This window comes from Thunnus thynnus, chromosome 17 (genome assembly GCF_963924715.1).
Source record: "Thunnus thynnus chromosome 17, fThuThy2.1, whole genome shotgun sequence".
Lineage (NCBI taxonomy): Eukaryota > Metazoa > Chordata > Actinopteri > Scombriformes > Scombridae > Thunnus > Thunnus thynnus.
The window spans coordinates 5,575,628-5,818,513 of NC_089533.1; the positions used below are offsets into that span (position 1 = coordinate 5,575,628).

At 40.5% G+C, this 242,886-nt stretch overlaps 10 protein-coding genes and 2 long non-coding RNA genes across 20 annotated transcripts; 4 read left to right on the forward strand and 8 right to left on the reverse strand.

Annotated features, from left to right (window-relative positions):
• Positions 1-2,058: 2,058 nt before the first annotated feature.
• Positions 2,059-29,888, reverse strand: LOC137167858 (excitatory amino acid transporter 2-like). 3 transcript variants are annotated; one of them, XM_067570169.1, is made up of 11 exons: positions 29,720-29,888; positions 19,199-19,357; positions 18,349-18,501; positions 16,658-16,911; positions 13,109-13,214; positions 12,840-12,966; positions 9,532-9,765; positions 8,579-8,773; positions 5,069-5,203; positions 4,459-4,897; positions 2,059-3,477 (listed from the first exon to the last, which is right to left on the reverse strand). In XM_067570169.1, exons 2-11 carry the CDS (start codon positions 19,350-19,352, stop codon positions 3,295-3,297), a joined length of 1,980 nt encoding a protein of 659 aa, XP_067426270.1. In that variant the 5' UTR covers positions 19,353-19,357; positions 29,720-29,888; the 3' UTR covers positions 2,059-3,294. The 3 variants fall into 3 exon arrangements, with proteins under 3 accessions (XP_067426270.1, XP_067426269.1, XP_067426271.1); XM_067570168.1 differs by lacking the exon at positions 29,720-29,888 and adding an exon at positions 25,160-26,460; XM_067570170.1 differs by lacking the exons at positions 4,459-4,897; positions 29,720-29,888 and adding an exon at positions 25,160-26,460.
• Positions 29,889-40,040: 10,152 nt separating this feature from the next.
• LOC137168166 (uncharacterized) lies at positions 40,041-49,388 on the forward strand. The gene is made up of 2 exons (XM_067570670.1): positions 40,041-41,048; positions 47,681-49,388. The coding sequence occupies exon 2, from the start codon at positions 47,700-47,702 to the stop codon at positions 49,167-49,169; it is 1,470 nt and encodes a 489-aa protein (XP_067426771.1). The 5' UTR covers positions 40,041-41,048; positions 47,681-47,699; the 3' UTR covers positions 49,170-49,388.
• Positions 49,389-50,633: 1,245 nt separating this feature from the next.
• Positions 50,634-80,777, reverse strand: ppfia3 (PTPRF interacting protein alpha 3). 2 transcript variants are annotated; one of them, XM_067616526.1, is made up of 30 exons: positions 80,104-80,777; positions 75,015-75,116; positions 74,576-74,815; positions 74,438-74,497; positions 72,964-73,092; positions 72,734-72,826; positions 72,011-72,063; positions 71,808-71,901; positions 71,519-71,653; positions 70,298-70,381; positions 69,857-69,988; positions 68,049-68,111; positions 67,857-67,936; positions 67,159-67,327; positions 65,942-66,135; positions 64,434-64,650; positions 62,968-63,101; positions 62,723-62,877; positions 62,461-62,560; positions 62,272-62,353; positions 61,469-61,669; positions 60,289-60,354; positions 59,752-59,778; positions 59,387-59,562; positions 58,919-59,016; positions 55,819-55,994; positions 55,406-55,474; positions 54,183-54,345; positions 53,521-53,584; positions 50,634-53,254 (listed from the first exon to the last, which is right to left on the reverse strand). In XM_067616526.1, exons 1-29 carry the CDS (start codon positions 80,485-80,487, stop codon positions 53,532-53,534), a joined length of 3,729 nt encoding a protein of 1,242 aa, XP_067472627.1. In that variant the 5' UTR covers positions 80,488-80,777; the 3' UTR covers positions 50,634-53,254; positions 53,521-53,531. The 2 variants fall into 2 exon arrangements, with proteins under 2 accessions (XP_067472627.1, XP_067472628.1); XM_067616527.1 differs by lacking the exons at positions 50,634-53,254; positions 53,521-53,584; positions 54,183-54,345; ... (1 more) ...; positions 55,819-55,994; positions 58,919-59,016 and having other exon boundaries at positions 59,440-59,562; positions 59,752-60,077.
• Positions 80,778-80,795: 18 nt separating this feature from the next.
• LOC137201456 (uncharacterized) lies at positions 80,796-84,322 on the reverse strand. The gene is made up of 3 exons (XR_010932180.1): positions 84,104-84,322; positions 82,083-82,282; positions 80,796-80,902 (listed from the first exon to the last, which is right to left on the reverse strand). It is a non-coding gene; the product is annotated as an uncharacterized lncRNA (long non-coding RNA).
• A 5,024-nt stretch (positions 84,323-89,346) lies between these two features.
• Positions 89,347-95,169, reverse strand: nucb1 (nucleobindin 1). Of its 2 annotated transcripts, XM_067570130.1 has the most exons (13): positions 95,056-95,169; positions 93,618-93,744; positions 93,425-93,532; positions 93,205-93,337; positions 91,906-92,009; positions 91,487-91,672; positions 91,291-91,381; positions 91,147-91,205; positions 90,885-90,977; positions 90,699-90,788; positions 90,083-90,253; positions 89,853-89,970; positions 89,347-89,764 (listed from the first exon to the last, which is right to left on the reverse strand). In XM_067570130.1, the coding sequence occupies exons 2-13, from the start codon at positions 93,738-93,740 to the stop codon at positions 89,679-89,681; spliced, it is 1,362 nt and encodes a 453-aa protein (XP_067426231.1). In that variant the 5' UTR covers positions 93,741-93,744; positions 95,056-95,169; the 3' UTR covers positions 89,347-89,678. The 2 variants fall into 2 exon arrangements, with proteins under 2 accessions (XP_067426231.1, XP_067426230.1); XM_067570129.1 differs by having other exon boundaries at positions 93,205-93,532.
• A 1,012-nt stretch (positions 95,170-96,181) lies between these two features.
• ccndx (cyclin Dx) lies at positions 96,182-98,644 on the reverse strand. Its single transcript, XM_067570900.1, has 4 exons — positions 97,753-98,644; positions 97,448-97,663; positions 96,478-96,801; positions 96,182-96,345 (listed from the first exon to the last, which is right to left on the reverse strand). Exons 1-4 carry the CDS (start codon positions 98,005-98,007, stop codon positions 96,196-96,198), a joined length of 945 nt encoding a protein of 314 aa, XP_067427001.1. The 5' UTR covers positions 98,008-98,644; the 3' UTR covers positions 96,182-96,195.
• A 7,206-nt stretch (positions 98,645-105,850) lies between these two features.
• tbc1d17 (TBC1 domain family, member 17) lies at positions 105,851-116,494 on the reverse strand. Its single transcript, XM_067616281.1, has 17 exons — positions 116,380-116,494; positions 114,632-114,727; positions 114,475-114,552; positions 114,274-114,385; positions 114,004-114,187; positions 113,707-113,818; positions 113,252-113,422; positions 113,020-113,145; positions 112,827-112,930; positions 112,021-112,115; positions 111,793-111,909; positions 110,406-110,506; positions 110,009-110,108; positions 109,494-109,591; positions 108,348-108,464; positions 108,172-108,258; positions 105,851-106,697 (listed from the first exon to the last, which is right to left on the reverse strand). Exons 1-17 carry the CDS (start codon positions 116,404-116,406, stop codon positions 106,518-106,520), a joined length of 1,905 nt encoding a protein of 634 aa, XP_067472382.1. The 5' UTR covers positions 116,407-116,494; the 3' UTR covers positions 105,851-106,517.
• Positions 116,495-118,904: 2,410 nt separating this feature from the next.
• akt1s1 (AKT1 substrate 1 (proline-rich)) lies at positions 118,905-126,605 on the forward strand. The gene is made up of 6 exons (XM_067571446.1): positions 118,905-119,051; positions 119,546-120,321; positions 120,410-120,674; positions 120,753-120,836; positions 120,920-121,098; positions 123,988-126,605. The coding sequence occupies exons 2-6, from the start codon at positions 119,929-119,931 to the stop codon at positions 124,123-124,125; spliced, it is 1,059 nt and encodes a 352-aa protein (XP_067427547.1). The 5' UTR covers positions 118,905-119,051; positions 119,546-119,928; the 3' UTR covers positions 124,126-126,605.
• On the reverse strand, positions 126,532-136,430 carry zgc:195001 (uncharacterized protein LOC567531 homolog). Its single transcript, XM_067571447.1, has 5 exons — positions 136,336-136,430; positions 130,312-130,338; positions 129,688-129,750; positions 128,791-128,930; positions 126,532-127,659 (listed from the first exon to the last, which is right to left on the reverse strand). Exons 1-5 carry the CDS (start codon positions 136,355-136,357, stop codon positions 127,255-127,257), a joined length of 657 nt encoding a protein of 218 aa, XP_067427548.1. The 5' UTR covers positions 136,358-136,430; the 3' UTR covers positions 126,532-127,254.
• Positions 136,431-143,924: 7,494 nt separating this feature from the next.
• emc10 (ER membrane protein complex subunit 10) lies at positions 143,925-151,433 on the reverse strand. 2 transcript variants are annotated; one of them, XM_067570320.1, is made up of 8 exons: positions 151,285-151,433; positions 151,086-151,152; positions 149,895-150,007; positions 149,574-149,687; positions 146,445-146,629; positions 146,022-146,115; positions 144,772-144,869; positions 143,925-144,239 (listed from the first exon to the last, which is right to left on the reverse strand). In XM_067570320.1, exons 1-7 carry the CDS (start codon positions 151,375-151,377, stop codon positions 144,783-144,785), a joined length of 753 nt encoding a protein of 250 aa, XP_067426421.1. In that variant the 5' UTR covers positions 151,378-151,433; the 3' UTR covers positions 143,925-144,239; positions 144,772-144,782. The 2 variants fall into 2 exon arrangements, with proteins under 2 accessions (XP_067426421.1, XP_067426420.1); XM_067570319.1 differs by lacking the exon at positions 144,772-144,869.
• An 11,888-nt stretch (positions 151,434-163,321) lies between these two features.
• Positions 163,322-220,358, forward strand: mybpc2a (myosin binding protein Ca). 4 transcript variants are annotated; one of them, XM_067616328.1, is made up of 32 exons: positions 163,322-163,432; positions 178,726-178,761; positions 178,960-179,148; positions 183,654-183,671; positions 184,044-184,064; positions 185,621-185,635; positions 186,311-186,394; positions 186,537-186,685; positions 189,836-189,953; positions 190,196-190,247; positions 193,523-193,579; positions 193,682-193,854; positions 194,097-194,229; positions 197,536-197,660; positions 201,038-201,143; positions 203,052-203,221; positions 205,256-205,421; positions 205,925-206,031; positions 206,468-206,497; positions 207,892-208,031; positions 208,292-208,451; positions 209,356-209,460; positions 209,618-209,806; positions 209,946-210,080; positions 210,430-210,597; positions 210,989-211,077; positions 212,406-212,601; positions 215,016-215,155; positions 216,502-216,661; positions 218,386-218,522; positions 219,443-219,629; positions 219,954-220,358. In XM_067616328.1, the coding sequence occupies exons 3-32, from the start codon at positions 179,106-179,108 to the stop codon at positions 219,986-219,988; spliced, it is 3,408 nt and encodes a 1,135-aa protein (XP_067472429.1). In that variant the 5' UTR covers positions 163,322-163,432; positions 178,726-178,761; positions 178,960-179,105; the 3' UTR covers positions 219,989-220,358. The 4 variants fall into 4 exon arrangements, with proteins under 4 accessions (XP_067472429.1, XP_067472430.1, XP_067472431.1 ...); XM_067616329.1 differs by lacking the exon at positions 163,322-163,432 and adding an exon at positions 170,478-170,917; XM_067616330.1 differs by lacking the exons at positions 163,322-163,432; positions 178,726-178,761; positions 178,960-179,148 and adding an exon at positions 182,439-183,378.
• A 12,300-nt stretch (positions 220,359-232,658) lies between these two features.
• LOC137168280 (uncharacterized) lies at positions 232,659-233,496 on the forward strand. Its single transcript, XR_010924259.1, has 2 exons — positions 232,659-232,746; positions 232,886-233,496. It is a non-coding gene; the product is annotated as an uncharacterized lncRNA (long non-coding RNA).
• The last annotated feature ends 9,390 nt before the right edge of the window (positions 233,497-242,886 follow it).

A 242,886-nucleotide genomic window follows, 5' to 3' on the forward strand; every position in this document is an offset into this window, starting at 1 on the left:
ACCAAATCTTAACTTATTATAGATCTATTATACCGAGGTGATACAATAAGTAATAAGTAACTTGTATTGTGATTATGTTGGATATTTGAGGTCAAGTCAGTGTCTAAAAAAACATTAAAATCACAGTGTTGTTTCTGACTACATATATATACAGTAAATACAATGTTATCTGTGGCTCTTGTTGCAGTTATCTTCATCATATTCTCTCACAATCAATCAAAGTTTCGCTCATCCTTTAAAGCTTATCATCAAGTGATGTATCAATAATACTTTTAACTACACTATAGTGACTGTGGAGCGGCTTGAAATTGATGTTAATCCTGTTTTTTATTGATTTGCAAGAACTGTTTTCATTTATACAACAAAAAAACTAAAAATAATTCTGATGAATTTATTTCGGATGCACACAGTGTGTCTAAACATTGATATTCATCTGTTAAAGAAATTCATCGGACTTATGAGTGTGCAAATGTCTGTCTGCAGGCCAGCACTTTACTAGAATAGGTGTGTTTTTACTCCATATTTATAACTTATAGAACGAAAAACATATATCATAAGTTACACAAACAAAAATACTGAAAAAAATATGATAAAAATATCTGTTTGAGTTGTTGAATGTTGTTTCCCAAATGTCCAGTTTAAGCAGATTACATTAACTTTGTTCAGGGATTGTAAAGTCAAACAACTGAATTAATTAAAAACTGTTTTAGTGTCAAACCTTCATTATTTGGCGTCGATTAATAACAAATTAATACATGAGAAGATGTTCAAAATTGAGCTAAAGTAAAGAAAACGGACAGGGAGCAGATGATGCTCTTCATATCCTCCCACCCCTCACACACACACACACACACACACACACAGACACACACTCCTCTAAACGATGATGGCTGCAGTGATTAAATTCCTGACCCCCCCGTCGCCTCAGATGGTGTGATATCCCCATGTCATGTGTCGGTTGGAGGGACAGCTCTCTCTCTCATGCTACAGGGCAGATTAGTGCTTCATTCCACAGACACCATCAGCCTCGACGTTAAGTCAATCATCACAAATTCGAATTTCACGCACTTTCAGTCGTACCTCAACACATTGTCAGATTTTCAGATTTCTGCTGAGCGGTGACCTCCCGCCTTTCACCTTTTTCGTGCTACTTCGCTCGGGTCTCTCCTCTCTGACGTGCAGGGAACCGAAGTTAACGTCAGTCCCGCTTGCAATTACCCACAGTGCCCTTATGCTGTCTGGGAAGAATGAAAAGGATTGACGTCTTTCTGGCCATCTGCCGCCCTACGATTCCTCTCCCCATCCCTCGCTCTCTCTCTCTCTCTCTCCTGCCTCGTCCGTCCGTCTCTAACTCTTCTTTGAGAGGATTAAGTGTGTTGATATCTCTGTGTGTCTTTGTCTCATCAATGTATAAGCGCAGCCTTGTGTGTAAAAGCGTGCATTTTGTTTGTGTGTCTGTTGCAACTTTTCCCGTCAAGTAATATCTTTGTCTACGGGATTTTTTTCCCCCCCGTGTCTTTAGTAACCAAACACTGACGCGTGTCCCCTTTCGACTGCAAATCCTTCCACAGATTGTACAAGTTACTTAAGCAGCAGAGAAAACACTGACAAATTATTTTAAATAAATCTCTAAGATTTTTTATTACATACAATATACACCTGGACCTGTAAATCTGAGTTAAGACTTAAGGATGTGGGATGAACTTAAATTTGAAATGAAAGGCAATTGAGTGGGACAGAGGAAACTGATGATGTTATTTTACAGCAATTAAGAACTTAAAAGTGGTAAATGAGAGTAAAATAACTAATAATAAATTTAAACATACGACAAAATTAAAACAGCATCTTGTGCATTTGAGCAAAGACGCCTATTACTCATCATTTCAGACACCAGACCACAACAAGAAAATACAAACCATAGATACATTTCAGTAATAACAATATTAACATCAATAGCGACTGCTGTCGGGGAAAAAAAAGAGGTGATGTGCAAGTTGAGCAGATGAGAACGTGAAGAGATGCAAAAAGGTCGAGAATTTTATAAAAAATAATGTCTGCTAGTTGTATATTTCTTTGATTTACACAAACCTGTTGGTCTTCTTGAGGTCATTTTTTTTTTTTTTTTTAATTTTCAGGGAAAAAGAGGAAATAAAGTAGCAACATATAACTCACAATTGTGCGTTAAAAGGCCGGTAAGAACACCAACATAATTTTCTCGTGAAGAGCAGACTCACAATTCTCTGGTATCAGGCAAATTTAAGGAGATTCAGGCGTAAGGGAGACTTTTTAAGTTTGGTTATAAAATGATAAATGAGTGGAGTGGAGTGGAGGATTATGGGGAAAAACAACTCATTTAGAGTAAAGTTCTGTTAGCTTTTGCATCAAAGCACAGAGCAAAAGTCAGACCTGGTTTTAAAGGCCTTTCTAAATGTTACAGTATGTTGCCATCGCAACATTTTAATATCTACGTACAGTAAGCTAAACGCAAGCTTATCAATCACTTATTGAACAGTCATATCATGTCATAATATATCTAAGAATTATCAATTCAAATTTTCTATATTTTTCTTATTGTGAAGAAATCTCATGTGCAGATTTACTAAATTTCACAAGTTCCTCCACCACAAAGATTACAGTCACGGTAGTTTGTTTAGAAACGGCTCCAAAGACTAAAAACAGCAATCGGCATTTTCAGTCACAGGGGAGTAGTTCCTTGTAAGGCAGAAACCACTGAGCATGTGCAGGAACGCGGTTCTGTCTACAGAGCTTTGCTAGCTTGTTGTGCTACATACCACAACCTGTTGACTTTGTACCACATTGCACATCGTAAAGAACAGGTACACATGTGCAGTGTCATCTGCATTACACAGAACTACTCTCCAGAGACTGAAAACGTGATCACTGTTATCAGTCTTTGGAGCCATTTTTAAACAAACTAACGTGACAGTAATCTTTGTGGTGGAGGAACATGTCACCCAGTGCATTGGTGTGGCTCACTGACGTGTTTTTAATAGTTTTTGGGGAATAATAGAGGTCTACGACACAGAGGAATAAGATATATCAGGCTTTGGATAAACATAAATCTTGTATTCATTGTTGGTTTGGCTCTGTATATGAGATTTGTTGACAATAAGAAAAATATAGAAAATCGCCAGCCTTATCCTTTAAGCCAGAAATCCACTGTGGACCTCCACTGGAATCTTTCTAAACAGTGGAGTGATGGTCTAAAGTGGAGAAAGCTGTCGTAAAACTGAAACAAATTGACGGTGAAAGCTTTTTCGTGGTAAAATCCAATCATGGCAGGTCGCTCGGTGGGATGGTGTGCCTCCGATCGTAAGCAGTGTCATCGCTCTCCTCTCCATCGCTTACTTCACCCAGAACCCTCTCTCTTTCCTCCTCCTCTTCCGTTTCACTCTCTCGCCTCAGCCGCTCCCGTTCCCGGTCTCTCTCTCTGTAGCAGCGAGGCAGTGTGGAAATCTGAGAACGCAAAGAGACCCAAATTAGATCAGGTGGGGCCATGTAGCCTGTCAAACAATAGGAATACATGCTAAATCTCTGGACATAAAGAGCTAAATCATCCATGTTCCCCTGGTAGCTAGCATGCTAACACCATGCTAGCATAATATGCTGAGGGAGAGTCTCCAAACATGAGTTGACTGTACTATTAATATTATTTAAAGCAGACTGATGTCTTGTTAAAGGGTTATATCGCCCTTTATGTGATTTCCTGTCATTTTTATACTGTTGTGATGTTGGATGTCTATGTTAAACATGGTCAAAGGTCCAAAACTGGAGGTCCTCTCATTCAAATGAATGGGAGGACTGTGTTTTTTCAGGTTTGTTGTTTCTTGTGTGTGCTTGTGTCCATTATATATTTTGCCATTTTATCCCAGATTTGCAGATTTAGTCACACATTTGAGATTAGCTTTAAGAGCTGCTACAAGGTCTTTGTGTGTCTATTTAAAGCTTTATTTTTTCAATGGCCGTATCAATGTCAGTATGTTGAGTCAGAGGCTGCTTCTTTCAAAGGATGTTTGCAAAGGTGTGTCCTCCAGAGGAGTGACACTGGCAGGTGAACAACCAGATTTAGAGGATCCTTTGGAAGTGGGACAGCCTTGGTGACCTGTCATGATGTATTTGGTGTTGAAATGTGGACTTAGAAAGAGGTAGCACTTGAAATGGGCCACAGATCGTATGCCAAAGAGTTAGCATGATGTCTACTATTACTCAACAAATCTTATATTAGCACAAGGAATACCAGAATGACTTGAGGATACATGGATGTTTTAGATATCTCATTACTTACAGATACAGATACCTACAGATAAGTTGACCATCAAGCAAATCTCCAAAAACATGGTGTATTACTTCAAAGCATATTTAAAATAGTGTTATATCAGAGATGACTTATGGTACAAACTTTATGGTGCAACAGGAAGAAACAGTGGTGATTGATACCTGGTTATCATGGCTGGGCAGGGCGCAGTAGCCCGGCTCCGTCCTGCGGAGGAGGCGTGGTGAATGAGTACGGAAAGGTCGGGGGGAGTGGGAACAAACGGAGCGCGGAGAGGGAGAACGGATGGAACGTGGTGATGGAGATCGGACAGAGCGGGCCGGTGAGTAAGTGGTGGAGTGGGACTGGGATAGAACGTGGCTGTGGTGGTTTTGTTTGGGTGGGCGAGGGGAACGAGGCGGCAGCTCGGGCGGTTTGAGAGGGTCGATCAGGTCCATCTCTGTGAGGATCGGGGGCGGAGGGATGAAATCGAGCTCCTCCTCCGTTGGGAGAATTTGCATTTCTGCCGCGTCGATTTCGGCGAGCTCTGCCTTCGACAAGTGGTCCACGATCCCGGCGCCGAATGAGTCTCCAACCACATTGATGGAGGTACGCATTCTGTCACTGAGTGGACAAACAGTTTGAGTGAAATAAAGCCACCAAGAGCTGAATAACACCAATATGTTCACAACCCCCGTCAACTCTCACAAACGTTACTGTTTAAACTCTTTCAATAGCAGAGCATTGATTCCTTATTTCTCGCTATTCACCCCGCTCATCAGACACCTGACTCACAGCAGCCAGTCGACAGCGATGAGCAGACTGATGTCCTGGGTGGGCAGGCCGACAGCCGTCAGGATCAGCAGCATGGTCACCAGTCCAGCGCTGGGAATACTGGCAGCTCCCACGCTGGCAAGAGTGGCGGTCATACTGCGAGGAAAACAACACACACGTATTCACATTGAAGCAATGACCTTGGAAAAACTGAGGCTCTGACACACAAAGTGGAGCTTTAGACGACTAATACAGACAAAGACATGTTGAGATCTTTACACTGTCTAACATCTTTCATTAAATGTTGCACTCGAACACACCATAAATACAGCAGAAAGTAGAGCTGCAATGATAATAATAATCGTTTTAGTCATTTTTTTAAGGAAAAATGCCAAACATTTGCTGGTTGCAGCTTCTAAAATGTGAAGATTTTAAACTTTTATGTGTCATACATCATAGAAAACTGAATGTTTTTGGGCTCTGGACTGTTGATCAGACAAAACAAGGCTAATCTTGGGTTTTAAGACATTATAACAAGCGTTTTTCAATGTTTTTGGACATTCATAGATTGAATGATTGATCAATTAATGGAGAAAATACTCAGGAAAGTAGTTGGTACTGAAAATAATCTTTAGTTTCAGCCCTGGCAGAAAGCAGACATTGCTGCTTGCTTGAGAAGATACTAATGGCCAGTAATGTTAATTTGTAATCCAAATAAGAAAACAAAGAAACAAGCTAGTAAAACATTTTCATCCCATTTTAAATGTGTTTAAAACGTCTCATTATAGATTATAAATTGAGAAAATGGCTGATAAAAACGTGTAAACTGGCCCTATAAAGGTTGACTTTTTCTCTGCACTGCTGCTGTTGTCAGCTTGTGGCTTTTGCATGTGGAGGAAAAGAAAAGAAAAGGCAAGAGGTGAAAAATGAAGCGAAACCACACCTAATGGTGGAAATCAGTGATTCACAGCGACCAGCTGCTTTCGCTGCTGATTCAACATGCTTAGTCAGACGAATGGTTCCCAATTAACCCAATTACTTTTGTTTAAGAGGCCTAAAAGGCATCAGATACCACTTGGCTTCAGCATTAGAAGGGTGAGAACAACATGTTAGGATAACTACGGGGTTTCACTTACAGATTTATCGTTCTAGGAGATATTCCACCCGTCTCCAATTCTGCCTCTAATTCACACACACACACACACACACACACACACACACTGATGGGCAGGGAGCTCTCATGCAAAGCTCTGGCCTGAGCATTGGGAGAACTTAAGGGTCCAACTTCTTGCTCAAGCACATTTCCAGCTGGAGAGTGAACCACCAACCTTGTGATACAGCATGAGCAGCTCTACCTGCTGAGCCACAGCTGCCATCAATAAATAAAATACTCCCACATGAGCGATGGTGACCCAATAAAAAACAGAAAATCCTACTCTGTGCCAACTTTCATTACACTGGTAACCCTGTTTAACAAACAGATTTATACAAGGTTAGAAATAGAGTCTTTCTTCTTGTAGCTACTTAAGCTATTTTTCCTTTGTTTTCCTTTTTTAATGTGCATTTTTTTATTCATTGTTAATTATATAATTATTGTAAGAATGCTGAAAGTATGAATGCTGAATGCAGAAGCAGGTTTATAGTCCAACGTCTGGTATTTATGTGTTAATTTGGCCACACATGCAACTTAAAATGTCGTACGAGGGAAGGGAAAAATGTTCTTTCGTCCACAACAAAACAGAATCTCTGATTTTCTGGTCTTTTATGTTTTCTTTCTTACAACTTTAATGCTCAAAAGAATGTTGCTCGTCATGACATGTTTGCAATTAGAGGAATTATCAGTTCACGTTGGTCCCAGATGTGACTGCAGGCCAGTCGGGACGTTCTAAACCTTGATATTTACCGCGTGATGCTGTTCATCTGATCTCAGATCTCCTCCTGCGTTACATCTCAATCATTTCTGACAAGCTGCGGCCTTAATTATCACCCCGCTGTGACTGGGAGCTGAAGTGGGGGAATTTAAGAGATTTTACACAACACATGTGGATCTTATTTTAGAACAATATCGCCACAGATGGTACGTACAGCACATACAGTACTTTGACAATTCAATTTTTGGGAATTTGGTGGTAAGTCTTTGATGAGAAGACAAAGAATAAACAACTTCAAAGTGCTGAGCATCATTTATAACCCTGCAGCGACTACAAAAAGATTCCTGATCAAAGTAAACTGGTTCCAGTCGGACTTAAATGTTTTGCTGAAACCTCAAAAATGGGGAACGAATATGTCATTACTTCTTTATTCCATTTAAGCAAAGTTTTAGGCTGCTATTCGTCTCCATACGTTACAATAAACATTACAATAAACTGCCTCAGATAAGTCACAAAAATGTATTTTGAATTCATGTTTGCACTGTTGGTTAAAGATCCCCTCTAGTGATGGATTAAGACATAAAATACTCTGCTTTGAGTACTAATTTGTGCCTGATGTGGTTAAAAAGTTTCTCTCCTCATAGAAAAACCCAGAATCTATGAATATGCAAATATTGTTTATTTCACAAGTTTAACTGCTGGACACAAGATGTTTCTTTCTTCAATGAAAAGTCCTCGTAGGATCCAAGTTTCCACATCACACTTATGTAAGTTGCATACCGGTCTGTGATTGGCTCCAAACTAGCTGCGATGTCATAAATCCTGCTCGTCGCTACACTTGTTGAACTCAGATTTAAGATGAGCTCAGAGAAACTCATCCTGCACGGTGACGCTCAGACATCACAGTGAAGTAACATTAAGACAAAAACACATTTTTGAGTGAAAGGCGTCGTTAAAATTATGTATAAATACTGATATATTCCACATGATCAAAAAAAAATTCTTGCATAGCAAAAGCTAACTGAGCAGTTGACATGAATGGCAGCAAATTACATGTCTTGTTGCCCAAAATAATAATAATAATAATAGAAAAAATTTGCACTGCACTTGTGTTGACAATGTTGTAGAATGGCTGATAAAGGGTCGGACTAGTGGTGCATTTTATGCCCAAAATAAATGTCAAACACTTGGATGTTATAACACATTTTCAGCCTTTTCTCTATCTCACCTCCTCTGCAGAAGCTCAGTTTTTCACTGACGCTGATTTAGCTGTAACAGTAAGAGGAACGCTGAACGCGCAGATCAGAGTAGATAGGTGGGTGATGACATCACGCTCTGACAACATACTTCAGTTCAAAATCTGTATCTTGTTGTTGCTTGACATGAGGTAAGATAGACTGACAGACCACACAAAAAGCCTATAATTGCCTTAAAGTTAGATGTTCATGATCCAGATTTTTTTCCTAGAATTTCACTTTCATGAAAACATGTGGTATAAAGTGTTGCAGCGTGTACTTTTCATTTTATTTGTTTCATGATCCTCGTTCTCTCGCCACTGCAACCAATTAAAGTCACTGCTCTCAGGACAATAAATTCCAGATTAATAGCACCAGTTAAATATAAAACAATGTGTGTGTGTTTGTGTGTGTGTGTGCTTTACCTGACAGTGACAATCTGTCCGCCGTCCAGGCTGATGCCGTTCATCTGGGCGATAAAGATGGCCGCCACGGCTTCGTACAGGGCCGTGCCGTCCATGTTAATGGTGGCACCTATAGGCAGCACGAAGCGAGTCACGCGCTTATCAAGCTTCAGATTCTCCTCCAAACAGCGGAAGGTGACCGGCAACGTCCCTGCGCTGAGAAAGTAAAAAAAAAACGTTTTTAAGAAGATGCACAAAGAACAGGAGTAACAGGTTTGTTGAATGACATAAAAGAGGTAGACAGGTGGTGAAAGACAACAGAGCAGAGGTGAGGAGGGAAGTGAGGGTGGGGGGGGTAAAGTTGAGTTAAAGTTAAAAAAAAAAAAAAAGAAATTTGAGTCGACTGACAGCCTCCTCCTAACAGCTGGTGTAGGCCACTGTTGCAATCCTCCAACACGTGAATTAGAGGAATTTGATTCCCCGGCCCTGCTAAGCTCGGGTCATAATATAATTAGAGAAAACGTTGATAGGATTATCCATATTCACTAAAATCGCAGTAATGTGCCAAAATAACAGTTGGTTTCGGCGGCAAAGCGAAGCAGAGCCAGGCAGGATACAGCCAGGCCAGTTTGGCTGGTGACGACTAATCCGAAGGCTTAGACATTTACAACACAGGATCTGTCTGACAGGGACTTGTCTATGATAGCCTGCGCTCACACACACACATATGGCTCTGCTGTCCTGATTTGTCAGTTCAGTTGCGTAAATACTGAATTTTACTTTTAGCCCTTTCAGATTTAACCCAAATAGCTGAAAGCGAGTGGCATGCTACGCCAATCATTCAGAGTAACTACAAGCAGCTGCTCGAGGAAAAAGATGTTGTAAAAGAAGCATGTGACACACATGTGTTAACACATGTGCACTAACACAGACACACACACACACACACACACACTTCCTGCAGGCTGCCCTACCTGCTAGCAGTACCCAGAGCTGTGATCCAAGCCTGGAAGATACCGGAGTAGAAAGCGAAGGGGCTTTTTCTGGTGATACCGAAGAATATAGCGGGTAGGATCAAGCCGCCGTGGATCACCAGGCCCACTATGACGGTCACCATGTACATGCCCAGCTGCCTGGCAACCACCTCCAGGTCTCCGATGGCGGCGATCTTCCCCGCAATCAGAGAGGCAATGCCAACGGGAGAGTACCTGGGCACAGAGTTAGAGAGACACATCAGAGCTAAAATGAACAGAATTACATTTATTTTGGTTTACCCTTCATTAATCTCCATTACCTTTATCATTCGTTATGTCTCTTACAGGCTGATTTATATATGTATACATTTATTTATTATATATATCAGGATTTTCAATTTTAAAATAATTTCTTGTACGTACACTTTGAAATTGCTGATGTGATGTATTTATTGTGGTCTATAAATAAACTTGTGTTGCCTTAAATTATTTTTTAAGAAAAACACATTATGTATTTCAACACTAATCTCTTTTCAAACTCACAAAGAAAATCTCAGAGGGAATCTTGGATAGCAAGATCTAAAAATAAACAACTAAATTCTCTCTCTTCTAAACGATATTTGTTCTTGAAATCTGAAAAGTTAAGGACGGCTGTTGGCTTTCCCTTCCATGTTGTTATTTCCTCTTCCAAGGATGACATGTTTTCACTGCTGCTGCTTAACTTGTTGCAGAATTCTCATGTTTTTTTAATCTTAGATGTCAAAAAGCAGCATCCTCACTATTTGTATAAAAGTTGGATTGAGAGATGAAGACACCAAAGCTGCAACTAACGATTATTTTCATTATGAATTCATCAGTTGATTAGTTTCTCGATAAATCGGTTAAGTGTTTGGTCCATAAAATGTCAGAAAATGGTGAAACATGTAAATCACTGTTTCCCAAAGCCCAAGATGACGTCCTCAAATGTCTCGTTTTACCGGCAACCCAAAGATATTCAGTTTACTGTCATAGAAGACTAAAGAAAACAGAAAATATTCACATTTGAGAAGCTGGAACCAGAGAATTTGGGCCTTTTTTTCATAAAAAATTACTCAAAATGTCTAAAATTCAGGCTGGCAAAGACGACCTATAGTTACGTTTATGTCATCTAGCGGCTGTGGAAATGGACTCTGGTTTTTCCAAAGGATTTTCAAAACCATTACGAATCACTGTTGAAAAATAATGATGTTTTATGGTGTGACAACGCTGTGAATAAGGTCTGGTTGGGTTTAAGCACAAAAACGACTTAGGGTTAGGGTTTGGGAAAGATCATGGTTTGGGTTAAAATGATCATTTGAAACATAGTTTGTACTATACTAAAGTTACGCAACCTTCGTCATCATGACAACAGTAAACACCATGACGTCATGGTTTTTAAATATCGACGACATCTGAACTGCGTCACTTCTCCGAGTCATAATTACTACGGCCGGTGTCACCAACTATTTCCAGTGGGAAGTAGCTAAAGCCTGCAGGAAAAGTTGCTAGATGACATCACGTGCTAATTTGCATATCTATGACATCATGATGTAATTACATACATACAAGTTAAAGAAAATTGAGTTAAATTAAACTAAACTGACTGTAACAAGCTAAGCAGCTCCTCAATGTGCATCTAAATCTACTTCTAGTATAAAAAAACTGTTTTATGGCTGTTGCATCAACTCTAACTTTAGTATCATGAATAGAGAGATGATCATGCACTGGAATAAATTCACTATTGTTAACTCTGTCTATTTTAACAAATCAAAATCAAACAATGAGGATCAATGATTGGTCCAAACATTCACAGCTCATTCACAACTCTGTCTGGCTGATGATTGGTCCATTGAACACGCTGCTGCTCTGTCCCACATCAGCTCTCATTCACTGAGAAATACCGGCGACTCCCTTCAAAGAGAGGAGTTAAGGTCCGTCAAAAAAGTCACAAGATATGTCGTTAGCCATCGCTAAAGGGGTCTGAAAAGTCGCTAAGTTGGCAACACTGACTACGGCCACTAGATGGCGTAAACCGTAGGTTGTTTTTACCGGCCTGAATTTTAAACCTATACTGTTTTTTTTCATGTGAGGACGTGCTGACTAATCCATTAATCGACTAATAATTGCAGCTCATTAGTGCATTTATCAGTTAAAGTCTATAACTATTAGTTTAAAAAATTATTTCATTCGTGTTGGTGTCGAATGTCAAGCCGGCACGTTCTCAGATCTCTGGTTTCCGCCTTTGGAGTGCAGTTGTTCCATTTCATGAATTCAAACCACTGTGAGACACACACACAGTATGAATTAAAGCGGTGTTCTGCCTTTAGGCCCTTCCTGGTCCGAGTCAAAGCAGGTCCCGTCACGACAGCGGCCAGGTCAGCTGTGTGCTGCACCCCGAGGCTCGCAATTCATCGGCAGTTGTTTGGTGTAGTAGTGTATAAGATTTGACGGATGTGTTCCCTGTATGATACGTGTTTTTGTATACACTGGACTTTGTGTTTGGCTGGCTCCGTAGGCCCACGAGTAATCTGTTTATACAGTGTGAGTGATACGAACAAGGACACAATTCCTTTGGTGTCCAGCTGCACATGTAAATGGCCTAGGAGAGCTGCAAGACAAGCATCCTGCTGTTTGTCTTCCAACCGCCTACCATGCCCCCCCCCCCCTTCCCTTCTGAGTGCCACTACTCTCTCTTTCACGGCGGGTCCTGTGAAGCCTCAAGGCGTGCACTGCTCTCTGAAGGCATGCTCTCACACGCATCTTTCCACGTCCTGCTGTCCCTCCCTCCCGCCCTCCTTGCATCTGCTTTCTGCTCTGCTGCCAAGTGGCTCCTCTACCGTCAGTGGATCCATTACATTTTGGAGATCTTCCACCCCGGCTCCCATGGGAGACCACAACATTGTTCCGGGCCCCGGCTCCTGCTACTCCCCAGCATACCACAGACTCCAGCATGTCCCAGGGAAACCCTCTCTCTCTCTCTCTCTCTCTCTCTCTTTCCATCTGTCCATGTCCTTCACTAACACACTTTCTCCCTCTTCCTCTTCCTCTCTCTCCCTTTCAGTCTATCGCCGCTTGTTCCCACAATATGTCTCATGTATACAATCTTCGCCTTATCCATCACTGTCAGTAACCTCTGTGTGTGGTATCTCCAGAATGTCAAAGCAATGCAGCCGTTGGCCCACATGAGCAAAAACAGAGACACATGTTGTCAGTGCTCGTACACTCCCGGATAGATACGCGCACACAAATACGCACACAGGGGGGGGGGGGGGGGGGAACAAGACACTCACCACATGATCATAGAGACCATCGTCATGATAATCTCGTTAAGGATGTTGAAGAAGTCGCACATGACTTTTCCCCGTTCGCCCATCCTGCCCATGCAGATTCCAAAGGTGATGAAGAAGCCAATCAAGCCTTGAGGAAGACACAAACAGCGAATTAGCGAGTCGTTGAGTTTCTCAAAGTTCTCAAAACATCAGGAAAATTAGAATTTAATGCAAGAAAACTCTCTGACCCCCGGCACACACGAAACATATCATCTCTGTCGTCAACTCACCAAGAACGTTCATGCCCCATTTGTATTCCAGTTTCTTTCTGTTCACTAGGATGGGCTCGGTTTGGTTCGGTGCTGCGACCGGCACCTTTTTCAGCACCGTTTGAACCTGAAGGGACAGAACGACATTCAGTTGATCAGGAGATTGTGGTGGAGACAGATGTCCCCCAACGATCAGTTATGCTAGTAACTACAACATGTTAGCAACCATACAAAGATAATATTTACGTCAGTAAGAGACGCTTCCCAGAGGAATTTGGAAGGGGGATGATCAGTAATGTCACATTTTGATTTTCTGTGTGCAATGATTGAAGGCCGCTAGACCGTGTGTATTGTGAGAAATGGTACAATTGATACATGTTAGAGAAGTTTGAGACATCTTTTTTTTTTTTAGATGAATCGTGTTTGGATCGTCACCAAAGTGTCAAGGTCAAGCAAGGTGGAGTTTAGGAAATAAGCTCCACATTAGGAGGGGTAATGAGAGGTATATAATTAAATGTTTTATGATTTTGCATTAGGCTCTTTATGCAGAGTAAACCTATTCACATTGAACTCTACCAGCTTCAAGTTAACGCTAAATTGTGGATGATCTGAAGATTTCACCACAACAAGATCAGACTGTGCTGCCTCACTGAACCCTGATTTAGCAGCCCGTATTGCCTCACGCAAGAACCACTCGTAGGAACAGATTTGTTTTTAAGAGGCAAGTGATTTAAGAAAATTTGTGGCATTCATCAATTTTCTTGTACTTAGAATTTTTTCTCTTTCGGTTCAGACGTGTCATACGAGTCATGAACAGATGGTCTCTGCCTTTCTTCACAAGGGGAGAAACACTTGTCTGACTAATTATAATGTTTAATCTGAATGAATTTGGAGTTTAAATATGATACCAGAATCAACTAAAATAGAATATATATCTAAAACAAACTTAATGCAAAATGTTTGTTATATCATCATCATCATGGCTGCCAATTTAACTGAGAGTTTTTTTTTTTGTTTTTATTACCATATTTTGGAGCAGGAGTATCATCTTCTGTGGCAGCTGATAGTGTAACATCACCTACTGTAGGCTATAATATTCTCTCATCTAATACCTCTGTCACATGACTGTCTCTCATATTAGTGATGAAACGCTTCGCTTTAGTATTCCCTCACATGATGTTGGCAGCTGGATTAATATTTTCTGATTGTTTCGGGTCCTCTGGTACTGGCATGTTTTTGTCTACTGATTTCTGAAAGCAGAATGAAAATCTTGTTTTTATTCTTTGGGAACATTTTTATGAATGAAACTCGCCCACAAACGGAGTGGAACATGCAGTCTTATATGAGAATTTGCGATCAAATTACATGAATGCGCACCGACTTATGACCAGGTGACATTCATCAGGCTGAAACTTTATGGCAATTTCATGCAGTTAAGAGAGTTTATTGAATTTGACTTGGAACATTTGTACATGCAAACCTAACAGAAATAAAGTCAGAGAGTTTTAGGATAAAAATACAAAAATGTTCTTGCTTGAGGCCCATTGTGTGTGTGTGTGTGCAAACAAAAGCTTGGCAGCAAGATGATAAACTCAGATCTGTGTTTAAACAAAAGTTAAAAAAAAACAGACGGCAAGAGATTATCCAATAAAGACAAACAAGGGAAAGAAAAAGGGGAGACAAAAAGGTTGAAAGGGGAAGGACGATTCCTCCCTGCAAAAGCAATTATGCCTTTTATGACTTCAATGAATCCCTGATGAGTACAAACAAAAGAAGCAGTAAAACAGAGATGCAGAGAGAAAAGAGAAACATGTGAAGAAAGGTATAAAGAGAGAGAGAGAGAGAGAGAGAGAAAAAACTGAGAGTACGGCAGCAGGAAGAAGTGAGAGTCTATAAGCTCATGGTCAGCAGTGCACCCAGAAGCCTCGCTGTGGTAAATGAGGATGTAGCATTACAGATGTAAAGAGATTAGCAGTAGCAGAAGGGCTGACCCTCACCCTGTCCAACACACACAACTACTTCTAATCATTCAGACACACACGCATGACAGAAAAAAGAGGAGGGAGGAAAAAAAAAAAAAAAAACAGGATTTGGACAGAAGAAGGCAACTGTCGCATCATGATTGAGACTTGGATTATCGTTTTAAAATGATCAGCTTGGATAAACAGTAGTTGTCCCGTTCTTTCTGTCCGCCACTAGTCAACTGAACATTACTGTAACTGCGATTTCAGACTGAAAACTACAATCAAATTTTATGGTAATAATTCAAAGACAAGACATGTAGATTATTTCTAAAATCTCACTTTGCAGCATTATTATTATTCCTTATGTAATTATCAGTTTAAAAGGGTTTCAAACAATTATTATTTTTGTTATTTACCCAATTAATATGGTTCAATTAATTAACTGTTAATGACACATTCTCATCTCAATTTACCTGAGCCAAATTATGTCTTAAAATTGTTCCTTTTGTCAAGACAAGAACAGAATGAAGTAAAGAATCAAGAAAAAAACAAGCAAATGTTTGTTAAATTTACTTGATAAATGAGAATTAGTCAGCTGACTGATCATTTCATTGCTTCAGCAGTACAGTTAATATATAAAAGTGTCTCCAGGTTTGCTGCTTGTATTTGTATTACGATTAAAACCTCATCTTTAACTGAGTAAATATACTTTGAAGGTTACACTTCCAGGACTGTCTATGCACAGGAGGCAGCCGTGACCTTTTGGTCCTTTTGTAGCCAAAACCCTTTGAGTCAAATCATGTCTTTCACTTATTGCTGTTGACACATGTAGAAAACATTATGTGTGAAGTTCAGAGGACGACTAGATCCTCTGGAGAATCATCTGTCACTAAAAACTCTCTAAAGTTCCTCCTGTTCCTCAGTAATACCTTGTACAGACGTGCTAATGACCTCAACTTTGGCCTTTTCAGGAGAGCGTAAAGGAGGTTTTCACATTTTATGCAACCTTAAAAATCTTTTAATCTCTAAATTTTATAATAATTGCCTCATCAGCACATGGAGGTTACTCAGCTGTCTTGGAACTGTAGATGCTCAGATTTCCATTTCCTGGCCATTTTAAAGACCTCTTGTTCACGTCTGCTTAAAAGCCAAGCTTCAAAGTTCATTCTTGACCTTGGAAACACGATCTTGTGATATGATCAAAAGCTCCAGAACAGCTACTAAACCGACCTTGTGCTGAGGTTGTTTTGTCAACTACTGAATAAACCTTCAAGATTAACTGGATAATAAACCTTCTGAAACAGCATTTAGCCTCATTCAACACCAAAACTCACCATTGAAAGCCTTTCTAATGAACTGTTTTTTCAATTTAGATTGGTTAGTATCACCTTAAGGTTGAATGATGCAGGTTTCATTTTAAGAAATTCAATCTTGCAAGAACCTAGAGCATGCTGGAGGTGGAAAGCAATAACTAATGTATCCTTTTTGACCCTTATTCCACATCTGTTACATTTGTATTTGGATGTATACGACCCTGTAGCGTGCACAAATGAAGAGTGAAAGTAATATAGCAGCTCCACAGATGTGGTGCAGATTCTGAGGGTACCTGTTGGAAGCAGGCCTGCACCAGGTTCTCAGGGAAGAGGTTTCTGATCAAGTCGAGGAAGGCGTCCAGACTGCTGACCTCCTGATTCTTCTGGACTGTTGTCGCCCCGCCTCCTCTCAGTTTGGGGTTCCCCGGGTGAATCCCCAACACGAGGATGACCCCGAGGATGGCAGCGATTACAGTGGTGGACATGTAGTACACCATGGCTCTGCTACCCATCCTGCCACTGGAGCGGGCATCTAAACCAGCCAGCCCTGAAAGAGACGGACAGCTATTAGTGTTTGCACTCAAATAAAAAATACCTGTATATGTCCAAACAGCAATTAAAGGTGGCAGTATTTTGGGCTTTATCTCAACATGCATCCAAAAAAGTGAAGTAAAGTGTCAGCTTCAGTTACACATGTTCCCAGGTTCAGAGATATGCATGGTGGACTAGCCCATTTGTACATATGTTCTTTGGTGGAAAGTTTCAGTGGCTGTTCATCATAGACTGGAATTAAATTATGGGTAGAACATTAAAGGATATGGCTGCTGATTTTCTGTTTTTCCAATTGTAAACAAATCCCATGTGCAGAGCCAAGCCCACAATGAATTGATCTACTTAAAAGTATTGTGTGCGTATCCAAAGTCTGATTCAGTGAGCCACACTGCTGCACTGGGTGACATATACCTTCATTATGAAGAAGATTGATCATGTTAGGTTGATTAAATGGCTCCAAAGACTAATAACAGCAAGAGTAGTTCCATATGAGTCAGACGCTACTGCGCTTGTGTGGGAATGTGGTTTTATTTACAGAGCTTTGCAGCTTTGCAGCGGCGTCTGCCTCACAAGGGACTACTCACCAGAGACCAAAAATTTGATTGCTGTTATTGTTCTTTGGAGCCGTTTCTAAATAAACTAATGTGACCGTAATCTTGGGGGCAAAGGAACATGTCAGCAGCGGTGTGGCTCATTTTTAATAGTTTTTGGACGACAACGGAGGTCTACAGCAGAGAGGAAAAAGATATATCAAGCTTTGGATACACACACAAAATACTTGTAAGTAGATTAATTCATTGTTGGTTTGACAATTGCTAGCCTTATCCTTTAAATGCTTGTAAGTTTTTGTTTTCCCAATAAACTGGTATATGTTCGTTAGCCAGGCAATGTACTGTGAATACAATATCTTGGGCTAAAATATACTTGTTAACTTATGTACAACTTGGATATTAAAATGCTGATAATTAGCATGTAACATCTACCATTTCAGTTAGATGCCATATTGAGTTACAGTTAAAAGATGTTCAGCCTGTTTAATATAGCCTACTTATTGTGTGTCATCATTAAGGATGAAATATTAGCATTACTCTCAAAATACAGCTGAGGTTGACAGAAAAGCGGTCATTAGTTTTAGATGTATCTTGTCATTAATCACAGAGTTGGAAAAGTGGATAATTTGATCTGTTAAGGTGATAAATAAAAAGTTTGAGGATCCCCAATGTCATTAGGGTACATTCTCTGGGGGACTATGAATGTCTTTCCCAAGTTACAATCCAATACATACAATATTTGTGGAGATATTTTACTCTAAAAAACCCTAACCCTAAACCCTAACCCTAACCCTAACCCAATACAGTATCTGTACACCCACACTGGTCTGTGCTCACATTGCTCGTGCGTGTGCATACTGTGTATGTGTGAAAAGCCACACCTGTGATAAGGCTGGAAATGATTAGAGGTAGGATGAGCATCTTCAGCATCCTCATGAGGATTTCTCCAGGGAAGGAAACCATAGTGAGGGCGCTGCCGTCTGTCACCCTCATGTACCGCAGCACCATCCCAAACACCGCTCCCATAACAACGCCTGAAAGGAGAGGAGGGGAAAGGACTTTTTTTATTCTCTGTATTTTTGGGAGACAGAAACCGTTGATTGCAGAGTCTTGAAGTCTACAAACAAGGATTAACACTATGTACTTGTAAAAACAATACCAAAATACCAGCATGAAATACCAGAAATATCTAAAACCATATCTTGACAGACCACAAATTTATAGTTTATTGCTGAACTCACTGGCCGACTTCTCTTCTTCGCCAAAATAGTGTTGATTTACATCTGACGTGTAAGAGACCTCTGACTAATGAGAACCCTCTACTGTAATGTAAACAGGTTTAAATCAAGGTTTAAATCTCGGTGACAAATGACCAACAAAAATAACTCACTTCTTGACTTCGTTAGGCTTTTTTGGACAAAGAACACAGCTATGCAGAAACATACCAAAGTGTTTACAGAGGCAGACTTAAACACAACAACAAGATTAAGATGTATCTTGGGAAAATGATCAGAGTCTGTACATTTATGGTCGTGTGTGTTTGTATTTGCTGCAGCACAAATTGCTGTTTCTTTGAACAATAAAATTGACCTCAAATTGAAAAATTCTACTCATTCAGTAAAAATATAGGGATTTGGGATGTTAAATTATGTTAATCAAAGGCAGCTTATTTTGTCAAATGTTTCTTGAAGTCAACCAGGACATAGCCTGAGCTTCCCAGTCCATGCATACCCATGACAGTGAGTCCCAGCAGCAGGCTGTGGGTGTTGCGGCTGCAGTGACCCGCATCTTTATACGCTTCGTCTGTGTTGTCATCTCGCTGGTTTTCTTCTTTCTCCTTCTCCTTGTTTGTGTTGGACTGGTTGGCTGTTGGCTGGTTTGTCATCCTGCCTGTGGAGACAATGGGATGTACAGTACTCAGTGTTGTTTAATGATACACACTTGACTCTTTAACTGATTTCTCAAACATGAAGAGTCTGCATTGTTTATCTTAACACAGCATTCTTCTCTCGTGGCCTCTGATGATTCACATTGTTGCCATTCAGGCTGACTGACTCTGTTCTTAAATGGGGATTATAGATAACCAGGGGCACCTACCACTCACACAACAAGAATGTCCTTTGAACATTTGGTTTAGGTTCCTAAAGGAAGTAAAGAAGCATGACTGCAGGGAACCCAAACACAGCAGGCGATGGCTAAACAGGACATGAAGAAACAACTCAAGAGATGCAATCTTTGCACATCCTCTAAATGGAAAAGACAGAAACTGCCAGAATCTAAATACAACACAATATGGAGTTGCTGATAAAGGAAGTGATATAGAGTCAACCAGGAGCCATGTGGCCCCAGGCTGCCTGACCATCTGTGACTGAGGTCTAATGATTATGAGCCTGGAGAGCTTTAAGGGAAGTTGCTTTTTGGCTCCATAATGGAAAAGTACAGGAAAAAACATTAGTAAGAGTCTACAGCCATGTTTAGGAACAGCATGTTTTCAGCTTAATGCTAAAAATGAAAATGCTAACATGCTGATGCTATGTAAGCATAATGTTTTACCATGTTCACCATCTTAATTTTGCGTGTTAGCATGCTAACATTTGCTAATCAGCCCTAAACAAAGTACAGATGAGGCTGATGGGAATGTCATTTGTTTTGCATTTGTTATTTGGTCATAGACCCATATACTGGACCAGTTAAAATTTTGACCTGATGATGGGTGCGAGATGAAAAGTTAAGGAATCATCAAGTTATTTACAATTCATCCTGAAGAGGATATGAGTTTGTGTACCAAAATTCATGGCAATCTATCCAATGGTTGTTAGGATATTTCACTCCAACCCACAAATATCTGTACAAAGTGTCAATCCAACTTGTAGTTGTTGAGATATTTCACTGGATAAGTGAGAAGTTTGACCTGCTGGTGGTGCTAGAGGAAAAGTCAGTGGATAAACAAAGATTTATCCTTTGAGCACTGTGGATAACTGTACACAATTTCATGGCAATCCATCAAATAGTTGTTGAGATATTTCAGTCTTGACCAAAGTGGCGGAACGACCAGTTGACATTGCCATCCAAACAGCCATGGGCGAGACTAAAAAGGATTATCTGGTAATGCTGAATCTATGATGTTTGTCAAAATGCAATTCAGCAGCATGAAAAATCAGAAAGAATGCAAGTAAATGTGGAAATATAATATAAGGGTGTATATAACATTAAGAGTTAAAAACTCATTGCAGTCCACACCCATCAAAGTGGAGGGTAGAGCATATCAGCTCTACTAGTGGGCAAACAAAATTCCAAGAAAAACACCTGTCAGCTCTAAATAATTATTAACTCAAAGTCTATTTTAGCTCATGTACAGCACATACAACACAGCATTGTTCTGGAAGCAATCCAATTCCCCTCCAAGGGCAACTCATCACCTTGAACATGGAGAAAGAGTAACGAATAAGAATGTGTCTGCTGTCCAATAACATTACACGTTTCTACTCAACAGAGAAACCTACCACCACTATCTCTAAACATTAATCGTATATAAACACATCTGGAGAGCAGCGCAGCAGTGCCAAATCCTTGTCAGAGGTATAAATGCCACATTTACAAACAGTCTGACTCAGTGAGACAATTGCAATCAGAGATGATTATAATCCATCAGCGGAGTGGATGGCATATTCTCCAGAGGTAGAGATACAGGCGCATATATTCACCAACGGACAAGGAGGAGCGCAAAAAGTGTTACCTATAGTTTGTCCGACCTCACGCTTTCACCTCGACTCTCTCATCTTCTGCACCGTGTCTCTGCTAGTCTCAAACATCCCTGCAATGGTCGCCACTGCTGGCACAAAGTCGGATTGCCAGTGTGATCTGAAATGGTATATTTTGGGGGGTGGAGAATGTCCTGCCAAGTTTCAATTGCAGAGATGTAATCCTCAGTGAACTGTGTACTGAGGAGAGGAGGGGGAGGGGGTTCCACTGTTATAGTCTTCACAAATCCTCTTTCCAATCCTTTTGCCATTCTTAGCATGGACAATGTTTGTCAGTAGAGCACAAAATTTCAGTTATATACCAATGTAATTGGGTGGTGGAAAGGGGGAAATCATCCTCCCAGCCATATTCTTGAACAGTGAACTCATGGACATGGTACGTTTCGGGGATTGTCATTTTTAAAATCACTAGAAGGATTAGACTATTTCTCGGTATGTTGTTAAGGTCCTGTATCCTTGTTGGCTTGATGAAATCCTGTCAAACCCTGGGGGATAAATTCAAAAATGAGAGGCGATCAAGCAAGGATCAAGTCTGTTTTGCTTAATTTGTAATATAATTGATATACTGGAGATGCTGGTTATTCCATTGTGACATGTTCTTTAGAGTAGACGAGGAAAGGTCATGAACTTTACAAAATACATAAAGCAATTTAAACTCCTGCTACATGCATTAGTGAATAATGCAGTGGGAATAAAGATGCTTGTCTTCCTCTCTGACAGTGAGAGCTGGATATTAAACCTTTGTTTCCAGAGCAGATCAGATGGAGGCCCTGAAATAATGAAGCAACAGCATGTGTCCTGTGTGGAAGGCGGCGCTGAGGAGTATAAGCTGCAAGGACATACTCAAGGACCTGAGGCTGTGCTGCAAATCTGTCTTCCTTCCCCAACAGACAGATTATTTTCCTGCTCCAGGAAATGTCAGAGCTGCCTCAAGACGAAACGTAGCTGGCCTCTAGGAACCAGCTCTCACTGGGAGGAAACAGATTTGCAATATTGTCAGGTTGAATTTGATTCCTAGGTTTCTAATACCATATTTCTTGCCTGAAAAGTACTCAATTTATAGGGGCACAAGAAACAGATGCTGCTCAGAGAGGAATGACTGGCAGTAGACACGCCCGTTACATCATATTACGGCTTAGCATCCCTAATAAAACACAGCCATTCAAGTCAGCGAGTTCAGAATGATAAGGCAGCTTACAGTAAATCCTGGATTTCGTAGCAACATGACACAGGTATTACTACTCTGCCAGGTAAGCTGCGGTCCAGGAGGTTTTCCCTTTGAAAGGAAGCCTAGTCTTTGAGAGAGCTTTGGCAACACATGTTAGTGATGAGAGCTGAAGCACAAATGTGAAGGTAGACCAAGGTAGTAGTCTACTTCAAAGTAGAGCAAAAAAAACAAAGGCGTAACCCCTGCTGTTAGGACTGCGGTCACGCCAGCCGCCACTTCAGAAATCACAGTCAAGCCAGCCGCCACGATATTTCCTCCTGTGCGTACACGTGCGTTATTACAGTAATGAGGTTTCTCTAATTGGAAGAACTGAAAAATGTGTCGACAAAACGTGGTTTGCCGTCGCTTTAAAAAAAACCAACACTATCATTCTTAACATCATATGAATTTCACAGTCTCTGAATTTCCAGAACAATTCACGGTGGAATTTCAGAATGAAAGCCTTTAAAATATTTTACAAACTAAAACAAGATGTTCTACTCAGTAAATCAGGAAAACTGTCTGTTTCCAATCTCTAATTCCACTTCTGACACATTCTAGAGGACATCAGGTAGCTGCACAAAAACTTCCAGAGCGATTCACTGTGGAATTTCAGAATGATAGATGGGCTGCATTTATGTAGCACCTTTGTAGTCTCATCGACCACCAACATTCACCCATTCACACACACATTCATACATTGATGGCAGAGGCCGCCATGCAAGGTGCCAAGCTGCTCATTGGGAGCGATACAGTGCTTCCTGTCCAAAATGCCCCACAATGTTTCTATGTTCACCCATTCATACACACACTCACACACCAATGGCGCAGCCAATGGGAACAATTTGGGGTTCAGTATTTTGCCCAAGGACACTTCAACATGCGGACTGGAGGAGCCGGGGATCTAACCACCGAGCTTCTGATTGGTGAACATCCCGCTTTACCTCCTGAGCTACAACCGCACAAAAATTCCCAGAATAACTCCTTGTGGACTTTCAGAATAAAGGCACTTGTTGTACTCATGTTGTACTCTACTCATCCTAGAGGACCTCAGGTGCAGCTTCCTGCTCTCTCTACAATGTGTCAGAATTGGAATTAGTGATTGGAAATAGACGATTTCCTTTTAATAATGTTCTGAGTAGAACACCTTGTTTTAGTGTATAATATATTTGGGCTGTGAAATTCCACAGTCAAACATTCTGCAGGTTTTTAAGCAGCTACCTGGGGCCGGTCCTTGACAAGGGGTCCTTGACAGGGTTCCAGGGGGTCCCAAGCAAAAAGGGGAACAATTTATTTTCATCCAATTCCATCCATAAGTAACACAATGACAGAATGTATGGTCCCCTTTACACCTTGAATTAAAATACATTTTGGGTGATCGGATTTCAATCGGGTGCTTGACCACATGAAAGTACAGGTGTAAATGCACCCAAGATGCATTGAGGATGGATTGTGATCTGATCAGCCAAGAGGTGGTCAGGAACACATTGTGACCACATTGAACACAACTGTAAATGCTATTGCGTTGTCAATACACATACAACAACTACGTGGGTGGAAATACGTAATTGCGTGCGACTGTTCCGAACCAGCAAGGTCGCAGCCATTAACCAGTTAGCAAGGTAAGCTTCTAGCAAAAAAGCAACAAGAAAACTATGGATATTCAAGACATTTGAGACAAAGTGTTGGCTTCTTAACCTGCTGTGAAAAGCAAACAAAAGTCCATACAATAACGCAGCTTCATGGTTGGCTACCATCCTTTTTTTTGTCGTTTTTTGGACCCACGCAAATGAGAGGATGATGTGACAGGCTGTTAGGTTGTTTGAGCTGGACAGAACAATTGGATCTCAATGTAGACACTGGAGACTTATTAATACCAGGTATAAATGTAATCAGCTTAAATCGTATCTAGATGAAATCTGGATACAATACACATTTTAATGCAAGGTATACAAGGACTATATAGCTATTTTGGTCAAGGGTTTCATACACTTTCTGTAATAAAACATCTAAAAGCAAAAATCTTATCAAATGGGGGTCGATGGTCTAATTTGTGTCAGTTTAGGGATCCTTGACATGAAAAAGTTTGAGAACCACTGCTCTAAAATGTGTCAGAAGTGTAATTAGTGATTGGAAACAGACAATTTACTTTTAATAGTATTCTGAGTAGAACACCTTGTGTTTTAGTGCATAAGATTTATGAAGTTTATGAAGTTCCACAGTGAAAGGTTCTGGAAGTTTTTGAGCAGCTATCTGGTGTCCTCTAGAATCTTTCTGAAGTGGAATCAGTGATTGGAAACAGACATTTTTTTTCATTTCACTTTCTGAATCAAACTCCAATATTATGAGTCAACTGTAAAGTAAATGAAAGCAACAGCAAACCGCATTTTGTTCACGGATTATTCAGTTCTTCCAAGTGGAAAACTACATTACCGGAATAACGCAAGTGGAAATAATGTGGCCGCTGGCAGAAGGAAGTAACGTGGCGGCTGGCTTGACCACAGTCTTTTACGGTAGTGATGATGCTGGTGTTAACATGCCCTCATGGGCCAAATACAGCTGCAAGATGGAAAGTCTCCCACAGTCACTTTCAAGTAATGGCAACTGGATAAACAGCAGCGTCCTCAATGTAAATACTCCTGGAATCCATCAGATGTGTAATGATGACCTATGTATCGCATGACAACCACCACAATCAGTCTCAACATGCAGTCATGTACTTACGACACATCTTCTTAATCGTCATGGTTTCCAGGACGACAGGCCGCGATGACCGAATGAGTTAATCTCCCAGAAGAAGAGCAGGCTTGATTACTATAAATGAGCCCAAGCTGTTATAGAGAAAGGTGCACGGAGCAGGACAACAACAAACCACCTCTGTGCTTAGTCCAACTGTCACAGACTCAGCGTAAACCCCCTTCCTCATATATACACTCACAATCTTCCACATTAACGATCCAACCAGGTCTCCAACCAATCGCTGATGTTGATTCAAGAGATCAAACAGATGCACGTTGGCTGTACATACAGATATAACTGCCCCCTCCCTTCCAATCTGTCTGCCTGCCTCTGATCTTAACTAAGACATTACAGTAGCTTTCAACAGCTGATGGAAATCGACACAGGAATCTGAATGCGGTTTGACTGTAGTTATGTATTTATTTAGCCTTTATAGCCACTAGAATTAGATAGAGATGAATATACATTTAGCTTGAATAAATTTTAATGTATGTGTCAAGAATATTTTACACATTTAAGACAGTTAAACCATTGTTAAAGAACAAACAATCAGTGGAACTTTTACATCCAAATGGGTTTCGTATCATGATGGTAGGTGCTGCAACTAACGACTGATCTGTCAATTACTTTCTCGATTAGTCGATTAATTGTTTAGACAATAATTTTTTTTAAAAATAGTGAAAAAATGCTATTCACAGTTTCTCTGAGGCCACAGTGATGTTTTCAGATTTCTTGTTTTGTCTGACTAACAGTCTAAAATGTTAAGATATTAAATTCACTGACATATATGAAAACAAAAACAGCAAATCTTCACATGTGAGAAGCTGAAACCATCAAATATTTGGCATTTTTTCTTGAAAAATGACTGAAACGATTGATCGATTATCAAAATAGTTGCCAATTAATTTTCTGACGATCGACTAATCTCTTGATCGACTATTCTTTGTAGCTCTACATGATGGCAAACAATTATGAACCAATAAAATCATGTTTTGTTGTTACTATCTTATCAACACAGAGTGGTTTCCCATTAAATGCTGTCAGTGGAACATCAGGATGACCAGAAAAAGTGTCTTTGCTACTTTACTGTTATCTTTAGATTAATACTAAACTGCTCTTTGACATGATGAAATACATTCTGTCTAAATCTACACATACGAGGATTTTATACATTTTTAATATACTGTTTAAGAGGCATTCGTATATGTGTGTGTTTATAGCTGTGTGCGGGTGTCTGTGTGTCTCAGAGGATTATTTCCAATGGTTGATTGTTTGGTGTGAGCTTTGCAAAGGGATCGAGATATAATCCCACCCCCCTGCCCCCACCCCCCCCACCCCTCCATCCTCCCCTCGTTCAGCTGAGGGAGATGATGATGATGGTCACAACACACTCCTTACATATAATCAAAGCTGGTATCTAACGCACATGAATGAATGAATCAATATGAACTTTTAATTGTATGATTATCTTGGCCAGAACTGTATCAGCTGCCTTAATAAGAAACACAAGCACTGACAGACGCTGACTTTACTATTGAATTTTAATTAGAGAAATGTGCAAATAGAATTCTTTATTTTGTTTTCAAGCTGTCACTAAACTCACCACATCATTCAATTATTTTTTCCAGCTGGGAGTATCGTTTTTAAACTATTTAATTTTGTCATTTGCCAGGTTTAATGTGCTTACATCTTCAAAACATGGTTAAAATTAGTGTACAAATCTGAGAACACAATTACTCTCTCTACCTTCTGACATGATAAATGTACATTTATATAAATGCTGCTGCGTCCGGTCCAGTGTGTGGTGTTCAAGATCCATTGTTCCAATTTGGTAAAAAAATTAAGCTGAGTTCCAAATTCATATTTTATTGTATTTCCTCTCACTGTATTTTTTTTATTAGTGCAGTAATGCAGAAAAAGTTTAGTTCTCAAGTTATTTAAAACTTTTGTCAGACAAAATTGTTGAAAGCTACAACTAAACACATAATGTAGGAAGGTCTCTGCTTCTTTTTGGCGACGTTATGGTGATAATACAGAAGTAGCAACAACAAGATAAACTGCTTTCTTCATGATTAAGATATACACGATATATGAGGAACGGTCCCGTCCATTTATATATCGCCCAACACCCTAATAAGCTTCTCTCTTTGCAGGCATGTTTTTTAGATATCCATTAATGCATAGAAACAGCATGGAGCAGAACACACACACACACACATACATGCTTCTCAAGCAGAGTGGTACCTAATTCCTACAACATATGCACAACTGCCATCAAACACGTGTCTGGTGCATAGCTTTACCAGATCGTTACAGCAGGAGGGTTAAACGGTCTGTATTAACCCTCTCAGTGGAGGTCAGTGTCAATCTGGACTGCACTCCAGTACATCAGTGTTTGGTGTATGACCACACACGGGTCAGTACACGTCCTCAATTGGCATGTTTTAACACCTTGCTGTGTGTGTATTTGCTGCTCGACTTTTAACTACAACCAGGAAAAGAGATCGTACTGTATGACGCTGCTTTGAGCTTCACGATACTTGTTGTGAAACGCTTTGTTTTAGGATTCATTTTACAGTTTTTATGATTAAGTTTTAAGAGCATCAAGGCCAAACTCCAGATTACATTTAGTTTCATTAACCAGTTAAATTACTGGTGGTGGAACGTAACAAATAACATTTATTTATTTAAGTATTGCACTTAATTTCACAGCTTTACTCATCAGATCAAGACTCAAGATTCAAGATTCAATTTCTTTGCCCGGGGCCAATGGTGCTACATTTAACCTACTGTATAAGTAGTGCAAACAGCTTTCAGGAGTAAGATGATGTATTTATCACTACTTTTATTTACAGGTACCATCCATCTATCTATCTATCTATCTATGATGCTTTAGGTACAATTTGCAACTAATATGTCTGCACTTTTACTTAAGGAACATTTTGCATGTCGGACTTTTACTTGTAAAGGAGTTTTATTAACTGTGGCATTGCTACTTTTACTTAAGTAAACTATTTTAACACTTTTTCACTACAAACTTAATGGACGTAATGGGTGTAAGGTTGGTTAATCTGTTCAATTAATCTGTTCAGTCTTTTTTTTTAATGAATCTTTAGGTCTATAAAATGAAGAAAACAATGCAAAATACCCATCAAAACTTCACAGAGATTAATGTGACATCTTCAGTCCAACCAACACTCCAGAAAACAAAATATATTTAATTTACAGTCATATAAATCAGATAATAGATAGATGACTTCAACAACAAATCATTTATCAGTTTAGGATTCGTTTTATGTTGATCAACTGACCAATTAATCAACTAAACGTTCAGCATTGAATAGACGCCTGGACACAGATGGAGAACAAGACAAAGTCAGAAACCTTCAGGGAAAGAGAATGTGTGTGTGTGTGTGGTGTGTGTGTGTGTGTGTGTGTGTGTGTGTGTGTGTGTGTGTGAGAGAGAGAGAGAGAGAGAGCCATTGTCAGTATTTGAGATTGGGTGGACATGAAGTGTGAGTGAGAGAAAACACTCGGGCCTTTGTGTGTGTGATAAATAGGTTTTGCATGTGTCTGTGTGATTTAGACTGCATCTGTGTTTGTGTGTGTGTGTGTGTGTGTGTGTGTGTGTGTGTGTGGTCTAGGTATTCCTCATGTTGTGGGGACTCACCTCCCTTATGGGGACAAAAAGCAAGTCTCCTTCATGTAAATCATTAATTTTAGGGTGAAGACTTACGTTAAGGTAAGTTTAGGATTATGTTAAGGTTCAGATAAGTCTCCAGGAAATGAATGTAAGTCAATGAAATGTCCTCTGAAGTGATGGTTTCACAACTGTGTGTGCGTGTGTATGTGTGTGTGTGTGTGTCTCTCGGACGATAATCTGAGTGTATTAATCTGTTGTTTGAACTCCTTAAGCACAGACTGTCTATCACATCTGCTCTCTTCACCCTTGCAAAGCTCTGCTATTTATAAAACTCCCTCTTTCTCCTCTCACTTCCCTCCTTTCTCCCCTTTTTTCCTTTTTGATCTGCCGCCTCAGTTTCTCTATGGCTCCTCGCTCCAGCGGGGCTGAATTTCTCACAGCTCATTCCCTCCGTACAGTAAATCCATCTTCTCATTTGGCTGACAGACGTCTTGGAAACTCTTTACTCCAGACTCAAATCTCCCTGATCCTCTTCTCGCTGACAGCAGACAGTATGCAGAAAAAACAATGCTGATAACTGAGCAGATATTAGAGGTCCCACATGGTCAAACACCAGATTTAAAAAGTTAAACTCACCGCTGTGGCTAACTTTGCATTAACGAAACGCCAAAGAGAAAATGACACACAAGCAAAACATCACTGGAGCACTTATAATTCATCTTTGACCTAAAGAGAAATAAACACACATACATCATTAACGGAGCCATCCTGAGATGCCAAAGAAATTCAAATAACCCTGTCAGAGGTGACAAACGGTCCGAACCCGCTGCCATGTGTCAACAGTGGATGAATGGGAGCATGCTGAGGGGGAAAAATGACAACAAGGAGGGGACCGGGCTTACCTGCTGTGTGTCGCTGTCTCCCATCCGACAAGAGCGAGGCATCGGGAGAGAGACGCGGTGAGAGAGAGAGAGGAGGGATGTGGAGATGAAGAGAGGAGAGGGGACGGGAGGCAAAGTCACAGTCTTTGCGTCATCTGAGAAAATTTGCAGATTAATACAACAGCTTGGTGCTCCGCATGCACAACCCCACCCGCCCCGCCTCACCCCCCTATCTCTCCCTTCTTCTCTTCTCTCCCCTCCCTCCCTTTCTTTCACTCACTTCGTCTCCATCGCAAAGGGCCTCCTTTTATTGCCTGGTTTCAAAAACTGTTATCAGGGGAGGAGGAAGGACTGTTGTCATAACCGCCGCGAGCGAGACGAGAGAAAGATAAGAAAGACGGTTTTCACGTTGTTTAAGAAATTTAGGCTGTAATGCAGAGGTGGTTTGGACGTCCAGCCTGACAGCAGACATGGGGTGGGGGGGTCAAGATGACTGGCCTCACATGGGAGTTTTACCCTCCCTCCCACAGGAGGGCGCTATGACTCTGCACTGAGTGGAGAAATCAGTACAGTAGCTTCCCTCTGAAGGGGATCCTTTGACAGATATCAGTGTCAGTCCGTGAGGCCTGAAAGTGCACGGAGGCCCATGGGTGGAGCTGCTACATAGTATACATACAAGAGTCTTGCTTTTTCCATGAACCACGACATTTTATAAACTCACAGAATTATAAATAAACCGATGGAGGAAGCTGAGGAGTTTCAAGTTTGTCATACCAGAGAGTCTGCACTGTTCGGTGAAGAATGCAGACCTATGATTGGCTTTACTAGCATTGCCAGGATTGATTTATGTGCAAAGCGTCTCAACTATCAAATAGGTTGTTGTATAACGACGTGACTTTGCGGACATTAATATGCCAACGCTGCTTCTGATGGTGTGAAATCGCCACAGCTTCTTCCTCTCTGAGACGGCAGTCAGATAGACGCAAACCAAGGCTGGACGACATAAAGTCGTCATAAAACCATAAACTGTCATTTTGATAAATATTTTAATGCATTTATCTTTTCTATGAAGATAAAAAATAATGAACTGAAATGATTTGTTGAACTTCTGGTTCGACATAATTGGTTGCTGTGTCAATTCTCTTCACTATTGATTAATCTGCAGATTATTTCTTCGATTAATCAATTAACCGTTTAGTCTATGAAATGTTAAAAAATGTCTTCAAATGTCTTGTTTTGTTTGACTAACAGTCTAAAATGTTAAGATATTAAATCCACTGTCATATGTGAATCCGAAAACAGCAAATATTCGCATGTGAGAAGCTGAAACCATCAAATATTTGGCATTTTTGCTTGAAAAGTGACTGAAATTTGCCAAATATTTAGATCAGTAAGACTAATAATGTCATTTCATAATTTACTTAATGGTTAATTGTCCAGCAGTATCAAACACAAATGCACTTATGCAAGCATCACAGATACATCTGCACATGTTGATATATTGATCTGCAGAGATTTTGATAACTGATTAATAATCGTTTCAGTCATTTTTCAAGCAAAATTTCCCAACGTTTTCTGGTTCCAGCTGCTCAAATGTGAAGATTTGCTGTTTTTCTTAGTCATATACACCATTTTTTCACTGTTTTTTAACATTTCATAGATTAAACGATTAATTGATGAATCAAAAAATAAATATTAGTTGCAGCTCTAATGCGGAGCCCCACACACTGACACACATGCAAACACAGTCCCACAGGAGTGACAGATGGAGAGGGGGCAGCACGGGAACAGGGGCTTGTACAACTGGGCCGGTGCCTCCTTTGTGCAGTAGGTGCGCTGTAAGTCTATCCTCTACTAATTGCCCGAGCAGTTCAAACACCAAGTCTGCCTCTGAAATGCGATCCAGCGGGGTGTTGTACAGTGAGAAAAGTTTACAATGTGAAACATTTTTCCCCTGGCAAAGAAAGGGACAAAACGTGGCTTATGGAAGAGGAGGTGAGGGGATGTGAAGGAGCGGAGAGGGAGAGAGAGAGAGAGGGGACGGAGGGGTGGATAAGTGCAAAAAAACATAGAAGAAGGTGTGGATTGTGTTAGCGAGAAGGAAGACGTAACTGTAAATAGATCATGTCTAATCCAGGGGCATCAAGACTGCAACGAATCTGTGTCAAGTGAATGAAAGTGTAGCCGCTGTAGGTGGATTGAGTCCAGTAACGTGACACTGAGGAGGGACAGATAAGGAGGCGAGGAGGAGTGATTGAGAGGTGATCCGGGGAGAGAGTGAGAGAGAGAGAGCGAGGTGCTGTAAGAGGAGAGGGATCAGCGATGCAGACGATGTAAACAAGACGGACACAGTGTGAGCATACGGTGACTGTTGTATGGCGGCGTCTGAAGCCGTTTCATAAACTGACAATGACCCAGCTTCTGCGCCGAAGCATGAAGCACAAACACCAAATCGAAACAGACAGACTTGAAAAAAGGACAGGCTGCCTGACTGGTAATGCAGCGCAGCGCCAGTCTGCACCCATTCAAACCTGTTTCTCATTAAGCATTAAACAGAATTACCAAACTAAGTCCTCAATTCCCCTAATAAGGGCTTTGCAGCTTTGATGCTCTCATATTCCCGCTCCCTGTCGGACCATTTTCCCAACGGTGAACATTCCATCCGCTAATTTCAGTTTCACGCAGGAAAGACTTGTAGCCGCATGTGTTGTTTGTTTGTCAGAGAAGCAGTGTGTCGGTACAGGCATGTGTGTGTGTGTGTGTGTGTGTGTGTGTGTGTGCGCGCATACTTTCATGCATACTGTGTTGCTGTTTGTGTGTTTATGTGTGGTCTGGCTCCAGACCCTGTCACTCATTCTCTTTGACCTTTAGTAAGCTGTGAAATTTAATTTCAGGCCCGGGTTGCTTTTTCTGCAGAATCCTGCACCTGTGCCAAATATGTCTGTGGGGAAGTTAGACAGCAGCTAAAGAGCCGCAGTCAGGGATGTCTAAGGCCGGAGATATATTTGCTTTAAACTAGGCGTGCACATGCACATCGTATCCTCCGTCCGTTTGGAGCGTCGGTCGTGCACGTCCTCAGAAATTAACGCTACGTGTTTGCAAGATGCTATACGCACATGAACGGTAGGGGCGCTATCGGGATGTGACAGGCTCAGGGGTCAGCGGGCTTAAAAGCAGTAACAACAATGGCGAAAGGAAGACAAGTTAATAGACCAAGTCCCCAATTACCCGCAGCTGCACAGTGACAAATATGCTTGTCAGAATAGCTGGCGTGAGATCAGTACCGTTGTAGAAGTCGACATGGAAACCTGCAAAAATAAACGGAAACAAGTGTGAGACTGTTGCATCGTGCATGGAAGTTCTATTTATATCCTTAAATGTCTGGTGCGCCCTCTAGTGGAATCCTCCAGTAACACGCAAAGCACAAAGGCGCAGCTGGTTGTCTGTGCGAACGCGTGGTTAAAAGGCAAATATATCTCCAGCTTAAGACAGACTGTGAGCCAGACAGACAGGCGGTGACGCATTCATCAGAGAGTCTGACCCTCCCCTCCACGCCCCCCCCCCCCCCCCATGAATGACCTCACCTTTGACCCTTTACCTCTTTGCCACCACCATGGCTAGCGACTGGCGCGTTTCTAGGAGGCTCCGGCTTAATTGGGTCAGATTGCGGAGAGAGGAGCATTACGCCTGAAATTGGAAACATATGCAGTTATACCTCAGCGTGTGTGTGTGTGTGTGTGTGTGTGTGTGTGTGTGTGTGTGTGGTAACGGTGGCAATGGTAGTGCGGCTCTCACTAAAGAGAGGTTTGAATTAAGAGAGCAGGAGGAGGGAGTTAAGTTTAGTAGGTGAGGTGAATGATGAAAGGAACAATGAAAATGTCCAACAATTCAGGTGGCGAGAGAAGGAAGGGAGAAGACAGAGAGAAGTGAAGTGCGTAAAGATGGAAGAGGAGACAATGAAGGACTGACGACGGGTACCTCGGGGAGGTCGAACATCCGTAATTGAGGTCTGACGTCTGACTTCGTGGCTCTGTTTGCGGACGAGACAGACTGTTAGCCTCGCCCTGACAGCTCAGCTCAGCTATTTGCAATAATTGCCATAATAGCTACCTTCCAATTACGCTCAGATCCAAGTTTCAAATGAAGGAGGATGTCCAAGGCGAGAGAAATAAACTGATGTCTGACGGCGCTGCGTGTGGGAAAGATTTCATCAGACGAAGTCGAAGGTAGTAAAAGTGACATCTGGAAAAACGCTTCGTGTGTGATTTTTTTTTTTTTTTTTTTTTTATAGAATGAAATGAGAATTGGTTGAAGATGTCCAAAAGGTAGATCAAAAGCGATTCCAAAACGTCCAAAATGATTCTAGTGAAATGGATATGAGACACAGTGCGTGATGCTTCTGAAGGCTTTACAAGTTTCTCATGTACGAGGCGGGACTGTACCATAAAACGGATCGGTTTGGTTTTTACAGGGGCTTTAACAATAGTCTGGAAATCTGTTTCGGTCATGAAAATGTTGTTTGTCGGAAACACAAAATCCCCAAAGGAGAAACAGATAAACTGCTGCGGTACATTTGCCTGCCATTTATTGTGACTTAACTTTAAAAAGGCTTTTGGTGACTCTGGGATTTAAAGAAATCTTTTAATTCGTTGTTTGCTGTGACAGTATGAAGGAGAACTTGTTCTGTGAATGAATGTCTTAAATAAACCACAATAGCTCCTCGGTTGTAAAATGGTTGCGGTTTGCTTTGCATATCTGCATGTGTGTGTGTGTGTGTGTGTGTATAAGAGAGAGAGAGAGCAAGAGGGCAAGTGCTTAAGAAAACGACATTTTGCGCGTCCCTGCCCTCTCAATCGTCATCTTTGTTTGACCGTCGGTTCTGTCCGCACTTAGCTAACAACTTTCTCTCTCTTTAACTCTTAGTCACTCTGACTCTCACTGATGCACCCTGAGGCGGAAATATCTAAGTGCATGCAGGGCAAGTTCAGACAAAGAAGGAGATAGAGAGAATGGTGGGAGGGTTTGCGAGGATTTCGAGTGACTGACACTAAATGCCAAGAGGGAGGAATGCCGCGAGGGAGACAACAGGGAATGTGTGTGTATATGTGTGTGTGTGTGCAGACGCAGGGTGGTGGACACAAGATCTAGAAAAAGATTCTTCTTTTTTTTTTTCTCCAGCAGCATCTACTGTACATTGTGTGTGTGTGTGTATGGTTTGAGAAAGACAGTGTGTGTGTGTGTGCGCAATCAGTCAATGAGTGCAAGTATATCAACGCTCGCTTCCATCCGAGGGTATTGACAGTGTTAAATATCTAAGTCCCTGAGTGAAGACTGCACTTTAGTCTGCCTCTCTATACAGAAGTGACCCGTTTTAGCGGCTTGGAGTTTGAAAAACCTCTTTTCATGATCCCCTTCTCTTTCTGTGTCTCTTCTCTGGTCCCTATCTCTCTCATCCCCAAACTCTTTCATGAGCAGTCTCTCAGGGGCAGGGTTGTAACACAACCCTCCCCTCTTTTGTCTCCATTCTTTTTCCTTATCCTTTCATCTTTTTAAACATTCAGGGGGAAAAGGGGTTTGGTGAGATGGAAACCACTACTTGGTAAAGGAAAGAAAGAGATAGCATGTGAGAGAGTGAGAGAGAGAGGAGGAGGCCGGAGGAGGGGGGGGAGGCAGAGTGTCCCCCCCTCTCTGCTCATCCGCCAATTTATGGCTCTCCTTTTCAACAAGGCCATTCAAGGTGGGGAGGCTCAGTGGATGGGCTGTTCTCGCGGGTCAATAGCGGCGAACCCCTCGTCTGGTCTGTATAGGGACGACTTATCTGCTCCGAGGACCCGTTGAACTGTCTGTCGGCCTGTGTGTCCTCCATAGACCTCCATTGTGTCTCATCTGGGCCTTCGCCGAGTTTCCCCCCCCCAAAGACCTGTGAGTGGACAGAGCAGCCAGTCACCGGCTCTTGTTTCCATCCTTTCAACTTTATAAGACTCCCGAACCGCCTGCACTCGCCCAACAAACATACACAGAAATATAATGTAACCGTGTACGTGTGTATCGACTTTTAAAGGGGACGTATCACGCACATTTCCAGGTCTATATTTATATTCTGGGGCTCTACTGGAATATCTTTGCATGATTTATAGTGACAAACTTATAATGGCCCTTTATACAGCCCCTCAGTTCAGCCTCTGTCTCAAACAGGCTGTTTTAGCTCCTGTCTCTGTTCTGATTGGTTAGCTTCTGGAAGCTTCCTTCTTTTTGTCGTTGTTTACGCAAAACTGACACTTATGTACATACTCGAGCCCAAGTCCGACCTGTAATATGCGAGTGGACAATGTGAACAACCTTAGCAACAAAGATTACAGGACGGATGACCACTTGTTGGCACGTTCGAACAATCGGATGACATCACAGGCAGGTTGAAGCCCTGGATTTTGACTTTCAGGGAGCAATTTTACATCTGATCTGATCTGCTACATGTGACAAAAAAAATGCCAGATTCATAACGAAAACTTGTTGAAAATGCTCTGTGTTGCAATATCAAGAGATACCTCACATGTGAGGATATGGATTTGTACCATAAAACAAATAACTTTGCCTGTGGCATCAGTTTTCTTAGTGGTTAATACCAAAAATACCACAGCTGACTTCTGGGATGAGATGGGACATAAACCTACAACACTGATGTCAACGATAAATGCTTTACAAGACATACGAGCTTTATTCTTATTGTTATTGTTGTTGTTGCTGTGCCTCTCTGTGTCTCTCTCTCTCTCCCCCTCCCTTTGTCTTTCTCTCTCAACCCAACCGGTCGAGGCAGATGGCCGCCCACCTAGAGTCCACTTCTGCTCGAGGTTTCTTCCTGTTAAAGGGGATTTTTTCCTCGCCGCTGCCGCCAAGTGTTTGCTCATGAGGGAATGTTGGGTCTCTGTAAATTACGGTCTAGACTTGCTCTATGTGAAAAGTGCCCTGAGATGACTTCTGTTGTGATTTAGCGCTATATAAATAAAACTGACTTGTCTTGACTATTCACCCATTTAAAACATTTGCATTCTGTATAGCGTTGATGGAAAATGATTCATAGCAGATTTACAAGGGTTGTCAAGCTTGTAGTTTTAGATGAGAGGTCAAACGGAAAACAGGGTGGGGATTCAATGGGGGCCCCATTCTTACCACTGCCTAGGCCCCCCCAAAATCAGTGAGTCCTCCTCCAGCTGAGGCATATGTGGTGATTCAAGCACAAGTTTACCTTGCTTTTCAGATTATTCCGAGTATTTTTTAGGACTAATTACATTTTAAAACATGTATCTGTGGTGCTTGTGTGTGATTAAGGGTGAGCAAGTGGCAGCAGCAGAGCAATATAAGTATTGGGGCACCGGCCTAGAAGAGATGCTACATGTAGCATGTTGTTCTTTTTAAGGAAGTTGAAAAGTTTTAATGTGGACATGACATCTTTTCTTAAGTCTCTCCTTTCTTTTTCTATGATTTGATGGTTTGTCTATTGTAGTCTTAAGATTGCTGGCACTACCCTTAATGACCTTCAGAGCACAGACTTTTGTTTTCAACCCTCAACATCCGTTACGTGTTGATTTCCAGCTGCTTCCATCAGCGGCGGAGGTTTAGTCTCCCCAAAGGTAGCACTAATAGATGCAGATTGTCCGTACTTCCATCTGCTATTGTTTTTTTTTAAACTATAACCTTGGATGTCATTGTGTCTTTCTTTCATTTTTTCATGATTCATGGTGGCGATGTAGGAGTGTAGCAGATATGGATCTTGTGCTGTGTTGTGTATGATGTATTATATGTATTTATGTTGGACTACTGTCTGTAAAGCAAATTGCCCCTCTGGGACATTAAAAGTTTTTGAATCTGAGTATCTGTGTAGTTTTTACTGTTGGAAACCATAACTGCCTGTGTCATGTCAACATTAATTGGACACAGACACAGTTGCTTTATTTTATGAGACATCTTAATTTCTAGATTTTGTCCGGCATGTGTGTTGTTTTTTTTGGGGAGATTGCTTGACCTAGAGTCGAACTTTTTATTTGTATTAATTGCAGTAGTTTAAATACATCTCTTCTCCCTGTGTGAGATGAATATTTTCTTTTTTGCAAATACTGTCTTGTATCCATACAGTGTGAAAGTAGATACTAACAGTGGTGGAAAGTAAGTACATTTACTCAAGTAGGCTACTGAACTTAAGTACAATTTTGAGGAACTTGTACTTTAATTGGGAATTTCCATTTGATGCTACTTTATACTTGCACTCCACTAAATTTCAGAGGGAAATATTAAGTTTTCTGCATTACATTTATTTGACAGCTTTAGTTACTTTTCAGATTAAGATTTTACACAAAGACAACTAATCTAAGCAAGGTTTCAGCCACAAGAAAGCAAAGTCTAGTAGGGACACCTCGTTAAATGTCAGATGTTTATGAGTTGTTGACAGCTCCACCAAATAGTAATGTTCACTCTAGATGTTTCACATGGTTTCATTCAAATAACTCTTCAATTCCGAAATTGGTAAAATTATCCAATTTGGAACAAAAAAATTCCAAAAACAGAAACAGATTTGTGTATCAGAACTTTGTTTTTTCTTCTTTCCTCTCCCATTAATCATCTCACGACCCCTCAGATTTATCTGCTGACCCTTTGGAGGGGCCCGACCCCTAGGTTGGGAACCACTGGACTAAACTAGCTAACTGTATATAAAGTAGTGTAAACTAGCTCCACCTCCAGCAGCTACAACAGTAACATGCTGCTCTAACACTGATGCTTCAGTATTAATAATGATCTCATATAATAATATATCATTTATTCTACAATGAGTACTTTTACTTAAATACTTTAGTATATTTTGCTGCTAATACTTACCTACTTTTACTGAAGTAGGATTTTTCATGCAGGGCTTTTACTTGAAATGCAGTATTTTCACAGTGCTTTATTGGCACTTTTATTTAAGCAAGGGATCTGAATACTTCCTCCACCACTGGATACTAATTACAACCGATGAAGTCAATAAGATTCTAATTATGCTGTCAGTTTGCCTTTGAGCAAGAGTGCCAAATAGCAAGATTGTGAGCAGATTTTAAAATATCTGGCACAAGTGAACAGGAAGCAATCTGAGTGTGAAAGCAGACTCGGATTTGGCATCAAAACATAAGGTTACATCCTCAGGTTTGGTTGTGCCAAATGGGATTATATTGCACCCTGCACTTGCAGAAGAGGATCTTGATGAATTACGCCATCAAGCTTCACTACAGCTTGTTTGTAATAATTTTCCCTAAGTCACATCATCTGAGTCCAGTGGTGGAAGAAGTATTCAGAACCTTTACTTGAGTAAGAGTACCAGTACAGCAATGTAAAAATACGCCATTACAGGTAAAAGTCCTGCATGACAAATCCTACTTCAGTAAAAGTACATAAGTATTATGAGCTTGATGTAATTAAAGTATTGCAGTAAAAGTAGTGGTTTGGTCCCTCTGACTGATATATTATTATATATGACATCATTAGATTATTAATAGTGAAGCATCAGTGTTAGAGCAGCATGTTACTGTTGTAGCTGCTGGAGGTGGAGCTAGTTTCAACTACTTTATATACAGTTAGCTAGTTTAGTCCACTGGTTCCCAACCTAGGGGTCGGGCCCCTTTCAAAGGGTCAGCAGATAAGTCTGAGGGGTCGTGAGATGATTAATGGGAGAGGAAAGAAGAAAAAACAAAGTTCTGATTCACAAATCTGTTTTCAGTTTTTGGGACTTTTTCTCTAATCTTTGATTTCTGGTGAAATATTGGATCATTTGAACATTTATTGAAATGAAAGCATGTGAGAAGTTTAGAGGGAAAAATCACTATTTGGTGGAGCTGTTAACAACTCATAGACATGTGAAATGTGACCCCAACTACACACTGCTTTTTATAAGACGTCAAAAGCCAAAAAGGTTGGAAACCACTGGTTTCATCTTTAACAATGTGTTTTTAAATTTTAAAAGCTTGTTATATTATCCATTGTGTCAAATCTTCATCTGAAAAGTAACTAAAGCTGTCAGATAAATGTAGTGGAGTAGAAAGTACAATATTTCCCTCTGAAATGTAGTGAAGTGGAAATATAAAGTAGCAGCAAATGGAAATACTCAAGTAAGGTACAAATACCTCAATAATTATACTTAAGTACAGTACTTGAGTAAATATAATAGTTAGTCTCGTACCGCCTGGATCCACGCCAACACCACATTGTTGGTAATTCATCAAATTGTTTTCCTCGGAAGTGTGGGCGGGGATGAGAACAGGGGGGCAGGTAAAGGTAAAAAAAAATATATCTGTCACGCACATCTGCAGTCTGTCGCTCTTTGAATATAGCAAAACTAGCAGGGAAGGAAATGTGCATTTTTGGGCTTATTTTGCTCCCTACATCCTGATTCACTGTTTTATATTATATGCATCTGTTTAGGAAACGAGCTCTGGACACATCTGCTCTCACACATGTAACTCGTTGAAAGCTGTACGTCTCTTATTCAATACACTAACCTCTTGGAGGGGGGAAAAAACGTCGTCTTGTCTTTGCGCTTCCCAAGAGAAACCAGCCGTTGGCTTTGTTAAGCTAGCAAGAGTTAGCACCGGAAGTGGCTGTTTTTGTGTTGTGAAATTAAAGCAAACTTTTCTATCGTGACAAAGATTTTTCAAAAGAAAGCAGACGGCTGTTTAGTTTAGTTTTGGGGAACGAATATAGAGCAGCTGGACATTTACGAGGAGTAAAAATGTAATTCAGCGTCAACGAGTTGCCGTAAAATCCCGAAGATGTCGTAAAGGTGGTTTTTAATCTTGAAAGTCGCGACCAGAAGTTGTGCGCGTAGCTCTCGCGAGCTTGACGCGTGTCCGACTTTTACGCGTTTCAGGCGGAGTTCAGATCTTAAAACATTTGGCCAACTTCTTCACCTCTCCACTTCACATATTTGGACTGTGATACCTTTCCCCCGGGCTGCCCTGGAGGAGTAACAACTCATGGAGTATCTACATTTTGCGGCAGGTTTACATGTGTGGTAGTTTTCTGGGTTTATTAACACACACTGGCTCTTGTCCCGCAGTGAAGCGCTCCCAGGACAGCACAGTTTTCTGGTTTGTAACTTTGTCTTTTTTTTTTTTTTTTCTCCCCCTCGTCGGATTTTTTGGGGCTCACATGCGATGTCACGGACTATTAAAAGAAGAAAGAAACGTGTGTGTGTTTAGTTGTGCGGCTACTCTGCGAAAGTGTTTTTTGACTTTATTTTTTTTAAAACCAGTTGAGCAACTGGCGACAGGACTCTATAATCAATGTGGTGTCAGCTGGAAGGACGCGGGGTCCGGATCTCACCTAAACGGTATGGCTTTAAATCACACATGCAGGCAGTACAGGGGCGGATTTAGGGATTTTGGGGGCCACAGGAAAACACTGGCACGCTTTATTTTCATCCTTTCTCTAACTGGAAATGTTGGGGAATTGTTGGTGGTAGAAAAAGTACCCGAAACTTTTTTTTTAATGAAGTAAAACTATGAACTATTAATGCCAAGTCCTGCATTCAAATTTGAGTGTAAGAGAGGAAATATTAGCACAGTGTATTTAAATTTACTTAACTATGTTCAAGGTGGAGCTTCTAATTCTAACTGTTTTTATATAATGCTTGAATGCAGCGGTTCTCAAACTGGGGTCCGGGGACCTTGAGGGGGTCCCCAGCAAAAAGGCGACTAATTTATTTCATGTAATTCCGTCATAAAGCAACACAATGACATGTATGACTAGTTTGGTCATGAGTTTCATATACTTTCTGTAATAAAACATATAAAAGCAAAAAATCTTATCAGATGGGGGTCGGTGGTCTAATTTGTGTCAGTTTAGGGGTGAAAAAAGTTTGAGAACCACTGGTTTAATGAATAATAATGCATCATATTTTAAATAATCATATTTAATAATTATAGTGATGCAATATTTTCCTCTGAAGTAGAAGAAGTTGCATATTTTTTAACTTTTGTAAGTTATTTCATGGTACAATGAGTTAGAATAACAACATAATTTAATGTTTTTCATATGCAATCATCACAATAACTCTATAAGCTGTTTGGGGCCCTTTTATTTGGGGCCCCAGGCAGTTGCCTACCTTGTGTAATGGTGAAGTCCGCCCCTACATGCAGGCCTTGAACTGTGTGTATTTATGTACATTTATATCCTCTATGTTGTTTATTTACTCAGGCAGATCGTTTACATAACGCCAGTAACAAACTATTTATTTAATTAGTTTATTTGATCAAACGTATGTAATAATTTGGCTAAATGAAAGTAATATATGGAAGTTCATTCACGTTGTTATTTGTTATTCATTTGTTTATTTATTTGTTGCTCAGCTCGCTCATTTACTCACATTTCTACATGTAGATACTGTTTATTTATTTATATGGCTGCAAATAGCGATTGTTTTCATTATCGATTAGCTGTTCGGTCCATAAAATGTCAGAAAATTGTCACGTTAGTTCAGTTTATTGTCATAAAAGACTAAAGAAACCAGAAAATATTCACATTTGACATTTTATTCTTAAAAAAAAAAGACTCAAAACAATTGATTGATCATCAAAATACTCTGGGATTAATTTAATAGTCTGCAATTACTCGATATCGTAAGTTTTTTTACTCCTTTCATATGCGGCCACTCTTTTCTTTTGTTCCCTGCACAAGATCATTACATTTTTAAACCACTCCACTTACGTCTTGTATTATTTTCTTTGGCAGCCTCGCGGTTGTAGCCTGTTTTCACATGTTGTTTTCTTTGGCAGTCAAACCAGGTGAGGTGAGAGCTATTGAATCACAAACCCATCCCGCAGGTAGATCACACACAGGCTGCGTATAAAACACATCATACCCGCAGCTGATGTCTTCATTCCATAGTGTGGAAAGATCAGAGGCTTGATTGGGCTCGGTGGGAGGTTGTTTTTTTTTTCTCGGGTGGCAAGTGCAAGTGAAAAAGTATCACAAAGAGGAAAGTTTAATCCGGTAATTCAGCTTCTGTTTCCTCTGCGATGATGTGAGATATAATATCAGGCGAGCTTTTAAAAAATGCTTCTTTTTTTTATTTATCGCGATACTGCGCGTAGCGAACTGTAGCGCTGCGACGATTAGTCGATTAGAAAATTAATTCCCAACTATTTTGATAACTGTTTCATGATTGTGATTCTTTTTTTTTTATATATAAAATAATAATAATAATAATAATTCTCTTGTCCGTGCTTCTTTAAATGTGAATATTTTCTGCTTTCTTTTGTCCTTTCATGATAATAAACTCAATATCTTCGGGTTGTAGACTGTTGGATGGACAAAACAAGACATTTTAGGTTTGCATCTTTGGCTAAAATCTACATTTTTCACTATTTTAAAGAGCAAACGACTAATCCGTTTATCGAGAAAATAATGAAAACAATCATTAGTTGCAGCCTTAACAAACTGCAGCCTCTGGTGTGTGTGTGAAAGAGACACAGACATCTACAAGTGGCAGATTAGAGGTTAGAGAGGAGGAGGAGGAGGAGGAGGTTGGATCCTGCAGGCTGAGCGTGGTATGAAACAATCACAGACCTGGAATTAATGGGCTGTTTGCACAGCGGGACAGCGAGGCACTGTAAATGAGCACATGTGAGAGAGAGAGAGAGAGAAGACAAACATCTAACCTGCGTGTGTTTTCCATGTCACACGGTGTCACATTTGGGACATCTTCGTCAGACCGAAGCTCTCATAAGTAAGGTGTGAGCTTGCTTTTTAGGGGAAACTTCCTCCAGACATCTTCCACCCCCCCCCCACCCCTCCTGTCGTTCTTTAGGTTACATGACATCAAAGAAGCAGGATTAGGTCCCAGCACTAACACAGAATGCATTATCTGTCTGTCAGACGGACGTGTCTGACATTAGCCACACATGAGGAGGTGGTGGTGGTGGTGGTGTTGGTGAGGATTAGTTTGTTAACAGGCTAATAGCACAGTAGCGACTGCCAGGTGTAGAGCTGCTTTATGGCATCTGTTTCCTGCGGAGGGTCTCGCAGCCAGAGGCCCTCTGTTCCATAATTCCTCCCCCTGATTCCTCTTTCACTCACGCTGTGTCGTGTGGATTAAACCCCCGCCGTTCACACCGGCAGCACTCAAAACAGAAGTCGGCCTCATTCGCCAGGTGCCAGATTTAAGTCGAGAAACACTTTTACTTTATTGTTTTTCTGCGTGTTTGGTGTTTTAGAGGCAGGTCCCTTTAGTAGCTGCAAGTCAACACGGTGGTTTCAAAGTGGTTTTTATCATGTTATGGCTTAATAATACTTCTAATAATGATAATAATAAGAAAAAGTAGGGCTGCAACTAACTTGATGATCATTCTCAGCTAATTGATTAGGCGTTTGGTCCAGAAAATGTCAGAAAATGGTGAAAAACTGTTGATTTTAGTCCAAAATGCAACCAAAAATATCTTGTTTTATCCTGTTCAACTCAAAGTTATTGAGGTTATTATCATACGGGATAAAAGAAACTGGAAAATATTCATATTTAAGAAGCTGGAACCAGAGAATTCTTTAAAAAAAATGACTGAAAATGAATCAGTTATCAACATAGTTGGCAATTCATTTTCCCTTAATTGACTAATGGTTGCAGCTCTAATAAGAAAAATATTTTTTTGCACATTTTTATACTTAGTGTGGCTCCAAGGAGAAATAAACAAACGAAAACGGTCTATTAGGACAATAACAATCATTCATTTTAATAAGATAATAAAACGATGAATGATATTAATAACAGCAATAAAATAAAACAGCAAGTTGCCAAACAGAGGCAGGAAAACACTGTGTCAGATTTACTGTATGTTAGGATAAACCCCTTCAGTTCCCACTGCGTGTTAAAAGACTCGCTGAAAGCAAAGCGAAACAGATCTGTCACTTAAAAATGTTCACTGATGTCATCCCTCTGATATCTTCGGGGAATGTTACTGTATTTCATAGTTTTGTAGCAAAGTTCTTCATTTTCTAAGTTTCCGATCATCTACCAAACCCTAAAGTGATGGATCGAAGTGTTTAGAAATGACTAAACAGTCACAAAAGACTGCACGTGTAGTCCACACACACACACACACACACACACACACACACACACACACACACACACACACAGGCCGTACAGATAATGTCATAGTTTACTCTGTTTTAGTCTGTTTATTCATGGATTTTTGCTGGGTGAGGTGGTTTCTTTCTGTCTGTTTTGTTCTGTGGTTTCAGGGTATTTTCTTCCCGTGCTTCCCTCAACTAATTTGGAAGAATTTCAAGCTACGGAGATTAGGATTAACATAAATGCGTAGTGTTGAGTGGGGTTTTATTTGCTAAGTGAGCTTTTCGATTTAGAGAGACTGGGATTTTTGTGTCTGTGTGTGTGTGTGTGTGTGTGCTCATCTGGGAGGGGATTCAGAGAGCTTGGGTCAGGTCCAGAGGGCGGAAGAACGTCGCGGTCCTCGTCTAGCCTCGCGGGGAGCGTAAATGATGCGTGTCATTGTAGCAAATGGAGCATGGTGATGAAGTGCTGCTGCTGCTGCTGTTTTACAAAGAAACCACTTAGGGAGTCTGCTTTGCCGGCCTTCTGTGTGGTGCCTGAACGCTCCGAGGAAGCCCTGCAGATATAACTCTCCCACCACAGACTTATAGATTGATCAATTCTACTTTTCACCCTCTTCTCCTCCAGATTTTGTTTATTGAAGGCTAGTCAGCAGCCTGGTTTACTGGGTTTACCCTTGTATATTTGGCTGCGTCAACCAGTAGCCTGACCAAACAGGAAGCGCTTTGATGTGATTTATTGAACAGGTACTTTAAGCGCCCGAGCTGGCTGCGTGAGCGATGCGTCAACCAAACCCTGTTGTTCCTCGGCGAGCGCATTGTGTCCAGGGTGTGGCCACACCGAGTACAAGTCCTGTCAACGAAAGTATTTTGTTTTGTCACTTATTCACACACACATACACACACACACACGCTCACTGATGATGATGGTCACTGACGAAACATCTGTTCACACTCCAGCACAGACAAACACAAGCAAACAAACACACAAACCGTCATCACATCCTGTCTTTGGCACTTTTGTTTTTTTGGTTTTTTTTGTTTGTTTGAGGAAACCATGAAGGAGCCTCTCCAGTAAAGCTGCATCACTCACATTCTGATCATTCCACCTATTTTAACTCTTTCCAACTGACCTTCTCCCCGGTTTCAAACAAATATCTATACTCACCTCCGGCGAGAAAAAAAAAGCTCCTCAGTGCCGGTTGAATGACGTTTCCCGCCGTACACGCCACATGGACGGGACGTGACTGGAATATTTCTCCGGTTAGTCACAGGTGAACCTCAGATGAATCATCTCTGCTCGACTCGGGATTTCTGTTTCATCCGTGTGATGTCAAACACGCCAAAACTAAACATTAACATTTGGCTTCCACGAGGAGGATTTGAGTCTTGTACAGTTTTTGTTGTGCAATAGTTTTTTTTTATAACGACGATTCGATGGATCGTAATTTAACGTAGCATCAGGCTAATTAAGAGAAAAGAATCTTTAAGTAGGCTAATAAATAATAAAAAAGGAAAAGTTTGAAGGAAAAATGTGATCGTTACTCACTTTGACGCCTATTTTATCACCATGAGACAGTCAAGATAATGTCCCCCTCCATTTAAAAATGTGTTTTTCTTCTTGTTCTGGTAGTTGTGTACCTACGAGCAACTAGTTTGGAGCAAATCCTGGTCCTATATTCAACTTAAACAAGTGTGATGTAGAAACTTTTAAGCCTCCGGTGCACAAACACTGAAAACTGACTTTAAAGTGAAGTAGGAAACGTCTTGTGTCCAGCAGTTCAACTTCTAAAGAGGGAGAAGGAGTTGATGTTAATTGAAGGATTTTAATGAGATAATTGAATGGAAAAACCATATTAGACACAAATTATTATTAAAAGTAGAGAATGTTATAGAACTTCAAGACATGTCTGGAGGGCATCTTAAAGTTTCTTTTAGCTAAAGACTTGATTTAATGTGCAATGTTTCAATTCTATTGATTGTAATTAATTAAATACACTTTTAATAACATTTTAGTAACTGACTGGACAGTTTTCATAGCATACTGTTGTGTTTCATAGCAACATGTTGCTCCATCACTCCGACCTTGAGATGAATCATCAGGAAGGTTCTGTAGTAGTACTTTTATATTTGTACTACACAAAATCTACTACTAAAGTGCACTGAACATGCAGGTTATGACAGGCAGGACGTGTATAATACTGATGATTGAACATCATTATAGTAAGTAAACCACCTCCAATCAAAGACAACTGATGGTTTATATCATGTTTAGGCATAAACAAGAAGACTGGCTGGCAGCCCGGGGTCGATCAGGTAGAATTCCTGAGGTTTACCTCAGTAATATCAGGATTCTTTACTGTGTTTTTTGGCAAGTAGACCATGTTTGTTGCCACAGATTTACCACAGAATCTTCTTCCCACACTCTTGGATCTTGCAAAAAGCTTCAACAATAGAACAAAAAATAAAATAAAACAAGTGATGCCTTTAAAAGCTTAAAGGAAAGGCTTGTTTTCTCGGGTTGCAGATGTCTTTTTAATTCATTTCCTTTGGCTGTTAAGTTTCTGGCTTGCGTACAGACCAGGTTGTGTGTGTCTCCGTCTGAAGGTCGACCCTTCAGACGGCAGAATCTACAGTGTTTGTAGCTGAGCTCCATCTTCCCGTATGAAGAAGCAGAGGGTGACCTTGCTGTATTATTTTTCCACAAGTTCTGCCAAGATTTTAAAGCCATACCTCAGCAGTTAAAGCACCACGGTTATAAAGCTGTGGGCCACCAGTAAAACCTCTCATTTTACATTTTAATTGAGGTGTTTAGTTTTACTGTATAAACCACAATTTGCTTCGTTTAAAATAACATTGTCTCTCTGTTCTTCTGTGTCTCTCTCGTTTATCCAACAGCTGATACGTCTTGGGAGTGATGCACTGGCTTCCCCTGGTTGCCATGGTGATTGCCTCGGCCCTGCCCTTTCCTCACAACCCTGTGTCCAGGATTGCTGCCGCGACGACAGAGCTCGGCTTCGACAAGCGCAGAGAGCACCGTCATGAGCCGGCCGCTCGCCCCGCAGCTCCCGCGGAGCCCCTTACGGACTACAACTTCCATGGAAACGCCTCACAAATGGACTACAACATGACCGCTGCTCTTAGCCAACAAACCAACACACAAAACCTCCAGAACCGTAAGGATTATGCAAAATCCTCCGCAGATGAAGAGACCTCCACGTTCAAAGTGGAGAATCAAGGAACCTACCAGTCAAATAGCAACTCAGGCAGCGACGACGAAAGCAGTGACAGTTTGGATGTTTCCACAGAAGGAGGAACACTCAGGACCGAGGATATTTCTGAGGATAATTCTCTACCAAAGGACTACAAAGCTGACAGCAGCAGCCGACAAGATTACTTGAGTTTTGCGGACTTTTCCAGGAAGGACAATCAGGACTCTACGGATCGACCGTTAGAGGTTTCTGCAGTGGAAACACATAGTGCTGTCAGTCCTGCTGCTAAACTAAAGGCTCAGAGAGGACCAGAACCCACCGTTCCCTCGGTGCAGCGGAGAGATGCATCGACAGTTGGGACACCGGTGGCTGGAAGAAGCCTGACTGAGGAGGGCCTGACCCTGGAGGCAGGGCTGGGTCTAGGAACCGGGTTGGACAATATCCTCGAAGGAGACGAGATGTTTCTTGACTTGCATCCTCGAGTCCTGTTCTCGCCCTCTCCGTCGCCCCCGGAACACCCCCCTCTCCTCCTCATGTTGGAGACCGGCCTGCTGGAGGAGGACGGGAACAGAGAGGAGCAGGAGGACACGGACGGACACATCGAGGGACACGGGGACCGGGCGATCGACCGGAGCACGACTCTGAGTTGGGCAGACTCTTCTAGAGTTACTAGCGAAGCCACCCGTCCTCTTAAAAGGGATAAACGCTCGCACTTGATTGACAGGAGGAGAGGGGAAAAGTCAGTATGCGAGTCTGAAAGCGTCTGGGTCACCGACAAGAAGAGCGCCATCGACTCCCATGGTCAACAGGTCACCATCTTGCAGGAAATCCAGACCCAGACGGGACCGCTCAAACAGTACTTCTACGAGACTCGCTGCCGCCAGGCCGAGCAGCCCAGCAATGCCGGCAGGTCGCAGGGGTCGAGGGGTGCCGCGGCGTCAGCGAAATCCACGGGGATGGGCGTAGCGGGGGCCGGCTGCTTGGGCGTGGATAAAAAACAGTGGGTGAGCGAGTGCAAAGCCAAGCAGTCGTACGTCCGAGCGCTCACCAAAGACGCGAACAACAGAACCGGATGGAGGTGGATCCGCATCGACTCGTCCTGCGTCTGCGTGCTGCTGTCCAGAGCGAATCAGACAATGGGGAGGGAGGTCTTGACGAGGCAAGGGAGAGGCTGAGAGAGAGAGAGAGAAAGAGAGGAGGAGAGGGGAGGGGAGGAGATAGAGAGAGATGACAAGAAGTAGAGAGTGACACAGAGCAGAGCAGCTGTGACATCCTTCTGTGTGCACTTTCACTTGCTGGTGACATTTCCTTTAAAAAAAAAAAAATGATGGCAGCCTTAATCCACCATTTTTTTTCTCTCTCTCTCTCTTCCTCCCTCCCTCCCTCCGTCACAACTTCAAAAAGACTTTTGAAAAACACACGAAGACCTCAATACTAGATCTTAGGGAAAATTGTCATATATAGAGATTTTAAAAAAGTACTGTTTTTGTATGATTTTATCTTTCATAATCTAAGTTATTTTTGATTAGTACGTAAGCATGTGTATGTCTTTGATATTAATATATTCCTCTTTATATATATATGTGTACAATATGACAGCAGTATACCTTTATGTATGAAGCTATGTATATCTGTGTGTATTTATAGAAGAAGTCTTCATGGAGCAGTAGGTAGGTCTCTCCAGTGTCTGATGATAATTCCAGCCTCCGCTCCGCTCGGGTTTGTGAGAGGAAGGAGCGCCACCTACTGAGGCTCCGTTTTACTGCTCCACACTGTTCCCATATGGATTAACAAGGATGTTGTAACAGTGCTTTTTAGCAACTGAGTCTGATGGGGGGGGGTGGGGAGGGGAGGGGAGGGGAGGAGGGGGGGGGGGATGTATCGGATACACAAACTACAGCATGGGCAGCATATTTAGGCATGATTTCACTCGCGCTGATTATTTTTGTGTCTGTGGTTCATGAGTAAAATGTGGTTCATGAATGTAAAACCATGTAGTTTTGTGAATTATACGACACCGAAAAACGAGATAATTTTACCATCTGCTGGTATGTTTGGTTTGCCTGCCGAATGTGGTAATAAAGGATCTTTGTACTCAGCAAGTTATTTTCACACTGATGTGCATACACGTGCAGATTTAAGTCTCAAACCAATTAAAGGTATCATATATGGTAAATTTCAGGTATTTTACTGCTGTTATTTACTGGTAACAGCTTCTTAAAACACACAGTTGACTAGAACTGCAACAATTAGTCGACCGTCAGAAAATTAATCAACTATTTTGATGATCAATGAAGTGTTTTAGTCATTTTTTTTAAGCAAAAATGCCAAATTTCTCTGGTTTCAACCTCTTAAATGTTAATAATTTCTGGTTTCTTTAGTCCTCTAAACAGTAAACTGAATATATTTGTGTAGTTGACTATTAGACGGGACAAATGAAGACAAATGAAGACATTTCAGGTTGCATCTTGGAGTTTGTGAACATTTTTCACTGTTTTCTGATATTCTATAGTGCAATCAACTCATTGATTATTCAAGGAAACGACCAGTAGATTAGTCGATAGTGAAAATAATCCTTAGCTGCAGCCGTACAGTTGAATATCTGCAGAAAGTGCAAAAAACAATCAGGAGAAGGAAAGTGGAGAAAGTTTGCGATGATCAGCAGATCCACCCGGATCGCTTTATTTTATTTTTTTTCTCTTTTACATCACCATTATCATCATCATCATCATCATCAGTATTGTTTATTTTCCATATGATATTTTCAATTTGTATTACTATCACTTTTTATCATGGAAATCTGTTAAATCATTGCACAATTTGTTCTCAAAATGTACACATACAGTAGCGTATTTGAATGACTATTTTCAATGTTTCATATTTACTTTTAAAACTAGTTCAAATGAAGATCAAGAAGGAACGGAACATGTACATACATTTATCCAATACATACCTAAAGAAAATAAATAGTTATCGTAAAAAATAAAAAATACAACTGAAAAAAATACACACATTTTACAAATTGATCCCCCAGGCTCCCCCCCTCCCCTCCCCCCCCCCTCCGTAGGTTTATCATACAGATATATTTTTTTCTTTTTTTTGTAACGACACCTCATATCTTCACCACCAAAAAAAAATGTTTTAGGTCATTTGTCGTTTGTTTGACATGCATCGTAAACACAGAGGCTAAAGGTTTTGTTTCCTGGGCTTCCTCGGGCTTCCCCCTCTCCTCTTCTTCTTCTTCTGCCTCCCTCTGATCTCACCCCCGCCTCCCCTCCCTCCCCTCCCCCTCCCCTCCCCCAGACAGCTCTTGGTTTCTGTTATGGCTTGTGTGTGCAGTAAAATGACCATCCTTTTTTTTTTGTTTGTTGTTGTTGTTTGTTTGTTTTCTTTCCTCCCTCCCTCCCTTTGAGTCGCTGTTTTGTCTCCCTGTCGCCTCTCCCATCATCAGGATTACCCAAGACCCTGAGCTGATGATTACAAGTCATAAACCGCACGGCGACGTTGTGGAGGGCTCGTGAGGAATTTGAGTCCGGCTTCGATGGCGTGGCCTTCTTCTTTAATGTATTTACAACTTTGGTACCGCTTAATAATAAGGCATACTTTATAAAAAGGTTTATATTTTGTAACTGATGGCTTGATTAATGTTAAAACATTTATTAAAGCTTTAGCTACAGTATTTTTCCAAGAAAACTTTTGGGTTGCGAGGTTGTGAAAAAAACCTTTGGCTGGTGTAGAAACTCCCCCACAATCACTTCCTGTCTATTGAGTGAAATAATTTGCACCAAAATCCAACAACAACAACAACTTGTTAACATTTTAAACTCTGTATACCTGTATGATGATTTACTGTAGTGGAGGAACTCTTTAATATTTATTTACATTTTATTTTTTTATTAATTTTAGATTTTATTCAACTATATTTGACTGCACATCTACCGGCTTGTAGTAAAGTCAGCAACTTGTGACTTTTCAAATGACATATTCTCTACTAAACCACCAAGTCTGCAGTTATTAATGTTAATAAGATGTTAATTATTTGTTAATAATCTCTCTTTTTCCAGAATATATAGTAAGCGTCCATCATTGGGATTCTCCCCAATGAATTAAAAAGCTAGATAGAAAGACAAATTTTACACCATAAAAATTTTTCACAACTCTGTGACCCAAAACTTGTCCTTATTAAAAGCTTATTACCGATCTACAAAGCTTTAATAAATTGTTAACATTAGTAAACCTTTCTAAAGTCAGCCTTTTTTTAGAAAGTGGCACCAACACTAACTTTATGGATTTCCTGCCAGCGACATCATGAAATCACTGAACACAATGCCTCTGTGGCCTCGCTCCGCCCTGCTCCATCCACCTCCGTACCTTTGATCTCTATAATGGGGTCCCTTCAAAAGAGGTTACTCAGCCTATCGGCTTTCAAGGTGCCAATAGACAAAGCACGAGGAGGGTCTCCTTCTGATGTGGTCGGAGCTAAATGTTGGTCTGAATCCGGACATGTTTTACTACACCACTCCGACCAATTGGGGACACTTAGACGCCCCTGACAGGACCATAGAAACCAACAATAGAGCCACAATGGCTGACACTGGACACCGACTCGTGAGCAGAAAGGAGAACACCGGTGTCGTTTAGAGTTATAACCCATTTACGCCCATCTAGACAAGGTTCCCCCCAACTCATTTTACAGTTTCTCTTGTTTTTTAAAAACCCAAACTTTCCGGTGAGGTTAACATCTGCCCCGGCTAACAAAGACCTGTTATTGAGCAGAAGTTGTAAGGCGACATGTTTAGTTGTTTTCATACTGTTAAAGAGAACAAACGGCAGCAAGTGGCTTCTTCTAAAAGGAAGGAAAACGAGCCCTGATACTGCCAACTGTACTGACTGTGTGCAGACACCGACAGGAATGAAGAGATTGGAAACCTGCACGACCGGCACAAGCCTAACCAACACCGGCGTTGTCCTTTATTAACCCCACAGCACAGTCACGCTGAGAGAGAAAGAGCAAAGACAGAATGACAGGAAGAGAGAGACAAGAGAGAGAAAACAGCTGATCCCGTCCTACCTTCCTAGTCTAGTCGGAAAATACATTCATACATTCTTCATGTCATTTTCCCCCTTTTATTCCTTTGCTTCTGTTATTGCAGAATGGTCAGACCGATAGATTTATTTTGAAGTTAAATGGTTATATTCATTGCTTCTTTCTCCGTGGATGAGCGAGAGGGTCCTCTAGTCCCCAAATCCAGTCAGCGCCCTGAGGAGAGAAACAGCATTACTCCCACGTCACTGCTTCTGTGGCCTTAATTCAACTCTTACCTAAATCCCCACCAACCAAACCCACCACTTAATGACCTTAGGGGAACTACTGAAAATCCCAGGCTCAAACCAATCCACTACGACAAACATGCATGAAACAACCAGACTCAATGAATGTGCCTGGCACTGTCTGTTTTTTTTTGTCTCCACACACGGATGAAACACTGCTGGATAAGTTTAATTAATGCGGCGGACGGCTCTCACCTCAGCCCCCTTCAACAGGAGTACGTCCTCACTGAGGCAGATTCACCCCGGGCACCAGAGTTGGCTGTGTTGGAGACCGGGAGACAGACACAGATGGGGTTATTATCGTAACCGCAATGTCTTAAACACCGCTGACCTTCCACAAGCATTCCTATTAAGAAGTGGAATGAGGGATAATAGTCTTCCTCTGTACTTTGAAGCGTCTGTTCCTTGTTATTGCCAGTCGCTCCGCTAAAGGAAACTGAAAATTCCACTGCCAAACTAATGGCAGAGTAGCATGAAAAACAACCAACTGCTTTGCGCCTGTGACTCTGGCTTTTGCATTTAATGTGTCTTATATAACGTGTACGCTGGCTGGAAGACAAATGTTTCTGTTCAAGGCTCATTTCCAAGAAAATCAAGATGTAAACACACGGCTCATTTATAATCAGGTCTGCGGAATAGTTGCACCTGATCGGGGGTTTGCCCTCCTGTCCTCCTGTAACCGAGCTACAACAGACCTTTTGCCCCGATTCCTGTCATGCCCTTCATGTGAGTAATGCCATATAGAGTAGCAGGCTCTCACACCGTCGTCTAAATTGAGACGCGCCTCCAGGGCTCGGAGGAGCTGAACAAATGTGAATATGAGAGCCAAGGTGTCAGAGGTCACGGGTCGTACTCACCGTCACTCTGAACTTTTCTCAGGGTAACCGAGGGCGTGGAGATGGCTGAGGCACGGAAGTTAGCAGGCAGGGTCTCGGCGGAGTCAGAGGTCACGCCCCGTAGGTCTTTCTCCCTAAACATCTTCCTCCAGGAGGGCGAGCGGGTGAATGTCTTAGTTCCATCCTGGCAGATAGAGAGGGTTTGTGTGTGTGAATGAGAAGATGCCTGCTCAAGCAAACCATCACTTAGACAAATCTATGGGTGCTTCTCATTACCTTTCATGTCTCCTCGAGGCTGCCTGAGCGAGGATACAAGAGACCATCCTTCACAGTCTTTTATCAAACTGATGCACCGCTTTATTGGAAATCTGTAGTGTTTGGACGCTGCAGCTGAGCGGACTGATCTGATACTACATCACCGCGGTTTTATACAAATAACAGAACCGATTCAGGTGTAATATCGCTCCCAAGTTGAGATTTTGTTTGCTTTCTGATTCCTAATTTAGTTAAAATTGTTTTATTTGTGTTCACTGTAGGTCTGATTAATAAAGGACGCATAAAACAACTTTCATCATTCATCAGAAAGGTTTTTCTTTTCATTCTCCCATTTGAAATAACAATCAGACATTTGAATGAAATATCGTTTTTTATGAGGCTAAAAAATCGGGTGCAAAGTATATTTCGAGTATATACTTGAGCTACTAGCCAAATTATTCCTACAAATTACAAGACATACTCATCATAACATGGACTATTAAATAATGAACTTAGAAACAGAATATCAATAAATACAGACTCAGATAATTAATACATTTAAAACAAGTAAATGGCTGCATTGAGCATCTGACCAGTAACTTTACAAACTGTTTTGACGGATCGGTTTGTCAAACAGTTTATTTTAAGAGAAACATGCAGAGATATTTCACCTTCTCTTTCGTCATGTTGGACAGCGCACTCTCATTATTATTATTATTTGGACGGATCATCACATAATTTCTGCTAATAGAAACTCCATCAAGGCATCAAAAGATGCTAAAGAGCTGTTAACACCTGTAGACTGACAGCTGCTGTCTTTAGAAGAAGAAAAGAACGTCTCATGTGACTAAAACCGTGTTTCCTGGATTCCTTTTTCCTCACATCTTTTCCTTGCATAAGACACGAGGGAGGGAAACGAGGAGACATTTAAGACTAATGAGAAGCATCCTATGTATTTTTATCTTTTTCCAGCTGATTAGCATGCTGACCTCATCAGGTCGTCTCTCGGTTCCCATGGAGATGAGGGAGTTGTACTCTTGCTCCAGGAGCTGTCTGGCCTGGAGGAAAAGAGGTGATGTAGAGCTTTGAGATTAGTTTGAACTATTTGCAGATGACACATTTTCAGTGCAGGTCTGCTCTGCTGGCGTTCATTAGTTCATGTTTAAACAGCATAAATGCATCAAACCAAGACTGTTTTAACCCCAATGGATCAAATGAGGCCAGTTAACTTAAAGGCTTTTGGTTTCTTACCGTACCTGCTCCTGTTTGAGGCTCAGACGATGGTAGTAAATTTAACTGATGTATTGGTTTACAAAAAAAAAAACAGGATATTGACCACTAGTAGTGCCCTTCATAAGTAAAAATATGTGGAAAATGTGCACTTTGATGAGCTGTCAGTTACCTGTGTGTTCTGATTGGGGATCTGCAGCAGCAGGGCCAGGTCAGTGTAGTCAAAGGTGTCGTCTAAAGCCAGCAAAGCCCCGTGGACGCCGCTCTCACGGAGGTTGTCGGCATATTCCTTCAGACCGATAGTCTGCACCCAGCACATCACACGCTCATTGGACCACACCATCACATCTGGGAGGAAAGAAAGAGAAGGTGAAGGGAGGGGAAGCATCCATCTGCAAACAGCGAGATGTCTTCTGGCTGTTTTTATAACCCAGATCAGGTTTCTTTCACTTCCTGAAGTTCGAGCTGAATGGATCATGCGAGTCCGTTTGGTCTTATTAATGGTCTTCTGAAACGGTTATATTACCGGTTAAGTATCAATGAGTGATGGAGAGAAATTGCGAAACGTTTCTAATTTACTAATTTATCGTCTAACATTAACTGCACAGGTCAAGCTTATCATCAAACAAGTCCAAAACTCACAGATTTTCCTCACTTGGGAAATTCTTTTGTTTGGGGAATTCAGCCAAGATGAACTGATTGCAAATGTACAACATGTGTATCTCAAGGCACAGCGGTGGGAGAGCATGAGCTTCGGGTTTGTTTAATGACTGAGCGTGTTGACATTTATGTAATCCTCATCCGGCCGAATTGCATTAGAAAGCTGTGGCTTATAATCTTTTCTAAGTAAGGAGGAGAGGAGGGGGGCTTTAACCAAGGGGTGGTCCAAAACGTCTTCCAGAGACATCAGAACTCAAAAGAAATGAAGGAAATGTCTTAACCATTATCAAGTTTGTGGGTTTTCTTGGGGGGTCTGAGTTTATTTTATGTTTTATGCTAAAGCAAATACATGTGTCATACTTCTATGGATGTTGGTCAGTCCATTACTTTGGTCTATTCATGGTCCACAGAAGATGAATCCTACTGGTTTTACTGACTTTTCCTCAAGGGCCAGAAGCTGATCAAAGTTTTCCATCATCCTATTAAATATCTACTAGACGGATTCACACAATTTTTTTTTTTACAGACATTCTGAATCCAGATGACTCATCCTCCTCTATCACCGCCATGAGGTTCACATTTGTGGCTTTGAGAGAAAGGTCAAAATTTTAATTTCTTCAATACTGAAATTCCCATCAGCCTCAAGTACTTTGAGTTTAGTGCTAATTAGAAAATGTTAGCATGCTGACACACTAAACTAAGATGGTGAACATGGTAAAAATTATATCTGGTAAACATCATGATGTTAGCTTTGTCATTGTGAGCATGTTAGCATGCTAATGCTGGCACGTAGCACCCATTCAGAAGCAGTCAATAAATACTGTTTCAATTATCTGACTACATGACCAATAAAAAATAAAACAATTCTTGTTTCTTGCTTCTTGTTTACCATAAAATGATACTGATAGGTTTTTTGAGTGGCGGTGCATTTCACAAATGCCAGACAGCGAGCAGCCTGTCCTCTTTCACTGCTGCACAGAGGAACAGAGACCTACTGTCCGCTAGCTAGCTGCTTTTAATGTAGGTTAAGGTAAAAATCATGGGGAAACAAAGCAGTTTGCTTAAGTTTATGACAAAAAGACGTTGTGAGGAGCAGGAGGAAGCTCAAGTTCAGCCATCATTCTCAACCCAGACACCTACTCCTGCGATTGTTTCTCCTCAACAAGTTCCCAATAGCAATAAGCTGTACTGTTGAAAGACTCTTTTCAACTGCCAATAAAAACTGGCATCTGGCATCCTTTGATAGAGTGTCGTTTATGTGCCACGTCATGTTCAGGTGTCATTTTTAACGTTACTGAACATGTTGGTGCTGGTGTACTTTTAACCATACGCTTGAGTAATGATGCTTTTGCGTCTATCGGCTGGGTGTGTGCGTGTGTGTGTGCGTGTGTGTGTGCATGTGTGTGTTTATGTGGCTGCCGGGCCAGGCTATGTTCAGGTGTCATTTTGAACGTCACTGAGCGTGTTGGTGCTGGTGTACCTCTATCTGTTGCGTCCGTCGGTTGTGTGTGTATATGGCTATACGATGCTGTTAATGTTCGTCTTGGTGCCTTTAACATTACCTCTGATGATGTATTCAGACCAGTATAGTTTAATGGCCTATATTGGTTAACATATGCGGTTCAGAACCTATTAAGTATGATAGGTCTTGGATGGACTATGCCCACCTGATTTTCTCTGTGCCCCCTGTTTACGCTACTGTGCTGTTAGCATTTAGCTAACTGCATACTGTGCAGCTCCACAGAACTGCTAGCATGACTGTTAGCTCTTTGTCTTGTTAAGGTGTAGCTACTCATGTGAAACAAAGGGCAGAAGTTTAAGAAGTAAAAGAAAGCAAAACATACTTTTGAATGTCTTGTTAAAAGTTTAAAGTAGTACAGCAAATGCTACTGCTACTGCCTCTACTGATACTAATACTAATACTAATAACAAAGACATCAATTAATAAAGTACCACAGCAAGATAAAGTGCACAAATCACTGGGTCAAAATGTTGCCCAATTTGGGTCAGAAAAGCACCAATACAACATTGGCTTACCTTTACCCAGTTGTTATCTATTATTTTGACCTAAAAACTGTCAGAAATGTATTGTTTCTTGTATAAAATGTTGTACATATGATATTCAAAAGATACAGAAGTTATTAACAATCAATAACAAACCTTGACATGTAAGTTTAAAAAGAGTAGAGCAGATTATAACAAACTTTAGTTTGGGTCAATAACCCAACAGTAATAAAAAACTAAAACTGGGTTAAAACATCCCCTTGTCTTGAGTGGCTTTCTGGGTAACATTAACCCAGTATTGTGTTGGTGCTATATGGACCCAAAATAGGTAAAACTTTGACCCAGAGATTTTTAGTATGTAATAATGTGCAATAGGTAGAAGTAAACGTATGCTTTAATAATAGATCAACAATAGTTATAATCATTTTAATGATTAACCTGGATATAGATGCATGGGTTTACATAGTAATCACTAAGGTATGCTTTGAACGAGACAATAGCACTGCATGAATAGACAAATTAGTTGGGCGGACAGGGTCATCAGTGGAACAAAACCATCCCACATCTGAGGCGTTATGGTGAGAAAATGGTAGATAAAAAGAGCTCACCTTTGTTCTGGTGGACACTCTCCTCTCTCCTCCTTTCCAGCTCCTTGCGGTCGTAATTCAGGCGCTTCAGGCACATGATGCCATAATGCAAACTAACCCTGGGAGAGGTCAAAGAGCCAGAGGGTGAGCAGTTGAAGCAAGTTAACAGAGGGCGTGTTTCCACTCTCACCTGTACTCAGAGAGCATTAACACAATCCAACACCTTTGACCCATCAACTCTTTTAAAATAGAACTTAAATAAGGCCTGGAGACATACACCTGAGCGTCGAGACTGTCACAACAACAGAAGCGCTGCCAACATTTCTTTTAACACCTTCATATTTCCCATACCGCACTCACGCACAACAACAGAGTGTGAACAGACACACAGAGTGAAACTGAGAACAGGATAAGTGACACAAGAACATAAGTTAAATGAGTTATGGCTGTGAACGAGGCAAGAGCAGGCACGCAGGAGCCGAGCCCTACCTGTGGAAGCTGTCCACCATTTTGAGCTGTCCTCTCAGCTCCTTCTTGGTCAGGTGGTCCAACATACGGGCATCCACCAGGGACTCCATGAAATAGCTGCGATACTGTGGCAGGCCCAGGCTGGGCAGCCAGTCGTTGCCCACCCACTCATGATTCATATCACCATAGGCCAGTATCTGAAGGGGACAACCGCAGATGATCAACACTGAATCACGCTTGGCTTGATATGTGATGGTGGTGCAAGTCAACGACTCATGACTCACTGCGTCTAGTCTCGCTGGAGATATAATATTACTGACAGATACTCAGCATGATGTGTTAATTCTGACTTTTTCGATAAAAAAAAAGGTGCGGTTGATCCTTACCTGATCCCAGCTGAACTCTTTCAGCTCCTGAGACGCCGAGAGGAAGAGAAGAGGCAGACAGAGAGAGACAGAGCCAGAGAGAGTGATATGGAGGTGGCGAGGGAAAGGGGAGCGGGGGTCGAGAACAGGGTGGACGGATGGAAGAGATGATGGAGGAGAAGCAGAGGAGAGGGGAGCAGTAGCAGCGGCAGCAACAGCAGCAGCAGCAGCAGCAGGAAAAGAGGACAAAGGGAGGAACAGTGTGTTAGTGAACGGGTAATTAGTTGGAAGCAGTTCACATTGAAACAGCAACCAGAGGGAGAGAAGAAGATGCTCAACACTATGGCCTGGGCCCACAAAGAGAGATATATAAAGAGAAATACAAAAAGAGAAAATACAGAGAGAGACAGTGAGAGGAGGAGGAGGAGGAGGAGGAGGAGGAAGGGGAGAGACTCGTCAACATGATTCAGACCAGACTAGACGCCAAACATGATTAAAAACTGAGTAATCATAAAAGAGGGTTTCACAGACAAAAGACAAAACAGATGAGGCACTGACCGGAGGCTTGGTGGCAGCGTTTAAAGACTCCATCTCCGCGTGGGTCATCCACACGTTACTGGTTGACTGCGGTCATGTGAACGAGAGAAAAATAAAGCTGTTAGATATGAAAAGCAAAGCGCCACATAGTGCTTTGCCTGTTTCAAGTGCTGAATCAGTGCTTGTACAGTTTTTTCTGGTGCCAAAGAAAAAAAAAACAAACACATCACAAGATGTTAACCGACCACAACAGCAGACGGCTTTCTCATCGCCAAGGTGATTTTGATGAGCAAGAGGTTTGACAGGTTTATGTGAAATGATAGGATAAATCTGTTAAATCTGTTGAGCAGAATTACGCGGCCGCTCACTTTCAACATTACATCACATTAATGTGATTCCTGCTGTAAATAAATATGAAGCCAAGGAAGGAGGAATTGGAAAAGTAAAGCCAAACCAAAAATTGAGACACAAATGTCCTGCGTGCCACGGTTTTACTACATTTTTCAACATCTGGTTTATCTTTGTGGCTGTGTGAGAACGTGAGAAAAATGGGCAAATTAAGCCAAGTTTTATCTGCAAGCAAAATAGATGGAACTTTATCAGTGCCTATGCAGTTTACTACCATTCTCTTATGGAAAATACATTGATATTTTTTTATTATTTTTGACATTTATCACATGCAGGATATGTTTCATGTTCTTTGGTGTTTTATATTTTCCTGTATGTCTTCTTTCTTGCTCTCAAACAGTCACAGATTTCTCATATTTTTTCTTTCCTACATTACACAATCTGTATTTCATTTCATATCATGCTTACTTGGCATCATACATTCTCATTTGCATACTATTTTATTTGTTGCATCCTGTTATTAGCTTCTGCTACAACGCCCACATTTCCCAAAAGGATCATTGACTTTTGAACTCATCTCAAAACTACAAACATCTGTTTCGACATGTACCTCATACCACTCATGCTCAGCACGGAGAACATGCCTTGATAAGTTATTAAAAAGGTGTCAACACTTTGATGAACGCATTCTCCAATCTTTACCTTTAATCCTATGGGAAGGCCGTCTAGACTGGGATTATTTTATGGCATGAGAATATATTTGTGGATATAATTCCTCTTTTCTACTTTATAGTGAGTGCGTATGTTAAATGTATGTGCGGTCACAGTGTGTTGCTGATTCAGGGAGTCTCACAGAGCGAGTGCTGGCCGGGGCAGAGGGGCTGGTGAGGGACACCATCTCCTGGATGGCCAGCCGCAGTTTGAGGCGGTGCAGCGGGTTGCTGATGCCGATCTCCCTCTGGATCTCTGTGTCCGACAGGTTGGCCATGATTGCGCCGCTCTTCACGTTTGCACGACAGGCTGCAACGTACCAGGCTGGCATTCCCACCCACAGCTGGAAGGAGGAAAACAACAGATGAAATAAAGAAGAAGATAATGCGGAAAAAGTATTATCTGAATGCAAGTTTTGCGGCTAACTCCCTTAGATTCTTTTCTTCACTTAAAGGGGACGTATCATGCACATTCACAGGTCTATATTTAACAGGCTGTTTCAGCTCCTGATGAAGCCACTCTATTCTGATTGGTCAGCTTCAGGAAGCTTCCTCTTTCTCCGGAGGCTATGTAAACACTTCTTTTTCTTGTTCTTTACTAAAAAAAGTCAATTTCTCAAATACGTCGGTACATGTTCAAGCCAGATCAGATCTGAAATATGTGAGTGGATGATGGGAAAAAAACCTGGAACAACCTTAGCAACAAAGACTACAGAACGGACGACTGTTTGTGGGCATGCACAGACGATCTGATGACATCACAAGGAGGAAGTAGAGGTAACTTTGCAAACAGAATATTCACAGCAGGCTGAAGCCCTGGCTTTTGACAGGCAGGCAGCATTTTTACATACGTTCAGCTCAAGTTTTGGAGTTCTTAACGTACACATCCGACATCATAACAGCACATAAATGCTGAAAATCACAAAAATCTGCAACCAAACAGTACCTCCAACCAAGATACAACAGTGGGTCCATCCCAAGATGCGAAGGGAAGTCCTTGGCGACATGCTTCTTCCAGTAGCTCATGCCTGGTAAGAAGAAGAGTTATAGATGTTTGTTGTTGTGAGAGAACAAAAACTAAATCAGGGAACCAAATGGAAAAAAAAAAAAGGGAACACAATTTCCTGGCGCTCACTTCTTCTTGCTGCGGCGGTCTTTATCTGCTGGACCCAAAGTCCCAGTCTTGTTCATCCCCATAGGGTCTCCAGAGGCCAGGTCTTCAGAAGGTGTAGATGCTGGAAGACACAGAGAGGTCAAACATCACAAGAACTACAGGAACCACACATAAGAATAACTCAGAGCGAGAGCAGCTCAAACATGTTTAAATGAAAATACTGACAGTGTGGATTATTGATATACAGTCAATGTTATCCCTCCCTTATCCTCCATCTGTTTACCAAGAGACGCAGATCCATCTCGCCCAGGTTGGCCCATCCTCCCTTTCTCCTTCTTTCCAAAAAGCCGACCGATGGAAGACTTGATGCTTTTCTTCTTGCTGGACTTGTGAAGAGAATCTTGGCTGCTGTTGGAACTGCTGCCATCTGCTGAGAGGCTGGAAGGGAGAAGGGAAAACGCTGGGGTAAAAACCCCTAACACGTCAAAAACATTACGTCTGATAGATCTTATGTGCAGGCTTTCTTACCTGCGGAACTCCCGGGGGTCGTCCAGCATGGCGCCCGGATGGGTGAGGGTCATCCTGTCCAATCGCAGAGCACGAGGAGTTGGAGGAGGCGTAGAGTCAAGAAGAGCGAGAGACCGATCGTCGTCTTTGTTGTTCTGAAACATGGATCATAAACCTTTTAATGAAGAAAAATTCAACAAATATTTCTGCACATTGGATGGTACATCTAACTAGCTTAACTAGGAGACATTTTTCTTCGTGAACAGCTGAAATGATACTTGATATCTGCAGAGTAGATCGACTCGATAAGCCAAATTAGGGCTATAATTCCCTTAATTCGTTGTCATGTTCCTGCCTGGATCTTAAGATAATAGCACATAATTTATTTTTAGTCTGACAAAAAGTTAAAAACCCATTTGTGAGGGTGTAATCGCAACTGTTTAACCTTCTCATATAATGAATAAATGTGTGTTTTTTTTAAACAGATGTAACTGAATGATCAAAAAACTAGATCTCACCTCATTCAGATTCTTTTTGTTCTCAGCTAGCTTGGATAAGTGCTGCACAGGAACAGTTCATATTTTCCTTGGAAAATTCCAACTAAATTGTTCTTATTGAATGAAAGAGCGAAGAGGAAACATGAGCTAAGTACTAATGAGCTGCCGACTGAAATCCTAATTTTTCTGTTGATTGGATAGTTGATTAATCATATCAGTGTTTGTGTCATGTCAACAATGTTTGGGTACACTGAAGCATTCAGATGATGCTCATTTGGTACTAATTTGGGTCCAGCAAACCAAGAAAATAATACCAACTTTATTACTCCTGATAAGTCATCTACATACATTTCTCTTTATGCTTTTTACTCCTCATTTTTACCGTATGAATAGAAAGTGGGATTGGATGTTACCTTTTACCATTTCTCCATTGTCTTATTTTGGTAACCGTACCCCATTTCTACCCTCACCTTTTTGTTCTTGATAGGAGTGGAAGCCGTTATAGTTTCCTGCAACTCATGTCAACTGATATAGAATATTTGTGGAGCTCCATTACTGTCTTAAGTTGTTTTATGTGACATCCATCTATATCTCCCCCTTTGTAGCTTGAACAGTTCTTGCAGTTTTATCCTGATCTTGCACATCCACATATTCAGTTTTGCAATCACTGCTGACTGCATGTTTTTTTGCTTATTGCACCATCTTTTATAGTCTATTCACATGTCTCTGGATTGCTGGGCCAGTGTGTCTGGCACCAGTCATACCACGCTGAAAGTTACTTGAAGTAGTCTTGGCCGATCTAACATGCTGTTGAAGAGAAACCGAACTTGTCTGACCCTGTCTGCATGATTTACTTATGCTTTATTTACATGACTCATTGTCTGGAGGAGTTTTTTTTTTGCATAAACAGGGAGGTGGATATCAGAGCAAGATAAAAAAAAAAGGTTAAAAGTACAGGAATAAGCATTCTTCTCTACATTCCAGCGGTACCTGTCTATCGGTCTCATGGGCCGGGGAGTGGGGCAGACGAGGGGTGGAGTGTCCAGAGCTGGGGGGAGAGGGGGAGGCCAGGGTGGAGGATGTGATGGAGGAGGGGATGAAGCCCCGTCCTGTGCTGTCTCTCCCCAGGGAGGACGGAGGGATGCTGACCTGGCTCTCGATCTCCTCGGCCCGCAACTCTGTGTTCTCCTTCTCCTCCTGGATCAGTCTGGTTTTAAACGTGGGGGGTGAAAAACAGAGGAGGGAGAGGACTGAAACATTTGGATGATAAGATTAAAATACTGATATGTAGTTCATCCTGACATCTGAACAGACTTAAAGGAATAGTTCAACATTTTTTGGGAAATATGCTAATTCGTTTTCTTAGGATACTTCTGGCATATATGTACGATAAACATGTAGCTATAGCCAACAGCTTAGCTTAGCAGAAGGACTGTAAACAGCTAGCCTGGCTCTGTCCAAAGGTAAAAAAAAGCTCACTAATTAACACCTTATGTCTTGTTTCTTTAATCTATGCCAAAAACGGCGTTGCATGTTTTACAAGGGCTAGGCAACCACCAGAAACTCCAGGAAGGTTACTGGTCCCGGCTTGTCTGACACATAACCCTCCGTAAAGCGGCAAATCGATGTTTTTACACTTCAGTTTTTGTACGGATTAAACAAACAAGATACAACATGTTAATTAGTGAGCTTTAGAGGTGCAGGTACGCACTATTTTTTACTTTGGACGGAGCCAGACTAGCTGTTTCCCTGTTTCCAGTCTTTGCGCTAAGCTATGCTAACCAGCTGCTGCCTGCAGCTACAGACAGTATTTACAGACATGAGAGAGATATAAATCTTCTCATCTAACACTTGGCACAAAAACGAACATTTCCCAAATGTCTAACTATTCTATCAATCTCTTGTAGCTGCAGGTGAACTAAAAATTGTCTAATTGTCAGAAACAATAACAAAATCTCCATCATTTGTTACAAGAGCCCATCATGTCATCAAACTTCATATTTTTGTGTCACCAACATTTAAAAAAACTCCAAAGGTTTTCATTTTACATTGATATAAAACAGAGAAAAAACACTAATTTGGAAATGTTTAGTAGTTTTACTTGATAAATGACTATTATTAAGTTTGATTATTTAATTACTTCTCATTTCAGAACTAGTTCTTTTAATGTTGTGCCAAGCGGTGACAGCGAATAGAGAGATTAAAAAAGGCTGCTCCTGTTTCCGAGAGCACAGACGGAAGACAATTAGAGTTTCTGGACTCTGAGTATCATTTTATTAGGTACACTTGAACTATCTAAAGCAATCCAACTAAACAGCCCTGCAACTGATCCAACCACTGTGAAATTTATAATGTTCAGTTTTGTGTAAACAGTGTCAGAGAGTATTGATGTGTTTATTTCTGAGGCTGTAGTATGTGATGGTGTTGTATCAGACTGCTGACTCCCTCCCTCCCTCTTTGTGTCCATCCAGCTGTTGAGTGCTGCCGCCCTTCCTTACTTGATCTCCTTATTGATGGCCTCCAGCTGTTCCTGCAGCATGATGGCCAGAGTCTGCACATCCGTTTGTCCGCTCGGGGACAGCAGCTCGGAGCCGAACCGATGCTCCCCGTCGTCCTCGTCGTCGGAGCAACCCACATCGACGCCAGGCTCGTACCCGGTCCCCAGCAGAGCCCCGCTCTCCCAGTCTGGATACTGCACACAGAGTAATACATCCCGCTCTAAAATACTTATCATTCACACGTGTTTCTACACTAAATCTATTTTTAGAAACGCTGGCGATCAGTGTTGAAAGTAGCAGTAATTGATTATATGATAGTCACAGAAGATCAGGATAAATGTAATATCATCAACCTGCAAGTGACAGATATGGGAAAATAATCCAAAAACTAGATCCCAACCTCATTTTGATTTTTTCTCATTCATCTACATCTTAGTGTTGATTCGTCAGCTCACACTTGAAGAGCAGGTTCGCAATTTTACAAGTCTGTCCTAAAACAACAGTCTGGAACCCAAATGAACATTGAAACATGTTTTTCTTGCTGTAATCATTCCTCCTCTTCATACTGACCGTTAGAAGATCCCTTCATAATGACCTTACAATGTAAGTGATGGGGGACAAAATCCACAGTCCTCATTTTGTACAAAGTTTATCTCTTATTATGAGTCAAATTGAGTGGATATCTTTCAAACTTACTGTCTTTTTAGTGCCAAATTCCTTCTTTTTGTTATGATCCTTCCACTGCAGCAGAACAGGAAAACACTGACAGAGAGGGAATTATTTTTACTAAAAGATTGTACCTCTGGAAGATATCCACTTTATTTGACTAACTCAGATGGCTGAAGCCTCATATTATCTTCAGATAAACTTTTAGATACATTTTTGCTTGATTACAGCGAGAAAAGCCTGTTTTAATGTAAATGTGGGCACCTGACTATTGTTTTAAGAAAAACCTGAAAAACTGTGAACCTATCCTTTAACTAACTTGCATAAGAGATGCAAAAAAAGCTTACTTTTTTCCAGTGGAAACCCTAAAACTGATTTTACTGAGTGATGAGAAAATTGCTGTTTGGAGGAAACATATTTTCCTACTTTGTAATGTTAAATAAATTTGTCAATTGTTCCTGTGTAATAATAACATACTGATTCATAAAAAAGTCCAACATTGCAGATGCATGAAAATGAATCTGGGCTTGTGGTGGGCGTTAGATTCTCACCTTCGTAGAATCCTCCCGGGCGGAGCTCCAACGGGCCCGGTGACTTCGCCTGACCACGCCCCCGGCGGAGGCGTTACCAAACGGATCCAGATGTGTGGTGGAGCCTGTCGGGAGGGACCCACCTCCGTGGGAATACCTCAACTCCAGAGCGCTACCTGGGAGAGAGCGACTGGAGAGAAAGGAGGAAAGAGAGAGACGATACGAGATAAGATAAAACATTAATTATCCCCGCGGGGTAGATAAGAATGTGGTAAGATATGAAAAATATGTGTGAAAAAAGGCTAAATAAATAGAAAATATGACTCTAAATCATCCTGAAATTAAAGAATTAAATGGTACATCCAATATAAAACTATAAAAGGAGTATGATATATGAAGAAAACTGGTGATTTGACTTCAAATAGCGCATCATATTCCCATTAACAGGTCTGCAAAGGGCTTTAAGAGAAAGAGTCAAGACGTACAGATGAGAAAGTGAGAATTAGAGTCGGGTCATGCACGTGTGGTTGAGCTTGTATACATATCAACACTGTTATAGCCCTGCGAGTGCTGACAGCGTTAAACACCTCCGACGTCGAGTGATTTATCTACAATGACTCACAAGATGACAGATAAAACGTCTCCCGTCTTTACAGTCAGTCGAGAAAACTTTCAAAAATGGATGGACTTTCTTTTCTACGTGGCTAAACGGCACAAACCTGGAGTAAGAGCCCCCGGGCCTCGCTCTCAACTGATCCAACTCCAGCTGAATCCTCTCCAGCTCCGCTATGAGCTGGTCCTGGGAGTGAAAAGAGAGAAAGAGAGAGTTGGTGAAAAAAAAAAAAAAAAAAAAAAAAGGGAGCATATGTCTTCTAGCTTCAACAAAGAATGAAGCCTGGAGATACAGTCACCTTGTTTGCCAAGAGATCATCCTGGAGTTTCTTCATGTTGGAAAGTTCCTCAGATAGGGCATTCTGGGTGAGGAAGAATTAGAAGTTTTATTACTGTAAAATAACAACAGTTTATTCTTGATAAGATGTGTTCAAACTGGGAGGCAATGTCACCGAGCTACACAGGAAAACATCGCTCCACATGTTGCTACACAAAGGAAATCAGCCAGTAAACGACACAAAGCAAAGTTTTCAGCAACATTTCATATCTCTGCGCTTTCGAAAGTTACTGTTTACAGTACACATAATCCCTTTTAGCAGTTGATGACTCCTTCCAGTAATAAAAACTAGAGAAATATAAATTGAAGGTGCAAATAAGCTGTTAATTACAGTATCAGTCAAAAGTTTGGACACACTCTTCCATTCAAGGGGACGGGTGCTGTATTTACCAAAACGATGGAAACAGACAGAACTGTGAGGTGTTAGTTCTCTAAACTGTTTAATTTCTTTAAATTTTTGAAATCTATTTTTTCACCCAAATATTTGTATCATATGTAGACAAACTGGTCACAAAGTTAACTTCACGAGGACTTATATCCCCGAGACAGTAGGCCGGAAACCTCGGCTCATGGGAGGTTTATCACCTCAAAAATATCACTGAAGTGCAGCCGTTTCTCTTCCTGAACGACCTGTTTTCCACATCCAGCTGTTACGCAGCAACATTATCATTCATTTTGAGTCGTGTTTCTGTCCACCTGCTGAATGTAAGTCCAATATTCACTCTCTTTAAGCTCTGTTTCTGCTCTCTATCAACTCCTGAGGGAAATATCTGACTCTCTAGCTGCTAAATGCTCCACTATGTTCAACAGCTAGTCTACAGCTAACTGTGTCTGTTTGCCGTTTGGTGCTGAGCAGGTAGCGTACAGTGGCTTTTTACAGCTTTTTCTCTGAAAACGACGCTATGAGAGCGCTGAGAGTGAACCGAAACAGTAAAGTTGCAGCCGGACGGATAAACATCGAGCTGAAACTCACTATAAAGCTCCATAGAGCCGAGAGGAGCTGCAGAGTCACTGATGATTGTCTGTAGGTTCATCACTACGAGCCACGACCAACACATTACAATCTGTTATTTCATACATTGTTATTATGAAAAATATCGATTATAGCCGCTTTAAAAACCTCTTTAGCCTGGCTTTTGATTACAATATTTTACAGCCATTATTTACTCAGTTTAATCATTAAATTTATTGTATTAATGTTTTAAAATATTTTATACCCTCTTATCTATTTCCAAAATGTATCTTTCTATTTATCTATCTGTTTTTGTGTGTGTGTTGTCTCTCCTCAATTCTTTTAATATTGTTTTACTGCTGTAAAGTGTGTTGAGACGTCCTGGTGTGATTCTACACTTCAAATAAATAAACTTTATTCATCATTGTTGTTTATCCGTTTTATCTCGTTCTGTTTTATTTTATTACATTTTCCAATAAACAGCTTTTCAGTCATCGGTAAAGCATTTTGAACTGTGCTAATCAGTACGAAAGATGCGATACAAATAAAGCTTGATTGACTGTTTGATTACTGTTCGTTTACCCCAAAACAGATAAATAGTGATCCCTGGGGATAACAAGAGACAGAAAAAGATCTGTTGTGAATCCAGCTGTGTGTGGACGAAGCGCTCGCTGCTGTTTGGAATTCACTCAAGTTTTAACTGGTCACTTCCTGGAGGGCACGCATACCCGACACCAGGGAGTTCGTCTGGATAAAAGGGACGAATCCTCGGTTTTACCAGGTTTAGATAAAAACGAGGAGATGTCTGAGCGGGTCACCTTCTCCTCCAGGGCGGCCATTCTCTCCTTCAGGTGGAGCTGCAGCCTCTCGTTGGACTCAGACAGCAGCTTGTCCACCGTGTCGGAGAGACGCTTGTTGTGTTCATCGTTCATCCTCTCCCTCTGCCTCGCCTGAGGGGGAGAGAGAGAGAGAGAGAGAGAGAGCGAGAGACGGGTGAGAGCGGAAGAAAGGAGGAGGAAAAAAAAGATGAGTGTGAGGAGGGAGAGAAGAGGAGGGTGGAGGGGGGGAATTAATAACAACCATTCTGTTCGACAGAGAGCGAAGATTTCTATCTGAACGTGCACGGTCAAATAGAGGGTTTAGAAAATTAGTGCGCCTTTGTGCTGCGTAAAGCCCGACAAAGGAACGGCACGAAAAGAGGGGGAGGATGAAAAAAAAACAGAAAAAGAGAGAAAGAGAGATAAGCGGGCATGACTCACTCTCTGTAGCTCCTGGTTCTTCTCCTCCAGTTGCGCCTCCATCTGCCGCAGACGCTCCTCGAAGTTGCCGTGACGCTCCTCCGCCTGAATGATCGGAGAGAGGAAGGAAGCGAGGAAGCTAGAGCGTGAACCGTGTTCCCGCACTGATACAGATTAACACAATAGGAAGGCAGCTTGTTGACAGAGTCTACCAATTAGTGACATGCCTGTACAGATCAAAGCGTAATAGGGAAGTTTGTTTGTCTGCGTCTCTCTGGGTATTAATCCTATATTTCCGTGGGAAGCCATCTTGCCTGAACATGTAAAAGAGGTAAGTGTAGCTGCTGACATGAGAGTAGGATCAGACTGATGCTGGGTTTTTGGGGCCGATGCCAATACTGATATTAGGGAGCAAATCAATACATCATCTTATATATACAGATTATACACATAAACACACCATTTTTTGCAATGATTCCACAGATATGTAACGCAGGCTGGATATTTTACAGTTAATAATTAACTTAATTGCATAAAATGACTTGTAAATGAATTGTAAATTACTACAAATTAAAAAAAAACATACTACAAAAATAACATGTATGTATACATTAAGCTTGAATTAAGAAAAAGGGTCAAATATATATAAAATGTTGCCTATATATGACATATATGCTGATACCCGTATATCTGTGATAGGCCAATATTGGGGCTCTACAGGAGAGTGAATGTAATGTTTTTTTTTTGTTTTTTTTGATTGGCATGAGTGACAACAGCGCTGTCAATAATGCTAAAGGTTAAAGCATGAGCAATTTAATCCGTCATAATGTGTTTGTGCGGCGTACAGTTCCTGACGTGTCGAGCGCCCAAGGATCAAACCTGCTGCCCTGCGCTGGCTTTCATCTCAGATTGTTTGCTAACTGGCACCTCTTGGTGAAAATATTTGATATTCATCTGTCATTTGACATCTCATGTTCTGTTTCATTCATGCATGAATGCACACAAACACCTACACACACGCGCACGTGCACACACATAATCATGCCTGCACCAGCCTACACGCCCGCACATGCCCACACACACACATTCATGCAAATGTATCTGTGCACATATTGCTGTACTGCTATTTTAATTTCATTACATAAAAACACATTGGGGGGGGGGGGGGTTTATGACACTTTTTCAAATCTATAACTGTGTCGGTATGACTGCAGGTACGCACACACACTTGCACACACTCACCTTGTTGAGTGCTGCCACTCTCTGGGCGAGCTGGGCTTCGATCTCAGGCAGCGTCTCAGCCCTCTGCAGGGTTTGCTGCAACTTCTGTTTGGCATCATCCAGACGCTCCTGAAGCTGCCGGTTCTTCTCCTCGCTCTGCAAGAAGACAGGATGAGAGGGAGCGGAGGTGAGACTAGGAGTCTTTGTGCCAACGTACAACGAGGCCAAGTTGCCAATCAAGAGCAGAGACATGGACACTAACACACACACACACACACACACACACGGGTATGAAAGAGACTTTTCCCACCTGTCTGTAGAGAGACTCTTTGCTGGCCAGCTCGTTCTCCAGTTTATCTTTTATGTCATGGAGAGACGTCGCCTCCCTCTGGGCACTGAGGTACCTGCAAACCGGATTAAAACAGCAAACAGACGGAGCAGAGCAGTGAGCGGAGAACAATTAGAAGAAGGCAACGTCTGAGAGTTCAAGACCACGGGAGGAAAAACACAAACCTGCGTTCTAATGTGGTGATTCTCTCTTCCATGTCTTCCCTTTGACAGAGTGCCTATGAGATTTAAAAAAAAAAAAAAAAAAAAAAAAGGTGTGTGTAATTCTGATTCTGACGCAGAAATAGAAAAGAAAGGAGACCAGACAGAGAAAGCAGAGAGAAGGCAAAGGTCAAGCTTGTAAGTAGGAGTTGATCAAAGGGAATTCACTGGGTTTGAACAGCTATTGGCTGAAGAATGATGATGACTAGTTAATAATTCTTGTTGACATATTTCAGAAGCACCCACTTATTGCACAAGTCCATGAGACGGGGAGGGAGAGAGCAAGACGGGAGGTTAAAAGAGGATAAACCGAAGAAAAGCAGTTCGGCTGGAAGGAAACACAAAGGGAGGAAGGTTTGCTGAGTAAACTGTCTCGTCTACCTCACGTTCCAAAACACTCCCCACCTTTCAATCAGCTACCAGCACGCTGACTGATTAACGAGGCGTCAGCCATGCGAGGAAAAAAAAAACGCCTGCAGCTCTACCACTGGCACTGTCACCATGGCTACAGGGTAGAGGCTGCTCCTGTGCGTACAGTAGCAGCCGCTGCTGCCAAGTAGTCAAATGGTTTTGTTACCATAGCAAACTGTTACATATCTCTGTGTATGAGCAAAATAGACTCTTTGTGCCACTGCGACAGACACATAGTGGCGGTTTATTGTCTGTCAACAGCTCGGCGAGTCGCACCTCTTTCACATCTCTCTGTAGTTTCTGGTTGGCCTCCTCCGATCTGGCCAGCTCCCTCCTGGCGGACGTCAGCTGCTCCTCGATCTCCCCGACCTGACGGGAAGCGAGAGTGTGGGACACAAGGTCGAGTGAGCACACATCATTGTCTGTCTGTTAGCATCTCCGGCTTGTGATATTTTGTTTGTTTTGGTGAAGGCATCAGACCATAAGAGTGTCCCTGTATCAAGTACCTGTCTGCACATGAGGGCCAGTCTCTCTTTCAGCTGGCCCAACTCTGACCTCTGTCGCTCTATCTCGCCCTCCCTCTGCCTGTCGATCTCTCCGTCATCCAAGATGGAGGAAGGTCCGTTGGGCAGCCGCTGAATGAAGAGTGCAAATTTACTTTAATTGATGGTGCAGCAAATACAGTTTAATTGCAAACAATGATCATAATATCTTTGTTATTTTTCTACTCTTATAATGTTGGATGTCTATGTTAAACATGGTCAAACTTCCAAAAATTGAGGTGAACGTGCACAAAATTGCTCCCTTTAAGTCAAAAGCCGGAGCTTCAATCTGCTCTGAAGGGTCGGTTTGCAAAGTTCCCTCTACTTCCATCCAACTGACATCAGATTGTTCGCACATGCCCACAAACAGCCGTCTGATCTGTAATCCTTTGTTTCTAAGCTTGTTCCTCGGTTCATGTTGTTCACACGCATACGTTGGATCAGATTTGGGCTTGAACATGTACAGACGTATTTAAGAAGTTCGTTTTGAGTAAAGAATTGGTAACATAAAGGAAATCCAGCTGCTATTGTTTGTTGACGTAGCCTGCGGGGCCGGCAGAATAAAAGTATAGACCTCGAAATGTGCGTGATACGTCCCAATTAAAGTTGTGATCAGTAGAAATGACTAAACCCTACGTTACAGGTTGCGCTTCTGGCGCTGTTTTTGTTGGCTTTTAAAACACATTTTTGGCGTGTACTTTGGTGGAAAAGGACTCTGGCCATAAAGAATCCTGTCATATGTCATAAAGTATCATATTACATACAGTATCACGGTCCATAGAAGCCCTTCATGGTGAGAATGTAGAAATACCTCACTGGAGGGAGCGTGAACTTCTTAGCGACCGCTCAAGATAAATAAACTTCATGTCTGTGCACGATGGGTGCAAAGTAAACTTCTGAAGGGTTTGCATTAAAGTCCATACAGCTCATGTAAAATCCAAGATGGTGCATTAACCACTTACACGCTGACTGACTGTAGTGCTGCACGGTAGCAGTGCGCTCAGTGCTGCCGCTGCTGGCTACCAGCTACACTCCAGTCAGTGAGCGAGGAAGAAATTATGCAACATTTTGGATTTTAAACAAGTCATATCGACTTGAATTGAATTTAGCCGCTCTCGATGGAAGTAATTTGAGTTTTGTTACTTTACATCTGCCTGACATTGACTTTTTTTTCCCCATTGCTGCAGTGAATTTGTATTTTAAGCATTCTTCTGTTACAAAAAAGTATGAGCACTGGATGCAGGATTTTGCATGGCGATAATTAGCTAGCTTACTTATCTCTGTTGGAGAAAAGTGATTTGTTTGTGGCGGCTACAGGCCACCAGCAGCTGTACAGACCTTGATGTTGCAGGTCTTTTATGTGGCATCTACTTTTTTTTTTCAAGATTTCCTAAACACAGCTTAAGCATTTGTGGAAATTACATCCGCATCAAATTACCTCTTTGCCGTTGTCTAGTCCTTGCTGCCGCCGTTTGATTTGCTCCCTTAAAGACACCACCTAAAACAACACAGAGGAGAACCGTCAGGAGAGACTCCATCAGTGCGTAACAGAAAACAAACCAGCACAGAAACTCACTTCTTGAGAGGAAGACTGCAGCTCTTCCTCCAGGACCCCAACGCGCTCCAAAGCCACCCGTAGCCTTTCTCGAACCTTCTCATCCAGCGCTTTGTGGTGCTCGAACAGCGACTTGAGGGCTTTCAGGACCTCCACCTCGCTGGAGACCCCGGCCGGGGACTGGGCCTGCCTCTTCACCACAGTCATCCTCAGGCTGCGCTCGTGACGGGACACCAGGCACTCCAGATGTTCTAGCAGCAGCTGGAAACACATGCGGTTCACGTACGTTAAAACCCTCTGCACGGTGCACCTCCTATCTGTTATGAATACTGTTCATATTACATTGTGAAATCTTTCGAGACGTTTACGCACGAAGGCCAAAAATATCAGAGCGGGACTTTAATTAACGGCCAAATAAACACAAGAACATAATGTTAAACAGACACAGAAGTGCACTGACTCGTGTGTTGTTTCGCTCTGCCTTCAGCTCGGCGATCTCCTCCTCTCTCTCCAGCAGCTGTTCCCGGCAGAGGTTCAGCTCTTTGGTCAGCACTGCAAACTCCTGCAGGGTCACAAGAGGGTGCTGTTATTGACTCAATGCTTCTGCATGAGGTCATGAGTGCAGTTTATTCACACTGACCACACACACACACACATTCATACAAACATCAAACTGAAAGGGTCAATGCATCCACAAATTATTTTGTAATGAAGTACTTTCCCACATTCCCTTTAACCTGCCTCTTTTGGTGATTTCCTTCATTTCCCAGAATGCCTTCAGAGAGCCATAAACCTGGTTTACCTGGTTGGTTTTGCAGGTGGAGGGATTAGTAACAGGCTAGCAGGGGAGTGAAGGTTGCACTGAATCTGCTCTGCTGGTTTTATTTGCTCTGCTGCTCCTGTAACGGATTTCTCTCTCGTGAGACGATAAATGTTGAGTCAGAGGGACTAAAACCAAACAAATGATGTCCTAATCATCGAAAACTTTGTTACAAAACACCACGGTAATTGGGCTGGAAATATCTCAGCATGAAGTAACCTCTACTTGCTTGGCCGGTGATCCCAAAAAGAATAAGAAACATGCACGGCCAAACGTAAGAAATAAAACTCTGGACTGTGAAGTTTACTGCCAATATTTTCCCACACAACACAATTACCTACAGTGAACAGTTTGAAATCAAATCTTGATTTCATTAGCAAACTCAACAAATTCAACCTCGCAGGGTTTCATTGCATTACCTCCATGCACACATGCACAGAAACGCAGCCACATCACGGCCGAAGAAAGAAAACCAGTCACTAAAAAACCAGCATGACAGCAAGTACAGTATAATCTCTGCCATGTCTACCACAGCGCTCCTCATTCATGAGTCTTAAACCGGTCCTTGATATAAAAATCTAACCACCGGGTTTATTGCACATGTTGCACCTGAAATTGGTTTAATTGCACAATAACCACGACTGGCTGTACATTTGGCCGTCATTAAAACAGAATGCCTGGAGGTTAAACAAGCATGAGCGTAGCAGGAATTAGAGCCAGCACGGTGTATTGTATATTTCCATTTGACAGCAGTCCAGTTGAATTGTTGAGATTTGGTGTAATTTATTCCAATTATGTGTAATTGTGTGGTTAGCTACATGATAGATATGATTAAAATCTGTTGCCTTTAGTGTAACTAAGTGGTATCTATGGCGACAAATCAACAAAGAGAGGATGATTGACGTTAGGCGCAAGTCACATAGATTGAGTTGCTGAGATGATGTTTCAACGCGAAGTAAAACACACGACTGTGAACGCATAATGTACTGTATCCTGCACTAGATGCACCGACTGTTTCGACTCGGCTCATGTGCCATCGTGGCGTGACACACACATGACGGAGCACACGACCGTCCTCAAACATGTGCGCCTCGTCGTGTGTGCGTTCTCAAAAAAAATGCTTCATGCAAACGAGCCATTAAAGGGCAGTGATGTGTGCACGCCGCTGCTGTTATCTTCACTCCGTGTTAACAGCCATCAGTTTTTACCCTCACGGAAGCAAACAGGCCCTCACACCCCTCTTCCAGCCCCCAAAAAAAACATTTTAAAAAGCATTTACAGTAAGTACAGCATGTACAGTATGTAACTGTATAGCTGATGTGCTCGCCGGGCTGAAATAGTGGTAGGATGCTTCTTCTTTGAAAAGACGGCAGAGGAAGGATCAGGGAGAAAATTGCTGTGTGCAGATGGCATGTTCCGGACCCCAAAGGACGCCATAATTCTGGGATTAGTTCAAGTAAAAAGACGGTGTGAGATGGACCGCTGATACCAGACACTTTCTAGACTCCTCTCTGTCTCTTTCCATCGCCGTCAGATACACCATGCAAATCGCTCTGCTCCCCCCGACCGCGCCGGCCGTTCACCTCCTTACACTTTTCATTTCTTGCACTCTCTTCCCGTCTGAATCCTGCTATTCTATTCTCCCTCCTTCATTCATTTCAATCCCCCCCTCCGCCCCCCCCCGTCATGATACATGACATCCAAAACACACTCTAGAAACCACCTTATTAGTATGCAGCAATATGCAAATGGGCTTGATTTGTTAGTCTCTGTGTGTTTCATATCACCATTTTTTTCTTCTTCTTCTTCTTCTCTCTGTACCGTGCTGTCGCTCTCTCCATCCCTCTCTCTCCCCTATTTTTCTCTCTTGGCAACGTCTACACACACAGACGAACTCGGTGAACTCATCTACTGTAGAACGTATCACACAGCGCTCCATGTGTTCCTCTATCTCGCGCACGTGTGTGTGTTCCCGCAGATGTGTACATCATATCGATCGCCTTTCTCCGTGAGGTAACGCGGCCCCCCTTTAATGTCCGGTCACTCTCTGTTAGAAAAGCGCAGCGGCCGCTACATCTGTTGTTTCATTTTTGATATTTCAGGCGTGTAGCGACAGAGAAAAATAGGTCCTAACAATGAGGGAGGCATCATCGCCGCCTGGGGCATCCAACAATGACTCCTGCCTGAAAATAGAGATGGAGCCCTTGTATGTTGAGTGGAATTACAAAATGATTAGCTCTCGGGCACCAGGATGTGGGATAATATTGGCCTCTGCGCTGCGGGCGAAATGCAACGTTTTGCTGTCATCTTCAGGTTTTAGGGCAGCTTTTGTTAATATGCACTGCTGGCAACTTACAGTAAAAAAAACACTTTACTTAAGTATTTCTATTTTAGTACATTTTAGTCACTAATTACTTTGCAGTAAATGTTTACATTCAATATAACATGAACCAATAGAAAATCTGTATCTCAGTCATGTTTATATTGACGGTGTACATGATTGCATAATCTCTCATTTTAATATTTTTAAATTTAATTATTTTGCAGCAATTATCGACTAATCTACAACTTATTTTCTTAATTAATTTATTTGTTTGTATTGTAAAATGTTAGAAAATAGCTGAAAACGCCTCTAAATATGTTTACAGGCGTAGAAAACTAAAAAATATTCAGATTTGAGAAGCTGGTACATGTGAATTTTTTCATTTTTTACAATTAAATGATTATCACAATTTGTTGTTTAAATTGTTATGAGCTTTTAACATGATCTATAGTTTTCTGAAGCTGTGGAGGAGCATAATAATAATAATATTAATCGTTCAACTGATTTGAAAGCATCAAAATCTACAAAAACTGACAGCTTTTCATCCGTGTTGCTGTACTTTCGACTCCCCGGCAGCAGAAAGTAATAAAGTAGTCCGACTCAGCGCCTCCTGAACCGGCTACAGCATTAAAATCCTGCTTACAGGTTAACACATCAATAATTCAACACTGTTATAGGAACAGTTTTCACTATGAGTACTTCTGATCCGAGGGTACACTCTGCTGATAGTACTTGTTTACTTTCACTGAGGTCAGATTTTGAACGGTCCAGTTTTCCGTCGTACATACAGTAAGTGAAGGATTTGAGTCACGCTGCCCACCAGGCTGAACCGTTCAACACTTTCTTCTATGTTTGTATCCAGAATGTTATTTTGACTTCTGTGTATTTATTGGCTGATTGATAATTACAGAACCAGCTGTCTTCACTGATATTCTGTCTAAGTGCTGGAAAGTGTTGATACTGTGTGAATTTACATGATTTTTTGTAGTTCTGTGTTTTTACTGAGTTGGCACCTGATAGGTTTAAGGCTGATCAACAGAAAATTAATCAGAAACTAATTTGATAATCAATTATTTGTTTTGAGTCATTTTTTACAGAGAAAAATGCTAAAATTGTCCGATTTCAGCTTCTTAATTGTGATTTTTCTGGTTTCTTTAGTCTTTTAGTCGACATTTTTCACCTTTTATTGACATTTTACAGTCCATAAAACTAATTGATTAATCAAGAAAATGATTGAGATTAACTGATAATGAAAATAATTGCTATTTGTAGCCCTAGTTTTGAGTTTATCATGCCTATTCTCCCTCTTTTAAAACAGACTTCAACACATAAACATGTTTTAATCCAGTACCTGAAATTAAAGGAACAGTTCACCTCAACAACAAACTGAAAAGCTAAATCTTAGTAGCTAATTCCTGCTCTGATAAATGCACAAAATACCAGAAATGTTCTTATATCAGTTTGTTATCAATGCAAATGTTTTGTAAATAGACAACTGCAATATGAGCCCAATAAATACAGTAAATCAAGTGATGTCCTGCTGTATATTTTCCTCATACTTTAGTCATGTATCAAGAGCTGCAACCATTAGTTGATTAATTGATTAGTCAATCTAATAATCGTTTTAGTCATTTTGTTGAGCAAAAATGGCAAACATACGCTGGTTGCAGCCTCTCAGATGTAATGATTTAATGCTTTTCTGCATAAAACATGATTATAAACAGAATTTCCTTTGACTTTGGACTGTTGAGAGGACAAAACGAGACATTTGAAAACGTCACCAAGGGATCTTGAGAAATTGCAACAAGCATTTATCACTATTTTCTGACATTTTAAAGACCGAACGACTGATTGATTAATCAAGAAAATAGTTGACAGATTAATTGCTAATGAAAATAATCATTAGTTGCAGCCTTACATGCAACCCTGTGTGCTACTGTAGGATGTGTCCACATATATTGTAACAAACAGAAGAGATAATGATGTAAATACTGGAAAACTCACACTAGAAATATCGAATTGACAAGTTTTCATCTTATGACTGAATCTCCGTTTTGAGGTGAACTGTTCCTTTAATCTGACATGTAGCGTGATATTTAAGATGCACTATCGTCTGTGCCTTTAATCGTGCAAAAACCTTCATCACACAGGATGACTGAGCTTGTCATTTCATGCCTAATACACATAACTTTTCTTTGTTACATAATGTTCCCTCATTCACACCTTCAATCTGACCTTGACAAACATGAATACGACCTATAAGTATAAAACGCTGTTAGAATCCGGGATAGAAAGGAGTTCCTGTGTGTGTGAAGACCATCATGTGATATTAAAACTAGTCAAAATCCACTTAGCAGCTGTTAAGTCACCTCCTGATCGTTACTCCGACCCCCTCGGTCACCGTACCTGCGGCAGGGCGATGGACAGCTGCCTCTGGAGGGATTCCTTCTCGTGGCCCAGCTCCCGCAGACGTAGGTGGGCCGTCCCCAGACTTTCCTGTGTCTCCCTCAGGCTCTCCAGCAGCCTCTCCCTCTCCGTCAGCATGTTCACCATCAGCGACTCCAGGTTGCCCGTACTGCCTCCTTCATCACTGCCGCCTCCTCCTCCGCCGCCTCCTCCTCCGCCTCCACCACCACCACCACCACCACCACGAGGATCCCTGCTCCCGTAGCCCCCTATGCCTCCCATCCCTCCGCCCATTCCTCCTCCGCCCCCCGCTGGGGAAGACGAGCCGCCTCCTCCCCCGCCTCGCCCGTCCTCCGAGATGGTTGGCATCACCTCGCACATCATCTTGAGGCCTGGGTGTGAGAGGTGTTATCTGAGAAGCTGTCTAGGACGCTCAGGCGCAGTGTCTGATTGGCTCTCGTCATGAAATGGTCAACGGCTACTCGGTTCGTTAGGAGGGGGGTCTTTCCTCTCAAGCTGGCATGCGAGAAATGAGTGCTTGGGGGGGTGGGGGGGATGATGGACAGGGCAGTTTTGTGAATGTGTGTGTGAGAGAGGTGGGAGGGGGCGAGAAGATATACTGTAAGATAAAAGTTCCAGTGGCTGGAGGGCAACAGGGTGACAACAGGGGGGGCGCTGAGGGTTTGGTGGTGGGGGGGTGGGTGGGCGGGGTGGGGTGCAGGGGTAAGAGGGAGAAGTGCAGGTTCGGTGGACGACCTCTGACCCCCCGGCCCAGGCTTCACTGAGACGAGAGACGAACCTGGAAAGAAGAAAAAGAAAAAGAAGAAGAAGAAGAAGAAGAAGAAGAAGAAGAAGAAGAAAGGGAGAGGTCACTTTAGGCAATATATATATATATATATATGTATATATATGTGTGAGCGGATGTGATGATGAGCGCAGCTGGAGGAGGACGGAGGATGTGATGGAGTAAAAATGAAGCCATTCCACAACAGAGAGCATAAATGTGTTTCCCACCAGGTTGTAATCCATCCTAAAACACACACATACACACACACACACACACATACACACACACACAGGCAGGCAGGCAGGATGTGCACCTTTCTCCAACCTCACAGGGTGACCATTGCTATTGCAGCAGTGCTGTCTTGATACTCAACGTCTGGAGTAATTCATCCATCAGTGCGCGTCTCGGCTTTATGTATCCGAGCGTCCACAGTCGTAATGGTAATAATGAATGCGCATGATGTACGGAAATGAGTCGTGAATAGCTAGCTTTACCTCAGCAGCCTTAACAAAACGTCCGTCACGCAAATACAGAACAATTAGCAGGGCCTGTAGGTGGGATAAAGATGCGGCGCTGCTTCATACATTCATGTGGAGAGAAAAAAAAAAAAGGGTGTCATCATGAATTGTAATTACGGGCTGTATCCAGGAGGAAATAGGCTTCTTTTCTACGGCTCCGGAGCCCATCTGTAAAAATATTGTGTGTGAATCAGGAGGCTTATTATCCTCAGGGTGTTAGGACGGGAACTGAATTGCTGTCTTAACGAAATAAATGGCCTAAATGGGGAAAAAACATTATTTTTTATGCATTTAGGGCTGTGCAGGATAGCCTGACACCGCTATCACACCATGGTGGGAGGTGCCAATCATCCTGTAAATGATGTAGGCCTAATTAACAGATTAAATAATAAGATATTACGCAATTGGATTATTTATTATGATATGGCTTCAACTAAATGTTGGAAAAACGGCGCGCCGCTTTATTCCGACTGGAAGGCGTCTATTTCCTATCAACACCCCACTGCCCCCCCAACCACACACACACACACACACATACACACGCACACACACACCACCCTGCCCTCCTCCCCCCACCCATAAAAACAGCTGGACGGTCTAACGGCTAGATCTGTGAGTTGAACCCGTACATCACCGTGGATTTCAGCCGCCACCGGACGATTTTTGCGTCTTACCCTTTCCATGATCGACAGAGAGAGGAAATGAAGGCGCATCGCTCCCCGGTTCACTCCATCAGAGGCTGCAGGTTATCCCCGTTACAGCCCGGTTACCAGCCTGCCCCATCCCCTCCCTCTCTCTGCTGTGGGAGCGACGGTGCCGCGCCGCCGATGCGTCAAACTGCGCGCAGCGAGCACAGGCTGCATCCGGACAGGACCTTCATCAATGGACGGATAAATTGAGTTTGAGTCATATGAGTTTTGTCATATGTTGAAGAACATATGAGAAACCCCTTTTGTTGATGTCATAATCTGTAATAAATGTCATATTTTTATAGATCTACAGATTTTATAGATTAGCTACACATGTTTTCTATGTTTTTAATGCTTTTTCATATGTTTAATGTGTTTTTAAATCTTTTATATATCTTTATAATCCCCTAAGTCCCCCCCTTCTAATGCTCTTCTTATATTATCTAACACTGCACAGTCTATGGAGCCACCAGAATGTCATTTCACTGTAAATCTGTACATCACAAATAAAACCTTTGAACCTTGAACCTAAAGGGATTCTTGGGAGATTAGTCTTGAACTAAACGAGATCCAAATGAACAAATATTGTAATCTCTTGAAAAAGCCTGCCTTCACATTCAGCCAGTTTAAAGATGTGCTCCAGGGGTACTGATTTTTATTCAGTAAAGTACAAAATATCACTTTAAATTGAGGCTCCTAATCCAAATCTGGCTAATCTGAGGGTTTGTGAGATGATTAACGAGACAGGATTTAAGACGAAAACATAAACTATTTCTGCTACACAAGTTTTTTCCTTTTATTTTTGAGATGCGTCTCTAATTTTAATGGAGAGTTTTACCTCCTCAGGCAACAATCTGAGAAAGGAAACATCACTTTTTGGTTGAACTACTCGCAATTAGACATACTTTGAAGTCAAGCCAGTTTTATTTGTATATCCCAATACCAGCAATACAACATCCTCTACCCTAAGATCCTTGATTTGAATAAGGAAAAACTTTCAAAAAACCTTTTAATGGGGAAAAATTGGAAGAAATCTCAGGAGGAGCAGCAGAGGAGGATCCCTCTCACAGGACGGACAGACGTGCAGTAGATGTTGTGTGTACAGAATAGACAAATTATAGAGATCCAATATGAAAAATAGGATGAGCCAGTTTAAAGATGTGTCAGGACTAGTTTTATTCTAGTCTGGTTAGTCATGGTTCACAACTCAATGAGTCACAAGATAAACCTGAGGGGTTGTAATATGTTAAACCAGATAGAAAAACAGTATTTCTGCTACACAATTTATTTTTCAAACTCTTCTCTAATTTTCTATTTTTAAATTGAGATATACCGGAGAGTTTTTACCTCTTCAGGCCTCTAAAAACTATTTGAATGAAACAATCTGAGAATTCTTTGGTTGAACTTTTCACAACTACACATATTAAACCTGTCACAAGGGTTTCTTGAGTAGACATAGCTTTGATTTAAAGAGTTGCAAGCTAAAATAAAATGCTAGAAAATACTGATTTACTGGACAGATAACATAGTCAGCAGGTGCAATTAATAGCTTTAAGAACACATTATTATAACAGGCCTATACTGACTGCTTGAACAATATAGTATCATTTCTGTAATGACTGATAGAGCTTCATTATTAATCTGTCGATATTTTCTTGATTAATTGATTAGTTGTTTGGTCAATAAAATGTTGATCCCTGTTTCCCAAAACCCAACATGCAACCTCACATGTAAATACATTCAGTTTACAGTCAAATAAGACTCAATAAACCAGATAATAATTTAAAAACATTTTAAAAATTGGAACTAGAGAATTTTAGTATTTTTTTCTTGACGATGAATCATTTATCAAAATAGTTAGCAATTGATTTTCTGTCAATCAACTAATCGATTGATTGACTAATGACTTATTAATAATAAATAGCTACTATAAATAGCCTCAGATATTAGTGACACGTGTTGAAACTTTATTCTGAAGACTAATAATACTGCTTCCGCCTCCTCACCTGATGTTTCTGTCCAACTTGACGACTTCCCACCGTTTATCTTCCCTCATCTCCTCCGCTGGAAGATGCTGGGTCTTAAAGAAACAAGCTCCCAGCATGAAGCCGCTCACATCCTCACACTCACCTCACACTGCATTCTGTTGCTTTTCTCCACCTTTAAAAACAAAAGCAGTGAACTTCATTAGAGCAGATAAGAGAGAGAATCACCTCCTGAATTTACTCTTGCTATGTGACACATGAAACTTGCCAAAATAATTAACAATTGCACCCTCTGGCGTCTGAATGGGAGAAATGCACTTATAGTGCACAAGGTTTTAGGCCATATGTCTAGATTTTAGGCAACCATCACTGATACACGTTTTTTTTGTGAAATTGTAGGCAATGAGCAACTTTTAAAAGGTCATGGTGAGGAATAAACAACTTAAAATTACCAGAAATTTTGTTAAAAGTTTATATTAAGGTCAAACATTTTTACTGTATTTCATCAAAATGAAATTAAACTTAAAAATTTTTTTAAAATTATGATTAAACCACTCACTACTCATGACAGAAGACTGACAGACGTGCCAGTCGAAATGAACCAGTCACCATCAACTGTCATGAAAGGCTGGGGGTCCCTCAGCCAATCAGAGCTCAGGGAAGGCGGGTCTTATGGTAGTGAAGGAGGATGGGGAGGTGGTGATGTAATGTCCTCTTCCAGATCTGATGATGTACATCCAGCAGTGAAACTCAAAGTGTACACAGATTAAATCTGCAAAAAAAAAATATTCTAGAGAGACAAAAGAAAGAAAGAAAACAAGAAACTGAGGCTGAGATAATCGCAAACAGAAGATAACAACCTCACTGAGAGGGCTGATGTGAAGGACGAGTTTTAGTGCTTAAAGTGTAAAACATTTAGTTTATTGTAAATGTAGTTTGATTAAGTTTTTATGATTGTCTCATGCAAACAACTTATATCCTCAGCCCAAATATCCAATGATACGGAAACAAAAACAACCTATTTCAGTCATTTCCAAAGTTGGATTTTCAGACCTTAATTTCCTCAACACAATTAATCAATCACTGACAAAATATGTATCCTATTATACTGGATAAAGAAGAAAAATACTAATTAAATAGACCCTCTTGCCTCCTTTTCCAGGCTGTGTCAATAACAGAATCAGGCTGTCCAGAACTGTATCATCAATATCACCTGTATGTGCTGCTAAATAGCTAAAAAACTTGTTTATTTTACTGCATCTACTCTGTTTTGTTACTTTATTGCACCTCTATAGTGACATTTGGCTATCTCTGTGGACAGTAGTTGGGTCATGCAGGGAACTAGCACACACCCACACTGTGTTTTAGCAAAATCCCTCCATCTGAGTAAAGTCTATCACTGGTCAGACTGATCGCAGCAGCTTGAGAGGTGAGTCAGTGAATAGGAAGATCTCCAGTTTCAGTGTTATCTGCAAACACACGTGGAGAAGTCAACCTCAAAAAAAAAACTTCTTTTGACTTCATTTGAGATTTTTAAAAACATGTACAGAACAACCATGTACAGAACAACAGTGTCTCATTGAGGGACTCGACAAGTCAGAGTGGCCGCAGCTGGTGGGAGAAGAACTCAAATCCTTTACTTAACTGAAAATATAAAGACCCCCATCATGGAATAATACTCCATTAAAAGTGACAGTCATGCTAAAATGTGGTCTTTTCACTATTGTTTTATAGTGCGAGGTCTGTTACTGCAACCTGAGGATAAACAGGGAAAACCATAATAATAATAAAACTGCTCTTACTGTGGTTCAAATTGTATATGTTGCACATAAAAACCCTTTCTAACTGTAACTGTAGATGTCTGATAGTAAAGTGGTGGAAGAATAAAAGCAAGCTATTCTACATTGTGAAAATACTTAAGTACAAGTCCTGCATTTAAAATCTTACTGACTGTGAGTACATAAGTATTATCATTATGCAGCAGAATTACCCCTGTCAGAGTTATTTTATTATATATTATAGTTTTGGATCATAATTATTGATGATAAATGATGTTTTAAAGTTGTAGCTGGTGGAGGGAGAAATACTTTTAACTACTTTGTACTGTTGTTTAATTTATAATACTTTATATTTTAAGAACTTACAGTAAAAAGTGTAATATTTGCCTCTGAAATTTAGTAAAGTGTAAAGTAGTAGAAAATGGAGAAAAAAGTTATGTAAAGTACAAGTACTGCAAAATTGTACTTAAGTACGGTACTTGAATTACTGGTAGAGAAAAAGTATAATACTGGTAATTCCTTTGAAATGTAGTGGATATAGAGGAGTAAAAAGTGCAAGATTTGCGTCTGAAACATAGTACAGTAAAAGTCTAAAGTAGTAAAAAATAGAAAAACTTGAGTAAAGTACAAGTACTACAATACAGTAGTAAGTAGTTTCTTTCACCCAGTAGTAAAGAAAAAGTATAATACTGGTAATTCCTTTGAAATGTAGTGGATATAGAGGAGTAAAAAGTGCAAGATTTGCACCTGAAACATAGTACAGTAAAAGTGTAAAGTAGTAAAAAACAGAAACACTTGAGTAAAGTACAAGTGCTACAATACAGTAAATGTACTTAAGTAGTTTCTTTCAACCAGTCGTAAAGAAAAAGTATAATACTGGTAATACCTCTGAAATGTAGGGGATATAGAGGAGTACAAAGAGCAAGATTTGCATCTGAAACATAGTACAGTAAAAGTGTAAAGTAGCAAAAATACATTGAAAAACTCAAGTAAAGTACAAGTACTGCAAAATTGTTTTTAAGTATGGTACTTGAATAAATGTACTTGCTTTTGTACACATTTAAATTCCTTTAAAACAAAGTGCAGTAAATACATAAAATATATAAATACTGTACATGGTATACAAGTACTAAAGTAAAGTAACAGTATTTGTTAATACCTGAGTAAAGGTCTGAACATGGTGTACACACCGCACATCACACTGTGTCCTGCGCCGCCACAGACACACTGACAGTGTGTCGACAGCTTCGGTGGCACCTCTGGTCAACAACAGCTGGATTAAATGTCAGAGCTCCTGCTGCGGATGAAACCTGCTGCAGACACAACACAACACAGACCTGATACTGGTCCCACTGGGAGCTGAACCCAACATGTTTCACAGATAATCACATCATCAGTGGACATTTGGCATTTATAAACACTGAGCTAATAAAGACAGAGACGCCGCTGTGGAAAATCAAACCACATCCAAGCAGGAAGATAAAAAACAGGTTAATAGTTAAAATGTCTTTTATTTAAGTATCAGTTTAAATGTTTACTTCAACTCCAGCTGAGTGTTTTATTGTGTCTTTTAGTCCCAGTTTATGACTTTTTAATGAAAGTATTGTGTGATACAAACAAGAATTAGTATTATTAGAGGTTATTAGTCGTAATATATGTATTTAAAACAATACTTAAAAGACTGGAGCCTTAGTTCAGCAGTCAAAATCTCATTTGTAGTTAAATTTCCAGCTTACAAAAATGGTTTTAACTACTTGTTTTCATCTCAGTTTCAGTCTTTTCAGTATCTAAATAGATCTACTGTTATACTCTAATTTGCCTTGGCACCAATAATATATCAGCAAACTGTTAGTATCCTCCAGTATCAGCTTTAAAAACCATTATTTAGTCTAACAGTGAAATTAGCAACATAATGTGCATATGTAAATTATAGAGGAAAAACCATATACTGCCTCTATACTGATAAAAACATGACGTTTCCTAAATAAGTTTGCTCTTCTCTGCTGTGAAAGTTGCAGATTGCATCATAATAAACAACTCCTGCATGATCCAGGCAGCTGCTTAGAGACAGCTTTATTTGGCTGAATATGACAGCGGTGACTGACAGCAGGCAGCTGCGTGGACACCAGGAGAGGAGGGGCCACGCGGGGGTCATGAGAGGTCAGTGGGTTAGAGGAATGCTGATAGGAATGCCCGGAGCGGCGGCCAGGGGGAGCATCTCGGTCAGCGGGACAACAACAAGGATCAGCGGCTCCCCGGGGAGCCATGACAGTGGACAACAGGCCTGCAGAGACACATGGTGACCCAGAGGATGAAGATGTTATATAATATGCACTGCTAGGATGTTGGGTTTTTTAAATTGCATGATTTGTTGTGCCAGAAAATTGCATTTACACATATTTTACCACACTAAGGATAAGAGAATTACTCTTTTTGTATTGAAGATTAAAATTAGGAATCCAAAGGAAAACATTTAATTTAATCAAATTTTCATTTCTTTTATTGCTCCAATCTGATGCTGTATATTAGTTGTTGTTTTAACCCTTATACACTGTTCATATTCTGACCCTTCACATGATCTTCTACTAATTAGTCTCCATATAAACCAAACTTCTGGACCACAAATCTAGTTTTCATTCATAAACACCTCATCGGTCATTGATAAATAGGTGGTTAATCCTTAATGAAGCTTTCATAGAGCAGATAATGTATTCTTTAGGTTTTACTCTATATGTTTATCACATTATATTACGGTCTTATGTCACATAAAACAGCTGTAATGACTTCAATTAATTTTATTGAACGTGAAGAATGAAGCGACACAAACATTTTTGTGGAGGTGATGGTCAAATTTAACCTGAAACATCCTCTACAGTCTGTCCAAATAAAAATGAAGAAAAATAAAGGATTAACAAACAAAACTAAAAAAAAAGAAAGGAGAAAAAGGGAAGGGGAAATAAATGAAAATAAATAAATACATGCAAAATTCTGCTCTGACCCGCCCCAGATACACTCTGGAGCCCAACCAGAAGCCCTCACAGAGCAATTTAGCTATATCATTGTTTTCTTTCTTTCCTCCTTTGGTTGATACTGTCCCCCCGACCCTCCACCCCTCCTTGCTCTCTCTCTCCTCCATCTTTTTGCTTCCCCCCCCCCTTTTGTTTCGGTTTGTCTGAGTCTAGTTCTCCCTCTTGTCTTGTCTTGTGTCTTCATGTTGGTCACTTTTATTGCACTATAAACAAATAAAAGAGAAAGAAAAAGAATAAAAAAATGTATATTCTGGGTCACTTTGGACTAAAGGAAAGTAGTTTATTATGTTTTTACTGATCTCAAATGTAAAAATGGGTCAAATCTCTTAAACAATTACAATATGATTTAAGAATTTCTTTTTTAAATGGATTTTCTGATATCATATGTTGTGTATTTGTTTTGTTTTTTTTACAAACATGACCTTAGTGTTGAAAAAAAAAAATCACACTTAACAAGTTTAGAGGCTTTAAATTAAGAATTTATTTCTTATGTTGTGGTGATTTTATAGTAGAGACCCTGCATGACTGAAAACTTCACATAAACACTGATATCGGGTGTTTTTGAGACCTTTAATCTAATGTAGACCACAGAAATGAACACGCAGCACAATATGTCATGATGATAAAACGCCAGTCTGTCTGAATTTATACATACAGTTCACATAATTCAGTTTGCAGAACCCATCTGGATATCTGTGTCAGTGCAAATCACGTGTGTGTGTGTGTGTGTGTGTGTGTGTGTGTTTGTATGGGAGTGGTGTGTGTTGAGGCTGTCGGAGCGCGCTGCGTTTAAGTGTGTATCGGCAGATTCTGTGGAGGCTCCGCAGGCAGATTATTTTGAACTGGAGCTCCGTGATCAGCTGGAGCTTTTGCCGCTGTGAAAGAGAAGAAGAGGAAGATGAAGATTCACTTACTGGAAACTATTACAACACAGATTCATACAGATGATACCGGACTGTTTACCTTTATCTTCTACTTTCTGTGCCTCTGGTTGAAACTGTAGTTCTCCGTTAGGACCGGCGGGAGGCTGCCCGTCTGCTGCCTGCGGCTCCTTCTGTCTCTGCGACATCTCTAACACCGCCTGAAACGTGAAGACAAGTGAAGCTCCGATAATTATAATCACATTGTCCGACTTTTTTTAGCTCAGTCACAGATCATAAGAAGCGTTAAGCGAGGCGGCGGTACACGGTTACCTGCTGGTACTCTCTCCTCTGGGCCTCCAGAGCTTTGCCTCTCTCCTTCAGCAGCTCCTGCTCCTGACGAAGAGTCTCGGCCTTCCTCTTCAGCTCCTCCTCTTTGTCCCTGAGTTCGGCCTCGAACCGCTGGAGCTCCTCCTCCGAGTACACCGGTACGGTGTCCAGAGTCTGGAGAAACGACAGGGAACGTACATAAACACACTGGATTTACACTACTGTTCACATTTTACACGCTTATAAAGGTGAAACACTGAAATTGATAGTTGTTTTATTTTCATTTCTGGCTTCTGACAGGTGCCATCTTTAACATTATCATGACAATAAAACATGAAGCGTCATCTTTCCCTTATTACAAAGCATCAGACAGCTTTGACGACATATTACCACAAACTCATGTAGAAGCCGGTCTTGGTGTGCACGAAACACAACGTTACACTACGCTTCAACACTGTAGCAGCTCCACACGTGTGTGTGGTTCGATGAGGGAAAGAACAGAATCACCCGTTCAAATTCACCACCCACATTTTCCCAGCTTCCCTTGGGATTTGAACCTCAGACCCTCCGATCACCCGCCCACTCCCCCCAACCTTCAGGCCACCTCTTGGCTCTTTACCTCCCACTCTTTGGGATTATTGAACTCCCTCTTCTCGGTGGATTTGAGGAACTCCTCCAGGCTGACGAGACGGTCTTTATTTGTATCCACCTTTTAACACAGAAACATAAGCAGTTAGAAGACCGGCAGACGGCATCGGATGAAAAACAAGAGCAGGAACATAAAAGTAAAATGATTAAAACTCACGTTCTTCATGACGTGTTCCCTCATCCTCAGCCTCTCTTCCTCCATCTCCATCATATCGTCTTCCTCGTTCTTTGGGTTGTAGACTTTCTCCAGCTGGAGGAGGGAAATGAACAGATGTTAGCTGAAAGTGTGCTAGAACTCGGAAACAAAAGGCCAAACAGCTGGATTTTCAAAAGGATTATCATCCAGTTTTTGATCTTCTGTCATGAGTCTGGAATAAAACCTTCAGTTTTAGCAAATGATGTCGTGTAGGTTCCTTTACCTCTTTAGTGAACAGAGCTTCCAATTCCTGCTCATCTAAAACACCATCTTCATTAGTATCTAAACAGGGCAGAGAAGAATAGAGACCGTTTTTATATCAAACTCAATCAGTGGGATATGAAGTAAGGGAAGAAGTGTCACTCACCATGTAGTTTAAAGAAGGTTTTAGGGTTGAACTCTTGTGGATCCAGTCCGTCTGTCTCCTCCCACACTTCCCGCAGCTGAGCGACGCTACCCTGAGTGAGAGAACATGCAGCAGAAAGAGGAAAAAGATGTAAACAGAGCTCGATTCACTTCCACACACACAAAAAAAAAATCAACATGGCTGCATCTGTGAGTACCGGAGCGTTGACTTTGGGGTGCTGGCGGTGTTTCTCCTTCAGCTCCTGCATCCTTTTCTCCTCTTTCTCCCTCTTCTCCTGGTCCAGGCCCTTCAGGTACTCCCGTCTCTCGTGCTCCTTCAGCATCTCGTAGCGCTTGAACTCCTCGTGTCTCTCGGCGTCGTAGTTCTCCAGGTCCTTGGTGGCCTACACAAAGAGAGACAGAGGTCAGATATAAGACAAAGTATCTGGGACAATCAGTGACAGACTTAACCATCTTGTTTGGACCTGTAATTGTAGCACCCCTGAGTCAAAATCAGTGTAATTATAATCCCGCTGGAATGTTTTGAGTTTGATTAAAATCTGATCTGAACTATCTGAGCGGCCGGACAGGAAGTCTTTTCACAGCTCTTCATGTATCGCCGCCTGCAGGATCTCACCGTTGAGATTAGCAGCTCCAGATCTTTGGCCTCAAAGGTGTTTTGATTGTGCGGATCCAGATGTTCGAACTGTTTCAGCAGGGAGGCGTGGTCCATCTGCAGGCCTGTGCAGCAGATACACATTATTATTACATCCTGTACATACATCACTGAACACATCCTCACATCTCTGCATGGAAGCTACGTCAGTCTTTTAATACCCCAACCTGCTGATTTGCATTCATGTGTGTATTTTACAACACTTTAAAAGTCAAAAATGTGTTTATTTTTCCGGACATATGGTTCCATCTGCTCTGTTTGTTCAAACTATGATTTGCATCCATGCGTATGAATTAAATATGAAATATGACAACACTGCACATTTGTATGTTTTTACTCACTGAGTATATTAGAGGATAACAATGAAAGACACATGATGCCTCCGTTGTTCTATCTGTTGATGAAAGAGCTTTTAAACAGCTAACGATGAATATTTGCATGTATCGGGACTATTCGTTTTTCTAAAATAAGCATTTGTGCAGCTGTAAATAAATGACAATGAAGATGAATTTTTAAAATCTATTTTTTCTTATTTGTTGATTAATATTTAATGCAAACACAGCTGAAAACTTTGTCAATAGTTGTCAAACTGTTGATTCGTTGATCGACCAAAAATGAGCCAAATCTAATCTTTTAAATAAATTATTCATCATTAGAATTTGTTATCAAGTAAATAAAACATTTGCTGGTTGCTTTCCTCAGTTTCATATCATATAATTTAAGTACAGTTAAGTCACTTGGATAAAATGTGGTATTAATTATTATTACTAAGATCTAGAGCTGCAACGATTAATCAATTAGTCGACAGATCAAATTAATTGGCAACTATTTTGATAATCAGTTAATGATTCCAGTCATTTTTCAAGCAGCTTCTCAAATGTGACAATTTGTTGTTTTTCTTAAATCATAAATTTAAACATTTTTTTCTCTGTTTTTTAACATTTCATGAACCAAACGATTAAAGGATTAATAAAAAAAATAAATGGCAGATTATTCGATAATGAAAACAATCGTTAGTTGCAGCTCATCAGTTTCTCTTCATCATGAATTGTAAATTTGGAAGCAGCTGCACATATGAAAATAGTTTGGGGAATATAGTATATGTATAATATAGTAAATGAATAAACTATTAATGACAATTTACAACTAGTTTGAAAGAATCTGTTTGTGTTCTTCTCTCTACTACAACAACAAGACATTATTTTCTCCATATTTTTCTAAATATACAGTAAATATACATAATCTCTCTCGTCGACTCACTCTGTGTGTTGGTGCTGTCCAGTTTGGCTTTGAGCAGCATCCTGAGGCGAGAAACTTCCTGCCGCTTCAGCTCATCCAGACGGGTCCTGACGTTGTGACTGACCAGGTCCAACTCTTTACTGAGACGACCATTCTGACAGAGGACACGTGAGAAGAACACGTCAATATCACTTGTGAAAAGGTCAGCTGTGAGAACGAGAACGAAGTAACAGATTCTGACCTTGATGTCCTCCGTGTTTGCCGTCTGTAGTTTCTCTCTGAAGTGAGGGTCGGTCTCCAAAACCTCGATCACCTCTCGGAGGTATCTGTCGTAGTAAAGGCCAGTGTCCTGAAACAGTTTGTTGTAAAGGACGAGTTATTCACAATAAAACTGAATCCTGATCAAATCTAATATAGATTACTGAGAGTATTACCACGCTCTCCTCTGGGACTTCCTCTTTAGCTTCTTGGTTGCCTCCATTGCGATCAATAGGCACTGACCAGACGCCGGCACAGACGGATAGAAGCAGCAGCAGCCGGCCTGGTTTCAAGTTCATCCTCCTTAAACATGAACAACAATCAGATGTTCACATGCAAACTATAAAACAACACCAGTGGTCAGTCTTAAAGGATTTTTTCAACTGTCAGGTGTCCATATGAACAGTGAAAAAGGTTTTCTTCGCTATAATCATTCCTCCTGTTCATACTGGCTGTTAAAAGATCCTTCAAATGTGCTTTCAATGTAAGTGATGGAGGTCAAAATCCACAGTGTGTCCACACAGTCATTTAAAAGATGATGTGAAGCTTATATGAGGCTTTAAGACCCGTCCTTCAATCTGTTTTTGTTTACATTTAAGATATGATATTTTTATTGTAAACATAGTGTAACCTGGTTATTTATAATCCTTGTCTACACCATTATTCCATCACTACTGAGGTGTCTTGTCAGCTTTGGTTCATGTCTGTCTAAACACTGCTGCATTTTAACTATATGTGCTGGATTTGATTTCTACATGTTTTAACCAGTAATGGAAGAAGAGAGTTCAACTCATCCTCCATATAACCAGCAGCAGACTTTCATTTACATGTAGACTATATTATAATATTTTTCTATTTTGACACCAACTTTGCGATTCAAATCCAGGTTGTAAACAAGCTGGATGAGGACACGGACTTGATTATTACTTCAAATGGGACAATGAGTAACATTAGCTGACAACCGACTAAACTTCTCACATGGTTTCATTTCAATAAAATAATAAATGTTCAAATGATCCAATATTTCACCAAAAGTCAAAGAAATGAAAAAGACCAAAAACTGAAAACAGATTCAGAGCTTTGTTTCTTCTTCTTTGCTCTCCCATTAATCAGTTACTTAACTATGGTTTTTCATGCAGGACATTTACTTGTAACGGAGTATTTTTACATATTTTTCACATACGTCACATTCATAATAGAGTTATATCAGGTTTAAAAGGGATTATTCGTAGTTATATGAGGTATTAGTCATGTCTGTAGCTATCAACTAGCTTAAGGAAGAACAACACGGATGCTGATACAGGATGCAGAGGAATCAATAAAAAAACTGATATTTCCGTGACTGTAATGACATGATAAATTGGGTCTAGGGTATTTATAAACTAACGTTTGATTTTATGACAACATTTTAGACATTATTCACCTTCAAACGTTATTTTACAGGTCACTCTCCGTTAACGCAGCCGTAAGCTATAGAAACGTCTAGCACAATTCCTCCTCTCATTATCTACCTGAAGATGTGTTTTTAACGCAGCATTTAACCGCCGCCGATGTCAAAACCACTATTACAACTAGTTAAAACCCACATATATCTTTAAATGTCTCGTTTCTTACCGCAGGTGTGTTTTTAATATCTAATCCGATGCCCCAAACAAGATCCACACCAGCGTCGGATAAAATTGACGTCATGAGAATGCAGCAGCGATTTAACGTGCTGCTTTCAAGGACCGTTGGAAATAATGGAAATAACAAGAATAATAAGCGGTGGGATGATGAACGAATTGTTGAGTTGTGACAGTGAAAGTAATGTCAACTCATGATGGAATATTTGGTATATTAATAATTAGTTAAACTGTCTAACATTTTTGGCAGATTCAAGTGTTCTATTTTTCGTATAAGGTCAGAAAATAAACACACAAAACAAACAAACAAAAAACAAAAAGACAAACACCAAAATATTTGCTTTTTCTGGTGTCCATTTAGGAGGTTATTATCATTATTATTAGTTTTAATCTCTAACATGGACATTGATTGTCCCAGAGTTAGCAAGACAGCTAAATTTCATCTGCATTCCCTGAGCAGGCATATTTACAAAATAATTACGGTATCAAATGTTAGAGTTCATACAGGGGTATAATAAATAAACATTATACTAAACTAAAATAACATTTAAAGCATTACATCATACAAAAATTAAAATAAAATACTCATACTTGTCCCACCAAATAAGATGAATTGTAAAAGTTCCGAATTACAAGCCTATGAATAGCACGTAAAGGCAGCATCATCCCTTTAAATAATACATGGACACAAATTATGTACAAATGTTTTTAATTGCTTTGAAAAATAGATTTGTTGTATATTTAATTCATCACACAAACACAAAAGTATGGCAGATTGAAATAAATTAACATCAAAAGAGACAATAATTGCACATGATAATAATAATAATAATGATAATAAATAAAAGGTATAAATATTAAGCATCAAAATGTCAAAATAACACCTAGGCCTACTAATAAAATTAATTGGAATAGATAATAAAATATGGCACATGGTAAAAAAAACACATAGTTGCAAAAATTGTTCACAAATAAATAAAGTCAAAAATAAATTAACAATCACTCGATAAAGTAATTTCAAAATATAAAAATATTTTTTGAGGTCATAATCAATTTATATCAGTTTGACTGATGAACTTGGAGGAAATTTGATTGATTCACACTTGCAAATACAAAACAGCTGATTCAGTGTTTAGAAATCAATCTCTCTCATGTCGGTGGGCGTCCCGGCCCTTTCGTTTTCCACCTCTTCACCTTTCTCCAGGGGCCCCTGCTGGAGCCCGCTCCTCAGCCGCTGTTGGAGGGCGTATTCGATCATCTCGCTGTAGCACTGCAGCACCGCCTGGGATTCAGAAAATAAATTATTGTTGAAAACATACAACTGTAAAGCCTTAAAACACTAGTATTCTTAGTCTGCTTGCTTAAAATTCCCATTCAATTCAACTGCGGCCTCACGATTCACAGATATACTCACCAGGTCAGTTTGGCACAGCTCTGCCAGCGCTTCACTCATAAGAGACAGCTGAGTGGGGCCCTTGTTGCCCAGACCTCTCAGGGCACAGTTCAGTGAAGCTGCAGCGACAAGTGACGGCGGCGCTCCCAGAAAACGGGAGTCACAGACACACATGGCGGCCAGAGTGTCGCTGTGCCTCCGCAGGGTGCAGAGCAGCTCCTCGGAGTCGCCGCCGTCTACGTCTCCCCACTCCTCCACGGAGGCGAGAAAGTGTGGGAAGAAGTCCTGTGGAGTCACCGCTGCTGTGTCCCACCGCAGGGTGGCGAGGATGACACGCTCCATTTCCTGATGGAGAGAAGAGGGCAGAAAAAAGTCAGAGGTGTCCCTTTAATATTAATAGCATCATACAATAGTATATATATATTGTGAGGGATTTAGTTATTTTCCATATTTTAGCTTAAATGTTGTCCTTTTCTGGTCTTAAAGGCTGCAGGTTATTCTAATTATTCTAATAATTATTGAGCCAAAAACGTCTGATATTTTATGTAGTCAGTGTCATCCACATGCATCATTGTGTCCTCTGTGCATCTGTATTTATTTATTTCCTCCAATTTATAGACTTTTAATCAGAAAATAAATGTGATAGAGTAATCGGTCATCTGAAAATGTTAGTTTTAGACCTATTTGATTGTAAATTGAAGTTTTAAAGAGGCTGATGTCCAGTTGTTGGCTTTGCTAAGACACAACAAACATCAACAGAGAAGAGAATCAAAGTTTGCCTCCCTTTAAGACCTCATCCTTGTATGTATGTAAGTTTTCCACCACATATTATGACATAAAAAAAGGTGTGAAACAAGGTATTCCACGTGTAAAATCAAGGATTAGTTGGTGTTAGAGGTCCACAGCTGGAGACGACCCCTTCCTCCACTCCACTACAGCCCTGACTGTATGTTAACTTCTCACCCACGTGTCTGTGGATGCTGTGACTCACCCGCAGGTCAGAAGGCAGGAAGCTGTATTCAGCCGCAGCGCAGAGAGTGTCGGCCGTGACGTTGTCGCTCTCAGTGAGTTTCGAGGCGATGAGGATGCAGCCGGCAGCCAGGCAGTAAGGTGAGACGGGCAGGGACAGAGAGGCGGACAGGAACCTATCCATCAGAGAGACAGACAGGGGGAACACTGCCTCATCACAGCCGCACTCACAGCACACCTGCAGAGGAAGAAACAAGAAGATGGAAGACATCCAGCACTGCAAGGGGAATCTGGGGAGAAACTGGTGCATGAGAGAGAGTTTCATACCTCCAGGGCCCATTTGGTGATCTCCTCCCTGCGCTCCGGATCCCGCTGGATGAGGGTGATGTAGAGCATGGAGGGCATGTACCTCTCCTCCACGTGAAGCAGCCTCTGGATCACACGATGCCCCGACACGGTGGGGTCCCAGGCGGCTCGCAGCTGAGACGAGCCCCTGATGTGGCCCTGGGCCGGCGCCTCGGTCTGACTCTGGTCGTCCTCCGCTTCCTCACACCACAGAGACACAGACATGCCTCTTTCCATCTCCTGCTGGGTAAAATATGAACTTATTCACGTCCAGGTGGGAAAAGAAACGCTGTAGCCGCCAATGTCCCTCTTGCACCTGCTGGGAAATCCTGTTTTTTTGTCTTGTTGGACTACTTTTGACCTCCTGTGGTGCTCTGCTGAATATCACACCTCAACTGTTTATCTCTGGGTTTTATACCAAGCAGGGAGAGAGAGAGAGAGAGAGAGAGAGAGGGGAGTGGCACAGAGTGGAAAAAAGGACCGCAGAAAGAGGCGGAGACCCGTCGTGAGTGACATAAAATAATAAGAAGACAACAATACGGTCTGTGCAACAATTGCTTCAACAGGTGGGGAGATAGAGGGAGAAAGAAGGAGAGCAGGGCAGAGATGGTGGCAGGGGAGGAGTAAAAGAGGAGCAGACAAGAGAGGGAGTGGCCCGCAGGGACAGAGCAACAGCTTGCCTTCGACAGTGAAAGAGAGAAGGGAGGAAAAGAAAAGGCTGCGAGGGGTGAGAGGCAGAGACAGAGAGGAGAGAGGAAAGGTCATCTCCAGACTCTGACAATGGGAATGGATGACAATAGGATGAGGGGTGTTTGTTTACAATGTGAGCACGGGAGGAAATACGTCAAACGCAAGATAGATGTTAAATCCTGCAACTCGGTGGTGGACAGAGTGAAATTCTGTGAAATATAACAATTTCCCCCTTTATTCAGTGAATTCATTTATAATTTTGGTTTACAGACAATCTCTCAAATACTTCAATTAATATGATTTCAGCAGGCAGTTTGCAACCTCTGTCACAGTTAAAATCCTAAAAAGGTTTCAGTTGAGTCGCAAGATAAATTTTATGGGTTATGAGAAAAAAAATCAGATTTCTGCAAACTGCTTTTTGCTTGTGAAACACTGTTTTTACCTTCTTTTTTTTTTTTACATTAAACTCTTTAGTAGAGCTGAAATGATTAGTTGATTAATTGATTGTAGATTTACAGACAATCTGCAACACTTTTGATAACCAATTTAAACAATTTTAAATCATTTTTCAAGCATAAATGTCCAAAATATGCTGGTTCCAGCTTTTCAGATGTGACATTTTTACAGTTTTTCTTTGTCTTAAATGATAGTAAATTAAATATCTTTTGGTTCTGGACTGTTTTTTTTGGACAAAATAAGCTAATATAAGGACTTACGATGAGAATTTTTCACAGTTTTCTTTTCAATTAATCGATTAAACAAGCAAATAAATGGTGGAATATTTAATAATGAAAATATTCATGAGTTGTAGTCTCACTCATTAGTTTGCAAACAGTGATGCAGATTTTGTTTTGTGTCGAGGAATTATAATAAATTTCAACCCTTTTTCAGAGGTTTTTTGCACCTGAGTGTCAAACCATTAAGTGACCAAACAATCAATCTTATATTTCTTATCATATATACTTTATATGTCAGAGAGGGGAGAAAATATAGTAACAGAGAGGTTTTTCTCTGTAAATGTATTCATCAAAGTTTTGGCTCAGAGCTTCATCTCTCTCTCTCTCTCTCTCTCTTTTCTTGGAGGATCCTCATTGTCAAAGCAACCTGTGTCCCATCGGCCTCCCCTCCCTGCGCCTGTGGCAATCTGCTCCTCGTGTTTAAAGAGCAGCGAAGCCACCGGGGAGGGCTGGGCGAGGTATGTGCAACAGACAGTGGAGCCGGGCAGGTCAATGAGCCGTATTGTCTCCCTTTACAAATCAGTGTCAGACAACAGCCCCTGGCCTTCTGCCTGCTGCTGGCCTCCTCACACATTCATCGCTGGTAGACACACTTTTCACACGCTCCCCGGGGGACTCCTCTGATGGTCACAATGGGGTCGCACTCACCAGTGGAGAATACAGATTGTATTTGACACACTCATTACAGGTGGCTTTTCACACATTAAGGTTTCAGTGGCAGCTCAAGCTTCAAATAGGAGTTAAATGGACGGAGGGACGCGCTGACAGCATGCTCTGATCACCATGACTTGATTTGAGCTGAGCATCAATAATTCATGCTCTATTCAACTCAGAGGTGGAAACTGGTTTTACTAACTATGACTCAAGGTAGATTCAGTTTCATATGTAAAACTTTTTTGAAGAAAGATATAACAATTCTTCTTTGCAGGACATGATATTTGAGCAAGCCATGGTTAAGAACTATAGTATATTTAATAAGAAGATAATCATGAATCATTTTATGGGATTGAACTTTTTTTTATCAGTGGTGGAAGAAGAACTGAGATCTTTTACTTGAGTAGATAGGTGGTAGCAATACAACAATCTAAAAATACTCCATTAGTAGTAAAAGTCTTACTAAAAGTATGGAAGTATTATTACAGTAGCTAATTGTACTTAAAGTATCAAAAGTAAAAATGCTCTTAATACAGAGAAATGTCCCTCGTTGGTGTTACTCACTATACTATTATATATATTATATTACTGTATTATTATTACTGATGCGTTGATGTTTAAGCAGTATTTTACTGTTATAGTTGGTGGAGGAGGAGCAATCGAAGGGCTTCTATCACAAGCGTGTAGATGTCTTCAGACTGGGGTTGTTTTCAGACATTGCAAGAAGAAGTTAAACATCACTTACTTTGTCCAGTATTTTGCCTGCTGCTGGGGCTGCTTCACTGAAATTTCTTAGGGGGCGCTATGGAGCCAGTTTGCACTAAAGTTATAGCAATTTCCTCTGTAATGGCGAAACATCAAAACTCAACGCCACGCCACGGCCACACGCTTCAACGTTAACTAAATCTTTTGATAACTTTTGATCATAAACTAGTCTAGATGACACACACAGATTTTGAAGTCGTTATGATGAATTCTGTGGGAGGAGTTCGTTAAAATAAAAGGCCTGAAAATGGCAAAAAAAACCAAAAAAAAAAAAACACGAAAATTGACCAGTTTTTCCAAGATGGCCGACTTCCTGTTGGATTTACAGTATGGCTCCAAGAGGCTTTTTTGTGCGTCTGGACATGATACATATGCTCTGTGAATTATATTTTTCTACATTAATCTGGAAGGCAGTGCTTCTGTATAATATTTTCCTCTGAGATATAGAGCAGTGGGAGTAGACGTTCCTAAAATGTTTACAGTACTTGAGTAACAGCAAGTTGTCAGTGGTGCTGGTGTGGTAAATATAAAGAAGGACGTATAACGTAAACATCCAGTAACATAAAAAACATCACATCTCATGTAGAAAGATCCACCTTACAGCCATCTTAATTTTTACAGTATTGTACCGATCAGTTGTCATTTGTGAATTAAAAACTCATTAAACTCTACAGCAGTTTGTTTACTGGTACAGTTACATACTTTATGATTCACAGCTAGAACACATTTGCGTGTTTTATGATCTTCTACATCCTTCCTTCATTCTTTTAATATGAGAGTATTTAAAGTCTCCCACCGCTGGGAGTCTCAGGTTTTATCAGCCACGACTTACACTTTTGCTTTCATCATCGTATTTAATCTTTTATCTGTGTCTGCAGATCAGATCCCACCACCGCCATACAGAACTAAATATGCCCCCCCCCCCCACTACAAAAATGTGTCTCAGTCTGACGCCTTTATGTCACTTTTAGCTAGCTATCCTGCTCAAGTGGAAGTCTGTTACAACCCCTTCACATAAACGATGGGTTGGAGAGATGACGGCTCATTTGAAACTCGAAAAACTTAAATATTTAATTCGGGAATCTGTCCAGAAATGTTTTTAAAGTCTGGCAACCATTCTTAGATTATTTTGATTCTGTACACAATGATGAAGAGTAAAATGATCTGCCTATATTTTCTGTTTTTTGTAATGGGGTTATGATGTGAACCTTAGGAAGTAGCTATCATTAGCTATTGTAATTTCTTATTGTTCATTCAGCTGGATGTTTGGGATTCACTGTGCAGAATGATGTATGTGCAGAGTTCGTTCTCACATTCACACCTTAAATCTGAGTTCAAGATGTGGACGTAGGAGCAGGATCTGTGATGTCACAACTAGTTTGTAACTTACAGAAGCGTGCTGCGGAGACTCGAAGCCTCCTCGAAGTGCACAAACACTGAGAATAGACTTTTCATTGAAGTAGGAGGCATCTTGTGTCCAGCAATAAAACATTTGAAATGAACAATATTTATATTTTCACGGATTCTGGATCTTTCAAAGAATTTTAAACAAAAGAATTGAGCTTTTATGTGTAAAAACAACATATCAGTCAGTACTTTTAAAACATGTCTGGACGGGGTCTTTAAGTTAAATTAATGCAAAAATAAAAACAAGCATGAAACATGAGCGAAAACCTCATGAAACCTATAAAATAATCCCACCAATACACACATAGAGAAACGTAAAGAGCCATAATCCTGGTTCTTAAAACTCAAGGCTCAGATCTCAAGCACAGAGGTCAGATCAACAATCACATCATCTACAACAGATAACAGCTTTTCTAAGACACCCGGCATAATGACAACATGAAGAGACCGTAATCCTCCGACACTCAGTCGATTGTAGCATTAGTGAGAGAATATGGGGTTTTAAGCTGTCGACAAGGCCCTCGCCTATAAAACAGGCTTTGAGAGGAACTGAAAGCAGATTGAGTTTGAATGAAGGACTCAGTAAGTTTGGCTCTGCCAGTCAAGTGAGGTCAGGGCCGGGGTGGACGGAGTGGAGAGGAAGAGGAGGGGAGGGGGGTGGGGAGGAGGGAGGAGGAGCAAGAGAAACAGAGTGACAGATCGTCGGCCTGTTTAAGCAGCCTGCTAAATTCATACGTCGCAGCTGTATTCAAACAACATGGATCGAGAGGGGAAAGAGACAGCGACAAGCCAAAAGAGGAGTGCAGCGGGTCCTGAGAAGGAGGTGTGGTTTCTCCGCCCCTCATTTTCCAGCTCATTTCCCGGGACAGTGGAGAACAGAGGTCCTATTTTCCTCCCTCAGCCATTCACCTCACACAGACACCTGCTGGCCGGTGGGGGGAGGAGAGGAGAGAGGCCAAAGTTTAACCAGTTCACAAGTTAAGACACTGCATTAACAAATAGTCCTTACTGTTACACTGGAAAAAAAAGCATCATTCCTTAAATGTCAGATTTTTTTTCCCTTCTCTTTTTTTAATCACTATTTACACTTTTTCATGATATATATTTTTTTGTCTGTTTCTTAAAAAGATCAGACTCCAGCGCTGCCATATTGTTAATAAAACTAAATATGTTAAAGTCCCCCTTCACTCAAAAACGTATTTTTTTCAACTTGTTCCTGCAGTTGGATGTTTGAGCTTCACTGTGCAAAATGATGTGCAGAGTTTGTTTTTCATCTCCTGGAAATGTAAATGTGAGTTAAAGGTGAGCACCTACAAGCACGATTTGTGACATCACAACTAGCTCGGGGCCAATTATGGTTCTTTATGCAACAAGTGTCAACAAGTGTGATGTAGAATTTATTTAAAGAGGGAGAAGTAATTTAAAATTTTATAGCAAATTTTTTTGTGGAAAAACGATTAAACATCTTTTTTTTTTTTTTTAAGGGATTTCATAACATTTGCTCATATTAAAAGTTTATCTGAAGATAATATGTAGATCTGGCAGTCTGAGTCAGTCATATCAAGTGGATATCTGACACATTTACAGTCTCATTAGCATCAAATTCCCTCTTTGTGTTTCCCTGTTGAGCTGCAGTGGAAGTATAGTAACATAAAGAGGGACTTTGACACTAAAAAGACTGTAATGTTGAAAGATATCTACTTGATTTGACTCATTTGGACGCTGAAGCTTCATATTAGCTTCAGATAAACATTTAAATACATGTTTGCACAGAAGGAGGACTTATAGGTGCATTATGAAGAGATCTTCTAATGGTCAGTATGAACAGGAGGAATGATTACAGCAAGAAAAACACGTGTCAGTGTTCATTTGGGCTCCTGACATGAAGACTTGAAAAAAATGTGAACCTATCCTTTAAACTAATCTGTAAGTCCAGTGACACAGTGGAACACCTCAGGGTGTCTGGATCAATAACTTGGGGTGCGTCTTTTGTAAATCCTCCTTTAAACAGACATCTCTCTGTTCAGAGGATCAATATATGGAACTCAGAAAGGATTAGGATCATTTTAAACTCAAGTTGAAACAGCTTTTAAAGAGTACTGATCTGGTGCTTATCATTTATGGTAACTTTATTGTATCATTGTTTATGTTTTGTGCTGTTTTGCACGTGTTTTTGTACAGTTTTGTGGTCTTTTCTCAATCAATGCACCATATATACAGTAACCTCTAATCTCATGCACAGTAGAGTGCACAGGCTAAATCAGTCCACTGCATTGTAAAAATGCTAAATTGTCAAGTGTAATAATGTAATTAATTACATCCTGTAACACCAGAGGATCAAAGTCTGCACAGTGGAACTCAAACATCTAAGTGAAGGAGCATTTAAAGTGGATGGAGACTTAATTATAACTTAATGGTGTCTCAGAACTACATAGTCAAGTGCACAAAAGTGTATTTCAGTATATTTGTAATTGCACTAATTATATATAATCAATAACTTAAGTACATTGTTAGTATGTTCAGCACGATTTAAACTTTTTGGGGGTGGGGCGTATTGGTAAATACATATATATATATATCACTTACAGTAACTATCCTTTGTGAAATTGATGTAATCATTGGTCACAGCGACTATAGAACTAGAAATTTCTAAGGAAGCAAACTAGTGATCATCAACTTGGTATTGATTTTCTTTATTTCTTCATCTTCCATTTTCACATTTATGGTTTTATTTTCATGTGCTAATAGATGCTTAAGTTCTTCATGTGTTGATTCAGGTTCATAAGTTTTGCATGTTTAAGTGTGCTATTTTGATTTTATTTTAATTCACTAAGAGGTGCTTCAGTTCTTCATATATTGATTCAGGTACATAAGTTTTGCATGTTCAAGCGTGATATTTTGATTTCTTCCAGGTTTTGAAGCTTTTTTTTTATTTGTTCATTTTCCATTTACACATTTATGGTTTTATTTTTTCCCCTCATAGGTGCTGAAGTTTTTCATGTGTTGACTTGATTAATTTTTGTATTATTCTGTGTTAATTGTCTGTTATGGATTTTTTTTGTTTTCGTTGTACTTCACTTTTAACATTTCAGCTTTTTTTTTTTTTTAATTCACTGAGATATGTTAAAGTTTTTCATGTTTTGATTTAGTCATATAATTTTTGCATGTGTACCTGGAGTCTTTTTGTTCTTTATGTTAACTTTTGACATTGTAGTATCATGTTTCATTATTGAGAGTTACTTCACTTTTTCATGTGTTTTTGATTTTTTACTTTTTGCATTTTAAAGTTTAAAAAAAAATCTTTTTTTTTTTTTTTTTTGATTTTTAAGTTGTTTTTTTGACATTTTAGTACATTTTAGTGCTATGTTTCCTACTGGGTGTTGTAAAATTTACAGAAAGGTGTTTTTTTAAAGTGCTGATTTAGTTTTATAATTTTTTACAAATTAAAATGTCCTATTTAGATTATTTTTGTATATTTTGAATTTGGCCTTTAAAATGTTAGTATTAAATTTCTTTATTGGCAGTTCCTTAAACTTTTCATGTATGATTTTGATTCCTTCCCTTTGCACTTTAGTGTCAGTTGCACAATATAGAAATTCACTGTTGTCATTTTAGTATTATGTTCCCTCACTGAGAGTTGCTTAACTTTTTCATGTGTTTTTGACTTTTTTCGCTTTTGCATTTCTCTACAGATTTTTTAGTCTCTTTCTGTTGATGAATTTTTTGTATTTTTGTATGTGAATTGCATTTAAACATCTTAATCTGCTTAAACTTCTCTAATCATCTCTTGTCTCTTCTCCCTCTGTGATTTGAATTAATATTCCGTCTTTAAGATTCACTGTTTATTTGGTAATAATCAGCAGATGAAAATGTTATGACATTTTACAGATAATTACAAAGCTTAAAATATTACCATGCTGCAGGTGAAATCTATAAGGCATGCAAAAACTTTGCATAGGGCTGGAATGGCATCATACAGTATTAACAAGGTCCTTCATCTTCTTCCTTTTACAGGAGCAGCAGCGAGAGGACAGAGGTGTCAAAAACAAACGGAAACTAACAAAATGCACCGAAAGTACATTTAAAACACGCGTGATAAGCGGAGAAAATAAAATACAATTATTAAACAACAGGTGAAAATGTGAAACAGCAGCATCGAACATAAAGAGGATGGAGAGATGAATGGATGGCAAGACACGGGACATGTAAAAAACACGCTGTCGTATCACGAAAAAAAAAGACACAAAGAAAAAGAGCACTGCAAGCACAGCTATAGTGTTGTCTTGTATAATAACATTCATGGCTATACATTAAAAGAAAAAAAGCCTCAACAACGCCCCCTGCCTCTGACAAAAACTAACAACAGTCTTCACCAATCAAGTTTTTCCCCACCTCTCTCACCGGGTCATATACAGTAAATATATATTTCTTCATGTATAAATATCTTCCACGCTTTCCGTACTTCATTGTTTCTTGAGTGACTGTCAGTCAGATTTAAGGATAGGTGGGGGGAGGACCGCCCGCCGCGCTACACGAAGCAGCAGCTCCAGCTCCTGCCTGGGATTGGCTGAGGAGGCGCTGCGTCTCGGTGGCCTGCGAGTCCGGACTCTCTTCCTCCTCGGAGCTGGACGGGACGTAGAGACCCAGAACCTCCTGCACCTTCAGGGGGAGCTCCTGGTGGGGGAGGAAGGAGGGCAGAAGAAGGACGAGGAGGTGTCAACAAGACGCTATGCATGTCTAAAATATGTATTCAACCTTGTTTGTGTTGCTTTTCTAAAATGAGCTTCTGTGACAGCTGGTTTTAGTTGCAGAAATATTGTACATTCTTCTGTATTTCTATTAAGTAATTCAACTGTAATAATCCCTAAATTTCTCTGACCGCACACGTCTAACCAAAAGCTAATGGATTTCATAAAGAAACAAAGTGTTTTTTGGATTTTTTAAATGAGAAAAAGCTGTAATAAGCTGTGTGGGATCACCGCAGTAGCAAAATGAATAGATTTAATACCAATAGACCCTTTTCATGGCACATATTATGACTTGCCAAAGTAGTAAAAGCACATGTGGAATTAATAACGTTAACGATGGCTGCATTCAGTTTAGTTGAGTCAGTTTTAGGGTTCTGGTATTGCTAATGTTGACTCACTGACGTGGCTTATTGGGGCAAATAATGGAACGGAGCCGTCGTTAATGTTATTAATTACAGCTGTGCGTTTCCTGCTCTGAAAGGCCAAAATGTTTGCTGTTAGGGTTTATAAAGAAAATCATTTTTCAACTGTTTTAAACACGTGACTGCTTGTTATTGTTATAAGTGGAGCATGAAGTGAGAAATTAGGACAAAACATGAGGTGAAAATACAGACCAGATTTTCCAAAAATATATACGTATAAGGCATAATAAATATGGAAACAAGAACTAGAATAATGTTTGTGTTAAATGTTAAACTTCAGCTTCAACTGTGCAGAGTTTGACACTAGAAGGCTGGAAAGTTTCTCTGTGCTCACTGAAAATCTGAGTTAAAGTGCACAATTTGTGAAATCACAAATATTTTGGAAGCTGATCCTGGTCCAGAATTCAAATTACACAACCGCCGTGTGGAAACTTGAAGAGAGAGGAGTTCACAGTGAAGAAGGAGCAGCAGTTTTAAATGAAAAGTACTTACATATGGAGTAGATGTAATTTAAGAATTAAACTTTTTTTTTGTGGGAAAAACACATCAGACACAAATTATTATTCAAAGCAGAGTATTTTTATGTCTTTAAACATGTCTGGAGGATCTTCAAGACTTGCCTTATACTGGTGAAGACTAAAAGTTCAGTTTTGTCCCAAACATTGGAGGGACATATAAAGTCTAGAGCAATGATTCCCATCATTTCTGGCCTGTGACCCCTCACTAAAGGTTACAGCCTCATACTGTTCAAGCAAAGAGTGATTTCCCCTTTTCAGTTTCATTATAAGGAGGCCTGAAGATGAGGAAGTATCCAGTATTTCACATGAAAAGCAAATATTAGAAAAACGGCAGAATATAATAGTAAGATAATTTTACAGCAACATTTTACTGATTTACTGGGTCCCAACATACTATAGAATTCTGTCTAATCATTGTCACTCATTATAATAAAAACCGTAAAAGCACATCTGGACCTACCTTACACTGAACCAGCTGCAGGTAGATGGCCTCCGCTTCACGCAGGACAGTCTGCAGGTCCAACTTCATGGTCAGTTCGTTAATGTGCTGCAGATCATAAAGATCATGATGAAGAAACGCACCCACAGATGAAAACATGTACGGTTATAGACAAAGTAACTTAATCCCTGTCTCACTTTGAGTATAGTGTTGAAGTCGTGGTCTGAGCCGATCAGCTCTCCTCTCTGGGACTCGAGGATTGAACAGGCGATCAGCAGGTGGAAGTTGTCACATGGAAGACGAGTCCAGAGAACCTGAAGAAGAAAACAGGATGTTATAAAACGTCTAGTAGAGAATACTAACAGGATACACTGGGTTTATAGGTTTATCTTAGATCTAAGGAGTCATATCTGTATTATCTCTCAATACAACCAGTCAACCCATCTAGAGCCGGGTTCTGCTTGAGGTTTCTTCCCGTTAAAGGGGAGTTTTTCCTCGCCGCTGTTGCCAAGCGCTGCTCATGTGGGGATTTTGGTTCTTTCTAAATTAAAGAGTAAAGTCTATGTGAAAAGTGCCCTGAGATAACTTTTGTTATGATGTGGCGCAATATAAATAAAACTGAAAGGAACAAGAGTCAGAAGTAAACAGCTTGAAGCGGCTTTAAGCTACGATGAAACCAACTTCCTGTTGACCTTAAAACAAAAACCACCTTCAAATCCAAATAAACAACTCTGCTGTTCTCTTGTGCCTTTGACTGACTGACTGGTTTTTATCTGCTGCACTTTTGTTTCCCATGTTGCATTTAGGGAGACTTAAACAACTTATTAATTCACTGTAATTGTATTTCTAGTCCATTACTTATCCTGTATTTATGCCTGTGATTAGCTTTAACTATTTAACTATTTCCTTTAAAGTTTTATATTTTTTCAATTTGCTCTTTAATGTTTTTCTGCATTTTTTTTCTTTTTAAATGTTTTTAATGTTTTAAATTACCCATGTCTAACATGTGCTATACAAATAAACTTACTTGCCTTTAAGAAGAAAATACCTTGTTTTCAAGAGTATGTTATCCAAAAACAAAGTTGTTTTTCCTCAGGTATGTTGCAATTAAGATGAAAGTTTTGCAAAGACATTTACCGTTCAATAACTTTTTAACATCAAGTGATTTTCTTCAGTTATATACCTGAAGATGTTAAATACCTAAAGAAGTTGAACATGTGGGGACGTAGCCTGATTGGTTTATCTCACTGTCTTAATTCAGCTGTTTCAGCAAACCACCATCATGAAAACATCCATGTATTCAGTATAACATGCTGAAATAAACGCAGCTGTTGTGCAATCACCTCCCACAACGTGAGGATGTCCTCGAAGGAAAACTCTCTCTTAAACCAGATGAGCAGCCAGCGGAAACAGAAGCACAGAGAGCCGCTGTCCTGAGAGTCTGACGGACAAAAGGAGAACAAAAAAAAAGAAGCAGAATGAGCTCCAACGAAATGAGTAATATGGAGAGTTACTTGTGACAGCCAGTCTATATGAAGCACGTTTTACTACCCTGTAGAAATCCTGGAAATCTTCATTTTCCAGTAAATCTATCTATGCATGTATCTACATGCTTCACACCAGCTGCAGATGCTGTAAATATATATACTTTATTCATCATAATTAATAGATTCTAAAGTATAATCTAGTGGTTGCATTATGTATAACATCCCCTCGTTTGCTTTATTTTCTTTCTGTCCTACTTTTCCGTTGCTTTATCCTAATAACATTTGCTACAAGAACCGATCTGTCCCTCGGGGCTCCTTAAGGTTTATTTTAATCTAATCCATTCAGACTGGATGAATATTAGCTGACTAACCCAGGAAGTCACATAGCTCGGGGTCCAGAGCCTTCAGGAGGATACTGAGCTGAAGGAGCTGCTGCTTCATGGCCTCCTGAGACTCTTCAAAGTTCTGGTGCTGCAGAGAGAGAGAGAGAGAGAAAAAGAGGAAACACAGTCATGGAAACGGGCTCGTTACTAACTTACAGACCTTAAAGATCCGACTGACAGATGTTCAAACCACAATTAAGCTGCTGCAGATAGTTTAACCTAGCACACAAAGCAGGAACAATAAAGCTAGCATGTAAACTCTGAATGTTGCTGCTGTCATCCAGTGCTGTACAGCCTCTGATGAACCATTAGAGGAACAACCGAAGCTAAAACGTTCAAAGGCTACGGGTGACTGATCTTGAGGATGAGGGATGTTTCTACTAACCAACAGCTCCATAAAGCCCGTCAGACACCAGAAGGACTCCACTTCGTTCTGGGTGACGAACAGGAGAGGGGACAGGAGGTCGCTCATCCCCTGCACGTAACCTGGATGGAAAAGGAAAACTGTCAGAGGGACTCGGATCGACTAAAACATCCCTTTAACGATCAATTCGATCGTCATTAACAAACATTGTTGTGTAAGGGAGTCTTTGCTTTGAAATGCTAACATCCTGAACCTCCTACACTGTTCTTTATCTTACAAACCTGCTTGGAATAATAATCTGTGTCTAATCTGAGTCTGTGTGCATGTTTCTATACAGTAGCCTTCGCTTATCATAATCTGTCATTGATAAGCACAAAAATCAACTTGATTTGTAAGAAACCAGTCTTAAGCCCTGTTTGTCCTGGATTAACATCACACAGAAGGGGGGGGGGCGGTGAATGAAAATATTCACTGTGCTCCTCTGTAATTGAACTCATGGTTCCAGATGATTTTAACCATATCCAAATGACAGGGTATTATGGTCTGTAAGAGGCGTGGACATTCAGCTGGAGAATCTGAGTCCAAAATTGTCATAACACAGTCAAATCTAATCAGACATATCGTATGTCGCTTACGCTGTCCGAGGATATAATTACTTCAAATATCCGTCGCTAATAAACCTCCATAAATCCACTGAGAAATACTAGAACGTCCCAAAGAATCATCACATTTTTAAGTTTTCTTCAGTATCAATGTAATCCAGTGATAGTTGTCTGTATGTCCATGGGTACACTGCAAACAGGAACTGCTAATACCTAATTGGGATACTTTTAAAAGGTGTCAATTGTCAGAATGTAAACAAATATAAGCTAAAAACATGGAGACAACAAAGAGAATAGCAGTACCCACCTGTAGCTGCGGCCCATTGGATGAGGTTTTATGGGGTTTTTATTTTTTTCTGCCTTCATATTGGTTTCCAAATAGACCTATATGTTGGTGTTAGCATGTTTTCTGACTATCAGATTGGCTCAATTTTCACACAAAAGTCAAATTTCTGAGCTGATTTCTTTTTAAAAGTAGCAGTTCTTCCTGCGGGAAAAACTCAGAGATCCACTTTTTTTTTTTTAAATACAAGGACATTGCTCTGGACTGGATTTAAATTACAGGAGGAGCTGCCAGTAGGTCATTGCGACTGGAGAAAGGGTGAAAAATGACCCAGATATGCACTTCAGACTGGATTAAAACCACTGACCATGTAAAGAATCATCCCACCTCCCCTAGAGAGATAAATCCAGTCTGAGGCAGAAATGGCAGAAATGATCAATTATAAAAACTTGCACTTTTTCATTTGTACTGGTGCTGAAAAGTTTAGTACTGGTGCAGCCAACAATCCATAAAAAAAACATACCAAGATCAAAGTTGTACATGCAGTATGTCATCAGCACATCGTGGAGCAGAGTCAGTCCTGGGTTGTCGTTCCCGGAGAAGAACGTGTTGTGTCTGTCCGTCCTGCTGACGTCCCTCTCTGTCACGACAGAACAAAGACAGTTTTACTTCCAACATCTACTCCCCATCGCGAGCAGCTGACTGTCATAATCAACAGATCTTCTGTTATCGGACGGATTGAGGGGCTGACCTATCAGGCTGCGGTACCCTCTGAGGAGAGAGTTCCTCATCTCCTGCTCTTCGCTGACCGACTTCCACTGCACCTTCATCCTGAAGTACTCATCCCTGCGGACACACGGAGGCGTTAAAGAAGCCTCTATTTCTTTCATGTCTGTCTTAAAACACTAGTCAGGTGTCCAGGTTTTGTTTACTGCAATCATTCCTCATGTTCATACCGGCCGTTAACAGATTCCTTCCTAATTTGCCTCTAGTGTAACTGATCCACATGCAAAAATACATTCCAGAGTTTATCTGAAGCTAATATGAGACTTCAGCCGTCTGAGTTAGTCGTATCAAGTGTATATCTTCTAAAGTTGCAACTTTTTAATATGAAATTCCCTCTTTGTGTTATTAACCCTCCGTTCCAGCTCAGCATGGAAACACTATCGGAGGGGAAACACAAGGAGGGAATTTCATACAGTTAGTTAGTAGGTTGGTTATCTTTAGTTTCACCATAACTGACAATACAGGACAATGGTGAGGACAAGTAACAGGGACACCAAATCCAGAAACAACATGTAAGATGGGAGGAGGGTTATGTTTTTGTGAAATTCGCACATAAACCTAGCTATGCATCCTAATTGCACTTGGAATTAACATCTGAAGATATCCCCTTGATTTGATGAAACTCAGACTTCTGAAGCCTCATATTAGTGAACTTCAACTATATCTTCCATTGGAGGCACATTAAGAAAAGATCTCTTAAGAACATGAGAAATGATTACAGCAAGCAAGAAGAGCGGTAGAGAGGGGATGCACAGTAGTAGAAACACTAACGTTTTGACCCGCAGAATTTCCTCCCTTTCTTTGGTAGTGCTGTTCCACGGATAGAAGCCCAGGAGGAACTTCCAGGCCTCTTTCCTTAGCGATGGTGTGATACCCTGCGATGATCAAAAAGTGCACATTGTGTTGAAAAAGGTAAACAAGAGGGGTCTTCCACATAGGAGTAACACTGTATTTACTGTCTTACCCCTCTGAACACGAGCTCTTTGATTCTGTCAGGGTTCTTCACCCGACCCTCAGGGTCGAAGAACACCTCCCATTTGTCCAGAGGTGGCCCCCTGGTTACATCTGGTCTGGGGCCAAGCTCCACCCCCTTGATGGAAAGACATACGCAAACTTTACCAAAACAAATGTCTCTTTAAGCATGTGTCATCTCTTTATATCACACACCGCTACTACTTTTTGTTTCGTTCTCTTACACAGGTGATGAGTTCAAAGCCGGGCTCTTCATCAGCCTGGGGGGGCATAGTAGGATCCTGAGCAGAACGCGGGTGAAGCGGGGAATCCGGAGGCCGAATGGCAGCCCTGAAGAAATTTGTGACTTTGGAGAATCCGCCGAACGTAGTCGCATAGGGGTCTTGGATAAATCTCTGTTCAGGTAGACAGAGAAGAGAATTACAAACAAAAGCAGATGTAGAGGACTGGTCAGTATTTCATGACTTCATCGGTCTGTTGTAGAGGTTAGAGGGTGACTTTGATCAGTGAGTCATCAGCATTGATCAACAAGCTACAGACAAACATTTTAAGATCAATATGTACCCTGGTGCAGTTTATTATTAGGCATGACATTATTATTAAAAGCATCAATCATTACTTAATCCCCTACCTTCTTCTTTCTTTTAATTTTATTGTTAAAAAATAAATAATAAAGTACCGAGACGAGATCAGAGCCTCCGTCATCGAGGAGCTGCAGCTTGTCGAAGGACTGAGACAGAGCGCCGGAGTCATGAGGGTAAGCGAGGAAGAGCCGTCCGTCAACTGGTGACCTGACGATGATAACAACAGGAGCCATGTGACGTTTTTTTTTTCCCCACTAATCATGTGATGTGTCGACAAAGATATAAGCAGCTCTGTCTGAAACTGTACATCAGCTGTTTTAACAGCTGTCATGAGGTGAACACTTTTACAGCGACGACGTGACAGCTGCTAGAATTAGGATGATGACACTTACTGGTCCAGGATGATGTAACGTTGCAGGGCCCTCAGCAGTTCTCTGGTTCCTCCTCTGTGGAAGTGCAGAGGAGGCAGAGGGTGGCCCCCTCTACTAGTCAACACCAGGAAGTTTCGACCCAAGGAGAAGCGAGCCCTCCGGAGAGAGTAGAGCTCTGAGAGAGGCAGAGAGAACGACCACTGACCTGTAAGAGAGAGAGAGAACGTTTGGTTTCACACATCCTTTCTTAACGTAACTGTTTGCCCAAAGTGACAGAAACCTCAGCAGCACCTGAGTCTTTGACTGGGACGTGTTCTCGATCCTTCTTCACGGTGCTGATAACAGCCCAGTCTGGTTCATACCCGGGGTCAAAGTTTGTATCCTCCTCCCCTCCTTCTCCATCCTAAGTAACAAGAAGTTTGGATTATATTTGAGTAAAAAAAACCAAATATTTTTGTCTTCTTCATGCACATCAAACACACGATTACTGACCTTTTTGGTGTAGAGTACAGCAGGGGCAGTGCGACCTTCATCCTCCAGTGGGCTCCACTCTAAAGCTGGAAGTCCAGCCTAAAACAAAAGCACAGTTAATTCATCTGATTTCCCCTTTTTCTATCTTAACAACTTCCACTCACACGGATCTGCTTACCCGCTCTACGATGCGGATGAACCCTGGGATGGTGGTGTCCTGGTTGCTCCTCTTGGCATTTGTGTGCAGGTACACCCCCTCCTTCTCAAATATTAGCTGAGGAGAAAGAATATGCACATAAATATGAAACAGTCAAAATAATTATAAATGACTATATTATATAATAAGTTATTATAGAGCTGCAATGATTAATAACCAGTTCTTAAATTCATCACCAACTATTTTGATAATCAATTAATTGCAGCTTCTCAAATGTGAATATTTTCTGGCTCTTTTATTAAATCTACAAATCGTCACATTTAAGAAGCTAAATTTGAAGTATTACTTAAACAATTAGTCCGTTATCAAAAAAAAAGCAGATTCATTTTGGGACTGACTCTTGCCAGATTGGCTCTGGGTTGTGTCATAATGATGTTATATGGCTTAACAAAGATCTAATTCGTTAAATAAAATCAGCTCATCTTCATGTTACTACATAAACTGTTAGAATGAAACAAAGTATGTCAGTGAGGTAGGTGCTGGATCCAAAAAAAACAATTAAACTAATTAATAAATTGAGCAAACTGAGATGCAGCGGGAAATTTATTGGATCCACTCTCTCAACACCTTGTCCCCTCATGGATTTAATCTTTGATATGAAACCCTTGTTGTAGGTTATCTATATCATTAGGGCCTATACTGTACAGCTGTTCTAGTTACTCTAACATATACAGTCCTAATCTAGGTATATATACTGTATAAACATCTTTCTCCTGTCTTATTTCTTCTAGGATCTATATGCATACATGACATGTGATATTCCTCTTAGTCTATGTCTATTTATTCTATTTTGGACACACTATTTATATCTTTTTTAATAATAATTTCCCCCTGGTGTCTTGTCAACCTATGGCACCCACCCTATTAATACTATTTATATGAAATGATAAAATTTTTGTGACTTGTTGACTGAAAATGCATCCAGACCTTCTATCATATTCGTATGACCTGACGTTAATGTTTTTATTCTTATGATGATGATGGTGTCTTGACACATGTGGATGTGGTTAGATGACTGCAGTGTGTCACCGGTCATTTGACTATATACATATGTCCTCATTTTCCTTCTTGAGGATATTCGTCTGACCTTTAGTTGGTCGTAAAGAGAGCTCTGATTCAATGTGCGGGTAATCCTTCTATCTACTCGCTTACATAAACTGTGACATAACTTATCAGATAAAATTGAATAATAATCATCATAAAGTGCTCCTTCATAGCTAACCCGTAGTCGTGGCAGGTATGTGGGAACACATAACAAAGAGCTGGTAAATGACAGAAGCATATCACATGATTACAGCGTGGCTGGTCTGTCAGGTCAATCGGTGAGGGCGAGTCAACCAAATACCTCAGAAAACCTTTGATAATGACCACTCGGGTTGACTTTACTGTGTGGTCGTATAGTCAGAAATAGCCTGCAAGCTATCATATTTGTGCGGTTATGGGTATATAGCTATCAGCTAGCTATACACCAGAATCCGACATCTTTTTATGCAGTTACATGACCGCAAATCGCTGGATATGTAACTTTAAACGCACTGCTTTGTTTTAGCGAAGGTTACTGTAAACGATGACTAGCCAAATATGTTAACATTGGCTAACGCTGACAATAAACTCGTGTGTAGTTTCCCCCTAAAACAACAATACAAGTGAGAATAAAGTTCACAAATGTAAATATTGTGAGTATAATATTGTTAAAAACTTGGCAATACCTTACAATCTTCAGGGTTTTGCTCCATTCTTCCGTCGCTGTTTCCTAAATTCGTTTTTCCAAAACAAATCTGACGTCACACTTCCTGTTTACAGAAGACCCGCCCCCAAAAGAAGTCACGTGACGAAGGCGAGCCAATCAGTTTATTTTTAATAAATAAAAAGATCCTAATTTTATAAATTACAGTCCAGCAAGCTTTGTGACAGTTAGTATTATAGTTTTTCTGATAGTTTCTGTACAATTTTGAGGTACTTGTACTTTACGTGAGTATTTATATTTTATGCTACTTTATACTTCCACTCCACTACATTTCAGAAGGAAGTATTCTACTTTCTACTCCACTACATTTATTTGACAGCTTTAGTTACTTTTCAGATGAAGATTTGACACAATGGATAATATAACAAGCTTTTAAAATACAACACATTGTTAAAGATGAAACCAGTGGTTTCCAACCTTTTTGGCTATTGACGTCTTGCAAAAAGCAGTGTGTAGTCGGGGTCACATTTCAGATGTCTATGAGTTGTTAACAGCTCCAACAAATAGTGGTTTTTCCCTCTAAACTTCTCACATGGTTTCATTTCAATAAATGTTCAAATCATCCAATATTTCACCAGAAATCAAAGATTAGAGAAAAAGTCCAGAAACTGAGAACAGATTTGTGTATCTGAACTTTGTTTTTTCCTCTCTCGTTAATCATCTCACGACCCCTCAGATTTAGCTGGTGACCCTTTGGAGGGGCCCGACCCCTAGGTTGGGAACCACTGGACTAAACTAGCTAACTGTATATAAAGTAGTTGAAACTAGCTCCACCTCCAGAAGCTACAACAGTAACATGCTGCTCTAACACTGATGCTTCACTATTAATAATCTAATGATGTCATATATATTAATATATCAGTCAGAGGTACCAAACCACTACTTTTACTGCAATACTTTAACTACATCAAGCTCATAATACTTATGTACTTTTACCTACGTAGGATTTTTTGCAGGACTTTTACTTGTAAAGGAGTTTACATTATTGCACTGGTACTTTTACTTCAGTAAAGGATCTGAATACTTCTTCCACCACTGAAGACTAAAGTAATCGTGTAACTTGTGAGCAGCTGTTAGGTGGGTTGCACACGTGCACGAGAAGAAATACGAGTACGAGCCCGCCCACAGAGCTCAGTCACGTGTGCAACGTGCGTTCGATTGGAAGTCAGTAAACAGGTGACGTCAGAGCTGGATGAAGCTTGAGCTACCACAAACAAAACCGGATGAGAGGTGATTTTATCTTTCAAATTAAGAGCAGGTTGTCGCTTAAACTCAGTTCAAGGATTTCATGAAAAGCAACGAAATTAACATTACTCGGGTCCCGGTGCAAAAACACATTAAATCACATAAAGTATGAGAATGAAATACTGAAAAAACAGATAATAATAAAAAAATACTATAAATAATTAAAAAGTATAAATCTTAAAAAGTACTAAAGTATGTAAGTACCAGGTAAAGTGTATTTTAAGTGCATTTTATGATGAACTGCAGCTAAAAGCTCGATTGATATTGAGAAAATAGAGGTCAAGCATGACATTGGACAAAAAATAAAATAGTATACACAGTTTATTGTCAGAGGAAATCCTCCATAATATTGAGGATGGATTTTCTGATACATATCCAACTCATAATAATAAGGTGAGCATATAATGTGGCTGCTGATAACAACAGAAGATTATTTTCAACTGAATGTCACAAAGCTTTATTTATATTAAATCATTGCACCTTTCAAATTTTAGGTAATATAATACCTTTACTTATAAAGATTGAGAAGGTCCTTTATGACTGCTGCAGCTTTTCAATGACATACTAGAGTATTAAAAGGCCCTTATGATTATTTATTACTGATGTAATAAATCAGTATTACACAGTGATGTGAAATTAACCTGAACTGACCAAAACATGCTCAGCTGCTACAGTTACCTAATTCGAGGTAAAGTTTAAACAGTGTTTTATCCACTTCCAATAAAAGAATAAGGTTATACAAATATGTATTTAGACTAATGGGAGTTTAATTAAAGGACCAGTGTGTACAACTTAGGTGGATTTATTGGCAGAAATGGAATATAATATTCATAAGTATGTTGTCATTAGTGTAACATAAGAATTGTTGTGTTTTCGTTATCTTAGAATGAGCCCTTTAATTAATTACATTGTCCATACTGAGTAGAGGAAAGAGTCAATTTTATGCCATGACTAGTACAACTATCAAACTACAACACTACATTGTTTTACAGCTCAAAATTGTGAATAATTTAATCTTAAATGTGAATCTAACTAAATTTTACACACTGGTCCTTTAAATCGGAATCATAATATCAAGAATTAGGCTAGACCTATATAACCCTGGGTTAGGGTTAGTGTTATTGTGCCTCCCCCCCCCTGTTAAAAATGAACTAGTCACTTGCTGAGCTTAATTATCCGACACAAAAATTGCCTGTTCATCATCACTGCTTTTATTGTGAAATCCTTAACCGGAAAAAAGCTGCTATCAATCACTGCTAGCTTGCCGCTGGTGAAGAGCTCTAGCTAGGGGAGAGAAACCGTGGGAGAAGGCAGAATACGTTTGATTAAAAATAAGTAAAGTTTGAGATCGATTAATACCTGGCAACGTGGAACAAAGAAACTGAACAGGTGGGTGAACGTCTCCCCTCGTTTCTGTAATTTATACTTCTCGGCTGGGCTCCTGCTAAAGCCTGAAAAATGGAGGTGAAATGTGGTTCCATCATGAGCAGGCTGCACACAACACTGAATAAACAACAAGATCAACAACAACAGCTGCAGCAACGGCAGCGACCGTGCAGAAAAGTCCTCGATATGCAGTTTCAAACTACGCAAAATCATATCTAGAAAGGATGGCATGTCTGTAAAGTGGATTCAACCGAGTGCATGGTCATAAGAAAGCTACAGTAGCTACAGTAGTTAGCATTGGTTTGGTGTCAAGCAGCTCATAGAGGTGGTGGGGGCTGCGACAATCTGAGGACAGATTTAGTTGATCCAGGTTGTGCTTATGTGTTTATCTGCATATATTTAAACGTGTGCAATCAGTCCTAATGGATAAACCTTACATAGAGAAGCAATTAGTGACAGTTAACCTTGATTTGTTTTTTTTAATGTTTTAATTCCAGGTATCACCAGCAACTTGGCACCATCTCTTCTCTCCCCTGGCTCTCCAGTGTGTAAGGACATCACCCACTATATCATATCTTGAAGTCACCTTGTGCCTCTTTACCTGATTGATCAAAAATTCCCCCCCCCTCTGCATCTTCACCAGTGCAAAAAAAATACACCAGCAAACCAGAAGATACAGATTTCAGCGATTTTGGGTAAAAGGAAAGCTACGCCGCCACAACGCAAAGAGCCACCAAAGTTCATACTCAAGTTTGGTGCCCCAACCATTATCCAAGCTTCTGATTAGTCTGAAACCTCTTCATCATTCATCAGCATCACTCAGTTCTTTCATCAGGTCAGTCCATTTAAAGAAAAGCTGTAAACACTTCTTAGCACCGTTATGGCCTCCATCAACCAGTCATCCGAACCCGAGATCCCAGACAACCACAAAGAAAGCTGGCTGGCACTACTTTCTGCTGCGGAAACGTATTGCCAAAAGTCTGGCTGCGACCTGGCCATCCTTACAGCGTGTAAGAAGTTCCGGTCGTCGGCCGGAGACGGAGACGGGGTGAGGAAACGGGAGAGCAGCAGTGCCTTTCCGAGGGAGGGGGATTTCTCCTATAATGTATGGGGTCAAGGGTTTCTTGCTGAGTCTGCACGCCGCTACATAGATGACATCGGCGTGCTGCACTCTACGACCATGCTAACAGCCCAAAGGCACACACGCCAGGCGGGGGGAGAGGGAGGAACCAAGCTGGTGGTTGACCTGACCTCTGACCCCGGACACAGGGGGGTGAGTGACCTGCCTGTGCTGCAAACTTTGTTGTGGTATTCATTCAAAAAAAAAGCTCACATTCATAACGTGATTCTTTTGTTTTCAGAGCTTTACAGGGGACGGCGGTGTGGGTGGAGTCAGCCCCAATGGAAGATATTCCCAAAGCTACCCGTCAATCTACAGCTCAGGTGCTCCCGGGCAAGGCGGCGGGCAAAACGGTAACGGAGAGCGGGAGCGGGAGAAGAGCGCGCTGGAGGCCACCGAGCAGGGGAGACAGAGATCTGGGATCGTGGATTTGGAAGAAGAATGTGAGGACGAGGAAGAGGAGGAGGACATGGATGAGAGGAGACCTTACGGGAACGAAAGCGCAGGTGAGGATTGATGTCGTTCATGTGTCGCTTTGACATGTGTTGACTCTGAGGGTTTACATCGTCGTGGTTCTGTTTTAGGCGTCTTCTCCATGGATGAGGACTCTCTGTCTCGCGACTGTGAGCCGTTTTTCGAGTCTGACGGCGAGGAGGAGAGCACTGATGGTAAGAATGTGATGTGCAGACGTGTGTGTGTGTGCACGGATCCATGGATTTCACATTTATTTATTTCTCCACCTGTGTCCCAGGCTCGCTGAGTGAGGACGCTCCTCCGCCCTCGCGCAGCATGGCCATGGGTCAGGCCGCATACTCGTCCCGGCACGCCCACCCCATGGCTCTGGCCCGCTCTCTGCCCGTATCTGTGCCCGTGTGGGGATGCAGAGGAGGAAACAGAGCGGCTCCGGGAGACAGCAACAGCGGAGAACGGGTGAGCATGTATCATTTTTTTACACACAAGTACAAAGCTGGTGTACATGCGGAGATTACAAAGCCAGATTAGCGGGTAAACCAGCTGTCTTTGAGCTTAACTCAGATCTTCTAACCTTTGCCGCACGACTCGACTGCTTCAGCGCAGGTTCGTTTCAGAGGATCAGGTCAAAATGTGTGAACAAGCAGCAAGGGTTGCAACTAATGATTATTTTCAACTGTTGATTATTTCCTCGAGTAATCTTTTTGTCTATAAAATGTCAGAAAACAGTGAAAGAACCCATAGTGATGTCTGATCAACAGTTTAAAGTCTGAGGAAATTTACTTTACTGTGATGCATGATGCAGAAAAGCTTCAAATCCTCATATTTGAGAAGCTGCAACCAGGAAATGTTTGGCATTTTTGCTGAAACAACAAAATGACTCATGAGTCATCATTGCAACAGGATCCTGACACGGACAAAAGTACTGAGTTAACAACAAAGTGACAGTTCATAAAGAGCAAGAGGGACGTTTTTTATAGTTCAGCAGACACTTTGATTATCATGATAAATAATCAGTGATAGAAAGGGTTTAAAACAGAGTTTCTAACAAACAGAGACATAACTTACCACATTAACAATGTCATGTTTCTGGTAACAAACAGGTTTTACTTGCATCTCTGTAACTCAGGATCTTTTTAGAATCAATGAGATGATAATTGGATGTGTGAAGTTCACTCACTGTCACCTTTTATTGGGAAAAAAACTCTATACATGTGTAAGTAAGTAAATTATAAATGCATAACATTAAGTCTGATCAACCTTAGTTGATTAATGACTCTTCTTCAGGGTTTTTTTATATCGTATCTGTAGTTTTCTGCTCCAGCAGTGAACAGTTTGTTATGTGCATCACTTCAAAAGAGCACACACTTTAGATAATAAATGGATCATCCATTCGGGTTATCTATTAATTTTCTCATAGTAGACTAAACATGTTGAAAATGCTGACCGTATTTAAAAAGGCTTATGTAATAATTCACACACTTATTTGCAACTTAACTTTACTTTTAATATTTGGTAATATTAGAGTTGAAATGATTAGGCCTAGTTGATTAATCGATTAGTTGATCAAAAGAACAATAATAGGCAACAATTTTAATAATTGATTAATCTATTCAGTCATTTTTCAAGCAAAAAACACAAACAAATCATCTGGTTCCAGCTTTTCAGATGTGAAGATTTTCTACTTTTCTGTGTTTTATATCAATATAAAGTTAATATCTTTGGGTTGGTTGAACAAAACAAGATATTCTTGGATTCTGAGAAATTGATGGACAGATTTTCCATCATTATATTTCTGACATTTTTATAAACTAAAGGATTAATTAATTAATTGAAAAAATAATTGGTAGATTAAACAATAATGAAAACAATCGTTAGCTGCAGCTCTAATATGCATTTGAACTCACTTAATATCAGAGGTATCAGAGTTTCATCTGTTGTCATATTAACTTCCTGTTCTGTTGATGTTTCATGTATATAAGAACATGAACACGCTCACAGCTGGAACGGTAATCTCAGAGTTAATCCAGGATTGTAACCAGAGGAGAACCAGACTAAAGGCGCCTTTAGACTGCATGACAACAACGATGGTGTAGGTTTATGTCTCATTGTGTGAGACGCCTATAATAAAATCTTACTCACAATCTGTGTCAGACTTTATGATATCAGCGCTAGTAAATAGAAAGTAAAGTAAATAGAAAAACGCTGTCATCCATCTATATCGCTGACATGTTGGAAATGGAGCAAATTCACACAAACTTCTATTTCATTTCACCTTCATCATTTTGGTTTTTGTGCACCTCGGACATATTAAGAATGAGTTTTCTTCCTAAACTTCATTCAAAAAACTGGTCTGACTTTGGTCTTAAATTTCTGACTGTCAGATATTTCCCTCAGACTGTCTTCAGAGGCCAAAGCTCCAAACTGGTCGTCAGTGGACGTGTCTGACAGTGAGATTAAGGACACTGTTTTGAATTAATGACAAAAGATTTAACCATGTTCCTGTCACAGTTGACAGCACAGTGAAAAGGGCTTTAAGTTCAACTTGCTCTGTGGTACAGACCGCTGGTGCATCAATATGAAAACTCTAGTACTGACCTGTTATTACATAATTATTATATTATAATAAGTGCTGCCGTTTATTATCGTCTTGAAATCCTGTGCATACCATATAACTAGTAACTAACAATCCTAAATCCAATCAAACAGTAACTAAATAAGACATGACACGGCTTTAATATCTTCTCTGATTCAGAATATCTGCACATATCAGCTGCAGATATTATTCTTGAATACATCTGAAAGCAAAATGGGTCAGCGGAAGCTTTCTGATGTGTCCTCCCATGACACGAGTGTCTGAATGTTTTTCCATCAAATAGACTTGTTAATTTAAGAATTAATTAAAAAAGAAATCTCACATATAATTGGTTTACACCATCTTAATTGAAATGCAGAAAACAGACATCCTGATTGTGAATTGGTAATTAAGCGGGCTGTTGTGTTTTGTTTTTATGTTGTTGTTTTTTTTTTTGGTGTCAGTTGATCCTGACATATTTTATGCTGTCTAAAGACGAAGACAAAGAAACTATTCAGCTCTCAGTATTCTGATGCACCAACTAATGGCCACGACGGCTCCATCAGTTCATGTGACCGTTAAAGTGTGTGTGACATTTGTGTGAGGTCGCGCTGGGCAAATATTTTACAAGTAACATTTCAGAACGTCCAACACCATAAAAAATAACAGAAATGAGCAGAAAAACGAAGGAAGTTTTATTGAATTTTCTGTCTGTTGTGTATTTCCTCCTGTGCCGTGTTAACATACAGTCCCTGTGTTTGTTTGTCCTTCAGGTGGGCTGTGCCGACCTGGAGCATATTGCTGCCAGTATGAAGGCCCTACTGGCCCCTGGAGCCACCGATGGGACAGAAATGTTTGGGGCCTTGCCTCGGCCCCGTCTCAACACAGGAGACTTCTCCCTCAAGCACTGAGAGAGAGAGCAAGAGAGAGAGCGAGAGAGAGAGAGAGAGAGAAAGAGAAAGGAATAAGAGCGAGAGAATAAGAGAGCAAAGGAAACGTGGAGAGAAGTTGTCGTGACAGGAGGCGACCTGGGTTGGCTGGCAGATGTGACGTTCAGTATGTGAAACGGTGTAAAAGCTAGTACCTCCATTTTATTTCTCATTAACCAAAATTAACGGCACATGCTTCGAGGAGTAATTGACAAAAAGAAATGTTGTTATGAACACTAATAACGTTCTCAACACTATACCTACCCACCTCATCACTACACATTTCACAGTACTAGCTACTACACGTCCCCCCCAACACTACATTAGGATTGGACCTCAAGATGTGCGCATTGTGACCCACAAGGACACTAAAACAGGGAGTTTAATAGTGTAACTGGCACGGGCGAATGTTACGAACCTTGAGTTTTTGGGAAGTTTGCCGTTTGGTCAAATTACCTGTGAAGTGATGAGAACTTTTAGGCGCCAGCTACCTGTACCCGGGTTGATTGATGTGTCCGGTTGCTCCATGCTAACTTTATAGCAGATGCTTTGTTGATTGATATTATTAGCGCTAAAGCTACTAATTCATTTATCAGCTTAGTTTATCATAAATGAAACCGTATGTGGCAAAATGTGGCATTTTGGTGTTGGAAACTTAAAGGTGCAGTGTGTGGGGATTTAGTGGCATCTAGTGGTGAGTTTGCAGATTGCAAAAAACTGGTTACCCCTCTCCTCACCCTCCCCTTCCAAGCATCTAGGAGAACCTACGGTGGCCACAAAACTCATGAAAAACACGAAAGGCCCTCTCTAGAGCCACTATTTGGTTTGTCTGTTCTAGGCTACTCTAGAAACATGGCGGGCTTCCTGTAGATATAAAGGCCTCAATGAAAACAACGATTCTCATTTTCTGGTGATTATACACTAATTAAAACATACTTATGAATATCATATTCCATTTAGGTCTGTTCTGGTAGATTCCACTAGATTCTACACACTGCACCTTTTAAAGGTTTTTGGAAACATGGTACAAAATTAGCTTAAAGGCTTAAACATGTGGGGGGAAAGCACTTATTTGTTTTCTTTCCAAGAATTAGATTAGAAGATGGATACCACTCTCATGTTTGTGCATTGAGTTTGGAGCTAGAGCTCGTAGATGATTAGCTTAGCTTAGCCTAGCTTAGCTTAGCTCATCTTAAAGACAGGAAGCAGGAGGAAACAGGTAGCCTAGCCCTACCCAAAGTTCAAAAATATCCCTACCAGCACCTCTAGATTTCACTATTAACACATTGTTTAAATGTACACAAACTTTAGTATAAAGATGTCAAGTTATGGTTTTATGGGACGTTACATGCAGTAAGTATTTCTTGATGAACAACAGTTAGCGTTAATCCATCTACCTAGCACTGCTTTGCAGCTGGCTACACCGCTGGTTGTCTTGTAACTTAATTGTGATGACAGCAAGACTTTTGTAGCTCACTGCACCTGGTTGCTGTTCCCCAAAAAATAGTTAAAGTACTCAACTTCCCCTTAGTAGCACACACTGTCGTTTTTACATTTCTGTTTGTGTACAGCTTAAACAAACAAGATATGTGTTAATTACTGATCTTTTGATTGTTGTAGGTGTATTTTTGAACTTTGGACACATCCAGGTTAGCCGTTTTCCCCTTGCTTCCAGTCTTTATGCTAAGCTAAACTAAGCTAACCGTCTTCCAGCTCTAGCTCAATACTCAACACACAAACACGAGAGTAGTATCGCTCTTCTCTTCTAACTCTCGGAAAGACGGCAAAAAGGAGAATTTCCCCAAATGTTGAACCATTTCTTGAATATTTGGAACTAGCAGGAGTGACATTACTGTATCTTTATTCATAGGAAGTCAAAACAGTGGATGACGGGATGCTTTTATTTCCATAAAGAAGAATCTGTATGTTATTTTTCACAAAACAATATTCCAAAAATTACATTATCTACATTTGTAAGGAGTTAATGGCATAAAAATCTGTAACTCATCACTACTGTATATGTCCCTGCCATCATTTAGCACAGTATATACTGAAGTGTTAGCATGGAGGACTGGAGCCAGAGATCTCCCAGGACCACATGTGAGATTTCTGTCTGCATTGCTCCCATCGTTTAATGAGTAAGTTGATCAACAGGCCAGTTGTCACCCCCCCCCCCACCCCAAAAAAAAAAAAAAATCAATCTAGTCCTAAAAAGGGGTAAAAACTAGAGAAACGTCTGGCTTTACACGAAGCTTGGGGCTCTTCAAAATGTGAGTGGAGGACACCAGCACCTCCTTATAACATGCCTATTTGTACATTTACTTTTTGCCAACGAATGACTGACTGATAGAATGATTGTAAATCAATACTGAGTTATAGGGGATGGTATTGTTTTTCTGTTTTTTCTTTTTTTTTTTTTTTTTTTTTTTGCTCCAGATATCTTGTTGAAATGATTGAATGAATGAGAAAGTGTGTGTATGAGAGAGAGAGAGAGAGAGAGAGAGATGGGTTGATTTTGAAAGGAAAAAAAAATGTCAATCTCTGACATTTCAAAAACAAATAAATGTTCCGTTAAGTACTTTTATGTTTCAAATAAAGGAGCAAACACCAACAGAAAGACTTCTTGTATGATTATGGGAACGTTTAAGGATGCAGTATTATTAGAGGCCACTAGATGGCCTCAGTGCTCTACTGTATATGAGAAGATACTCAGTAACACAGATACAATGGACGGCGTCAGTGTTTTTACACAATGGTTGAATTTATTGACTACATTTAGCACATAGAAAAAGATACAAGCACTCTAGCACATACAAAGTCCTGTGTGTAAGGCTTTGCATGCTTTTCTAAGATAAATAAACTAAAATACACGACTAGATACACAATAGTAAATAAAATAGTTTGGTATTATCGGATATATATATATATATGTGAAGCGAATAAGCTTCCCTCATGCGCCTGAGAAAGCAAACACAATCTATAAAGATGTCATCATGACACGCTTCAGTTCAGCTTTGCAGCTCCCCACACTTGTTCCCCAAACCTCCCGACACCCTCTTAAATTTACACTACTAGCCGCTCGTCTCCATGCATGCTAAACCTGCTGCTGTGTCACTGATCCTTTTTCCGAATAAGACAGTGTGAATTTGTGCCAACCCAAAACCCGGGGAAAATCTTCTCCTGGATGTTGACTTTGAACTTGTGAATGAGCCGCACCTCTTTCTCGCCTTCTCCCTCCACCAAGAGGAACTTGATGATGCCGGCGGGTTGGTCGACGTAGACGCCCATGCAGGAGGTCATGGGGAGCTGCACGTCAACGTTCTCACCGTTGTGCCAGACTTGGTAGCAGGAACCTGACCAGCCGACGCCCCAGGAGCCGCTGTTCTCCCCGAGGCCGCAGGGCCCTTCGTTGCCCTTCCTGGGTGAGCTCTCGCCGACCACCCCAATCACCACCCAGCCGTCGTAGTCCACCTCCCAGTACCCTCGAGAGCCCAGCAGGTTCTCTTTACACAGGACCTAAAGGAGACAGGAAATAGGATGAGTTACTGTCCAGTTTAAGTCAAGTAAAAGATTTAGATAATATACTAAAGAACTGCACTGTGAGCACTGACAATGTGTTGTGAAATAACTGCAGGAGATAAACCAGAACCCCCAAATATGTGTATGAGGAGACCAGTGGTGAAAAGTAACTGGTGCATTTACTCAAGTACTGCACTTCAGTACACTACTGAAGTACTTTTACTCCACTTTATACGTCTACTCCCCTTCGTTTTAATAGGGAAATATTTTACTTTTTACTCAACTGCACTTACTTAACAGTTGTAGTTACTAGTTCCTCTCCAGATTGAGATTTTATATCAAGAACATATCATAATCTTATAAAATATAATGCATTATAAAAGATTAGGATTTATCACTGGTTCCCAACCTTTTTGGCTTGTGACCCCGTACAAAGAAAGGGTGTCTACTTGGGGAGTTTTTAGAAGGTCAACCAAATAAGTATTTCTCATCTAAACTTCTTGGATAGTTTTCATTTAAATTAACCAGAAAAAGTCCCAAAAAACAACAAATTCAAATATGTGTAGCAGAACTTTGTCTCTTGCTACTCCATTAATCATCCTACGACCCCCCTCAGATTTATTTTATGACTTTTGGAGTGGCCTGCACCTTAAGTTGGGAACTACTGGGCTACATTACCTAACTGTATATGGTGTAGTTGTAGTTAATCGTAGCTCAAGTTACTCAGGTCGGATTTAGAATGAGGGACTTTTACTTGTAATGGAGTATTTTATGGTTTTACTGGCACTTTTACTTAATTAAAGGATGTGAGTACTTCTCCTACTACTGAAGGAGGTTTCTCATGCTTATAGAGTCTAACATGACTAAATTAACTGAGGACATAAGATGATGTTTTAAAATCACAGCAGTAAGGGCGGACTAATAAACTGTGTTTGCATAAATTAAAACCTACTGTTAAATTAAAGGTATCAAACCTCTCCAAGCAACATGTGGGTCTGTGTGACTGATCTAAAAGTCTTGGTTTGGCTGTGTGACACTGTTACTATAATTGAGACCAATTAAAAGAAGACTGTAGGTGTGATTAAACCCTGAATTCAGGTTGTTTCCTGTGAGCACGGCCAGGCCTACCTGTGGTGAGTGTTCGTATCTTTCAGGCCTGGTGGGATATGGGCAGACCGCATCTGAGGTACGAGCCACCTTGGCACCGCCCTCTGAAATCCACAACAGTTTCTGTGCAGTTTTATCATCCATGGAGAGTGGGAACCAATCTGTATGAACATAGAGAGAAAAATACAAGCAGGAAGCGGGAACTTAATGAGATTTTAACAAGACAATTTAAATCAAGCATGGAAAAGCTGTAGATTAGGGTTAGGGGTAGGATTAGGGTTAACTTCCTGTTTAAGAATTTAAAATTGCGTATCTGGTTCTGAATCGAAATTCGAGATGTATGTTAAATTCATGTTTCAAATTGATTACCATTATAAGCAGTGATTGGATTATATTTTGTACCTAAGTCAGGCATTTGCCAAAATACTGCATTAACAATCTGTATTTATTACAAAAGTACTTGTTGCTCCTTTAAATATAAAATTCTACACTTTCTGTTTAATAGGTTATCTTTTCTCTAAAATACATTTCCCTGCAGTAGCATGTTGCCTAATTAACATAGATTGTTTACTAGTTTGTGTTAATTGGTTAATTAATACATATATTTAACATTTTATACGGTACATTTACATTTAAATAGGCAGATTAAATACATAATTAAATGATCCAAGTACTGAAAATGGTATTGAATCTAGTTAAAATGTTAAAAGGTTAAATGTTCATTAAATATGTAAATACATTTTTAAAATCTGTCTTTAAGTGATGAATTCTTCATCCTTTATTTGTAATTGATTGATTTATTAACCTGTTAACTATCACTCTAATCTAAATGTAAATTTTCAATATTTAAATTGTAATTAATTGACAATAGATTGTGGGTTATATATATATATATATATGTATATAAGAGAGGCTTACATTTCATGAAGTCTGCCCTGGTGGTTGGTTCGGGGATATTTGGCTCATACGGAGGCCGCTTTTCTGAGGTGACGGACAGGAACGATAACAAGAGAATGAAATGAATTAAACTTTATCATGAATGGTTTATCAAATTTACATGACAACATCTATTTAATTTAAAGGATTAGGCTGGCAACTGATCTACTTATAAGTATTGTGTGTGTATCCAAAGTCTGGTATATCTTATTCCTCTGAGCTGTAGACCTCCAAGAGGTTGTGATACGTAGCACAACAAGCTAGTGAAGCTCTGTAAGCCTTACACAGAACTACTCTCCGGAGACTGAAAATGTGATCGCTTTTTTTAGTCTTTGGAGCCGTTTCTAAACAAACTAATGTGGCTGTAATCTTCATAATGAAGGAACGTGTCACCCAGGGCATCCATGTGGCTCACAGATGCCTTTTTAATAGTTTTTGGACAACAATAGAGGTCTACGGCACAGATGAATAAGATATATCAGGCTCACAATACTTGTAAGTAGATCAGTCCGTTTTCAAAATATTGAAAATCGCCAACATTATCCTTTAATGAATGGATCTTATTATCATTTGGTGATTTACAAGGCACCCCATGTCGCTCTTTACCTTCTGCAGCACCGTTGTTTTTTCTTCCTGTAAAAGAAAAAAAGATGATGTGTCATTTAACTGAAATCTGTCCCAGTGTGTGTATATGACAGAGAGATACTTTAAATAGGACGTGATTTATAAAGCCCTTTCTTGGCAGATTCTTCTCATATTGGCACGTATGACAAAGAATTTAAATTCACAACACCGTTCGGGGGGGGGTGGCATCGACAAGTAAACTCCAGCCAGCTACTTAAAACCATCTCATCTTTCTCTCCCTCCATCAATACCTCTGTCAGGCCACCATTCATCTACGGTAAATCTCCTGCTGCTCTCAACATACAGTAGATCACAGAGAAGTATGTGTGCGATGTCAGCTTAGCACTGATTCATGAAGTTTTTCCCCGGGCCCGCCAAGGTTTAGATTTCAACATAAGGAATGCAGAGGCCCAAAGCATTCAACAGTGAAGGACACACACACCATGGCCACTGACAGCGAGGAGTCTCTCGTCCTAAGAATATACTTTCTGTATGATGCTGTTACTTCACACCGCCGAGGGCATGTTTGTCATGTCGTGGGCTGGTGTGTAATCTCTGTTCGTTTGTTCCACCTCCAGTCGGTGAGTCACACCGAGTCCTCTGACATTCATAGAAAACTGTGATCCAATTCTGGCCCCGGTCTGGTCATCCGTCACCGCTCTGCGTGGGTCATCTGCGCTCAAGTTACCGTTTCTCAGATTTCACACACAGACAACTAACTCCTCATCATTCTTACTCACCTATCAGAGCGTTACGTAGATTTGTGTGTGTGTGTCCTTTGCTATTGCCAAATTTAGACAGAACAACCTCAATTTTCCTCTGATTCCATATATGGCTGCTTCTTGTAGCTCATGGTTGTGTAGTAAATGCATTTGTAGGCATGAGAAGAGGCCTTCTCTGCTTAAAATGAGACATATTTGCTTTTACTTAACCTTAACCACCGGTTTTGCACAAACATTTCCAATTTAATGTCAGAAAATATATCATATATCATCATAGAATATCTTTGGGTCTTTGGTCGGGATATAAAAAAAAGACATTTCAGGTTGTATCTTGGGCTTTGGGAAACAGTGATCAACATTTTTCAGCATTTCCTGACATTTTAAATATCAAACGACAAATGGCTCAATCAAGAGAATAGAAAGAAAGAAAGAATCAACAAGTTAATCGATAATGAAAATAATAATTAATTGCAGCTCTACAAGACACAAGACACAAGTTTTTATGCATTTCTTGTTTTTTGTCTTATTTTTGGGAACTTAAGCATCCACATTACAATTTAAAATAAAAATCTGTGGGTTATAACAAAGATTAGCCATTTGCTAGAGAATTTATAGACGACTAACTGCTTCAATTTGTATTTTTAATGTACTGGTTTTCTTTGTCAGTGACTTGGTATCTTTGGTATATGCAGAGTGGAAGTAGATAAAATTAGGATAAAGTATCGTCTGATACAGCTTTTTACCCTTGACGCTGAGTTTTGTGACAGTGTTGGAAGAAGTACTCAGATATTTTACTTAATAGATAATATCACATTGTAGAAATACTCTGTTATTAAGTATTTGCATCAAATTATACTTAAAAGTACCAAATGTAAGAATAATCATTATACAGAATGGCCCATTTCAGGATAATGTACATTATATATACTGGATTTTAATTATTCACACATTAATGTGTACATTTCTAATGTCGCAGCTGAGTAGGTTGGGGCTAATTTTAACTCCTTGATATTCTGCTGGGTATCTTAATTTATAAAAATACATCAGAACTCATTAGTTTATTATATTTTAAGTAAGTAATATGTATCTGCTAAGTAACTAAATCTGTCAAATAAATGGAGAGAAGTAAAATTCTTTATTTCTTTGGTTAAACTAACAACTAAAAGACATCTGAATGTGGCTCCAAGTAGACACTCCTTTGATGTAAAGGGTCATAGACCACCACTGGTATAGCCTAATCTGTTATGATGCAGTCTATTTTATAAGATTATGATATATTTTATGATATAAAATCTTAAGTGTGGTAGGGTAAAAAGTACAATATTTGCCTCCAAATGTAGTGGAGTAGAAGTATAAAGTTGCGTAAAAGTGCAAAAAGTGCAAAAGTAATCCTACAAGCACTTAAAAATTGTACAGAGGTAAAGTACTTGAGTAAATGCACTAACATACATCCCACCACTGTTTTGTAAATAGACTTTTGCACATGAGAGGACGTCAATCACCACATTACATTTCCATTATTGTAAAAGCCCTATTATAGCACAGTAATAGTTCAATCAAAGAAGTTATTTTTTGCAGTAATATGACACTAATCTGACTTTCCAGTAACCTGAGTTTAACACAATCTGTCTGATAATCGGGTTAACATCTGGTTTTAGCTGAATTTAATGGAAGGAAGATCTGTTTGCTTACTTATGAAAACCAAAAGAAATTCACGCTGTTAACACCGAACGCATGACTGGAACTTTAAAGATTTACAAGGAAACCAGGAACCCTTTTCACCAAACACGCAAGATCCAATTTACAACAAGAGATAAATTCCTCTTGTATTGATTTTGACATGTTTAACTAATCAAATAGAACCCCTGTGCATGGAGATGTGAGAGGAAAGTAGGACTCTACTATTACTGACATGAAACTTTTTGTGATTTTATCATCACGTCATGCTTCAATTTTATGCATAACACTGTGTTTGTGTTATATACTATGTATAGTTTATGTCATTTTGTATTTCTGCATGTCCATGCTCCATTGTGTCTTATGTTTTGTGAATATGTGGACAAGTGTGTTATGTGTAGGTTGTTTTATGACAGAATAAAATAGATCTTGGCCTTTATATGGTTGTAATCGCATAAAGTAAATGTAGTGAATGCCTTTTTTTCTTTTACTCTAACTGTGCTGACACCCACGTGCAAGAAGAGCAGAGTCAGCTCTTTGAGCCGGGACGGCCGATCCCGAACACATGGCTGAGCCTGAGGAAACATAACCTCCGCAGCATGAATGACCCTCAGTCAGGGAAGACGCCAGCAGCATGTCAACCAGACGGACTTATGGGAGCCTGGTATAACATCTGCAAACATCGGATGCGAGTGAGAGGGATGGCGTCGCTTTCCCTGAAGTGTGCTGGCCTGTGATACTTTCAAATGTGGCTGAAGAGCAGAAATCAATCACTCTTCCTTGAATGACTAAAATACTGTGTATCGTTAGAGGCTGTAATTAAAATCCTAAATATATACAGAGTTACTGTTATGCAGGAGACTATTATGTTGAATACAATTACTTGACTAAAGCCACTAACACCAGAAAATTTGATAATTGAATGGGCATGCAGAAATATGAATTGGACTCTACTGAGGCTTAGGATCCAATTACAGACCAGATATCAGTTTGGATATTCTCCACGTGTCAGCAGCAAGCCTGTATGACTTCAGAGGAAAGTGTACATACATTATTAGCGGGTGTACATAACGCTGATGAACAGCAGATGAACAGAGAGGTTTGGCAAGACGGAGAGGGATAGAGTGAAGGTCATGTAGCCTTCGTTGGAAATTGGTAGAGCAGAAAGACGCCGGTGACAGATCACTTCATCTGTCTTTCTCCTCCTCCTTCCCCCGATCTCTCCCGTAAAGTAACACAGCAGGTGAGACACGGACATGATGGAAGAACAGCCTCGTGGAATAATGCCAGGCTCATCATGGCATTAAGAGGAATTACTGAGGAAAGATTAGAGGACAGATGTCTGGGGGAAGAGGAGGAGGGGGAATGCTACACTGTAAATAAATTCATCTTCAAATCTATAAGATGATTCTATCTGATGGAAATGAAACGAGCACCTCGAGTAACCTTGGAGTGAGATATCAAGGCTGGCAGTATTTGGGTGGGGGGTGATGGGAGATATGCCAGCTCTCCGGCTCCGATGTGGAGGTTAAACACCCCCCCCCCCCTCCGCAGAGGCCGGTCCACGCTCAACGGGATCAACAGGAAAACCCCAGAGAGATAAACAGATACTCAAAAAGATTGATGACTTGACATCACAGCAATAGAGACATGCACAAGATGGAGTGGGATGCTAGAGAGAGGTGTGAGGCATAAAATATTTAAGGGCACAGGGACCATAAAAAAAGACACCTCATCAATCAGGTCGGGATGAATATCACGGTGAAGTTGCTATTTCTCAAGAGGAGTTTGAGCAAAACGTGTCAGGTAACTGAGTTGGATATATAAGTGTGTTTAACTTCAAAAGGATCTTCAGTGAGGTAAATCCGTGTTGGATTTTGGTACGGATCCACATCAATGACGCCATACAAAACACCAGATTCGTCCTTTCTGAGCGCATGTTTAAAAGAGTGGACGGCTCAGCAGGGGGGGAGGGGGGCCCTGCCCAAAAGGTCAACACCGGATCTCCTGATGCTCCATGAAGACTGTTTGCTTTGGACGTTGGCGAGGTAGACTTTTTCCCCCTCTCCAGATTCCCCGCTCAGTGGGACAGAGCTACATTATCTGCGCGATCAGATTCGAAACATCCCACTGAGACGGCGAGATCAGAAGAGGCGCCGATAGTGAGAAGAGGAGGGGGTGGGAGAGAGAGAGAGAGATAGAGAGATGAGCGGAGGTGGCGTGGGCCCAGACTCATCCCTCTGGTTTCCTGTCAAGCGTCAAGACTCCTTGGCCGGAGGCCCTGCGGATGATGATGAGCGCACATTTGAGATGCAGAGCCAGATGGATGTAAGTTTTTGGAAGAAGGATTCTGCTTAAAAGGAAGAATTCAGGAGGTTTTTTTAAAGGGCTAATAGAAGAAGAAATGGGACTGATTTGTAAAAGCTGAATGTTATTCAATCACGTCGAACTTATTTGTATGCATCAAACATTAGATAATCACATCGGCTCTTTAGACTTGCCATATTTCACACTAATTCAATCTTTCAGTGGTGGTGACTAAACCTTTGATGGTACTAAATCCTTAAGGAGAAGTCAGAGTGCACAGGCCAGGGACGCCACATGTTACATAATGACAGAATCAAACAGCCATAAATAAAAACCGAGATTGGGACTTGAATTACAGCACTGTACAGCATTTCACACTTCATTACTGTAGCTGCCAGAGGAGGGATTAGTAACATTTGGGCCGAGTTGGGGAGGGGGGGGCCTCCCGATGGGGGTTGTCTGAGCTGTGGAAGCTGTTATGGAATGGGAAACACTGAGTATTAGAAATATCCCAAAGCGGCAAAAGGGGCCGACGAAAGATTTTAATAAGAGGCGAACTACCTGTTGTAGCGAGAAAGGGAGAGTAAGCAAGCATGCTGAGACAGGTGCATAGGGAGGAGGACAGACAGAAATACGAGCTCTGAAATTGCAGAAGAGCCAGCGACATAGAAGGGAACTCAGCAAGCGACGGCACAAGTGTAGACGAAACCGTAATCGCCCCGAGGGAGAGACTCTTCATGCGCTATGATGACATGATTAATGAGCCAGAGAGAAAACTGGCAGAATCCAAGGTGAGGAAGGATGTTTGGCAGCGACCTGATTTACAGGGATGGTCAGAATGAGGTAACTTAACCACATCCAATAAACAACATATGAAAGACATAATCAAGTGGTAATGAAACCCTGGTGACAAGCTATAAATCAAGTTCTATCTGCTCAAGCTGTGGCACACTTGGAGTGGAATAAAAATATAATATGTGCATGGTTCACCTGTGTCTGTAGATGACATGATTATTTGTGTTATCTGAATGTGAAGCTTTTAAAAATTGCGATACACAGATAAATAAAAAAGGAAATGTGAGTTAAGAGAGGCCACAAGTGTGGAAAACATCAGACCTGCCAAAATCTGACTTACAGAATTACAAAAAAAAAGACTTTTAAATGCAACTTACCTGCATTTTATTTGATGTAGTAACAAAAGTTGCTTGTAAAATGACAAACAGTTGGTGCTTTCACTCTCACGCCACATGGTTTAATGTCCCTCACAGAGGCTCAGGTGAGGCGAGGATGGTTTTCTTACCTGCTTTCTTGGGGACGGGCATGATTCCCTTTGGCGTTCGCTCGGCGTTGATTGGAATCAAACTGGCGGGGTCTTGTGATAGTGCCTGTGCATCTCTGGAGGATCGCTTTTATTAACTTCCAAATGAGCGGGGAGGAGGAGGGGGCAGAAAATGAGCAAGGAGGAGGGAATATGCATATGTTTTGGTTGTATGTGACAGTTACCCCAAAGGGACGGTCCTGTCACATGAAACTCTCCCGATCCCTTTCTGGGGATCAGTTGGAGACAAGCGAATACCAAGTATGTCCCAAGTATGCATGCTCATTTACATACACATGGACCGAGCATGTGTGTGTGTGTGAGGTACAGTACATACCCCCGGATCTAACAAACACATTCATGTGAAAGGACATAAACACATTTTTTTGGTTCTTCAAAGCTGTTACGATGAATGGAAAGATGATGATGTGACCACTTGGAGTCAAAGATGGCGCCTACATCTATATTTCTAGACATTTTGGTGCCTGAATTCATAAACAAAATTGTGCTTTATTTGTCACCTTACATGACAAACCTTGACCCAAGAAAAAAAACCCCCAAAAAACTAGCAAGCATCTTAAATGGACCCTGACACAAGGTATAGGTGTTTGTTTCTGTATAAAGAGTGTGGGCAGTCAGTATCTAAGATGGCAGCCAGCTACTCGTTGGGGAGCTGTCGTCAATCCCAGATCCCATCAATCAGCGGCTGCTGTAAGTGCTCTGCGCTGCCAGAGAACTTGAGGCAAAGTGTGTACTGAACCGCCGGTGTGGTCAGAGCTTGAAAATAACAGCTTTTAACGGTCGGCTGTGTGAGCAGATGTTGCTGACGTTGCTTTACAGTCGTCTCAAATGACCGCTTTTAATTGGACGTGGATTAATTAGTTAGGGGAACTTTAAAGTCTGTCATTTGTACAATATTTTGGCTTTTATCTCCTATATTTTATACCTGAACAGATCTTAAGTCTGAATTTTTTTTTAGTAATTAAACATTCATTTATTTTTTTTGGATCAATTTCCATCTCTTACTTCTTGTAGTTAATGTTGTAGGGCAGTAAAGCTGCAATAAAATAGTAAATGTACTAATGTAATAAAGTCATTTAAAGTAATTTTTTCACTTATCTCCTCATGTCTGTGTCTGTCTCTGCTTTCCCATAAATGAATATGAAGCTGTTAATTAGAGTTGAAATCATCAGTCAATTAATTCATTAGTTGACTGACAGAAAATTGATGGTTGCTAAACTTGTTGCTTTTCTTTGTGTTAAATAATAGTAAACTGAATATTTTTAAGTTCTGGGGAGTCAGGAGCCCAAATGAGCATTGAAACATGTTTTTCTTGCTGTAATCATTCCTCCTGTTCATACTGACCATTAGAAATCCCCTTCCAAATGTGTTCACAATGTAAGTGATGGCGGACAAAATCTACAGTCCTCATTTTGAGCAAAAACGTGTCCGCCATCTGAGTTAGTCAAATAAAGTGGATATCTCCCACAGTTACAGTACAGTTAGTATAAAAGAATCCTCCTTGTGTTTCAACGGACATGTTTTCTTGTTCAGCTGCAATGGAAGGATCAAACAAAAAGGAGCGTTCGGCACTAAAAAGATAGAAACTTTGAAAGATATTGACTTTTTGCAGAGAAGGAGGACTTTTGTCCTCCATCACTTACATTGTAAGTATTAATTATGAAGGGATCTTCTAATGGTCAGTATGAACAGGAGGAATGATTACAGCAAGAAAAACATGCTTCATTTGGGCTGCTGACTTGAAAAACTGGGAACCTATCCTTTAAGAAATTGTGATGAACACTTTTCACCATTTACTGACATTTTACAGATAGAAATAACAGCCAGTTATCAGCCCCACATTTATAAGTTTACATAGTAGTATTGCAATAATCTCAGACTTTGATCCTTTAAAGTGGACGAATGTGACAATGCAGAGTGATTATCAGGAAGCAACAATGTGATTTCAGGCAATAGGACGTAATCAACTAAGGTGTTCATACTAAAAACTCTTGTTGTCAGCAACCAAAGACATTAATAAACATTTACATAATGTTTAAAAGCTGATATTTAGTGGTATTCCACCTATAGACAGTAATCTATTCCACGTGCGAGTCCTCACACTCTCTCCGGATCTTGCCTGGAGGGGTTTTCCTTAATTGGCGCGCCTTAATTGATCCAACTTAATAGGAAATAACTCTGTCAGGAGAAAGTGTCTCCCTGAACCTCTCGCTTGGTTTGGGGACACACTCTATTAGAAGAAGAATTTTAATGAAGTGTAATTGCCTGCTTAGCGCCGGCTCCTATAATATCAGATATGATCAGTGTGAGGCATGAAAACAAATTTCAGCACCTGCTGCTTACTGCTGTCAGTGAGTGGGCTTAAATAGTATTGTAGCGCGACCTCTGGGTGTGTTTAGGGGCGCTATGCACAGCATTATACAGTCAACCGTCACTAAGTAATATTCCAGTGTACATTACAGCCCAGCGTGGGCATTAAACGTCCTATCATGTTACTTCATTACATGTTAACACGATAGCGAGATGGTGAAATGTATAGCACGATTGGGTGCGGGGGGGATACAATAAGTGTGAGGCTGTAATCTCTGAAGGCCTGCTGGGATGCTTTTCAGGGACCGTCAAAACTTCCCCGCAGTTTTCTTGGCTCTCCTCTGATTGACATGGCAGGTGCTTCCTCCTTCTCACTTCTCTCTCTCTCGGTGTTTTTGTCCACATGTATTTGGCTCTCAGTATGTTTATCCCAAAGTGACTGAAGCAAATGTTGTGTATTGTTGATCATTTCTCTCCTTATGAAACCAAAACAGCTCTGAGAAGTAATATTTGTCATTTGTAGTGTCTTGCAGTGCCTATAGAAGAGATAAAACACAGATTTTAGTTATAGATCAAGGCTGAGCATCTTTACTAAAACATATATGGTTAAAGTGTCCAGATTTACAGTGTGAAAACGACAGGCCAAAATCAACTGGCCCCTTGCGGTTTTAGTGCAGTATAAACCTCGTAACTGCTCCTAAATCATGAGATGTCATGGTGCGGGGGGGGGGGGGGGGGTGGGGGGGTGGGGAGGAGGGGTTGGGTGGGTGTCCTGCCTAACACATGGTGTCATGCTGACATTGGTGGTCTCTAAGCGACAGAGAGCCCTGAGATTTATGAGTAACTGCTGCTATGCAAGCAGCAGCCCTTTTTCATGTACGTGATCTCCCCTCTTCTCTGCCCACATGGACGCTCTCGCATCACGTTTTCTTCTGCTATCTGTCTCCTTCGTATATGATTTACCTGATATCATCTTTCCATGCTATGTGGACATTTGGATATCTTGTCAATTACAATAAATTAAATGTCTGCAGTCAGGCCTTATTACATCCATAAGACACTTCAAATGATTTACAGCCTCGATGGTGTTAGTTTGTGTATTATTAGGTTGGACTTTGTGGGGAAATTGCTGCTTTTCTTTATGAGATGAAACAGAAAGAGCACTAATGTTTTTGGTGTAGCTACCAATAAAAATGTCTATATTCATTCTCCTTGGTGAACTAAAGATGCAGTGACAGGAAGTTAAATCCACTTTGCACCACTGATCTTGAGAAATACTGCTTCTAATAATGCTGACTGTATGAATAAAGTCACACAGTCTATTTTAAAGTCCTCCTCCACCCAAAAATGTGTGTTTTTTTTAAAATGTGACGATTGAGCTTCACTGTGCAGAGTTTGACACTCGAAGGCTGTTTTCACATTTATCTGCTGCAGGAGGAAAGTTTCTCTGCGTTCACCTTAAATCTGAGTTTAAGTCGCGTAACTGCAAACATAGTTTATGACATCATGACTAATTAGTGGTCCAGTATGCAACTTAAACAAGTGTGAAACCTCCAGTGCACAAACACTGAGAATGGACTTCTCAGTGAAATAAGAGACATCTTGTGTCCAGCAGTTAAACTTTTAAAATATTTGTATATTCATACACTCAAAAAGATGTCATTCTAAGAATTTCTAACTAGGTAATTGATCCTTTTTGTGGAAAAACACATCAGACATGAATTATTATTCAAAGCTGAGTCTTTTCATGTGTCTTTAAACACGTGAGAAGGGGTTTCTCTTTCTTTGTTTGTCTTATGTTACAATATTCTCTCTGCACTTATGGAGGCTCACAGGAGGAGTTATAGTCATTGCCAAATATATTAATAAACACTTATATCTGCTTACAAGTACATCATTGTGTGTGTGTGTAAACATATTAAATGTATTAAGCATTTATTAATGTTTTTATGCTGTTATAAATGTAAAGTATTTTAGCCTCCAGCAGTAATTCATACTGTAAATGATGTATTTAAAGTATGAAAATGTAAATTATCTGTTATTATTTTAATCATTATAATGTCTACTTTACTTAGATATAATGTTGTGTTATTTTCACGTGTTATATTTGACCAGTACATATTTTCCTATTTGTTATACAAGCGTTGAAAGCAACATATGTTTATGTGTGACCTCTGTGTAACTGCAAACACACATGATTCCCTTCTCAAACATCACAACAATCATGTGTCTCAGTGTCAGTGTCCTCCGGCTTCCTGGTAGATGCACATATATCACGCTGCACGCTGATAGGCCTCCTGTGATTCATTAGTGTTTACGCTGAAAGTAAAATACACAGCTGAGATTGTGTTTTCAAGTGGAAAAAGGATCTGCGGTGTACTGGTCGGGGAGTGGGAACATTTTAAGGCGTGTTTAATCACGGCTCATCCTGCTGATAAAAAGGCGTCTATAACCTTCAGAGGCAGATCTCTTTACAAACAGATGACTGTGGTTAAGTCGAGTCAGTTTTATTTATACGACCCTATATCACAAATCACAAATCTGCCTCAGGCTTTACAGTATGCACAGCAACACAACATCCTCTGTCCTTAAACGCTCGGTTCAAATAAGGAAAAACACCCTAAAAAAAACCTTAAAGGGGGAAAAGAGACAGACAGGAAATAGATGTGTGTAACAAAATAGACCAAATTAAAGAATACAGCATTGAACAGTATAACAAAATCATAATATTATGTGTCGTCCAGCTCACTCCATTGAGACTCTCCTGTTTCCTTCAGCTGTTATTATCACCTTATCCCTCAAGTTGTACACGGAGCAGGGCGGTGTGGCTCGTTCTGAGAAAGGCCCGGCTGGCGATTGGACGAGGGCAGAGGGCAGCGAAGTGTTGAAGCTCAACGCTGAGCCTCCCAAAATAAGAGGATATTCCTCACAGTTGGACACATGGACTAAAAACAGCCAGGCTGACTGACGTGAGGAAGAGGAGAGGCAATGTTGACACAGGGATTTTGGGACATACTGTTTCTAAAGCTGTGTTGCTGTGATTCTAGGATCCCAACCCCCCCTGACTCATGAATATAAATACACGGATAGGTGGCAGGATGATGGAGGAAACACGCAGATGTTCACACGAGAACCCCAAACATGGGCAGAGTCAGGATCCCAGGCAGACCGGTGGTCGCCCTTCAGTTTGGACTGGACTGTCTGTCAGATGTTTATTCTCCCCTCCGAGTTCACAAGTCGCCTTTGTAGGATTTCAAATTTCACTGTTGGCCTTTGATCTTACAGTTAAATAACCGAAACAGACATCAGCTGTCATGTTAAAGGCATGATTAGGATTTTAAGTTAAAGTATTGTATCATACTTCTTTCTGATTGTGTTTTACGTAGATTTTACATTTATATATTTAATTCTGTGGTGGTTTTAGTTGTTTTATGTCACACCTAAAAGGCAATAATGAAAACTTATGATCAGATATGTTGTGGTAACTAAATGTCTTCTGTCTAAAATAAAATAATAATAAAAAACATAACATGCAACCCAACTATGCTAAAATACACTCAAAATTTAATTGTATTTACAGTTGAAATGATTAGTCAAGTAATCGACTACAGATAATTAATAAGCAGCTATTTTCATAATCCAATAACAGTTTGTCATGTTTTTAAGGGAAATTCTAAACATTTACTGGTTGCAGCCTCTCAAATATGATGATTTAAAGTTTTTTTTGTGACGTACATTATAGTAAACTGATCATCTTTGGATCTTTTGGACTGTTGATTGTATAAAACAAGACATTTGAAGCTGCCTCTAAGAAATTATCACAGTATTTTTCACTATTTTCTGATAGAATATCTGATGGAATAATGAAAATAATCATTTGCAGCCCTAATTGTATCCCAGTATTAATTATGTAATTATTATGAATAAAGGCACTTGAGAACAGGACAGAAGTCTATAAAAGTCCATATAAACATACACATGAAATGTAATGAATCATCTGGTTTTTGTAAATATTGTTTATTCAAACAAGTATTTAATTAAATGCTGTAAACTGTCACAACAGTGAAGACTTGTTGGAGGACAACAGTAGCTGCTCTTATCCAAATGGAGTAACTGGCTGTATTATAAAGGATTAAACTGCTCAGTGGAGGATCTCAGATTCAAATGTGGCAAACTGACAGACGAGTGGTTCCAGTTTCCCCCCGTTAGTGAGAGAAACCAGTGCAGAGCCAGACTGTTTGTTGGGGTTTTTACTGGAATTTGAATGAAACTGACTGTAAAAAAAGCTAAAATTCTGACAATGTAATACCTTAAAAATAAATGTTAATTTCTTATACGTATTGTTGACATCTTCCATCTGTCAACAGTAATTTATTGTACATTATTCTAACTTATCAACTCGACCTCTAAATATGTTTGCAATATTAAAATTTAATTTTGTGCATAAGTTGGTTTTGACTTTTTGCACCTTGAAGAGTTCTGACTCAACATGAATGAGAAGAATATCTGCACTCAATTTAACCATATTTGTTTATTGTTTTTGTTCGTTTTTTAAAAGAAATCTTATTTATGATGGATTGCAATCACATGTAGATGATATGTACTGTTATGATGCTTTCTGTCCTTGATACACAGTTAAGATGAACTACTTTCTGTTACTATTATCTGTTATATGGTTATATGGAGTGGTTTATGTCTGTATGAAAAATCTGTCAATAAAATAATATATATATTAAATAAAGAGTTCTGGCTGGCAGGTGAAATAATCATAATGTAACCAGCTCCAACACACTGCTCACACTTTCATGTAACTTTAAGTTCATCAGGTGAGAATATTAAACTCTATGATTACTCACTATTTTAGAAGATGTAAGCGGCTCAATGACTGTTTTTATACTTTCATTATATTATAAAAGTCGTAACAGAAAATGTTCTTCAGGCACAAGCAGAGCAAGAAGTTTTATTAAAAGCCTTTTTAGTCTGACATGTTAGTTAAAAATCAGACATCAGATGAAGATCCTGAAGAACGTTTTCTTCTCTGTTTTGAGTTTTTTCATCTTGAAGAGCACCTTAATGTTTCCTGGACTTCATGTGAAACTGAGAAAACACTTGTCTCCTCATTTTTATTCATATTATAAAAGTATTTCATTCAACTTCAACAGTGTTACTATTAAAGAGTAAAACAGGAACCCTAATCCAGAACTGAGAGTTGACCTGTAAAAATCTTCAGTCTGAGTCAATTCAAGTAATAAATACTTTATTTTCACATTAGAATTAAAAACGCAGTCATCTGCAGGACACATTATCTTCTCTCTACTGTACAGGTTTCAGTTGTGAGTGACGGACGTTTATTTTCCTTAAATAGCATTATGTACAGCAATTAAAAACTGTTCCAAGAGAATTATTGTTCAGTAAATCTTCACAAAAAAAAACAACTGTTAGCGTGTTGATCATCGGCCGCCTCCGTTAGCTGCTCCGCCCCCGGCTCCTCCTCCTGATTGGTCCTGAGCGCCAGACATCATCAGGAAGAGAACGAGAGGCACGATGTACATCCACTGGAGGAGAAAAAGAGGAGAGAGAGAAAAAAAAGGGGAAGTAAATACGATGATATCTTTGTTTACAAGACAACAAATTAACTGTTAATGACTGAGATCTTTTCAACAGTTCCAGATTGGTCATCCCAGATTAGGTTAAATGATTTTCTGAACAGAAAAGAAGAAAAAAAGATAAGTGTACAGGTGGGTAAGAGACTCTAAAAGTGAAGAAGAAGAAACGTCAGGATCAAACACCAAACACATGCTGAACATAATCACACTGATAATTGATTTAATTGATTTGGAGGCTGCCCAGTATGTCCTCATACAAAGTGCTTCAAATTAAGAATATTGGAGTTTTCTGAAATGTATTTGGCATTGAACCTGGAAAAAAAGAAATGTCAAAAGATTGGAAAAAGGAAAATGAGTAAGAAGCAAGAGGGAGGAGGGGGTAGGGGAGGGTGGGGGGGTTTCAGTTAGTCACATTGCTTAAAAGTTAAATACATAACTTGACGGAGGAGGACAGAACGAGCCACAAGTAAGAAAACAGTACTTGAGTGGGAATCAGCTCTGCTCTCTGCCTCCCCCTGCTGGGGGCTGTGCCGAATTGGTGGCCATGAGGAAGATTGCACCTCCCAGAATCAAATACCACTGGAACACAGCACAGCACCGAGTCAACACAATGTCACTGGATGCAGCACAAGCACAAGAGTCAACACAGCAGGATACGGCACAGTGCAAAACACACACACACACACACACACAAACACACACACACACACACACAGAGAGATCATAAAAGAGCTGAGACGAGCCAAGCGATAGGAGACGAGACCAGGTTCTCTGTGGGAATGTTTCCGACCACGGAGCTCGAAGGGAGAAACGGCGTTTACTCCGACTGACAGCTCGAAATGCCAGAAGACAAACAAAATCTCAGTTTTTTTTTAAAGGATGACTCATTTTTTTTTAAAGGTTTGAAATTGGACTTTTGTTGGCTGAATAATTTAGGACGACTAGTCAGAACAGCTGGGTCTCAAACTAGAACTGCAACCATCAGAAAATAGTAAAAAAATACTGATTAAGACGTCCTGGAGTTCAAGGTGACATCTTCAAATATCTCGTCTGACAAACAGTCCAAACTAGGGCTGCAGCTAATGATTAACTGATTAATCGTTTGGTCTATAAAACGTCAGAAAATGGTGAAAACTGTTGATCACTGTTTCCCAGAACTCAAGAAGACGTCCTCAAATGTCTTGTTTTGTCTGAGCCAACAGTCACCAAACCAAAGATAAAATCAAAACAGTTGCCGATTCATTTCCTGTTGATTGACTAATCGTTGCAGTTCTAGTTCAAACCCCTAAAATATTAAATTTACAGAAATATAACACCAAGAAAAGCAACAAATTCTCTAAACTGAGGTCCTTGAACCAGCAAATGTTCAGCAGTTTTGCTTAAAAAAATACTTAGTCAATCAACTAAACAGTTGCTGATTAATCTGCTGTCAATCAACTAATCGATTAATCGTTGTAGCCTCATCTAAAACCAAGACAAGGACTCAAACTGGATGAAAAAACAGGATCATTTGGACTTCAATGTTCCTTCTTTTCAGCCAGAAATATTGGCAAATTGAAAAAAAACCATGTTGGGTCTGATTGAGCAAAAAAAAAGATGAACTCATTTTCATTTCTTCATCGACTGTACGGACCATTACAACCATCAGAGGACAATTACCGACGGCAGAGAGGATCTCTTTAGGCACAGACTGTTGACTCTATCAGCAGTTTTTGCAGTACGAGTACTTACATATTTAGCGAAGAAAGATTTCTGCTCTTGTGGATTCTTCCCTTTCTTCTCAGATTCCTGTTCCATTCGTTCAAGGAACAGAGCCGTCTCAGGTCTGGAAGAAAGACGGCAATTAGCATTCAAACAAACCCCCAAAAGAGAGAGTATATCTAAAAAGGAAGAAAAAATTGCAAAGAGACTTGTTCTACCTATGGGGGGGGGGATGATGTGAAGCAGCTACGACAAGGAAAATATGAATCAAAGACATCTGAGAAAGTTATACTCAGATACACAAGAGGATTTCCACCAGCTGCCAACAGACACCGACAGATAGGGACGGAGGCAGCGCGCTACCGTTAACAGTCGGGCTTTATTAGCTAGTGGGGACATGTGAGAAATGAACAGGGATCTTATTAGCGGCGAGAAAACATATTATCGACTGACCCGGGTGCATTGACGGGAGCCACGACGCTGAGCGTGGTGTTGAAAACCTCGAGATCGACCTCGTCCTCCACCTCGGTGCCCCTGCAGGCTCCGGGTAACGTCACTATGGAGACGCCGATGAGGTATCCGGAGACGTCGGTGTGGAGGGCGATCACGTCGCTCAGATGGGACTCGACCATGGCGCACTGAGGATCGGAGCAGAGAGCAAAGGTTCATGTTGAAAGTCGGTATCGCCCACGTCTGAATCATGTGATGCATATGATTCAATTCAAACTTTAAAGACAAAGAATGATAACAAACAAGCTGTCAGATCAAATCTTAAAATCCCCAAAGTTTGGCTAAATTTAAACTGGCACGGTCATTTTCAAAAGGGGTCTCTTGACCTCAAGATATGTGAAGGAAAATGGGTTCTGTGGGTACCCACGAGTCTCCTCTGTACAGATATGCCCACTTTATGCTAATACCATGCAGTTTTTTTTAATGCAGTATGAATGTGTTACTTTCTCTTATTCTAAAAATGGTGTATTTGAATATTTCTGCATACTCGAGGTCCCTAAACAGTCTTAGAATTGCATAAATTTGGTCTGACTGGAAGGCTGAGACTCTTCTGGATTCAATGAGCCCAGCTGTATTCATGTGGATGATGTTGGTCCCCGTAGTAGCCGTTTTATTGTAGTGAGACCATTTTTTGAAGCTTGACCTCACTTGTATAAAATGACCTATTATGACCTCTATGATAATCATGGCCTCAAATTTTTCAGCAAATCTGTGTAACAAATGATATCTTCTATGTAGCATATACTGTTGACCTGCTAGCTCCATCTAAAGATCCCCTGCCCCCACCCAAAAAAAACAAAATAGGTCTACAGTAGGAAGGGGGGGGAGTGGAAGAGGTTAAGGAAACATTTCAACATGTCCTCTGTATCAACAATTTTACAAAAAACAACACACAGATTAAAAGGAATCCCAGGAGCCTTGATTATTAAAACCACTGCAAACCCAAAATCCACAACAGCCTTCTAACAATGTTCTGGTCTTATGTACATAATAGGAATCATCTAAAAAGTATCAGAAATATTGTCAAGTTTTTGTAAACTTTCCTGATATTGGGTTTGAATTGGACGTGGTTATACTCTGACATTTATTACGTCAATCATAAGCAATGTGATGTGCTGCTGTAAGCGTATTTCTGGTGGCTGAAGTTTCTGTGTCATTGGCAGCATTTCTGCATCTCAGTTAATTTTGCTATATTCTTCATTACTGTGGCTGATTACCTGCTGTACATTTAAATGCACACAAGTTCTGCTCAAGAAGTCTTATCTCTCTCTCCTTCTTTTAGCGACTTTCTCGCTAATCTCACGGTTGGTTACATGCTTTTCAGATCTGCTAGTTACTTTAGCTTCACAGTTAGCGATGGCGTCTCTTTTGCTTGGAGTGTCTCATGTTTAGCTACTCCTCTGCCTCCTTTAGTGATAATGGTGCATGTTATAAATGTAGTTTATTTACCGTGATGGAAACCCAGTGGTTTGCTACTGTAGTTAGACAGCCCCCAGTAGCAGGTGCAGGTGTCACGTGATCTGCCACACCTACACAGTCTGGAGAAATGGTCTAAACAGCAAAATGAGCTGTTTTTTTAATTAGGTTTTCTAATATTCATGAACTTTTATTTTTACTCAGATTTTTGTGGATGCTTAATGAGACACTTTGATATCATATATGCATTTTTACTATTTAAAGCCAAATTTCCAGAGTCTTTAAGTTTGAATTCACCAAGAGAGACCATCAAAAACCTATAAACCTTTGATTCATTTGTTACACTAATGACACAAGTGTCACTTATGAAGCTCTTCATGTAGTGATACACTCTTTTAACCAGGCTCTATTTCCCAACATAGACATTGTCTCCAGTGTTTTGAATTTATCTGTTAATTTATCAGTCGTGTTACACAAATAACAGAATACAAGTGTCAGTTGAGTAGTCTGTGTTTCAGGAGGGTTTAAAATCATGTCAATTTAATGTCCAGCCCATTAACATACATGAGAAGGCAAAATATCAGGAAGACTTTTCAATATAACGCACTCCAGTACATCACCACCCACTACAACCTCAATAATAATAATAATAATAATAATAATAATAATAATAATAATAATAATAATAATAATAACAACAATAATAAAGCAGAATTATCTTTTTGACAATGTCAACAAAAACTGAAAATGTATAAACTTTGTGACAGTAGAATTTATGGCAGTGAGGTTGTATTAGATCGCATAGATGTTCCTAATAAGAGCTCGGTGGGTAAATATCTGAGCTTTCAGAAATAAATCTGTGTTTGACTTGGATATAGATGTGAACGCTACTTACAAGTTAGACACTCGTAATTACAATAACTCTGATATGACATGAACGTCCAGCTCATCCTGTTGTAAACTGGGTGGGTTCCAGTCAGGTGAGGCTGAGTCACTGGGAGAGTGTTGGTGGTAACTGGCTGTGATGTTTTATCAGGTTTTTCCCGTCTTTTCCTCAATTTTAAGTTATATTTGTTGCATTTCCCAAAGTTTGTTTTGCTTATATCTTTAATGTTGCGTTTCTGAGAGCAAACGCCAAGATAAATTCTTCTAATTTAAATCTAAATTTCATCCCATGGTCTTCTCATGAACGCAAATAATCTTGCTTTTAATTTGACAAGCTTACGTTATTAATTTCTATGTGATGTACGGTTGGGTGAAGCTTTGTGTTTTGTATAATGTGACCTGTGTGTTTTTTGCTTTGTACTGTTTGTTATTGTGCTCTTATATGTTTTAATTGTAAGGGACTACAGATGAAAATTAACTTTAAGCTAACTCTGGTGCTGTGCATCAAATGTTAACATTTATGTTTAAAACTTGTCCCAATAAAACCAATACAACTAATATTTTTGTTAGTAAAGGCCAACTTTTTTGCACACACTCCCACCTACTAACCTACTTCTTCAACATCCCCTTTAACGGTTTTTTCCAGTGCCAAGCAACATCTTCTGCCCTTTATATGAAGCCGTGACATTACACTTCTCTAATCCAGTCTTACCATGGTGTTTATCTAAAGTGCTTTTACTGAAGAAATCAGTAGATCAGTGAGATACATACAGCTCTGACAAACGCTGTGAGGTAACCCTCCATCTGTCGCTCTGTCTGTCTGTCTGCCTGCAGGAAGACACGAGGCACTCGGATTCTGTACAGACCGTCCACGGCAGCCACTTCCTGTTGAGTCATTCGAAACAAACATGGTTGTCAGTGGTCATTCAACTAATTTGTAATGAACTCTTTGGTCAGATTGTGGCACATGGTGTCCACAAACAAACAGTATTTAAAAACAAAATGAATCACCTCATTTGTGTGTTGCTTTAGGGGATCTCTATTTTGGACTACAGTATTTGTGAGTTCACATCACTGTTTATCATATTTCACCTTTAGTTTGGTTCTGTCCTCCTCTGATAGCTGGTTCTGACTTAGTGAGACGCTCGGCTCCCTTCCAGCTTTCAATATCAGCGCTCCACGTACCCGAAATTTAGCTACATCATCTGAAACAAGGAGATTGATGGACAGTAAGAACAGGAAGACACCATCAGGGTTTCTGCAGGTTTCACCGAGTTAAATTTAAGGCTTTTAAAGACATTTTAATACCACATATAATGCAATTTAATACCTGCTTCACTGCCAAAGTATGAGAGACTTCAATAAAAACCATTAGGGCTGGAATGATTTACCAAGTGCAATGTGGAAAATGTCGGTTTAATTCAATTTATTTCACATATTTGTCCTGACTTTCTGGCAGTATATAACAATCATTCCAAATTATATCACTAACTACTCATTAATCATGACTTGGACATGAATAAGCAGCAGAAAAACAATGGATGAATGGATGGATTGATTAACCAATTAAAAAAATAACTAATTCATTCAAGATCAGAGAACAACAGAATCAGGGATCTCCCGGCCAAGTTTTGACAAAAATCACAAAACATTTCTTCCTATGACAGCCTAGAAAAAATATTTCAGACCTTTGTGAATGAGATTTCAGACTTTTAAATACCTTCTAAGGCCCCTTTTTTGAGAAACAGTCTAGTTACACATTTAATGTCATGTGTTTTAAAGAAAATTCAGGACTATATAGGCCCTATATATGACCAGATTATTACATATGTATATTACTACATTATGAAAAGAATCTCATTTATAAACTGATAAAAACAGACAAAACAAAACACTAAATCAAAACCCCATTCAAAAATTCTGCATAATTTAGTAAATATCTGGTTGTGGGAAAATGTATTGAGCATCTAAACCTAAAAAAGAAATATAAAATGTTGAGATAAATAAAATGTTGCAGTCTTTCCTACATGCCGAATTATACAGATCACATTAGCATTTCTGAAAATATATCAAAATATGTTGAACCAGGTACATGAATTTGTCGATACGTTAGAAAATATCAAAATTACAGATTTAAGAGTTTGATATGTACGTTTCTCTGTACGAATATGGCGTTATTGCCGGTGGCACAAGGCTACATAGTTAGCTTCAGCAGCATTACCAACAATGTATTAACTATGTAACATAGCTGTTAACGTCAATAATAACAAAACATTTTCTCACCAACTTCAAAGGAATGTTCAAGAGGCACAGAGAAACCGCTGAACTCAGTGTCTAAGGCATCGCCAACCTGAGAATGAAAACAAAATCTGGTGTTAGCCTTTAGCACGCAAAGCTAATGCTAAGCACTTGGCTAACAGGTGCAACTTCCGCTTAAACGCAGTCAAATATTGTACTTAAACTGATGCGATGTCACACTTACCCTTCTTCCGTTGTTACAACAGACGAAACTCGTGCATAAGAAGAAAAAAATAGTAAAAACAACGGCGATTTTAAATGGCAGTAGGCGAGCCATTTTTAACAGAAGTGGGTACCGGAAGACACCGTCAAACGTGCTACAGTAATATTAGCATTTCCGGAGTGCTTTTTTTTCATAACAGAAGTCTCTGAAAATAAATAAATAAAATAAAATAAAATAGATAAATAAATAAATAAGCTCATTGTTGAGCCTTGAAATTAAATGAAATTACAAATCTTTCTTTTCTTTGTTTTTGCAATATTTCAAATATTCATTTGGAAGTTTTTGGAAGTCTGCTTCTAGAATAAATTATTAAATTTCCTTAGATTCCCTTAAAAATTTAAAGTACCCCTCCACTCAAAAACATGTTTTTCTTCTTGTTCCTACAGTTGAATGTTTGAACTTCACTGTGCAGAATAATGTACAGACGGGTGACAAATTAAAGGAAAAAACTGGTACAGGTCTGAATGCTTGACCCTTACAGTGAGGGGATCTGGTGGCTCCGTTATGCTTTGGGGGGCGTTTTGCTGGCATGGTTTGGGTCCATTTGTCCACTTAGAGGGAAGGGTCACTGCAAATAAATCAAATCCTATGATGAAACATTTCTATCCTGATGGGAGTGGTCTCTTCCAGGATGACAATGCTCCAATTCACAGGGCAGGAGGGGTCACTGAATGGTTGTGAATCATATGCTATGGCCTTCACAGTCACCAGATCTCAACCCAATTGAACACCTATGGGAGATTTTGGACTGACGTGTTAGACAGCGCTCTCCACCACCATCATTAAAATACCAAATGAGGGGAAAAAAAACAATAGGGGCTTTATAAATAAATAAAACCCAGTGGAAATAATTGAAATAACAATTGAATTTTTTTGTGTAAGAAAAATATCAGACACATATTATTATTCAAAGCAGACTATTTTATATACAGTACATCTTAAAACATGTCTGGAGGGGATCTTTAATGATGGTGGATGAAATCATCCTATTTTTGTTCAGTACGTATTTGTTTTAGGCTAACAGCGTCACTATTCAAGCATCACGCAGTTTTATTTACATCATCACCTTGTCTCGACTAAATAATTGGCTGCTTTATATGCAGGTGACAACTGAAACACATTTAATTTGTGCATACTAAGCTATTTAAGGTATCTGTTGACCTACTTGTGTGCACATTGTTTATGCATATCTCTCAATATATATCAAGTTACTTTACTTTCTACATTTGTTTATCTTTGAACATGCCAGTGTTGTCATCTGCTATGTCAGTGCTGCTGCGCAGGAACAATATTTAGTCTTTGAATTCATATTTTTAGCATTTTGGTATTTTCAGTAGTTTCCTTGTCTGTTGACAGAATTCAACTAATGAACAGATCTGTGTTTGTGCAGGTAACACGTCAGCACAAATTTATTGTGCAATTTCTTGTTCCTGGTGAATTAAAGTGGTTTTGATTTCTATTTTGGTTTATTCAAATTTCATCTTAGTGTTGCTCTTTATTTTGTCTGTGGCGCAGACGGTTGTAACAAGATGAATAATTTACCTAAAAGACAAGTTGAGTTGTTGAGTACCCAAACAAGTAATGTGCTCTGATCCATTCATTCTGAGCAGATCAAGTACTTGCTATATATTTAGAACATCATCCACTATAAAATGTGTATAGAATTAATAGTTTCAGATCAACTTTATTATCCCACACGGGGAAGTTTGTTTGGTCCAGTGCTCATAAAAGACATAAAAGCCCCATAGAATCCACAATAAAAACAGTAGAATACCCAGTAAGACCACAGCATAATCATAATAAAACACATTTGATCATACTGAGACAGAATAAATCAATAAAATCAAATAAAAACAGTCATTAAAATCAAAGTTGATATAAAAGTGTAAAAGCGAGACGTAAAAGAAACATTCAGCATTACAAAAAAGTGTAGGGGAGACCGGGGTAAATAGAGCCACCCCCTTTATCTAGGTAACCATAAACAAAAGTAATCATGTGATCACAAATTAAGAAAGAATAGTTCACATTACTCAATCCATCTTGGACTCAAGCACATGGAGAGAGTGGTCAGCAAAACCAAGTGAATTCATCATGTTACTAAAGTTATCAGTCTTGTATCTTAATTAAAAAAAATGGAGGTTGTGGGGTATTTTCTGATATTCTAGAGACTAGAGACACTGTTCATGTTTGATCCCTGTTACAAGTGCTACAAATGTTGATGAATAAATACCTAATTGTTGACTAATGTTAAGTTTAAGCCACACGCAACCATGCTGTACATACAGACAGGTGACAAATTAAAGGAAAAGCCAACATAAAGTGTCTCAGTAAGGTGTTGGACCACCAGAACAGCTTCAATGCTGATTGATTCTACAGTCTCTGAACTCTACTGGAGGGATGAACACCATTCATCCAAAAGATATTCCCTCATTTGGTGTTTTGATGATGGTGTGGTCTTAAGATTATGTTACACTGCCTTATAGTCAAAAGCTCATTGTAAGACTTTATGATCTCTGCTTCCCGTGTGATACAGAACAGGTACTATCAAAGGTGAGGTGTGGGTCACTGTAACTTTAGAGGGAATGTCCAGGGAGGAAAGGCAGATAAGGATTTAGCCTTCAACTCTTAATTCTCAGCAGAGACCGAAAGAAATTCCCTAGAGATACAGTGAATTAATTAAAACTAATTGTTAGGGTGATGAATATGGGATGATTGTGATGCATGTGGCTGTATATGCAAGTACCAAACACTGAACTTCATTCAACATCTCTTCAGCCGAGCAAACTGGGAGATCTGGACCCGCAAATATACATTCTGGATATTACAATAAAACTCTGAAAGACAACTTGCTCTCCGTGAATTCATCTTAAATTTCCACAACAGTCATCCTGGAAGATGTTTCATCATAGGATAAAGCTGATCACTCACAACTACTTTGTATTGATTAGCAGTGACCCTTCCCTCTAGTGGACCCAAACCATGCCAGCAAAATGCCCCCCACAGCATAACTGAGCCCCCAGATCCCCTCACTGTAGGGGTGCAGCATTCAGACCTGGACCAGGTTTTCCTTTAATTTAACTTTAATTTAACCTGTCTGTTTTTGCCTTTGTTAAATTGATGGCATCAATAAAGCTCAAAATGATCTCAAATTTGTTTGATGTACCTTGGGGTAAGTTGTGCCATAGGACTACCTTTTTTTGATGGCTCATTGTTGTAAAACCATAATAATTAATTAATTTGTTTTAATTTCCATGGTTAGACAACAACCTGGGGTATATATAGTAACTATTATTTGAAACAAATACACTTTCATTTTGCAGTAAAATCATCAAATGTAAAAAGTGGCTCACGTTACCCCGTTCTCCCCTACTGCACCTTGCATTGAATACAATGTAGACTTGTTGTGTGATTCTGGATGCACTGATACATCCAGGACCAGCAGAGGCTGCTAACAGACCAGAAAAGGCCCCCCCAACCTCCCCTTCTTCACACCCCACCCCCCACCACCCTTTAGAAAAGGGCTCTAAAGGTGCCATGTTATCAGCTGAATAATAGATATTTACATCATGTGATGAAGAGGTTTGTTCATATTTGGAAATCCTTCAGTAAGCATTCTACCTCAGCCTGGTTTTTATTCCCCAAATGTCCTTTTAAGGAGTAAATTTGCACTGAATTACACCGAGCAGGAAACTGTCGCTGCTCTGATCTCAAAAACTGAGATTTTTGTCTCCATATTGTGTCTCCATCCAGCTGGGATAGACAGCAGTTTACACCTGGCATCAGTATGCGTCTCAAATGTGTGACCTCCAGTGATCGGGTTTCACTTCCCTGCTTGGCTTTTATTCTATGGGAAACTGAGACCGCTATAAAAATACCAGTGGTTAGTTCTGGATGTATAACAACTGCTTTGCCTCTGACCCCAAAACCTCAACCAAGCTGTTAAGTACATAGTCACATCTGTCGTACCCGAGTGTGTCTGCTCATGTAGTCAATGCAGGAATTATTTTTATTGCATGTCTCCATAGGTTTCGGGTTCAGTCACACCTGTATTTAAAGCTGCCTATATGTTGTCTGAGCAAAACCATTTAAATAGTGAAGTGGACAAACTATTCTTCATTGTAAACGCATTAAAAATATCTAAAATTAGTAAATACAGTAACATGGATTTGGGACATAACACTGGGGGTTGCACAGATGAGTTTCTGCTCATATGGTGGCAGAAGTGGTATCACAAAAAAATCCCTTTAATAGCTCCATTGTCACGCCGGTACAGATAACTGAATTAACAAGTAAACACATGCATCTGTAACGGTTATTAGGGTCATCAGTAATGAAGTCTTTATATCAAATTGAGGAGAGAAGCTTTCACTGTGAGGTTTTAAACATTAGAGAACATTATTTCCTTCATGTTTTTTTTAGATTTTCATTATATTCTGGGCATAAGACGGAGGTGGAAAGCTGTCTAAAAAAATACTTCACTGGAATCAGGTTTTATTTGCAGAATTAAGGTGAATTGGTTTCCAATAAGTGCTAGCCCCAGTCTGTCACATAGAAAGTAACGTACTAAAACTTTAGAAACTTAAAGGCGCAATCCATTAAAGTAACCCCAGTATTAAAACTGAAAACACGACCTGCTATCACGCTCAAACTGATTGTTTGGTCTTAATATGGGAAGTATAGTGTTATTAAATAACTTAGTCGAAGTTATGGCACTTTTCTGATGCTGCTGAAGGTTAATTTGAGGCTAGGAGGATCTATTTATTCACCTTTTATGCTATAAATGTACAAGACGGCGGCTTTTATTTCCAGGTCTTTTGAGGACCCTCTACATGTTTGGTACTTTTAGATCTACTCATCTCCTCGTTACGATGTGCCTATTGGCAGCGACTCAAAAGTTTGGTTTGTTAGCAGCGTTCCCTCCTCTCAACAGGTTCAGTGAGCACGGGGCATCTCCAGGCCAAAATTTATGGATTGTGTTCATCTTCCCTGGGCCTGCGTGCATTGGAAAAGGGCTCCAGTTACTAATTTAACTGTGTTTGAAGTTGCCAAAACCCTGTTGAACAGCCTAAGGGTGAACTAAGGGGCAGAATGGCTGTGACATCACTGATTGGGCTGAGTGTGTGTGTGTGCGTGTTCAGAAGAGTCGATATCATGAAAGCATCAAACCAGAGAGAAGAGAGAAGCAGGTTTCTGCCCAATGATGTGAATGATGTGATTTATTTCTCAATGCTTATTCCTGGCTGAAAAGTTCTGCTGACACGCAATAAAAACCTCTGTGGATACAAGTGAGAGGCATCCATCATTTTAAACTTCAATGTTTCGGCAGCAAAGTGCTGAAAAAGAGTCTTGAATCCCGTTTTAATCCTTTTAAAGTTTAGAATTTACATTTTGCGCATCCGACATGTTTTCACCACTTTTATTTTTTGTTCATTCTTAAACCTTTAAAGGGCACATAACATGCACAAGCAAGTTTCTGTTATTTTTATACTGTTATGATGTCGGATATCCATGTTAAATACAGTTAAAGTTCCAAAACTTGAGGTGAACGTCTGTAAAATGCTTCCTGAGTCTTCAGCCTGCTCTGAATGATACCTTGCCGAAAGGCTGATGCCAGCTCTACACACATAATAATAATAATAATAATAAACTTTATTTATATAGAACTTTTCTTAACAATGTTACAAAATGCTTTACAAACGAAAATAAAACCAACAAGGCAGATAAAAGTAAGCAAAGAGGAGCACAGAAGTAACAATAGAAGATGTACAATAATAGTAATAATAAAACAATAAAATGCACAGAAGTAAAATAATAATAATAAAAAGAATAACATCAATTAATATGTGTAAAATCAGTAAAGTCTGAGGGCTCTAACAGCAAAAGCCCGATCACCCAACAGGGCTCCATCTGCAGATCTTAAGGGTCGCGGGGGCACATACCAGGTCAATAATGCAGATATGTAACTAGGAGCGAGGCTGTTTAAAGCCTTAAAGGCAAGTAATAAAATTTTAAAATCAATGCGAAAGCTAACTGGGAGCCAGTGTGGGGAGGCAAGCACATTCTGTCCCAGTAATGAGACGAGCAGCAGCATTTTGGAGCGACTGGTGACGGTGGAGGGAGCCCTGGCTGATTGCCGAATAAAGCGCGTCGCAGTAGTCGAGCCGAGAATATATAAATGTCACATGTCCGTAAACAGCTGTCCATTCTGTAGTCTTTGCTGCTAAGGTTGTTCCATGGTTTGTTGATGTAGCCTTTGGAGCTGGCAGAAGTTTTCCGAAGGGCAGCTTCCTGAAGCCAACCAATCAGAACGGAGAGGGCTTCTCGGGAGGCGGGACTTGAAGAGACTGTTTCAGACAGAGGCTGAACTGAGGGGCTGCAGAAAGAGCCAGTATGAGATAAATAAGGACTTTGAGTTTTTTTGAACTGTAAATCATGCAAATATATTCCAGTAGAGCCTCAGAATAAAAATATAGACACTGAACTATGCATGATGTGTCCTCTTTAAAAAAAATAATGTCATTAGAGTCTGTCACACTTCATCCAATGCAATTCTTGTTCTGGCATTTGCCAGAATGACAATTTGGCTCACATAAGAAGAACACTGACAAAAATAAATCTGATAATGACAGGAACGTCCTAGTGGAGGTCAAATACATGGTCGAAAAATTAAACACCGGCCCGTTGAACAGCAAAAGGAAAACGGATCTCCATCATGAGCCTGATGACATGAAGATTAAGATTTGTTGGGAGCGCCAAAGTCCTTCTTTTTTGTTACGATCCCTCCACGTCAGCTGGACAGGAAAACACTGTCCTTCCTAAAAAGACTGTAATTATAAGATATCCACTTTATTTGACTAACTCAGACAGCTGACGCCTCATATTATCTTAAGATAAATATTTGAATACGTTTTTGCTCTGTGGATTCTGTCCTCCATCACTTACATTGTAAGGGCATCATGAAGGGATGTTTTAATGGTCAGTATGAACAGGAGGGATGATTATGGCAAGAAAAACCTGTCTCAGTGTTCACATGGGTACCTGATTGTTTAAGAGAGACTTTAAAAATTGTGAATCTATCCTTTAACACTAAGAAAAAAGCCTTTTCACATGTCCCAACGTCTTGCTTTTACTATAAACACTATATCCTTTAACTTTCCATTAAAAAAATGTAAAAAACAGAATTCCTCCATTACAGAAGTCAACAATAATAAACAATTAATTATAATAATTAAAAGAAGATGGCAGTAGATGATCTCAAGCAAAGACACTTTAGGTTTTCTCTGATTTTACACAGAAAATTACAACTCTACAGATATCTTGTGTAGTTATGATGGGTTTTGACACATAATACTTATCATATTACAGTCTGTATGGAAACAGTCTGTCTGTCTCTGGGCTCTTGTTCAGTCTGAAGGTGCGGCTGCTCTGTATGGAGCATATGGTGACTGAGGCATGTGATTCCCCGGGGCTCTGCCTTTGAAACTATGGAGGCCAATACAGTATCTATTCCCCCTTACTGGGACAACCCATTACTCTCTGTCACTGCCCTAAACAACGGTGTCACCTTTCTATTCTTAGTCAAATACGAAAGCAGGTATATTTATATGAAACAGCAACAGGACTCTTCACTTTGAAGGAAGATACTGTCATGTCCTGTCAGCCTGTGCGCCGTTAAAAATGGACTGTTGTGAAAAATGAGAAAGGAAGTCGACAGGAATGTTTTGAAACACGTCCGTAGTTTTAAGACTGGTCATGATGCCGCCATAGTTTGGGGTTAATCCGTAGAAAATGACTCCTAAACCTGTAGAGTGTAGAAAGATATTTCTGTTAATAGTTATTTTCATGCTGTAGTGTTGACAAATTAAAAATATCTTACTACTGTGCTAAATCATCCCTCCAAGTTTTACTACTTTTTTTTTACCATTATGACCCCAATTACAGTACGAGGGACAACTTGAACACACTGATTTGAGATGTGAGACAACATTTTGCTACAGAGGAATAGACTGTCATCCAACTAAAATGAGTAACAACAGGCTGAAAAGCAGTGTTTTGCTGCCCTCTCTGGTTGAAAGTTCAAACTCTGTTGCACCTGTCAAACGTGTGGATTGTTGCACCTAATAATCACATCAAGGGGTCCTCGAGTTCACCTGCGTATCAGCTGATGGTTTGTCCCACATCACAAACCACAGATTGTTCTTCGTATTAGCCGTACTGTATAAATATCTTTATCTCCACTGAGTGCACCAAGTTTATATCATAAAAGCAGACGACATTAAAGAAGAAGAAAAAAACCTTCAAAACATCAGACATTAGATTTAAGTATTAATTGAAACATCAATGTATTATTCAAAAGCAACACTGCTAAACCATATACAACTAATATTAATCATGTCCTTAATGAGTTCTCTGAAAATACTCAGGGACACAGAGTATTGAGCCTCTGTAAATTATTCTATGAGAACGGAGCAGAGTATCTGAACCTCAACTGATGCCTGTCAGCATCTCCAGGTGAGAAATAAGCTATTCATAAGACCTTTGTAAATAAACAGGAGCCAATAGTTTCAGCATATACAGGTACAGCAAAAAATACATTTGCATACATGACTGATATTGACTTTGACAGTTGCATCGTGACATCAAGAGAGAGAAAACAAGCGCACCCTCTTTACTGAAAGAAGGAAAAACAACATAATGTAACATTTAACTTTTTGAAAACCCAGAAGCTGCAACCCACTGCTGTCCATCTTATAAGTGTGTTTTGAAAGGACATAGCAATAGAAATAAGCTTTTAACTAACTTGCCACATGGGGGCAGCAGAAACAAGTTGTGAACAGAAAATGGACATATTATCAGCTTTTACGTGCATAATATGTAATTTCTGCTGCTAGGGGTCTCTCAATCGAAACAAAACAAAACGAAAGATGGAGTGTGATGATGTTGTGAAGTAGCGTGGGATCATGGGAGTTGTTGTCTTCATTGTTAAACAACCAGTTTCTCCGGTTAGGATTCCCTCATTGTTCAGGAGGTTTTTACTGGGAGCCGAATAATACACAGACGTCTCCTCCTCTCCAGGACAAACAGACCTGGTGATTAAAACAGGTAAAAACACTGAATAAAGCAGTTTCACATTAAAAATCAGTGTTTCTCTGACGCTGTTTGCTCAGCTTGTTTCTCTGACAACTTAAGATCCAGACGTCTGATGACTAAAATCCTTCATCCGGTTAAAAGATACAGTTAAAAATGACCAAAATCTAAAAAGTTTAGATTAAAAATGTGGCTTAAAACTGAATAAAAGTCAATTTATGTTTCTGGCAGGCAACCACAACATCAATGTATGACTGATTTCTCTGGGTTTGAAAATTGTTGGAAACATTTGGGATAATGTAAGTACACAACTCAACAAAATATATAACATAGGTCTAGTCATTTTCAGACATTTTAAAGCGGAATAGTTACATATTAGGGATGTGCAGAGAGCCCAGTATTTGTATTTGTATCTGTATTTGTTGAGGCAGCAAAATTATTTGCATTTGTACTCGAATAAAAGTGGAAAGAGGCTTAAAAATCCTGTTTTTGTTTTTATTATGCTTTTAATTTTAGAAAATTAAAGTGTTACAATAAGTGTTCATAAATAAATTACCTTATGCAGGAGGTCCCCACTCTGGGTCTGGAACTGGAGTCTCCCAGATCATAGATGACTGACTACTGAGCTAAAAGTTAACTCATCGCCTCATTGCAGACAGACTTCTAACTAACAAATATTTTTAAAAATATTTGTATGAAACAAATATACGTGAAAAACCCATTATTTGTGCTTTGCCGAATAATGTATTTGTATTTGGGCACACCCCTAATACATATTACAGCTTTATGTTGATATATTGAACTTGTTAGTAATCAGTTGCCTATTCACACATCCAGCAGTTACGGAGCAACATTATCATTCATTTGGAGTCGTGTTTCTGTCCACCTGGTGACTGTAAGTCCAATATTCACTCTCTTTTAGCTCTGTTTTTGGTCTCCACCACCTCCTGAGGGAAATATCTGGCTCTTTAGCTGCTAAATGCTCCACTGTGTTCACCAGCTAGTCTACAGCTAACTGTGTCTGTTTGCTGTTCAGTGCTGAGCAGGTAGTGTACGGTGGACTTTTTAAAGCTTTTTCTCTAAAAACAGCTGTCTGCTGCGGCTGAAAATGACGCTATGAGAGCGCTGAGAGTGAACCAAAACAGTAAAGTTGCAGCCGGACAGATAAACAACGAGCTGAAACTCACTATAAAGCTCCATAAAGCCGAGAGGAGCTTCAGAGTCATTGTCATCTCTGTAAGTTCATCACTACGAGCCACGCCTCTGTCATGTCATACATTAATTTAAAAAATATCGCCTATAAGCGACCATAAAATATCGGTAAACAAATTCTTACTCTGAATTTAGTTTTGTGCCAAAGATTCTAATTTTAATGCGAAATACTGACAACTGATAGCTTCACTCTCTAAACTGGTAGGTATCAGTCACGGGAAAAGCTGCTGTGAAGGTGGAGAGGACCTGCTTCAGTTGGCTTAACGTGTACTTCAGTGAGGCTTAACTAATGCAAGCGTTAAATAACTGTGGTGTCATCCTCCACAGCGGATCACTGGATCATGTAGGACGCCTATTGTTAGTCTCCTACAACCACCTTAAATCCACAATATATGAATAATTTAAACCCACTCAGAGTTTAGTCACAGCATCAATCGACTCTGATGAGCTGGGAATGTATCAAAAAAGACATATTAAAGATAATTTACCTTAAAAGTCAAGTCATATGAAGTTAGAATATACAGTAGACTCAAGGACATATTATGTCCTATTCAAACAGCCCTCCGTAATCTTCCTTGTGGGGTATTTTTTTTCTCCTTGAACATCTGATTCTCAAGTTGCACTTGCCTTAAATAGCTGTTCTTCAATCTCTGCCTCTCTTTCTGACTTGAGTTCTCTCTCCCAAATTAAAGTCTGAAAGAATGTTTATTGTTATAGCCAAGGTTATGGCTGCCCGGGCAATTTGGGCAAGCAAGAAAAAAAACGAGCGTAGAATTCAAAAAAGGGATGACTGTATACAGACGAGTGAATAGAAAGTGAAAAGCCGCTTAAATGCTTAATTCAACACTGATGTTTATTATATGCATTTTTGCTCTGCGTTGCAATTTTTAATCAGAGGAAGGAGGATAAAAGCCATTAGGTTCATATGTGCACAATCTCTATTTTTTTTATTTATTTATTCCACAACACAAATCCTCAGCATGTATGTGTTTGTCTACACTCATGTGTCTGTGATGGGTTGTAGAGTTTATACTGTACCTCTCCAGGAACTCATAAGGTCAGCGACCTCCTTCTACCGTCTTTGACCTTGTTCGTCACATCCCCGCTGAGGTCTCGCAGCGCCATAAAATACACCCTGTTGACAGCTCCGGCTACTACAGAACAAATGAGATTGTCAGAGCCCTGTAGGAACGCACGGCCGCGGCTGCCGCTTTGCTCTCACATTTTCATTTCTGACTTTATATCTCTCATCCGTTTCAGCCGCTGAGATTTAACATTGGCAGAGTTAAGCGTGAAACATATCTGAGCGGTTCGGCCGTCGCAGCGTTCGCTCAATCAAACTGTCAGTGGTGCTGATTAGCATGAGTCAGTTTGTTAATGTTCTGGCTCCAAGGCCTAATGAGTTAATCAGCTGGCAGGTTCTCCCGAGGGCTGGACTTTTCTTTATGGCTCTGAACTGCTTTTACCCCTCATGGTGTCTTCCATCTCTTCCTCAAAGCCCCGCAGCTCCTGCCAAGGTTTCAAGTGACAACCATTCTGTCACTCTCTTCCTTCCTTGTTCAACTCGTCGGGAGGGAAGGGGAGGGGGGTGGGGGGGGATGAAGTGACTGGCAGTGTGAGTGAGAGTGTGTGTTTGAGTGAGAAGAAGAGGAGGGGAGGTGAGGTGGGGGGGGGGGGGGGAGGCTGCTGAGGTGATAAAAAGGGGATGAAGGAGGAAATGCAGGCAGATCCATAGACAAGGAAGGAGGAAGACGCTTTCAGGAGGAATCACTATAAAAAGACACAGACATGCCTGTGCCCAAGACGCCAGGTAAGCTGGTCCAACCTGTAGGATTATAACAGAATCTCACTGATCTAAAAACAAAAGTGGAAGTTGACAAGTGTTCAGATGTGATGTTCAGACGAGTGAAAAAAGGAAATAACAAAACATTTTCTTTTAACACACGATTTTAACCCGTTTTTGATCAAATGCTTGTAACTTCACCATTGATCACGAAGCATCAAAGCTTCTATACAGATTATTAGTACTTTATTAATTTTAGTCCAGTGGTAACAATGTAACACAAAGGAAGGACAACAAAAAAGGAGGATAAGTGTCACCTCTAATATAGTGAAGATACTTCTGATATGCAGTTTATTTGTGTGCATGTGTGTCACAGTTGTTAAACATGAATATTACTGAGTTATCTGTGGTAAGAGTTAGATAGTTACATGCTTATGTCTTTACAAACTCAACCTCAGTGTCCTTATATAGTGCCAGTCAAAAGTTTGGACTGGTACTACATACTTTTGACTGGTACTATATGTAGGTTCCTCTTTTACTGACAATGTTCTTGGAGCTACAGTAAGTTTATGAGAATAATGTTTTAACAAATGATGACAGAAATGCAAAAGATCAAAGGGGTAGCAGGATGCGAACGTCAATTTTAGCTCTTTATTAACTGTCTCAATAAGAAATATTTATGTTGTTTTAAAAAGGAAAATATAATGTGTTAGACTTTTGTTGAGGTAGTGTTTGTTTTATTAGTTTAAATCAGTCATATGAGATGAAGTGGTAGAGAGAGATATATAGAAAGGCTTGGAAAGGGAGCCATTAATGGTAGTGATAATCGATCTCATGAGGGAATCCGCGTAGGTCATCGAGGTTCGTTAAGCTGAGGAAAGCAGGAATGTCGAAGGGGGCAAAAGTCAGCACGCTTTCTGTCTGACATAAGGTTCAAGGTTAGATACATAAAGCCCCGCTGCTGTAGTAACACTACCAGAGAGTCCGAGTAACTCAAGAAACTGACTGCTTCTGTAGATGTCATTATTTCCTGTGATTATGTCTTATACAAAGTGCTAATCAAGTGCTTATTCTTAATGTGTGTTTATATCTTAAAAGAATATCATGCTAAATGAACACTTGTTGTGCCACAGCATTTGGTTTTTATTCCACTATCACTACAAATAAGGAAATAATTTAATGAAAAAATTGAAAAACATGTCAGGTGTACAAATAAGGGCCTTATTTCATTATGAACAACGAGTGTAGCAACAGCTTACCATATACTGTATGCAGCACAACATTTAATAACCTCAGCGCTGAAACATTAACCAACCATTGATGCAACAGTGTTAATATTGTGACATTAAACTGTACACGCCGGTAGTGTATGTCGTAATGTTTGTATCAGTCATGAGGTTTAAAATATGCTCCGCCTTTGTCAACAACCACCTCAAAGCATCATAAATCAACCGGTCGCCCTGAAACCCGAGAAAGGAGCGCACGCATGCATGAGGGAAGGAGGGAAAAGATGGCAGGAGGGAAACAGATGAAAGCGGAGAGATGAGCGGGATGATTTGTCAGAGGGACCTCTGTCAAGTCAGGTGTAACTACCTTGCGTACGTATCTCTGCACCTCAGACACCTAATCTATCTGACCCTGATTGCCTCCCTCATTCTGTTTCGCTGTCTCCTCCGCCGGCATCCATCTACCCCTCGCCAATCTGCAGGAAGTTCACCATATCGCTATCGTTATTGTGTGGAAAAAGTCAGAGCTCCCGTTTTTTGTGGATTTCAGTCAAAGTATCACAAGGGTTGATAAAAAAATTCTCTGCAGCCTTTAGCTTATAGAGCTCTTTCTTCAGTCCGCCGGATAAAATCAAAAATACTTTTTGCTAAAAACACGAGACGTCTGTCTTAGTGCCTTAAAAGTACACATTTGGTCCACATGTGATCTGAAATATACCCTTTCCCTTTTTATTCTCCATCATGAAGTAATTCCATCCACACTAATGTGTCACCAATCCAGTGTCCTGACATCACACGTATCATATTCCCGACACCACCTTCTCTGCAGGCTCTTCTTGTTCTTGTGTTTCCACCCATCCCAGATTGTTGCCCCTCTCTTGAACTTCATCACACTTTCTCAGTTTTGGAGCCCCTCTGCCCCTGTCGATCAGCTGGTTAAAAGCTCATGTGACTCTCCCCCTCGGTGGCGTCTTGCTCGAGGACTCGAGGAGCCGTTGGGGATCTGAAAGAAGCACGCATCCCAATAAACAGCCACGAGAATAGTTCTGATGTAAAGGATGGGTGGCTGTGGCCTTGTGGATGCATGAGGGGGAAAGACCCCTTTAGAGAGGGAGGAGTATACCCACTTCGTTAGCTCATGGTTGACCCACATTTAAAAAAAAAAACAGGCTGGCAGGATCACCCTCTTTCACAACAGCTATGGATTGTTGCCTCTTTTGTCTGATGAACCAGTGGGATCTTTGCAATGAGCCACTTACAGAGTAATTAGACCTTGTGCAGCACCAGTATTGATGTTGATAGTTGCAGGGTGCCAGGGTGGCGGTTGGCTGGTGCTGCTCCAGAAATAACAACACAATTTTTAATTACCAGTAACACTGCCAGAGGCTAGCATCTTTTACCCCAAACACCCCTCCCTCCTCTCTTAGGACGGGGCAGATTCGACACCTACAGCGATGCCTGAATCCACGAGTCCGTCTTGTTTTTTTTATTCGCGTGCAGCAGTTGTTTCGTAGAAGGTTAAACCCCCTGTCGCGTCTATACACTTCAGGCTAACGTCTTGTGAACCCGCGGCCCCTCAACCCTCCAACCGCATGTTTCACAACTGGCCCAGTGTAGCATTACCTCATACCAAGGCCATCATCGAGTTCTCGCAGGTATGCGCCCGCAGCTTGATGGATTACAGACAGATGCAGAGTCAAGCAACTGTGCTGCGAGGTCCTACAAAGAGAGTGTGAAAAGTTAACTGAGCCCTGATATATCATTAACAAAGATTCTTTGAACGCAGCCAAATCGGTGTGTTGTGCTGGCTATGGATACACACCCAGAATTTATCCCTCATTCTAAAAAGCTTCCTCTGTGATTTGAGAGAGGCCTTGGCCTATTTGGAGCACAGGCTGTGTTGATGCGAGCTGGAAGACAAAAGGAAATGAATGGAAAGCTGAAGTGGATGACAGCTTAATACGGTATTTAGAGCCGCCTTTGTTTACCGAACACCACAGATTCCTCATCCCTAAATGAGAGTTGCATTTAGCAATTGTTTTCTTATGTTGAGACTGCTTTATTCACATAATAAGAATTCATTTAAATCGTCAGGAAAGTTTACAGCGGTGCCATAAAATCTAATCTTCAGTTTCGCACCCCCTTTTTATTCCTCTTCCAACCCTATTACCAAATCCCTTCCTTTCTCCTCCCTTGTTCATCCATAAATCTTCATCCTCATGTGGGGCAGAGAGGAAAAAGGAGAGGAAGAGGGGGGGAGAAAGACATCACTAGTGGAATCCAAACAGCCATAATTCTTATCATCATCACTATAACCTCGCGTTATATACGGCCATCCCATCTCTCACATTCCCTCTACAGGCTTGCATGTCTAATCCCTCAGTCCTCAGTTACAACAGGCTAAATGCATGACCATTACAGCACGCACGCAGACTAAATAACACAGGAATGTCAGCACCTTTAAAGATTTATGAACTCAACTCGGTGGGAGAAACATTATTAGTGACCTTTTTTTTCTTAGTAGAAAGGTCCCTGTAGAGCTCAACGCATGCTTCAGAGATCAGGATGAAAGACAGGAAAGAATGAGAAGAATAGAGTAATAGCAGTATAATCAACACAAGATGACTACTAATAGTAGCAATAAGAGCGTAGTCAGTGTAGTCTAACTCATTTGATCCCACTGTTGATTATGCAGATTATTTACTTGATTCATTGATAAACTGTTTAACGTCAGAAAATAGAAAAAATGTCAAGGTGACGTCTTCAGATTGCTTGTTTTGTCCCACCAACTGTGCAAAATCCCAAAATACTCAATTTACTATCACAGAAGGTCATGTTTTTGCTTAAAAAATGACTTAAAAGTCAAGTTAATCAATGATGTTGATCAATGAATCCACTAAATGCTTCAGCTCAACTTCATTGCTCAGATTAAAGTATATTCAAAATGTTTGCATATGAATTTAATTGTGATGTGAGTTTGCATGTCCGATAATTCCTCATATTTTATCACTTCAACCCATTAAATCCTTTCGGAAATCAATTGTAATTATAGCTTTTTAATCCATGCAAGGACAAGTTTTTGTAAAGCTTATTCAAAGCACCTTTAAAAAGATCTCATACATGTTTAAGAGGTAAAGAATCTTTTAAAAAACATTTAAAATATTCAACATATTCAATTTTTTTCCCTCCCTACTAGCTGAAGCTCAGCAACCAAAAAACAAAAAGTAGGTCATCCAAATACGTAATCATCTCTCCTGTTCCATTCCTGGTCTGTGTATTTTAAAAACTGCGAGCTCCTTTCTTTCAGTAACTGGTGAAAGGCCACAGTCAAGATAAGGAAACTGACATTTGGTTAATCCAAATCAACAGCTGCTGGGTGTAATTTCTGTTTCTTAAAATCTAACCTCAACATGGTTTCAGGGCTCAGAAATGCATCTTCTGATATTATTCAGAGTTTTGGGAGCGTGTTTAAATATATTTTTTTTCAGTAAATGTGCTTGTCAGGTGTCAGTAAATTGCTCCTAAGTGGATCTATTAAAGTTTTAAGCTGACCTGATTTTTAAAAAAATTCTGTTAAAAATAGATTTGACTGCTGTGAGACTCGATGAAACGCTCAAAGCAGACTTGTGTGTTTGCTGTTTTTCGATATGACGATTACAACATCGACGCTGGTTTTTACAACATCCGTCACTAATCTGCGTGTCGAGCTACTATTGAATCATTACCCCGAGTTTATCTCCTTTACCTTCTCCTCCTCCTATAGGAGGTGATACTTTATTCAGCACATACAGATACAGATGATCAAGAATGGCAAATTAACTTGGCAAATGATGTAGGGAGAGCAGAGGCTTAAGTGTACCCCGATTCTGCCGACAGCATCGCTCTCCATCCCCGTCATAAAATGGTGAAACTCCATCAGTCATGCTCTGCCCCCAGCATGGATGCCAGCCAAGTGCCAATAATACCATTGATACTCATCCGCATACTCAGTTTTATAAATAGAGTGTTTGAATTTTAATCTTCTCTTTATGCTCTACTGCCAATATTCCTCATTTTGATGTACGTTTGAATATTATGCAAATATAAAAAGACATCTCAGTCACACCATCGCGCGGTTTAAGTGCAGTAGCGGCGGCGGCTTGGCCGCGTGTGATCATGGGGCATAATAATGGAATGAGTTGCATTTAAAGTGGGATTAAGGTGCTTTTAAAGCATTGAGGGATTCCCTGTTGAATGGCACTCGCAAACACGCGTATAAATCGGAGCGGATTGGAGTTTTAGATATTAAAGAAACATCACTCTGAAGGAGAGCTGCTCATAAAGCAGAAGAAATCTGATTGGTTTAGTTACTCTCGCTGGGCGGAGCCAACGATTCTTTGAAGTTAGCCGGCGAATAGCGGGAGACATTTTATTTTCAAAATCAACAAAGCTAACAAGCTTACTATGATATGGCTGCATAATAATCGTCTCTTATGCCTCCACTCGGCTCTGGTCTACTTCAACTGAATATTAATTTTAAGAATCCCAGTTGATTCTGTGTTTAATACACAGAGAACAAACTTCTAGAAGCATCTGTACATGAGACGTCTCCAGTTTGATGTTGTGCGATGATGATAGAGCTCAGGGCTTTTGTCTTTCCAGCCTCCATCTGTCGACTAATAAACTTTTAGTGTATATTTTTTGCATTTAATCTCACTATATGGTATATTTGAGGTTCTTGTTACCAGTCCCAGATAGTTATCTACTTAAATATTTGAGGAACAGCTGAAGTAACATAATATTTATTCTTTTGCCTTAACCCAAGTCTTATACATATACAGTGAGTAGGAGTATTTTACCCATAACAGTAACATTTAATTATTTTACTTGCTTTATTGTCCCTTCTTTTGTTTTTAAACCCAAACATCATTAATTCACAATATGCTGAATATCTTTATCCATACTTTTCTGATTTCTCTTCTATCTAATTAACTTATTTGGGTTCATGTCTAATTGTATACTGAGACATAAATATTTAATCTGTTTTTTTGCTCTTATTTATACTCTCATTGCTCAGGTGAAAATGTTAATGTTTAGCTTTTCACATCGGAGTTGATGTTTATTCTACAGTAAGAAATGAGCTTACCTTATAAAAATGTTGTACGTCTACTTTTGCAGGATCAAATTATTTAAGAATGAGGCCAACTGCTTATACTGTGTGGATTAATTTAATTCAGCGGTTTATTTACTTCACATCCAGTTGTCTTGGAAGCTATAAATATGATGTTATGCTTTATCCTTTATGCTCTGAAGAAAGCACACTGTTGCAGAAATGTCAGCTCACGGAATAAAGTCTACGCTGCATATTATATGTATATATATATATTTATATGCTTATTTCCTACCAAACATTTCTCAAGACATCTTGAGCTGTAGATCACACCTCCCCTGTTTTGACACATCAGCTACAAAAAGGAAACTTTTATGATCTTTAGGAAATATTATGTCTAGTAAATAATGTGAGTAATACAGGAATGTATTCTGAGGAAGACTTTGAGTAAACCATTGTTGCTCCAGAGAAAGTCTGACTCTATTTAAACTGCAACGTGCTACTTGTAGGATTTGCGTGTGCACAGCTACACGCTAATGAACACACGTGGTAATATGAGCTTATAGTTTCACCTGTCACTGGCATTTGTGTGTCCGGTGTAGACGGGTGCAACTGTGGCGCTGTGTAAAAGGGCACGAGGCTGCATTAACTAAGTATGAGCAGTGGGAATATGTTACCACCAATTGGCATTATGCTCAGTGAGAGAAGAGGCCATGCTGGCCCCAGTCTCTAGTTAACACGTCTGCTGTTGCCATAGCTTACGGTTGTAGACACGCTTAAGTGACTTAATGTATTCAGCAGTCCTCAAACATCAAGCTCCAACAAAAACAAAACCACTTAAGTGCTGCGTTCCTCGGCGGCTGCAATAGATGTATCTGACTTTAAAGAGACAGCTGCTCTGTATCTAGCATCAAAACACATATTCAAACAAATTCATATGAGGAATTTGTGCCCTTTTTGACTTTGTTCGACGATGAGAGAGAAAAGATTTCAAGATTCAAATGTTTGGCTTGGCCTGACTCTTTTGGCTTAACCGACTGAACAAGCAAGAGACGTACGCAGCAAAGGAAGACAGGGAAATGTCAAGAGAGATTAACGAAGCACATTCCACAGAGGTTACCCTTCAAAAGCAAAGCGGTACGAGAGCGCAAGAGAGATAGTGAGAGACAGAGAGGGGAGAGAGATATTCAGTGGAGGGTGAGCTCTGTACTGTAAATCATTGTTTTTTAGTATTATAAAGTATTATTTATTATTTGTTTTCAGGTGTATTGTAAAATCTTCCTGAGATGACATCATACAGATCGTTGGCTCTCATTGTAATTGTCTCCAGCATGTTAATGTATGAATAAATGTACATCTTACTGTATTAATTATAGATTATAATGTGACAGAAGAAATGGTGAACTGATTGATGCCCAGTTTATGAAAGCTGCTGGTAGCACTCTGGCAATTACCATAAGAAGTGGTAACCAATAGCCACCATGGCTTATTAGGAAACGGGAGCGCCATCTATAAAAACCAATTGCCAACTACAACGGCTTGAGGCTGAAGCCAGTTTGGAAGCACCTTAAAGTGCAATATCCCCAATGATGCACCAACAGACTCCCATTCAAAAAGCATCTTCTTCTCACTAGAAACAGTCAATAATTTTTTCTACGACTCATAATAGTCTCAATCTCTGAATTCAGGCCCTCTAATAAGTGTGCTGGTGGTCAATTTGGAAATTATTGCTCCGTTAATAATATCTGAAGACTTATAGTAGCTTTGACGTCTGCCATGTGGGCATTGATTGACAGCTGTGATTGATAGTTAGCTCACCTGCTACTGCTACTAAGTTTAATATTACTTGATTATTGTTAGCACAATTTGGCTAAAGCAGCTAACGTTAACCCAAGAGTGCACTGCTTGGTGTTCTCAGAAAGCTAGCGTTAGCTTGGGTCTGAGGTAGCGGAGTGAGTTTTAAAGGCAACACCCTTATTTGGAAGGTCGTGGCTCCAAATGGAAAAGATGGTGCTGACCATAAGCAGCAACTCTGGGCTTCGCCTCTCTAAACCAACGGGTGGGTAGTATACAGTCGATAAAAACCCATCAACAGAAAATCCAAGAAAGGTGGTTGACTTTTGGCACGGCTGGGACCAAGCTGAATTTATTTCCATATTTTTGATTAATGTAGTCCAGTCATCTCTTTTGTAGCAAACTATTAATTGAAATTATTTTGCAGAATCTGACTGGAGAAGAAACCCGCTACCTTGGACCCAAGCTAACGCTAATTTACCATCGAACACCAAGCACTGCATGCTTGGGCTAACGTTAGCTACTTTAGCTACATTGTACTAACAGGACAGGTATTGTTATCAAGTAACATTAAACTTACAGAAATATTGCGACAATAGTCCGACTCAGTGCGGATCCCGGAGCCGGGAGAGAGCTGTGGGTGAGCGAACCGTCAATCACAGCTGTCAATCGACGCCTACACAGCAGATCTGTGTGGGCAGACACAGGGGTTGGATGTGGGTGGGGGGGCAATCTGATACTTCCACATTGGCTTCAGTCTCAAGCCGTGGTAGTTGCTGCTTGGGTAGTAACTAAGGAACAAATCAACAATGAATCATGAACAACCTGATAATTGACGAATTGCATCGTACACCACACTGAGTAAAGTGTTAATTTTATGTCATGACTGGTACAACAAACAAACTAACACTACACTGTTTTACAGCTCAAAATTATGAGTAATACATGAACTGTAATCCAGTGCAATATATATAGAACATTACATGCCATTTAGTGGATGATTATATTCTAAGCACCTTGAAGAATCAAGAGTGCATGCATTTTTTAGTAGCCTATCTGTGGTCAGAAACTAATCCCCAACCCACTGTTAGTGTTCAGCTCTATAACTGAGCTTCAATAGCCAACGCATATCTTTTTCACACACACACACACACACACACACACCTCCTGTGTCTCACTTTAGGTATTATGACATTTGCTTAATCTTAATCAGTTTATGGTCAGATCCATATTGTAAAGGATTAAGGCCCTCGAGAGTTTAAAATTATACAGTGATAATCTTTTGGAAATAAAAACACAGCATGAAGTAATGTGTGTATTTAAAATGACAGGGTCAGCGAAAACTGAGTAAATTAAATCCTCTTTCAGCAATCATCTCACATGATATTTGTTATATATATAAACTGTGTATAGCTCACCTCCCCCCCCCCTCCAGTGAAGAACCCAATCCTCAGGCTCTTAACGTTAAGGCTTCACGCCATCCTTGACCCCAGCTGACCCAGTTCATTCTTCATCTCTCAACCCGTTTTACTTTCCACCTCTTCGTTCTCCATCCCGCTCAACTCCTTTTCTCTTTTTTCTTCAAAAGAAAGTTGAATCAGATTAAAGTAGGACAAAGAAACGGTGGGAAGAAAAATGCTGAGAGTAGGGATTTGCATTAAGTGAAAAGGAGGAAGGAATGGAGACCGCGAGAGACATTATTCATTTAACAGATACCTGGAAGACAAGGAAACAGACAGCTGGAGAGTAAAATTACAGTATCTAGACCAGGGAAGACTGACAATGAAGCGTAGATGGTAATGAGAGCGGAGATGGATCCACACAGACAGTGTTCATCAGCTGTGTATTACCTTCAGCATTAGCACGGAGAGTTCAAGGGTCAAAGTTGTCTTGGTTGTGACTTAGCAGAGCTTTTCCTACAGAGCAGACCAGACGGGCCTGTGATAGAGGAAGAGCTGACAGCAAACGGAGAGAGCACCTCATAAAGTGGGCTGAAGGAGAAACAGGTCATTTATGGATAATTACAGGGAAAAAAATGGTTTTAAAAGCTGCACTAGCTAAGGTTTTTTTGTAAAAAATACACCCATCTTATCAGCCTAAATCGCAAAGTAGAGCTACACTAGAGAAAAACGTCATACCTTCACTAATTGAGATGCTGCAGATTTGCCCTATCTGCCCAAATTAAATATCAGAGTCGGGTATGGGACTGATGAAAACTAAAGCCTGTATTCAGCTTTTTTTCGACCAAGATCATAGCTTCCCATCATTTCCTTACATACTGGTAATTTTTAGCCATACTAGCAGCGTGGCTCTAGGGATGGCGATGGCGGCAGTCTTAGTCGGTCCACAACTTTGGTCCAGACTTGACAGCTATTGTAGAGGCGAAAATATGATGAGTGTGTGGAATTGTACTAAGTAATACACAAAACACTAAGGGTTACACAACACCAATGGATAGGCGAAAGTTCTGATTACAGAACTGGTTACAGTTTCTGGGAAAACTTTTACCAGATCGGCTTGACCTACGCCGGTCATTGACCCATCCAAAAAGCGTTAGGCCACCACATAAACAGGAGATCCCTGGAAATATTAGGAAAAGGGGGGGAGCAAAGTACACCACACACACACACACACAGCAGAAATTAAGAAATGTCCAAATGATGCAGAGACATCTACACCCATTGGTCAAAGTCCAAGTGATCATTTGGCTCACGAAAGTGCCAAAAAAACATAAGCAGAGAGTCACGTCCGCCTTTGGTATAAATAGATGTGGGTGTGGAGTTGAAGGGGAGCTGCATTGATGATTTTCTGAATTCTGTATGTTTGTGTGTAATGAAATAAACTCCTGTTAGTTGTCTGCTCATCTCTCTGGTCTCGGCGTTTGGTGTGAACATCTTTAATATAGCCTGATATGAAACCTCTATACTATTTGGTGGATTGAAATGAAATTTGGTACAAATATTCATTTTCCCCAGAGGATGAATCCTTCTGACTTTGGTGATCCTCTGACTTTCCTTCTAATGCCGCCACAAAGTTAACATTTTTGTTTTTTAGTGAAATGTGTTGACAGCTATTGGATGCATTTCCATGAAATTTGATAGAAATATTCAAAATTTCGTAAAGACATTCATGGTTGATGATGAACCTTGAAGATGACATTGTGGTTTCGAGTAAAATGCCTTGACCACTTTTGGATACATTGATGTGAAATTTGGTACACACAATCGTGGCCCCCTGAGCTTGAATTGTAATAACTTTTTGATTCTGACTTTTCCTCTGAGGCCAAAATTCTGTCCGTAAACCTGCATTAAAGGTGCAGTGTGTAGAATTTAGTGGCATCTAGTGGAACTGACTCAGCAGAAATGGAATATAATATTGATGAGCATGTTTTAATTAGTGTATAATCACCTGAAAATAAGAGTCACAGTGTTTTTGTTACCTTAAAATGAGCCCTTTATATCTACATAGGGAGCAGGTTCTCTTCTGTGGAGTCCACCATGTTTCACCGCCATGTTTCTACAGTAGCCCAGAATGGACAAACCAAACACTGGCTCTAGAGAGGGCCTTTCGTGTTTTTCGTGAGTTTCGCAGCCACTGTAGGTTCTCCTACACACTTGGGAGGGGAGCAGGAAGTGTATTCAGTTGGTTACAATCTGTAATCTCACTGCTAGATGCCATTAAATTCTACACACTGGTCCTTTAACTGATTTTTTTGACCTCTTGGGGGCAACGGAAAAAAGTTGTGGACACAAAATATCATCAGATTTTTAAGTTATGTTGAACTTTTAGGAAACATTTTCTTATTTAAACATCCAGCAGATAGGGAACGACATTATCATTCATTTGAAGTTGTGTTTCTGTCCACCTGGTGAATGTTAGTCCAATATTCACTCTCTTTTAGCTTCTGTTTTTGCTCTCTGCCAACTCCTGAGGGAAATATCTGGCTCTCTAGCTGCTAAACGCTCCACTATATTCACCAGATAGTCTACAGCTAACTGTCTCTGCAGGTAGTGTACAGTCGGGTTTTCAGAGCTTTTTCTCTGAAATCAGCTGCCTGCTGCAGCAGAAAACGACGCCATGAGAGTCTCTTAAAAATATCAACACTAAAAACACTCAAGGCCTGTCATTTTCAACATATTAACTCTGTAATGAGCACGAATATAAATAGTTTCCTAACCAGCAAGAGAGTGTGTACTCTGTTCAGAGAGACTCACCAGTGTTTAACTTTTTACTTCTTTTGTCCCGCTGGCATCCTATGGTAAACACAAGTGTTCGGTGTGTATTTTACACATCACATCCCATCCTTGTTACCTCTGAATATTCAATTTTTTTTTCAAACACTCATTGCCACTTGGAGCTGCCAACATAGATATGCACTTGAACAGCTTTAAATATTTTCTCTGGGGGAAATATTTGATGTGAGGTAATCATTTGCATCCCCTCCCCCTTTGGTCATAAAATCTTTCCACTTTGGACATGCAGAAAATTCCAAAGCACTTGCCAGATACCAAACTTCACGTTGTAAACTTTCCAAATGGGAAAAAAAAACAGGCAGCACTGAGCAGTGAACAGTTTATAAATAAGATATGAAAGGATGATCCTAATAACATGTATAAAATCCCTGTGTAATCATCCGTAGAAGAGGTAGCAGTGACCTTGATGGTCTAAAAATTCTTTTGTGGAAACTCAATTTACTGCACACAGACTGTTTGCTGGAAGTAATGGAGGGAAAATGCACAGTGATTGCTGAGAATCTCACCACCTTGCCTCTTTGCAGTGAGACAGCACCCAGCCGGAGGGTAAAAAGATTTTATGTTTGTGATGTTTTGTCATCATATTTTCAAGTTATGATGCAATAAGAGGTTGTCAGTCGGAATATGAATTAGACTATTTTTTTATCTCTCAGACATTAGCAAGTCTAATCTCTTCCAGCTCTTCAAGGTGTTTCTTCCCAGTTTACTGTGTGACCAAAACATTTGTTTTATTCATGTATTGTTTAGGAGAGCTTAAACTAAATTTTTTCAGTTTAGTCTTCAGTCTTTCCCCGGCAACAGTTGCAGCTTTAATTAGCGCTGTTAAAGTTGTTAAAAATGTCACACCACATATACCACTCCTAAGGTTCAAGACAGTCAAATATGAGTTTCTAAGCAGCGATATCTTTCTCTCAGATCTTGACACCGGTGAACCAAAACTCTCATTTGAAATTTTTTATTGATGTGCAGCCTGGAACTGACAATAAATGAGGCTCTGACTGTGTGACAACTGGAACTTTCTACATCTAGGCGAGCTTTATATAACCGATTTTTAGTCAGTAAATACTCTGTCACCATCAAACAATATCAGAGTGATATCATATTCACCTTTTCTCTGTTTCTTTATTCATACTGATTTCATATTAGTGTGACATTACAGGAGCGAGGGGCTGAGCAAGCTTATTTGTCTCATTTCTGACAACTGAGATTGAAGGATGTGTTCAGAAACATCACATGTAGTCATTTTACTTTCATGCTACTGGGGTTTGATAGCATGTAGTAAAATTCATATGAGATTTACCCTGGTCCACTTCTTTTCTATTGTAGCACACACATTTTTGAATTTCAGGATGTTTCTGGTTAAACAGTTATATTATTAATCACACGTATCTGGAAACAGCAGGTGGCTGTTTCCATGGTGATTTTATGACATTTATTTACCGTCCCAGTTGTCTCTCAGGGTGACGGTTGTTTTTTTCAAACACAAACCCGCCTTCTGTCTTCAATTATGTAATGACGAGTCAGAGATTAAATCCTGCTCGGTAAGCGCTAAAATGCCCCATGAAAGACTGAGGATCAGAAGAACACCTACAGTAAATAGTCAGCAGTTCAGTGACCGACTTTCCTCTGATTTAGACGGGTGAGATAGATGCTTCAGCAGGAACCCGTCCCTAAAGAAAGTTTTTACTGCCTGGTGCGTCACAGATCCCCTCTTGGATTGAAGTGCTGAGAGAGGCATTAACAGATTGCTGCTTGAAAAACAAACCTTATCCAAAATAGAAGTGTTGCCCCCCCCCCACCTCCCCCCTCCTCTCCACCAGTATGCCAGACATGGTGTGCCAGCCTTGAGCACAAGCAGAGTGCCAAGGCCGAGCCTTGATATCTTAGACCCAGTGTTTAGTAGGCTCATGGGACACTTGCTCTTACCACTTGTGGCTTGTTGTTGGGTTGGAGTGATAGCTGTCATGATGATGTCCTTATTCATGTCTGTGGCAGGGGCCCTTTAATACGCTTTGCTGCTTCAATTCTACCCTTTAGGCGAAGCGAGGCACTGAAACCTTTTTTAACATTTAAACCGGAGCCCTAATGAGGGCACAGACTTGTGAAATTATTGAAATAGACGGTTAAAATGCGAATTCTACCAACTTGAATTATTACTGTGCAGCTGTGTGCTTTAGTTTGTCTGGCAGACAGAAACTCATGCCTAATCTGCCATCTCATTAGACACCCTTGAGCCTCTAAAGTAACCTAGATCTGGGATCCTGGAACTTTGATGTACTTATCCTATCAAAAGCATTTTTGTCTTGAGGCCGCCCCTTTCAGATTTTTTTTAAGCCCAATTATTCCTCATGATCTCTGAAAAACTTACTTATATTTATCTCAGCCCCGCTGTTTCTGTAAACCATGCCTCATTTGAATCATGCACTATTCCCCTGTTGAAATCCAATATTCTCTCTTTTGCCAGAGGCGAACCCTACAGAAATCAAGGAGAGGTGCACAAAGCAAGGTTGCCTGAATGTAGTTTCCCTATGCGGGTACTTGTGAATGTGTGTTTATGTTATTAAAATGAAACTGTTTATTTAGAAGTGTATATTTTGTGCAGTTTTGTATATTTATAAAGATGTCTGATTTCTATTTGTAGAGTGTTTATCTGCTGTGTGGTTCTTCAGATTTGTGTACATATTGCTCAGAAGGATGCATATATCTATATATACATATATAAAAGCATTGCAGACAAATAGAGCAATGAACAAGCGCCTTCAGTTATGTATAGAAATTATTATTAGTTATTGTCTTCTGAGGACTCGGGATTCAGATCACAAGATGTGGCTCTTTAAACAGTTTACTGAGTCTCGGCTCTTAAAGCCGTGACTATCCAAATGCCGTGCTGCTGGTGTTGTCTGATATGAAATAATGAGGATGTACAAATTAATTTACATAATTGTTGTTTAATTGCAGCAGCCAAGGGCGATAAGGCTGCAGCAGCCCCTGCTGGTGAGTGCCTTCATGACATCCAATCTGAGCCCACAAGCTGTGCTCTACAAATCCAATTTATTCTTGAGTTACACATACACTAATCAGCTATTATACAGTTAAACTATAATAACCACTGAAAAAAAAGGAAATGTTTTAATAAAAGCGCCTCATTCATTTTCTGACACATTTTTCTTCTTTCTCTCTTTTCCTTTTCAGACAAGAAGGGTAAGAAAGACACACTGCATTTAGTGTTTTGTTTGACTGTGTGTCCCATAGATATAACTGTCTGTTGATTATCATCGTAATCATCATCGTCGTCAGTGGCATCATCATCATCTCTCTCTCTCATCTCCAAAAATGATATGTGTCTTTCCCCACATTCAGAGAAGCCAGCGGAGGAGGAGGGTAAGACTACACAGATGAAACAAACACAGAAGCAGCGAGCTTCTGTGGCGATGGGACTGAGTGTGGAGATGCACGATCCACACACACATACACACTAACACACACACACACACACACACACACACACACACACACACACACTAGTAGTTACTGTTCAGTGTCTCTTCGATATTCTTTTATTAGCACCGAGGGCGTTTATTTTAGGTACCAGAGATGCTAATTAAATTAGGTGTTAGGAGCAAAATAGAAGGTGTTTAATTTATGGGCTAGCATCACACTCTATGTATGTATATGTATGTGTGTGTGTGTGTGTGTGTGTGTGTCTATATTTGACTTTCTTATTTTATCTTGGGTATACTTAATTCTGTGGTACAATACACACACATGCAAATTAATCTTTCACATTTGTCCTTCAGCTACCATTGTAAAAGTGTCTCGTTAGCAGTGTTAGCATTCCTCATTTAAACCTTATGGGTGCTGACTACAGGCTGAGGGCTTTGATCAGTGCCGTTCTTCGTTCAATTAAGTACAATTTTAAAAGAGTTGTTCGTCACATTCAGGCGATGTGTTATACACTAGAGGGAAGAATTAGCCACCTATTTATTTATAGAAAAGATTTTCAGTTTGCCATAGAGCTTAATGTCTAAAAATAAAAGTTTGCATCATAGTCAGGAGTGACAAACTGATTTAGTTTAACTGCTTTTCCTGGAGGACAAGTCCATTGTAAAACATTGTGATCATATTTTAATATTAAAATAAAACACGGAAGACAACGCTTGTGACTAAAACAATTAATCTCTTCAGGTTATTTGTTTATTCAATTTTGTAATGACATTTTTAAAATGCAGAAATATATTTAGGTAGTTAGAAAAGTGAGCTAAAGTGTGCCTTATTTAATTTTTAAAGGGGACATATCATACGTTTTGTGATTTTCTGTTATTTATATATTGTTATATTGTCAGATGTCTATATTAAACATGGTCAAAGGTACAAAACTTGAGGTGAACATATATAAAAATGCTCCCTGTAAGTCAAAAGCCGGGGCTTCAACCTGCTCTGAATGCTTCATTTGCAAAATTAGCTCCTCTTCCCCGTAGCCTTTGTCGCTGAAGTTGTTCCACTGGTTGTTTGCGTTGTTCACTCACATACTTCAGATCAGGCTTGAACACGTATGGATGTATTTGAGAAGTTTATATTTTGAGTAAAAGTGAAATCAGACTACTGTTGTTTGTTTATGTAGCCTCCGGAAGCTGACCAATCAGAACAGAGTGGGCTCATCAGGAGGTGGGCCTTAAAGAGACAGGAGCTAAAACAGCCTGTTTCAGACTAAGGCTGAACTTAGGAGCCACATAAAGGACCAGTATATGAAAAATAAGGAGTTTTTTGAACTGTAAATCATGCAAAGATATTCCAGTAGAGCTCCAGAATATAAATATAGACTTGGAAATGTGCATGATATGTCCCCTTTAATATAGAGAAGATCAATCAATGTCAGCATCTAAAGCATCTGTGATATCACCTTCATTTAAAAATGTATTTCCTGTGGAGAAATTCTGAAACATCCCGATTCCCACTGTCAAAACAATCAATGCCTGATTGAACTGAACTGACATGTAAATACTGGACGGTTTTGTGAGTTGTTTGCCCGTAACGTGTCGTGCTCTGGACTTTTGTTGTGTCTTTCTGAGTGTAACTGGAGTCATCTCATGATCACGTTCCCAACCTGCTGTAGACTGCAAGATGATGCTGTTTTGTATGTTTGAGAAAGAAGTCTGAGATAGATTGAGGATAGCAGATTGTTCCTCTCATTTAAGGTCACTGTGTGCTTGAAAAAATCCTGACCTTTCAAATCCAATTGGTAGCTGAGGGTAATGCATTCGACTAAATAGCCCACGGCAGAGGATGTACTGTATGTATGTACAGTATGTATGTAGATCAGGTGGAATCATGCTGCAGCACAGGATGTTTTTATCTGTCTAACATCAGAGTACAGCTCGTATAAGGATGCAGACACAGGTGAAGATGTTTATGGTGGTTTCCTTTGCCAGTAGCACAAAGAAGATAATGAGCAGCGAGTCCCCTGAGAATAAAAAATACTTTGTTTTACACTTATGTGTAGAGTCTATTTGTGAACGTGTGCAGTTCCAGTTCACCTTGTTAGATTAAATGTCAATTCATATTAAGGAGGAAACAGTAATGGAGGATACAAGAAAGAAAGCAGCGTGTGCACGTGTTTCTGTGTGTGTGTGTATGTGTGTGTGTGTGTGTGTGCAGTAGCTGTCATTCGAGATGAATTATTGCATAAACTTTCTGTGGCTCGCTGAGAGACTGATTAAATGTGTGTGTGTGTGTGTGTCTGCAGGTGCAATGACGAGGTAGAGCAATGAGTTATACTAACACTGCAACTCACTCTTGCTCAGTTGTTGTCTTCAAAGGGAAACAGCAGCCACCCAAACTTCTACTAAAGAGTATTTATTAAAACCAAGCGGCAACTACCACCGCTTGAGGCTGATGTCAATACAGAAGTAAAAGTTAAATGCTGGCTCCAAAAAAAATCATAATCATAAAATCATAAAAAAATGAGTCATAATCGTCTCCATTGCTATATTAAAGCTCTCTGTTCTCATGGTCATTTTGGAAATTATTACTCTGTTAATAAGATTTGAAGACTTGTAGTAGCTTTGATGGCTGCCGTGTGGGCGTTGATTGACAGCTGTGATTGACAGTCTGCTCACCTGCTGCTCTCCCCAACTCCAGGACTCATCTGTGTTGGACTATTTCAGTAAATTTAATGTAACTTGATTATGATACCTGCCCTGTTAGCACAATTTAGCTAAAGTAGCTAACATTAGCCCATGTGTGCAGCGCTTAGTGTTCCCAGTAAGCTAGCGTTCGCTTCGATCCGAGGTAGCAGGGAGTGTTTCCTGGGTGTGAAAAGCAACGCCCTGCACTCCTTGTTTGGAAGGTTCTGGCTCCAGATGGAAAAGATGGCGCTGACCATAAGCTGCAACTCTGGGCTCCGATGCAAACCAACGGTCGACGTCACACCTCGCAATGTCCATAATAACCTGAGATCCATAAAAACACACAAGTCTCATTGGACATGGAGAAAAAGAGTGTTTTCTTCTCCTCCAACATGGCTGACACCACTTTAATCTACTTGTAAGGCCGTGTTCAGACAGACAACAGCACTGTGTTAGAAAAAATGCAACTGGGGTGCTGCCGTAGAGGGTTTTGGCAAAAAATTTAACCTGGCTCAGCTTTTGCAGCACATGCAACAAGGCACAGCATTGGCCTATCAAAAATATACAAGCACACATTCCTGTTAGATTAAATTGCAATTTGAATGCTGTATTTCTACTGTTTACCACTTAAACACCACAATGAAACATAAAATGATTGTCGGTTCAGAGTTGTGAAATCCTGTCCACTGTGCAGTGTTAAGCCTTCAAACTCTGATAAGCCTTCAAACTCGTGGATCTATTACTCAAACCAACCTTTTCGGATCATATTTCATTGTCTCACTGATGCCTGAACCAGCACAGCTCCTTTAATACGGGGCTCTTTCTGGTCTGACCTTACGCTAACTCCCTGACCCTTTGTCTCATGATGGTTATACATCCGAACGGAAAACCTTCCCAAACCAGACGTACATAAATTACTTTTCAAACGAAGAGACCAGAACTGAAAGAAAGTCAGATTCAATCCGCACAGACCAGAGAATAATTAGACCAAAATATGACCGTTCCAAAAACCGGTAGACCCGAACAGATCCTAATAAAGAGAGAGCAACGCCGGCAGCAGCATGATGCGTTTACCAGTTAACGAGCAGCTGCGGTCAAAAATAGTAGCAATACAGTACATGCCTTTTTTTTCCTCCTTTTCACAGTTCACACTCTCCGTCTCGCCTCTAAAAACACATTTTGCTCCTGTGATGATCACGGGCGACCCAGCATGTGATCAGAGCTAATAGCAGGTACGCTCAGATCTGATTTTACTGGATATAATTTGCATCTGTATCTTGACGAGAGCAGATGCAGACGAGAGGTGTCAACGGAAAAGTGATTTTTTGTGGCAAAAACTGTAAACTGCAACAATGAACAAACACTTGCAACAGGAAAACCACATCATTTTGAGTTGGTGGGAAAAAAAAAAATTAAAAGTGGCTGCTGTTCCCCTTTAAGTTCTCATGTCATTTTCATTTGGCAGAGATGCAGCCTGCTGTAGCGGGTAAGCGTTGTCCTTTTGCTAAATAGTTCTGTTAATTGATGTGTGTGTGTGTGCTCATTGTGCCTTTAATCTCTTAAATAATCATCAATTAATCTCTAAAATGATCAGTAATCTGTAATTCATAGAGCTACAGTTGGCTCATAAAGCTCCATTTCATCATAATTGTGTGTGAACAGTATATGTGTGTGTTAAATGCTCTCTGTGCATTATTATCTGCATTACTACTCATTTGATCCAGTTCATCTGCTTAACCTGTGCTTATTCTTCATTAACAGATGCCCAGCCTACTGTAGGTAAGCGCTTTGCTTTCTGATTAAGTGTGATTGTCTGTGTGTGTGTGTGTGTGTGTGTGTGTGTGCGTGCGTGTGTGTGTGTGTGTGTGTGTGTGTGTGTGACTGTGTGGGCAATCTCTCTGAAGATATTGTAGTTGTCTCGGTGAATAGGCTTATACATTGTCTTTAATCCGATCTTTGTTGAACTGCTCTTTCATTCATAATCACACACACACACACACACACACACATACACACACACACACACACACACACATACACGTACACATCTCTGCAATCTGACGGGACCAGAGCAGTACTGTGGGAAGTGTTTTAACCCTTCATTGTCTCCAGTTCTCATTTCCATGTACTAACCTGTTTCTTTTCTTTCAGCAAGCAATGAGCCTAGGGATGGTAAGAAAAAAACCCAAAACAAAACAAAACACAATACAACGTTTCCTGGCCTGCTTGTGCTTTCTGTTTTTGTGCTTGCATTGTGTCAAAGTCAAACACCTTGTGTGTGTTAGTGGACATGGGTATCTGTCACCGATCTGTCACCCCCCCCGCCCCCCCACTGAAGCCTGGGATTGCTCTGGTGATGGCCATCGCTGTTGCTTAAGATCACAGGTTGTCACGCATCAGCAGATGGATTCATTATTGGTTATAAAGCCGTTCATTTGTTCAACCGCGGTGTTGATGTACAGCTTTGAAGATTTTCGGACATAGGGTGTAATAATAATCACGACTTTATTTATGTAGCTGACAAAAGTGACAAAGTGCCTCGCGGCGGATAGATAAAGGGAAGTAAAACAAAAAGGATGAAAACAATGCAAAGACTGAAGGAGTTTGAGACACAGAGTTTTCTATCTGGTGGGGCTTTGATGATAAATTGATGATATACTGAATAAGTAATAAAGGTGAAATTACAGTACTATACAATCTATGTATAGTATAATATTTTATAGATGGAATATGTTACTATTCAGATGTAGTATGGATGTGAACTCTTAATTAGACAGCAGACTTTAAATCCAAAAATCCCAAATTTCTATTCCCAATGATCCCCAGAGCCGAGGACAGTGTCTGGAGTTAATTTCACTGCGCAACCCTCATCCCAAACACAGCAAGTGTCCAATGTAACAGTGTAAGAGTGTAAACATTCAAAAGTGTCCCCTGGGTGCCATTCCAGGATCAGCTTTACCTACTTAGCATTCTAACTGAAACCTTTTAAATCATCCTGAACATCTGAACTTGGATCTGTCCTCAGGGGCACTTTTGATTAAAAGATCAAATTAACTGAGCCCATAAAAGCAGAGAGAGAGAGAGAGAGAAAGAGAGAGAGAGAGAGAGAGAGTGAGAGAGAGAGAGAGAGAGAGGAAGAGGCGCCGACGGTGTAGCTCTCTGAATTTATGGAGACGCATGACCTTATTTGACACGTGACCCTGGATCCATTCTCTCAGCAACTGTTCTCATCCAATGGATGTCCACCCAGGGCCCTACTCACTCTACTTGATTGGCGGTCCAATATGCTTTCATTTTTACCTGCTGCTTGTCCGTAATTCCTCTTTTTTCTGTAAAACTTAATGTATGTTTGACTCAGATTTGGAAAGAAGAAGAGAAACAGTTTATGTAGCCTGACTTCAGCACAGTTAAAGTGATTTTTTTGAACTTGATTGTTGAAGACATAACTCATTAACAGTTGTGTGTTTTTTCTTTTTGAGAAAGAAAAAAAAACAGTATTTGTTAATTAGAGTCAGCAAAAAACGAAGATGTGTTTTTTGGAGTGTGAGAGTACATTGATTTAATGTGTGAGTGTTCCTCACCTGGAGTCAAGATTATCATTGGGCCAATTAACGCTTGTGTTGTTTAACAGCACAGCACAGATACTGTACAGACTGACGTGTTCCCCACTCTCTCTTTCTTTTTTCCACCCCCACCCCCCCCCCACCCCCCCACGCCCCCCGATGCAGAGTTGCCTCCTGATGGTAAGAGAAATGAATACGTTAGCATCTCTGTAAAGCATATCAGCTGACAAGCAAACACCTTACAGAGGTTACATCAATTTACTTGCAACAGAAACAAGCGAACGGATAAAAGAGCAGCTCATTTTTTATTACTAAGATAAGAGCTGATGCAGTTTCAGCTTATGTTCTGTCTGTATAGCAGAAGATTGCAAAGAGTCAACCATAATGTGATGTCTTCAAAGGTGATCTAGGGAGTTTCTTTTTTCCCTGGGGCCAGTCGGTTCCACAGGGCTCCTTGGTTGCCTGTCATTTGTTAGTGGTCCCAAATGGCTTATGCAGTGTAACAGCAAAGGCAAACATGCTGAATGGTTTTTGCTTTATGTAAAGACTGTTGCTCAGTTTCAGTGCTTACTAACCATAGAAAAGAAACATATCCCTGAGCTCAGAGGGTGGAATTCATTGGTTTTAAGACTTCCTGTCATCAAAATAGACTTATGAAATTCCCTAAATGATCGGCAAATTCATTGTAAAAGCACCAAGATTAAGAAGAATGTTGATTTGGCGGTTTGCTTGATCTCGTTGTCTCCTGTTGTCGTCTATAAACTGTGTGTTTGTCCTGTGTCTTTATCTGAGTCATGCCCTGATAATGTTTTCTTGTTCTAATTTTGTGATCCCTCTACTTAACACTCACGGCAGAGATCGTACCAGGGGAGGATCCCCAGCTGTCCCAACTGACCGGCCTGTTCGTCTCGAAGCCAGAGAGTGCCACAGCAACAAAAGGTCCAGCAAAATCATCCACTATAAAAATCCTGAATTATATCCAAAATGAAAGGAGTGGCCCACTTAATGCCAAATTCCAGTTGGAGTACAGACAGTTCGTTTGTTTTAATTAATTACTGTGTCTCATCTTTGTTCGTGGCAGGCAAGGACATCACGTTTGTGGCTAAAGTGGACTCGTCCAACCTGACAAGGAAGCCAAACATGAAGTGGCTGAAGGGGAAGTGGCTTGACCTGTGCAGCAAAGCCGGAAAGCACCTGCAATTCAAAGAGACCTATGACAGAAACACCAAGGTATGCATGTTTGCAATATACTGCCAATATATACCTTTTCATGCATTCCTTGCTACACAGAGTATTTCAGCAAACTGGGGCAAGACTGATATGGATTTTTGAGGAGCGATAATGATAATCTTTAACTAAAGCTTTAACTTCTAAATGTATTAAAGCGGACATATCATACACATTTTCCAGGTCTATATTTATTGGTTAGCCTCTGGAAGCTGCCTCTCTACAGACCAATAGGTAGAATGAATGTGTATTGGAAAAATTCAAATGTAACCAAACATCTGCCCACAAGTTTTCCTCCTTTGAGGTGCCAACGTTTAAACTCAGTGGTTTGCAACCCGTCCTTGCGTCTTTAATTTACCGCCCCCCGAAATCAAATAATGGATTTTTCTCTAATTTCTTATCTAGTTTTGCAATAAATTACAACAGGGTTGTTCTCTGTGGTGATTTTAACATTCACACTGATGACCCATCCAATGCTCTTGCCTGTGATTTTTTAAATATTATTGACTCAACCTTGTACAGAACGTGTATGGTCCAACGCATAACCGTAGTCATACTCTTGATTTAATTTTCACCCTGGGTGTAAATGTGTCAGTCTTGGAGTGTCTGGACATACCATTTTCTGACCACAAATGCATCATTTTTTCCTGTGAATTGCAGTCTGCTACTTATGCCCGATGTTATGTGCATATGCGGTCTTAATGAACAAAGTGCCCCTAAGGTTTTGTGTTCTTTTTTCATTTTGAAAACTCTCCGCGTCAATGACCTAGTTGACCGCTTTAAGTATTTATGCTCTTCAACTTTGGATACAGTTTCTCTCCTTAAAGTAAGTTGTAAGTTGCAACCTTGGATAAATGAAAGTACTCGTAGCTGTAAAAGAGAGTGTTGGCTGAGCGGAGGTGGAAGAAAAACCAGTCTTTAGGTTCACTATGTGGCAATAAAGGAGCTTATACTTCATTACAACATGATGGTGAAAGACACAAGAACACAATACTTCTCAAATCTCATATCAGAAAATCAGCGTAATCCTAGGTTTTTATTCAAGACTATTGATCAACTGGTGAATCCAGACCTTCTAAATGGTCCTGCTGAATGTGATGCCGAGTGTGAAAGTTTTTAAATTTATTTTACAGAGAAAGCAGAGTCTATCAGGGTCACTATAACATCTTGCACAACATTCACTGATTTTGATTCCCCAGAACAAGACCCACAAGAGCCATTTCATCCTGCTTAGCCTTACTGAAATTTTTAATATAGTATCTCACACGAAGGTGTCCTCTTGTCCATTAGAGACAATGCCAACAAAGTTTTTAATTGATGCAATGAAACAATTGGGCCCTGGTTGCTCTCAATTTTTAACGGTTCTCTATCCTTGGGCTGCATCCCAGACTACTTTAAAACTGCTAGTGTTCAGCCACTCCTAAAAAAAGCCTGGGCTTGACCATATGGCTCCTGAAAATTAACAACCTATTTCAAAATTACTTTTGATCTCCAAAATATTTGAAAAAAAAATCATGGCTTAGCAACTGCTGTGGAAGAAAACAGCATTTTTGAAACCTTCCGATCTGGTTTCCGTTAGCATCACAGCACAGAGACTGCCCTTCTTAAAGTCACAAATGACCTTTTAATGACCAATGATGCTGGCATTTGTTCCATTCTTGTACTGCTTGATTTGCTTGCAGCATTTGACACGATTGATCACAGCATGTTATTAGACAGACTGAGGCAATGGGTGGGCATATCGGGTACGGCGCTGAGTTGGATCGAATATTATGCAGTGCAATCGTAAACAATCTTACAGAAAATTCTGTGTGTCCGTTAACATTCGTTCTGTAGGTTCAAGAGTCAATTTTGGGACCAATTTTACTCTTTTTATATGCTCCCATTAGGTCATATTATTTGTAGACATGGTGTTTTCTTTCGCCGTTATGCTGACGATACACAGCTGTATGTTCCTGTTAGGCCCACTGATCCCAGTATGCTGAGCTGTTTACAGGAGTGCCTAGTAGATGTAAGAAACTGTATGTCTAAGAATTTTCTTCAACTTAACTCTACCAAAACAGAAATTCTTGTAAATGGCTCCAGCAATACAACCATTCAAATACTGCAATCTACTGAGTACCTGTCTGAATACATTAAGCCTGTTGCCAGAAATCTTGGCATCTGTAATTTAAAGTTTGAGCAGCACATTACAAAACCTGTACAAACATTATTTTATCAACTAAGGAACATCACCAGAATGCAACGTACTTTAAGTTTTAAAGATACAGATACCATTTTACAGGCTTTTTACATGCCTAAATAGAAAAACTGTAGAGTGTTTACCGACAGTACAAAACTCAGCTGCCAGGCTTTTAACCAGATTAAACAGGTTTGAGCACATCATCGTGGTTTTAGCCTCTTTACATTGGCTTCCAGTACATTTTAGAATAGATTTCAAGGTTCTTTTAGTTACTTACAAGGCACTAAATGGTCTGACTCAATATATCTCAGATCTGTTATCCCCGTATGACCCTGCTTGCACTTTGACATCCTCAGGCAGGGGCCTTCTATCTGTTCCAGACTCTCGGCTGAAGACTAAGGGGGACAGAGCTTTTGAAATAAGAGCCCCGAGGCTCTGGAACACCCTGCCTGAGGAAACAAGGCAGGCTGAGTCATTGGCTTCTTTTAAATCTAAGCTCAAAACGTACTTTTATCGCACCGCTTTCCCTGATTTCACCTGATTCTAAGTTTTATTCTGTTTTATGGGTTTTACTATCTTAATATTTATGTTGTTCTTTTAGTACTGTTATTTGGTTATTGTTGTGTTTTTATTTGTTTTTTATGTGACGCACTTTGCAACTTTGTTTTGATTGACTTGATTATAAGTGTGTAGAATATGTGACTATAGAATGACTCAACTTTTGTGCAGAATGGTTAAAAGGGAATGATAAACATGTAATCAAACAAACTGCATGGACCGACCAGCTGACTGAGCCAACATGAGCCCGATGGAGCTGATATCGGTCCCACTGTGTCGTCTGTACACTCCGAGCGTGTGTTTGTGAGCACGTATTGCATATCTGTGCATGTACTGTATATGTGTGCACTGGTGTTCACTTAATTGTGTTGCATATCAACCCCACTCTCTCTCTCTCTCTCTCTCACTGTCAGATCTACACTTACGAGATGAGCATCATCAAAGTAGTGGATGGAGACGCAGGTGGCTACCGCTGCGAGGTCACCTCCAAAGACAAGTGCGACAGCTGCACATTCGAAGTCTCCGTGCAGGGTAGGTCTGGAGACAGACACTTAATCACATTATTGTCATCTTCCATTCAGCGTATCCACCATTACTATGTAACTGGCTTTGTCAGCCAATAACTCAGTGAGTGCGATACACATTAGGTCCTATCATTTAGTGGCCTGGCGAGGTCATCAGTCCATTATTCCTTTGCTGCTGCTCAAGCCCGCTGTGTAATGAATTAACCAAGCAGAGCCCTCACCAGTCTTTCTCATTCTGTCTGGTTTCAGCTGTACAAGAGGAGCAGCAGCAGCACAACATCTTGGAGGCGTTTAAGCGATCGTGAGTGTCAGTGTCGGCGAGGGTCTACTCAACATGTCACCTGTCACACTGTCTCCCATATGCTCCTCTGTAGATCGCTGCCTGTAGGCATCTGTCAGTCTCAACGAGTGTCTCTGCCCATGTGTCTGTCTTTCCCTCAGTTGTAGCCGACTTTGTACGAGTCAGTCTGTCTGCTATCTCTCCTCTTTCTGTCACGTCTCAGTGCATCTCCCGCCTTGGTGTTTTTGCTTCACCTGAAGTCCCTCATGGTTTAACATCTTATATATTTCATCACATGCCTTGGTGACAGGCTCTGAAGGGACTTTTTTTCTTTTAAATATGTATCTGTTTTCCTCACTATCTATTTCTGTCTCTGCCTGTATGTTTCCTGTGAGTCTGTAGCTTTTTATTTTTTATTTCGCCTGTACACTGTATGAGCGCTGTGTGATCGTAAATCAGCCGACACCTTTGCACTGACACCCCTAAGTCTCCACATTTGTAATCTGTGTTTAAAAATATAATTTCCGTCCCTCATTAGACCACGAGCAGAAAGGCACAGGTAAGATGAGAAACGCAACATGTAAAAAGACAGCATCATTTTTTTGGTTTAGACAGGATGTCAGCGTGCTTATTTGCAGAATGCTGATATGAGGGAGAAAGAGAGAGAGAGAGAGAGAGAGAGAGGGCAAGGGAGAAAGGCTGGTGTGATAAATAGAAAGTGAAAAGTTGGTTCAACCTCAAATATGTTGCTGGGGAGATAATGGATGAGTGTGTTAAGCACCTTGTTATGCGTAAGTCATGGAGCTCAACCTCTAGAAGGTAAAGTATGGAGAATCCTGCTTCATATGGGATACTCGCGTGTGTGTGATTCTGTTGCTGCAGTGTCATGAAACAGTAACACAGTACAAGTGATCTGGTCTTTAGGATACTTACTGCTGTTAATTAAGTATTTCTCTGGACTGTTTTCCAAAATTCCAGACTATAAAGTAGTGTGTTTCACGTCTGAAAATAGCCTGAGCTCTCCATCATATGCCTCGGGCTATTTTTTTTCTTCTTCATGTTGTCTCTTTGCTGATTTCAGCTGGTTGGCCGGCTGAAAGGGCTTCAAAGAGAAGCAGAAACTATTCTGTGGAATACATACTGTACGCTGGCACCACAGTCCGTGAGTGTTTCTCACACTGTGTGATGAACAGCGTTTTGACTCATTTCGAGCTTGCATTCGTTATTCCATAGTATGTTTATTCTTGACAGGGAAATGTGTACAAGTGTGTCAGCAAACATGCGGTATTTATACTGTATGGTATGATTACACACACAGATGAATGCCAAAATAAAGGAGACACCAAATGGTAATCATGTCGCAGCTAAAATGCTCCACAAACCACAATATGGTTGTATTTTCCAGCCACAAGGATGGATGTCGAAGTGGCTGAGGTACAGCAGGGTAAGCTGGGTGCCAAGTGTGTGTTTTCTATTTTAGAAAGGGAGGCAGTGATGGTTTAAGGCTTGCAGTTAATGTATTGCAGCCTCAAATGTTTGCACATACAGTAAGATGAGGGCATTGCCTCATTTTGGCCAATTACTTAGCTCTGTCTCCTTCCAGGTTTGTCTTTAAATACTTCTTAATCATAGTGTGTTTGTGTCACTGACACTTGCAAACGTACAAGAAAAAATGGTTTGCAGTTTTTGTTTTCATAGAGAGCATCAATTATACCTGAATGCAGCAACCGTTCTTTGAATCATTAAATGTTTTACATTACATAGGCTGTGAGATGATAATCCCCAGATCACATAAATGAATTTTTGATGACAAAAACGCCTTTAAACATACAAGGTATAAAACTTGGTGTTTTATGGTTATCTGACATACTGCTGCAGAATCTCCCAGAAGTGCTCAAGTACTGTAGGTTCAGATCTGGCCACAGTACATCGTTTTCATGCTCACCCAACCGTTTGGCCATCACGTGTGTGAACAAGAGCATTATAACCCAGGGAGAATTTACTCCCATCAGGATGGCAAGGATAGCATGGATGGATGTTATCCTTGGATGAACCGTTCATCCCTAGGACGAACATGATCACTCAGAATGGCTTTGAATTTATCGGCATTTATCTTGCTCTTTCCGTGGGGTTCAGTGAGCCTCAACCGGGTCAAGAAAACACACTGCATGCTCCGAGGGAGCTGCTAAAACCGTTGACAGTGGAAAACAATGAGCATGCGAGCCTGTGGACATTTATTGGCGTGCGCCACACACAGCACTTGTCACCTTGTTGAGTACAAGAGGGTGACTGATGATTCAAGAACACATGACTAAACTCCCCCCCCGCCCGCCCTTCACTTGCATATGTGCATGTAGGTGTAATAAAGGGTTCATGCTGCCGATCTGTAAAGTCTTCGACAGATTGTTCTGCATGAAGCTGCATTTTATTTCTTGAATCTTAAGTGTGTACTACCAATCACCAATGACCATGTCTAAGACTTCCACATCACCTTCAGCCACATTCATGCTAACACCTTTTCTGTCCTTAAAAACCTGCACAATCTGATTGTCATCAAGTATAAATGTCACTCATTGAGATCTTTTATTTGAACCACAGCAGCTAAAGTAAAGGAGAACCACAGTGGGTCTGCTGCCTGAGGATTCTTATGCTTGATGCTAATTATGATTAAATATTTGGTTTATCAGCCGCCTTCATGAGGAAACACCAGTTTTAAAATGTCCTATGTATCCCTCATGCATACAAGCATATTTATACTGGTGCTTCCTGTGATATGTGCAATTGTTTATTTATGTATAAACAGCAAACGCTATGTTGCTTATAGCTTGTTTCTGTCATGTCTCATGCTTACATGTGCTTTGTCTACTGTGATTGTTGTCTGTCACTTGAATTTAGGGCATGATGGTAGCTTGTAGTCTTCATCAAACGCTCTGCTCTATGTTCTCACTCATCCTATTTTTTTACGTCTATCCGAAAACACACAGGATGAAAAAAGGGTAAGCTCTTACTACAGGCAGCAATTCATTAGAACTCCATTTTGGTGGGTTTATGAATGTGTCTTGTAATTTCTTTGCCTATTTATAGGTTTGTGTAATGTGGAAGAAAAGGGTGGGGGGGGGGGGGGGGGTGTATGATTGAATGTATATTTGCTAATGCTTTTCTTTCACTATCCAATTCATAAGTGTTGTAAACAGCACAGATTTATAAATGTACCATGACGAGGTAGAACATTAAAATGAATTCACGGTTATATGTGATGAAATTAATCCCCCAGTTCTCTTTGCTTTTAACTCCAGTGGAGATGCAGGTGAGGATGCTGGTGATCTAGACTTCAGCGCCCTGCTCAAGAAAAGGTAAGATCAGCTAAATCAACTACAAGAAATCCATTATCTCTTCCACTGTCTTAAATTTGGCTCTCTCTCTGATTTTTTTTTACCTCACTCATACATACTCAGGGAGAAAAAAAACAAGGAAATGCCCAAAGAGGAAGTGGATGTATGGGAAATCTTGAAAGAGGCCAGGCCCTGTGACTATGAGAAGATCGCCTTTGAGTACGGCATCACAGACCTGAGGGGCATGCTGAAGAGGTTGAAGAAGATGAGGAAGGTGGAGCCCAAGAAGAGTGACGGTGAGGAGCAAAAAAAAACAGACTGTGCGCTAGCGAGTGAGGCGGCAGGCAGGAAACAAGAGCTCTCTAATGCAGTAGGCTGTAAATACCAGCAGCTTTTAACGGCCTCGAGGGAGAAGTTATATTGCTGTGACGACAGGTGGAATGTATGTTAGCATATGCCTGCTTCTGGTTGGCATTTATGGTTTATTTGGCTATTAAAGCAGTGGTTGAACTATACTAACAGGATATTTCCTTGTCAGCTTTCCTGAAGAAGCTGGATCCAGCTTATTCAGTGGACAAGGGCAGGAGGATCCAGCTCTCTGTGGAGGTGGCTGACCCCAACGCTCCAATCAAGTGGCTAAAAAACGGACAGGAAATAAAACCATCAGCCAAGTGAGCCAATTACCACTATAAATTATAGGTGTACTGTACAGGATGTGTGTTTGTGTGTACGTGTACTGAACCATGATGTTTAGGAGAACACTAGAAGGCTTAGTCTGATAATTATTTGCAATTTTTTGAGGTTAGAGTATACTCACTAGAGGGTGCATTTCCATCCAACTGTTTTTATTTGCATTTTCAATTTGAGCTGTGGTAACTGGGGGGGCTTTAAACCAAGGGAATCACTATGAGGCTCAAACACAACATAACTTTATTGACTAATGGGGAGGGTTGGTAAAGAGGGGTTGAAAGAACTGAAATTCCTCCCGGACTGTGTTATGCTCTTAGGGATACTACATGGATGTGTTGCTGCCCTGTTGCTTTTTAAGGGCCATTCTCACCACTTGGCCAGCTAATTAGTAACCATCCTCAGATGTGCTCCCTCCAAGACCTCAGGAGCTGACAGTGGTGAAACTGCTGCTTTACCACTATTCCCAGCTGGCACCAATGGGGAGATGGGAGCTGACCAAGGACCTGCTGGTGTGGACCAGATGACCCATCACAGCGCATAAAAAAACCTGAGTGGAAACGCTGAAAATACTAAGAAAAGAAATATATCACCAAAAAGTTTTTAAGCTAGGCTGAGGCAGAAAATTTATTTAAATTTCAATATCAATTTAAACTTGTGTCAGTTGATTTTTTAGGCCACTTGGGAGGCAACTTAACAAGCTGTAAACCAACATTGGCATATTATCACCTTGTAAAGTTATTATGGTGAACGTGTTAGCAAACAGTTGCCTGTTTACACATTTAAATGATGTAGAGCATTAGCATATTAGCAATTATTTGGAATTGTATCTCTGTCCTGGTGAATGTAAGTCCAATATTTACTCTCCTGTTAGCGCTGTGTTGGGATATATCTGGCTCATTGCAAAGTTAACTAGTTTCAAACTTTGTCTGTCTGCCGTTTGATGCCGGGCTGGTAGTTTTCAGCAGGTTTATCTGAGCATTTTGGCTGAAGACTCCTTGTTGCAGCTGAAAACAACAATATAAGAGTGGTGAAAGTATGCCAAGGAGGCCATTAAAAAAACCAAAACAATAACCTAAAGACGCTAAAAAGGCTCTGTAGAGCTGAGGGGAACTGCAAAATTGGTTGATATTTATCTGTGGGACTCCTTTCACATTATACTTACTCATTTCTATATAAAACTACTGGTTCATACAACTTTAATGTAACAGTATTTTTCAAAATTACCACCAAGACACACTTTGAGGAATATACGTAATGTAGTGTCTCTATGCAAGTGTGACTCTGCAGTGTTTTTGCAGTGGAAGTGGCTACTTGGTTGGCACATTGTTCTGACATCAGTGTTTCCTTGTAGCATCACAAATTTGTTATTTAACGAGCTAATTGGGACCGCTGTTGGAAAACTTTAATGCTTGCTCACAAGCTAATAGCTAACCTATAGCCTGTATTATTAGCTTAATTAGCTTATCAGTTTGATTGCTGTAACATCATTCCAATAAATAATAAATAAATAAATGTTAGCAATGTAACACTAAATTGTTAGACTAATAAGCATAATTAGACGCTTCTAATTAACCAGACGTGATTATAGTTTTGTTCTTACTCAGTGTTACTATGCCATGACATGGAAGCATGTAAACCAAAACTGGCCTGAATGAAGATTTAAAAACAAACTCTGACTTGATATAAATGTTAAGTTTTAAACCACTTCAGCTTGCTGATCTCTCTACAGTGCCTCCAGTGTCGCTCTCCTCTTTGCTCTTTTCCTCTCCTCCATCAAAGGCTTCTTTTGCTGTTTTATTGAAGAGGGTACAGCTGTTGTGAGTGGTATTTTTTCAATGGTTCCACCATCTGTCATTATGAATAGTGCCATGCGGTTCATTCAAAGTTCTCTTCCTGTTTTGATTAAGATGGTAAGATGGTTTTTTGCCCTGAACCTAGTCTCTTACTGTAGGAGGTGCTTCCAGGCTCTTTGACCATCAAGCTTTAACTAATCAGATGCTTTAAGTTATAGAGTTAGAGCCACTGGGGATACGGTTTTCCAGTGAAAGAGGAAGAGAGGAAGCCTCCGTTCCAGATCTTCTTCAACAAAAACGACTACACTGTAAATTTCTCAAAGCACTTCAGCAAACATGTATTTTGTATTTTAGATTTTTAATTAAGATACTTCTTTTTTTAGAGATCTGTTTTCACTTTGATTATATTTCCAGTCGATCTGTTTCCAAAAAAGACACAAATCTACTCTGATTCAATGCATGAACTTCCAAGGTGGGTGAAAACGTTTTATAGGCTTGACATTGTGGAATAACAGACATTTCTAAAAAAATATTCTTGAGGATTACTTTAAAAAAATATGGCTGGCAATTTTACTACATTGTACATTTCTCCGAGAACTTCAGAACAAAGTGAAGAGGTTATGATATGTAGCACAGTAAGCTAGCTCCTGTGCATGCTCAGTGGCGTCTGCCTTACACAGAACTACTCTCCTGAGACTGAAAACGTGATCGCTGTTATTAGTCTTTGGAGCCGTTTCTAAACAAAGTAGGGCGACCAAACTCTTAATGGCAAAGGAACATGTCACCCAGTGCAGCGGTGTGGCTCACTGACATATTTTTAATACTTTTTGGACAACAACGGAGGTCTACGGCTCAGACGAATAAGAGGCTTTGGATACACGCACCATTCATTGTTGGTTTGGCTCTGCACATGAGATTTGTTTACAATAAGAAAAATATAGAAAATCGCCAGCTGTAGCCTTTAAGCTATTTTTTTGTTTTTTATAGCTGCAAATGTATCAAAATGTCTGAAAAGCATAAAAACATGGATGCCCTACACTAGCTAACATCATTCACTGACAGTCTGCCTCAACTGTCGCTCAGCTCAGTGATGTGAAGGCTTGCAGCGCGTAACCATGGGAATCTTTCCCATCGCTACCCTCCATCCCATGTGACCAGAATGTAGCACTACTGTAGTCCTTTGATGGTTGTCATCGTGTTTATACAGAAAACCAACAGTATGTGTGTGTGTGTGTGTGTGTCTGCGTACGTTTTTGAAGGTCTCTAGAGGAATATGTGGATCCCTTTGTCTTGGTCTGTAACTGTGAGTCACTGCGTTGTCTTCAGGCCCTCTGCGTCTGATTGTGGCTGGATTTGCCGAAAGCAGTTATTCATTATTCTCTCTCTCTCTCTCTCTCTTTCTCTCTCTGTGTGTCTCTCTGTTTCTTTGTTTCTCCTCGTTTGTTCTTTATCCTCCTTGTATAATCTTCCCCTATCACATCCCTGCGCGTCCAGGTATGTGTTTGAGAGCGTGGGCAACAAGCGGACACTCACTATCAACAAGTGCAACCTGTCGGATGACGCAGCGTATGAGTGCGTGGTCGGGGAGGAGAAGTGCTTCACGGAGGTTTTTGTCAAAGGTATATGAGTCACTCTCTTTGGAGGAATCCTTCTGTCAGGAGGAAGAGGGGTTTTTTTTTTTTTTTCTGCTCGGTTTAGCAAATGCTGTCATTTGAACGTTGAGAGGCTTGACAGCTCTGTTCCCTCCTTGTGTTTGTCATTGTTTATTTCAATGCTTTTATGCCACACAGTAGCATGCTGTGCTCTGTTGTCTGCTCACTCATTTTTAATGGGTATGTTGTGAGTGAAATTTTTATGTTTTTGTTTAATGTCATGTATCGTTGTTGTCATGCTGTACGTATTAATGTCTCGTTATATTTATTAGAGATTGACTGATATGGATGTTTTTGAAGGGCAATTTGAATTGAAATATTAATTTCAATTTAACACCAAGAAGTACAACAATTAACTGGTTTTTGTACCACAGTTTTAATGGTTGAATGGAAGAAAAATGATTCTTGACAGGTTTTTAATGGACTATTATATTATATTATATTATATTTGGCATACAGTAACAGGATGACCAGGGCAATGTAATCTATCTATAATTGATCCCATTGGAGAATGATTTCAATACCGTCCTAATGTATCACTCCAGCTCAGGTGCTTGCTGTTTATCTCTTCTGAGTCCTTTTTTTTTTGTGTGTGTGTGTGTGTGCGTGCGAGTATGAGAGGATTTAATAGATGTAATTGGGTCTACTGCTGCTTCATTAATCCCATACTTCAGTCTGTGTGCTCACTGCTGCCCGTCCTGTTTTTTACATTATCAGAGCCCATACGAGAGGGTAAGCTCTTCACCACAGACACTGCTTTACATGCAGCCACAGCGTGTGTCTGTGTGTGCGCGGTGGAGTGTTTTTTTGTCAAGTTTGTATCCATAAAAGTAGAATTCATTCATTCAAACTTCTACCTTTTTTTTTTTTTATCATTGATTCATCATTAGTTAGGGCAGCTTAGCAGATGACAGCTAGTCAAAACCAGTGTTGCCAATTTAGCAACTGTCTCCTTAGATTTGATTGATTTGATTGATGAAACAATCAGCTTTACTTCAGTTTCTTTACTTTCATTTTTTAAAATCTTGTATATATGGTTACGTTACGATGTCATGAATATGCACATTAGTGCTAGAGACTTTTCGAGCAGGCTTTAGCTACCTCCCGCTGAAAATAGTTGGCAGCACTGGTCAAAACTAGCAGTCACTGTACTTTAAAACAGGCATAATGTACTTACTGCAGGCAAAAACTTGGGCTTTTGCCGTGTCATGGTCCAAACTGATTCTTAGGTGAATGTTGTGTTTCTAACATCAAATTCAACGCTCACAAAACTTTACAAAATGAGTAGCAACTCTAAGATGTAGATTCATGATTTATGTTCCTGGCAAGTTTACTTTGTTTGTTACTTTTAGTAGTTTATTTGCTTCACTTTTCCTAATTTAGTCTTTATTCAAAGTGACTCCTGAAGGCGTGTTCGGACAGGAAGCAAAGCAAATTTTGTGCAGTCCATGTTTATTTGGCCCAAACAGCCAATTTACTAGCTATATAGACGTTAGCTGTAAGCTAGCTAACAGCTGAACATGTGCGGCCATTGTGTGGCTGTGTGTGTGTTTGTGATCTCAAAACTCAGCAGTTATTTTAGTTATTTTCCCTTAGTCTCAGTCCTGTTTAGAAAGGAGTTTCTCCTCGCAGCTGAATCAGATGCATCTCAGGTCAGGGACAGAAAAATTTCAGACGAGAAAAGACTGGAGCACACTGATTGATTTGCAGCCTTTAATAATGCAAACAGACCAACTACTGTGTCTTCATCAGAGTCGAAGAGGACAAAGGCAAAAGGCAAATAGATAAAGGCCTAGTCAACCAGGACAAGTGTATATTAAGTCATTAGGTAGAAGGTGGAACAAGAATTTAACGCTGTTAGATAATAGATATAGGGGTTTGGAGATTGTTACATTAAACAGGAAAACAAGAATACACAGATCTTTGAGTTACAATAAATCAAGCGCAAGAAATGCATGTTTGGCAGCAGCCACGTATCCTAAATTAGAAGAAGCATGACTAATTTAACTCTTCACTGAGGCCAAAGGGTTCAACTCACTCATTTTGCCTCTTGTCTCTGTATGAAACAACGTTAGATTCATAAAGCGACGGGATAAGTGATAAGGTTTTGCACATTGAAACACTTTCAAGTGTCTTTGCCTCAGTTTGCGCTGCCCTGGTTGAATTTACAACTATTTGTGCCCGTTAGCGTCTTTCCTTTTACATCATATTCAATCGCACAGAATCTAAAATTGACCTCAAATTTTGTCTGAAAACATCTTTAGAGTTGTAAATATAGAGAATAAAAGCTCACACATATGAAATTATTGCTAAAAGTCACACAATTCATCGTTTGTTTTAAGAAAAAACTAACATAGTAAAACAATAATATTACAAAAATGGTCAAACATCACATATTCCTGAGAGAAATGTATTTCTCTGTTTTAACGTAGGGAAGCCATGAATTACACTAGAGATATCAACTCATTGCACAAAACTTTTGTGAGGCCCGCAGTCAAACACACGTACATGTTTCCGTGGTGCTGTGACTGCGGTTCAGGGAGTTTCTGGGCTCACCAGCTGAGGTTGAAGTGGATTGAGACGTCCGGAGGGGGGGGACTGGATGCTGACGATGACAAATAGCCGAGGCTAGCAGAGCATCAAGCATCACGCCATGTGGTTACACAATGTGACTCCCACCTCCTCAGGAGACTTGAAGTACCTTCCACCTCCACAACACGGGTGTGTTTGGTGGCATTGAAAAGGACTTCAGGAGTATATTGTGCTGTTCTCCATATCCAAAATATATATTCTGTGTGTGACTCTTTTTCCACTTATTGACAATACTAATATACCATACGAGTATTTAAATAGCTGAAGTACAGCTAATTTTACTTGAATGAGTACTTGTTAAGAACCATTATCAAATAAAATTAAAGCTGTACTTACTAGGGCTAAAAAATGATACATTTTTCCATTAAAATAATCACATTTATGTAATTATTAACTATATTTTTGTAGAAATCAAGATTTTTTCCATATGCCAGGAATTAGCCTAGCTCCAACGTTTGTTGTTTTGTCATGCTCTGTCCAAAAAAAACAGAAGAAGAAGAAGAAAAAAAGAAAAGCATTACTCATGCTGCTCTAATACAGACGTACAGATACCTTCCAGCTCTCTTTACCCCATTTGCATAGTACTTCCTTTGTCCTCCACTCCTGTTTCTGGTCAGTATTACTCTGGTGAGTTACATACATAGTGTACAGTAGGTAATACACATAATACACTAGTACAGGTCTTTAATGACTCAGTGACCCTCCTCTCCTCCGTTTCAAAGTTTGACTCAAAACTTTCGGTTTGTCTTCAGAGCCTCCGGTCACCATCACCAAGCTGCTGGATGATGTCCACACTGTGGTGGGAGAGAAGGTGGAGTTTGAGGTGGAGGTGTCCGAGGAAGGAGCCAACGTCAAATGGTGAGCTGGTACAGTTTGTCCTGTGGTTCGTTCAGAAATCAGCTCAACGGGAAATGCATGAGGTGTTTAAAAATCTACTGGTTCATACCCAGCTTACAAAAATCCCTTCATAAATAATTAAATCTTTTTGATAAATGCTTAAACAACATAAACAGTGTGATGAGAAATGTCAGTATGTACCTGGTTACTCATCATTACTGTAAAATGTTATGTCAGTCTTGAATGTTTTATTTGATGACGCAAAAGTATTTGAACTTCTAGAAATAAAAATAACATTCATAAATGCCAAATATTCAGCTGTTCAGCCATGACACTGCAAGTTTTTTCTCCCCAGCCAGTAGTTCACTACAGTGGAGTTGAAGTTTTCTCGTCAAAAAGGAAAGACATTACTATCTACTGTAGTTTCTAGCTGTTAATGAATGTGGGAATATATATTAATGATGATGCTCTATATGTTTTGAAAAGCTAAATGGGCTGTTAACTGGATAACTTTCTTCACCAGATAAGCACTTGTTATGAGCAGGATGGTTCCATTTACAATTAAAATGATATCAATATGCTTGAAAAATATAATTGTTTTTGGAAAATTACTGCTGAATTATAATGATTAACTTTTCATTGTAACGTGTCCCCAGAAATATTTTTAAATTTTTAAATAATTATTAGTAATGCAGCATCCACATGCTAAAGTATATTTTATTTTTGATTTACAGTTGTGCTCATAAGTTTACATATCCTGGTAGACTTTGTAAAATATTGGCCATTTTTGGGAAAATATGACTGATCATGCTGAAAGTCAGGTGTTTGCCCTTTTTAAATCATAATAACTGAAATAACATATCCTTGAATGTTTGACCTGATAATAAACACACAAGTTGACACATACAGGTTTAAATGGTTGTGAAAGGTAAGTTAACACACCTGTGACTTGTTTGATTGTAATTAGTGTCTGTGTATAAATAGTCAATTAGTTTCTCAGCTCTTGAGAGACTCCTGCACATTTCATCCAGGGCTGTTCTGACTTTACAGGATACTGAGCAAAAGAACTGTCAAAGGACCTGCGAGAAAAGGGAGTTGAACTTTATAAATCAGGAAAAGGATATAAAAAGATATCCAAAGATTTGAAAATGCCAATCAGTGGTGTTCAAGTTCTGATAAAGAAGTGGAAAATTAAAGGTTCTGTTGATACCAAGCGACAGTCAGGTAGACCAACAAAGATTTCAGCCACAATTACCAGGAAAATTATTCAGGTTGCAAAGAAAAACCCACATGCAACTTCAGCTGAAAGTTGCATGTGGCTGTTTCAAGATGCACAATAAAGAGGTATGTGAATAAAAATGGGCTGCAAAACAGCCCACTTACAATATGTCAAACAGCACCGAGACAAGCCTCAAAACTTCTGGAACAAAGTTATTTGGAGTGATGAGACCAAAATTGAACTTTATGGTCACAACTATAGACGCTATGGATGGTACATATCTTACAGATTCTACCAGGGTATGTAAACTTATCAGCACAACTGTATTTGTTGATTATTTTCATGATTCATTGATTAGTCGTTTGATCTATTAAAATATCAGAAAATGGTGAAAAATGTCAGAGATGCAACCTAAAATGTCTTGTTTCGTCCCGACAGCAGTCAACAAACCAAAGATATTCAGTTTACTGTCATAGAAGACTAAAGACAAGAAGGAAAATATTCACATTTAAGAAGATTAAACAAGAGGATTTTTAGCATTTTATCTTAAAAATTGACTCAAAATGATTATTCAGTTATCAAAAAAGTTGATGATTAATTTTCTGCCAATCACTTAATTAATTGCAGCTCTACTTATGATCCCTGAAGGGTCTCGCAGACATTCGTTCTCTGTGTGTTTAAGAAGCAAACGTGTATTTGTGTCTCTTTAGGATGAAAGATGGAGTTGAGCTGAACAGAGAAACCGCAGGTTCAAAGTACAGATTTAAAAAGGACGGAAAGAGACACATTTTGATCATAAACGAAGCCACGAAGGAGGATATTGGAATGTACTACGCCTTTACCAACGGTGGAGAGTCAAAGGCAGAACTGGAAGTTGAAGGTACTATTTTCTCTGTTAGAGTCATTATGAGTGTTTGATATTTTATATTAAGGGTGTGCCCGAATACAAATACATTATTCGGCAAAGCACAAATAGTGGGTTTTATATGAATATTTGTTTCCCAGAGATAAAGCTGACACAAGCAAAGTGCTCCATAACCTGTTGTTCCCCTTCAGTGTAGTTTATTCATGAACACTTATGTAACACTTTAATTTTCTAAAATTAAAAGTGTCATAAAAACAAAAACAGGATTTTTAAGCCTCTTTTATTCAAATACAAATACAGATACAAATAATTTTGCTGCCTAAACAAATACAGATGCAAATACAAATACTGGGATCTCTGCACATCCCTATTTTCTACTAACAAGCAAAAACTTGTATTAAATGTGATTTTTAGCTAAATCTGTGACCAGCTGTTAATCATGTTTATCACAAACAAACTTTTTCTACAAACACATTTACAAGTCTTAGAAATCAACCTGAAAGTGCAACAATGAAATTACATCTTAAACAAGTTAAACAGTTTGATTGAAAACTGCAAAACGTAAAATGTTAATTGTGCTAAAGAGTGAAAAGAAAACATATCCATCCTCTCATGGAGCTGCAGTGAAAACTAACAGTAGCAGAGGCAGTAAGTTATATGATATATTATCAGCTGGTGTATAAAGTGTTTTAACAAGTATTTCAGCCATGGGTGTTCAATTAGGAACTTAAAGAAAGAGCACACATCAGTACATGTTGATGTTTTTCATTTTGACAAGCATGAAAAGCAATAAATCAGTCATTACTCATGCCATAATTAATACCACTTCATTAATCTCAGTATCAGTAGTTCATCACACTACTTGTCATGGTAATTTTCTTTTACACGTCCAAAATTGATGGTTGGGTCCCGTCTTACCCTTCAGAAATCAGGTTATAATCAGTGTTTGCTGCTGCGGACTTGCAAACCAGATGAGTCTCCTACGTTTTGATTAAAGTGTGAGAAAACATCTGTCCTTCCTCATCGGTTGGAGTCTGGGAACACGGAGCAGTCCGGTCATAGGTCACCGTGTGGTCAATGTAAACATGGTGTTGCTATAGATTACCTGCATATAGTACGCCCCAAAATAATGGAGAAACACCTTAATATTGTAGTGTCCCACAGTGTGTGATGTTATGGCTGACGTCTACAGGAGTAAAATTACCTGAAGGGAAATTACAACCACTTTTTCTCACCAGATAAGTTCCCAAAATAGATTAACGAATGGCCGGCTGGCTACCAGGATATGAGGCAATTATCTCCTCACAATTTGTTAAATTAAAAATAACATTTTAAAGGCTAAAAGTGAGTTTAAAGGAATAGTTAGACTTTTTTTTTTTTTTGGAAATACCTTTATTTTTTTTCTTGCTGAGAGAAGCTCACTGTCATGTCTGTACAGTAAATATGAAGCTACATCAGGCAGCCAGTTAGCTTAGCTTTGCATAAAGACTTGAAACAAGTAAAGACAGAGTTTCCCTGTTTCCAGTCTTTGTGCTGAGCTGCAGCTACAACAAATTCTTAATAAAATTTGGCATTACATGTAACAAATAAATTCCTAATTCCTAAACTACATGCCAAAAAGCATCAGCACGATATTTTCATGACCTTCTACTATGACAATAGCAAGCGCTTTATCAAAACAATGTGCCCTATTTCAAGCACACTCCCCCATACACATCAAATATGAGTAGAAGAGCTGGTTTCTGGGCTTCATCACAGACCAGCCGGCAATCTTAGATGGCAACTACTGTGAGCTAACCAGCTGCTTACTGTACAGACATGAGAATGAGTTTCATCCTCTGATCTAAGTGTCGTCAAGAAAGCGAAAAGTCTTGTTTCCCTAAATGTCAAAAAGTATTAAACTGAATTGAAAAAGATGAGATAAAAGTTCAGAATTTTTGCAGCAAAGGTGCGGTGCTGCTCCTCTTGCATGCATTACTGCAACATTGGTCAGAACAGGCTGTTGTCTGTGTAAACATACATGTAAACACGTCGGTGTCTTCGCTACAGATAAGGAGCTTGAGGTTCTGCAGAGCATAGCTGACCTGACGGTGAAGGCTGCTGAACAGGCTGTATTCAAGTGTGAAGTGTCTGATGAAAAAGTGACGGGGAAATGGTTCAAGGACGGCGTTGAAGTCAAACCCTCCGATCGCATCAAAATGACGCACATTGGAAGGTATTATATCAGACTGCTGTGCTTTAAATATCAGAAAGATGTTGTTTTGAGCTCTTTAATCTAACCATCATGCACAGTTACACACACACACACAAAGATTCACAGAACCATATAGCTATCACAATAAGTACAATAAGTCTACCACATGACTTGGCAAACTATTACCACAGGGTTTTCTTCGTTGTTTGACCCATTTTTAGGATAGGCTGCAATCTGTAAAGCTCTAACCTCTAAATACACACATGTACACACACACACACACACAAACAAACGTACACACCCCAAGGGACTGGGGTTTCTCTCAGTAATCCCTCCATCAGAGCCGCCTATGGCAGGACATATGCCAAAGCAACAGCGGTCACACAAGGTGAAAGACATTTAGTACGTTTCTCACTCTGTGATATTGCCTCATGGAGTATGTTGCTAGGGCAACTGTCTTTTACATAACCGCGGGTCACAATGAGTGTTGTCTCCTTGGTAATATCTGGTAAAAATGTCCCCAGGACCCACAAGCTGACGATTAATGACGTGAAGCCTACGGACGCTGGAGATTATACCTTTGTACCTGACGGCTATGCACTTTCTCTCTCTGCAAAACTCAACTTCCTGGGTGAGAACAACAGTCAAAGCAAAATATCGATGGCCAAAAAGCAAAACCTCCTCTATAAAACATGCACTTTTTTGAGAAAACTTGTTTAAAAGAACTCGTTTTTTCTTGCAGAATACTATTTGTTAAGGATACTCAATACATAATACACTGTTTTTGGACTATATTACTATATTATGTGGTATTGTTTACAGTATATTTGTATGGTTATTATGGTATTGTTAACACATAATATAGTTATATAGTCCAAAAACAGTGTATTATGTATTGGGTATCCTTAACAAATAGCATTCTGCAAGAAAACAAGTTAAAAGTGCATTTTTCAGATAGGAGGTTTTGCTCTTCGGCCATCAATATGAAGCATTTGATGGGTTTTCTGAATGAGCCAACCATCTAAAATTTTAATAAAGCTGATTCATATTTTTTTTTGTCCTCTCAGAAATCAAGATTGACTATGTTCCCCGACAAGGTAGGTGTGGATTTCCGTAAAATATTTTTCTCACTGCAATATACCGCTGAACTACCATGCACTTTTATCACCTTGCAATGAAAGTAAATGTTAGATCTATGAGACGGTGCTGATATGTAGGTCAAAAATTTGCAATACGTGCAGTACAAATTTTCAAGCAGTACGTGTCCCGCTTGAAAACAGCCTCATCCTTGCTAACCAGCGTTAGAGAAAGTTGGTTTTAAAAGGATTTTTTCAATAATAAATGTTCAGTGTTCAAAGTAAGGACGTGTTTCCACAAGGCATCTTTAACAAGCAGAAAAGCACTGAGTGGTGCAGGAAACAAGCCGCACAGGCACTGGGTTATAGTATATGCACAAACATTAGGTTACTAGTTGAATTTATGAATGTGGAAACTATAATCTTAGCAGACAGATTCAGAGTCCAACCAGTATGCTCACATATAGTCATCTTTATTTGTTTGTCGTGGGAATTTAAGTGTACTGTTTTTTGGAAACAATGACGTCAATATGCATTACAGACTAAGCAACAATGAACTGATCTACTTACAAGTATTGTGTGTGTATCCAAGGCCTGATATATCTTATTCCTCTGTGCCAAAGACCTCTGTGGTTGTCAAAAAACTGTTAAAAACACACTGGCTGCACCGGCTGACAGTCCCTAGAGAGTAGTTCTGTGTACAGAGCTTTGCTAGCTTGTTGTGCTACACATCACAACCTCCTGACTTTGTACTACATTGTTAATTTCTCACAGAACTTCAGTACAAAGCAGGATCAATTCATTGTTGGATCGGCACATGAGATTTGTTGACAGTAAGGAAAAACATTTGCTAGTCTTATCATTTAAAAGCTTTCACTGTCCTGTCTGGATAGGATGGGTGTTGGTGGCTGTCGTTGACGACCCCCAACAGTGACGTCATGATGTACTGACACACCCTAGAGTACACTTTTACATCACTGCAACAAAGTGAGACGTTAAACCACAGGAAGTGAGCAAAAACAAGATTTTTAGCTGCTCTTTAGTTGCTTTTTAAACTCCCCTCCGCCTAAACTTTGATGATCTGTACATGAAATAACTGCTGCCCCTCTTTAACAAGTTAAGTCACACAGTTAGTGGCCACACAAATATTTTCCTACTTAAATGTTGAAAATGCTAGTAGTGTTATAAAAGTGAACCTCGTAGTAGACACATGCTTTAACTTGCTTGTTTTGCATGACCCAATTCAACATGATGCTGCTCCGAATGCAAATGTTCTTTCAGTATAAAATGATTAAATTTAAGATGTTGACTAATAAGTAAACAAAATATCATCCACCAGAAGCTTTGATGCAAAAATAACCATACTGGAATCTTCTCTTTGTCCTCTTCTTCCACTCTGATGTTGTCAATGAAAGAGCCTCCCAAAATCCACCTGGACACCACCGGCTCAAGCAGCAAGAACATCATTACCGTGGTGGCTGGAAACAAACTTCGCCTTGACGTGGAGATCACAGGAGATCCAGCCCCGACTGTGTGCTGGATGAAAGGAGACAACGTGAGGAGACAGGACTCTCGCTATTCATCTCATACACACTCAAACACACGTCAGATACGTTCTACCTTTGTGCGTCAATCAGAGTATCCAGCCGTTAGTCACCGAACAGTTCAAAAGAAGAACGAAACATAGAACTAGAGTGGGAAGGTTGAATCACCTGTCATTGTGGCGGCTGTGCCCTCGTCACGCAAACACCATTCTCCTCAACAATATCCTTTGTTGTGTCTGTCTCTGTCACTCGGTCCTCCGCTTTCTGATAGGTGTTGTCTGAAGCGGAGGGAAGGGTCCGCGTGGAGACGAGGAAGACCCTGAGCAGCTTCGTTATCGAGGGGGCGGAGAAAGAAGACGAGGGCCACTACTCCATCACCGTGACCAACCCCGCCGGAGAGGACAAGGCTGAACTCTTTGTTAAAATCGTGGGTCAGTGACTTTTTCTCACTTTTGACTCTTTCACCTTTCTTTGGTTGCTCCCATTCTCTTTCTTCTGTCTGGCTGAAAGCTTCAGGGACTGTGCGTGTCAACTGAGGTTGATTAATGGTCAGAAAATATCCCCACAAAGTTCTTGCCATCTTTTAAAAACCTATATTAGCTGAATTTTAGGTCCATACCAGTGTTTTTGCATGTTGTAGCCAGTTTATTAAAATTTCTGTATCCAAACATGCTGTATTTTAATGTTTTTAGACCTTCCAGGCAGCTACGGGTTGTCATTTATTTTCATATGATTATAAATTTCAGAGCTTTCAAACCTGAGCTACATAATCTGTCACAGTCTGCTTTTATTGTTGTCAAAGTCAGGATATTGTTGTACAATAATACACATGTTAAAAGCAAGAATTACCATACTGTAACTTTGATACTGATAAAAGCAGACATAATGTGATGGATTTCAAGCCAATTTCTAAGTCTCCACTTCAAGTTAGATTTTCCATAACTATAAAAAATGAATGGAAACATCGACTGTAAGGATGTAAAAACAGATTTAAATGTTAAACACTACAGCACTCTTTGAAAAAGTATTCCTCAGAATGAGGTTTGAAGTTTACACATTTATTATAGACATGGCCAATGCTGTGGAAGACAAATAAAACATCTAAATAATTTAATTGGGGTCAAAGAAAAGCTATAAGATTTAAAAGGATCATATAAAAATATTTTACCAGATGTTTTTTTCATTCAGTGTCACATCTGCATGTTTTCTTACTCGCTGTACTGCCCAACAACCCAATTTCCTCACACTCTCTCAAAGCTTCTCTAATTTCTGCATCTATTTCATCTTTTTTTTTTTTCGTCTCCTTCCGTTTCCAACTGTAACCGGCCTCTCCAGATGTGCCCAACCCTCCTGAGAATGTCAAATGCATATCGGTTGGCGAGGACAGCAGCACGATCACATGGGACCCTCCTGCATTCGACGGCGGAGTTCCCGTTAAAGGTATCCCTGCAAACACACACACAGCGTCTAATGTTCACATCTGATGTCTCCGTCCCCAGAGAGAAAACAGCGGTTAAGAATCCACACTGTTTATGATGTTGCAGCGTTTTTGAACTCTTTTTTTTAATGACTTCACCGTACGTTTTGCTTCCTCCAGGGTACCTGATGGAGAGGAAGAAGGTCGGCTCGTCCAGATGGACCAAGCTCAACTTTGATGTTTATGAGTCCACCACCTACGAGGCTAAGAAGATGATTGAAGGTGTACTTTATGAGATGAGAGTGTTTGCAGTCAACGGCATTGGCATCTCTCAGCCAAGTGCGAGCTCAAAGCCCTTCATGCCCATTGGTGCGTTGCCCTTTGTCATTAGCAGAATGGTTAATTAACAGAGGCTTTTCACACAATGCTCATTTTGAGGCAGCTTAACCTACCTCCCATCCCATTTACACTGGGTATTAACGTATTAATTAGCTCCTGTCTCTTTCAGCCCCCACCAGCGAGCCCACTCGTCTCACAGTGGATGATGTGACAGACAGTACCTGTGCACTCAAGTGGCGTCCTCCGGAGAAAGTCGGAGCGGGCGGCATCGACGGTTACATCATCGAGTACTGCAAGGAAGGAAGTAAATATATGCCACACGTTTTCTACTAACCTAATAAGTTGTAACTAATGCCATTATTAGCAGGTAATACATCATTTATCAGTGCTTTATAGATTTGGAATAAGCCGCATGACATTTTGGGAAATACGCTTAATCACTTTCTTGCTGAGAGTTAGATGAGAAGATCGATCCTGTCGTATTGACTGAGAGTGGCACTGATCTTCTCATCTAACTCTCCGGCAAGAAAACGAATAAGTATATTTCCCAAATTGTCGAACAATTCCTTCGAGGACGACTTCCTCGCTTGTTCTTCCTCTCTGTCTCTTCTTCCGTCAACTCTCGTCTCCGCTTGTCTCTGCTCATCTCTCAGGTGACCAGTGGGTGCAGGCTAACGAGACACCGGTGGAAAAGAACCAGTACAGGGTGAAGGGTCTCCCAGTGGGGGAGAAGATGCTGTTCAGGGTGGTGGCTGTTAACATCGCTGGGCGCAGCCCCCCCGCTACTCTCTCCCAGGCTGTTACTATCAGAGAGATCATGGGTCAGAGACGTATCAGTTTATACAGATATCATGTGTCATGTTTTAAAACGGACTACTGTGCTTGTCTAATTAGCCCCCATATGCTAATTTAAATATTAAAGATGTAAAAGAAACTGTTTTGGCGCTAACATTGGCTCTTTAGCTGTTCTAAAATTACTGAATCTACTGTAAGAGGCAATAATTCCACTGTGTATTGTATTAATTTATATTTTTGGTACACACATATGAACATACACATACCGTACTAAACGTACATGCTGTACATTTAATATATCTACACTCCCCCACATCACACCCACTCTCTTACAAAGTTGACTTATCTATTCCCTCTGTCTCTCTCTCGTGTGTGTGTGTGTGTGTGTGTGTGTGTGTGTGTGTGTCCAACATTCAGAGAATCCAAAAATCCGTCTGCCTCGCCAGCTGAGAACCAAACTCATCAGAGTTGTGGGCGAGAAGGTGAACTTGGTCATCCCCTTCCAGGTTAGTCCAAGCATGGATGATACAAGCAGCTTAAAAAAAGCCATTTCATGAACTACATAAAATAGGTCATTGCAGGGGGGGAGGGGGGGAGTGGGGGGGGTTAGGTGAACACTGGAGTGGTTTATTTTAAGTAGAAACTGGATGGGCAAGAGACGTCAGATTTAGAACAGCTGATTAGCCCATTTTAATTTGTGGTTTCCCATAGTTTTGATAGCGAAACTAACCAAATAAATGCTCAAGCTAAAGATATTCCTATGGCTGCAATCTCATGGGACATACCATGTTCTTCTGAAATGGAAATAAGATCTGTAAACTTTGCTACTAACAAAGACAGCAAGAGCTCAAAGTGCAAAACTAGGATTACAGAATTTGACAGAAACTTTCAAATCGTGGCATTGGGTGAAAAGGAGCTAACCATAAGTAGCAAAGGGGGAAGAGAGACGTTACAAATAAAAATAGACAAGAAAAAGTGAGCCGCAGCTCTGCCTGCTTTTGAAGAAGCAGATGAAAAGCCTGTTCTGAGACAGAGGACGCGGCTTCATGACGTTCTCCTGGGAAAAAAAAGAGCAACCGCAGTTCTGTCATCTTATCCGAGAGCTGGACAGAGTCTGTTCCAACGGCTGGTTTCACACTGTATATGTATATGTGGTGTAACTAAAGTTGAGACATGTTAACTTGAATAAAAGTGCTCCCTCAAAACATATCTTGGCTAAAACATGAGATGCTTTTCCCGTTGCAGACAAGAAAAAAAAAAAAAAACAGGCACATATGTTCAGAAATTTACTAGTGAAAACTGACATTGAAGGGGACATACAGTATCCTGCACATTTCCAGCTCTATATTTATACTCTGTGGCTCCACTGGAATATATTTGCATGATTTACAGTTAAAAAAACTTAACTAAAAACTTATTTATCTTTCACTCGCCCATTAAGCAGCCCCTCAGTTCAGCCTCTGTCTGAAACAGGCCCTTTTAGCTCCTGTCTCTTTAAGGCCCGCCTCCTAATGAGCATGCTCTGTTCTGATTGGTTAGCTACGTAAACAAACAATAGTAGTTGTATTTCACATTTCACGAGGAGGAAGTAGAGATAACTTTACAAACAGAGCGTTCAAAGCAGGCTGAAGCCCTGGGTGTTGACTTGCAGGGAGCATTTTTACATACGTTTACCTCAAGTTTTGGAACTTTGATCATGTTAAACATAGATATCCGGCATCCTGATGGTATAAAAATAACAGAAAATCACAAAGGGCATGATATGTGCCCTTTAAAAAACCACAACTCTGTCATTTTCCTCTAAATATTTCTTTTTCTCTTCCTTCTACTGCAGGGTAAACCTCGTCCTGTCGTGACCTGGTTCAAAGACGGTGTGCTGCTGGAGGACAAAACAGTGGGAATTCGTACCAGCGAAGTAGACACCATCCTCTTCATCCGCTCCACGGAGAGAGCCCACTCCGGAAAGTACACGCTGTCCGTTCAGATTGAGAACATGTCGGACAGCGCTGACATACACATTCAGATTGTAGGTCAGTACCTCCACCGAGACGCCACGCGCTCTCCTGTTGAGTTGTTCTCTCGTTTAGATTAGAGCACGGTGGCGTGGTTCGTACTTCACAAGTCACACACTTTTAATAACCTGTTTGGAAGGGGATGATGGCTTGAGCCCAAATCTGTGACATGTCAAGAGGTTTTTTTTTTTTTTTTTTTTTTTTCCTAAATTTGATGATAATTCCTAATTTCATACTCACAGGGATCTGTGACTCAAAGTAGCAAATCATCAAAGCGCTGATTCCTCTCTCTCGCATAATCCTGGCTCCTGCACTGCCACTGCGGCCGCCAACTCATTCCACATCCTACAGCTCGTCTTCCCGGGTCAAAGTGCTGGAGTGGATTATTTGGTGGGGCTCTGCTGGGATTATTTGCGTGTAGACTTGGATTATGTTTGGATTTTGAGGGCTACTCTGTCACTTCCTCTGCTGAGAAGGTTGAGCTAATGAGAGGCTGCGGCTCCTCTGATCAGCTCCCCACCCCCCTCCCCGCCTCCCCCCTCGCCCCCTCAGCTGATCTGTCACCGCAATGTTTCAGCAGGAGACAGTACAGGAGGGATTAACAGGCAAAAACAGTAGCGCTGCTCACTGTCTGTACTGTACTCCGCAGAGGAGAGCACGCAGAACCTCCTCCACTCCCCCGAGGATGTCAGCGTCCTCGGCTGACATTAGTGCCTTTCAGAGGCTGTAACAAGCTCAGTTTTAAAGCTACAGTGGAGATACTGGCATGATATGAAACTAGACGACCTAAAGCATCCGTTGCTACCGACCCTGTTAGCTTGTCGGCTAAATAACGCTCCAAATTTAGGCTAAATTTTGGCGAGGGAAAAACTGGCATTTTCAAAGGGGTCTCTTGACCTCTCAAATCAATATATCTGTATGAAAATGTGTTCTGTGGATACTTACGAGTCTCCCCTTTACAGACATGCCTACTTTATGTTAATCCCATGCAGTTTTAGGCGTAAACCATGCAGTTCTTTGCATGCAGTATAAATGTTATTTTCGCCTATTCTAAAAACGGTGTATTTGAATATTTCTGCATACTGGGGTCCCTAAACAGTCTTCGAATTGCATAAATTGGGTCTGACTGGAAAGCTGAGACTCTTGTGGATTCAATGAGTCCAATTGTATTCATGTATAATGATGTTAGTCCCCAAAGTAGCCATTTCATCGTAGTGAGACCATTGTTTGAAACTTGACCTCACTCTATAAAATGACGTATTGTGACTTCTAGGATGATCACAGCCTCATGAAACTTTACAACCACAAACTAAAGACCGAGGGCATTCAGAGGATGTTTGGCTTTATTACTAGATATATTGATAATAATAAGGGAGTTTCTGTGCAATTCCCTGAAGAGAGGTGCTCGCCATCCAATTGCCGAAAAAATGCAATTCTTACAGAAATCTCCAAATTTTCTATCATGTTCCTCAAGGTCTTGGTGTCCTAATGTGGTATTTAGGAGGGATTTTTGACCATTTTTATCAATTATAAAGTGGTCAAATATGGTAAGTTTTACACTAAATCTGTGCAACAAATTCAAAAGTTGCTGCAACAACTTATGAGACATAACTGAGCATGGGAATGGCCATCATATACTTCCATCATAATGTTTTAAGCCCTTATACACTCTCACAAAATTTGAATAGGCGCCTAACCAAAACACAATGTTTATTACAGATTTATTACTAGAAAAGCTTGATACACAGTGCTGAGCTGCATCTCAAATTAATCTTCAGGTTCCCAGCTTTCAGATGATGTATCACCACTTCTATGTAGCATAAACTGTTGACCTGCTATCTCTCCCTAAAGATCCTCTGTTCCCTCCTTAAAATGGGTTTATGGTAGAGGAGGAGTGGGAGTGGAAGAGGTTAACGACAAATACATTACTATATTGTGCAGTGTTTCTGTACTGCACTGTGTTAAGTCAGGCCACACAAAAGGATTGATGATGAACACACTGTATTCTTCTGTTCTGTAATCCAGGCACTATTTCTCAGTTTGTCACTTCTATGCCAACACAGTTTTTTCTAGTAATGTACGCAGCAACTTCTTCTTTAACTTTTGTCTTTTGCTAATCTGTCAATCTTTTCCAAATCTCTGCTGCGAGTGTTGATTTCTTTCTCTCCACGGGACTTCCCTGCTCCAGATCTGGTTATCAATCTATGTCTACCTCTTACAGCTCGCCTACATGTCTACCCAGGCAGGGAAGAACAGTCAGTTATCAGCTACGCCTGTGCGAGACACTTTTTTTTCACGACACTTGAGCGATATGTCCTTTTCCTGCTCGTAATTGTCTGACGAGTCTGTCTTGTTCATAGTTTCACACAAAAAAATCCTCCAACTCCGTCTCGCTCTGTCTCCTCCTCCTCCTCCTCTCACAAACCTGACAGAAAAGCCCGGTCCTCCCATCTCTGTGCATGTCACAGACGTCTGGGGTTTCAACGCTGCGCTGGAGTGGAAGCCGCCCAAAGACGACGGCAACTGCGAGATTATCGGCTACTGTATTCAGAAGGCTGACCTGAAGACCAAGGTACGAATAGTGGGAGGTGTATATGTGTGTACAGGAGGGGTTCAGGTGATGTAACTCACTGGCAGCCATATTGGAGGTCTGAAACTCTGGAATAGAAATGACTGGTCCAACCTTGTTTGGTCATTTTGGAACAGATTCATTTGATCAAAATTAGGTTGAAATCTGCTTAATAAGCTCATTAATATGGTCATGTCATAATCACATCAGCTCTATCTGATTACCAGGGCTGTCATGTTTTGAAAGAGTCAAGTTTAAACATATTTAAACACATAATTTGTCAGAATTAGTTCAAACGAAACCCATATAGCTTTATCCTAAACTCCCTGCAGAGTTAACACTACTGTAAAGCCACATCAGCGAACAGCTTTACCTTTATCCACCTCTTTAGTGTCATTTTCCAAAATGCTTTTCCTAACATTACTTTTCAGATGGTTTGGTGTCATGAATAGTTGCTTGTTTTCTTCATTTGTGTTATCGAAGAAGGCTGTGAAGATATATCGGTATATCCAAGAGTCAGACATGTTGTAGATTCTTGAAGACATTTCACCTCCAATCCAAAAGGCTTCTTCAGTTCTCAGGAGAACTGAGGAGAACTGATATATATTAGCGAAGCAGACAATAAAATCATAGTTTACTAATATGGCAACAGGGCATGCAATGGGTCAGAATGACATTTTAGGGACGCCCCCACTGGAGAAAGAGGTCTGCTGTGCTTATACACTGTGGATTTATAATTCCAGAAGATTAAATTATTTTCCTACATTTGAGTGGCAGTTAAAATTTGTGAAAGTGCTTAACTGGATTTGTGTGAAGCTATCTTTCTGGCTAATAATGTCAAAAACGTGTGGTTAAACCTACAATCTGTAAAGCAAGGACAGATTATCAGGGATAATGTTGGTTTTGTAACCTTGCGGTCGCTGGCATGCAGTGAAAAAGTCATTCACTGACCCTTGAATTGATAAAGACAGCTCTGGCATTGTCAACTGGACAGGTGCGATTTGAGAATGAACCAAATTTTTTTGTATTTCATGACAAAGATTGCAGAAAGCTGAATAAGACTTGTTTAGGAGCATTACATATTTGATGTTTTCCAAGATCTATGGTTGTCCGGTCGACCCTTGATGGTTCTAGCAGTGACAGCTCAGAGATTCTTCACATAACTTCAAAACCTCGCTGTACCGTCACGTCCGTCATGATGTATGAATCGACAGGAAGACGGACTAGAAGAAGACAGACGTTGGGGATCGGAGATTCGTCATCTTCAGCTATAAGCCTCTTTGAACCTCTGCTTCTCCTCTCTCTCTCTCTCCCTGTCTATCTCTCTATCCGTCTCTCTCTCACATCAGGAGTGGTTCACGGTCTACGAGCACAACCGCAGGCCCAGCTGCACCGTGTCTGACCTGGTCATGGGGAACGAGTATTCTTTCCGTGTGTTCAGCGAAAACATCTGCGGCCACAGCGATGAAGCTGGCATCAGCAAGAACACAGCCGTCATTTCCAAAACAGGTAATGAAATCCCCGCAGAGCAACGTGCGCTGTAACGGGACGACATCGCTTTTTATGCCAAAACACATCATCTAATGCATACTGAGCCGTAGGCCACGTTGTATTCAGTTAAAACATCGACTGAGCGTTATGGTACATGATAGGTGACAAGAGGAAGGTATCAGGGAGGTTGATTAACATTAGAACTACTTACAATGGATTTTTGGTGGAGATTATTTACTGAGGTAAATATGTAAATTAAGAAAATTAATTCACACTGATTATGCTGGACAGAAATATTCTCTGACAGAGTGTTAAATAATGTTTAATACTGGCCGTGGATTTTTGAAAGCAACTAGGCTGGGAAATTAACACCTGCCACCAGCCAAATGCTGCCACTGTTTTTGTGTTGTTGCCTTCGCTTACTCTACCAGAAACATTTGGCAGCCAACCAGCCAATCTCTTTTGTGTTTCCAACAGCGGTCTGGCCTATAAAATGGTGAGGATTGTGGGATCACAGTACAGTACACATTGACCTCTGGATGAAACAAATAATCAGCTTCCTCACTCGATAATTCAGATTTGCGAATTTAAACAATTAGATAGTTTAACAGGATGTGGTTTGGATATTAAAGGATAGAGTCACAATTTGTCAAGTCAGGAGCCCAAATGAACATTGATACATGTTTTTATCTTGCTGTAATCATTTCTCCTGTTCATACTGACCATAAGAAGATCCCTTTATAATGTGCTTTCAATGTAAGTGATCCACAGTCCTTCTGTGCAAACATGTATTTAAAGACTGTAACTGTGGAAGATATCAACTTTATTTGACTAACTCAGACGGCTGAAGCCTCATATTATCTTCAGATAAACTTTTAAATACATTTTTGCTCAAAACGAGGACTGTAGATTTTGTCCCCCATCATTTACATTGTAAATGCATTATGAAGGGATCTTCTAATGGTCAGTATGAACAGAAGGGATGATTACAGCAAGAAAAACCTGTTTCAATGTTCATTCGCGCTCCTGACTTTTTTTTTAACGCATCCTTTAGGCAAAACAATCCCAAAGCAGCTAAAAGTTATTAACAGTAGGTTATTAATTAAGCATTTCAGTAGACTAAGTTTTACACAAACTTTAGCAAATTTAGCAAACTAGCCACATAATTTGGATTAGATGGCTTAAATTAAGACATGTCCAACAAAATTAAAAGACACAACTCTTCTCTAGTACTTCATGCTTAATTCAACGGTTTTTGCTATTTTGCCTTCATCACAGTGGTGTCCGAGGCTGTTTCCTTATATAAAAACAACGTTATCATCATCCTTTACTTATAATATACTATTTATAAAATAAGCTTACTCTTAGAGGATAGAAAATGTACATGAGAGAAATATCAATGACTGTAACACCACACATATAATATTAAAACCTTTTTATTTTCAGAATATTGTCTTGCAAATACAATCGTTCATCTTAACCTATCAAAGGGTAAAAATATTGAATATCCATTTTTTCGTACAAAGGCTTCCATCATCATATAGCTCATACAAGAGAATCAGAAACTCAGAGACCACCATGACGAAGTCTAGATAACATTTGGTGAATAAAGCTTGATGCAAAGGAGAAGAGTTGTACGACATATTTTAGTTTTTTGGGGCTGTTTGCACCTCATTGTATGTGTGCTCTCAAAGTAAAAAAATAAATAATCGAGACATTCAACACTTCTTCTATCTGCCCAGGTTTGGACTACAACCCCACACCCTTCAAAGAGAGGGACAAGACCAGTTCCCCCAAATTCACAGCGCCCCTGGTGGACAGAAGTGTGGTTGCAGGTTACACCACAGCCATCAGCTGTGCCGTCCGCGGTTTCCCCAAGGTACTAACATCTTTACAGTACGGCTGTGTGTCAATGAAACTGTCTCTGTGCTCAGTTTATTCATTTTATATCAGATTTATTTCTTCTGCAAATGTGATTATGATTTCACTCCTGATTGTTGGATTGGAGAGGAACAAGATATTCATCTTCTCTGCAAATATAGGAATGTTATAAAGGATATCTTAACACTGAAAGATAGGAAACTACTGGAAAAAAGACCCCAACAACTGGCAAATGATAGTCTATCAATCTTTTTTATATGAAAACATATAAAAGGCTGATATGGAGAACTGAAAATATAAATCTGGAACATTATTATATAGAATATTTGCTCTCTAGTTAGTAAATATTATCAGCTTATCATGTGAGCACAGGGTAAAATAAGGGTAAAAAAAAAGTAATGGTAGAAAAAAAGATGCACAAAACTGTCACTTAGTGTAGAAACCTGTGGGATAAAGACAATCTGTAACCTGCAAACGACTAAATATAAACACTACAGCGCTCCATTACCACCCATCCTGCATACTCTTTACCTGCGGTGGCCCCTGGTAGCTGTGCTGTAAGGGCACGCTGTAGATTTCATGCTTTGTGTTTTAAGTGTGAGCGTCAAACACTGTGAGTGTAGAACAGTCGCTGGATTTTTATGCCTCTGCAGCAGTGAGTGTATTTTTATGTCTGAAGCTAGAGAACAAGAGGTGGAGCAGAAAGATCTTTGAACACACTTTTTTTTTTTTTTTATCCCTCCGAATCGGCAAAGATTTGTCAAGCCGAAATGTTGACCTAATTTCACCTCTCCCTCTTCCCGCCTCCCTCTGCTCTCCCACCCTCCCCGACATCCCTCGCTCTGTTTATACACTCCCTCCTCCTCCTCTCCTCCTCCTCTACCCCGCCACCTCCTCTTCAAACACATTGTTCCTCAGCCAAAGATCATTTGGATGAAGAACAACATGATCATCGGTGAAGACCCCAAGTTTTTGATGCAGAACAACCAGGGGGTGTTGACTCTGAACATCCGTAAGCCGGGCCTGTTCGACGGAGGCAGATACTCCTGTAAGGCTGTCAACGACCTCGGGGAAGACCAGGTGGAGTGCAAGCTGGAGGTTCGAGGTACGCCGCCTTAAATTCAGTCACTAGTAGCTTCAAAGTGGAGAGCGGGAGCGTGGCAGACCTCTCTCTCTCTCTCTGTGTGTGTGACAGTCATCAGTAAAGCTTCGCATGACAAATCTCCCTCTCCTCATCCCTTTGACTGATCTCTTGTTGTGAAACTTAAGTTGAAATTTTATAGCCGCTTGTGCTGAATATTAATCACCTTATTGTATTTGTAAAGTTTTCAGGATGACTCCCAGTGCTGTTTCTTTTAAAACATCTACTACACATCTACTGGCCCTCTCATGCTGATTTTAAATTTCTCTTTTTCTCCCCCCCCTCTAGTTGTACAAGAGAAAGGAGAGGAGGCGAAGAAATAAGCGACAGCACGGACCCGAAGAGGATAAAGTTGAACAGGAATAGTAATGGATTATGTATAACGGGATAGTCATGAATAAATATGATTAGAATAGATCACTGGTGAGGCTCTAAAGCCAGTTCCCCCCCCCCCCTCCCCCCCCCCACCCCCCTTTACTCTATGCTTGCCTTTCACCACCGCTATGACGAATGCCACATCAGTAATATGCCATAAATTCTTACAGCAAGCTGCCACCTTGTCACATCCTAACTGAGAGAAGCCACAGTAGTAGTGTAGTAGCACTGCCCCGCTGTGACCACACGCAGATGGATCCTTCTTATCTGTGAAGTGGACCTGTCACTGAGCACACTTATAAAACAGCCTTTCATCCATTACGGCTCCCTGTGTTGTCTGTTTTGTGTCCGGGACGTTTTTATAGGTTGGGATGAATTTATGATTGTGATGCAGCTGTAGCAGCAAACCCACCGCAGTGTGACCGACTGGCTGCACACACAACCCCCCCCCTCACCCTCCACCCCCCCCACCTCCCTCCTCCCCGCTTGCTTCCTCGCTGCGGTGTTAAGTGTGTGATGTGTGAGCCGGGGCCCGTCGGCCCTGTGACGGTTGAATGGAGGGATCACTATTCAGTCAGGCATGGCCGACATCATGGAGCCACCAGGATTAAAGGAGGTTCTTATACACAGATATGGACCTGCTGCGTCCTTCATGCACACACACACACACACACACACAGAGGGCACACATGTTGAGTCACAGACATACTCTCCCCGTCTTTACCAGCTCTCATGCTACATACCTCATGGCATGACCTGTAGTTGTTGGCCTTTACAGATACATGGCTTACACTCATGCACATGCAAACACAAAAACACACACACACTTGGAATCAGGGTCTCATTAGCATCACACACTAGAGACTAATTAATGCACCCATCAACACTGCCCTAATTAGCTCTCCCACGTCATTACTGAGCAAACGAATTACCGCTAATTTACACACCCGCAAAACAAACACAGCACCGTCTCTGCTGGGAGAGTCCGCCGCAGCTCGCCTCACACACCAAATTAAAGCCTCGCCGATGTGCTGAAACCCAGACCGGCGTCCCATGTGACCCCGCCCTCCCTCATACACACACACACACACACACACACACACACACACCGAGCCAGACCATCTGACTGAAGAAGATTTGAAAAAAAGATCAAGTTAGAAACAAAAAGCAGAAGTTCTGACTGTTTGTTTTTTGGAGTTGCCTGCCGCAGAGTAAATACATCACGCTCCCTCCCTTGGGGATGTCGGGGTACTTTACTTTCCAGGTCTGTCCCACCACCGTCTGCATCAGGGTCCTGGTCTTGTGTCTCTCCAGCAGAGGGGGTAAGAGCACAGTGACAAAGACCATGACTGACCATCAATAAGGTCTGTGTTGTAATCATGAGTGGCAGGTTCTTAAGAACTATTACATACCATTATTGCGTAACCGATTGAATCCCCCAAACCTGAAGGCTTCCATAACGTCCCAACCTAATCCTGACTCTCGGCACTCTCGGCCTCTAAAACATTCAGAACTTCTGAGCACTTGCATTTCCTCCTTTACATTGCAGCATGTTGTTAAAGATGAGTTGAAATAGGGTGAGGGCATAAATGCCCAGATAAAGCTGGGAAAATCCTCCAGATACCTGAAAGTAGGCCACGATTGGTTGCACAGTAGACCTGCAGTGCAGCACAAAGCTTAAATTTTGAACCCTGTCGAGCAGTAAATGACTGTGTGTGTGTGTGTGTGTGTGTGGATTATGTGAGGTGTTGATATAATCTTATTGTCAGTTAACCTGAGACACAGCGTGGTGTGTTACTCCGCTGATTGACACATGAAAGCAACGCTGAAGATACGCCGCATGCTACTTTGCATGGAAGTTTTGGGAAAAACAGATTCTTCAGAAAAAAAACAGCGTGTAACCTCGATTCTCCACCTGAGCTTCTCCCCTCTGTTCCCTCTCTCAAAAGTGATGTTCAGTTGCTAAGCAATCAAACTAATTGTATCTACTGGCATCATCCGCCAGCCTTAAGAAACTTTCAAAACATGAGGAGGTGCAGGTTTATAATGCTACTGTCAGCATTAATGTGTGTGTGTGTGTGTGTGTGCGCCGCTCCCTTTCTCACACATAACGGCACAGTTTCAGAAAGCTTTAAGTAGCAAGCGAGAGAGAAAAAATAAGAAAATAATAGAGCATTTTGTTTTCCCCTTATTCCCTGTGACACACCTTAAGGCTCTTTAAGTTTGTGATGTCTGAATGAATAATGAGGAAAGCATGGCAGCCCAGGAGTAAACCACCGGCTTCTTCTCACACACACACACACACACACACACACACACACACACACACACACACAACCACTGTATCTGCTCCGCTGTCTTTCCAATATTAGAACAGGCCCGCTTCAAACGAAGACGAGACAAAAAGAGAGTGACAAGACGAGTCTTACCACCAGGCGAAAGGGAGGAAGAATCGGCGGGGTGCAAGCACTGTTATGTCTGTGAGAGTGTGCGCATATCTGTGTGTGTGTGTGTGTGTGTGTTCAAGAAAAAGAAAGACAAGAGATACCGGAGAGACAGAAACAGACGTCCTGAAACAGTAGGATGGAGGGAACTATAATTATGCAAGTAATTATACATAGAATCACAGAGTCGGAGTGAGAGAGAGAGAGAGAGAGAGAGAGGAAGAGCACTGGAGGGAAAGAGCCTCGCAGTGAGTCTCATCCGTGTAATTACAGTATAAGAACTAAATGAAACAGAGGGAGAACACACACACACACACACGTATCATACAGGACCGTCCACCTGTCGTCTCTCCGCGCCGCACACGGTGTTTGTCCGTCTATTTCAGGCTGCATCCAGATCAGCACACATGTCATTACAGTACACACACACACACACACACACACACACACACACGGACTTTTTGTCTTCATCTTCTGCAGCTCTGTGTTTTTTTGTTACCATGGTATGCGCTATTGAATACCAGTATGACTTATACCCTGTGTCATCGTGTTCATTGATTAAAGAGCCCGAACCCTCCCTGAGCTCACGACCCATATAATGAGCACAATGTATGGGGGATTGGAAGAGTGGAGGGAGGGTGAGGTGGGGGGAGGAGGAGCGGTGTTTGGAGGTGTTAAAGGAGAGAGCTGCCCTCACATTTCACAATAATGACAACTTCATGACTGCATGTGGCTGACAGAAATAGACAGCTTTGTCTGCACTGAGGGTGGCTGGGTGTTGTTGAGCTTCTGCCCGTTTAAAAAGAAAATCCACCGACATGCGGACATTTAGGCCGGGGGCTTATTTTTTTTTTTACAAGCGTATGGTTAAGGTCAGCAGGTTTATAATCCTGTGTTGGAGTTTTGGGGAACAAAATGATTGTTTTGCAAGTCACACGTTGCAAGTCGAATCATTTTTAAGTACATTTTTTGTCTTTTTATTTTAAATTTGCTCGATAACTTAGAGACAAACAGGAGACATTGGGAGAGAGGAAGGGCACTGCAGACTTAAAGGACACAAGGTGCTCTGTAAAATTAGTGTTTATTAGTTTTTAAGAGATTCCACAGATTTTCTTGACGTAGACTTTTAGATATACAACCAAAAAACTGAAGCTGCAGTGCAATTTAACATGAAACACGATGCAAACTTTAAAAGAAAAACATGTTAATGAACCAAATATAGATCATGCACAGTAAATATAAGCATAGATTAGAACTTAAGTTTGTCGGAGAACTGTTTCTCGTTATATCATTCAACTCCCAGCACTTCACATGATCCAGGTCATAGGTGAAATTGTCCTCCACAACCACGTCCTCCAGCTCTTCCTGCTGTATCCCAAGGCGTTCTCAGGCCAGATAGGGTAATCCCTCCTGTGTGTTCTGGGTCTTTACTGGTTTCTCCACCAAGCTGTGTATGTCCACAATACCTCCACAGTGAGGCATTCAGATCAGATGGTGAGCTTCTGGATATCTGAGCTCTTCATCCTGTATCAAGGCTGAGCCGGGACACCACGGGAGGAGAAATCATTTCAGCCACTCGTATTCATGATCTTATTGTTCCAGTCACTACTCAGAGCTCACGGACTGTAGCTGAGGGTTGAAATGTAGCTCAACTAGTGAATCCAAGGCTTTGCCGTCTGGATCAGTTCCCTCTTCATCATGACCGTCCGGTACAAAACCATCCCTGCTGATCCAGCACCGACCTCCTGTTGATCTAATGCTCCGTCTTACCTCACATTAAAGGATACAGCTGGAGATTTTCTATATTTCTCTTATTGTCTACAAATCTCATGTGCAGAGCCACACCAACAATGAACTGATCTACTTACAGGTATTGTGTGTGTATCTAAAGTTTGATATATCTTATTCCTCTGTGCCGTTGACCTCTGTTGTTGTCCAAAAACTTTCTAAAACAAATCAATGAGCCACACCGCTGCACTGGGTGACAGTCCCCGGAGAGTAGTTCTGTGTACAGAGCTTTGCTAGCTTGTTATGCTACACATCACATTGACTTTGACTTTGGTGATGGTGTTTAGAAATGGCTCCGAAGCCTAAAAAGTCAAGAAGTCAAAAGGTTGTGATATGTAGCACGACAAGCTAACAAAGCACTGTAATCAGATCTACGTCCCCACACATGCTCAATAGCGTCTGTCTTACACAGAACTACTCTCCGGAGACTGAAAACGTGATCGCTGTTATCAGTCTTTGGAGCTGTTTCTAAACAAACTAACATACCAAAACTCTTTGTGATGAAGGAACATGTCACTCAGTACTACGGTGTGGCTCACTGATGTGTTTTTAATAGTTTTTGGACAATAACGGAGGTTTACGGCACAGAGGAATAACTATAAGTAGATCAATCCATTGTTGGTTTGGCTCTGCACAATATATATAAAATCACCAGCCACATCCTTTAAGAAACAACACTTTGAGACACTAGAACTCTTCCACTTAGGACAGAAACTTATTCCAAACTAGAGGGAAGCAGTCCATAGTTTTTCAGAGTATCATGATCTTTAGAGGTGCTGAAACTCATTCGAACAGCTGCAGAGTCGACTATAAACCTCCTCAGCATGTGGGTTATGTGGGCCGTCATCCAGTGAAGCCAGCGAAACTACATCATCAGCGAAAAACAGAGAAGCGATCCTGAAGTTGCCAAAGTGGACACTGCATACACAATTAAACAGACTGGTGAAAAGGCCCAAACATAGCAGAGAATAACACCTACTGGTAAAGTGCCTGACTATTCTCACCAGTTGCTTTTGCGATAGAGATTATTATTCCTCACAATAAGCTGCTCTCAAAGCCACGTCTGATACACTACATTGATTGCTCTCACTGTAACATATCTGCTGAATTTGAAATTTTGTTCAGAATTGATTAATATCACACAAAAAAAATGTGTGGGAAATGTTAGGATCGGGTTCAGGAATTAGAGTTGTAACCCTTATAAAGTTGTTGGTTGCTATGTAGCGATGAGAAGATGGGTTTAAGGAATAAATATAACCGACAGAAGGTTCTCATAAGTAACGTGTGTGGGCGCACACACACACACACACACGCATGCATATGTGTGTAGGTGTTTAATATGTTGGCACACGCAAATGTGCCTCATATTGTGTATGTAAATCCATCTGCATAGTGTGAAAGGAATAACAGTCTGGAAAATCATGAAAACATACGCAAAACACTGACAAACTGAACCGATAAAGACAAAGAGTGGTCGAGACAGACAGTCAACACAGCAACACCGTATCTACAGAATAACAAAGAAAGATGGTTAATCTATTTTTTTTTCTCCATTTCTCTTAAATTTGGAGGAAGACAAAAAAAAAAAAAAGCCTTCAGTCCAGTATCGTTTGCCAACTCTGAAACATGACGGTGGATGGTGATCTGTAACAGCAGCTCCGTTCAGTCGTGTACCGGCATATTATGTCTGATGATTGATCTGCATGGTCATGTAACAGACAAGGACTATGAGGCCATTTCAAATGGCAGTTGCAGCCCCGGGTGCAAACACTGCTCCATCATGATGTCTCCACATTACACGAGACGCCAGTGTATCTGTACACACTGCTACATGATGCAGATGCGTCACTAGACTTATGCTACTGCACGTAAACAAAGAGCCAAACTGTGTTCACATATTGTCGTCCGCGAAGGCTCAGACCTGCACTTTTGTTTCACTGTAAAAATGAGAAGATGCCAGACAGCGCACACTGCAGGAAACGTGTTTGATTTTTTTTTGCAGTGATACAGAGAGAGCGTTGGACGTTTTTGCAACAGAAAGCAATTTGTTTTGAACCGGAATTTAAGATGCATCATGTAGTCAGGTCAAGTCAAATTAATTTATAGAGCTCATTTAGAAATATGAGATACAGTTAAATCATTAAAACGAGAGATAAATGAATAGATAAATTAAGGGGATTTTTATAAAGGTCGGTCTTTAGTTGGGATTTAAAAGTGTTAGACGGGGGAGATCTGACAGCGAGGGAGCAGCGATAGAAAAAAGCTTGGTCACCTTTGGATTGTGACTGATCTGAGGAGTCTGGATGTAGAACATAGACTGAGGAGATCAGAGATGTAGTCTGATGCCAAACCACTCAGAGCTTTAAAAACAAATTAAAAAAAAAAAATCTTAAAATAAATGCTATATTTCACCGGTAACCAGTGGAAGGAGGCCAGTACAGGACGATGATGTGATATCTCTTATTGGTGCCAAAAAAAAAGGACGACCACATCATTAGAAGATCTTCACCTCTCTCAGCCCTCGTAGAACCGGAGGTTCCAGTGTCCTACGGTCCGAGAAACAGCCTGAAAGCATCACAAGGAGTTCTGGAGCCGTTCTGGAGGCGGCGAAGGATGGTCGTCCTCCTTATTAGCTGCTTGATATTCAAATGTTGTTAGGGTGCCCCCCCCCCCCCACCCCTCATTTTCTTCTCCCCTGCGTGTGTTTGATCATAATGTCCTCACCTCTGTTGGCTCCTCATCATTAACTCCCAGGAATCCTGTAACCGTTGAAGTTTTATCTGCTCAGTCACAAAACGGATCGGTTAAACCCCCCCTTCAACCCCATCCCATACACACACACACACACACACACACACACACACACACACACACACACACACACATACGACTCCCCAGAGAAGAAGGAACTGGCAGTACTACCAACTAATCTCTGCACTTTGGGAGTTTTTCTTTTTCTCGTAGGCTCCTCCGCAACGGAAAGCCCTCACTGTTGAATTAGATTTGCTTACTCGTCCTCACCCATCTTCAAAGGACTCAGATAACTGAATATACCTTTTATTCATTTCATGGCACCGTAATTGTTTTTTTTTTTTTTTTCCCCACTGAGCAAATCCTGAGCAGGTCTTTGGGGAATAGACTTGTGTATATGGCTTTCATCTGCATTATGTTTAGTAATACTATTATTATTTTAAGGTATTGTTTTTGGTCTTTTTCTTAGTGTGTGTTATATTTTTTCTGCTGTTACCGTGGTTTTTTTTTTTCTTTTTCTGCTTCTCCTCTCTGATTTTGGGGACAGCCTTCTGCTTTAGGTGAGAAGGACTCATCTGCTAACACGAGCTTGAGAAGAAGAAAAAAAAACGCCTTGAGGGCTTCTCATTAAAACAATTACGCTAATTTCTCTTTACTTGCTAAAGAAAGAACGAGAAAGGCTTTATTTTAAGGAATCCAGGGTTGGGAAAAAAAATTGCAAGTAGAGAAAAAAAGTACTGTACATAAAAAAAAAACTAAAGGAGGGGAAGGTGAGTAAGAAGACAAGGCGGGATTGTCATGATTCAAGCAGAATAGTGATTAATGCTTTATGTATGTGTTTTTTTTTTGACTTTCTTTGATGAAGACAGTGAGGGTCGCTCAGCATTAAAAGGATGCAGAGATGTCTCCCCACGTATTATTATTATTAAAGACGGAGATTATTTTATCTATTTTGTGTTGAGAGTGATGCTATTAGTTTCCCAGTGCTTGTATGACCACAGCTTTACAATTAGATCTTTCAGATAAAATCAAAGCCCACTGATGCTTCAGAGCTGTGGGCGAGATATCAATTATTACCGACAGATCTAAAATAGGACAGATTAAATTTCACAGTTATGGCACTTTTTTTTTTTCTTCTTCTTCTCTATTTTGGCACTCAAGTGAAGTCACACAAAGCGCTGTTGGTTGCATTTCTGTGCAAATGTTTTCTTCACATCTCTTGTCTCAGTCAACACTGCCACATTCAAAGCCTCAACGTTAAAGAGAACTACTCTGATATCTACCTCAAAAAAATAAAAATAAACAACTTTTAATAGCTCTTAGATGATAAGTCAGATCCAGCTCGCTGCAGTCACGGAGGCCAGTCAATCTGTAACTTCTTCTGGTGGGTAAAGGCGAACTGGTTTTTTTTCTTTTGGAAACGCTCTAATGCATAATTACATACACAAAACCACAGTACATGCTACAGAAAAGCTTTACGCATCCTATCGTTTGAGGAGGGATCTTTCAAAGCTGCTAGATGAGGCAGTAAATATGTTTGACTAGATTGTCTGTGGTGAAAATGTCTTTGCTTTATGCGCTCCTCTGTCATCATAAACCGAGCGTCGGCTGTCACTGCTGGAACAACATACACGGTGTCAGTAGTGCACCTTTAAGCTTTAAGCGGCGTTGGGCGACTGTACAAATTTACAGATTCAAATTGGAAGGTTTTGACTACACGGGAATCGTGCAACATGATGTCAGTGCAATGCACAAAGCACCGTGATGTTTACCTCATCATGTTCACCTAATTTATTCACTTCTGTGGGCAAAATGTGTACAAACCTGACATCAAAGCTTAATTTGGGACCGTTTATGGGCAGACAAACGAGCTTGTTAACAGGGATTATTGACATCTACCTTTTTTTAAAAAAAATCTCTTCCTTCTCTACTTAAAGTCCCCGTCCGCTCAAAAATGAGCTTTTCTTCTTGTTCCTTCATTTGGATGTTTTTCTCTTGTATGTGCAGAATGATGTACGTGCAGAGTTTGTTTTCACAATCATCTGCTGAAGGGGGAAAGTGTTTAACACGTTTACATTACCTACAGGAACGATTTGTGACATTATAAGTCATTTGGAGCCAATCGTGGTCCAGAACGCAACTTACACGAGTGTGATGTGGAAACTTGAAGCCTCCAGCGCACAAACACTGAGAAACAGACTTAACAGTGAAGGAGGAGATATCTTATGTCCAGCAGTTTTAAACTTTTGAAGTGAAAATTATTTGCATAGTCATAGATATTCACAGATAGATTTTTCAATGAGGAAGAAGGAGAAGATATAAAGATATGATTAAGAATATTTAACTAGTCTACTGATTTTTTTCTGTGTGTGTAAAACCCACATCAGAAATAAATTATTTGTAAAAGCAGAGTATTTTTATATATCTTAAAACATGTCTGGAGGGCATCTTTAAATTAAACAGATTTGCTTAATTGCGTCTACATATTTCTTTTTTTCTTTATTGGTATGAGTGTTGTAATTGTATTGTATCACATACAGTATATTAGCTCTTATAATTTTACATTTCCTATCGGCTCCCTATTTGTCACACAGAGTTTTCTGTGTTTTACTTGTTAAAAACACATTGTATAATAATGTTAAAAGGGCCCAAAGTTTTACTGCAGCTTTAAAATCAAACTGAAATGTAATTTTTGGTGGAGGGCTTTGTCTGGCTGTAGTAGCTGCAGCAGTGCCAGGCCTGGTCAGGAGAGGGCTGCTGTGACTGGACTCCCGGGCAGCTAGTCAGTTCAGTCTTACTCCGGTTCACATCATCAGGCTGCATCCCGGAGGAGGAGTCAGAAGTTTGACAGACAGGCATGCTGCTGAAACACTTGAAAGGACAAGCTCAAGGTAAGTAGTGGAGGAGGAGGAGGAGGAGGAGAGGAGGCTTACGCATTAGGCACTCACCCATAATCATGTTTGGTTCTTACAGAGAGTGCACAAGGAGAGGATGCAAACATGCACAGACACGCACACATGCATGTGTTAAACGACAATCGGCTCACGCGGCCACATGGCCAAAACCTACCAAAGCTCAAATCCATGCATTCGCACAATGAGGCACACTTATGCAGGTGCAGTAATAACATGCTGGGTTGTATAAAAAGTTCACCGTGTACCGTGCATCACACGCATGCACGTATATGCATGCATGCGCAGGTGGACTGCAACAACAATATTGTCTGCTGAAGAGGAAAAAAAAATGGAGAGAGTAAAGCCTGAGGGAGAGGGAGAAAGAGGTACAGTGAGGGGACGAGTGCAGCAGTTTTGAAAGCGTTTGGCTTATTTCAAATAGTTGCCATGGTTTCGAGATGTTTCCATGGAAATGCTAGCTGCCAATAAAATGAATTTGAGGAGGATCTTTGCAGCAGGTTGGCAGGAAGGTGAGAGAGATGCGGGAGAGGGGGATGACAGGAGCGGCAGCTGAGTGGGGTGGGGGTAGTGGTGGTGCTAGTGGGGGGGTTGTTTGGGGCACTCCACTAGCTTTGCTAATGCACCAGCTACTTGCATGATGGACAACAAGGGGGATGTCAAGGCAAGAATTTTGGGTAAACAATGTGAGGGAAACATGGCATGCAATGGAAAGCAACAATCCACTGAGACTATTTCAGTCTGGATGGGTTGTCATAGTAACTATGGCCTCACAACACAGAGAGCAGGTAAATACATAGGAGCCTGGCTGGCCACTGATTAACATGTGTGTGATCACAATCACGCCTGTGTGTTTTAGAGAGAAGAGCATGTGCGTGAGAAAGTGTGTGTGTGTGTGTGTGTGTGTTTGCGCACACAAACTCACTGAAAACACTTTCCACTAACTCTCTTTCATGGAAGCGGAGCCAGCAAAGGGAGCTGAATGCATTAGCGGGGCGCCGACTCTGACGCACATTTGTTTATGTGTGTACAGGAGTGTGTAAGATCACGATGTTTCATACTTTAGCTGCTCCTTCAAGGGCTAAACAAGGCTTTTAATGTGCGCTCAGTCAGTGAGCGATGTCTGCTCCCCTGCATCTTCTGTCCTCGCGCTTCCTTCCCTCGTTTCTTCCTTCCTTCCTTCCTTCCTTGTGCCCTTTGTCTCGTTCCATCTCTTCCTTCTCCCTCTTTTACTCTCTCTCTCTCTCTCTCTGAAGGACAGAGGTATTCCCACATTTCTCGGTCGCCATGGCAACGCTGCAGCAAGAAAGAAAGAGAGGCCGCAAGAGGAAGGGGGTGGTGGGGGTGGAGGGGTTGGTGGGGGGGTGGGGGAGTGGGGGGGGGGCGAGGCTGGGGATGTGTGAACAATGCTAATGCTACTTCACTGATCATCGATTGTGTGTTTTTCCCCCTCTCTATGCACCCCCCCATCACCATCCAACCCAAACTCCTGACACCCCCCCCACCCCCCTCCACCCACCTTCCCTTCCACTCTTCAGCATTTATTTCCCTCTTTTCATTTGTATCGCTCTCCTTCCATCCTCATTACTCTCGCGCTCTGGCCGGCGTCCTTCTCCCTGTGGTTTTAAAACTCAATCTCCACATAGTGCTGTCATTGTTATCATTATTATTATTGGGTCATTTAACAGGCAACGCTGGTATCCACGGCAACCCGGAGAAGTGGCACCGGTTCCTTGGTGAATACCAATATAGACAAGCATCCATCAATATCCCAGTGACTCATTATCAGTCTAATGGCGAGGCCGCCGCTGTCACACCGGACTATAAATAATGTCGTCTCATTAGGCGTAAACAGGTTCAGCGTGTGCAGTGCAGGCACAGAGATGCTGTGCCCCTGCACAATCAACGATGTTTGCATGTGCACAAGTTTATGCTTTTGTGGTTAGGTTAGGTTGGCACAAAAGCTGCTAAAGCCTGGTAAGTTAGCACACACAGCGATGGTGGTGGTGGTGGTGGTGGTGGTGGAGGCAGCTGAGCCGAGGGGGCAGGCGGCTGCATCAGAGCCTGACTGAGGGGGCTGACTCAATAAACCAGGTAGTGGAGTAAATAAGGCTCTCGCACTCCCTCGCATAGGTGTGCACCACTGCAGGCTCTGCCCCCGTGTCTGCTGTCTGTATCCCTATCTGTTGTTCACACTCGCAGGCCGACGCTCACAAACAGACGTGCACACACACACACAGGCAATCCTGCAGGACCGCAGTGGCTGCCGCTTGTCAGTACTCCTCTGTAGCTAATCGATGGATTGAAGACGCAGATGAGAAAGACAGAGAGAGAGAGAGAGAGAGAGAGAGAGAGAGATTCACCTCAACCATTGCCTCCTTGCCTCAAGTCATTACCGCAACTACTTGAATCGTTTAGTGCTGCAGCATAGGGATGGAGGGGAGTGGTGGCAGCAGTGACCATGTGCACGAGCGAAGGTTGCACGCCGCGCGGTACATGGATTCCGAAATGTACTACAAGCGTGCAATCAAGTCTCGGCGTGCACCGTCAGGCTAGTCAATTCACCTTGGGGAAACAAACACAGCACCTTTATGTAACCAGGAGACACAGAGCGAAGAGTAAGAGCAAGTTGGGGGGGGGGGGGGGGGGGGTTGAGGGTGGGAGGGGGTGAAGCGAAGCTGACTCTACTCCATCCAAGCCGCTGTTGTTTGCATGTCAATCATCTCAAGTGTGTTAGAAACCTGAGAGGACTCTTAATTCTGCAGGGTTGCAGGACAAGTCATTGCGTGTTGATTGCCTGTCTGCCGGATGGTAATGCATTCATAATCGTATGGTGTTTGTTTGTACAGATTGTCTCCCGGTTGTTCTGCTCTAGTCTGGAATGTTGAATATCAGAGATAATTATCTGAGATAGCAGACCGGTTGAAAACGCTCTCATCTCCTTTGTCAGAGTTCTGTCGGATGTCAGGATTTGAGGAGCTCTATGGGAAAAGGACGCGTGGACGTGAGCCCATCGCCGGGGTCCAGACTGTAGCCTGTGATAGCGTCATATCACAAGTCAACATGCTGCAAACGTGGCGCACCACAGAGGAGGCTCTGGCACCTCCTTAAAGAGCTGTTTTTGCTGCACACACACGCTCTCACATGTTGGCTGGTGGACTGGTGTTACGTTGATGCCTCCACCGGTGTCTGACAGAACATATGCTTGCTCTCAGGGAAAAAAAAGACATCTCTTCATGGATAGCTGTGCGTGAAATAGTGTCCCTGGGTAAATCCTTGTTATAAATTACATCTTGTATTGTTTGCTGGATTTTTTTTTTTTTTTTATCTTCTCCTGGGATGACATATTCTCTGCTCTGTCTACTGCAAAACTGCCGGTGTCATACCTGCCCTTGTATGTGAGCCACATGTGGCCTAAAGTGTGTAGGTTTTTCATCATGTTATGGTGCGTTTACCGCCGCAGTTAAAATGTGTCAAAGTCAGATGAAAAATGGTATCAACCATATGTTGTCTTTCAGAGATTGAAATAAAGCGCCTTGTTTTCAGCTTGACCGACATGCATAGCCGTGCAAAGCCACTCTGTTTCTTGTGAATTCAGTTTGTGCAACGAGATTTTAGTCCGGAAAACATCCGCTGAGAATGGATTGTTTCTGGCAGCTAGGAGCCAGACCAATCAGACCACTTTATGCAAAGTGGCTTATATGGTGACAACAACCAGCAGCACTAAATATTGTGCACCAACTCACTTTGCATCTCAACTCCTCAGTGCATGACTGTGCACTGAGGAGGTTGAGATGCAAAGTGAGGCATTTCAGATCTAAAATTAAGCAGGATTAAACATCCGCGTGGTCTTATTTGTCAACTTACATTTATTCAGAATATGAATTTGGAGGGATAGTTGAAATTAAATTTGTCAACATTTCCAGAGCAGCCGACATGATTTCCAGTTGGCAGAACATATTAAAAAGACAGGCCGTCTAGAGAGGGTTCACGCTGAGGTCTAAGTGAATGTCAATCATGTGTTGCTTGGTTAAAAGACTGCAAAGCACTAACACACACTCATCAAAATCAAGCATTCCTGATCACAATTAATGGAGCAAAATCTGTTATTTTCAAGAACCTAACAGGTTGTTGATTTCTCCACTGACAGATAAGTATGTATAACTTGAATTAAAGTTAAAGAATATGGCTGGTTTTTCTTATTATCAACAAATCTCATGTGCAGAACCGAATCAACAAATAACTCATCCTAATTGTATCCAAAGCCTGATATATCTTATTTTTCTGTGTCGTAGACCTCTGTTGTTGTGAATGAGCCACACCGCTGCGCTGGCTGACATGTTTCTTCATCAGGAAGATTACGGTTACGGTAGTTTGTTTTTAAAACAGCTCAAAGACTAATAACAGCAATCACGTTTTCATTCTCAGGAGAGCAGTGTTGATAGCTTGTTGTCCTACATATCACAAGGATATATGTGTTATTGTGTTACTTTTACTTTTTTATGTGTGTTACTTTGCACTGAAGTTCTTTAACAAATTAACAATGTAATACAAACTCAAGAGTTTGTGATATGTAGCACAATAAGCTAGCAAAGCTCTGTAAACAGAACTAGCAGTAGCATCTGCCTTACACAGAACTACTCTCCAGGGACTGAAAACATGATCGCTGTTATTAGTCTTTGGAGACATTTCTAAACAAACTGAAGTGACCAAACTCTTCGAGGTGACCAAACAGTGCAGCAGTGTGGCTCACTGACATGTTTTTAACAGTTTCTGGACAACAACAGAGGTCTACGGCACAGAGGAATAAGATATATCAGGCTTTGGATATACATAATACTTCTAAGTAGATCAATTCATTGTTCGTTTGGCTCTGCACATGAGATTTGTTGACAGTAAGAAAAATACAGAAAATCACCAGACACATCCTTTAAATATTTCAATCGACAAAGATTTTCACGCAAAAGCAACAGTTTGTGTCACCTTTAATCATGTGTGCATGTAACAGTGTGCATACGCCACATTGCACATATGCTACATCGGCATGCGTGGGTATGCTGCCTTGATACAGTATGCAGGATGTGTCATAGGTTGTACGTGTCATCCTGTCTTCACTCTCTCTCTCTCTCTCTCTCTCTCTCTCTGAGTCGCATTACCTCTCCCCTGCAACCTGCTTTCTAATCAATAACTCATCTCTCGATGTCGATTCCCCTCTACCCCCACAGGAAAACAAACGTCCTTCTACAGGACAAACAAAGACAGGGGAGGATGTGGAGGGGGGGAAAGGAAGGAGGGGAGGTAAAGAGGTAGGCAGATAATTGAGAAAATACTGTAAACCCTATAAAATACCTAAATAGCCTGTTGCGGTGAAGAGGAGGGGAAAGGTGGAGAGGAGGTGGGAGGCGAAGCCGAGGGGGAGAGGTGTAAGAGAGACAGCAAGGTGAAGGATTGAAAGGGTAGCAATGGGATGGATGATTAGCCCCTGTCTCCAAGGTTACACTTTACAACTGTATCACTGCAGAGTGGGTGAGTGGTGATGTGGAGGGGGCGAGTGGGTGGGGGCTGTGGAAGGGTGACACGGACCGTTCATCACAGGAGGCTGAATTAAAGAAGACAGAAGCACCTTTTTTTTTTCCTGACTCTGACCTTCACATCCGGGGAGTAATGCCAGCCTTGACCTCCAGACGATGCTCACCTCCCGGAGTAAGCGCGACGACGACGACGACGCAACGCCGACGCGACTTGACCGCCAGAGCAGAAAAGCGGAGACAAATGGCAGAGAGGAAGAGAGTGACATGCGACAGGCCCCAGAAGGGGAGAAGCGGGGGGGAGGGGGGGGAGAGAGAGAAATCACTTAGATTCCAGCCAACTGCAAGAATCGGCCTTTTCATGAGAAGGGGAGGCAAAAAAAAACAGCAACTTGTTTGCCACTCATCATTAGGACTCCCCCTCCCCCCTTCCTCCTTCCTCTCAAATCCCCATCCCTGTCCTTCCATCAGCTTTTATTTTTCCCCTAACAGTTCCTCCTCTGCCTGCCCCACACCTTCAATCACCAGTATTTTAAGCTAACTAGAGCTGAGAGAGAAATAGAGCCTTGTGATTGAGTTACATGCTTTAGCCTCACTCTTGTGTCATATATATTGCCCCGGATTTCATGCAGTCTGTTCCAATCTTAAGTACGTACTTGCTGCTCTACCCTTAAGTCATGTAGATAATAGTGTCGGTGAGGTGAAAATGAGAATTGTTAGGTGGTTTTGCATAATCTATTCAGCGCGACTGAGGACTGCACCCCGGATAGCATGGATATGTGAACGGAGGTGGTTTCGCATCAGCATTTTGAAGATCCAACACATGACTTAGGTAGAGAGAGCACTTGTATCTTTCACTTACTGTACTGATAACCTTCCACCGTGTACGCATGCAGAGAACATGTCACACTCTTTTATATGGAAATAGAAATTACACAACGTTCATGCAGTTCAAACCGGCATGCTTTAACATGGGTTGTGCGTAGACGTCATGCAAAAAGAGGACAGTGCTTCTTTGCATCTTCATCATTTTTTTTTTTCTTCTTCTTCTTCTCATGCACACACCCACACCAAAGAGTATAGAAGCACACGAGACGAAACTCTCCGCCATTTTGGACTGAAAACACCATCACATTCATTCAAATTTATCACATCTTACCCAAAATTGGCGAATTTCAGCCAAATCAGAAGCGCAATAGAACATTTCTCAAAATAAGGAGAGAGATTGTACGACACTTACAGTATATACCAGTGGTGTCACCATACTAGAGTTACCACTGACGTTCCACTACTCTCAATACCTGACTTGACACCATGGCAAACCCATTCAGGACACACTCCTTTACTTAAACACTTTTTATAACCATTAACTTTTGAATGGAAACTTTGTGTGTTTCATTATTTAAGCACACAGGCTGCATTAGAATAAGAGTTACAAATGAGATATTGGCGTGTAGCCTTCAAGTAGAAAGTGAAGCAGCCCGAAAAACAGGATTTTCAAATCAGAGGAACTGTATGAAATGTTGCTGCTGTAACAACAAATACAACTGTGTGATTATGTGTTCTCATTGTGGTTTGCAATCTTATGATTGAAACCTTCACTGTTTCAGCATTTAAACAAACACTCTGGTTATATTAGAATAATAATATTGAGTGATAGAGTGAGGTGTTGATGTTACTGATAACTAAAAACGTTGGTATTAGTATCACTTTCAAAATAAAAGTGGAAATAAAAATCCAGTTTTTATTTTTATTACGCTTTTAATTTTAGGATATTCAAGTGTTAAAACAAGTGTTTATGAATAAACTATCTAACAAAGGAGGTCTCGAGCTCAAGCTCCCAGAACTAAAACCAAGTGCATCACCAACACGCAGACAGACCTCTACCTATTTATACACCCATAACACAGAGAAAACACACTGTGTAACATGTAGAAAAGAACTTCAAAGGTGATTCTTGCTTTGCACTTTTCATTTATTGCCTATTTTTTACATCCTAACTTTGTGGAAAGGAGAAGGGGAACAACAGGTTATAGAGAGTCTTTAAGAGCACTTTGCTTGTGTCAGTAGTTCAGCTTTATCTCTGGGGAACAACCCCAACTTCGGGACTGATGTCCAAATTAGGAAATGTGCGTCATGTAGCAGGTGGATGTGACTCCCCTCGTTGAGACCTGCTGATAGACGTAACAGCGGAGCAGAGGAGAGAGACTGAGATAACGATGTAACCGACCTGTACGCTGGTATTTTTTTAAAACTTTTTTTTCTTCTTCCCTAAAACAAATAATTTTTAAAATATTTGTATGAAACAAATATTTATAAAAAAAAAACCCACTATTTGTGCTTTGCCGAATAATGTGTTTGTATTCGGACACACCCCTAGTGTCTATGTGTCTATATATTGATATAAATCTATACATTAATTCTTGCGACATCCCTAATTTTATCCACTTGGTAATGTGGTTATTATTATGTGGTTGTTTAGAAGAATGGTTTCCAAACTGGGAACTGAGGACCACCGGGGGGTTTCCAGCAAAAGGACACATAGATTAATTTCAATTTTATCACATTAACTTACAGTAAATGTATCTTTGTATCACATATGAATGTATCAGGGAATGATGCTTCTTTGACATGAAAAAGTTTGAGATTGCCTGGTTTCTCAAAATCCCAAGAGCGCCAGATTTTTATAGCTTCCATTTATGTCCAAAGTTATGTTATGTTATGTTATGATATGTCATGTTATGTCTTTCTATTTGGAACACTCAGAATTTGTAAATCTAAACCCATGACTTGAAAGTTTTTGTTGTTTAATAAATGAAATTCTGAATGAATATTTTACAAATTTTTGCTTTGGTTCTTTGATAAATTTAATTAATAAACCAACAAATAAATACATAAGTAAGTATTACTTAGTTATAAAAGTATGAATATTTATAATATTTTTGTCATTGATCAACACAGGCCATTTCTGTAGAGGCGTTAAATACTTGACAATAGAATAGAAAGAGTTTTGGTTTGCTTTTGTACGGCGTTCTGCAGGTGGGACGTTTTACTGGCATCATTATGGTCTTTTCATTATACCGCATTTGCCTTCAGTCCAAAAATGGCGGAGGCGTAGCTCTGCCGCTGCGCGCCGATGTTGCAATGGAACGACCAATTAGCTTTCACTTCTTATCATTGTAAGTTCTTTGCCCACACAAAGGCTGGAGGAGTAATACATAACGTCTAACTGGATTATAGTAATCTGATGACAGAATTTACAGAATTTCTGAGAGAAAATATAAAAAAAAAAGTTAAGATGCAAGAAGACCAGCTTTGAAAAAAATGAATAAATGCTTCTTAGTTTAAGCTGTTTGAAGGGAAACAGGAGAGTTTGTGCAGTAGACTAAAACAATTCTACGCATGAGTTTAAACAGTTGTAGGTGATACAGTTTCATACAGTTTACACAAGTAGGATTATTCATATATTGTATAGATTTTAGTGGCAAAGCAACCAAGTAAAGATGAAACATTGTGGCTCAGATTTTTGAATAAATTACACATTTTTGGAGTGGTTTGTTCATACGTATCATACAGGTAAAATATTCAAGATACAACTAAGAGCAGAAAGAGCTTAAATCTTTTGGGGCAAATCAAGTCACCAGAGTTGATAAGCGAGTCTTTCAGGTCTTTCAGGTCTGAATATTGAAATGTTGAAGCATTTGACAGTTTTTTCCTTCAAAGTTGTGCTTTCAGGATTTTTCTTCATTGAAGAGACTTCAGTGTTTTTGCTTTCAAGTCCGCTCGAGTTTGAAGTTAGTCAAGTCTCACAGCGTTCAAGGCCAAATTAAGTTTCGAGTCCACCGCTCCGGCTGAGAGTCATTGATTATGTTTCATTCCAGATTGCATTATTGAACACGGTTTAAACCTGGACGTTTATAATACTGTATACCGTCCTGATAAGAATGCTGCGTCCTGCTTGTGTGAACACACACACACACACACACACACACACACACATACAGTACATCAGTTTTCTATCATTAGTTGTGCTTATCTGTCAGCAGGTTTGAGCAGAGTTTAGAGTCAGGTATGGTACTGAAATAACATCTAAAACCTTCAGCGTCTTTGTTGCCGATCGACAGGCAGTTAACCGCCAGAGCTCTGATATTAAAATAGTTGAATAAAACAATTTATACCTCAAACGTTACAGGAGAATCACTGTTAAGACAGTGAATCGATGTTAACTCACCCCAACAACCCCATCTTGCACCCCATATCCTTGCACCCCCCCTACACACACACACACATATACACACACACACACACGGTAAGCCAATAATTGTAACCCTGAGTCAGTAGCATTCAAGAAGCTGACCTCTTGGCAAACCCCCAGCCAGCACGAGCTAAGTGTTCACCGCAGGCTAAACAACATCCCACGAACAACACACACACACAGATGAAGAAACATGTAGCCACATGAACACAAAGACACACACACACACACACACACACACATACGGGCAGACATGGGGCGCAGGCGTAGGTCAGCCGCTCGGGTCACAATACACACCCTGCAGCCAGCCGGTCCACAGCCTCGGTGTCAAATCAGCTTTAACACACTGACACAATGCCTCGGAAACACTCACACACACACACACACACACACACACACACTGCAACACTGCTGCGGCACACTGAGAAAAACCGATGCCGACTGAAGGAAGAGGAGGCTCGCTCGGAAACTAATAGCGACGTGGAAGAACACACAAATAAATTCATTCACACAAACACACACATGCAGGCGAAATAACCTGCAGACAAAAACATGGTCTTCCACTTGTTTTCTTGTCTTGATGATTTAAGTTAATAGACCTAAAGTCAAAAAATAAAAAAATAAATAAGCACCACAAATCTCACGATTGAATTTTTGTGAAAAAATGTTATTTTTATTTCATAAATTTCTCAGTATGGCACATGAACAGAGATTGAATGTTCTGAAAAAGATTTGGCACAGAACCTTGAAGCAGAACGAAACCACCCTCCTCCACACATACACACACACACACTCTCTCTACCACACACACACACAGTCACACACACACACAAACAGACGCGCACACCCCCGTGACATGTTCCTCCAGTGTTAATACGTACATCTGTGGTTATAACAGGTTAAAACACAGTCTTAAGAAACAATCACAAGAACAACCATAGTCAATATTGCAGAAGAAAAGTCGAAGCGAAACAAAGAAGCAGATGGAGGCCATGTTTAATTGAACAGAGGGAAGGAAATATCAGAAGCCTTGGTTTGTTGTTGGGTTTGTTTTTCCATTTTTCCTGAGAGAGGATCGGAGTTGTGGAGGGTGAGCGTGGGAGTGAGTGTGTGTGTGTGTGGATCAAGGGGTTAATACAGAATCACAAGTTGACATCTAGCTGCAGGGTGGAGGGGTGGAGGGGGGGTGAAAAATGGCAGAAAGGGAAAATATGGGAGGAGTGAAACAGGAAGTATGAGGTAGATAGAGAAGAGCGGAGGAGGGAAACAGGAGGGTTAAGGGGATGAGAGGCACGAGAGGAAGTAAAGGGGTATAATGCAAGACGTACTCCCGTGAGCGAACGAGCGAGCGTTTATGTGTGTGTGACTCAGAGAAAGAGAGAGAGAGAGAGCCGTGACTGAGGCTTTAGCTACATTTCTGAAGGAGAGGGTGAGAAAAAGGCAGAGAAGCAGGAGAAGTCAGCCGTGTTCCTCCTCTGCATCCCCTGGGTCGGGGACAGAGAGAGGAGTCATTTCCCCTCCGGCGCTGGGTGACATATAAGCGCCACGGTGGCCGTTCCTCCTTCATGTCTTTATCTCTTGCCGCACACAGATACACAAACACACGGATGCCACTCGAGTGCACACGAGTACGCACGCAACCCACTCGGACGTATGCATAAATATGCATACTTACACCACTCATGCAGATATTACACACAGACAGTGCACAGAGAGCTGCTGTGTGTGTGTGTATGTGTGTGACATATTAAAATCATACACACACGTGCTAACACGCTCACACATGTACACAGACAGGATATGGAGTGACAGGATGTCTCTCAGTGTCATCTTTTATTTCTCCTGTCATCCTCGTCTCTTCAATCTATCTCTCCCCTTCCTCTTTCTCTATTTCTGTCTTCCCTCGTCACTCTATTTCCTTTAGGCTCGGAGGGTGGGGAGGCCCGAGGCGACAGAGGCTGTTGTGCGGTAAACGGGCTCTACGGCCGGCTGAACCCGGTAAACGTAGAGCAAGCCATGGCGGGCCAGCACAGAAACTCTGCAGCATGAGTGCCGTTTATGAGCATCGGGGGTAAAAAAAAAATATATATATATATATATATATATAACTTGTGAGGTTGTTGTCACATAGACTGTGAGCAGAAATGAGAGCTGACATGAAATGAGGGTACTAAGGGCCAGACCGGATAAATAAATCAGCACCAATGAGAGAAGCAGCATGCCTCACTGGGCTGACATGTGGGGGTTGGAGACAAAAAAAGGTTAAAGAAAAATCGATATCTCCAGTAAAAGTTTATTTCATATTGATGACTGTTTACAACTGTTTCCTGCTTTTTTTTTAAAAACTTCTTTCTCTGGGAGGATGTCGTTCAAAGCTCAGCTGGGGAGGCTTATCTGGGTCAGGGCTTATTTCACCTCTCTGAGCCCTGACAACTTCTGACCCTCGCTGTTGACGTTACAGTCTGGGTTTGACCTCGTGTCCTCCCGGGCCTCTGCCACCTCAGTAGACAGATAAGGGTTAGACAGCTCTATTATCAAACCACCAGCTTATATCCATATGGCTGTCGCTATCTCCTCACTGCCCTCCATACGGTGCTCGAACCAGACCTGAATTTACACTTCAAAGCTTGAAATATACTCTATGGCCCCCGCCCAGCTTCAAACAAACATCAGACACAGCAGAGTGTGATTATGAGGCCGAGCCAAGGTGCCCATAAACAGTAAATCTGGGAGCCGGGCTGCTGTGGATAGAGGGGGAAAATGTGTGTTTGGAAACTTAACTATGAGCCTGTCCTCTGAGAGGAGCACAGCTGCTGGGTCAGCACATCCTTTAGTAATAGTTACGGACGGTTCGGGACATTCCAGTACAAGTCCCCCCCCCCCGAAATCCACACACATCACAAAAAAAAAAAACTGGATGGGTTTTCTACAGCGCTCCAGGGCATGAAGTTGCTCCAGAAGAGTGTTTCCGAAATCCCAACACAAGCCACAGCATCCCAGATTGTTCTCAAAACACGAATCTGTATGAAAGCGCAATATGGTCACGGTCGGGTGAAAACCTTGCTTTGCCCCAAATGTCAGCTTTTCAGGATCTAAGAAAAACAGCCTTCTTTTGAACGTGCAGTGCTATGCTGCTTTGCTTTTTTTTTTTTTTTTTTAAGTTTTACC

What these genes read in the sequence shown, in the direction of transcription:
- mybpc2a (XM_067616328.1), top strand. Translation starts at nt 179,106, where the DNA reads ATGTGTCTTTCCCCACATTCAGAGAAGCCAGCGGAGGAGGAGG. An exon ending in AAAATGACGCACATTGGAAG is followed by an intron (nt 205,422 to 205,924) that starts GTATTATATCAG and finishes AAATGTCCCCAG; the next exon opens with GACCCACAAGCTGACGATTA. An exon ending in TGCAAAACTCAACTTCCTGG is followed by an intron (nt 206,032 to 206,467) that starts GTGAGAACAACA and finishes TTGTCCTCTCAG; the next exon opens with AAATCAAGATTGACTATGTT.
- nucb1 (XM_067570129.1), bottom strand. Translation starts at nt 93,740, where the DNA reads ATGAACTTGAAACCAGGCCGGCTGCTGCTGCTTCTATCCGTCTGTGCC. An exon ending in AACCTTCTTTAAACTACATG is followed by an intron (nt 91,206 to 91,290) that starts GTGAGTGACACT and finishes TGCCCTGTTTAG; the next exon opens with ATACTAATGAAGATGGTGTT. An exon ending in ACAGAAAGTAGAAGATAAAG is followed by an intron (nt 89,765 to 89,852) that starts GTAAACAGTCCG and finishes TCTCTTTCACAG; the next exon opens with CGGCAAAAGCTCCAGCTGAT.
- akt1s1 (XM_067571446.1), top strand. Translation starts at nt 119,929, where the DNA reads ATGGCCTCCATCAACCAGTCATCCGAACCCGAGATCCCAGACAACCAC. An exon ending in TTACGGGAACGAAAGCGCAG is followed by an intron (nt 120,675 to 120,752) that starts GTGAGGATTGAT and finishes GTTCTGTTTTAG; the next exon opens with GCGTCTTCTCCATGGATGAG. An exon ending in CGAGGAGGAGAGCACTGATG is followed by an intron (nt 120,837 to 120,919) that starts GTAAGAATGTGA and finishes CCTGTGTCCCAG; the next exon opens with GCTCGCTGAGTGAGGACGCT.
- LOC137168166 (XM_067570670.1), top strand. Translation starts at nt 47,700, where the DNA reads ATGCACTGGCTTCCCCTGGTTGCCATGGTGATTGCCTCGGCCCTGCCC.
- zgc:195001 (XM_067571447.1), bottom strand. Translation starts at nt 136,357, where the DNA reads ATGCCCGTCCCCAAGAAAGCAG. An exon ending in AAACAACGGTGCTGCAGAAG is followed by an intron (nt 129,751 to 130,311) that starts GTAAAGAGCGAC and finishes CCGTCACCTCAG; the next exon opens with AAAAGCGGCCTCCGTATGAG. An exon ending in CAGGGCAGACTTCATGAAAT is followed by an intron (nt 128,931 to 129,687) that starts GTAAGCCTCTCT and finishes ATGTTCATACAG; the next exon opens with ATTGGTTCCCACTCTCCATG.
- ppfia3 (XM_067616526.1), bottom strand. Translation starts at nt 80,487, where the DNA reads ATGATGTGCGAGGTGATGCCAACCATCTCGGAGGACGGGCGAGGCGGG. An exon ending in ATCACCACATTAGAACGCAG is followed by an intron (nt 71,902 to 72,010) that starts GTTTGTGTTTTT and finishes TCCGGTTTGCAG; the next exon opens with GTACCTCAGTGCCCAGAGGG. An exon ending in AAGAGTTCAGCTGGGATCAG is followed by an intron (nt 59,563 to 59,751) that starts GTAAGGATCAAC and finishes TGTCCCCTTCAG; the next exon opens with ATACTGGCCTATGGTGATAT.
- LOC137167858 (XM_067570168.1), bottom strand. Translation starts at nt 25,181, where the DNA reads ATGACGATTAAGAAGATGTGTC. An exon ending in GACGATTAAGAAGATGTGTC is followed by an intron (nt 19,358 to 25,159) that starts GTAAGTACATGA and finishes TTGTCTCCACAG; the next exon opens with GCAGGATGACAAACCAGCCA. An exon ending in CATTTCCAGCCTTATCACAG is followed by an intron (nt 16,912 to 18,348) that starts GTGTGGCTTTTC and finishes CGTCTCTTTCAG; the next exon opens with GGCTGGCTGGTTTAGATGCC.
- emc10 (XM_067570319.1), bottom strand. Translation starts at nt 151,377, where the DNA reads ATGGCTCGCCTACTGCCATTTAAAATCGCCGTTGTTTTTACTATTTTT. An exon ending in TCACAGCGTTTGTCAGAGCT is followed by an intron (nt 146,630 to 149,573) that starts GTATGTATCTCA and finishes TCCGATCCTCAG; the next exon opens with TGCGCCATGGTCGAGTCCCA. An exon ending in GCTCCCGTCAATGCACCCGG is followed by an intron (nt 146,116 to 146,444) that starts GTCAGTCGATAA and finishes TCTTTCTTCCAG; the next exon opens with ACCTGAGACGGCTCTGTTCC.
- tbc1d17 (XM_067616281.1), bottom strand. Translation starts at nt 116,406, where the DNA reads ATGGAGCAAAACCCTGAAGATTGTAAG. An exon ending in CGTTACATCATCCTGGACCA is followed by an intron (nt 113,819 to 114,003) that starts GTAAGTGTCATC and finishes TATCATCGTCAG; the next exon opens with GTCACCAGTTGACGGACGGC. An exon ending in GAGGCTCTGATCTCGTCTCG is followed by an intron (nt 113,423 to 113,706) that starts GTACTTTATTAT and finishes CTACCTGAACAG; the next exon opens with AGATTTATCCAAGACCCCTA.
- ccndx (XM_067570900.1), bottom strand. Translation starts at nt 98,007, where the DNA reads ATGGAAAGAGGCATGTCTGTGTCTCTGTGGTGTGAGGAAGCGGAGGAC. An exon ending in TCACCAAATGGGCCCTGGAG is followed by an intron (nt 97,664 to 97,752) that starts GTATGAAACTCT and finishes CTTCCTCTGCAG; the next exon opens with GTGTGCTGTGAGTGCGGCTG. An exon ending in AGCTGTGCCAAACTGACCTG is followed by an intron (nt 96,346 to 96,477) that starts GTGAGTATATCT and finishes TCTGAATCCCAG; the next exon opens with GCGGTGCTGCAGTGCTACAG.